The 288,358-nt window shown below is 38.8% G+C and overlaps 20 protein-coding genes and 1 long non-coding RNA gene across 33 annotated transcripts; 12 read left to right on the top strand and 9 right to left on the bottom strand.

The window, feature by feature from the left end:
* The first annotated feature begins 79,553 nt into the window (after window positions 1–79,553).
* LOC132788886 (uncharacterized) lies at window positions 79,554–128,057 on the top strand. 7 transcript variants are annotated; one of them, XM_060796566.1, is made up of 7 exons: window positions 79,554–80,868; window positions 94,825–94,866; window positions 117,239–118,999; window positions 119,913–120,675; window positions 121,284–122,014; window positions 122,669–124,016; window positions 124,867–128,057. In XM_060796566.1, exons 3-7 carry the CDS (start codon window positions 117,303–117,305, stop codon window positions 126,997–126,999), a joined length of 6,672 nt encoding a protein of 2,223 aa, XP_060652549.1. In that variant the 5' UTR covers window positions 79,554–80,868; window positions 94,825–94,866; window positions 117,239–117,302; the 3' UTR covers window positions 127,000–128,057. The 7 variants fall into 7 exon arrangements, with proteins under 7 accessions (XP_060652549.1, XP_060652533.1, XP_060652583.1 ...); XM_060796550.1 differs by having other exon boundaries at window positions 121,272–122,014; XM_060796600.1 differs by having other exon boundaries at window positions 79,555–80,868; window positions 122,669–123,446.
* Window positions 110,301–113,115, top strand: LOC132792441 (uncharacterized). 2 transcript variants are annotated; one of them, XR_009633005.1, is made up of 2 exons: window positions 110,301–111,879; window positions 112,002–113,115. It is a non-coding gene; the product is annotated as an uncharacterized LOC132792441 (long non-coding RNA). The 2 variants fall into 2 exon arrangements; XR_009633006.1 differs by having other exon boundaries at window positions 110,301–111,889.
* Window positions 128,058–129,279: 1,222 nt separating the features above from the next.
* Window positions 129,280–129,866, top strand: LOC132789026 (male-specific sperm protein Mst84Dd). Of its 2 annotated transcripts, none has more exons than XM_060796769.1 (2): window positions 129,280–129,383; window positions 129,442–129,866. In XM_060796769.1, exon 2 carries the CDS (start codon window positions 129,548–129,550, stop codon window positions 129,719–129,721), a length of 174 nt encoding a protein of 57 aa, XP_060652752.1. In that variant the 5' UTR covers window positions 129,280–129,383; window positions 129,442–129,547; the 3' UTR covers window positions 129,722–129,866. The 2 variants fall into 2 exon arrangements, with proteins under 2 accessions (XP_060652752.1, XP_060652744.1); XM_060796761.1 differs by having other exon boundaries at window positions 129,439–129,866.
* A 1,020-nt stretch (window positions 129,867–130,886) lies between these two features.
* Window positions 130,887–132,347, top strand: LOC132788947 (myb-like protein X). Its single transcript, XM_060796644.1, has 3 exons — window positions 130,887–131,906; window positions 131,966–132,094; window positions 132,169–132,347. The coding sequence occupies exons 1-3, from the start codon at window positions 131,019–131,021 to the stop codon at window positions 132,220–132,222; spliced, it is 1,071 nt and encodes a 356-aa protein (XP_060652627.1). The 5' UTR covers window positions 130,887–131,018; the 3' UTR covers window positions 132,223–132,347.
* Window positions 132,348–132,469: 122 nt separating this feature from the next.
* Window positions 132,470–133,104, top strand: LOC132789008 (RNA polymerase II transcriptional coactivator). Its single transcript, XM_060796741.1, has 2 exons — window positions 132,470–132,623; window positions 132,680–133,104. The coding sequence occupies exons 1-2, from the start codon at window positions 132,561–132,563 to the stop codon at window positions 132,959–132,961; spliced, it is 345 nt and encodes a 114-aa protein (XP_060652724.1). The 5' UTR covers window positions 132,470–132,560; the 3' UTR covers window positions 132,962–133,104.
* On the bottom strand, window positions 133,101–133,918 carry LOC132788972 (transmembrane protein 222). 2 transcript variants are annotated; one of them, XM_060796690.1, is made up of 2 exons: window positions 133,797–133,917; window positions 133,101–133,730 (listed from the first exon to the last, which is right to left on the bottom strand). In XM_060796690.1, the coding sequence occupies exon 2, from the start codon at window positions 133,670–133,672 to the stop codon at window positions 133,148–133,150; it is 525 nt and encodes a 174-aa protein (XP_060652673.1). In that variant the 5' UTR covers window positions 133,673–133,730; window positions 133,797–133,917; the 3' UTR covers window positions 133,101–133,147. The 2 variants fall into 2 exon arrangements, with proteins under 2 accessions (XP_060652673.1, XP_060652664.1); XM_060796681.1 differs by having other exon boundaries at window positions 133,101–133,918.
* Window positions 133,919–134,017: 99 nt separating this feature from the next.
* LOC132789003 (cytidine deaminase) lies at window positions 134,018–135,182 on the top strand. Its single transcript, XM_060796727.1, has 3 exons — window positions 134,018–134,292; window positions 134,352–134,544; window positions 134,941–135,182. The coding sequence occupies exons 1-3, from the start codon at window positions 134,229–134,231 to the stop codon at window positions 135,161–135,163; spliced, it is 480 nt and encodes a 159-aa protein (XP_060652710.1). The 5' UTR covers window positions 134,018–134,228; the 3' UTR covers window positions 135,164–135,182.
* A 413-nt stretch (window positions 135,183–135,595) lies between these two features.
* Window positions 135,596–136,762, top strand: LOC132788993 (cytidine deaminase-like). Its single transcript, XM_060796714.1, has 2 exons — window positions 135,596–135,734; window positions 135,795–136,762. Exons 1-2 carry the CDS (start codon window positions 135,665–135,667, stop codon window positions 136,226–136,228), a joined length of 504 nt encoding a protein of 167 aa, XP_060652697.1. The 5' UTR covers window positions 135,596–135,664; the 3' UTR covers window positions 136,229–136,762.
* A 102-nt stretch (window positions 136,763–136,864) lies between these two features.
* LOC132788984 (cytidine deaminase) lies at window positions 136,865–137,724 on the top strand. The gene is made up of 2 exons (XM_060796703.1): window positions 136,865–137,165; window positions 137,230–137,724. Exons 1-2 carry the CDS (start codon window positions 137,018–137,020, stop codon window positions 137,658–137,660), a joined length of 579 nt encoding a protein of 192 aa, XP_060652686.1. The 5' UTR covers window positions 136,865–137,017; the 3' UTR covers window positions 137,661–137,724.
* LOC132788964 (uncharacterized) lies at window positions 137,713–138,822 on the bottom strand. Its single transcript, XM_060796668.1, has 2 exons — window positions 138,449–138,822; window positions 137,713–138,388 (listed from the first exon to the last, which is right to left on the bottom strand). Exons 1-2 carry the CDS (start codon window positions 138,665–138,667, stop codon window positions 137,729–137,731), a joined length of 879 nt encoding a protein of 292 aa, XP_060652651.1. The 5' UTR covers window positions 138,668–138,822; the 3' UTR covers window positions 137,713–137,728.
* An 80-nt stretch (window positions 138,823–138,902) lies between these two features.
* On the bottom strand, window positions 138,903–141,752 carry LOC132788924 (sorting nexin-32). Of its 2 annotated transcripts, XM_060796612.1 has the most exons (8): window positions 141,628–141,752; window positions 141,119–141,463; window positions 140,939–141,060; window positions 140,347–140,791; window positions 140,106–140,288; window positions 139,691–139,708; window positions 139,373–139,482; window positions 138,903–139,316 (listed from the first exon to the last, which is right to left on the bottom strand). In XM_060796612.1, exons 1-8 carry the CDS (start codon window positions 141,631–141,633, stop codon window positions 139,223–139,225), a joined length of 1,323 nt encoding a protein of 440 aa, XP_060652595.1. In that variant the 5' UTR covers window positions 141,634–141,752; the 3' UTR covers window positions 138,903–139,222. The 2 variants fall into 2 exon arrangements, with proteins under 2 accessions (XP_060652595.1, XP_060652604.1); XM_060796621.1 differs by lacking the exon at window positions 139,691–139,708 and having other exon boundaries at window positions 138,905–139,316.
* A 127-nt stretch (window positions 141,753–141,879) lies between these two features.
* Window positions 141,880–143,758, top strand: LOC132788938 (GDP-mannose 4,6 dehydratase). The gene is made up of 3 exons (XM_060796633.1): window positions 141,880–142,212; window positions 142,343–142,778; window positions 142,983–143,758. Exons 1-3 carry the CDS (start codon window positions 142,039–142,041, stop codon window positions 143,561–143,563), a joined length of 1,191 nt encoding a protein of 396 aa, XP_060652616.1. The 5' UTR covers window positions 141,880–142,038; the 3' UTR covers window positions 143,564–143,758.
* A 48-nt stretch (window positions 143,759–143,806) lies between these two features.
* Window positions 143,807–145,136, bottom strand: LOC132788956 (large ribosomal subunit protein bL28m). The gene is made up of 3 exons (XM_060796656.1): window positions 144,972–145,136; window positions 144,043–144,857; window positions 143,807–143,982 (listed from the first exon to the last, which is right to left on the bottom strand). The coding sequence occupies exons 1-3, from the start codon at window positions 144,990–144,992 to the stop codon at window positions 143,916–143,918; spliced, it is 903 nt and encodes a 300-aa protein (XP_060652639.1). The 5' UTR covers window positions 144,993–145,136; the 3' UTR covers window positions 143,807–143,915.
* A 1,784-nt stretch (window positions 145,137–146,920) lies between these two features.
* LOC132793227 (uncharacterized protein CG7065-like) lies at window positions 146,921–152,180 on the bottom strand. 2 transcript variants are annotated; one of them, XM_060802972.1, is made up of 3 exons: window positions 152,098–152,180; window positions 149,926–151,985; window positions 146,921–148,591 (listed from the first exon to the last, which is right to left on the bottom strand). In XM_060802972.1, exons 2-3 carry the CDS (start codon window positions 151,958–151,960, stop codon window positions 147,075–147,077), a joined length of 3,552 nt encoding a protein of 1,183 aa, XP_060658955.1. In that variant the 5' UTR covers window positions 151,961–151,985; window positions 152,098–152,180; the 3' UTR covers window positions 146,921–147,074. The 2 variants fall into 2 exon arrangements, with proteins under 2 accessions (XP_060658955.1, XP_060658964.1); XM_060802981.1 differs by lacking the exon at window positions 152,098–152,180 and having other exon boundaries at window positions 149,926–152,073.
* A 448-nt stretch (window positions 152,181–152,628) lies between these two features.
* LOC132793214 (ubiquitin conjugation factor E4 B) lies at window positions 152,629–158,833 on the top strand. 2 transcript variants are annotated; one of them, XM_060802951.1, is made up of 9 exons: window positions 152,629–153,076; window positions 153,817–154,093; window positions 154,170–155,654; window positions 155,755–156,326; window positions 156,423–156,819; window positions 156,884–156,996; window positions 157,367–157,691; window positions 157,748–158,090; window positions 158,154–158,832. In XM_060802951.1, the coding sequence occupies exons 2-9, from the start codon at window positions 153,923–153,925 to the stop codon at window positions 158,426–158,428; spliced, it is 3,681 nt and encodes a 1,226-aa protein (XP_060658934.1). In that variant the 5' UTR covers window positions 152,629–153,076; window positions 153,817–153,922; the 3' UTR covers window positions 158,429–158,832. The 2 variants fall into 2 exon arrangements, with proteins under 2 accessions (XP_060658934.1, XP_060658942.1); XM_060802959.1 differs by lacking the exon at window positions 152,629–153,076 and having other exon boundaries at window positions 158,154–158,833.
* A 415-nt stretch (window positions 158,834–159,248) lies between these two features.
* On the bottom strand, window positions 159,249–167,680 carry LOC132793207 (serine/threonine-protein kinase mTor). Its single transcript, XM_060802941.1, has 5 exons — window positions 167,088–167,680; window positions 166,805–167,022; window positions 166,170–166,745; window positions 165,374–166,113; window positions 159,249–165,149 (listed from the first exon to the last, which is right to left on the bottom strand). The coding sequence occupies exons 1-5, from the start codon at window positions 167,311–167,313 to the stop codon at window positions 159,497–159,499; spliced, it is 7,413 nt and encodes a 2,470-aa protein (XP_060658924.1). The 5' UTR covers window positions 167,314–167,680; the 3' UTR covers window positions 159,249–159,496.
* A 509-nt stretch (window positions 167,681–168,189) lies between these two features.
* LOC132793238 (V-type proton ATPase catalytic subunit A) lies at window positions 168,190–172,445 on the top strand. The gene is made up of 5 exons (XM_060802991.1): window positions 168,190–168,290; window positions 168,692–168,801; window positions 169,733–170,430; window positions 170,497–171,474; window positions 171,533–172,445. Exons 2-5 carry the CDS (start codon window positions 168,726–168,728, stop codon window positions 171,623–171,625), a joined length of 1,845 nt encoding a protein of 614 aa, XP_060658974.1. The 5' UTR covers window positions 168,190–168,290; window positions 168,692–168,725; the 3' UTR covers window positions 171,626–172,445.
* A 226-nt stretch (window positions 172,446–172,671) lies between these two features.
* LOC132793247 (protein YIPF5) lies at window positions 172,672–181,244 on the top strand. Its single transcript, XM_060803003.1, has 6 exons — window positions 172,672–172,874; window positions 172,943–173,160; window positions 173,229–173,263; window positions 175,287–175,397; window positions 175,555–175,739; window positions 180,701–181,244. Exons 1-6 carry the CDS (start codon window positions 172,780–172,782, stop codon window positions 180,861–180,863), a joined length of 807 nt encoding a protein of 268 aa, XP_060658986.1. The 5' UTR covers window positions 172,672–172,779; the 3' UTR covers window positions 180,864–181,244.
* A 17,407-nt stretch (window positions 181,245–198,651) lies between these two features.
* LOC132798549 (V-type proton ATPase catalytic subunit A-like) lies at window positions 198,652–201,218 on the bottom strand. Its single transcript, XM_060810448.1, has 2 exons — window positions 199,954–201,218; window positions 198,652–199,891 (listed from the first exon to the last, which is right to left on the bottom strand). The coding sequence occupies exons 1-2, from the start codon at window positions 201,073–201,075 to the stop codon at window positions 198,806–198,808; spliced, it is 2,208 nt and encodes a 735-aa protein (XP_060666431.1). The 5' UTR covers window positions 201,076–201,218; the 3' UTR covers window positions 198,652–198,805.
* A 945-nt stretch (window positions 201,219–202,163) lies between these two features.
* On the bottom strand, window positions 202,164–205,935 carry LOC132798556 (V-type proton ATPase catalytic subunit A). Its single transcript, XM_060810461.1, is given in 7 exon segments — window positions 202,164–202,454; window positions 202,529–203,416; window positions 203,418–203,507; window positions 203,570–203,941; window positions 203,943–204,268; window positions 204,337–204,437; window positions 205,829–205,935. Coding segments are annotated over 6 exon segments (1,845 nt in total). The 5' UTR covers window positions 204,413–204,437; window positions 205,829–205,935; the 3' UTR covers window positions 202,164–202,361.
* Window positions 205,936–213,888: 7,953 nt separating this feature from the next.
* LOC132786859 (cylicin-2) lies at window positions 213,889–214,761 on the bottom strand. Its single transcript, XM_060793571.1, has one exon. It carries the CDS (start codon window positions 214,759–214,761, stop codon window positions 213,889–213,891), a length of 873 nt encoding a protein of 290 aa, XP_060649554.1.
* Between the last annotated feature and the right edge of the window lie 73,597 nt (window positions 214,762–288,358).

Here is a 288,358-nt window from a genome sequence, read left to right as displayed (position 1 = left end):
AGAGAGCATTTTATTAACAATTGCTGCAGAGTATCCACAAGTCGCATATACTATTTAAATATTGCAAATGTTGCATTATTTACTAAATATTATTTAACCAAATGGAAAGTTATGAAAGTAAACTTATGTTGCCAACTTCCTTTTGCTGTATTAAGGTAGACGTGCTAGACGCCACTGTTAATAGTCACTGTCAACTGTTAATAAAGGAGAGCATTCTATTAACAATAGCTGCAGGGTATCCACTAGTTGCATAAAATATTGATATAATTGATCTCTTATTTAACCAAATGGAAAGTTATGAAAGTAAACTTATGTTGCCAACTTCCTTTTGCTGTATTAAGGTAGACGCCACTGTTAACAGTCACTGCCAAGTGCTGAGAGTGGATAAAGGAGAGAGAACAATAGCTGCGGAGTATCCAATAGTCGCATAAAATATTGAAATATTGAATCTTTTATTTAACCAAATGGAAAGTTATAAAAGTAAACTTATGTTGCCAACTTCCCTTAAGCAGACACTCTCATGGAGACGCCACTGTTAACAGTCACTGCCAAGTGTTGACTGGGTATCTTTGCGTCGAGCCCTTGAGCAAACTTCTTCAGAAATTAACCCAACCAAGCATCTACTTTATAAGTGTGCTTTACCCCTATTTAATTTTGCGCGAAAAACAAACTTTTAATTCCAGAAAGTTCCAGCGAGAAGAAGAAGCAGAAGAAGATGCCAATGCCAAGTTGAATGCTTGTTGCACACACACTTTGACACTTGGCGAATTTATTGCTTTTGTTGTGAAATATTACAAACAAATTACAGTTGTTTTTCACGACTCCCACAATGATGTGATGCTGTCAGATAAAATGACCAAAATTACGACACTTTCTGCCTGCATTCAGTTTGTTTGTTTTACGAGAGTTTCAGCAACAAAAAAAAAGTTGTGCAACGAAAATTAGCTAATTGCAGTTCAATTTTACTTTGCGACTTTTCTTCGACTTGCACTTGGCAAGTGTGAAACAAAGTTTTTTTTCGGCTATAATCGAGAAAGGTGTTTAATTGGTAACGCCCTGTAACTGATTGCTGACGGAGAGCATAAACCGTTGCAAGTTTTTTTTTTGCGCATTTAATTTTTATGCGTTGCTCTGCACGTTCCCTGCCGAAGGGCAAAACGTGCCGCAAAAGGCGTTGAAATTATGATTTCACTTTGGGGCGGAAGAACGAAAGAGATAATGGCAAGTGAAACTTGGCAGCTTTAAGAGCTTATTTTGGGAATACTTAAGTTGAAAATTTCATTTAGAATAGAGTATCAAATAATAAAAATAATAATTGAAACATTAACTTAGTTAGAACAAATAGGAAAGCTACATATTTTAAAAATATACCAAATTAGTCTACTAAAAATACTAATATATACCGAAGGCTGTTTTTGGTAATTGTTCTAAGAAGCAAGTAAGAACGCTACATATTTTAAAAATATACCAAATTCATATACCAAAAGTGCTATTTTTGCTATATCGATATAGTAATACATTCAATATAAGCAAGTAAGAAAAAAGAAAATTTTAAAAATATACTAAATTAATGTTTAATAAAAAATATTAACTTGTCCCGAAGGCAATATTTGGTATATAGTTATAGTACTAATTTCAAAATATACCATAGAGTAGAAAATATACCAGATATTTGCGGTAGGCGTTTCATCCCATACAAAAGTATTTCTTTAAAAACTTCTAAAACTTTTATCAAATCGTAAACAAATTCGCGGAAAACATAATTACTGTAGTTTTTATTGTATGTAGCAAAATTGAACATAAATAAATAACTACAACAAATTTCTCAATCTTTTTCATTACATAAATTGTATATTTACTAATTGTTCTTCAACTGGAAATACTTAGGAATTCCCTTTAGTATTTAATAATACTGATAATACTACAAAGAAATGTATAATTTAATTGAATAATGAAGATAATTCTTATGCATTGTCCGAGAACAATTGATACTATAATTAACTGACGATGAGAATTATTCTTCTCATTCATTGTAAACAACAAAAACAACGACAATTTTTTTCTTGCAGTTTCTTCGTATGTAAAATGCATGGTAATCGATGTCTGAAAATTGATATAATTGTAAAATAATTGCTACAATCAACAATTCAGTTGGCACAGCTTAAGGTAAGTTAATCCCATGTCTAGCTCTTTTAGCTTCCTGGAATCAATGAACAATGGTTGTTGGCTGATGGAATATTGATATTATAGTTAAGCTTGAGGTAAGTTAATCCCTAGCTAAGGTTCTCAGTGAGCAGTGAAAATGGCAATACGTGGAAGTTAAGTTGACTGGCAGCTACTTTGCAACATTTGGACAAATTTGCAACGACAAAGTGGCAGACAATGTGTTGGCCGTATAAATTTCATTAATGCCAGTTAAATTAATTACTGTCAACACATGCGAGGCGATGCCAGTAATAACAATAACAACAACAACAAGAATAAGAACAACAACTGCGAATCGCAGACGCAGTCGCAAAAACAAAAGCAGGCCAAAGAGCTGAGAAGAGGCGTCGTCAAGGCAAAGACTGCAGAGAGGAGGGTGAAGCGGTGGCTAGCTGGACACCGTCGAGCGTGTAGCGAGCATAAACACAAAGTCATAAAGTTTTTACACAAAAGCATTTAATTTTATTGCATTTTTCGGGGCAGCAAGCAGTCTGGGGCACTGGAAACTGAGAACTGAGAACTCGAAGAACTGCGAACTGAGAAGAGTGAAAACTGTGAACTGCAAAACTGTATTGTGTTAGTGGCTCCCGTTTGGGTGTTTTTGCGATGTTTTGGTGGGCATGGCATGGTCTGCCGGACAGATGGGGGCCAACTTAATTTGGTGCAAATCAAGCAAAACTGCAACAGCAGCCGGCGACGAGGTCGTCGTTGACGCGAAACTAGCTCGCCAAAAAACTTTTGCACAATGCGAGGCAACTTTTGATTATGCTGCCTGTAAACTGACTCACTCACTCACAGACGGACTGACTGACTGACTGCATGACTGACAAGCTGAGTGACCAACTGCCCACTGTACTCACTTTGCTCATGTGCGCCTCGCGCTGACGTCAGATGAAAAAAAAAGCCAACAAAGTTCCAACATGCAGTCAGAGATCTTCGTCTTGTTGCAAAGCACTTTGTTGATGTTTTGATTTTGCAGCCTGTAAATGTGAATTATGCGTAATGGAAAATTTGAAAGCTACGTATACGTAATATGCCAATAAATGGAACAGCAGAAATGCTAAAATTGTAATAATGTAAGTTGGGAGATAAAAGTGGATATATAGAAATTGGGGTTAACAGGCATGACAAATGGTCTCAAATAGTATTCAAATGTGTTGTCCAGCTGCGTTGACGAGTCTATAGTAAAACCTTCCTCCCATTTTCGGCTGGTTATTATCTACAGGGTATGCGTCGTTGACCAGCTGTCGCATCCTAAACATCACATTCTTATGGTTGGTCCCCAATGCCAAGGAATGCAGCAATAAAAAGGAACTCCGCTCCTTCTTCTCTGTTTCTGCTGTCGACTGTCGCACACACAAAGTACACTAGCATATGCTGGGACATCTAACCTCTAACCCTCGACCTGCTCACACACTCACACACACACATACACCACCACCCCACGCATCTCTCTCTAGCAATTTTACTTTAGTCAGTGGGCGACGAATAGATGGAAAGAGAGCGACCGACCGAGTTTGGGGCGGAGAATTATAGTAGGTAGGACATGGCCCATGGCATATGTCTGGCATGCTCATTAGGGGGCACAGCGTGGCGTGGCTAATGTGGCAACAAGCAGCAGCATCAGCAGCAGCAGCAGCAGCAACAGTAGCAACAGTGGCAACAGAAGCTGGAAATGCCCTCGGGGTCGGCTGATTTTCATTTGACTTTGCCAAGGCGCGCTTCTTTTATTCTTATTTTTTGTATTTTTATTTCTGCCTCTGCCTCAGCCTCTGCTGCTGTTTCTATTTCTCTTTCGCACACTTTCAACTTTTATGCTCTCATTTCGTTTTTTTTTTCGTCATCGTCGTCGTCACTTTTATTGTTTTGTTTTCACTGCGGCGGCCGTCAACAAATTCTATGTTTGTTGTTATTGTTGTTTTGGGTAATTCAATTTGCTGCCACAATTTTCATTTTTTGGGCAAATTTCAAATGTTGCAGCAGCAGAGGACCTCAATGGAACCCAACTTGCTGTCGAACTCGTCCCATTTCATGCACAATTTGTTTAGCTTTTATTTTTATTTTGCCGCATTGTTAAATTTAACCTTAACATTGGCTTCGTTTAGACTGCCCAACGAAAAATGTACGCAAAAATAAAACCGAACATTTAATCTAACTGCCAGATGAGTCAATTTGCCGTTAGGGTTGCCATCACACAACGCCTCTATGGACGCTGCACAACTCTGTGCGCTGATAACTAACAGAAGAACAAGCTTAGTTCTGCTTAAGTTACAAAGCCAAAGAGCGCGCAACTTTGCATTAAGCAAAGAGAGCGAAGCATGATTTTGCTCTTTGCATTCGCACGACGCTCTTTGCGCTGCTGCCGATAACAGCGCAGCACTCTGTTAGTAACATCGCTGTTAACAGCGGCCACTGCAGTGGACGTTTACATTGTGAAGCAGCTGTTATCGTCTGCTGTCAAATTGTGTAGAAAATTTTAATTTTCCCCAGAGTCACATTTGCCTCATTGGCTTGCTTGGCAATTTTTGTATTTTTTTTCGTCTTGTTTTCGAATGTGTTTTCTTGTGTGCATTCGGACATGGACGTGCTTGTTAACAAGTGCGTGTGAATTGCTCTTTTAACCTGAATAATTTCCATTTCTATATAGCACAATTTGTGTATATATGCATATATACTCGTATAGTAAACGTGGATAATATGACATGCAAATGCTGCAGTCTGCATTCAACTTTGTTGACTCAACTGGAAGGCTGGCGACATTGTCGCATCAATCATGCCGCACAACTATTAAAGCCCGCAAATTGCATTAAGAACTGACAAGGGGCGGAGAGTGGTGGGCGGGGCGGCAGTCGATGGAGTGACGACTGCACTGACCATGTGGGAGTCTAGCGAACTGAGAAGCTTCATGCATTCGCATGTGGGAGTTACTTTATTATTTGTGCATTATATATGATTATTTTATTTCAATGAGTTTTCCCCCCAAAATCTGAAAACTCGTAGAATAAATGATTTGCAAATTGCATTTGCCACTGCCACATGCCACATGCGGCGTTGCAAGCTGCTTGTCGATTCAAATATTCATTAATTTTGCACATTTTGTTTTCACATACATTCTATGTGTGGGAAATGGAAAAACGGATGAAAGGATTGCAACAATTTGAGCTTAAGAAATCATTGAAATGCAATTCGAAATGTTGGCAATGGAAATGAGTTTAATGAAAGCAAAATGTTTACTGTAGAATTAAAAGAATTTGTAGAAGAGGATTGTTAAGTTTGCTAAAATATAGAGAAATTCAACACAACATATTGAAGCTTATTTTCTAATTTGATATTGATTACTTTATTAGATTTTAAATAAATAAAAAGTAATGAATGTGCATATTTGAAAATAGAAATTAAGCATTCCATACTCATTACATTTAATAATCCAGGATATCTTATAGTCTACTACATTTGAGTATTGTAATTTCTTACTCTTTACTTTCCGACTCATTCTCCATCGACATTTGTAAACAAATAGCCACAGCATTTTTTTTTTGGCAGCCATTCAAAATGCACATTGCTAAATGGATAAACAATTATTTGATATTTGTTGTTGATGTTTTTGCTGCTTGCTGCAGAGAAGATCTGCAATACGCTGCGTATACGTTACGGATTGCGCCGAAGGCTGAAACACAACAAACAGCCGCAAAATCAAAAGGGGAAAATGTGCATTTATTGCCAAAGCAGGCCATCACGCCTCAGAAATAACCTTTTTTCTTTTATGCTTTATCCTTTTTCTCTGGCAATTTCAAGTAGAAATTGAAGCTTTTTACCGGTTGCCTAAGGTAGACCACAACACAATGCTTTGTTTGTCTTGTTTCTTCTGTTGTTCTTATTGTAATTGTTGTTGTTGTTGTTCTGTCTGCTTTTTTGAGCAGCCATTCAAACGTGATTTAGGATTTTTGTATGTGTGCTATTGAACACGTCGACGTAGCAATTGAATGTTTGATTTATTGAGCGCAATCTTTGCAGTAGAGAATTGCTCGATAAAACGAAATAAGAACAATCAATGCCAAATGCCAAAGACGAAGGACGAAAAGAGCTGAAAACCTTTTAAGCTAAACAGGTATTTACTTGAATTCTTGAAACCTCCTCAATAGCCTTATCAGCTGCCAAGTGAAATTGTTACCTCTTTTTTGTTAAAGGCAACATGAAAAAGACGTAAAGTCCAATTTAGTGCCAGTTTAGAGGAGCACTAAGGGTTGATTAGCCAGGGCTGACAGCGCTTTTATTCTATCATTTATCACTCAAGTTAAACTAATACTTTTATAAGCATTTCTGTCGCGATGCTGTTTACTAAGAGCTGAAAGTTGAGGATTGATTGTGGCAAACTCGAGAAAAGTCAATGGAATTGGGTACAATGCACTTTTTTGCCCGTTCACAGTTGTCAACTTGTGTCGCTAACAAAAAATGATGCACAAATCTACGATACTCTATTAAAACAAGTAGTCTATAATAAGTAAAGACTTGAGAAAAAGAACTGGAAAATAATTTGTATTCAATTCTGTATAGTATACGAGTATAATTAATTCTATTATTGTAAGTAGTCTATAATACAATAATTCAAGTTTAGTATATTGTATATTCTTTTTTTGCTTATTCTGTGTAGTATATTATATTATTGCACGTAGTTTAAAATAATTCAAGTTTATTCTATTCTCAGTAGTATTCTTCTATTAATATATATTATACTACTAAATCTTGTATTCTTGGTTCGAATTATAATTATAAAAATATTGAACATTTTCAATATTCGGATCTGTATTGTACATAATTTTCAATTCTATTCTGTGGTTAGAGTTATGATTATCCAAATATTGGAAAATTTTCAATATTCTATTCAGTATATAATTTTCTATTCTAATCTGTATAGTATATTCTATTATTACAAGTACTCTACAAGTTCAAGTTTAGTATATTGAAAAAAATATTGAAAAGTTCATTCTATTCTGTGCACTATATTCTTCTAGTAGTATATTCTACTAACTTTTGTATTCTTGTTTAGTATTATAACGCAAATACATTAGAGGGAAATAAGAAGCATGCTGAAAAATAAGAAGCAATATTCGAGTTTATCTAATTCGAAGAATCGGCACAAGTCGTTGCTTGTGTTTCTTAAGATATCTTATCACTTTTCTAGGTAAAACCCATATTAAAACATTGTCTAACGGAAAAAACAGTGATGAAGTTTAACTTTAAATTTATCAACAGTCATAGAGAAACTTTGGAACTCTGTTAACAAATTAAGAAAAGGTGAAAGTTATAAAACAAAACATAAAAACAATAACCGTATAACAAACATTGTCATATTGTTCATAGCATCCTTTGTAGCAGAAGAGCAGCAATCGGCGAAATATAAAAAAAAAAGATGCTATAAGTTTCTTTGCGCTATTGCATGGTTAGTGACTGAATTTGATAGGTGTGTGAGTGTGTGTGCGTGTGTGTATGTGTGTGAATGGGAGTGTGTGTTGTTGTATGTGTTAATGACAAGTGTTTTCGTGTTTCAACGTTTGTATGTGCCGCGTAATGACAGGGATGTCGATGAGTATAATGACAACATCAATGCTACTACTGATGATGATGCTTGCCTGGCTGACTAACAGTAAAGGCTAAGAGGACTACGTGGGTGGGATGGCAACATACATACATATAAAACACAACATACAGCATACAACATAGTTGTGAATGGAGGAGCACTTTGGTAGCTTGTCACGGGCGTCAGCTTAAAGTGCTTGTTAGGCGCTTTTCTTTTGGCGTGTCTCGTTGTGTTGTTGTTGTCGTCGTCTATTTTGCCATTCGTTTGCACCATTGATGATGCTGTCAATGCGAAATTGAGCTTCCAGCATAAACACGTTGTCGCCAAAATGACACGCGTGAGTGCTCACGCACGAGCGAACACGATGGCTCTCTACACTCGCCTTCTTCTTCATACGATGTGTTCATTTTACAGTTTGATTCAGCTTGAATCAATTCATTTGTATTATTTGTTTTGTGTTCTTTTTCTCGCTGCTGATTTATTGTTTGATTCTTTGTTTGTTATTTATGCTATTTATTACTGCTCTGCTCATATTTCAGCTTGCAAAGGGCGCCACCTTAATCGTTATCGCTTTGCCATCGAACCAAACCTCTGTTGGCCCATTGAATGACCCGCCCAACTCTGACGTTTGCTGCTCTTGCTGTTGCTGTTGCTGCTGCCTGTTTCCCTGAGGTGATTTTGCAAGATTTGTCTGACGTGACGACTGCTGGGAGAAGTGCTCGAGAAACTAATTTCTTCAAATCAAATGTTGAGCAAAAAGTGTATTGCAATCAATGCTTATGCAAGTAATGGCTCTGATAAATGTACTTGCTATTATGAATTGCAAAAAATTTAAGATTTAAACACAATTTTTTTAAGCATTGAATTTCGTTTCAATACATTGTTTTTTTGACAATAAAGTAAAGGGAAATAAAGAAGATTGCGATGGTTATAGAGTAGTTACGCGAAGAAAAGTTGAAAAGATTCATTCAATTAAAAGCTTTATTAAAGCATTGTGTTTAAATGTGATCTAATAAAAAACGCACAAAGTTTTAAAATATAAGATTTTACCCTATGACACGATCCATTTAAAAGACATCGTGATTAATTTAAAATTACTTTCATTAAACTTTAATATTTTAAGCAAAAATCTGAATGAATATTCTATTTAATCTTTGTTTAATGAGTTCAATCAACAGTTCAATTAAAGCAGAAACTATTTGAGCAATGACTCACCTTTGAAAGCTGCCACATTTTCTTTTGTTTCCTTTCTCCTATCGCTGTCCTGTAAGCAAATAGAACAAATACAATTAAAGACTATCAACAGCATTTGCCACATTTAGTATTAATACGATCTCTCATTTATAAATAATGTTATTTATTTATTTAGACGCCTGCCAGGAGACAAATGTGTCAGTCATTTGGGACGACGATTTTCCATCTTTAGTTGCGCACTCGAACTGCGTTGAGTTGAGTTCAAGCCAGAATGTTAATAAGAAGCACTTAGGATACGCACAACTGAAGCTCAAGTAGCGCAAAATTCATTTGAAATGCAAATGAGAAAATTTCCTAATTGAAAACTTTAGCACATTGGGTTTTGTCCAACAGCTTCCGAGTGGCAAACGACGAGTCTTTGCTACAATGCTTCTCCTTTTGCTTCCTACAAGTTCTGTTTTCCCTCCCTTCCTACCTCATTTTCTCTCTTTCTCTCTCTTTGCTTTACTTTTCTGCTTGTTGCCGGAGCTTAAAGTGTTAACTCACAGCTGCCGATTCGGCAGCATTAATCCAACTGCTAGCAGAAATGGGGAATGGGGAATGGGGAATGGTGAATGGGAAATGCAAGTCGCGCTTTTAATTAGGATTTCATCAAGCGACAGATGAAATTTGTCGGCATCGCAACTGTGGGCTATTAGGCTTTGTTAACCGAATGTTAAACCCACGTTGACAATCCGACGAGTGCGCTAAATACACGAACGTGCAGAAATTCTAATTGAAATCTGTCACTGACATGCGCCACCCAAAAAAATAACTTGCCACAAAATGGACAGAGGCGGTGCTTCAACGTTAGATTCAGCTTAAGGCGTCTCACAAAAATCAGAGGTTAGAAGTCGGTCAGCGGACTGAGAGTGAGAGAATCAAGATATTGCCATTCAGAAGTAGAACCAGGTCAAGGCTGGCAGCGTCATCAGTGCCGTTGTCAGCGCCGACGTCAGCGGCAACATCATCGACATCGACATCGACAGCGACATCTGGCCAAATCGAAAATCTTGCCACAATGCCACAAACGCCGTGCAGCGAACGAGTTTGCAACATCGCCATATGCCAAATTTAAGCAATGTCTTTAAGAAAGTCAAGAAGAGAAGTTAAATAAGAGACTTTTGAGATTCTAAAATCGATATAAACTTAGATATTGTGTGGCTAATAATATTCCAGTTCTTCGCTATAATATTTCATATTTATATAACAGAAAGTCAGAATTAATTCATAGCTTACTTTTACAAATTATATTTATTATAAGAATATTGGACGAAATGATGATAACGAAGCGTACTCACTTTCAAATACTTAAAAGAAAACTCTTATTACTACCATATAATCAAAATAATAAAAAAGCTACAGTAGACTGTGAGATAAAGATTGCACAATATTCCTAAAATATGCCTAATTAATATATCGAAAAATACAAAAAATATACCGAAGACTATATTTGGTATTTCGTTATATGTTAGTACTATGCTGAATGATAAAGAGTTCTAAATTAATAAGTATATTAAATTATTTAGCACAATCTGTTCCTTCCTCTTAAAACCTTCACCTATATATTTCCATTGCTTAAGTAGAACTAAGTGCTGCCTTCGGTTTTATAATGACAGTAAACATCATCCCGTTGAATTTCCATGGTGAACTGGAAATCGAAGTTCTCAATGCATCTTTAGTTGGCATCATCAAGTGCAACAGCATTTTCTTGCAATGTCACATTAGTTTTTCTCGAACTGACGTAAGGCCAACCACTGTACGTTTCTGTGTGTGTGTGTGTGTAAACACTGCGTATGAGTAATGTAATTGATGCTGGCAATTAAGCAGCCAGCAGTTAGTTAGCCAGACTAACCAGCCAGCCAGCCAACTGGCGAGCGAACCGTCAGCGTCAGCGATGTCGATGTTAACGTCTCTGCTATCGCACAAATCTGGAAGGTAGCCACACACTCTGAGGTGTTGACAGGCTCAAGTTCAAGTTGTTGAAGCTGCTTTTTTTTGTGTTTTTTGCCAGCCCCATAAATAACGAGGCCTCCCAAATACTTTAGCAAAAGTAATAAGTATAAATTTGATTATTTTTAATCAACATCTCTCGCGCACATTGTTTATGGTTCGCTTGGAGCATTTGCTTGTTTCGTGCATGTCGCGCTTGTCGCGGATTAATCTTTTAATTTTGGCGACCCGTGTTATTGCACTTGTCTTTTCTGAAGTTCTCACTTTCAACCCTGGCAGCTTGTAGCGCACTTGGGTTCAAAGGTTTAACAGCGCTGCACCGAAGGCGAGGCAAGGCAAGGCGAGGCGAGGCGTTCGGCGGTTAAGTGGTCCAGACTTTAAAGGGCCATGAGTATGCAGCAACTGCTCTCGTCTTTCACTCTTTCTCTCTCTCTCTCTCTCTCTCTCTCTCCGTCTTTCGCTTTCTCTTTCTAACTTCCTCTATCTCTGGTTTTGGCTGCAGCACTTTAGAAATTTTTATGGCGTATTTACATTGAGCTTAACGCTTTTGTCAGGTGTCAGGCAGTCAGGTGGAGATCAGAGAGCGTTAATGCTATGATGAAAATTACCAAAGAAAAGTGGTTTCATTCCAAAAAAGTTGTGTGCACTTGTATTTCGAATTAACTTCAACTTAACTTCACTTAATTATGAGCTAAGCTGTTTGTAGAAGAATGCTTCTTAACTTCAAAACTTGAATATGACAGGTAGCAGTTTGCAAAAAAAACACAAATGAGATAAAACTGCAGCTGACTGGGGAATAAATTTTAATAATTTGTCAGAGAAAGAAGCTAACTGAGTTCTTAGCAAGGTGCGCCAAATAAACCGTAGAGAGAGGGAGAGAGAGTGAATAATAGAAGTATTTATAAAATCAACTGAACGTAATGAAGAAATCCATTGCGTTTTATTCCCTATTAAAGCAGCAGCATCAATTGAAAGAAAGTTGAATATTAAATATATCGATTTTTTATTTGTTTTATTTAAAAGAGACAATCGATTGAGATAGTGCACGCATCTAATTTAATCTTCAAAAATACTAAACTTAATGTTGAGTAAAATGAAACCTATGCTCACTATGGAATTAGAAATTCTTATGAATTTATTTAATTCAAATATAATTGCTAAGCTTGTGAGAAAGAAATCACGCAATTGTAATTTAATCTAAGATTTTGTTGTATAATTTATTTAAAATTAGATTGAATCAATACCAGCCTGAAATTTAATTTAATCTTGAAAAATACTAAGCTCGATCTTGAGTATCTACTGAAAGTTATGCTTAGTATTGAATGAGAAATTCCTAGTGTACTAAAATACTACAGTCGACAAACTGAAATTTATGTTAATAATGAAGTGCTATGCATTGAGTTCTGTTTTTTAGTATACTAAAAAATATATATACTAAATATGTTATATATATACATATACTATATATGTTAAATTATATTATATGCCATTTAGTATACTAATATACTATATATGTGTTAAACTCATAATCTTATGTACAAGTATAGAACAATTAAAAGTATAGCAAAAACTCCACTAATGCCATGGAGTTCAATATTATTCGCAATTATGTACAAAAAGAAAAAGCAATGAAATCGAACCAATTACACTGCCAGTTAGATGAGTGTGTCGAGTGTCGAGTGTCGAGTTTGTGGTGGTGTTACACACTCATCAGCCAGTGCTTGGTGTCATTATCATTAGCAGCATCTGAGCTTTGGCTGTAAACAGACAAACAAAACCAGTAAAATAATAATAATAATAACAAATAATACAAAAAAAAAGGCAGCGCTGAACAGCTGCTAGTTGTCGTTGACTTTGACCTTGTTGTGCAGCAGTATAATGTATTAGTTTTTTCTGTGCTACAGATTCACGATGACATTGATGGAAAACCACAAAAAGCTAAAGTCAAAAGTTGTCCACTTCCTACATATAACTGAAGCAGAACTTCTAATGGACTCAAAGCATGCAATATGCACTCGTAACAAATCGACAAATCATTTATGTACATATGTATAATGTGCTATGCACATTTGTATACATATATGTTTAGCGAAGGCACGTTAATCATACGCACCGTGGTACGGCGTTAAATTGCATTTCCTTATGGGCGACCTACAAAGCGCAAAGCTTGCACTAAGTAAGTGCCATATTTTTACTAATCTCGTTGTTGAAGCAGCCACAGCAACAACAACAACAACAACTAAAACAACAAATACAAATGTAAATACAAAAAAACAAGAACATCAACTAAGCAGCGCATGGCGCAAAAACAATTTCAAGGCCATTGACACAGTTCAAGCGAGAAGAGCGCGACAGAGCGAACGAAAGAGTAAGAGAGAGAGAGAGAGCAACTGAGCAGAGTTGTAAGGCAGAGTGCGAGAGGGATAGCTGTTCAAGGTGGGAGGGAGGCGGGTGCATGAAGGGCATTCGAGTGCATATTGGAGGAGCTTGGCTGCTGCTGCTGCTGTTGCTGCGATAAACCATGCAGCTGCCTGCCTACCTCCCGCCACTCCCCTTCTGCGCCGTCCTGCTCTTCGGCCAGCCTCTTTCTTACTCAGTTTCTAACAAGTGTACGAAGTGCAAATGTTTAGGTTTTTCATAGCTACAGTCAATATATGTGCATATAGTATATTCTTCTGTGGCTGTGTGTGTGTATCAGTGTGTGTGTGTGTGTGTGTGTGTGTGTGCATACAGTTGCAATCTTCGCAAACGCAGTTAAACTATTAAAGATTTTCAGCACAGCAGCAGAAGCAACCCCTTCAGCTTCTTCTAATGCAGCCAAGTCATGTGCATTCAATTTGTTACTACTAAATATATTCTATACCCTGTGGTCGTTGAAAATCCGCAAAAGGGGCGTACAGTAGGGGCTTGGCTGAAACTGATTTTGATTGCATCTTGAAATACCCCAAAGATATTAAAAATGTGGAAACGTATACTATATTAAGTATCGAATCAAATAAATTTATATAATTTAAAAACAATTTCAATTATGTACTTATAATACCAAATATTTTAATATAATACGAATATACTAATATACTAACATGCTAATACACTAATATGCTAATATACTAATATACTAAAATGCTAATATACTAATATGCTAATATGCTAATATGATAGTATACTAATATACTAATATGATAGTATACTAATATACTATTATACTAATATACTAATATACTAATATACTAATATACTAATATACTAATATACTAATATACTAATATACTAATATACTAATATACTAATATACTAATATACTAATATACTAATACACTAATACACATATATACTAATATACTAACATGCTAATATACTAATATACTAGAATACTAATATAATAATATACTAATGTACTAATTCCGTTATACTAATATAAAAATATACCAACATTCGTATTACTAAATGCTATAAACAGTTATTGGTTACAAAAGATTAATCAAAATTAATCAAAAATTAATATAATAAACACATATTGACCAAAGAAACTAACTAATTTATCTAATTTATTAAATCATTCTCAGATTACAATAATTTCTATTTCACTTTTATGTATTTTTGGTTGGCTAACTACTCAATCACATGTATGAGTGCAGCAAAAAAGCCACAAAAAAAGGCTGTTCGATAAATAATTTATTAATTAATCAATTGTGTTGTGCTGTTGTGGTTTGCTGTTGGTGCTGCGGTGCAAAGTTGATTGAACTTGTTTAAGCAGCGGAGCTCATTTTAAATGTGCTTGCTTATGGATTTACTCGTATGGAGAGTATTCGTGAAATATACAAGCAGACCGGAGGAGACGTAGAAACCAGACCAGATCTCAGATCGTACCACCACAACAACAGAATTGTATTGGGCCAACGACATATAAACAATTTAAGTTAAATAAATTGGTTAACAGGTAAAATAAACAAATTAAGCGCAGAGTTCGATAAATGCTTAATATACATACAATACTGCTTTTTATACATGCAGAGATGTCGGTGTCTTGTTTTTTGCAGAGGCAATTGAAAAGAGAAAGAGCGAGAGAGAGCAGGGATTAACAAAGAGAGACGGAGACAACTAAGCAGTAATTACTAAGAAATATGATTATAAATGCAATTGCGTGTAAACGAGTGATCAAAGAAAGGATGAGACTAAGAGATACTCTTCACGTTCAGATAATCAATACCAAAAAGTGGACTACATTTTGAGGGAATATTAAAATGAAATGAATATTAATTAAAAAACAAAAAGCAAAAGTTGAATTATTTTATTATAAACACAAATTGAATGCATAATATGTGTGATTTTATTATTATTTAAATTATAATGAAATAAACCCAAATTGTATGCATAATTTGTGCATTATTTTTGAAATGAAAAGAGACCAAGCTTACCAAAAATAAATACATTCTTTTCTGTCATTTAAAAATAAATGTGACTACAGGTAATTTCGCTTCAAGTTTAAAAATAATTTCTTATTGTAGGAGTGCGATTATTAAGAAACGCAAAGATGCAAGTAAACAATTTTTTGTTGTCTTACTGATTTTTATACAAATTAGTTATAATTTTAACTGTACTGTACCGAGTTGTTGTTCATCCGGCAAAGTCATCAAATTTAATTATCTATAAATTGTGAAATGTTAAATCTTTAGCTTTGATTAGGTCTTTTGCTTTTATAGGGATGTGCGCAACTGATGATATCCGTTCTATGTTGACTTTTTTTTTTGTTTTTGGGGTTTGTTTTTTATGGCAGGTTGTCTCTTTTCTGTTTGTTGTTATTCTGCAAAGGCTCAGAGTGAGAATTAAAGCGAAACTTTATACGCTTTTTGGGGGGTAAATAAAATAAAATTACATACTTTACGAGTCTTATGAATGCAGTATATTCAACCCGGGCGAGTATCGAGTTGAGAACGCAGTCGAAATATCGCAGGGGAGGGGCATTTAATATACCAGTTGTTCTTCTTTTTCGCTGCTCTTGTTGTTGTTGTTGTTGCTGTTGTTTTTGTTTTATCAAAGCCATTCTTTAAATTTTCGACAATCTTTATTAACACGCCAAAAATTCGCTTGAAAATCGTCGGGTCTCCGTCTCCATCTCCGTCTCTGTCTCCGTCTCATTTACAGGTAAATCTGCTTGACTTTGGCATCATTTGCGTCATGCATCCGAGGGGATGCAAGATCTGTTTCTCGCTTCTTTTCCCTCACTGCTTCCCACTCCCCTTGTTTGTACCACGCCTTCGTTTCATTTGCAATTTATTGAAACGAAGTTGACCTTGAATTTGGTTAAAGTCTTTTAACTTTATTTCAGCTTTCGGCTCTTGCGACTGCTGTCTTTTTAATGCGACGTCGTCGTTGTTGCCGTCGCCGTTGTCTGCTGATGATGATTCTTGCTGTTACTGTTGATTACTTTAACGATGATGTCCATAAAATGTATTCCAAGCTCGCAATTTTTTCGGTTTTTCGGTCTTTTGTTTTGCTTTTTTTTTGGCAAGTTTGTTGGCAGCAGGTTTGACATGACCAAAAACACATAATAACAACAAACCAAGCAAGACAAATTAACCTTTTACTCTACTCCTGCCTTCGCCCTGTGCATCCTTTTCAACTTTCAACTAGTTAGTACAACAAGTGGTCAGTTTGTTTGGCAAATTAATTGATTATTTAGCATTGACAGTGCATAAACGATGTTCATACAGATAAAAATGACTGTCAAAAAGATTTAAGCTGTGATTTGCCGTTTATGAACTTATAAGAATTTTAAAACAGACTAAACAATTTTAATAGGTAATTTATTATTGAAAATAAAAAAATTTAGAAAAAAATAAAATAAAATTAAGATTAAATAAATAAAATTAATAATAATATTAAATAATTACCCCTTAAAGCCCCTTATTATTTTATTATTATGATTACTATTTATAGTGTTCGCTAAATTAAAACAAACTCAATTTTTGTATACTACAAATCATAGTTGTTTAGACTGAAAATTTTGCATATTTTGTATTCTATGGTATATTTCGATAGTAGTGATATATAAATATACGAAATACAGCCTTTGGTATATTTTTGCATTTTACGGTATATTATTCGGTATATTTTATGAATAATACCACACTTTTATGCTATAATTCAAAATGGATAGCAGATGCATTTACTTTTTTTTTAAATTACTTTTGATTATTGAATAACAATATTACAATCAATATTGTTAACTTTGTACAAATATATTAGAAAACATAAAACATATGAACTTGCTTTTCATCAAACTCTTGTCGCACTTACACTATTAATTTAGAGTATTTAATCTTCCCTACTTGAGGCATCACTCGCTATGTTTTCTAGCGCTTGCTTTCTTCCTCTCTTTCTCTCTGGCGCTCTCTCATTCCCCCGCCCGCACACACTTTGTGTGTCTCGCTTGCACTTGTGACAGTTTGTGTCGTGTTTTAATTAATCAGCTGGCGCCCACACACAACGATGACGTTTTCAAAATTGTATTATTGTATTATTTATTTATATTTGCTTATTAATATTATTTCGCTTTGCTTTTGATTTCGCTCTATGCACTCACATTCGCTTGTAGTTGTTGTTGTTGTTGCTGTTGTATTTTTCGATTTTGTGTTTTGTTATTTCCGTGCAGTGAACTTGCCGCGACTTGTTTGACTATAACAAACAAATATAGATCAAAAAATATGATATAGTAGTAGTATTTATATATGTATGTATAGTATTTACTCATTGCTTACGCTACCGTTGTTCATCTATTTTCTTATATACAAATTCGTCTATTTGTCGGCATTTGTTTTAAATGTTTGCTCATTTCACTCGTGTTTAGCTTAATTTATCTGCTTAGGAGGTCATTGTCATGGAATTTGTTTATTTTCATATTTCCGTCTCTCGCCCCCGCCAAGCTTCTTTCTTTCTTTCTACTTTTTGGCGCTATTTCGAGCACTCGAACACATTTTCATTTCAGTAGCAAATGAAATGTGTGTCACACACAAGTTGTTTTCTTTTTGATGGTTTTTAATAGTCTTAATCGTAATGGAAATATCAACACAAGACTTTTCCAAGTTCTTTGTGACCTTCTCAGCTAATGTTTGTAATAAGCATTCTCTAAAGCGGCAATAATTACAGCATTTTATATTTTAAGCTGACCGCTTGAGGTCAATAGAAATTGGAGCTCTTATCAGACGGCTTGAGTCAATGTAATGGAAATGTTTTGAGAGTGCATTGAAAGTGTAATTTTCGAACTAAAGAAGCATTTTAAAATGCGTGAATATTGTAATATATAATTTATGAATGTTTTAGATTATATTAAATTTAAATCCATTTATCTATTTTTATAATTAAAGAATTTCGACTTAAGTCTTAGCAATTTGATCATACAAGTTATCTTGTTTTATTCTAAATCAACTATGAATGTCTAGAGTCAAGTGTGAGATACACGCTACTCATTTTCAATAGAGCGAAAACCGTGTGGTGTAATTCTTAAAATATACCTAATTTACATACTGACTTACTTGGTATGTCGATATACTATTACATTTCAAATATACCACAGAGCAATAAAGCGAAAACCCTTTGGTATTATTCTTACAATATATTTCATTTATAAACTGAAAAAAAATCATAAGTATACCGAAATCTAGTTTTGGTATATCGATATACTATTACATTTCAAATATATATATATAGAGATATAAAGTGAAACCCCTGTCTTATTATTCTTAATATATATATACGTAATTTATATACTTAAATATACTAAAATATACCAAATTCTATTTTTGGTATATCGATATACTATTACATTTCAAATATACCAACTAAAGTGAAACCCCTGTGTTATTATTCTTAATATATATATATGTAATTTATATACTTAAATATACTAAAATATACCAAATTATATTTTTGGTATATCGATATACTATTACATTTCAAATATACCAACTAAAGAGAACCCCTGTGTTATTATTCTTAATATATATACATATATATAACATATACTTAAATTTACTTAAATATACCGAATTTTATTTATTTATATATCGATATACTATTACATTTCAAACATACTACAGAGCAAAAAATATGCCAAATTGTCAAACAAAACAACTAAGGCTGAGTTAATTTGAATATTATTTTCTGTTAAAGCCGAGCACATTTGTAAAATAAGAATAGATCTCACTTTTAGTTGACAAATGCAAGCGATAAGAGCTGCAAACATTTTACGCATATTCTATAACTGGCATCTTCGAATGCCATAAAAATCAAGTTCGAGAACTGCAGTAAGTAGTTTGTCGAGTTTATTGCGATGTTAACTGTCATGCAGTGTAGCTTTTTGCCACCTTGATGCTGCATCACATGGTTCACTCAACTGCAGCAGTTTGTCACAAAGAATCAAGTGAAAAGATGCGGAAATCAAATTCCAACAAAAATGAAACGACATAAAATACATTTTCTAAGTGACAAAAAGGGGGATATTGTGAAATGTGTCGCGAAGCACATGTGAACTGCATTTTCCATCAATGTCAGATTTCTTTTCATTTTTTTCTCTCTCACTTTTTAATGATGCGTCGTCGGTCATTTCATTTTTCTCATGGCACGCAATCCACATTATCATCATCATCATCATCGTCATCATTGTCATTTATGTGATTATTGGCAATAATTTAAACGAAATTATACGACTCGTTGCAGCGCCCAAGTGCAGCGTTAATAAACAATAGGCTTGGTTAATAAAGAATAGCCACAAGTAGCTGACAGAATACAAGCCCGTGCTCGTATATAAGCATTATGCGATCACTTGTTCGCTCTCTCTCTCTCTCTTTCTCTCTGTCTTTCTCTTTGGCAATGTCAACTGCGTCTCCATCAGCATCGGCATTAATTCGCCAATGATTAATTCTCGCATTGTTCTTAAAGGCGCATCAACGACCGCACAGACGGTCAGCCATCCGTCTGTCCGTCTGTCCATCGGTCTTTTCAACCACCCACCCGAAATGTCGCAATAAGCCTTAATTAAATATAAATTGTACAGCGACAGCGGCATCAAAGTATAATTTGTATTTAATTTATTGTTGGCCATGCCAGTCGCTGTCTTCTGACAGAACATTCACTCAATATTTCACCTTTAAATATTTACTGCCAGCCCTCTATGATGTCTATATCAATTTTCACAACTATTTGCTATACATTGTATTTCTTAAGTGTAGTCTTTAGTTTAGTTGCAAAGTTGAAGTGCAAAAATGCAGAGCGCACACTATAATTAATTTAATTTTAGCAACTATTTTATGTGCTAAACTCAAGCACGTGTCAGCACCTGTCACAGCAAAAACTTTTAACAATTTGCTAGTCGAAAAAGGTTGAACTTTAAGAAGAGCGTAGCACAACTATTGGAGAAACTTTTTGTTTGTTTAATAGACTTGAAAATAAATGAAACTTAATGTGATGCAATCAACGAATTTCGTCGGCGTAGCTAATGCAATTTCTAAGCCAGCTCAGTTTAAAATATATAAGTATTAACTTAAATCAAACAATACATATTAAATTATAACTAATCGACTTTTAATAGACGCTGCGGTTTTTAATTAGTTGTAAATTATTAATTTAATACTGAGAAGTTGAAATAATGTATAAACACGTTTTTAACTTATTTCTGCTCATAAGAAATGGCTACTTATATTTAATCAATTGCTTAATTTGTAATGTATTTGCTTTGACTATAATTGTATTTTAATATGAAGTAGGTAATATATTCCTAAAATTGTTATATTCTGTAAATTCTTAATTTAATTTAAATTTGAAGTAGTTAAAGTATTCATAATATTATTACATTAAAATCCCTTAAATTCTTTGTATGAAATGAAACCATAAATTATATAGAATAAATACTCCACAGTGCATGCAAATTAATTGCAGCTCCTTGAGGCAATTTACTGTACAATTACGCTGTCGAAACTTTTGCGTTGACATGGCAATTGAAATGTAAGCTACTCAAAAAAGTGTGTGTGTTGGGTTTTTTTTTTGGTTGAAAGGTCACTTTCACTGCTTCACAATTTGTAGCATGCCAACCGTTGCCAGCACTTGACATTTGGTTACTCCAACCCCAGCCCTAGAGAGCAACCAAGCAGTCCAATCATTGTTGGCCTCAGCAGCTTCATGAACCTATCCCAAAAGATGGCAACAACAACAGCAACAACGGGGCGAAGTCAAGTTTATCTAGACTCGTATTTGTGTGCCCTTTTGGAAGGGCAACCCACACAGATAGATTTACATATTTGTATACACTTGAGCACACATGCACAGACGGAGACTCTTAAAGGGAAACCTAAGCCTAAGCAGATCCTGGGCAAACTGTTTACTTTGGCTAAACGCACATAACCAGCCAAATATTTGGCATTGCCTCTTTGATATGACTCAGCAGAAGAAGACGAAGCAACAGAAACAGTAAAGCAGGAGTTCAAGCTGAAGCTGAAGCAGCAGTTGGAAAAGTTACTTTGGCCAAACCATAAAGTATCTTTAAATTCAATTTTGATGACTCGAGCTGAAGAGAGCTGACATGAGTGGATCACAGACTTGTGTGCGTGTGTGTGTGTGTGTGTGTTTGTTGAGTGTGCACTTGACTAGATGCTCGTATTATTGCAGTCCCTTAGCCACTCAGTCGGTCGGTTTCTCTGGCCCGGCCTAAAGACAATACAACAATACAATACCGAAAACCGGTTTTCCACAGCGGCGAGAAGTGTTTGTGTGGTTGCATCTAATATCAAGTTCAAGGTCGCTGGAGACTTGTGTAGCTTGTTGCATCGTTCGCTACTCTAATAAAAAATCAAATAAATTTAACGATCGTTGCTGCTCTCTCTCGCTCGCTCTTTCTCTCTGTCGCTCTCTGGTGTAATTATTGGTTATAAAATGTAGCTGACAGTTGAATTTAATGAGTTCTGCCCTGCTATGGTCTAGGTTCTCACGAATGCGCCCACACACAAGCGAGTGAACAAAACAAAACGGACAGACAGACTGCATAACAATGGCATGGAAAATATGTACGTATACGCCCCATAGTACCCATCAAGAAGCAGGTGACTAATGCTGCGCTGTAAATTATTTGCGCTAGGTAATTGGAAGCTGCATATTCTATGCCGGTTTTACTTTATTTTTTTTTTTTTTGGTTTTGGTGCCAGTTTGTGCCATTCCAACGCTGACTCAGTTGCACTTCCATTGAAAGAGTGTGAAGATAGAAATTAACACCCAAATGTTCTCGCATTACTCATACGCACCATGCTGCGATGTCGAGCTCGAGTTTTGTTCTTACAAACAAATAATGCAATAAAATACTATGTACTCGACATTTACACGCAATTTCATTTTCCACATATGTATGTTGGCAGCCCAAATGCATTTCCATTTTGCCACAGAAAATAACCATGTATAACACGATTTTCATGGCAACCATTTTTGGCAAACGTTTTCGCTCTCTTTTTCTATATATACATATATTTTATTCTGTTTGCAACTGTAACTGCATTCACACATTTAGATGATTTTCTCTACGTGTGTGTGCGCGCTGTCGAGTTTAAATATTTGCATTTGAATTCACACCATTTGAAAATAGCTGTAAAAACAAATGGGGAAAAAACAGGTAAATAATTATTCCACATTTTAATTGTTGTCGATAGAATGCAATTTTAAAGAGAATTCACTTGCATGAAAATTTAACCAGCGGCCATTTATTGCATTTATTTATTTAAATAATTAAATGTGTGAATGTTGACTGAATGTTCCTGTAAAGTTTGCACTTTTTTATTTCCCAGACTTCCTGACAGTCGAGTGTGCTTCATTTTGAGAAACCAGCTAAACATTTAGGTTAAGAATATTATTTACAGTTTAAAGGTCTAACTGACTTTAACTTTAAATGTAAATTTTCTATCTAAGAATTTTTAAAGATTACTTTTGAAATATGTAGAAAATAGGTCATAGTGATAAATAGTAATTAATTACCCTAAGATTAAATTCAGAACTATTCTAGCTTGAAGCTTTATCTGGCTTAAATTAACTAGCTACGTGCTTTCATAAATTTATCATATTTAACAATTAGATTAAGTATTTTTCTATAGATCAAAGTACTTTAGAGTTTACTTTTAAATGTGAATTTTCTATTGTCGAATTTTTATAGAATACTTTTTAAATTTATGAACTCAGTAAAATTTTACTAATAGTAAATTCAGAACTATTTTAATTAACTGCCCACTCGCTAACTGCTTTTTAAAGTTGCACAACATTTAATTGAAGCCATTTCTAAATGTAATTTAATTTAATGCACAGTGTAAAGTTTGCGGTTAATACTAGAGCAAAAACATTTTACTGCACTAGACATACGTTTGCATATGTATTTCTGCTCCAACAATTGTGGGAAAAAAAAGGGAAAGCACCTAGACTGAAAGGCAATTGCATTATTTTCAGCCGACCATTTTGTGCTTTGCAATTTCGCCAGTTTAATGTGGCGTAACTCAAAAGTGATGCACACCAAGTTATTCTCTAAGTTTACTGCAAATTAAGCCGGGCTTTAGGTAGTAAATTCCTTTTTTCGAAAACCTTTTTAAAGGGTATTCATCCTTTTACTCTGTGTTGCCTTTTGCCATTTTTTGGTGTGTGTTTTCTCTCTGTTGCAGTTGCAAAAGTTTACAATAGCAATGTTGTTGGGATGTTGTTAGTTTTTGCTTGCCGTTTGGGTTTGGTTGTTGTTTTCAGTTCGCTTACAAAGCGAATATTTTCACCAAACATAGGAACAGAGCAACAGAGAGAGCGAGAGCGAGAGGGAGAGAGACCAGATGTGTGCCTGTATGGGTGACCATGAAATATTCACACAACGAGCGCTTCCACTCAGCCGATTCCGGTCTCTTTGTGGACTTGGTTGCGACGCAGATTGACGCTTCATTACAGCGTAACGTTATGCAATCCGGGCCCAGAGCACACAGAGCTTTGTGAGATAGAGATAAAGAGAGAGAGAAAGAGAGAGATAATTTGAGTGGCTCACACTCTGTCCGACTTTGTACACTGTGCACATTGATGGCTGCTTTTCATGCAGTTTGTGCATGCTGAGATCATCGTCATCATCATGGGTTCTACGTTCTGTATTCGCCCCGTGGAACGGTTGCCGACAATTGTGTCGCTGTCGCTGTCGCTCTCTCTCTCTATCTCATTCTATCTCTCTCTCTATCTGTCTGTCTGTCCATTTGTTTGTTTGTTTGTTTGACTGTTGCTGCTGCTGCCCGTTGGCTGCGAAGCGTAAATTGCAATTATTTCACATGACATGACTTTGGCAGCAGCCACAGCGATGTCGTCAGGTGCCTTCCTCCCCTACACTCCACTCCACTCGACTCAACGCGACTCTCAGCTAGCCATTAGAAGTGCAAAAAAGTTAGACCTTGAGTTTGGCGCGACTAATGCGTGGCAATTATTAAAGCAGCTAACACAGCAAATGCACAGCAACGAACAGAACTCGCAGTCGAAATTCAAATTCCAAATCAAAATGATTTTAGCTCAGGTTGCGTATACGCAACATAAACCCGTCTCGATAACCAGAAAACCACATGTTCTGCAGCAGAGAGCGTGAAAATTTGCATAAATAAATATACACACAAAATTCGACTATTTTAATACGACGCTAAGAACTGCCGATTTGCACTTGTTCGCCACGCCACGCCACCAAAATGGGTTTTTGTCTGCTGTGGTGCTAAGAAATGTTTTCCAGCTTGTGTCGCTCGCTTGCTCGCTTGCTTCAGCACTCGGGCAAACAAGATCCATACAAGCGAAAGATCCGAAGAAGAACAACAAGTATTGAAGCAGCGCCATCGCCATCGCCATCGTACGCCTCACTTCAGTTAGCCTTGATCGTGTTTTATTTTGTATTTCTTTTGCGGCATTTCGGCAGTTAAACGCTACAAAATAAATATATAAAATACAATACGAAACCAGCAAAAGAATTTCTTGTTTTTTCCTTCTTCTTATTTTTTCGTATTTTATTTGTTTCGTTTTTTTTGGTCTTTTGGCATTGTAGAATCCGTAAATGGGGTGGACTGACAAGCACTTGCGAGTCGGACTTTGACTGCATCAATTCATGCCCATGTCTGTAGCCGAAGATTGAGTAATTGTGAGTGCGTGGAAAACTTGACAAATCTCAAAACGTTAACGTGAACCAAACAATAAATGCCACACACGGCAATCCATCTATCTAACTATGCCATCATGGCATCGCTTCGCTTAGCTTAGCTTTGGCACCCCATAGAACTTGTCTCTTCAACGTTTTCAACGTCTTGAATGACTGAATCGATTAAGAGTTTCTTTATGGTGGATGCTTAAATTAATGAAAAATATATCCACATGTTTTCAAGTGGGCTTCGACTTTACAACTTTTTGCTGAGCCAAGTTCAGGCAGTGCAAGAATCTTGTTAATAGTATTTAAGTGTTAATTTGTCGTAAATAATTTTGATGAGATATTTACTCGTAAATGGAGTTTAAAAAGCTTGTTTTTGTTTGTTCGAAAAGTATTCAAAATTTAATGAAATTATACACATGTAAAAATGGGAAATACAAAAATAAATTTCAATCTATATTTGTAGTCAAAGAAAGTATTTATATCAAATTTTTTCTGTTTCTTGTTAGACCATTAAAGTGTTTCCAATTTCGAGCTATATTTGTAGTCAAAGAAAGTTTAAACTAAATGTATTAAGTTGTCATATTCTAACATCAAAAATTCGTTATTACAGTTTGTATTTCATTTTTTTTTATATTTAAGGAAAAGTATTTAAATAGAGTTTTCTTACTCTTTCGAAAACTATAAAAAAGTGTATTAAATCGTCATCTATTTTATCCTCAATAGCTGCTTATAACAGTTTCTGCTCATATATTGATTAATTCATTACATTAACTTTTAGTTGCGGTGCATTTCTCTTTTCATTTTCGTGTGTGTCTAAAATGTCAACTTGATTGTGGCTTAACTTTTTTTTGTTGCTTGCTTGCATTTGCTCGAAATCGAATTGTGGTTTAATTTATATGTACACTTTATTTATTGCTTTCAATTTAATATACCCAAACCAATTTTATGGCTACATATTTTAGCAAAAAGAGGGGAAAAAGCATACGAAAAAATTGGTTTCATTTTCATTTCATTTTGCCAGTTGGTTGACATCTGGCCAGGCTGTTGAGTTGAGTTCAGTTCTTGTGTTTATCAATTGTACTTGCTGATGTATCTGTATCTGTTTCTGTATCTTTATCTGGTAGCTGTATCTGTGTTGGCATCGCTGTATGTATGTATATCGCATTTCGTTTACCAGTTTTGGGGTTTTCAAGTACAAACCACGATACGAATTTGGTCATTTAAAATTGCGGCGTTGTCTTGGCCAAACCCGCTGATGGATGGTTGGATGGACGGACAGATAGATTTTGTTTGTTGGTCTGCCTGCTGCCTGCTGGCTGACGGTTAGCTGTCTTCTGTCTGCTATCTGATGTCTGCTTGTCTGCTTGTCTTCGTGCTGCCTGCTGCCTGCTTTACAATTGTTGTCATTGTCAACGTGTTTTACTCCTCTTGAGGCGGGGCGCATTACCAGCAGCAACGACAACAACAACGACAACGACAACCACAGCTTTGTCTTCGACAAACCACTGCAAATGACCCATTTAACGGGCCAGTGCACAAGAGCACACTCTTGGAGCCTTGGCTCTCTTTTGGGGACCCCCGCGCGTCTTAAGTCCAATTGAGAACGTGGGAGATTTAGCCAACTCAAGCTCAAACTCAAGTCGAACATTTAAGCGTATTTCTATTTTGTGTGTTTGCGGCTTGATTAGAACCAACAAGATTTTCATTATTATTTTAATTATATGCAATATGCTGGTGAACAGATTTATATGCAAATAGCAAATGAAGTGTGAACTGCATGTTCGCTCGCTCTCTTTCGCTCTTTCACTCTTTTGTCTCTGTCACTTTGTGTGTGTGTATTTATGGCAATTAAGCATATCCATTAAGCACGTTTCAAGCGAGCCGACACAAGCTTTGAACTAACTAAGTGCCATGCAATTACGATGGCAAATGGCAACTGGCAACTGGCAACTGGCAGCGAACAAAATACTAGCTAAATGGTAAATGGCGCCACGTTTTGGGGCCAAAGTTGCGGATCAATTTTTGCAGCCAATTTTCTAGAGAGAGCGAGAGCTACAATTTATGAGCTACTATGAGCTCTGACTCTCTGACGCAGTTGCAATGATTTAATATATGCTTATTACTCATAAGAAAGTCAATTTGTTTTTGTGTCTTATTCTTCTTGTTATTTTTACGTCTGCTGCCGGCCATTTTTGTGTAATTTATGTCAATCATTTGTTGCTGTGCTGCTGTTTTTGCATTTGCATAAATTCATTTAAATGTCCAGTGGCCATTTGTTTGTTTATAACCGAGCACAATAACATTAGCGCCCCGACGACAACAACTTCCATTGGATAATCGTGTCTCGGCCTGAAGCTCTTTTGGCTCTTCAGCAGAAATATCTACATACATACATATCATATCAGTCTAGTGTCATCTCGGTCTCTCAGTCTGTCTGCAGACAAAGCTGACACAGCTGCATATACATATGTATATACATAGAAATGTAGATTCATATGTATTCACAACTCATAAATTTTGGATGCCAGTTTTACACTTCCATCTTAAGCCGTCGTCAAAATGTCGACAGCAATTGCTGATTACTCGAAATTGTCTTAATTTTGTTAATTAAGCTCAGCCAAAGCGAAAAGCTGTTTCCTTTCTAGCTGATTATCAATAGCAGACCGAAAGATAGTTGTGTAAAGCAATTGAATATATTTTGTGAAAATGTGGAATAATTTCTGAGTATTAATATTTAACAAGTAAGAAAGCTACAGTCGAGAGTGTTCGACTGTGAGATACTAGATTTGTATAAAAATATACCAAATTTATATACCGCAAAAATAATAAAAAGCATACCAAAATATATATTTGGTACATTGATAGAGTGCTCCATTCAAAATATACAATATAGCGCGATATATATCAGATTGTTAGCCAAAGCAACAAAGATCTATACAAAAGTATTTCTTAAATAACTTTTACAATTTTCAAGAATCATAAAAACTATTGTAATTATTGTATGGGTAATGGGTATAAATATTAAGCAAATTTTGTGCTTGCACATTATATTTTACATACATTCAAGTACAAATCAAATTTATGTTGCATTCATATGCCAACTATAATTTTATTAAGTTAATTTATTTAAGTTCAGTTGAAGTAAAGGCTACTTTCTTTTGAGCTACTTATGAATAGACGACCGAATTATAGTTGTGGAAAACAATTGAATATATACCATATTGTATAAATTTAAAATAATTTCCTTATATTAACATTAAAATATTAAGCAAATTATGTGTGTGCAAAATGCTTATAATTGTATTTAAAATACATTCAAACAATAACTGATAGAGATGCTGCATTCATATGCAAACTATTTGGTTTCGAGCCAATGCTCAATAAATAATTTGTAATATTTTTAGCATACAATACGTAGTTAAGCCCAACAGAAGCATGCTTCGAAACTGGTTTAAATGCGCTCCGGTATGCTCGATGCCCATTAAATGCAATTAATGGCAAATTTATTAATGATTTTCGATTAAAATATTTAAATACGAGTGCGTATTATCAAGCTGTGATAATCATATTCTATTCAGAGGCTCTCAATACACTTTGCTTCCTATGCTGCAAGCATTAAAATCCTGCCATAAAAGTTCTTGATGGCAACTGTTCAAAAGGAGTCTGACGCAGGTCGTTAATCATTTGTCTATTATATTATATAGACCAACACAGACTGACGCAATCAATGGACCCGGCTCTCAAGCATCATCAAGTGAACAAAATGATCATCAGCTCGAACATTAACACTAACATTAGCATTAACAACGACATTAGACATTGACATCAGACATCAGACATCGACATCGGGCATCAAACAACGGAGACATGAGACATCAAGCATGTTGGGGCATCAATTATGCAAAACGGCAAAGTGTGAAAATGTTTTCAAGTTCTCTCAGCACATCACGGTTAAACACTTTGTATCTGTGCCTCAATATCTCCGTATCTGTATCTGTATCTTTAGCTATTAACTGGTTAACTCGTTTGCTAACTCAATGACTGACTGGCTGACGGACTGAATGATATCTTTTAGTATTTGTAGCGACTGCTCTAAAGCAAATACAATTTGCACGATTTTTGTGTGTGTTGTTTTTGTTTTCGCGCGTACTTGTATTTAAGCCCATCTATGTGCGACAACGAGTATCTGTATCTGTATCTGTATCTGTATCCGTTGGCATTGAATTTGTGGCAGGCCATGTCATGGAGCGCTGGTGACTCAATATGCCTACTATTAGTGAGCTGTTGTTGTTGTTGTTGTTGTTGTTGTATTTGCATTGGTAATTTGTGTATGCACTTGAAATCAACTTGCACGGCAATTACTTGCATTGCAGCGCAGTTTTTTTTTTTTCGCTTCGTTTTGTTTTTGTTTTTGTTGATGGCAAAACAGATACAAATGCCAGCTGAACTTGAAATGTCAGTCTAGGCAGTTAGGACAAAAGCTGAAGCTATAGCTTTAGCTTTAGCTTCACTGCTTTGACTGTTGCTTCAGCCACAACCTGCTAATTTGTATGTCAATCCTATACACCCCTCATTTCCATTTTCCACATCCCAGCTCAGTGCTCAGCTCGTAGTAATCGAAAACTTTTCAAGTTTTGTGGATTTCAACTTTAGGTTTGTTTGTTGTTTTTTTTCTATTCTATTTGGCATGCAAACGAAAATGTGACATGCAATTGCCACAGCAACAAACTGTCATGCGGTTGCCAATTGAAGTCGAATCTTGTGTGTGTGTGAGTGTGTGTGTTCTTATTGCTATTGTGTTTTGTCTGTGCTGCTACCAAATGAATTTCCCAACATCTAGAATTTCAAACAAAACATTGCGCATTCGCCGCATTGTCCGCTGGCCATTTTCTCTCGCTCTCTCTCTCTCTTTCTCTTTATGATGATTTGAACAAAGCTGCTTCCTTTCGACCTGCGGGCATAACTTTTAACTTTGTCTTTGATCTGCTCTGTTGAAGTGCGTAAATTTGATGATTTTATTATTGCCTTAAGAATTGCCAGTTCATTGAGTGTGCGTTGGAAATGAAAGGCACAGCAGCAACACAAAAAAAAAATGTGTGTTGTTGTTGGCCAAAAACCACAAGTGGTTGCTGTGGCTGCTTTTGCTTCCTGGTTGACCTTGTGCAGTTATTAAAATTTCCATCGAAGATTGTGGATTGTGTCTCGCGTCCAGTTTGAAGCCAATTCCTTGGCACTTGTTGACCTTCGACGGTCGCCTCTTAATCATGCATATGAACCGAAGGAACTGAGCAACAGCATCAGCAGCAGGCGGCATAAAATTAAACACTTGAATCATAGCAACCGTGGCGACAATAATGAACAATGATGAACTCGATTAAAGAAGCTGTGGCTCCTATGCCAAACCAGTTAACCAGAGCACTTCACTTAGTTGTTGTTGTTGCCACAATGATGGCTTCAACTCTGGCGTTGCCAAAAGTCGCTTAACCTCTTTGCTCTCTGCTGTTGCTGCTGCTGCTGCTGCAACATTAACCGGCGACATTCTCGTTTTGCCACTTTGGGATTAAGCTTGAAATATGCATTCATAACAGCCCCACACACAAAAACAGAAAACAGAAAACACAAAACGATACAGTTTTTTTTTTTTTGGTTGTTTTTTCTCTTTATTTTTTACCATGCCAATTTGTATACACTAGCAGACACATGTGCCATCTGGGGAACTAAAGCGTTTTGTTCAACAAATTTGCACTTCATAACAACTTTATTTGACATCATAATACTCAGGGAAAAAGTTTGTGAAAGTCGGCCTTAGATACACGAAAATACAAAAGTACTTTGAAGTCAAAAAAAATGAAACGTAAAGAATTGCAGAATATTATGTTTTATGGCAACAAAACCAGCTGAATATTAGGCATAAAATTGCAAGGTTCTGATTGTCAAATTAGCTTTTTAATATTATTAAATGATGATGGAAAAGAATAAGAATATGGCAATGATAACACCTGAAAATTAGGCATAAACATTGAAGCTTCTTTATTAAATGGTGGTGAATAAGATTAAAAAATAAGATCAGGATAATGATAACACCTGTATATTAAGTTGAAGCTTCTTTCTGATAAATTAGCTGCTAATATGATTAAATGATGGTGAATAGGATTAAAAAATAGGATCATGCTAATGATAACACCTGAATATTGAAGCTTCTTTCTGACAAATTAGCTGCTTAATAAAACTTAAAGATGATGGAAAAGATTATTATTAAAATAATGTTACTTACTCTATAATGATAATAGTACATAAACCATAAATCAAAAAATATTTAATAATAATAAAACAACTAAAATAAACTCAAATTGAAAAGCATATTTTTTTGTATGTTTTCCTACAATTCTCTGAAGCCATTTTAATTAACAGAAAGCACAAAAGCGAAGTTGCTGCTATTTATATGAGGTGCTTTATACAAATGAATGCAACGTATTTTAAAACAGAAAAAATATACTAATTATTTTATTTAATTAATTATATGCATAATAATTTAAAGCAAGAAAAGTCAATTAAAAATTATTTTTCGTTTATTATATACAATAAATTTAAAAGCCGAAAATGTCAACAAATTTTAGTAGTTTACTAATTTTATGCAATTTATAATATTTTAAAGCAGAAACCCCAAACTAATTTTTTAATTTAACTAATATTAACCAACATTTGTAGTTAATAACAGAAAAAGTCTACTATTTATTGTAAATAATGAATTTTATGCAATCAATTTTGAAGCAGAAAATGTGAATAAATTCTATAGTAGTATTTCACTAATTATATGAAACACATTTAAAATAAAACAACGTTACTAATTTTTGCTTTTAATTAATTTAATGCGATTTAAAGGAGGAAAAGTGAAACAATTTTTGCTTTCAACTAATTTAAAGCAACATATTTAAGAGCAGAAATAGTCAACTAATTATTGTATTTCATTAATTTATTTAAAATCCATGTTATTCTTCTATAACATGCCTACAGATTTGTGTATTTCATTAATTTTATGCAATATATTTTAAGGAAATAACAATTTAATTAATTTCAGCTTTTAATTAATGTTATGTAATATATTTTATAACCCAAAACTGCTGATAAAACAAGTCTATTAGTTATGTTAAAGAGCTTAATTTAAATTTTGGCGATTAAATAAACTGCTAGCAAAACAGTAGCATAACATATTAGTAAAGCCCATGTTTATAGCCACATTATTAATCACAAAAGAAAAAGCAAAAGCAAAATATGTGCTAAACTTGCTGACACAGCTGATGCCGCTTTCCATGAGCAGAGTATAATAATTACCCGAAGATTCTCTGACACTCAAAGTCAGGCCAAAGTGTTCGATGCTGAGTTTTGTCAACTGGCTTTTGCATACATATAATTCTACTTTCAGCATAAACAGCTTGACCAAGGCCAACAACAGCTGGTCGCCAAGCCAAGACAAGACAAGACAAGAGAAGTGAAGCATCGAGTCAGAAAGCCAGCCAAGCCTTCGAGCAGCCAGTTTTAGCCACATCTCGATGCTCGATGCTCGATGGCGTTATATTTCATTGAATTGGCAGTCGATTTGCCGATTGGCGATTGCTGCTTTGCTGCTCTGCTCTGATGATTGCCATCCTCATCTGCCGTTCAATACAATAACTTTCTTTGTCGCCATATGAGATTTTATCTGTTAGCTTTGCGAGAAATCAGTAGATCGATTGATTCTTAATCCACACACACAATTTGTTCGCTCGTGTCTTGTTTTGTGTCGTTGCCATTGCCAACCGTTTATTGTTATATCATCTCTCATTTATTACCATATTCGTTTTCCATCCATTTTCCCCTAAGCGTCGCCAGGCAACTGTTACGACTTCTCTCGACTGCATATGAATTTTCTAGCAATAACAACAACAACAACAACAATTGATGACCATTCATTCAGTTGTCTGACCAAAAGTTGTCTCCTTGTTTCCCCATTAAATTCTCGGCTCTGTTGTTGATGTTGTTGTTGTTTTTGTCACTCGCAGCCATTTGCTCAATTAATTAGTTATTATTAGTTGGCTGCTAATGCGATTCACTTGATTTGTAACTTAATAAAGCAATTAGGTGACAATAATGTCTTTGCTTTTGTTTGTTTGCAAAGTCGCCGAAAATTTGTCGATTGAAATGTGGCTGTCAATCGATTGTCGCTTCTTGAGAATAACGATAAAAAAAAACTTTGGCAATTATGACGCGGGTTTTATACACGTATTCTACGGAATATTAAATACCCTGTAAGCAACTTTTAGGGAGTATTATTTTGCAAGAAAATTTCTAGAAATTTGAGATTATCGATAAATTATAAAAGTTCTTCAAATGAAATAAATATGAATTCAAGCAAAGTAATATTAGAAATGTTTAAGAATTGAATTTAGAAATATAAATAAATGAAGTAAATCTGAGATACTCTATAAATTTACAAATACCTCCATAAATAACAATTTAAGCAAAGAAATATTGAAAATTATTTAAGAAATGAATACATCTTAAAACATATTCATTAATAAAGCTAAATAAATAACAATTTAAACAAAGAAATATGGAAAATTATTTAAAGAATGCATTTTAAGGTCTTAAGATATTAAATAAAATAACTTTGCCACTAAGTGTTTGGCTTAATTTATTTATTAAAATTAAGTTACTCTTTTAAAAATGATGTGAGAACCTTATTGCAACTCTTAGTATAATACCATTCTCATTAAGCTACTGAATCAATTTCTTTTTATATGGCAACAAGAATTTAAAAAAAGTTCTCAAAAATCTCTTAATTTTTATGATACCCAACACATCAATTTCTTTTGATATATTTTGCTAATAACTAAAATGCTTTCCAGCTGCTCTAAGTATTCACAGCTCATTTCATTTCACTTACATTAAGCTAAGCTCTCTGCTTCTCTCCCCTTCTGTTCGTTATTCTTTCAATTTGAATGGCTTCAGAAAAAGTTCCCCCCCCATTCAAGTTTTTGGTGCAATCATTTGGCGAACTGCGTCTCAGCAGCTCAGCTCATGAAGAGCATCAACGAAATGCATTGTTGCGAACTTTTTGTTAAATAACCGAAAATCGCATAACTCACAAACTACAAAGAGCAAAGTGAGCTTAGCTTATTGCTGGCAAGAAGTGAGAGGGGGAAGGAAGAATGGATTGAAATGGGCACGGAGACCACTAAAAAAGTCACATGATTTAGCTGCGGTCAAATGGGCAAAAGTGCGACGACGGGGGGCAACAAAAGTTTCCGCACAGCAAGAACAATAACAGCAGCAGCAGCAGCAATAGTAGCAACAACAAAAAGTTATTGCAAAACACAGAAAACGAAACAGAAACTGAAATAAATGCTCGTACATTAGAAGCTGTTGTACATTTATAGATGACGAGTGGGGCGACTATGGAAAATAAATCTTTACTGCGCCATAAGACGACGACAGCGACAGCGACGACGACGACGACGACGAGACGCGCCGCGACGTCGCTGTAATGGAGAAGCAGCCGTCGCAGTCGGCACATCGCGTTAGCCTCGGCTTATCTGAACGTTCTTGCTCTCTCCCGCTCTCCTTCTCTTCCTCTCTTCCACTCTCTTTGGCTGTGTGCGTGTTCAGTTGAGCTTCTAATGAAGATGATGATAATGAAATGTGCTTGTTGCTGCTCTGTCTCTTCTCCTTCTTCTTCACCTTCTCTCTCGCTCGCTCGCTCACCCTCTCTGTCTTTGTACCCACCCCAAATAGTAGTTGTACACGAGCTGCCCACAATCCACACGCCTGCCTACGGCTACACGGAGTCGGTCATCCACAAGCCACAGTCCACAGTTCGCCATCCACAACCCGTTCATTTTACAAATTGCTTAGCTGCACTTGCCGGTCATCTCATCGCGTCTTGTCATTACTTTTTAATACCCTACACACAAAATGTCGATGCTTAACGCAAGATCATCGAATATAAAAATAATAAAAAGAAGACAAGAATGTTTTTTGCTTAATGTTTATGAATTCTCAAGCTCTTATAGCTTCTTATGCGCTTTATCAAATGAGCACTTTTAATTAATGACACACTGTGGTCTTTAGTCAAACAGAGCTTTGTCCAAAATGTCAATCTTAAATGCGTTTTTTAATGCCACTGTCAAAATACTTTGTATGCGGGCATTTCATGTTTTTAAACTTTTAATTTCCAAGAATTTACTGTACTTGTTTTAAGAGAATGACGCTTTAAATTGCATACTAAAATATGATATGGTTTTTTTTCCCTTTTATATAAAATAAAATAATGTTATATTTAGAACATGTTTTCGTTTTAGTTTAGTTTGAGTAACATTTAAAATAAATACTAAAAGAAAAAGAAAAGGAAGGAAATATTTTCCAGAAATAATTTTAAAATAAAATAAGTTTCTTTAGGAAGTTCTAAAGTTTCTTGTATATATATATGTTATATTCTTAGTTGCACGTTTCAGACATGTGCATAAAGTTCATTGTTTAACTTCATTGTTTAACTATTGCAATTTTCCGAAAATTAAGATAATATGCTAAATATGCGTGTGAAACATAAATTCTGCAAACTATTCATAAAATAAAAAGAATTTCAAAATTTTAAAACTTTTGTGTGAATATATTTGCTGCTCTAGAGCAGATTTCATTATGTATAGACTGAGAAATAAAAGATGAAATAAATTTCGAAAGGAAGTCAAATACTCCCTTTACTGTTCATTAATAAAAGCAAAGCAAAGTAACAATTGTTGTCTTTAGTCATGGAATTAATTTGCGCAATTTCTTCAAGTCAACTATCTGCCAATTGCTGCTTAATTAGTTAGCTATAGAGCGAAAGCCTTCAGGGTATCTGTTGCTTCGCTTGGACCTTCCATAGAAATAGCACAACGAATGTTTTCTTTTCTTTTGCTCGCCGCTGCTGCTGCTGCCGATGCTTACATTGAAATACTTGCAAATATTTTTGTTTATTTCTTTATTTTTAACATCTTGCTGCTGTTTTTTTTTGTAGTTGCGATTGCTATTGTTGTTGTTATAATTATTGTTGCTAGACGAGCGTTCGACGCCGTCGTCGTCGTTTGTTTCGTTTCGCTCGTTTCGGTTCTAAGTTTGCGTGTTGTTGTTCCAGGGTGATTTTGCATTCGCAATTCTCTCTCTGTTTGTTGTTTGTTGTTGTAGTTGTTGTTGTTGTTCAGCCCAACAGCATTTCAAGGTCTTTGTACTATTTGCTTTTGCCAAGTTTTGCACTCGTCAATGTGCAAGCTATCGTTTGTCGTTGCCGTCGTCTCGTTCGTTTTCTGCATCATCTCTCAAAAGCAAAATGAGAAGTTTTTGTGAAAATTTCTTTCGCCCAGCCCAGCGCGCTCGTGTTGCAGTTTTTGCTCTTTTTTCCACTTGACTGACAATTTGATTGGCAGTTTCTGTATTTGTTGCCATTACTACAACAGCTGTTGTTGTTGTTGTTGTTGTTACTGTTGCTGCTTTTACAGCCCCGCAATTATATTTAATTTTATTATCGAAGATTGCAGCTAGATTTTCGCCTCAAGGTCAGGCATGTAAATCTTTACCAGACAGCGCTGAGAATAGTCCGGGTCCGATCACGTAAGCAAAACTTTTTTCCTCTTTATTATTGCTGCTGCTTGTAGTTGATCTTGTTGTTGTTGTTGTTGTTAATGCTTTTGTTGCTTTTCCAGCTAGCAGTGAAAATTGTCGGCGCCGTCGTCGTTGTTGTTGTTGTTGTCGTTGTCGTTTCAACCTTCTCGATGTTTTCGATGCTTCATTGTCGTGGCTTTTAATGGGCCTAACACTCGGTTGTTGTTGTTGTTGTTCTCAAAAATTGTTGCTACTTTTGCAACAATTTCAAGTGCATTTTGTAAAATTTTTGTTGCAATTTCTAAAGCATTTCCTATTGCAACTATTTCTGTTGTGTCATAAGCTGATCGACTGACCAGCTGCTTTTGTTGTTGTTATTGTTGTTGTTGTTATTGCTGATTGCCATTTCCCTTGCTTGCGTTATAAATATGCATGTTCCAGCATGTTCCGGAAGAGCGGACGCTCAACAAGGTTGCCCAATCTGGCGTATACGCAATGTGTAGTAGATTCTTTGCTTTTTGCTAAGGAGTCGCATTACGTATACGCAGTGTGTGTGTGTCTGTGTGTGAACTTTGCAAGTAATATCGCAATTGATTTAATTGAAACTTAATTATGCATTCTATTGTTGAGATGCTTATCAGAGACAGAGAAAGAGAGAGAGAGAGAGACTTGTGTAGAACATCTATAAGGTCAGCGGCGAGTTAAATTAATGCTTTTGGCTTTTGTCGGTACCAAGTAACATACATACATATGTATTGTATGATTACAATGCTACTGCGGCACATCATCTCTCTTTCTCTCGAAGTCATCAAGCAACAGCAACGCCCACAGAACACGCTACACTCCTAACTATATGTAATTGTTATATTTGTTTTTTTTATTTTTTCTTTTTTGCTGAGCAAATTGCACGGCAACGCGAGGCGGCAGGCGTGTCGCTTGGGCTCCCATCAACATCATCATCATTATCATTATCGTCATCATCATCATCATCAACTTTGTTGTCGTCGTTGTTGACGTGGGCTCTAACATTGCTCTGCACGTTGTGCTCTCCAAGTTGCTTGCAATATCACAAGTAGACGACACACAATCGCATACACAACACAACCAACAACAGATAGATAGAACTGTCAAGGTTACGCATTCGCCACGTATGCAATGCAAAGCACAATGTCTAAGCAAATAGAAGACGCGCAAGGCGAACGCAATGCAAACAGAGACGGACATGGACACTTGTGCAGTGGCCCCCAGAGAGCTGTATGTAGATGCAAACACACACACTTCTACGATGTTGTCTATTTAAGAGTCGTTGTCTATGGCCGTAGAATACAAATTGAGAGTTTTGAGAGTGAGAATGAGATTCAGAGAGAGAGAGAGAAACAGCTTAAGCGCTGCCATACAAGTGTCAAAAGTGGCATAAGCCATGGCCAAAATGATCAGCAAACTCGGCTACTGCCTACTCTGTTACACTCTCTCAGTATTCTTTCTTTCTCTTTCTGAAATGCAACCGCAATTAGCAAAAAAAAAACAGACAGACAGACAGCAAGTCATATGTGACCACCCACATCTGCAGCCTTATAAAGATAATATGCTATTAGCTACTGCCTTTATCTGCCAGCCAGACTCAATGCGAGTCTCAAGGGTAAACTTAAATGCTCTAATTGCACATATTAAATCAAAGGGATTACACCGCAAATATCTTCTGCAAAGACGCTGGAGAAACAATATGAATGCTTACTATATATTCGTATTAAGTATTTTAGTTGTGTTTATTTACGTTGTGGAAAAACAAATTATAATAATTCAATCGAATTATTCAATTACCACAAGTCTTTCTTAAAATTATTGCGAAGAATAATTGTACTTAAAGTATTTCTGCAAAATCCGATAAATTACTAGGTTGCGATTTGATAACAATTGTAGAAGTTAAAAATTGTAGAAGTCAAATACTTTTTTATAGGAAAAAAGTGCCTATCTACGGATCTTAGTCATTTTGGCAGACGATTTAGTATATTTTTTACCGTATGGTATATACCAAATATACCAAATATATCTGACAATTCGGTATATTCTGTGCTCTGTATGTAATGTACCATAATTTGGAAGATAGTAATATATCAATATACCAAATACATGCTTTGGTATAATTTTTAGTATTTTTAGTATATTAATTTGATATATTTTAAAATTAATACCGTACTGATTTGCTTTTATTCAATATACCAAATATATGCTTTGGTATATTTTTAATATTATTGTAGTATATTAATTTGGTATATTTTAAAATCAATTCGGAGTAACTCGTAGTCGAGCGCACTCGACTGTAGTTTTCTTACTTGTTTTGCTTAAGTTACAATTCAACTTCACCTTTTCGCAATATTTGTTCAACTATTTTATATACATATATGTATGTATATTTTCAGTCATTCCTTATATTAATAATCCACTTAGAAAGCCTTTTTATCTCACTGTCCTAAAATTTCAAATATTACCTATTACACTGCATTTTGTTAATTTTGTTCTAATCAAATTTTGTTGTAAGGAATATTTATTTTAAGGACTATTGATATTTAAGGAATTCTACACGACGTAAGGAATTATATTTAACTTCAAAATCAATCAAATTCCATACTTTTTGCAGAAGTTATTTGTAAATCATCATAGTGATCTGTTAAGCTTCAAAAAGTGAAATACAAATTTGAACTTAACTAAAACTAATTGTTGCATTCAGCAGTAATTGACTTAGCCAACTATATACATTTATAATTATTATTTAAAGCGAATTTAGTTTAATTTTTTGGCTACAGCTACTTATCTGCTAATTAAAAAGCGCGCTAACTTTTAATTACATATGTGTCGTTAAGCCAATTGCATAGCTCTGCTGCAGCTCTTAAAATATAACTATAAAGTTGTAAAGCAGTTCAAACATTCTGCTACAACGATGAAAATTAAAATGTTGATGCTCTGCACTCCTGCACACCTTCAAACACCTTCCCCCAAAAAAAACTTACTTGATTATGCACTCAATGTCTTACACTTTTGCATGGTAAAGGCGGCTTATACTCAAGTGTTAAAGTGCATAAATTATAATGCTCTTCTTCCCGTAGAGAGCTGCTGCTTTTCACACTCAACTCTGGCGCCAGCTTCATAATCAGCGTAATGTAAACAGTGGCTTAATTTTATGCAAATTAATTAGGATTGTTGTTGCAAAATATTGTTAATTATGGTGTTCTATTTCTGCTTTACCAAGTACCGAACTTAAGGGCCGCCAAGTTCTCTTTATTATTATTATTATTATTTTTATTTTTGTTGCATTTGCCAAAAGGTTCAGCTGCCAAGGGAAAAGCGTCTGCAAAAGCTTGCTCTCGAAAAAATATATATTTTTTAACCCCGACAAAAACTTATGGCAGTTGGCATAGAGAGTGCAACATCTGGAACAACTCGAAGCAAGCTTGCGACTTGCCACAAGGGACTCAGAGAGAGAGGGAGAGAGAGAATATGAATGATAAATGTTCTGTGGAAAAGTGATAAATTTCTAGATGGATTTTGCCAGCTAGCAACACGAGGAGTGCATTTAATTGCAGCTACTTCTGGAGGTGGAATTTTAATTAAGCTGCTCCTGCTGACTAAACCGTGAATTTGTAAACAATCAAAGCGCAGCGCGTGCGAACAATCAATCAGGGAAGCAAAAGAGAGGGAGGAGGGAGAGAGGAGGGAGGAGACGCAAAGTATCCTCTGGTGAGCAGCAGCTGGGCAGACCGAAAGCCGCAGTCAGTTCGTTACTGTACAAGAATTTCAAATTGTTATGCAAATTTCACCTGCGTCGATGGCGCGACTGGCAAATTCAACACAGAGAGTGAAAGGTGAAGAGGGGAGAGAGTGTGATGAGGGAAGCCGCGTTGGCGAGAACAAAAGCGCCAGCAAACGCCATAATTCAAGTGGCCGCAGCGATTTCATGCCTGATTTCAATTATCAATATTCGCCAGCGGGTCAATGAGGAGAATGAGGCGGGGCTTGGGGGGGTTAAAAAGTCGCGTCCAACAATCGAACAATGGGCACAAATCATTTCATATGCCAAGCGTGTGGTCTTCTCTCCTCCTCCTCCTCCTCCTCTTGCCGCACTCGCGACTGATTGGGATTGAACAACAGCAGCCACAATGGCAGGAAAGCCGTTGAAATGTGTTTTTTTTTCTCCTCTTTTTTTTTTGTTTTGGTCAAAAATGCAATATTTTATTTTAGAGCAGAGTTGGCTCCTTTTTTGCGATTCAATCCGTTTGTTTTGTCAACTGTCAACGCTGATGAATTTAATAATTTAAAACACCAAAAAAGCACACAACCCAACCGCAGACAAGCCAACATCATCGTCAAGCATTATCAACGCCATCATCATCATCAGCGTCATCATCAACGTCATCATCATTAGCTTTGGCATCGGCATCGCCATCAACGCTATCGATGTTCGACATGACACAAAAGCTGCAGTTTGCCGATGGGCTTTGAATAAAAAATGTGAATATATATCGCAAACGATTTGCAAACGATTTGATTGAGCCAAAACGAGCAGAAGTTGACGAAGAGTCGCAAATCGTTCCGCTGCAGATGCATTGAATTTTAAGCAATTTAAGCGATTTCAAATAAATTCGCTTTTTTTTTTGGCGAGCCAAACAAATTTGACAAGCGTCAATTGTTTGATATATATCTTTATCGACGATCTACTTAATGCGTACCGCAGTTGAGATTCTTTTTTGGAGATTATACAGTTTATGGAAGCTACAGATTGCTGATAATTGAGTTTGATTTGTGGCCAAAGTATTTATTGATCATTAGCGTTTAATTCACTTTTCAAACTATAATTAAAAAAAATACTTTAATTTAACAGCGTGATCAGTTTTTGGTTTAACAATTATATTTTAAATTGAAACTGTATTTACTATTTATTGAAATTTTCGTATAAACTGTTATTTGCATTATTTTAATATAAATAGAAATGTTGCTAATAATTTTTCTTTATATTTTAATATAATTCAATATTGCAATAAAAAACGCAGCTGTCTGCATAGTAGTTTATTTAATTAAATAAACGTTTAAAATTTATCAATAAATAAATATTTCTATTACGTTTTTTATAGTGAAAACTAGTTCAGTTGAAGCTTTGGAATTTGACATTTGTTTCACGTTAATAAAAAACGTTTTATTGTCTTCATTAATATAAAGTCGCATACTAGATAAGACACCCACCAAAGTCATTTGAAAAATTCCCTGTTAGTCCATAAATATGCCTAAATATTTACAAGAGCTTAGCGTGAACACGATTTATAAGCCAAATACTCAATCGAAATGCATTTTGATGGCTTTAACGAAAATATTTTTGCCACGCATATTTCAATCGACAAAGTCGTGAAACAGAACAGAACCGCGATGAACTGAACTGTATTGAATTGAATCGAGCTGAAAGCACATTCATCAATTTTTAAAGCCAGCGAAAGAAAAGTCTCGCCCTGAAAATGGAATACCAACAGCAAGTGGATAATGAAGAGCAAACGAAGGGGGGAGGAGCTGGAACAACAACAAAAGAGAGTCGTAAAACGTAAATTTGAAGTGAGGCACGTAAAGAAAACGTAAAATATTTGAAGCTCATGACCAAAAACGATGGTGCGAGGTATTGTATTTTATTGAAAATTCTCACATATTTATTAAGCTTATTTGCCATTTGCCATTTTGCCGTTTCTTACTTACGTAACGTTGTAATGCGTATACGTATAAGTGTGTGTGTGTGAGGGGAAAAGGTTCGTTTGAGGGGGGAGGGAGAGAGGTTGGTGGTGGTAGTGCGACACCACACACAACAACAACAACACACAGGCAACATTTTATGAGACAGCGCCAAGTAATTCTTATGATTATCATAATTTATATGGCCTTCGAGTACGACAGTCGGCAGCTTTTGGAATTTATACATATATATTTTTTTCGCCTGGGCTCAGCCCCCCTACCACAAAAATACAAAAAAGAAAAAAAAGAAGCAGAATAACGAAACCAAGCAAGTTCCAGTTCCAGCGGCAGCAGAACCAGAACCATAACACAAACAAAGAAAGAAACAGACAGCACAAATTGAGAACAAATCTTCTTTCGTGCTGCTGCTGCTGTTGCTGCTGCTCTTGTACCCATTGTCAAAATGCTCAAGAGAGGGTGGTTTGCCATCTATGTAAATCTCAAGAGAAGGTAAATCTTTGGCTTCAAAATGTGTAAACTTGATTACAATCAAATGTCGAGAGTTGACTCGCTCAACGGCTGTAGGTGTATGTCGATCTGTTGAGCCATTAAATTTGATAAATCGCTTCCGGTATGCCGTATACAGATTCATTGTGCGCATTGCGTTTCTTTAAACGATAAAGCATGGATGGTGTTATATTCTATACAGACCAAGAATAAATGATAAATATATATGTAGATAATTGTGGATTGAAAATACTTAAGCTAATAAATAAATAAACAACAATTATTTTATTTTTTAATTAAAAAGTAGAAATAATAAATTCATTTAACAAAAATTTAAAACAAATATATAACCTAAATAATAATATTTATAATCTATAAATACATAAAAAGTAAAATAATATTCTTGATCACAATAGAAATAATTAAAAATGCACCTTTAGTTAAACAAATATGTATAAAATACAATCAATAAAGAAAACAAATAGATAATTGTATATTGAAAATAATGAAAATATTTAATAATTAAATTTATAATAATAGCTAAAGTTTTAAATGAATTAATAAATAAAATTGAAAAAAAAAATTAATATAATAAATTTTTCGTATTTTGTATATAATTATGAAAAATAATAAACAAATATTTATAAAATATATAAAAATATATTTCGCATTTTCCATTTTATTATCAAAATAATAAAATTTAACAATCACCTTGCAGCAAACTTCATTGCTAAGCGCAGGGGACGTATACATAACAAGCGTCAAAGATTAAAGCAGTGCAAGCAGTGCAATTGCACATGGGTAAAAAATACTGCTTTCCATGCAAATATTTGCACTTTGCACCCAACGTGGCGTATGCTTAACATTAAGAATCTTACACAGGGCATCTTAAAGTCTAGCACTCTTACTGCGAGTGTCGTTACTGCTGCTGCTGCCGCTGCCATTGCTATTGCTATTGCTGTTGCTATTGCTGTGGCTGGTGGTGACGTCTTCCGTGCCGCTTCGTGCTTTTCTAATGCACACACAGAGAGCAGCAGAGCCGTAGAGCCATCTAACTAATGCTAAATACTTTGACCTTGGAACCGCGCGCGTCTCAGGGTCTTGAAAATTATATAGATATACGTATATAGTATGGATGCGGCTAGCACCTAGCTGAAAAAAGCGTTCAACAGCAGACCAGAGCAGAGCTGAGCGCAGAGGGGACTGAAGATGAGTGAAAAAAAAACAATTTCCACTCAATGAATAGAAAAATTGCGCGCAATTGTTTGGCATTTTTTTTTTTTTCGTTGATGGTTTTCGTTTTCATTTCAGTGTTTTGTTGTGGTCGTTGATGATGTTAACTAAATAATTAGCTGACATAATTTGCTGGCTAAGAGCGGGCCCATCGTACCATATACAATATTCGTATAGGCACGAGACAATGTCGCTCTTCAGACCCGTCCAGAGTCAAAAGTCAGGCCAAAAAAGTGTCAAATTAAATGCGCATTAGAGCGTCATTTGAAAGACAACAAGAAACACACACAAGACCAGAGCAGAGCAGAGCAGAGCACTTGACAACAACAACGACGAACGGCAGCCGAAATGCGGCAGCCGCTCAAAGCTTTTTATATTGTATATTAAACAATTAAATGACCAGCAACATTTAATTGCATAATTAATAAACATTAAAAGCACTTAGGTATGGCAACAATGTTTTTTTTTTTTATTTAATACTATACAATTTGCAGATGTCGTTTTTCATTTTCTTAGCTTTTGCCTTCGTTTCGTTTTGTTTCTTCTTCGACTACTAAATCTTCATGACAAAAGACACGAACCAAACTCGCAGACATTCACACTATCACACGCACACGCACACCACATAAATATGGATAAGTACATAAGTAATACTACGTAATGAGAGATTACAACACACACACAAACACACACACAAAATCCAAATGTGTTCCGTTCGGATACGTTGAAGAACTGACACCTGTGGCATTTGGCATTCCTCTATTCTAGACTACGAATACGCGGAGATCAACAAAATGTCTACGTTCAGAAGAAGCTCGACGAGCAATTACTACGTATTTTTGGTGTTAATGATTTACTGAATATTATAGCAACATATTCTATGAAATTAATGAAATTATGGTATATGAACTCAGAACGTATTTAAAAGATGACATGGAGAAAAGAAAATATAGAACCTTTAAAAAAAGTCAACTAGAAAAACAACTAAAAAATGTCAACAAATTTTCAGAAGTGTCTAAAATACACTTTTGAGTAAAATTGCATTTGTCTAATAAGCATTTCGAATATATGACATTGAAGTTGTAAGTTTAGTTTACTTAATATTATTGTAATATTTTTTGAAATGAATAAAATTTGTATAATACTGAATATATTTAACGACTTGACTTAGTGAAAAGAAAATATGAAATCGTCAAAGACAAGTCAACTAGTAAATAAATTGAAATATATCAAATACTTGCCTGATTATCTACAACACTAAATGAAGTAAAATTTGTTTTGCCTAATAAGAAATCCATAGAATGACAATTGTTCTATTTTAATTTTATTATCGTTCCATAGTTATGTTTGTACCATGATCAATTATTTACTAATTTAAAACTATTGCTTACTAATTTTCTTTTAGTAATATTCTTAAATTATGTCCCGCATGAATATGATTCAATAATGATGTCATTTGATGAATATATTGACTAACTATTTGCAAAATGTGAACCCACAAAAACTAAAAATATATGTCTATAAATTTTTGTAAAGGGAATAATAGTTTCCTTTAAAAGATTGAAATTGTACTTACTAATTTTTAGCAGCTATTTGCATGTGAAGTCGCTGTTTATGCCCACTTTATGCTCACAAGATTTCACACTACAGGGTACAACATTAAACGATTTGTCAGTTGCTAACAAACTTTGCGACGCCGCATGCACAGAAGCTCAAATCTCGAAATCTGTAAGACGAAAAAAAAACAAATTCGAAATTATCATTACAAAAGCAAACAGAACAAACACAGAATGAAAATACAACACAGTCGAAAAAAAACGAGCTGAGCGACGCGACCTTCACCTACAGCAGAACAGAAGAGAAACAAAATAGAATAGATCAGGGCATAAGGTGTCCCGTCGGGGCAACTGGGGCAAAGGCGGGGGAGGAAGGTGTGTGTGTGTGTGTCTACTACTTGGTCATTCCGGGCAGCGCCTACGCAATTAGTAATGCCCTGAGGCCATAAAAAGAGCAACAATTGTCGAGGCCCGCGGGCAGCCAAAGGTCTCTCTCTTTATTTTCGTAGTCATCTATCTGGAAAGTGAATGTTTTTATTATTATTATGCTCGCTGTCTCTCTCTTTTCTCGCTCTACCTTCAAATCGAAATCGAAATCAGTTTCGCTCAAATGAAATCAAAAGTTGACGTTTTGTTCTCCGGTTTCCTCTCCATCTCCCCTTCTTCTTCCTCTTTCCTACGTCACTGTGTCATCCCCCGTCACCAGCTTTATATTTTACTTGTTTTCGTTTTTTTTTTTGACAATTTGTTTATTTTGTTGTGTTCGTATTCTATGCGCTGTTTACGCTTTGTCTTTTTCGCACGTAAAACGTGTGACTTGAACTTTGAATTAATTCGTTCAATAATTTACATTTTTTCAATGTGCCACTTCCCTCCCCCAATCAACCTTCCCTGCCCCTCTTTTTTGTGTTGCTGGTATTATTTATTCATTTTGTGACTGGGTCTTGGAGCGATTGCAGGTTCTTGTTTGCTTTAGCTCTGTATGTGTGTGGCTTTTGCATTAGTTTTCTAATTCCAAGAAGCGTTTCTTGTTATACTGGTAACTTCTAGGTGACCACCAGCCGATGACGACGTAATGTGGATACTCTGGCTCTCACTGCTGCTGCTTAACCATCAACAACAATAACAATAACAACAACAACAAATCGTGGTAAACAATTCTAGGAAATGGCAATGAAACCGAATGTGTGTAGTTCCCGGTTATGTGCGCAGCATTGATTATTATTGTTTTCGGGTTTTTTTTCTCTCTGTTGTTGTCTCGCTTTGCCCTCTGGACGTGTCTTTCTATGTTTACCGCTAGGCTATGAGGGCTCAAATTGAACCAGAACTCTTTATTTCCATACTGTGGTTAGACAGCAAATTAAACATGTTAATAGAGAAATTTCAAAGTAGTGATAATAAAATATATTTCATATATTTGAATGATTCAAGACAATAAATCTGCATCTTTGTGCATCAGTCTCAAAAGTGTAACAACACTCTGAAAATAGAACAGTTTCTGGAATCAAGAATCATTTATCCTTATTACATGTATAATTAAAAGATTTTAAGATCAAATTATTACAGGTAAGAACATTAATCTGAACAAGTAAGAAAGATATATCAAGTGTGGTGAATTAGTGAGGTATTCATTTTCAAATACTCGAAATTAATATACTAAAAATATTGCAATGGATGAATTTTTTATATTTATATAATACTACATTCACAATATATTATATAGAGTACAAACTCGTAGTAAGTAGTTGTTTTTGACCATATAAAAGTATTCATTATACAACCTCTACAATTTTGATTCGATCGCAACCAACTTTTTATTCTAGTTTTATAATGACCAAATAATTCGATATTCTCAAAAATAATTGCAATCCTAATACAGTAATAATTTAATTTCTTAATCATTTCCGTAAAAGTTATAAATTTAGCTTTGCAAATAAAAGTGCTGATAGGCTCCAAAAATTGTAAATGCCCTAAAAATCGCTGAGAGAAATTCTGCGACTTTCTACTTCATGACTTATATTGAATATTTGCGGCATAAATTCAGCCATAAATATAGCAAAATCTAAATGTAAAAGTAGATTGATTAATTCCCTAACTATTTCCTTTACATACAAAAACAAATAACCGTAACGAATTAATCACTGATGTCAGCTAAAAATAACAGAGTGTTGCATAAATCATCTTCAGACTATGCGTTGCCATCTCTTATCAATCAAGCAACAAGAAAAAAAAACCGCTGCACGCCCCCGCAAACAAAAAAAATACAAGCTCAAGGCGCAGTCACATTCATATTCACGGTCTTGGATACTCATGAATCATTTCCCGTTTGCCATATACTCACTCAGCTGAGAAAGCGATTGTTGAGTTTTTGCATTTTTTAGATATCAACTAAATTGTTGTGTGTATTTTATGTGCACTTTTATTATTGGCATGCCATATTGCAATATTTATGCGACAAATACACCGAAGGGCGAAAAGAGAGAATGAATGAGTGCAAGGGGGAGGAGGAGGAGAAGGGCTAAAAACACACATATGTGTAGCATTGTCTTCTTCATTAACAATATTCCTGGCCGCAGACGTTCGTTGGGATGCTTTTGTTTGCACATTGACACAGGTGAAACTAATTAGGCCACAAAACCCAGCTCATTTATGTTTTATTTGTTAACCAACAAGGCAAAAAAGACAACAATATAGTACAGTAGCAGGGGCAGAAAGTAACAACAACGACAACAATATATAACAATTAAAAGAAGAATAGACCGAGGGTGAACTCATTTTTGCAAACAAGCCAGTAGAGGCCTATTCAGAGGGCAACAAAAAAATAAACAAAAAAAAGGTTGCCAAAACTGAGAATCAGCTGTGCATCTGCTTTAGCTTCAGCTTCAGCTTCTTTTCTTATTGTTAAAACACAACTTGTGTGTTGTCTTCTGTGTGTGTGCAAGTCGGCGAACTTTATACAATTCACAGAGTATAGAGTATATGCGAAGCGTGTAGCATTTTTGGTTATTTGTGCAGCAACACAACAAGAAAATAAAATTGACCCAAATGTGGAGAGAAGAGGCCGGCTAACTGAGCGTATGCGTAATAGCATTTTAGTTTCGCTAGTTTTCGCTTTCATGCGCGCAAATCAGCTTAGCAACCACAACAACAACAACAACAACTACAGCGTACAACAGCAACAGCTGGTGAATCCATGAACCAAGCAAAACCCAACCCAAAAAATAACAACTTGAAGCGAACCCAAAGCGAGTCGTCGTCGCGTTGCGTTGCGTTGAGTAGGAAAAACGTGCCTATGCAAAATGAGTTTCAATTGCAAAGCGCGCGTGAAAAATTCATTAAAAAGCCGTCGGGCGGCAACTGCCCCCTTTTAAATGTTTTTCTTCATATTTCGTTATACATTTTTTTTGCGCATTTTACGTTTAGTGAAAAAAACTCATAATTGCAGCGTATTTCACTTTGTTTCTTGGAATGCACAACACACTCACACTCACACACACTCTTGAAACACCCTCGCCAGCAACAAAAAAAAAAAAAGGAAATAAAAAACAAACGCTGCGTTGAATGTTGCTTATTAAAATTGAGCGAAATTTAATAAGCAACGTTTTATGCACACAAACGGGACTTTGTTGGCCATTTTGCGAGTTTGCCACAAAATGGCCGAGAAACTTTGTGTGTTTTGTTTTTATTTCTCGTTTTTCGTACAGATTATGAAATGCGCAAAAAAGGGGCGCTTCTCTTATACAAGAGTCTGCTCCCACATATATACTATATACTGTGTATATATACATCTCAAGACACTTGCGACGACATCGTCGCAAAAATGCAACTAAAGTCACGTTTTTTTTTAGACCCCAGCTTGGCATTGCCTTAGCCAAATGTTGACTATAAAAATGTATGTAGATTCCATAGTAAAAAAATACGAAAAGAAAACTTAAAAACTATAATGTTTTCAAATCCCATTTGTAAATATTCAAAAATTTTATTGTCGTTATTTTGTATGCAGCGCACATAATGTTCACATTAATGCTCAGAATTAAGTTGGCGTTTTGTTCAAGTTAACGCACAGCTTAAATAATGCTTAAAGTGGCAGTTAAATTATAGATGTAAGCAATGACAACTGATTAAAATAAGTAAGAAAGCTACAGTCGACTGTTGTACCGACTACCTATTTTCAATGAAAGTAGTACTATTCTAAGAATATACCAAATTAATATACCGAACACATACTCAAATATACTAAAGGCATTCCAAATAAATAACTCAGTATTTTTAAATATGTTACCGAACAAATACTTAAATATACACATCTTTTTATTTGGTATGTTTATATACTACTAATTAAAAATATATCGCAGAGTACAAAATATGCATGTATTTGGTATACCGATACCCTACTACGTTTAAAATATACGATAGACTACAAAATATACTTTTATTTGGTATATCGACATTAAAAATATACCATAGACTACAAAATATACTTTTATTTGGTATGTCGACATACTACTACATTTAAAATATACCAAAGACTACAAAATATACTTTTATTTGGTATATCGATATATTACATCATTAAAAATATACCATAGAGTGAACATATACCCATATTTGATATATAAATTGACTACTACATTAAAAATATACCAGAATATTGTATATCAATACACTATTACATTAAAAATATATCATAGAGTACAAAATATAGCTTTTTTTGACATATCTATATACCAGATTATCAAACAAGGCAATGAAGACCCGACTCTAGCAGACGTTTTTTGCCATTTAAAATTATTTAATAAATAACTTTTACACACACTTACACATAACATTTTGCACAAAGTAAATAGAAATCGATCTAGTTTCCAGTTTAGGGGTTGCTTATGCGCCCTTTTCGACACTTTAATAAAAAAATGCGTATCATAGCGTGCTTAAGTCATATCATCATATAATATCATATCATATCTTTTGTGCCCTATCACCCAACTCGAATGTTCTCTCAGACGATGTCGACCTTAAAGCATATTGCACATTTGGAGATGGGCTTTTCACTTGGCTTTCGTACGTTCTGTGGCTGCCACAAATTTGTTTGCATAAAGTGTAACAAAATTTACATTTCAATTATGCTTGCCAAAATACTTACATACAAACAGACATATAAGATACATAAGTAGAGTAGAGCTAAAGACAAACGAGAGACATTGTCGAATGTGCTGTGTGTCGGGGGTGTGAATCATAGGTGATGTATCCACCTGCGCTCTCACAGAGAGTTGCCGAAAAACCCAAGGCAGACAAGAGTCAGCCATGCCTACAGCGCAGAGACTTAGCTCGAGAAATGGCTGAGCTAGCTCTATGGCGAGGAATGAGAAATGAGGAGAGACTTGGAAGCTATGAGGGCAGTCTGGCTGTGTTAGCATTTTCATAACCTTGTCAGCTTGATATGCGCATAAATTTGAAGCAGTGCACATTGTTTATTTAAATGCCACCCGCTGCCTGTGCTGCTTCTTTGCCAGACTTAAAATCGGATCTCGCCTGTCCTTGTTTCATACAGCAGCACAGAATACACAACATCGTAGCAGGTCCTGGCAACGTCCTTGCTGCCTGGCTTTTGTCTCGCTGTCTGGGCTTTCTTTTGCCTTTGCACACATTGTGAATTTATCAAGCAGTCGGCAATAAATTGATGTTAGGCTTATAAAAGGTACAGCTTACAAAATGGGTCTACTACTATATATACAACTTCTAATCGGAAAAGCAAATACAAAATACAAAATACACTCGACTATGGTTGACCGTATGAAAACATGACAACAACGGCAGCTTAAGCAAAAAAGACACTTTGCTACATGGAGGAAATTATCTGTGTGATAGCCTTAAAAGGGTTACCAAATGCCTTGAATAATTGGCAGTCTCTCAATTAGCTATTCAAGCATATTCCAAAGACAATTGATATTTAAAGTTTATCAGAATATTTCGAAAATGTAGTCAACAAATTAAAACAAGAATATTAAGTTTAAAATCCACATTAATTATGGAAGATAAAACAAGAATTTGTTCTAAAGGTAAATGCAATTAGTATAGCATTTATGATTGCAATAACAAGCAGACATAATTGCCAATTGTGCAGATACTTGAATATTAGATTCATTATTGGCATGCGAGGTCTATGCACAAAAGTTGCCTCAATTATTTATCACAGATACGACTCTTTCGCGCACTTATTTAGTTGCGGTTAGACCAGAGTCGACTACTAGTTAAGTATTCTTTGCCTTAGTGTTGCGGTTGAGTTTTGACCTCAGAAGAGCTCTCGCAGCATAAATTACAAAGAACTGAAAGTGAATGCCAAGCGAAGAACGACAGCGACAGCCACAGCAACAACGACAACAAAAATGGATCTAAATTTATGCTAAGCAAATGCAGGCAGCACAAAAGTTGCCGCCAAGGCGTCGCAGCGGCAATAGATACAGATACTTCGCACACAAATACACATAGATACACACACACGCATTTTCCAAGAACTCGCTGCAGATTAAAGAAAACGACAACAATGAAATTGAAATTGAAAGCAAAAGTCAAAAGTTTAAAGGCATGCCTTTCATTCCTTCATGCTTACGTGCAAGTATCTCAGTGCGGCTGTAAATGTAGTGTATCTCAAAGATACAACCAGCAGTCTGTCTGTCACTCCGATCTGTCTGGGTCGCAGCACGCGCTCAATGATTTTATCAATGTCAACTGCAGCGATGGTCCATAATAATACTTGTAATTGCCGCCAGGCAGCCGCAAAACGCAAATTAAAAGCTTCAACTGGGCGTTAACAGCACGTAAACTCGCAGCAGCCAACAACGCAACAACAGCAACGCATTCAATAGATACTTCAAGTACTTATACTTGGGTACTTGCGATTTCACCCAAATCGAGTTGTCCTCAAAAACGTACACAGGATCTGCCGATTGCCAGATGGCAATGATAATGATGATAATAAAAAGACGTTCATCATGACGTTTATTCATGATGCAAAGAAGCGTGACACTTGAGCAAATATTTAACTGTATCTCCAGATTGGGCGACACTCTTTACAGCGCTACTCAACTCTTCTCTACTTCGGATTGAATGCAATCCGTTATGTAGTCCGAAGCGGCCCTTGGGCCAAAAGAATTTGCGCAACTTTCTACGCGATTTTCACTTTTCATTTATGAGTTATTGTTGTGTCTGTGTGTGACATCATCATCGTCATTATCATCATCGTCATCATCATTGCCTGCCAGGGGTCCAGTAGCTGACTTCTGGACTCCGACGGCGTCAGCCAAGTCAAGTGTCAGAAAAAGTGAAAACTGCGTGTTTATTGTGTCTGCCGTCGTCGTCGTCGTCGTCGCCGTCGTCTCTGTTGCAGCTTTTGTTTATTTTTCTTCTTTTTTTTTGGCGATCCAATTTCAAGTGGCCTGCGCTGTTTATTTATTATTGTGGCCCCGGCGACTGCAACTGCAGCTGTTGGCATAACAAAAGTACAGCGAAAAAGCGAAAAAAAAAAAAAACGTCCAACCAATTGTTAACAAACTTGGGCGCGTCACAAGCCGAAACATCAACACAGAGGCAACAGAAAGTTAGCCAAGTTGCAGATGAAGTCATCATTGCACTGTGTTACCAAACACCTTTGTGGCAAGCTAAGTCAGCCACATATCATCATTATCATCATCATCATCATCATCGCCATGAACAACAACATCATTCCATTCTCTTCATCGTTAACGAAAGCTTGACCTTCATTTGCCGGTTGCAATTCAAGTTCTGCGACAAATATTTAATGATCTCATTAAAAAATAATTAATTTTATTACGGTACAAATAAAATTATAATTCTGCGAATTGTATTCATGTGTATTCACATTTTTATTTTCTTTCGTTTTTTTGCGCTTTGTTCATTTTTGGTTTTTAAGCCAAATGATGCGTTTGAATAATAAATTAATCCAATGAGCAACACAGCAAAAAGTCGCATTGCAATTTCATTTGAAATTACGTTTAAAACATGTTTATTTGACGTTTGTAAGCCATTAAATGTAGCGTAAATGTAACTTTTTCATTTTTGCATATTCTTTTTTTATGGCAAACACATTCAATTTGATTATAAAGACTGCATCAAATTAAATACATTATAGTTTAAGAGCTTAATTAAAATCAATCAGCTTGAAATGGTCGCTTGTTCAATGCTCTTTCGATCGAAAGTTAAAAATAGCATAAATTTTTATTTTTAGTGATTTTTTGTAACAAAAACATTCCAAAAATTAATTTGTTTTTTTATATTGTTTACTTATTTCTTAATGTAAATGTAATGTAACAAGTGAAATTGGAATGCTCTTATCAGAAGAATTTATAAAAGTTTTGCTGCATTCAATTTCGCAGCTTTATTAAACAAGAAAGTCGAGTATGCTCGACTGTGAGATACCCAGTAAACATATTAAATAAAGGAAACAGTATTATTCTTAAAATATACCAAATTAATACACAAATAAAAATAATGAAATATATCAATTACTCTATTTTGTATAACAAATAAATATACTAAAAATACTGAAAATATACCGAACCCTATATTTGATATATAAAATTACTATGACATATGCCGTATTTAATAAAATATACTAAAAATATACTAACAGTTATATTTGGTATATCGATATACTATGAAATTTATACCTTAAAGTTAGATCTATGTAGGTGTTCATAAGGTACAAAGCATATTGCTCTTTACAATATGGAAACAAATAAAATGATAATAGAAAAAAATAAAACAAATAAATATACAATTTAAATCCACAGTTAAAACTTATCTTATACTAATTTATAAAGCTGCTGAATGTTTATGCAGCACATAAAATAACAAAATACTATCACACAACTCATCTTTTATTCAGCAGGCAACAGAAATCTGTAACTAATTCTTAAAGCAACATTTTTTTTTGTTGGATTCCCATAATTTAATTGCTCAACTTGTGTGGGAAAAAAAATAATGGCCATCGATTAACTTGACTGCACGCTGTAAGGTCAAAAGGAAAGCACAGTTTGCTAAACAATTCAATCGTCGGGTCAGTCCCAAATAAATATAAATAAAAGCACACACACTCCCGAAATCTTACAAAGAAATTAAAAACGTGCGCCCAATTTTCCAGTCTCGCAGCAAAAATGTCTCAATTTCTCGCTCGGCATGGCAGCAAAGTCAGCGTCAAATAATAAACACATAAAAGTAAATAAAAAATACTAATAAAAAACAAAACGAACAAAAAAAAAAACATAAGAAATAGGAAATACACCCAAAAAATTGGCTATGGCAAATAAAAAGGAATTTTGTGCCAAAACAGCAATAAAGTCGAAAAGCAGTTTATCAAATTTTCACGCACACAAAACTCACTCTGAAGGAAGGGGGCCGGGCGGTGGAGAATTCCCTCGGAAAACAGAAAGAAAGAACAACAATAACAACAACTAGATGCGGTAGATTTGTTGGGACGTGTGTCGCCAATGCCTGGACAAACAATGCCTGGACAAGGACATTCAGCCAGCTGCCTCAGTTTCAAGTCCAGAGGGGGGAAGGGAAGCAATGACAATAGCGTAATGAAAAAAGCGTTAAATGTCTTAATTTTTCTTTTGGCTCCAGGGGCTTTTGGTTGTCGTTTTCTTTTTTGCTTTTTTTTTTTTTGGTCAGTGCTTAGTGAAAATAAAACGCATGACAGGCAATTTTCACAAAGTTTTTTTTAAGAACTGTTAACGAGGTGACGGGGGCGAGGAGTGAGCTTGAGTGCTCATGATTGTGTCCGCCCAAGGGGGCGAGAGAGAATCGAGAGGCAGCCAAGGGCTGTCAAAGCGGTCAGCGCTGTCAGGGCGGTCAGGGCAGAGTTGGGGCCAATAAAGCCAAGTCCAATGAGGCGCACAAATGAACAAAGTGGGCAAAACCGAGGCAGCAACAGCAACAACAACAGCAACAGCAACGCTTTGTGGTCTCGTGAATGCTGACCAATCCGCTACGGTCCAATGATGTTGACATTTGTGTCAGCCAAAAGTATTTGGCACTCGAATTTCTGTGGTGACTGCGGCCAGCAGCAGCAGCAGCGTCGGAGTCAGAATCGGCGGCATCGGCTCTCATTTTGTTGTTATTTCTATTTTTCCTTATTTTTTCAGTTGCTGTTGCTGTTGTTGCTTTTGCTTTTTGTGGTGGCTACTAACAAAATGCCACATGCTTGTTCGTTCTCATACGAGTATGTGGAATTTATGTAATTCGAGGTGCAACAACAAACCAAAAACGAAACAAAAACATAACAAAAAACTCAACAAACAAAAAATGCAGACACAAATCTGTCAGTTGGTTTGTTTCAATTCGATAAACGAAAGCTTAGGCTTAAACATCGGTACGTTAAGCTGGAATTAAGTTGTCCCATGGCAACATTTTGAAGAAGATAGTAGATAAACTGATAGATTACTATGATAACTAATAACATTACACAAGTACAATTAATTTTAATGTTAATAATTGAATGAAAAATTTGAAAAATCTATGCTAGATTGTTAGTTAAGTAAAGCAAATGCAAATGTTATTTATTTATAGCATCGTTTAGAGTTTAAATTCCACATACACTTTACAGAGTACATATTATATATATTTTATTACAAAACTTACTCTGTAACTTAAGAGTTATTCCCTACGGATATAAAATAATTTTACTAAAAGTGTCAGATATACCGTAAAATTTTAAAGACCCGAAAATATTAAAAGTGAAATTCACTTTAATGTTAAAAAGTATTTGCAAAAACTTCAACGCTATAAATAAACTTGTAAAATTTTCTTCCCGATGTACAATTAAAATTCTCAATCCATTTTGTAGCTACTACCATAAAGTTTATTACTTAACTTACTCTGTGGCTTCAAAGTGATTCCATATGGATATAAATTAATGTAATCAAAGTGTCGATTTTTTAGCATTTATATAATATATTCTAGATCAGCATCAACAGCCGAGACGTTATATCCATGTCTGTCTGTCCATCTGTATGAACTCTTAGATCTCAGTGTCTATTAGGGATAGAGATATATCAATTTTATCCGACAGCACGCAGTTTAAAAAGTTTGCCACGCCCGCTTCAGACCCGCAAACCGCCCAAAATCGAGTAATTTGTATGGACAAAAACGCCTACTTACTACGGGTATATTTTCCCCTCTATTGTATATTTTGAATGTAGTACTATATTAATATACCACATATAGCTTTCAGCATATTTTATTTTTTTTGTGTTATATAATTTGGTATATTTTATGAATAATGTCGCTCTGTTTTGCTTCGTCGAGCAAACAGCGACTGTAACTTTCTTACTTGTTTTTAAATTTAGCGCAACGTTTTCAAACTACCATAAGTCATATAAAAAATAAATTTCGGAATACTCATTTATATATTATAATAACATTTTAGTTGTCTTTGACTTAATGTGGAAACTCATCGCTATTTAAATCTTTTATTTTCCATAAAAGTCTCATAAACATATTCTCTTCTTTTCGTCTTTCCTTTTTTGCTACAACTTCTATCTAATTTTGCAAATTGCAATCGGCTTGTAATTAACCCAACTAATGCCATTTGCTGCGTAGCTGCCCTCTTGCATTTTCGTTTTGTGTTTTTTCGTAAATTCCACCCTAGACGCACGCATATAGAAAATTATATAACAGACGCAGCTGCTGTTGCATATTGTGCTTCTGATTCTGCTTCTGATTCAGTTTGAGTTTCAGTTTCAGTTGCTGCCGCTGCTTCTTCTCTCTGCATCTAATTATGCGAATGCATTTAAGCGCACAGTATGTGTGTGCGAGTGTGTGTGTATGTGTTTTTTGCGCACTGAAATTAGGTCAGATTTAACATATTCATTAGAATTTGGTGGTGTGCCAGGCAAGCAAGCAAAGTATGGGGCCAAGGGGCACACAAACTCAAAGGAAGCTGCTGCTGCTGCTGCTGGCAAAGCGAATACAACAGCAACTGCACTGAACGCAGCAACTTGTGAAGCGCTTTTAATGGTGATTGCAAGTGCCTCACACACACACGAACATACACACACGAACACACACACACACAATGACAGCAAATTATTAGAAAATTGCATTCGACGATGTCGTCGACGACGATGGAGACGGCGGCCTCGTTTCGGCTGCTTCGCAGTTGCCCTCGCCACGATAAGCACTGCAAATGGAGGCAAGGCAACAGCAACAACAACCATCAGAAAATATGGGATGATGGCACCAAGCATAGTCAGAGCGATCGAGTGCAAAGTGGTGCCAGGGCAATGGCAATCGCTGGGCAGGCAGAAAAGCGCAGCAGGCAGCGTAACAATTTGAGAAAGAATTTTCAAATGCTTCTGCTGCTGTTGCTGCTGCTGCTTCTGCTGATAACACCACAGTGAAGGAGGCGTCAAATGTCTCAATAGACAAAACTGTGACACTCGAGCACGCAAAGCAGAAATAGAGAGAGAGAGTGGGAATGAGAAAGAGAGATGTGTTCTATTCATATGTGCGTTGCAAGTACTTTTATTTTGTAGCACATTCAATGAAGCATGATGGCAAAGAGCGAGAGCAGCAGCAATACCATCGAGTTGTTGTTGTTGTTCGCTACTGTTCTCTGATGAGCACTGAGCACTTCAATTACACAAGCCACGCAAGCTTCGTTTAATGGAATTAGTACAATGACAATTGGCCAAAGCCTCAAAGACGGCGACAACGACGACCAAGCAATAGAAATAAATTGAATAAATGCGCTGCACAGCAGCAGCAGCAACAACAGCAGCCAGCAACATCAACAGCAGCAGCAGCAAAAGATGAAAAGAGATGTGGACGGCGCAAACAAGAGTTGATGTGGAGGCAAAAGCTGAAGAAACGAGGTCATCGTAGCTGATAATTTTGGGCAGATAGCATGGAACATGGCGTGGCTGACAGACAAGACAAAAAACGACAAACAAAAAGAAATGACATCAAAATGGAGATCATCTGGCAGCAGCAGCAGAAGCAGAAGCAGAAGCAGCAGCAGCAGCAGGAGTCAACACTGACTACCAGTCGTATACGTAATGCCATGCCCAGATTCTAAAACACAACACAACACAACAACAAAAGGCCCGTGTCGATGACAATTAGCGATTGGGGCGTCCCCCTTTGCCAGTTGACCCAACCGTGCGACACACCTTTTCGAGTATATAGCTATCGACACACAAAATTGTGTGGCATCGATGGTCTGTGGTGTGGCAGCTCAGGCAGCGCAGGCAAAAATATGTAGAGCATGCAGCGTTGCCATAAATTAAATTTAACACCAGATCGGCTGGCATCGATAGCTGCTGAATGCTTCCTCCTCCTTCTCCTTATCCATTTACTATGGTGCGCATTTCTAATGGCAAGTGAAGCTCACTCGAACAGCAACAAACAATGAAAGACAACAATCAACAATGCGAAACTAAACGCTTCACTGCATCCTATACATTCGACATTCCCCTCTCTCTCACTGTTTTGTTGCCTCTATCTCAATCTGTCAATCTGTCTAACTACTTACCTAGCCAATACTCAATACTCAATACTCAATACCCATCCTCAAGCACAATTCCAATACCCAACCAAAAGCTGACAGTTTAAATTAAATGTTGCTCTGCGGACAACAAAATCGAGAGCACATTAGAAGCTTTGTTCAACAGCAGAAGCTAGATTGAAAGCTGCGTGGGCTGGAGATAGATAAATTAATATCCAAGTGTGTCTTGTAAATAAAGACTTAGGAATTCCATTCAAGAGATGTTATGACTTTAAGATGAAGGAATTTGTGTTGAACATTGTGCGTAAATTTGTATTAAACAATTATCCAATTGCATTTCAATTCAGTGAATTTCTGTCAATCTATGAATATGTATTTAAAACTGCAATAATTCATATCAATTTAGCTTAAGAATTTGTATGAATGCGCATTCAATGTGGTAGCAAATTTGTGTTAACCAAGAATAATAATTAACAATAACTTTCATATGATTTTATTCGCAAAAAATTTAGTTATATTTGGTCAAGTCAGCAGACTAAAATCTTGTAACAATTTATATAAAATTTTGCAAGTAATTCATATTAAATAATTTTGAAATTTTTTCACAAAAATTCTATACAAATTGCAGTGAAATACTTTTAATTCAATTGACAAACTAGGATGCTAAAGTCTTGATTGAATTTATTTAACATTTTATAGCTAATTTGTATTAAATAGTTATTCAATTTACGAATAAAAATTCTATACATATTGCAGTTACTTTCTTTCAATTAATTTGACAAACAAGCAGTCGACAATCTGAATGAATTTATATAACATATTATAACTAATTTGTATACAAAATATATCAAATTTCATATCATTTCATTTAGAAAAGATGCATTGATTTTTTGACAAGTTAGATGACTAAAATCTGACTTAAATTGATCAAACATTTTATTACTAATTTGTAGTAAGTAATTATTCAATTTCATAACAAAAATTCTTTAGAAAATTCATTGCAGTTGACAATCCAGGAGAGTAAAATCATGAAATTTTATAAAAAAAATTCTGTGAAAAATAAAGTGAATTTTTTTCAATTAATTTTAAGAATCCATCTAATGCATAGCTGACAAACCAAAAGACTAAATTTGAATTAATTTTAGGTAGAAACCTGTATTATTCACTTATATAAAATACAATGAATTTCTAAGAAGCTATCTAATGCATTTCCGACAAATACAGGAAATCCAAAGATACACTCAATAAATAGGAAAATGGAAAAATAACATGCACAAGTTGTTTGAAAAAACAGAAGTCAGTCGGGCAAATTGTTAAATCTATCTGTCACTCTGACTGACAATTATTCAGTCAGTCAGTCAGTCAAGCAGTCAGTCAGTCAAGCAGTCATTGAGGCAGTTAGCTAACAATGCGTTGGCGCCGTTTGCCCAAGGAAAGTCCATTAAAAGTGCCCCCCAAGTACCGTATCGTTTTTGCTTGAAACGCGTTAAAAATAACAAATAAAAAAGCTAGATAGAAGACACAATAGACAACGAGATTAAAATGCACTCACAAAATGTTAAATAAATTATATATAACCACGTTTAACAATATAAAGTTGATTTATTAAAAGCAAATAAAGTAAGTGTAAATAAATAATAAAAGCTAGAGATATCTATAGCACTAGACTGTTATTGAGTTAGGGTATTTGGCAAGTCGTAAACAAATACATATACACATATTGTATTTGTATACACATAAAATCAGTGGGGCTGACTTCGTCATAGATAGCATCGTAATGTATCGCTTTGCGCTTTGAATGACGCGTATCATTGGCAATTAAATTAAACATATACACAGACAGCCAGCCATAATAAATACAAGCACAGAGACAGACACACACAGAAGCACTCTGCGATACAATTTACAATGTCAAACAAACACACACACACACACACATTTATATCTACAACTATTCGTAGTGTGTGTGTGTGACGAGTTGCCGAGTGATTTTTCGCCAGTGACATTTTAATTGCTGTTATGTTTTATTGATATTCAAAAAGTACAATTGCTAATTGTTTTATTGTCCATTTGAAAATGCCATTTATTTCTGCCTTCTGAGTGGCAGCTTAATAACCAATTTTAAATACTAACATCACACAATTAGCACGATTATAGCCACTTTATTAGTTGCAAATCTATCGCAATGCCGATACCGATGCCACACACAAAGACAAACTTACAGTGTAACCGCAGTTACAAAGCAGAATGATCGATGTTCCAGCTACTGCATAATGAGCAAAGAATACTATTAGAATGAACTGACTAAACAGCTATGGTATGACAATTCCTATTACTTAACTGGGATCGAGTTGATAATATTCCTCATAGATAGCAAATGAATTTCCTAGACTAATTGTATGAAAATGCAAATTGAAAAAATTGACTACACAGTAATGATATAGTGGTATATAGTTTCTATTACTTGATCAAAAATTGAAAGGTTTTAATTTTTTATCAAGTAATAGATAAGTTAGAAACAACTTTCTTACAATTATTGAAATCTTTTTTTTTGGATTGAGAATTATTCGTGAAATTATAATTAAAACTATGGCAAACTAAAAACAAGTAAGAAAGTTACAGTCGAGTGTGCTCGACCCATTTTTAATAAAGGCAAAATATTGCGGTATTTTTCAAAATATACCGAAAATACTTAAAAATACTAAAATATACCAAATGGTATGTTTGGTATATCGATATAGTACACCATTCAAAATATACCATAAACGGCACAATGTGCCAGATTGTCAGCTAAAGCAACTCAGACCCCTAGTAAGTAGGCGTTTTTGCCCATACAAAAGTAAATATTTCTTTAATAACTTCCACAATCTGATCGCAACCAAATTTTCAGGAATCATAACTACTACAGTAATTATTATATATACCAAAATTCACAACCTTAGCTTTAAAATTACGCTTGTTATTCGATTTTTTTGATTTGCGGGGGCGGAAGTGGGCGTCGCAAAAATTTTAAACAAACTTGATCTGCGTGCAAACATAACAAATGCTGTCGAAAAAAAATTATAGCTTTATCTCTTATAGTCTCTGAGATCCAGTGTTTCATACGGACGGACGCACAGACGGACATGGCTATATCGTCTCGGCTGTTGACGCTGATCAAGAATATATATACTTTATAGGGTCTGAGAAGCCTCCTTCTACCTGTTACATACATTTCCTGCCGGCACAAAGTTATAATACCCTTCTACCCTCTGGGTAGTGGGTATAATCATTAAGGCAAAGATGTTTAATGCTAATTATTTTTACATTATAATGCAATTTTTTAAGACAACGAGACTTATAGAGAGTACGATGCAGAATTATAGAAAACTAAATAAAATGAAGCTTAATAGAAATGCATATTCAAAAAATTCCAAATTATATTTACATGACAAAATTTGTGAGAAATTTCTTGATAACTATTAGATATTCTACCTTTCTGAAGTTAATGCATCAAAGAAAAACTAAGCCGAACATAAGAACTCAAAAATATTAATTTTATAAATTATATATTATAATATAGTTAAGTTTGTTAAGTTCTTCTTAAGTTACCATAGTTGCAATAAAAATTTCTTTCCTCGCTGTTCTTCTATACATTTCTTTAAGTTAGCTAACTTTGCTGCTCTTCATTAATGTGCTAGTTAGCAATTTCAAATTCTCAATTACGTAATTTCATTCAATTAAAATTGACTGGTAAACACTTGAGTGATGGACAGAAGGACAGACTGCAATTTGCTACTGCGACGTCAGCGTCAGCGTCGATGGGTTGTAGATTGTGACTGTTTCTTGCGAGTCTTTTCAGCTCGCCTTGTTCTTGTCGTTGTTGTCTGTGCCTGTGTCTGTGGACCCATGAGAGCTGTGACTTCGTTTTGCCGGAACGTGCACAACAGCCACACACAAGAGAAGAGAGCAAAAAGAATGAAAAGCATAACACAAAAAGATGGACGATGCGCGTCATCAGCTCAATGGTTATGGCATTTCCGCACCTGACGTCCCCTCAATGGCTTCCAGCAAAAGGCAAGAACAACAAGCAAAGCAGCAACAGCAACAACAAGAACAGCTAGAAGAGCAGCAACAACAACAACAAGAACAACAACAGCAGCAGCAGCAATAAAATGCCATGTCCATCTGTCTAACAGTCTGTCCGTCTTCTCTCTTCTTCGTCTGAAGTGCGTGCTTGAGTTTGCTTTTGCCTTTGCCTTTGGTTTTGTCTTTTGCCCGTTTCCTTTGCTCGCTGCTCGCTGCTCGCTGCTCGGTTCTCATACTTCACAGCTGTTTCTTCTTCTTCTACTTTGCCATTCTTGTCTTTGGCTTCTTTTGCTGCTGCTGATTTGATTTGGTTTCTTGCATTTGCCTTGCGCTCTTTCATCGCTGCTTGCAATACACGCACACACACACACACAGTCGCATACATTCACACACACACACACACACACACATCACGCTCATACATACATACATTACCACATACAATCGTAATTTCTATGACACTTGTCCATGCCGCCACTTGTCTTCCACTTTATGTGGTCGTCGCTGCTGCTGCCGCTGCTGCTGCCTTCGTTGTCTGGTAACTAACCAAACACCTCAACCACCGCCTCGCTGGCGTCACGCCCCCTTTCGCATGAACACGCCGAAAAAAAGAAGCAAACGACAAATGAAAAAAAACGCAAAAAAAAAGACAAACAGCTTGTGAACAAGCTCTTTGCATTCGCCTCAACGAAACTTCTACACACTTGTCATATCACACGCTCTGCCTAACCATATCAGGGACAAATAAGTCGCCCAAATAAAGAAGTACTACTTTATTGATTTTGATTTCGTTAGGGGTTCAAATCATTATTACAACATTCAAGTAAGGAAGTTAGTTGCTCTTATGTTATAGTTCAATTCGTATTCACACTTGTGTGTGAATATTAAATAGAAATTATAAGAATACCCATAGTTATGTAATAGATATTATACAAATATAAAGTTGAGCAACATTAGATTCGGTTCTAATGCAATTAGCTTTCAACTATTGTATATATATTATATATACAGATATACAGATATACAGATATTCTGCTATTAAAAATAGGACTATGAAATTTTGAAATAATGAGAAAAAAAAGCAAATAGCTTACGCTGCAAAACACGTTTAATTTAACAAGAGTGGATAGATTGTACTTTTATGTAAATTTTTAAATTAGAATCTTCTACTTAAATTTAAATCATAAAGAAATACTTTTATTAATACTTTTATTGAACAATTTCGTGTATACTTTCAAACAGCTCTCAAAATGCTTATTTTTGTATCAAGCAATTGTATTTAAATAAAAAAAATATTTCAAATTTATAAGTTAATATTACAACATTGTTATACACCCACTCAACTAACATTTTCAATGTATTTTAATATAATTTTGTTTGTTATTTATTATTGTATTCAAATAAATAAATAAAAAAATATTGTAAATATAAAAAGTCTGAACATAAGAAACCAAAAACCTAAAAAAAAGTATAACAAATATTTTGACTTTTTAAAAAGCCTTGTTAGACATTTTCCACTACAATTTTTGAACTAAAAAGCCAAAGAGTTCAACATCTTTTAGTGGAATAAGTGACAGAAGTGACATTTCGACCTTGGCTTCGTATAAAGCCTATTGACAGATATAATCTAAGCTCCACATGGCAAACAGCTTGACTTAGGGTAGGGTATATCTGTTGGTCATGTGAGTGTATGCAATAAACCGAGAGACAGACACTTCAATTGATTATTGCTCGCTGTTGTTGTTGTTGTTGTTGTCGTTGTATGGTAGTTGTTGCTGCTTTTGCACAAATGATTTACATTTCGTTGTGCTTGTTATTTCATTGCTTCTGCTTCTGCTTCTACTTGTGCTTCTGCTTCTTCTTCTTCTTTTGGTTCTTATTCTTTGACTTGTGTGCTTGTGCTTGTGGTTCTTCAACTACTTCTTGTTGTACTTCTTGCTGTGGCGATTGCTTGAGATTCGCTTTTGGAGCGAAACTTGTCTTTTGTTGTCATTTGCACTTTTGATTTCATTTGAAGTTGTGCTGTTGTATTGTGTTGTCATTGTCCTCACTTTTGTTTGACTTGTTGCTATAAATAGCCTATATACTTTTTGTTGTTATATTGTTTTGGCATATAAATTAAGTTGCATTCTTTGAGCTGTCCAAAATAAGATGAGAACTTGAAGAGAAGGTAGCCGCTGTTATTTTGCTAATCATCTTAGAATGGGAAAGAGAGAGAGAGAGAGATGACGATTGCTTTGGCCTTTTGTGTGGTGGAATAACAACAACAACAACAGCAATTCTCAGCCCACACAAAGAAGATGCTGTTGAATGCTGATGATGATCATTCTAAGTCCCTCTCACTCTTTCTCTTTATTTGTGTCTATTCAAAGCACGTCAAAACCGCATCGCACACAGATTAATTACGGCAAAAACCAGGCAGCTTTGGGCTGAACTTGGCTTTACTCAGACTGTGTCTGGCGGGAGGTCGCCATCTAAGTCGCCATGAAGTGCATTTCATTTATTTTATAAATTATCGCCACGAATTGTTCATGTGTAACGGCAGCCAACAGCAGCAGCAGCAGCCGGCGATCTGTCCAGGCCTAGAGATGGCAACAATAACAACAACTCACACTCACACACACACTAACACACACACATACACACACACCTAACCCTAGTCCAAGCACCAACCAAGCCGCCCACATTTGAGTACGCCATCTTTTTGCTTCCGCCGTTTGCCTCGTGCATCTTAATTACTTTTGTTTTTCCACCCCGTTCCCGTGCTAAGCAAAATAAAGAGAAAAAAATTTCCACAGCGCAACGAAATTCAATGAAAAATACTTATTCAAATACATAGCTGCAGAAGCAGTCGCGGCAGCAAACTACTGAGGCAGCAAAGAAGGCTGTAAACGAGCTAACACAACACGAGCTGCGAACAGAACAGAACAGATACAACAACAACAACAACAACTACAAATGCAACAACAATCTTACAGATACATTTGTGTTGGGTTTTTTTTTAGTATTTTGTCGAACGCTTCGCTGCTTTGCACTTGAGATTCTTATCGCTGCTGCTGCTGTGTTGCCGCTGGCCCAAGTTGATTTTGATCTTTACAATGCATTATGCAAACAGTGAGAGTGTGATAGAAGCACCGCGGTGCAACAGAGATAGCAACAGTTAGAGAGCAACCTAATGCAAACGATTTTAGTAATCTCTCTCTCTCTCTCTCTCTGTCTCTCTCTCCATCGCTCTTTTCAGTTGTCGACGCTGTGAGAATTTAGCTTCGATTCCATAGTATGGCAATTTGTTGTGGTCTTTGTTGGATGATTGCTTTTCAAGAACATTATTTTCCCCTGGCTTTTGATACACTTGGGAAAAAACAACTAGCAATAACTGCAATTCGATTTAAACTAAAGCAATAGTTGAATAATGATTCAATTTAAGCTGAAATCAAATTCTTATTTAAAAAAATTAATTTTGTAATTTACTTCAAATATAAAAATACACTTTTAGAATTGCTTTGTGAATAACAAAAATAATAATTTAATAATAGCTCTTTAATAAATAATTTATTAGTTTTATCAATTTCAAATTATATGGCATACTTTGCATATTAAAAATAATTTATCTAGAACTTCATTTCCAATATGAAAAGATCGGAAAGTCTATGAGAAAATGCTTTGGAAATTAAAAAAAAAAAAATTTTAATTTTAATAATTCATTAATAAATAATTTTATGACTAAAATATGAATCATAAAATAAAAAAAAAAACAAACACATTGAAAAATATTCAAAAATAAATTAATAATTTAATTCATCACAAGGGAAAACCTTAAGAAATGTGATAATAAAGAAAAAAATACTTGTTGAAATTAAACTTTAAATATTTATAAAAAAAAATATAAATAAATCTTAGATTCAAATTTTTCAGTTACAAAGAAAAAAATGTCAATGGATATGTGAAATGTACAAATAAATATTCACTTTAGCTAACCATGATTTCTGTTTAGTAAACTCTTATTTCCCATTTCATTCAAAAATTTCTAGCCCATATGTAAAATGTACAAATAAATATGTATTTTAATAATTATGTATCAATTTTAAATACGCATTAAACTATATTTACTTTAGCTAACCATGATTTCTGTTTAGTAAACTCTTATTTCCCATTTCATTCATAAATTTCTAACCCATACTTTCTCTAGTTCATTCCCTTTTGCCAGTGTAAGGGTGCGAGAAAGACGCCCACACAGAATGCGTTGAGATTTGGTCACATAAATCGTAAATGAGGCGACGATAGAACCAATGTTCAGCTACGCTCAGAACTACACAAATTCCGGCGGAGTCTGAAGTGCATAGTGCTTATGTCTCATTAGAGATACTTTAGTAGTCGACTCGATGTCGAAGTGGAAGTCGCAGTTGTAGTTGTAGTCATCATAGTCGAAGTCTAGGTTTGAGGTTTGAGTTACAATCTGAGTCCGAATCCAAGTTGTGGCCTGACCTCGCTTTGACTTGGCTTGGCTTGGCTTTATAAAAGACACAGATTAGTAATGCCTTCAAGAGTCCACAAAACAGAAATCTCTCTAGCTAAGTGTATGTGTGTATGTCAGTGTAATGTGTGTGTAAGTAGCATCACAAAGTGTCAGCTTTGAGGCAGATTTAAGAAAGCAGCTGAGAGAGCAGAGAAGAAGAAAAGCAACACAAAAAAAAGCAGCGTTAAATTAGTGGCAATTGTGCGCGACATGAAGTAGCCGCCAGCAGCCACTGTGTGTGTAGAGTGCTTCCACACACACACGCACACACACATACATATACGTATGTACTTGTAACTATTTATTTAGTTGGTGTGGTGTGGAGAAGAGAGTACTCTTATACATGTGTATCTGCAGATGTAAGTGCGGGTAAGCGACGCGACGCGACGTCAGCGTAAGCTGGCTGAAATTGTGTAACTGTAACGCCAAGTGGCCAAGTGGCCAACACACACACATAGCCATTGTAAATGGCCAACGATTTGTGTGTGAATGTGTGTGAATGTAGCCAAAAGGAACTTGCAACATTCAATTCTGCGAGAAGGTGACATTTTGTGCTTAGCTATCACATAAGCAGTCAAGCGACATTAGACATTAGACAGCCATTTCTTTTTGCTCCCTCTCTCTCTCTCTCCCTTTTGCTTCCCTTTCATTATTCACCACCTCACTTTGCAGCACTCTTCATGGCTATTTTTCTTGACTCAGACTCATTTAAGTAGCTCATTTAGTAAAGTTGGAGAATTGCAACCATTGTTTACTAGCAAAGCAATGCATGCTATCAAAGAAATTCTTTAGCAAGTTCTTTTCTTTTTGGCAATACCAACTAAAGTGGCACTAATAAACTTACTTAAGATTTTTGTAGCCATTTCATTATGTTGTTTTAGTTGACTACATCTAAACACAGTTATTATTACACATTGACAGCATTTTATTATTTTAGTTGTATAATATTTATTGCCAATAAAGTCAACTTAATTATGAGTTGCAACGGCACTTAAAAGAACTGACATAAATCTAATACTGGAAATTTGATGACGAGCGAAATATACTTTTGGTATATTATACAGAATGGTGGTATTACTTAAATACTATTTTATTAGCGTAGGATTAAATGTTTCGATATCAAATTTAATAGTGGAAATTTGATTACGAGAGAAATATACTTTTAGTATATTATACAGAATGGTGGTATTATTTAAATACTATTTTATTAGCGTAGGATTAAACGTTTCGATATCAAATTTAAGCGACGTTAAAACTATATAATGCTTGTTTGATTGTCGTAAGTATGTTCTACAACTTCTTTTTCTACGACTTCTTTGAGCATATACATATAAATAGTGCTATGGAAAGATTAAATATACGGCAGTACTATAAAATACAGTATTTCAATTTTAAAATGTAGTACATAATATATACTGCATGTACTGCAAAATACTAAGGTGTTCAAATCAGTACATAATTTTTAAAATGTAGTATTAAAATTTAAGTACTGATTTTAAAATATAGTATTAAAATTTAAATACTGAAAAATACTAAGATATTCAAATCAATATTTACTTTTTAAAATGTAGTATTAAAATTAAAATACTGATTTGATTTTAGTATTTTGCAGTATTTCAGTATTATATACAGTACATATTAAATATTCAAATCAGTATTTAATCTTTAAAATGTAGTATTAAAATTAAAATACTGACTTGAATATCTTAGTATTTTTCAGTATTTGTAGTATTTCAGTATTATACATAGTATATATTATATTAAATATATTTATGTTAAAATTAAGTTATTCTTTCATCAATATTTAAAATACGTTTGATTTTACGTTGTTTGCTGCATCTGCTTGTTCTAAAACAAAGACTTTCTAATAAGCATCGCCTACCATCAATCTTATGCCACTCCACTCGACACCAACTCTGCGAACAAGATGTTGAACAATTATTATATAGACAGTTGGCATTTGTCTTGGCAATTATACACGCGCATCTGTTAATCGTGCCACTTAATGGAGGGCAGATGTCCCTGCTTAGATGTCACCCCATGGACTGTTTTTCTGTGTGTTCTGTTATCAACAAAGCGACACGTGTGCGAGGTGTGTTAAATGAGGCCTCATTGCTCGATGACAACGTGGACGACATCAACGTTGAGAGCGAAAAGAAAAACAAATTTATGAACAAACCACAGCCCTTTATTTTTGTGGAAGTTTACTGCTATCTACCATACTATACTTAATATTATTTTTTTGGGATTTGTACTTTTCGCTTACAGTTGGTCTTTCAGATAAGTTTTAGTTGATCTGGTTTAGTTTGCTTTGGCACACAGAGACTGAGACTGAGACAGAGACGCGGCCTCTTATCGCGGAGGCCGAGCAAGCAGATACACAATGCAAATATTGTATCAAAAAAAAAAAAACATATTGTAGCGCCTAAGAACAAGAACAGTAGAGAGCAAGTATGCAGAGCTAATGGACGGCGGCCGAGAGGCGCGTTTATGAAACTGTCTAAAAATGTGGATGTATGCATGTATGTATGTGTTTGTATTATTTTTCCCCTTTTTTTTGCATGCCTCCTCCTCCTTCTCCTCCTCCCTTGCTCTGGCGTTGCCTTTGTGGTGGCCGTTGCTCATCTGCTGACCCAAAAAACCAAAGCAGACAAATTAAACAAACGTTGGACGGACATTAAACGAGTCAGCGAGTCAGCCACAGCGCCTTGAAGTGCTCCAACAATCCCTTCCCCAACCCCCCTTTGCTCCCTTGTTACAATCCCATAGTGAACTTCTATTTCTGTGGCCAGCCACTGTCGTCATCATCATCATTATTATCGCCATCATCATCATCATCGTCGTCGTCGTCGTCGTTGTCTGCATAAATTTCTGTAAATCTTGAGCAGCAAATGGCAGCCAGTTGGCAAGTTGCGTCTGATTGCTCACTGTGTATGTGTGTTGCCGCCTGTTGCCTCAATGCATGCAATCTGTTGTTCGCTTTGATGGTAACACACAAAACACAGAAAAAGAAAAAAAAACTTGAAAATATAATAAAAACAACAAGAGGAAAATCAAGCAAAATTTGCAAGGAAAAAGCAGGCCAACTAATAAACTTGATGCACTCTCATAATGAATACACAATTGAATATGGTTATTGCAACCTAAAAGCGACCTGCGATCATCATCATGCCACGCACAAGCACGAATTTTGCATCATGTGGCACAGATACATATACACACTTGTTTGACTTCTTATATACATTCATATATATATTTCATGTTATTTGCAAATGAAATTTAAATGCTTTGCATTTAGTGCGGAATGTTAATGGTTGTTTGCCAAGTACCATTATCTTGATTAGGGACACGACTGAGAATCTTCAACAAAGGGGTCAAATTTTGAGATTTCTATAAAGTTTATTTTTAATTGGATAGAGACTAAACCCAATAAATATTCTTGACATTCAGCATATACCAAATATTTCAAAAACAATTATTTTTAAAGTTTCCTAAAACTACACGATTTTGCTTCCTATCTCTTTACAATTACAATTACAATATAAAGCAAATATTTTATTTTCTATTCAATGTGAATGTTAATTGATACACAATTCTTTTTCTTGTCTCTTTATTTACGATACGTGTATATAAAAATACTTTTTAAAGCAAGTCAGAATGCTGCAGTACTCACTTTCAATTTAAACAAAATATACAGTATTATTCATGCAATATACCAAATCAATATACCAAAAATACCAAACATATACCGCAGGCTATATTTGGTATATTGATATAGAACAGTATACAAAACATACTATATGAAAATATACTTTAATTATACATATACATAAAAATATACCCATAAAGTACAAAATATGCCTGTCTTATTCCTACAATATACCAAATCAGTATACCAAAAATACCAAACATACACCGCAGGCTATATTTGGTATATGGAAATAGAACAGTATGCAAAATATACTATATGAAAATATACTATAAAATTATGCCATATTTATACATCAAATATACCATAAAAATATACCATAAAGTACAAAATATACCACCTTGTCAACCAGAGAAACTAAGACCCTTTTGGATAGCGAGAATAATTATGTTACAATACAAAGAAACATTTGAACAAACCATTTACTGATTTCCCAAAGTAATTCCCTTTTAACTCTTTAAGCAAAATACTTTTGTTTACAATAAATAGCAAACATTCAGTAAGCAAATCTATTACATTTGCTTTTATTTAATGGATTCTTAAAGTGTTTCCCCTTCTTTTATCTCTTTATCTCAAATACCCGTATCAAATTTTGTTTACCAAATTGATTTTATTGCCTTAGTTTTCGTCACTATCACCAGCATCGGTTTTGAAATAAAGCCTTAATGACAGTTTCTTTTAGATAAGCCTAGTGCACGTGTCGACTAAAGTAGAATGCAATAAAACTAAATAGTACGATACTTTAAAAAGATAAAAAGAAACTAAACTAAAATAAAAGTCAAGAACTTGTCAGCTTAACTTTTCGGCAAATTACTGGTAGTGAAAAACATCTGTTGGAAGTTTCCTCAAATGATTACGCCATCCGACTGTGTGAGTGTGTGTGAGTGAGTACTTTAGATACTCGTATTTATTAAATTAGCCACAAGTAGAAGCGACTAAGCAAGCCATTGTTGCCGTGGGGTTCACAAGTGCAGCAATTAAACGTAACACAGTAACTGCCCCCAAACTCCGCCCCCACACATTGCCTCCCCCTTTTATGTTCGCTACTTTTGGTTTCCCATAGTATTGTTTTATTTGTTGGCTCGTTTTTTGAAGGCAAAACGATAGCTTGGACTCCGTCGCCGTCGCCATCGTCCGGCAATTAGTCTGCGCGCATGCGTCGCTGGTTTCATTGTCAACATCGAAGTCAACGTCGAAGTCGCCGTCGTCGTCGTCGTCGCTTTCCCATATTCAAAGTATCGGGCGTAGTAAAAAGTTAATTAAATTCAATTAAAATGCGTTGCGGGTCTTCGACAAAATGTTATTCGCAATTCAAGGTTAATTTGACAGACGCTTTGACGCTTTGAAGAAGTGACAACTGGCTCAAAGCTTTGCCAACTTGAGGGGAGAGAGAGAGAGAGACTGTAGACTATTGAGTAAAGTTCATTTGTTCCGCAACATTGATGATTTATCTATGCTCCGTCTCTCCGCAGTCTTTAAGTCACAAGGTGAAGTACACAAAACTCAGACCTTTTTATGTACGCGCCACACACTGAATGCTAATGCCACACACAACACACACACCGCACTTTGTGGCACAGACTATAGAATACAGTTCAACTTGGCCATAAATATGAAATTAATTTTTAGCCCAAAAAATAATAAAGAGACGACCAACAACAACTAGAAAACAGCGTCGTCAATGTAATAAAAATTATGTTGCCTGCCACAAAGTGTCCAGACAGCTGGCACCTCATGCCACAGCGCGGCATCCTTTTCGCTGTAGACCTCATGCGGCGTCAGCTGCCACTTAATGAGCGAATGAATGAATGAATGAATGGAGGAATGGAGGAATGAATGGCCAGCCAGCATATTGCACGTTTGTTCATTCTTTCGATGGGAGTTGGGAGTTGTAGCACCCACTAACAAAGCATTTAATGCTTTTATTTGCGGGTGGCAGGCCTGAAAGTGTTGCGACAGCCTGCGTGCAACATGTTGTTTCTATTGCTGCCTCTGCCTCTACCTCTGCCTCTGCCTGGTTTATATTTGTGTTTGCTTTGGCAGTGGGGAAGTGCTTTCAATTGTAATTAATTTAATTAAAATGTGTTTGATTTAATGCCTTTAAATAAACACTGTTTTGGCAGCTTCATTTGAATATTAGAAATATTTGGACATTAGCAGCATATTAAATCAAAGTACGGATGAATAATGAGGATTTTAATGTGATGAAGTACACTTTATGTATGGCAAATACAAACATCTAACTTAAAATTTTAGTAAAGACTTATTTTATCATGAAATATATTTACTATAAAAGTGAAAAATGTGGGAAGAGTAAATAAATTATTTATTTGGCAAGTGGAAACATCTAACTAGAAATGTTGCCTGTTAGAGTCTGCAATTTCTTTAAATTTCAAATACATTTACTTTCCTCCGAGGATTTGTCACACCGGAAATCACTAAGCGCAACTTTACTCCATTTTTCTTTTCTCTGCGGTACTTTTTGTGCTGCATGAGACAAAAGACAAACAGGAAATACTTTTAATGGCTGCCAGCAGCTAACAAAGCACATCAAGCGAGTTAGCCGGAAATTCGATTGCAACTATTTGGCTAATTGCTTCCAGAATCGCTTTATAATTCTCCGGGCAATTAGCTTAATACTGCAATCAATAACTCGACCGAAAAGTTCTTTCGCACTCACGTTTCACTCTCTCTGAACATTTTCCCTTTTGTCGTGTTCTCTTTCTCTCTTGTCTATGCTGACAATCAGTTTGATTTATGATGCACCCAAAACTACACCCGAAGTCAATATTTTTGTGTCCATTGCAGTGCTTATTCAATTTCAATGTGTTTGTCGCTCCGATAGTGAGGTATCTAGGAGCGAGAGAAGTAAGTGGAAGTGGAAGGGGAGGCGAGGCGAGGCGAGGCGACTGTCACCCAGAGTTGACCTTTGTGGGCAATGCAAACACAGTTCGAGTCGGATAACGGCAGCCATGTGAAAGACAAACCAAATCCAAATGAATTAAGTTATGGTTATTGACATTTAATGCACACATCGACATCGACTGGAGGAATCCATTCGTTGACAGATGAGTGTTGTGCCCCAATGTGGCAGGAGTGCAGAAACTCAGCTAAGCATTAAATATGAGCATTGACACCCAACACTCCAACAGAAACGAGTTCGAGTACTCGTTGTTCTATCTGCACTTGCAAACATATTCATTTACATTCATACAAACGTAGTTTTGTACCTCTTTGATTGTTTGGCTACTGTAATTCAAGTCAACCCAACAGCATTTTTCATGCACCACACACGGCTCGAATGCCATTAGATATCGGTGCCAAAACGAGACGAGCTTCTTGTTTCTTGTTTCTCGCCAGCTGATAGCACGCCCAAAAAAAAACAAACATGCAAATGAACGCCAACGTCTGCTCTCTTTTCATGCCTCGTTTTTACACACAAACACGCTTGTGACGCATTGTTAAACCGCTCTTCAAGTTATCTATTATTTTCCAAACTTACTTGAGCATTCTTCAAAATTCTTCTATAGAAATGTTAGAACACTTAAACTTTTGTGTTAGTCCGCATAGAGTATGATTCATTCTTCAACTTACCTAAAAAGATAAATAATATTAAATTTCATTAGAGATTTCGCATATTACACTTATAATTATTTTAAACTAATGTCATTAAAATATCATAAGGCATCTTAATAATATTTAAGAAAATTCTTTAAACATATTCAAGTATTTATGGAAGAGTCAATTTTTAGCCTTGCAAAAAGTGTCCACCAACGTTGGAATCAGGAATTTTATTATAATTTCACTATAACAATTTGTGTCTAAAATCAATATCATGAATAGCTTTAAATACTTTATCTTTATATTTTCCACCATGTATTATGTCCTACGCAGTACTTATCTATTCTTTTTAATAAATATTGTGAAAAAAAGAAAGAAACTCGTTACTTATTTATTGTATCTGGTATATTTTGACCTCTATGGTATATTTCTAATGTATTACTTCAACGATATACCAAATATGGCCTTCGGTATATTTTAGTATTTTTGCGGTGTATTATTTGGTACACTTTAAGAATAATACCGCACTGTTTTGCTTTTATTCAAAATGGTTACCGGGTATCTCACAGTCGAGCACACTCGAATTGGATATTTACTTGTTTTTTTTTTATCTCATATTTTCTTTCACTTTTTTTACTTTCCTTTCATTTATTAAATTTTCTCTTCATCACATTTAGTATTATTATTAACCCAAAAATATACCATAACTATTTCTTAGTATATCCGAAATATTCTGCAATCTACCATATTTAAAATATTTAAAGGAATGCATATTCATAATCAATAAAATGTGCATAAAGAAGAAGAATTTCATATGCACTCGATTCTTCCCACACATTTAATCAGCTTCCCAACGGGAGCTCCAACTCCTCCCCCTTTGAGGTTGAGCTTGCTGCTGTAGTCTGTATGAATTTGGTTGGAAGCTGCAGCGTGTAACAATAACTAACTGGAGCATGTCGTGTGTTTTTTGCCGTCAGCACTAATCCATAGGGATATGGGTAAAAGCTCAAGTTCAAAACTATGCAGAGCATGCAGAGGATCGAGCTCTTCAGCTGTCGAGGGATAACAGCAAAGGCGCAGCGGAGCAATAAAAACGGAACCATCAACGAAAATGAAATACCGCAGGTGACTGACGCATGCCACACAAGCACACATACATTCACACACACACATAGATAAAACACCCACACACACACACTCACAAACTTGCATATAGTTTGTTTTTTATTTATTTCTTTTTGCAGTCATAATTTACATATTTTTTGCTGTGCGACCCGAAAAGTGGCCGAAAGATAAAAATGAACAACAAAAATCAAACAGAACTTTTTACGTTTCTTTTTCGTTGTGCTTTTGTTTTTGTTTTTGTGTTTTTTTTTTCAATTCCTTCTCGTTTTTTAGGTTTTTTTGGTGTTGCTTTGGGATGCACCTTTTTTGGGGGTTCGCTGAAATTGAAAACGGCGTTGATTATAATGTCAATACTCATAAAAAAAGAGCTCGCGACACACACACACACACACAAAGATGTTGACCGTAAATATAAGTATATGGATATCTGCCTTATTGAGCTGGGTCTCCCTCACACTCTCAGTCTATCTCTTTCTCTTTTTTCCCCACTTGGGTGCGGTCAAAAACTTGGCTTATTTTGTTTTGCCTTCTTGCTGTTAAATTGTTTTTGCTTTTTTTTTTTTTTTTTTTTTTTTTTTGTTTTTGGTTGTTGAGATACAGATACAAATGCAAGGCAAATGTATATTTCGTGTTATTCATTGGCACTTTCATGGACATTACTAATGTTTTAGCTGTTTTGCTTGTTATTGTCAAATTGCCCTAACTACGAGCATTATGTTGGAGTCATCTTTGCTCAAGCAACTGTTTAAGAATTTCATCATTTCCTTCCTTAAATTAATTTCAATTTCTACAACAAATTTCTCTCATTAAGCTCTGTAAAGGTATAAAATACTTAAGATGCTTATTTTCTAGTTCATAATTAAGAATTAAACCCACGAATTCCATGAAAATTCTTTGGACTACATTGAAAGCGCCTTAATGATACACTTTACAACAAAATTGGTTTGCTAAAGGTTGATTTAGGTGCTCGGCAACTTGAACCAGAAAGTTGGCGCAAACTTTGTGCGAATAAGGTTTGCTCTAGGTTAACAAAGATTTCAAAATAAACAAAGTAGAATTATGAGAGCGGGATTTTATTAATAAAACACATTGTTGATTTGCAAGAATTTTAATTTTAAGGATTTCGTTTGTTATATTTAAGCTCAAGATATTTGAAGATATAATTTCAACTACAATATTAAATTGAATTCTTTTAAGAGTTAGCTTTTTGTATTTTTTCAATATTTCTAGAATACTTCTTAAGCTTTTTAAAGAGTATCAAAAGTGTGTTGTTCATTTATATCTCTTTAATGCTTGTACTACCTGTTGTTATTGTGATTGTTGTCCGTGTTGTCCTGCGGCTGTCTGTCGCCATCTGACACTGTTGCTGTCCGTCCGTCTGTCTGTCTGTCCGTTCGTCTGTCTGTCCGTCCGTCTGTCTATCTGTCCATCTGTTTACCTGCTTTGCGTGTTGTGCTGTGGCCAAAAAGAACCAAAGTCAAAAACTTAATGCGCTTTGGCATGCTTTTAGGCAATAATTCATGGATTAACGCCATTTGGCTTAAGCTGATTTCTTGGCCGCTTTTAGCGCATTTGAAGGGGCACATTTTTTTGTGCTGTGGCTTGTTTTTTTTTTTTGGCTGGACCTCACCTTTTGGGGTGCTTGTCGAGCAGAAGGAGCATCCTCTTTTTGACATTCCTTGGACGTGACTAATCAACAACTTAGGTGAGTAGAAGTCGCTGCCATTCCTCTTGTTTGTATTTGTTATGTGTTGCGGATCTCATTCCATCTCATTCTGGTTCTCTAATGATCTCTCTGGTATGGTCTTGGACTCTCTGGTCGCGATTTGTATGCCGATTTGTTGACCACAACAAATTGCATACTGAGGCGCCCATAAATAACTTTTGTGGCCACATCAGGCAGGCGTCTGTTTTGTGGTTGCTGGTGTCCTTGGTACCTGTCGGCGACGATGGCCACGCCGATGGCGACGGCGATGGCGATGGAGTTTTGGAGTTTTGGTCTCCTGGCAGCACGTGCTAAGTGCCAAGCAATGTGCAGTTGCCCAAAGCTCATTAATCAATATGACAAGTGAGTCAGGTCGAGGCGACAGAGGGAAGTAGACACCACAAAGAGTGAGAGACAACTGATTTATGCATTAGAACTTAATTTCTCATTTTACAATTTCAACATTTGCCCCCGGAAAATGTGTTAGTAGACTTTTATCCCCTTTGCGCTTGAACAATTCATAACTTTTGCGTGGAGCGTAAGGGGGAAAACTTACAGACAGTTTACTAGCGGGAAAAACCCAATCAGCTTGGCCCAAAATACAACTACTTTGCTCTGCCTCCCCCTCTCTCTCACTCTCTCTCTCACCCTTTCTCTCTTATTTTGCGCTCGCTTTGTTTCTGCCACGCCATGCAAAATCTTTGATGGGCCTGCCAAAGGGGCCAACAAATTGTGTGGAGGCGTGGGGCGACGCAGCTTCCACTATTTGTGGGTGACTGACGGCTCCCAAGTGGCATTGGCGAAGCAGCGCTCGACGTTGGCTTCCGCAGCGCGAAATTTTACGTTCATTGTTTCTCGTCCTTGCTGTCGCCATTTTCTATTTAGCTAAAAGTTTATTCGCATTCAGCACATTTAATAAGCGCTTATTGTACTTAAGTTTGCATTGTTGGCTGTCGCAGGCTTCATCATTGTAAATGCTTCAGTGTCGGTTGTTGTAGTTGTTATTGTTGCTGTTGCTGCTACTGAGATGACTTTAATGAGCAAAATTCGCTAGCGGCCATTTTGTTTGCTACTTGTATTTTTGTTGTTGCTGTTTTTTTTTTTTGACCCCATCAAATAAGGTTAAGTTATTACAAAGTACTATATTATCAAAGACCATTCCAGCTAATTAAATGTGGCATTAAAATCACGTCTAACCCGACATATGGACCAAATGCAATACAGTGCGCTGTTAATGCATAACAGACAGACCAAATCAACAGCAACAGAGCTGAGACACTCAGACAGACTGAGTGTGCTCGTTATATGGGGCTTGGCTTGGGCTTAACCATGCGCTGCTGTGTTTGGCTCGTGCGCTCCGCAGCACACACACTGTTAGCAGTTTAGTTAGTCACTGCTTAAGTAATCGTGGCGCTCTTCGCCCGCGCACGAAGCTTCGTCGGTCATCGGTTCGTACACGAATCGTATTACAGTTGATGGCATCGAGTCGTCGCGACTTCGGCTTCGGCTGCTGCTGCTGTTACTGCTGCTGGTCGGTTCGGCTGGCTGGCTGGCTGGCTGGCCAGTGCTTCAGTTCTTCAGTAGCCCAACAACGCAGCACGCGGATGCTACGGTTCGTGTTGTTGTTTTTATTATTTTTGTGTTTCTTTCTTGTGGCCTGCGTTTACAAAAGCACAAGCACTCTCTTAAACTTTGAATTGTACGGGTTCTCTCTCGCTCTCTCTCGTTCGGTGTGTTGGCTCTCTTGGTGGTTGCTCTCAACTCGCATGACGACGACTGCGACTGCGACTGCTGTTGCTTCTGCTGCTGCTGCTGCGGCTGGCGGCATTGCTGTTGTTGTGTGTTGTTCTTGAGTTGGCGTTGTCGCTGGCTGCTGCTGCTTCTGCTGTTTGTTGTTGTTATTGTGGTGGTCTCGGTCTCGGTCTCTGTTTTCTGTTTCGGTTTCGGTTTCGTTTGTCTGGCCGCTGCTGCTGCTGCTGGTTTGATTTTTGTGCGCTCCGCAGCGCCGTCGTCGCTCTGCAGCTGCGTTCGTGCGCTTTTTTGAAAATAGTTACAAGATGCTCATCGAAGTGAGTAGAACGCCGGAGCGGTAAATTGGACAAAGACCAAAAAACACCAAAATAATATAACAGCAACTACAACAACAACAACAACAACTCACCAACGCAGACGCCGTTTTTTTGGTTGAGTTCAAGACATCGCAATATTGAACTGTAACTTCCAACAACTGCAACTCAAAACTCATTTCTCAGTTCTCAAATGCAAATTGCAACTGATACAAAAATTTAATCAAATAAATATAAATAAAGTGTGAACGCTGATAAAACAAAACAACAAATTCGAGCTAAAAGCCACATGTGTTGTGTCTACAAAAAATACAAAAAAAAATAAATAAAATAAATTTTGAAATACCAAGTGCAAGTTGCAACAAAATACAACAAATAAAATAATTTTAATTTAATTAAAGTGGCGCGAGTTTTCGCAAGATTCAATCATCGCACAACAGCTTTAAAGTCCATGTCCAAGTAAAGTGCAATCCATGCGGAGCTGCTGTTGTTATTTTTAAATCGCTGACCGCAGAGAATCTAACGCTAAAAATAAAACGGACCAAAACAAAATAACACCAACATACTAAATACAAAATACAAAAATAATAACGAAACACGCGTCGAGTTTTTCCTTCTCTCTACCACAAATATATAAAAATACCCACAAAAAACGCAAAGGGTAAAAACTCGAAAGTGACAAACAACAAAAGCAACAACAACAACAACTGCGGCAACATCATCACCAGCAACTACTGCAACTGCAACACCAGCAACGCTTGCAACAAATTGGAAATAAAAAAACCTCAGAAATAAAATAAAATAAAATAAAATAAAAGTGCGTGCAGCGGCATTTTCCACATGTGAGTGAAAAAATTTTCGTTTCATTGGCCGACGCTAAAAATAAAAAGTAGCAAAACATTTTTTTTTGTTTGCTACATTTTTTACAGACTTTATTGTGCGTCGACAAAAGTAAAAATAACAATAATAATTTACGCCAAAATACGAATAATATTATTATTGATCAATGTGCCAAAGTGAAGTGTATTGTAATATGCAAATGGTTTTGCGTAAATAAAAAGCAAATATACAAACTAAAAGGAAATGTCTAAATATTCACAACACTAACACACACTTAAATGTCACACACAGACATACGCACACACACGAGCACACTTCAAGTTGAAACATAAACAAAAGAACTATTATTAATTTTGCTGCAATTTTCTGCCGCATTTTTGTCGTCGCTATTTTTGGGTTCTTTTTGGTGTTGTTTTCTTTTCCCTTTTTCCGCGCATCTCTTGGATACTTACATACACCAAAACACTTGCAAAAACTCACATAGATACACACTTACATACGTTTCTGCAGTCGAGAGTGTGAAGTTCTTCAATTCTTTGCGTAGACAAAAAAAAAAACATACAAAAGTTTCTCATGTGCGCTGCATTTTCGGAATAATTTTTGGATACGTTCGTCGATTTTTGGGGCCCTTGGGAATAACTTGTGCAAAAGGTTCGTAAATTTACAACTTGAGTGCGTTGTTATTTTTGTGCTGCTGCTTGTAAAGTGTGTTTGCGAAAGTACTTAATAACACTATTTCTCAAATTAAGTATACGTTATTACGTATACGCAGAAGGTGCGCTGCAGTGGATGATAAAGATAGTGGAGTATATGAGGAAAGCTTTTGTTTGCCACATTCTATATGGAAAGCAGTATTTTCAAATATTGAAATTTTGATGTGCAATGCAGTATTTTAAAATACTGAAATTTTGATGTGGAATGCAGTATTTTAAAATACTGAAATTTTGATTTGAAATGTTTATATAGAAAGCAGTATTTTAAAATCCTTAAATTTTATTTATTAATTTTTATATAGAAATCAGTATTTTAAAATACTGAAATTTATTTTAGAATTTTTATATAGAAGAAAGTATTTTAAAATACTGAAATTTATTTTAGAAATTTTATATAGAAATCAGTATTTTAAAATGCTGAATTTTAGAATTTTTGCAAATCCAATTTTTAAACAACTTTAATTTTAAATACAACTCGAAACGTATTTGGAAGTTGTCTGTAATGCGAGGAGTGCAGACAGCTCGTCTCTAGTTGTGAATCGCCTTTTCCAAGGAAAAGAATAAAATACACAACAATAAGAACACAAAAAGAAAAAAGGAGAGTGGGACACACCTGTGTGTGTGTTTGTGGGCAACAAAGAAAGCTACAAAATACATTTTAGATATATATGCAGACATATGTATATATATAGTATAGAATTCGCATTCGTACTCTCGTAAAATGCTGCTTAGCAAAAGTGCTTTGGCATATCTCATTACAAGCCCAAGGATCATCGTAATCATCGTCATCATCAGAGCCGTGGAACCAAGACTTTTGTCTTGTCGTTCGTTGAGCTGAGCTGCAGCCCCTCGCACAATACAAAGAAAACAACACAAATAATGAAAAGAATTGTACAACGAAGAATAAAAAAAAAAAAAAGAACTTTTCTCATTATCAACGCAAGTGTTTTAAACTTTACGGACTTGACGGAGAGCAGAGGAGAATGGTCTTGAGGTGGTTTATAACAATGTAGAACTCAAAAAGCTGAGTGGCAGTCAGTCAGGGCTATGGATATGGCCAGCTGGTCAGTCATTCCGACATTCAGTCAGTTCAGACTTGTTCGTTCCGTTTGTTCTTCAGACTTCAGTCAAGCGTCAGTAATGCTGTTGGCCATAAAAAGCGCTGACAATTTTTTACATCTGTCATAAATTTGCGACACTCGTAAATCTATTTTCTGCATTTTATTTGTTTATTTAAAATTCTTGAACGAAGAAATTCAACAAAAACGACAAAAGCTTCAGCAGCAGCAAACACAAAAAATGTGAAAATGTGAAAATGTGAAGAAGTAACGTCACCGCCAAGTGGGCGACTGATTGATGTGACAATTCCTTAATTAATTTCGGAAGAGGCAAAATGCGCTTGGAGCGCATTTAATTATCCAATCTGGGGGGGATTCTCTTACTCAGCCTCTCAGACAGATCCCGATGCGGGTAATACATCAAAGTAAATTATGGCAAAAAGCAGCATTCACGAGTTTATTCACATTCGACTCGTGTGTGTGGCAAGTTCGAATACCTTTGTTGCAGTTTCCCACGCTTCTCTCTCTTATCACATCAACTAACAACAACAAATTTGTGTGTGTGTATGTGTGTGTTCACTCTCTTATTTTTGGCAATTTAGAATCCCCTTCAAACAGGTTGCTGATAAGCCAAATGCACTGTTGAGTTCAATGACATGCTTTATCATTGCGTTCAGCACAATGTTGAAACAAATTTTTATTTATTTTCCTTCTTTTTTTTTTGGCTCAACATTGTTGATAAGCAAAATGATTCTGAAATTGCCTGCAGAGAAGGCAAAATTCAGTTGCTGCTGCTGCTGCTTGCCCTCTATTCTAATCTAGGTTAATTAAACAACAGAGACTTTTATCATGTGCAAACACAGTTATTAAATATCTTTCGATCTTCACTTTTCACTGCTTCAACAAGTTTGCTTGTCTTGCCATTGATTTAACAGCGCGCTAACATGATAAGCAATGTCAACTGTTAACTTTAACATGCCATGTTAAGCATTGTGTTTGGCTGCTGTTATTAGCAGCGCTTGTCGCTGTTAACTGATAACTCTTTAACATTTGCGTGATATTTCCTGAGGTGTCAAAGTCAATACATTTTTATGATTACAAGGAATTTGAAAAATCTTTTAACTATCTCCATAAATACTTTCAGTGCATTTGCCAATTTTATTTAGCTTAATACTTCACGCCATTCGATCGCTTCCTTTGCGCGTCTTTTGCTTATTAGCATAACGAAATATAATTATCAGAAATATGCAGCACACACAAAAATATTGTATTGCATTTCGGTTTGGTTTGGCTTGCCACCCACCCAATTAAGTTGCCGCCGCCGCCTCTTTATGGGCAGAGACTGCAGTAAATAAGCAAACAACACAAAAATTGTGCGCCATATTTTGCAGCCAACGCACATAAATAAGCTTTAGTCCAAAGCCAACTTGGCCGAGGTTGAGGAGATGGCTACAACAACAACAACAAAAGAGAGTTGTTGTTGCTTTTGTTGTCGTTGTTGTTGTGGTTGTTGTTGGGAAGCAGCCACCAACAAAAGTAGCTGGCAACTGGCCAAAAAGGCATGGCCAAATATGCCGCCTGTTGTTGGTTTTGCTTTTGCTGTTGCTGTTGCCATCTTTCGAATTTGTTTTCATTCTTTTTGGCTACTGTTGAGGCCAATTTTGCAGCCTCCTCTGTACTTGAAGCTGGCATCCTCGAGCCAGCGCACTAATAAATAATTTTAATTGTATTCATTTTCAGTTCAGTTCTTGCGCTGCTCCACTTTGTGCTACAGCAAAAGGCGGCCAAGAATATGTAATAAGCATATGAGTGTGTGAGTGTGAATATGAGTATCAAAGATACCGCAACACATTTCAGCAAAAATTTTGTTCGTTTTCATTGTATTTTTTTTGCTGTGTCTCGGAATTGAAAAACGTGTTCAACGATCAATTCGCTTTGCTTTTGGCCTAGCCCACATTGCTGCCTAGCTGCCTGGCTGCCTGCTTATCGTGCTTGGCACTCATGGATGCCAGTGTCATTTTTGTTGCCAGGTTGTTGCCAGTTTCAGTTTCAGTTACATCCAGCGGATGGCACTCAGTTATGGTCATGTTTACTCTGCCTTGGCATGGACAAACTTTGGCACTGATAAGCAAGAAATAACAACGAACAACGAACAACGAACACACCGTCAGTCAGTCACTCTTTTGTCCGTCACTTTTTTCATCGTTTCTTGAGTCATCGAACACGTCTTGGACGACGCAGAGATATGAACACTGCTTGCTAGCTGACTGGCTGGTGACCAATTGTGAGCATATTGCGCATACGCTCCGTTAAACGACGTCTGCGACTTGGTCACGTCTTGGGTTGTGCACTTTGTGCACAATGTGTTTGCCTCATTTAGTGCCGCTTGCAGTCAACACTGACTGACTGACTAACTGCCTGCCTCTGACATTCTGCACACTGCAGTGGGACGTGCGAATCGTGGAACCAAATAAAATCCCAGCGAACTAATCACAACACGAAAATTCTCCAATTTCAAAAGTGTGCACTGCAAATCACCTGACAGCTTACAATTACAGCACAGAGACTCTTTTGATTAGGTGTAACAAAGAACACACATAAATTGGAATGTCATAATAAGGAAATTTTTATAAAATAGAAGATACTTTTTTCTCATACTACAAATATTTTCTTTGATACAGCGCATTTAATTAGCCTTGGTCATTTCTGTGACAACTGCGTGTTTATTCTGGAAAGACACATTTCAATGACTAAATCACTAAAAAATTCCACTATTCTTGAACAAAGAACAACAAAAAAGAAGAAGTGTAGGGGCTGCAATTATAAATTTATACTATATACTGTACATTCTAAGTGATTAATTTCAAATTCGATGAAAAACGTATGTGACTTGTTCGAAATTATGCAAAATTATGAAATAGGTTACACGCCGTATATGGAACAATGATTCTTATATATGTATTCAGAGAACATACGTCACTCTCAAGTCTGAATCTGCTTGACTAAACTGCGCTGCAGTTTTTAATCTTTTTAGGTGCTAACTGGCGCTAAAAGAGAATTTTGGCTTAAAAGCTGCGATTCTTATGATTCTATAATTTTTTGTTTCTGTGGTTTATCAATATTTCTTATAGACGTAAACTTGTTTATTTCTTAAATATCAAAAAGATCTTAAGTCAACATTTTCAATGTAGAAGAAAATATTCTTGAAGATTTCAATCTAAAATTAGATCTAAAAATGCCAATTAAACATTAAAATCTTGACTTAAGATCTTATTTCAAAAAATTTATTTAAAATCAAAAAGTACTTAAACCAAGATTTGCAATCTTCTTTTTAAGTAAGATTTTAATCTTAAAATAAGATGCTTTCATTCTCAAATTTAGCATAAAAATCTTGATTTAAGATTTTATCAACATATAAATCTTTTTTCAAGATATTATTTTTAAAATCGAGAAAATCTTTAAACAAGATTATACTTCTATTTTTTTGCTTTTCAAGCCAGATTTTTTCTATCAGTGTATTTGTTTTCTTTATTAATATTATCTTATATTTGATATAAAAGTTTTTTATTTAAGAACTTTTATTATTTAGTAACATTTTGTTGTTTTTCTTATAAAAGTTTTAAATAAATTTGCATGCAAATTGCTTTGGCATCACTGTGCAGCTTTGGCGACAAACGACTTAAGCATTGAAGGCGCTTTTCTCTCTCTCTCTCTCTCTCTTATTCCCCACTTTTTCTTCATGGGCAGCGACGTCGACGTCGACGGCGACGCCAGCAGCGGCAGCAACGTTGTCGTCATTTATTGTTGCTTGTTATTGCTGCAGTCGTTGTTGCTGTTGTTGTTGTTGTTGTTGCAGTGCGCTCAATGCGCTCGATATCTGCTGCCAATACATGAACACACACAACTGCAGATGGACACACCCACACAGACACACACACACACACACACACACACAGACGCATAGGCAGGCAATGTTTATAGGTGCATTGTATTTATGCGCCTCAATTCTGGGCCAAGGTAGTTTTTATCTTTCTTGTTGTTGCTGCTGCTGTTGTCTGGCAGCTTTTTTTGCTTGCTTGCTTGCTTATTTGCTTGACTCGCATTGTGGTTTTGTTGTAATTGCAATCCTTGAAAATTTGTTGCACACACACACACAATCGTTCGCAATTATTGCAAACACAAATAAGGCACTCTCGGAACTGTTTTGACCGCCATTTACGCTGTCACGTCTTCAACGGCTGTAACACTGCACCACAACACTCCGCACCCCGCACCACGCTTCCTGAATTAACTCCCCTTCCCTCCCCACGCATTCCTTGCACTTGTAATCGCAATCGCAACACAATTTCTTCGCTGAGTTCGTTTTTATTTCATTTTTCTTTTCGTTCACTTTACTCTCGCATTTATGTATTTACTTAATTTTCGTTTTTATTTGTTATTGTTGTTGTTGCTTTTATCTGAGCAAACGTCGCGACGGCCGCTGCACGTTTTCTTCTCTATTAGTCACAATTTTGTTGTTCCCTCCCATTTTGTTGCTTTCCGTTTACACAAACACAGACACACACACACACATACACATACAGAGTTGAAAGCAATAAGAAAACAAATGGAATGTGTACACAAATTGAAGATGTATTATAGTGCAGCAGCTAATACAACAAATACAGTGAATACTGCCTAAAGCAAACATTGGCATTGCAATTGATTTCTCAATTGAGATAGATAGATGTGTGCACACAAGTTTTGCCATTGGAATATTGTTTTAGCAACAAGCAAATGAATATTTGCACAGTTGTCAATAAACTACAATCACAATACAGTAGGAGCTGACTAAGAAGGTTCTGCATTCAATCGCAACAATGTACTACAATTTATGTATAAGAGATCAATATACAAAATATGTTAAACCAAAGCAACATATTTGAAGCAATTTCTTGACTATAAATATTTATTACATTTTAGAATCTCAACGAAGATAAATCTGTTCACCTTTTCACTTTGCAATAGACATCCTTAAAGTCTCAAAACGTCAAGCTGTTGTGAATTTAAAACTCTCGCAATTTCGTTCATTTAGTAAATCGCATTTAATTCCATTTGTTTCCTCACATATCGTGCTCCATAAATAAATATTGAATTATTTCAAGCTGACAGCAGCAGCAAAAAGGAAATCTTTAAGTTTGATTTCTAATTGAATATTTGCAATTGGAATTGGTCCATTTAAGCTTTCATGCAGTGCTCTTTCCTGCTCTATCGTTCCTTCTCTTTTAGCTTTTGTCATCTTATTTGATGACGCCTGCTGCTGCTGCGAATTTCCATTACAACAATTGGCACTTGCAACAATTGGTTGCCAAGTCAAATGAATACAATTGCCATGTTGGCCCTTCCCAGCTTTAGCTTCGCTTCCTCCATCTGCTTCTGCTACTGTTTCTCCTCCAGCTTCTCCCTTACGGCTTTCTTTTGCCCTGGCATCGTGGCAGCATTCATTGGGACACACAATGCCAGCCGACTGTCAATGCCATTGATTTGAGTGTGCGACTTATGTTTGCCAGCTGAACGCCTTTCAGTTTGAATCCCTTATCCCCCACACTCTGCCACGCCCACACTAAGTCGCCTTCTTCCGCTCTGCCCGCAAATTTGTTGGCAGAATCCTCTCTAGCAGCATTTCTCCTTCTTCCTTGTTTCCATTTAGCTTGTGCAATCAATGACTTTGCCGCCGTCGCAGCTTTTCGCCTCTATCTCTGTCTCTGTCTCTGCCTCAATGTTGCCTTTGTCTCTGCCACACACCCACACACATGCACATAGATACCGCTTGCATGCTGCTGCGTTGTCAAACTAAAAGTGCAAAAGTAGCGCAAGAAAAGTGTACACTGTGCAAACTTTGTTGCCACTTTGTTTTGCCTTAAATTTTTGTGTTTTCTTACGCCACACACACATACAAATGTAGCGGCCACACCCCCTCCACACACGCCCACTTTTCACACCCAAGATTTTTATAAGTCTGGGCGTGGCAACAAAAGTCACTATCACAACTCACGTGCTCAAGTTGGTGTGCAGCGATTTCTCTCGAGGAAGTATCTGAGCATCTCTTGCCTCTTGCTATCCAACTATCCATCTATCTATCTATCTATGTGTCAGCTATCGTAGTTATCCTAGACCGAATCCTAGCGCTACGTACATTGTCCATTCACTTGGTTATGCAACAGAAATGTGAATGCGAATGAATCTTTTATGCCCACACACACACACACATTCGCATAATTTAATCTGCCCTCGCTCTCTCTCCCTCTGTATCTGTATCTGTATCTTGCTCTCGCTATTTGGCTCGTATCTTGTTCTATTTGGAAAGCCAGCTTGTAGATCTGCCAGCTCCCTCGAGGCCTTGTTTAGATTTATTGCTTTTGCGTTCTATTCTCTGTGCTCTTTTCACTTGATAATTGATGAATGTTGCGAATACTGCTTCACACCCAAACCCACAAAAGTATTTGCTACTCGTTCTGCTTTTAGTTTTTGACTGTTTATTTACTCGAGATTAGTTGAACAAAATGCAATAAAAATTCCAACTAAATGCTATTCAAACTAACTCAATTGTATTGCTTTGATATATCAAATTTCATTTTATTTAAATGTTATTCATTTCATGCGAATTTTTTAAATTTATTGCCCATTTTACGAGCAGCTTCCCCAAAATAAAATAAATAAAGGCATTTCAATCAATGATTCAATTAAGTCAAGTGCACCTCACACACACACGCACATTCAAGAGTATATGTACGTGTACGTGAGTGTGTGAGTGTGTGTGTGTGCTCTAGGCCAGGCCACAGGCTATTACCCCAGATCAATTTGCGAGCGGGCTTAAACTGTCATCAAAGTCATTTTGCAGGTGTGAAAGCGTGAATAAGCGGCAACTGCAAAACGCACAAAGTACAAGGCACAAGGCACCGTTCTCTCTCTTGGGGGGTGGCTGAAAGTAATGTGTCAGAAGAGGGGGCCGGGGGCAGGCAGCACATAAAGCTCGACAAGGATACGTGCCAAAATGCTAGCAAAGTAGGCAACTTAAACTCAAATCCTATCGCAAATGAATGGCTTCAAAACAACGCAAAAAAAGCGGAAACAAATGAGAAAAAACTGTTGCTTGGGGAGTGCGTGACTAAGAGATACCTATTAAAAACAATGAAAATATATTTAAGTAAACAAGATACACTAAGCTGAAGGCCCTCGCTGCCATTGCTTTATCATTAGCGTTAGTATTAATTTTAATTATAGCTAACCTTTAAATAAATAAATAAATAAACAAGATACACGCTACCTAATTTCAATAGAATTAAAAAAGTACTGTAAAAATATTAAAAATAAGCCGAACACATATATTACATTCCAAAGATAAGCCAGATTTTACTTTTGTTCTTTCTTGTTCAATTTGGAAAATACTAAACTATACCGAAAAATTACTGCATTAATTAAACACGATAGAGTACAAAATATACCAGATTTTAGTTTTACTCTTTTTTTGTGCAAATTGAAAAAATACTAAAATATATCGAAAAACCATTAGAATCGAAATATACCACACAGTAGAAAATATACCAGACTTTACTTCTACTCTTTAGCTGTGCATACTGCATGTACTATTACATTTAAAATATACCACAGAATTTCAATTATACCAGACTTTACTTTTACTCTCTACTTCCACAAGATTATCACACCCTTTAGCAGCGCTACTTACAGGGTATGCAGGCTCAACAATTGAGTGACGCTGCATGGCGACAGTTTAATGATGGCGGCAAACAAAAACCCAAAAGGCAAAAGCAACCAAACAACTCTCGAACACTCGCAGGCAGCTGTTTATTGTTTATGCGTGTGAATGATTGCTGGCGCCTGCTGATGACAAGTGTTGCGTGTTTTGAATATAGGACTATGGCTTACACTTATACTTATACTTATACTTACACCCAGAGACACCCACAACATATTGTGAACACTGTACATGAGTACTCATACTCATACTCATACTCACACTCATGTGAATATACTCGTACAATGGCTGTTGTCAAGCACGCCCTTCTAATGACAACACAAGGGAATATTTCTCAAGCTGTGTTCTGTGGTGGCTTGATTATAATATGATACTCGTCTAATTCTTTGCCTGTTATTTGTCACTGCGAAGTGGCTCTTCAAGTGTCCCGAATACTTGTACGAGTACTCGTATTCGTACTTATATTCATGCATATTGTTCACGAGTCACTTCAAAGAGCAACAGCTAAACACAATCATTTGTCAGCCATCAGCTTCAGCGAGTTGTTAACGATGCTAAACTATAATTTGAACTTTTCTAGCAGCTCTTTCCAATCTGAAGCTTCTTCTAATTGCTTGAAATGAATCAATTTGTTTTCTCTATTCTATACTTCTTTTTTTCTTCGTTCTTTTAGTCGATATTAAGAGAATAATTTGGTTCAATTAAATGATAAAAAAAAGTGCAAAAATGTAGTCTGTAATATCGCAAATAATGATAGATATTTAAAATATTTAAATCGAATTCAGCATACGCTTTGAGAATTTTGTTAACAACGTATTCAATTCTCTAGGAATAAACTACTTTAGCCTGGCAAGCGCATTTTCATATTGCTCGTCAGCTACAGTTGATTATCCAGTCTCTTGTTTCCTGTCTGAGGCACTTGTAACTTTCCGCTGCATCGGCTGCACTTGCTTAACACTATTTGCGCACAATTTCTATAAATATGCCACTTTATTTTCGTAGTTTTCGCTGCAGCTGCTGCACAGTTCATCGTTGCTGCACGACTGAACTTTTGTTTGCCAATTGTTCCTTTTTGCATATTTCGTTACTGTTGTAGTTGCTTCAACTTTGCGTTGAGTTTCCGTTTTTTTTTTTTTGCTTGCAGATTTTTCCCTATTATTGGGCGTAAGCATAACAAGGGAATTGGGTAAAACGCTTTCCATATGCTGCCAATCTCATCAATCATCCACATACAAAACAAAGTGTCGAACAACAAGCAGCAGCAGCAGCAGCAGCAAAAAAGAAATAAAGAAGAGCAGGTTAAGGTTATGGCCGCCATATGTTGAACGTGTGCGCCTAAAAGGCTGCAGCAATTTCGTTGATTAGTCCGATGTCTGCGGGAATTTGCCTGAGCCTCGCTATTCGCCATTCGCCTTTCGCCTGGCCCTTTGGCCTTGTCCTCTCGCATAAAAACTAAACGACACACAAATACACAGACACCGGCACATAATTGATACACACACACGCATACCCACAACGCACACTGTTTTGCCTTGTTGTGCAAGCAGCCGAAGGGCCAACAGACTTTTTTCCTTTTTTTATATTCTTGTTTGCTTCAAGTTGTAAAAGACGCCAAACGTACAACTTTTTACAGTGTTTTTTTTTCTTCTTTGAATACTGTCGGCATTTTTAGTTAGAAATACTCTGAATTCAATAGAGCTTACTGCTAAAAGATAAAAAAAAAAAAAAAAACGTAAACTATTTTTATCAACAAAGTTTACAACTTTTACCCCAAACTATGCCATAGTTAATGCTGAGGAATTTCTAGAAGGAGTTCAGAGCTTGTTGAATGCCCCATGGAAATTGTTCGTAAGAAAATCTTGCAGAAATATGTTTTTGAGTGTGTGCGGAAATTCGTAAAAGATTTGGCGCATAAATTAGCCAAACAATTTCCACCTCATCGAATCGTCATAAATCGGGGAATCATTTTAATTTTTAATTAATTTTTGCGATAAATTTCGCCTGTTTCATGTCATGCAATCGCGTAATCTTCTTTTCATTTTCTTTGTGCTATTTTGCTTTATTTTGTGCTATTCTGTGCTCAGCTTTAAGGCCATCCGAATGAGTCATGCCAACTCGCATCATGAGGGATGCTGTTGGCTGGCAACGTCCTGGCATCCTCAAATCCTGGCATCCTTGCTAGTCTTAGGCTGGGGTCGCACATTCTCGGGGCTCGTGGCCACCTTTTTGGCACAGGTGTACACTGATATATGGCACAGGGCAAAGTCGTTTTAGGCTTAGGTCGTCTGATATATGTGGCCACGTGGCGAGGCTGTTTCCGCCTCCTTCTTTCTGTGTGTGTGTGTGTTATTTTGGCAGAGCGCGCATTTGAGTTTTCTAATCAAGGTTATTTTATGTGCGCCAAGCGCGCATTTAATGCCAAAATTACATTTTTAGTTATCGTTTGCGGTCGTTTCTTGTGGCAATCTTCATCGTAAGCTGCGTCGTATACGTGATAAATTCAAGTCGACTCGCATTATGTAAATACTCGCGCATATATATACTGAATATACTAAATACTGAATACATTTGTAGCATTGCAGACACACACACACACACACACACCCACACACATTTAACAGTTTGTGCCCTTTTGCTAATTAGGCCACAGTGCGGGGGAGTTCTGTGTGCATCCTGCGGCGACGCAACAACAAAAGCCAATTGTTTGCCAAGACACAACCATTATCGTTAACCGAAAGGGACAGCATCAGCATGGGAGAGGGATAGGGAGAAGGAAAAAGACAGCCCAGACAGCTGAGACAAAAGGCGGCACTTGAAGCCGCCTTGACTTGCTGCCGTTCTATCTGGTTTTAGCCAAATTCCTTTCCCCCCAACCAGTTCCGCTTTTGTTTGCCGCATTGTCAATTGTGTTTTTGGAGACTCTGCGCATATGCAACTCTGACGTTGCCTGATGGCTGATGGCTTTTTATGGCCTCTGTCTCTGCTCAGCATTATTACGATTATTATGTTGGCCGACTTGGCTTATTGTCTTGTCGCATGCAAATTGCCAGCGACTGCCAATTAGTTGGTTGGCCAAAAAAGCGAATCGTACTTAACAAATTTCAACTTGTCCACCCAGCGCTGAAAAGTATGCTATGCAAAGCGATGACAACACATAGATAATGCGCAATTGTCTGTGCTAGTATTTGTGTGTTTGTGTGTGTGTGTTTGATAGACAACTCAATGCTGCTCTATCCGCTCACACATTCATCAATCAATCAATGCGATGAATGCGCTGCTGGGGTTTCTTTTTTTTTTTGGGGTCAACGTGGTTCGACATTACAGCCGCCTGTGCAATAACTATCTCTCATAGTATGTTATATGAGAGTGTGTGTGTGTTTGTGAATGTCAGCTGTAAAGTGCTTAATGCAGCAATGAGCAGGCGATTGATAGAGAGAGAGAGAGAGTGAAAGCAGGACAACATACAAAACACACCGTGCAGCACACAGATGTGGCATTGGCATTAAGTGCTTGTCAATTTGCTTTGATTTGACACTCGTTTGATTATCGAAATTTCGCTGCAGATCGAGGCTAAATTTGATGCAGCACCTAAATACTCTATCTACATTTGCCACTATTTTGTATACAATTGAAGCTGTAATTATAAGCAGAAATAATTTAAGTAAGCCGACTGTTACTTACCAATTTAGTTTGTATTTGTATTGAGAATTGGGCATAAACTAGCAAGACTTCAGCGCACAGAAAATATTCTGAAATTAAAATTAAATCTTGTAAAGAATATACATATAAAAATAATAAATTAAGAGCATTATCTTAAATATATGTATTAAGAAAGAAGAAGTAAGAAAGCTCCCATTTTTAATAAAAGCAAAACAGTGCTTAAAATATACCAAATTAATATACCAAAAAAAATACTTAAATATAATATTCGATATTTTATTACGTATAATATAACCAAAAATAATAAAATATATTTGTTATATTTTGTTTATTGAAATATACCGTACTAAATATAATATTTGGTATATTTATATACTATTACGCTCAAAATATACCACAATAAATGCTATATTTGATATACTATAACGTATAATAAACAGAAAAATAATCATAAAAAATATACCAAGTGATATATTTGGTATATTTATATACTATTACGCTCCAAATATACCGTAATAAATGATATATTTGATATATCCATATACTATTACGGTCAAAATATACCATATTGTCAACCTAATCAACTAATGTGCAACTACAACAGCCGTTTTTTGCAACACACTTGAGTTAAACACAACTTTGGCACACTTGATCATAGTTATAACCAAAATTTAAGAGCCAAACTTCACATTTATATCGCTACTACTTTAACCATTGAATAAAATTCATATTTATACACATATTGATCTAGCTTTTACTTTCTCATTTTAGCTGACATGTTCAGGGCCAATGACAGACCCAGTTTATCTATTGGTAAGTTGAGCTTAATAAACATTTTGGAATGAACAAGCGAAAACTCATTAAAAGTAAATGTGCGCTAACAATTTAAACTTTTTGTGTGGCAGCCAAAAGACGCGATTTTTTTTTTTTCCTTCTTTCCCTCCAAAACAAAACGAGCTTACAAATTGTTACCCAAACTGACAAACAGACACAGTAAGAGAGAGAAATGGAAAGGGAAAGGGCAGAGGAAAGGGAAGGAGACGAACCCGACTCTTAAATAGCTAATCAAAAATACATATTGACACCACAATAAGCTCAAGTGGTGTTGAGCGTGTGTGTTTGGTGGTTGTTGCTGTGGCTGTGGCTGTGGCGACTGCCAAACAACTCAAATAACAATTTTCCAAGTGAGAAAAATAACGAAAAATTTCATATGTGCAAAGAGCTCAAAAGATTTTTCATGCCAAAGTAAATAGCAGAGTGTGTATGTGAGTGTGTGTGTGAACTTGATAAAGTTAAACAGACAAGGAAATACTTAAATTAATCATACGTCATGTTGTACAGATATATGCATAAAAACTTGTCGTCTACATGGAAATTTCATTAAATTTCAAGTTTGGCTGTGCCAAAAGAGCTTGAAGTGTGCTCTCGAGTTGTTCGAGTTCATGTTCGAGTTGTTGTTTGTGTTATTATTGTTGATCTCGATGCGAGAGAGAGAGGGAGAGAGAAAGAGCGAGAGCAGAGAGAACGCCCCTAAACTGTCATTAGTTGAAATCACATGTCATTGACAGTGAAAAGTGACCCCAAAACTCAAACAAGGGTTTAACATACATACATATATAGTATATATAGATAAATACCTATCACTGTGTGTGTGTGAGTGTGTGTGTGTATTGCTTTGTTCCAAGTGTGAACTATAGCCATTGTTTTTGTTGTTGGGCGCTTAAATGTTTGCCTACGTGTCAGCCACTGTCAGTGGCAGTGACGTCGTCGTCGTCGCCTCTTGTCTATACGCCTCCAGCTTACCAACACCCACGCCCACGCCTTTCACAACTCTCTCACTCTCTCCCTCTCGCATTGTTCTGCCCACAAATGCTTCATGAACTCATCTGCTGCCTCGCACATATGTTGAGTCCTGTTTTATGACAGTTCATTGATATTCATTTGCCTTTGCCTGTGTGTAGCATGTGCCTCAGTCTATGTGTGTGTGTGTGTGTTGCTGTTGTTTTACTCATTCTATGCTTGCCCTCAGTTGACTGCCGCTCAAATTGCCTCCTTTTCATTGGTTTGCCAGAGACAACAACAGCAACAATAAAAACACCATTCACTCAACGACAAAGAGAATGCGATTCAACCAGGAAATTCAATTAAAAACGCAAATGGCGGCGACATTTCGTTGTGTCTCTGTATCTGTGTGTATGTGTGTGTGAGTGCCACAAATCGGCTTACGTATCCTGTGCTCTGCTGCATGTCCTGTTCAGTATGTCCAGCTGCAAAGTCAATCAAACTGAAGTTTGATTTCCTGTGCAACGCTTTTCCCAACTCTTATTGCATACTTTATAGCCATTCCCTTGCCACATGCCGCATGCCACACACACACACACACACACACACACACACAATCAATATGGCTTTCAGATTCGTTATAGATTCATGTCCGGCTACCTTTTTTTTTCTTTCTTCTTTTTGTTGCTGCTTCTTTCTTCCTTCTTGCATGAATATGAATGCACTTCTTCGAGCACTTTTTTTTATGTGTTTCTTTCTACTCGGCAAAAGTTCTTTCGCCTTTCGTGCTGTTTGTCTTTTTATCTGTTTTTCATTTTGCTTGTCTTTTTTTGCTTTTTTTATGGCATCAAAGTCTTTCCTCTAAACTTGCTGCTGCAACGCAAATAACATTTTATATCCGCTTGCGGTTTTCATTCATTCTCTCCCAAAACTCGTTTCCTCGCATTTTCCACATTTCGAGATGGCTTTAAAGAGCTCAAGTGGCGTGGCAGAGGTTGCACACGAAAACTTACTTTCCTGCCACAACGAAAATCTCATCAATTTTTCAATGCTCACCTGAGGGAGATGACTTGGGAGCGTCGAATTCAAAACAACAACTAGCAACAAAATTAGCCAAGTTTTGTTTTGGTCAAATATCAAGCGAAGCGTAAATTTCAACCTCCTTTCATTGATATCCATCTCTCTATCTCTATACAATTGTCTCGCTCTCTTTCGCTCTCACTCATTCGCTTTCTCTGTCTGACAGACATAGACACTTAATCCGCACGTTTACACCTCAAAGCACACACACAAAAGTAGCGCTTCGTCCTGTGGCAGAGAGTCTGCAATAAATTCGTGTATCTACTTAATAATTAACTCGCCTAAACTTTTGCCACCGCAACAACAACAACAACAACGAGAAAAGATTCCCATTTGCCAGGCCATAGAACAATATGACCCCAAGAGCTGCTGCTGTCAATGGCACATTAAAGTGGCAAACAAAAGTTGGCAGTCGGTGTCGTTTGCAGTTAATAAACATGCTATCAATAGCCCTGCCAAACGCTTTAAGATTTTTCTGTTGTGAAGCAAATTAAATGCAATGAATGCGAAATTAAACAGTAAAGTATTTACTTTACTCAATTTTCTTAAAGAAATTAAGCTTTGAAAACATTTAGCATTTATTCAACAAGGTAAATGTTTTAATATTTTGCTTTAGAATAAATTAAATGCAGTCAATGAATGTTAAACTAAGTTCGTAAAAGTCTTGACTCTGTTAGAAATATAAATCTTTGGAATAAAAAATTATGAATAGATTCAGACAATTTTTCATTCTAAATTCTTAAAGTCCATATTTATAAATACGTTTTTGTGTAAATGAAGTTCAGTTAAGTTAAGTTAAGCTTGAAGTTAGCCGTGTCAAAGGCTTTAAGTTAATTGTATAACATTAATTATATGCAGCCAATGAATACCAAATGAAGGTAAGCAAAAGCTTACATGTACAAGTATAAATACAATATATATGTGTATAAATTTTTGTGTATAAAATCAAATAGTCTAGAATCCATTTATCAAAAACCGAATTTAAGGCCCTAAAAGATTTATATTTATTGAAGCCAATAAACTACTTCACTCAATTTTCTTAAAGATATCGAATTTTTGTAATAAAATAATAAATCTGCATAGTTTGCGTTTTTAATTAAAAATGCAAATTCCATGTTTTTAATTCCTGCATAGTTTCAGAATATACCTTAAAGGCATCGAATGGTTTAAAGCAAGAAATATCAAGTTTAGTAGTAACCGCAATCGATCAAAAGCAATTCCCTTACTTTATTTCAATATTTTTTAGTTAACCTAATTAAAGCAACACGCTTTGCCGAGCGCTCTTCAAGGCTCCCTTCTTATGGCAGCTGTTTTTATTATATTTTATGAAAGGAAAAGATCGAGGAATAAGATGAGATGATTACAAGCAAAATTTTGACGTTACTTTAATTGCACTTGAACTCGCAGCAGAGCACAAGTTGTGCGAACCTTTTGCCGAGAGACGACCCCAACAGCGCACCTCGATGTTGCCCCTTGGCAGCCCCTTTATACCCTGCTCCCCCTCCCGCTTATTCTCCGAGAAACCCACGGCTCGGAGCAGTTCAAGTTAATTTGCTTGGCGTCGGCTTGACGATGTTCCAGTTGCTCATTAATTACAGCTTAGTCGACGGCCCCTAATGATTTACCTGCAAATGCTGATGTTGTTACCTGTTCATCTTGTTGTTGTTGTTGTTGCTGTTGCTGGTAATGGTGCAAGTTTTGCGTTTTATTATTTCTTGATTTCTTTACTCGAACCGAGAAGCAGAGCGAATTCGCTCGTTGTGCGGCTTCTGTTTGCCTTTCTCTCTCTGTTGTTGTTGCTGTTGCTGCTTGTTATCCTTCTGCTTTTCTTATAAATGCCTCGAAATCAAATACAAGCAACAACTTTTCGCCTTTCCATTTGTTCATTCATCTCCTTATCTCCACTCCCCTCTTTTTATGAACATTTCTTCTTATTTTTCGCTTGATTATTTTAAGCGCACGCTATCTGACCGTTGAATTTTCCTTTCTTTTCTTTACTTGTCTTTTTTTCGAGTTTCGTTGTCTTTTCCCCCTATTTCTTTTTCTTTTTTTTTTGGGGCGGGGGGCCCGCCACGCCCACGCTTTGCGCATTTAATTAAGCAAATAGCAGCAGCTGAGCTCAGTATTTTCATCGTTTTCTCTTTGGGTTTTGTTTTTATTATTATGTAAAGCACTCGTTGCCCTTTTGATGCTTATTCTTTGCGGTCTTCGCACTTGTTGCCCATTTTGTGGCATACTTTTGTGGCGATTTCTGCTGTCGCTCTCTCTCGCTTTCGGGGAAAATATTGCGCTAGGCGTGCGAAGCGGGGTCAAAGTGGAAACTCTTTGCAAATTTGTAGCTAAGAAACGCTTTAATATTTAACTGAGTAAACGTATTTTGTGCTCTTAAGTGAATTGGTTATGAATGAAACTATTAATTGCATTGAATATGATTAATTTGAAGAGGTATTCGAGTTAACGTGTAAGAAAACTGTTGTCAAAAATTGAATGTCAACTCATTTTTAAAGATTTTCAATAAAAAAGACTAATCAAGATAGAATAAAGGCGAAATATTGATATATAAACATATAAATTTTAAAATATACTAAATAAATATACCACAAAAATACTAAAATTATACCAAAGGTAATTGTTCATTATTGTATGTATGTATGTATATACTATTTTAAAAATATACCAAATAAATATACCACAAAAATACTAAAATTATGCCATAAGCCAATTGTATGTATGCATACAATACTATTTAAAACTATACTAAGTAAATATACCGCAAAAAATACTAAAATTCTGGCAAACTCTGGTTTTGCTATATTCACATATTATTATATTCAAAATATTATATACCATAGAGTGCAAAATATACCAGATTGTCAAGCAACTAAGACCACTATCCGTTTTTGCCCAGGCAAAAGTATTTCTTTAAAAAGTATTTTTTTCAATTCTGCAAATTCAGATAGCTGAAGCTAGTCCCTTATCAATAAAGCTATCTATTTTCCCTTCTTAAATTGACTTGTCTTTTTTGCTAGATCATTAGTTTCGGTGCCATATGCCACATGTCTACCCACTGCAAAGCAGCCTTGTTGCCACTTTCAATCCACCCCAAAAGAAGACTCAACGTTGCACATTGATTCCATTCATTTTGGGGGGCAATGGCAAAAGTACCTTGTGGCAAACTTGTCGTCTGTTGGCAGTCGCTTTCAACTGCACTCACTGCCAATTTGCAACTAAATTGCAGAGCTGTCATTCGTGCAACCAGCAACAACAACAGCAACAAATAAAAACAGACTCACGTTTGCTAGCAGCAAATTTAATACGAAATATGCTACTACGCGACGTGACAACTGGGGAATTGAGTGTAGAGTGCAAAACGAGGACTCCACATCCATATCCACAGAGAGAGAGAGAGAGAAACGAATCCAGTGTGCTGGCATTTCAACTTAACCAAATAGCATGCCCCGTTGCACAGTCAACCAACCGCAGGCAGCTGCCCCAGTTGAAAACCTTTCGCCTGCTGGGAGATGATAGGCAGAAAAGAAAAGCACGGAGGCAGGAGGCAGGCAAACAGGCAGCACCCGCAAACCTAATTGAATTTTAATAAAATTTTAAAGCAATTAACTTGCGAGCGAGAGAGTTTGCATTAATTTGCAACAATTAATAATGCATTAAGCCAGACAGACAGAGAGAGAGAGAGAGAGTGTAAGGGAAGCCAAAATGTCAAGATTGCAGCAAGTTGCAGCGACTGAGACTGAGACCGAGACAGAGACAGAGACATGATGGCAAACAAGGTCGCCATGCACGGCCAAAGACAACTTAATTAACCTCGACCTTCTCCAGGCAACGTCGGCCAATATACGTATGTATATGATATACAAGTTGACGTCAGCCAACCAAGTCTCAAGTCTCTATCTCTATCTCCTTCTCTCGCGGTCGCCGTTTTGCCAAACAAGCCACGTTCAATGCCATGTGTGTGTCAGTGTGTGTGTGTATGTGTCGCCAGTTGACCATCGCTGTTGCCACATTAAGACATCAATAATAAAATAGTTAATAATGCGTGTGCGTGCAATGTAAATATGAGCATAAAAAATGACAACGACAACGACGGTGCTGTGCTGTGCTAATTGCCAATTCACCAAAGCGAACCAAGTCCAAGTCCAATTGCGAGTGCCAAGTTGTATGCAGCAGGTGCGAGCGAGTCGGCAATCGAATTGTATTTCATATGTAATTTTGCGCATGCGCAACCCGAAACAAGCTTCGATCTGTGCTCGCTCTCTTCTTCGTCTTCTTCCCTCTCTTTACTCGTAACCAGCTGAGCGACGCCGGCAGCCGAAAACCTGTTTGGCAGCCTCTCTTAAAATGTTGCACAAGTGACAACTGCAGCCGCTGCTGCTGCTGTTGCCATTGCAATTTCAAGAACCGGGTCAAGGTTATTGCTGCAACCGCGACGTTGTCGCCGATCACAGCCAGCGGCAAAGTCGACGCCGCGACGTCAACAGCGACGTCGACGTCAGCATCGCTTTCGCCTTGTTCGCTTTACATTGAAAGTCAAGTTCGTGCACATGTTTGATTGGCATTGGACACAATGGCGTGTTTTGGTCTGATGTGTGGGGAGGGGGGAGACAACGACGCTGGACGCCATGGATGAAACGCTGTTTGATCTCATACATGTTTGATGTGCACGCAAGCATGCAACATGTTGTGCATTGCATTTTTTGTACAATTTCCGTTGAATCATTAGAAGATTAGTTTGCTCGTTATTATCCACAATGTAAAAATGAAAATTATTTGTTAAATGCAAATAAAACTGTCTCAAAAATCTTTCTCTAATGCATTTATTTAATAAACTAGTGCAAATATTAGCATTTCACTCTCTGGATAAATCTGGTTGGCACATTTCAATTAAAATGTGCACAGAAATCCACAATTCAGGTATTTTCAACACTTTGGTAAAAGTCCTGAACCAACAACAGCAGCAGCTGCTGCTGCTTCATATAATATTATGTTGAAGGAGCCATACAAATTCAACTTTTGCCAAGTGCACTTCACTCCACAGGCGTCCACAAACTTTACTTATTTCTCTTTTGCTTCGCTCTCATTTTATATACATACATACTATACATACATACTTTATATATAGCATAAAGTATTGCTGAGCCGGTGTACGCACATCAATTTTCATTTACTTATGAAAATTAATAGCATTTTCGTAGAAGAACGAAAGGAAACGAGATGAAAAAAGAGTCAGCGATAAGTGAGGGGTTGAGCATAACTCTTAACCATTAATCAAACGTTTGCCACAAAATGAAATTAAAAGTCTGTCTCGACTGCGACCGCAGCCGATGACCGCCAGGCGGCGCCACCGTGCACTATTAATGCATTTGACGCAGCAAAATGGCTTTAAAAAATATAATGAATGAAATAAATGAATATGTGTGATAAATAATAATAATAAACATTGCCTGCCTGACGAATCTGGCACTCAAATTTGCACTTAATTAAAGCTAATTTGCATATTAATGCTGCAATGGCGCGCAAAGTTTGTTATTTTAATAACTATAGTGGGAAATCTTTTAATATAACATACCATTTACTTGTCAGCCACTTTATGCCAGTGCTCAATTTATATTATTTATAACAGATTTGCACTTCATTAAAGATCATTTGTAAATGTAAGTTTAAATTTTTATAGTGGGAAATTTTGTAGTAAACTTTACATTATATTATTTATAACAAATTGGTACTTCATCAAGGTTAAGTTGAAAACTTTTAATTTTTGGTTTTAATTACTATAGTAGGAAATGATTTATTAAAACATTGAAAATAAGTAAAACAGTAAAACATATCCCACTATTTTACCTTGAATTATAATAGTGGGAAATATTTTGTTAAAATATTTCCCACTATTTTTAATAAAACATATCTCTCTCTTTTACTTTTAATTATTATAATGGGAAATACTGTAGTAAAATATTATTAAATATATAAAATAGTGGGAAACATTTTGTTCAAATATTTCCCACTATATTTAATAAAACATTTCCCACTATTTCGTTAATTTGAAAGCCACTTAATGCCAGAATGCTTCAATTTGTAAATTCTAGTTCGCATTCTTTTTAAATTTCCAATGCGAAACCGCATTAAATTGCAATAGGAATTATAATTCTGATTAACATTGCCTTAGCTTTATCAATGCACAGAGTGCAGTACAGTACGCAGCAGCGACAAAAGCAACAGCAGCTGTCATTCAAAGCGCTTTTCAAAGTCAGAAGAACACACCATGTGGCCATGTGCACAGCATACTCAATCTGTTTTGTGTATGTGCCTAGCATACACTCTTATACTATCCACACACACATACACACACACACACAGATAACTTGTGTGTTGATTTAGATGCACAAACTTAGATTTGTTGCAACGACGACCCTGAAAATTGCAATGACTGAAAGAGGCAGCGATAAATTAGCGATTGCGTGAGTGAGACAGCAACACATCAGAGCTAGTTTAGTGATAGTGCGAAAGAAGGAGAGAGACAGAATTGAGCTTGAGCAGCCTCGTTGTGTGCACTCATCGACACCTCAACGTTTACCTCTCTCAACCTCCATCTTGCTAGCTCTCTATCTCTATCTCTGGCTGTCTTCTGTGGCCACAAGATTCGAATGCTGCAGCCAAGTGCAACCGCATTTACAAACAGTTGCAATGCCAAACAACGACTCAAATGACTCAGTCGCTCAGAAGTCTGATAAGGCAGCATTTTGCAAGAATAAATTATGACTCAATATCGCAATTGAGTTGACCACAAAGTTGCCCCCCTCTCTCTTTCCACCCCTCCCACTCTTTGGTGTTCTTGCTCTCTCTCGCTCTTTTGCTGGCAGCGAAAATCAATTGTCACAAGGCAAGCGGCGGCCTCAGCACGCAATAGAAAACCAAAACGTTTGCATGGCTGATCTTGAACCAATTGCAATTTTGCTAAACGTTGCCAGGGCCACAGCAGCCAGTCAGCCGATTGATGCAAAAGATATGTACAACACATAAAAATACTATATATATACAAATAAATTGCATTTTATTATAGTTATTGTAGAGTGGCTTGCATAATTCATATGCGTATGCGTATGCGTAATGCGTATACGTAATGCACTTGAACTTGCAGCAACAGCAGCTGTGGTTGTGGCAACGTTGCGTATGCGCAATTTACGCATTGACTTTGCCTTATTTGCACATTGCGCATACGCAACGTTGCTGTTGACCTTACGAAACAAAGCGCCTAATTAGAGACTCTCCGAGACTACAGCTGGACAACTGGCGAGTTGTCAAGTGCATTTAGCTCCTCGGTTGACTGTTTGATTATCAATTAGTTAACTGACTGACTTTGCTTGCCAACGACGAATGGCGAATGATGAGGCGACCTCTACTACAGTCTCTCCTCACTCTCCGCACCTTCATCAAGCCTTCGTGCCGCGACAAATGAAGCCAATGTCAAACTCGAGCGAGAAACAAACACAAACACAGTCGACATTTGCATCTGTCGCGCACTCAAGCAAAAATGTTCTCATTCTCAGTCCATCTCACTCTCTCTCTCTATATATATATATATTTATTTTCTCACTCTCTGTACATTTAATGTTTATCGTTGCGTGTTATGCATGCTCATATAATAACTTGTCGCATATTTCACTTAGTTTCTTTACCATCAAGCGTGTTGAAATGCCAGTTGAAACATCAACTAATAAGCTTCATATGAATACATAAATTCTGAATGTGTTGAACCAGTTGAATTTAACTTTTATTACGTCTATTAATTGTTCAATTAAAATGAACAAAAATTGTGTTCTTTAAAGTGAAGACAACATGTTGAAAATTCTTTACTTCTGAATAACATTTACTTTTCACAAAAGATACATTTTTGTTGAGAATACAATAAGTAGAACTGAACAACTGCAGCTTGCTTGTGTACTACAATTGTAAAATCGAATGTGCATTGAAAGCATTTGCCATCTGTTATGCTTGCTATGCTTTCTTCAACTCCCCAATTCAATCAATTTTCAATTCTTTTTCCCTTCAGCTTTATCGCAATGCTCATACATCAATCATCATGTTCAGGCTTTGGACATGCCGAAGCATATCTTAAACTGAACACAACTCAGAACTCAAGGACTTTTTCACACTGTGTGTCTATGTGCGACGACAAGTCGTCGGGGCACGTTCGCTGGGTGTTGCACGTTTTTGGTGTTATTCCAGTTAGAAGGCGAGGAAAGGGAAAAGTGAGGAATTGCGGGGGCCTTCGGCTGGCTGCCAAAGTTGTCGGCACATTAATCATAATTTAATGATTAGCGCAAGTTTTGTTTATTAAATATTTTGCCAGTCGAGTTCGGTTTTTTTTTTGTGTTTTGTTTATTGTTATTTACGAGCGCCACGATGCGGCGATGCCACGCGTCGATTGTGCCGCCTCAAAGCCGTAAATTGCATTTATGTTTTGCTGCCACAACTATGCAAAAAAAATGAGAAAAAAGTAAAACCAATTACCAATTTGCAAGCACTTTTTTTTGGGCAACGCCTCTAGCCGTCTGTCGATTTATGGCTCACTTTTTGCTGCCGCCACCTGTACAGTTAAAAATCAGCAAGCCCGAAATCATAAATAAGAAATGCTTGGCTTGACTTCGTTTCGTATTTTGTATATAACTGACACAATTTCCTCCATGGCACGTGTGTCCTTTGAGGTCCTTTGAGTGGTTGCTGTGTCACGTAGTCAAAGCACTGCACAGACAACCAGACGTTTTTCTCTCTTTCAGTTTTTTCTGTTTTTTTTTTTGTTCCTATTTGCCTTTTGATCAAGTCTGATAAAAAGGGGTTTGTCAAAATCGCGTTCTGTGCGGACTCAGCTGTGAAATTGGGCCACGGAATGTGGCAGTAAGTGTAACAAACAATTGCTTAAAGGTTGTCAACATTATGTGTTGAAATCTTGGGAAGGTAAAAGATGAACAAGTTTAAATTTAAGAAGAAATACATTGTAGGGAATTTATAGATATTTCTATATTTCTATATATAGATAAACCAATAATGAAAACAAAAGCAGTAATAAATTTTAGAAATAGCAGTTATAAACAATAGTGTAAATTACTTATATTCAAAACGTTTTATTTATGGCAAATTAATTAAATATCTCGTAAGAAATAAAGAAGGATTAACGAATGCTAAAAAAAGTTTAATTAATTATACTCTGGTATATTTTGAACTCATGGTATATTTTGATTATAGTACTATACCAATATACCAAATATAATATTTGGTACATGTGTAGCATTTTTTTTGGTATAATAATTTGGTATATTTTAAAATGAATATAGTAACATTTGGTATATTTGTAGTATTTTTTGGTATAATAATTTGGTATATTTTAAAATTAATACCGTGACATTTGGTATATTTGCAGTATTTTTGTGGTATAATAATTTGGTATATTTTAAAATTAATACCGTGCTGTTTTGCTTTCATTAAAAATTGTTAGCGAGTATCTCACAGTCGAGCACACTCGACTAAAGCTTTTTTTTCTTGTTTTTATAAGCAACAGCCACAACTATCTCAACCACAGTTGCCTTTAAAGTCTTATATAATTATAACGATCTATCAAAACTGAAGAAATAGTTATGAACTATATACTTGTAATACATTTTCGTTGACTAAAACCGCAACTTGTTCAATCAAAGCTGCCTTTAAAATCACTTAGATTTACAGCGTTCTATTTGGAGCAAAGTCTAGCTATAAAAGCGCCGCCATATCTCAGCCTTGGCGATTAATATTGCAGCTGTTTTGGGAGCTTGAGGCGGCGGCAGCAGCACTTGAAAGCATGAAACGCTTCTTTAGCTCTTGCATAATTAAATTGGCCGCAACCGTATTTAAATTGTGTATTTCGTTTTCATTTTTCAACATACTTGCATAAAAGGTTCTTCCATGGCAAAGTCAATGTCGAGTTCGTTGAGTTCGTGTTGCTGGCAGCTAGTCAAAGTGAGCTTATGAAATATTAAAGCACTGCGCGGCAAAGAGACTGGGGACCGCTAAATCCTGTGGCTGTCAAGGCGTGTCTCGCTCTCTCTCTCTCTCTCTTGTCACACATCCTGTCTTAGCGCAGAGCTATGTGCGTTGCCACCAAAGTTGCCACCTGCAGCTGAATTCAATTTTTCTGCTGCTGCTGCTTCGCTTTATTCCATTTGCGACGCGCGCACAAAGCTAAAGCAAAGTTGGTAAATAAGTTAGCAGCAAGAAAGAGAGAGAAAGGAAGAGACCTGAGCGACAGAGAGAGAGAGAGTAAAAAAATCAACTACTAAAAGTATTATTATTGTTGGTTGCACCTGCAGGTGGTTTACTTTACTTTGTCACGGATATGTTTTCTTTAGACTTTCCATGTCAGCAGCGCAGTACGACATTCTTGGCTTCTCTCTCTCTCTCTAAGGTGCTTTGAAAGTATCCACATGTGTGTGCGTGTGTGTGTGTATGTGTGTGAAGCATGCCGGAAGTTAAATAGGAAATTTTATATGCTTTTATAACTGTGAACGTGCCTTACAAGGACGTCGCCCACCAACAAATCTCAAAACTTCTAAGTTTTTACTTATAGTATATGTGTGTGAATAGATGTGTGTGTCTATGTGTGTGTATAGATGTATGTGTGTGTTGGTTACCTGGCAACAGCAACTTGTTCATTCGTTTGATGAAGTGCCGTTCATGGCTTTTGTGGCTTTGACTGCGTCTTTCAAGTGCATTTATTACACCCAATAACCAAAGAGAACCTTGAGTAAAATTAATCAATGCTACACACACACACACACAAACATCTTCAACTGGGCCAAAACGCTAAACCGCAAATCCAATATGAGCACAACAAATTGAAAAGGATTGAAACAGATTTGTGCGCCAGCACATAAATTTCTGAAATTATCAATTTGAAGTAACTCGCTTGAGCTTTAATAAATTGTTAAAAGATCAATAATTTGTTGCTCTAAACTTAGCTCTTTATTTACGGCAATCAATTTTAATACAAAAAATATTTCGTATAAATATATTTCTTACTCAATTCAACGCTTAACAAAATATGTGGTTAGCTCGTAAAAAATAAGCTTTTGCCTTTTGAAGTATGCAAAATTTGCATTAAAATTAATGATGAATGAGCAATTGAGCAATTAGAACTTCAGCTCATGTTCGATACTAATTCTCATTCTCAGACTCGTTGGATACTTGAACATCCAATAAGAAATTGTAATCCCAGTTAAAGCAATCACAACCTGGGCAAAGTGCTGCAACCAATTTCAGTGTGAATTTGTGCAGCTTCATTACGCTGCATCCTGTGGCCAAAGAACACTTATGCCCCCACTTCAACACACACACACACTTATACGTATGTTGTAGATACATCGATGTGGCAAGGGAATAGCGGAAGGTCCTTGTATGTTGTGAATAGAGAGCAGCAGCAGCAGCAGCAGCTCATGTACTACTCGCCTCACATGTTGCACTCGAACAACTTTGCTGTGGCCAAATCGAGCGGCTTCATTTACCAGACACAGTCAAGGGACGAGACGGGACGAGGTTGAGTGAAAAGGCGCATTGCAGTTGCCCAAGTGAAGCAACAAGCAAACAAACAAGTTGAGCTTTGGCAGTGGTTGCCAAAGCACACACACACACACACTTACACACACACACATGCAGACATGTGAGCATTGAAAAGTATAGCATAGTTTTCAGCGCCGTCAACTGTGGACCAAGTGTTTGATTAGAAAACTTTCATGTCGGGTTACACACGTCAGAAGTTGCCCGCAAAGATTTGGCTAAAAACTTAACTCGTGTCCATGGTCAATATTTGCTACACACTCCTCGTCACGTTCCTTCCCCAACAACAGCTCACGTGCCACCTAATTGCTATTAAAATCCGAGGCGAGAATCAATTGTACGACTTTTCCCTTTACTCTTCTTTTTTTTTTCGTTTTAGCATTTTTGATTTTTTCGTTTTTTACTTTCGGCTGGTGAGTGCGAACCGAGTAAATATATCAAATAACTAAGCAGCCGCACACACACACACACACACACACACACACACACACACACACACACACACACACACACACACACACACACACACACACGCAAAGAGCCCTCACACATGGCATCATTTCTTCTATAGGCAGCAGCTTTGCTTCTTTTGACAGTCCGAGAATGTCAAGTGTTTATGTGTGCATGTGTGTGTGTATGTTGCCTGCTTCCTGGCCATGTGCTGACCATGTCCTGGACCAATGTCCCTACCAGACGGTCCGCATGTCCTTTGGCCAGACTAAAACGTATAAAAATGCATGACCACAACACATTTTTCAAGCGGCCATTCACCAAACCCTTCCATCTCAGTCCCTTTCCTTGTCTCTCTCACACACACAGAGACAGACAGACAGACGCTTATTTCACGGCTTCGCCTCTAAAGTGTTAAAATGTTGATTGTCCTTTTTTGCCTGCGTGCGTGTGTGTGTGTGTGCTAAGTGTTTGTGCTTTGCGACGCCTCAGTCTCGGATATATGCGGGTATCTCTCTAACAACCTGCCCCTCCTCCTCCTCTTTTGCCCTTCGCTTGCTTATTTTCTGGACCCTGTAAGTTAGTCTCGTGCGTGTTGCAAATAAATTTTTAAGTAGCATTTGTGTTGATTGCGTTGAAAGAGGACACGAATCCAACTTTATGCCCGTTGCTTGCCACACTTTTCAGTCATTCGCCGTTGCGGTTTCTTTTATTTTTTTCGGTTTTTTTTTTAGGTATAGCCCTTGGCTTCGTCTAGAAGCGTGTTAAGGGTGCTTGAATTCAACATTTATCAAGTGGATCCTCTTTTTGCCGCTTGGTTAGCAAATTAAGTACGGTAAATGCGCTAAAGAATGTCAAATTAAAATGTGCTTTTGCGTTGACAGCTAAGCAGCTGAGCAGCTCAATGAATAATGGAATATGTACTATCAAATCCAAGAAGAATACAACAATATTGATGTAAATCGACGGCAATTTAATAGTAAAAGAGGCAATCTTAAATTTGGCAGTAAATTACGAAATTGTTCATAAATATTTTACGATTATTTCAAGTCTAATTATCAGCTAACATTGCGCAATTAAGAAGTTACACGCAGTTAACAGCGCCGCTTAACAGCTGCTGTTGGCACCATTAACAGTAGCCGAACAGCAGCTGTTAAGTTGTAAGAGAGCGACGCTTGCCATTTAACATTACATTAAGCATAGGGTCCTCTGCAATTTACCAACAGCAGCTGCTGCTGCTGTCAAAGAGGACAACTAACAGCAGCAGCAGCAGCAGCAACAGCAGCAAACAGTGAAATCACCATGGCGGCCACTTCTTTTCGGCTGCTGCTCTCAGTTGTTGTTGGACCACAAGAGCGTTTCGTTGTGTGACGGCAGAAAAGCAAAAGTTATCAACCAAACGAACAGTGGAGGAAAGGAAAGAGGCAAGAGAAACAGAGCAGTGAACAAAAGAGAGAGTGAGTGCGTGTGTGGAGAGAGCGCTAGACATTACAATTCTTCTTCGTGTGGTTGTTGTTGTTGTTGCTGCTGCTTGAAACAAAGCCAGCAATTCTTGTGCATGTTAAAAGCGGCGACAGTCACCACGGGTGAGCGTCTACATATATGTGAGAGTGACTGCGACGGCGAAGGCGAATGCCGAATAGAAGTGTGAGTGAGTGAATGAGTGAACTGCCGAAGGCATTGTATGATGATGCTGCTGCTGCTGCCATATGCATGTGTGGGTGCAGACAATACAAAAGCAGCGCATTAGCGTCGCTGCTACTGACGCTGCTGCTGTTCTTCTTCTTGTTGTTGCTGCCTGTTAATTTGCATGCGGGCTCAATTTTGTTGTTCTTGTTGTTGTTGTTGTTGTTGCCTGCATCTTGTGGCCGCCCTGCAATAACAATGCTGCTGGTGCTGATGCTGCTGCGGCTGTGCCGGACATTTGTAGTAGTTGTAGTGCTGTTTTGTTATTGTTGCTATTGTTTGTGTGTTTTTTGCTTACTTGTGCAGTGGTGTTGTTAGCGGTGGCTTGTTGGTTTTTTTTTTGTATTGTGAATTGTGCCCGTCAGCCAAAATGCGTTTTTAACAGCCAAACTATCCAGCTGCCAACTTTACGGCATATGTTGACGAGTCCTTTTACCTACGACTACAGCTTTCTATGTGTGTGAGTGTGTGTGTGTGTTAATTAAGTTAGAGACTTTTTTGCCGTTAGGTCCACATGGCGTATGAATAATGACTTCTTTTTAGCCGAAGACGTCGTGCAGTTGGTATTCATGACAGCACAGCAGGTGAATCGTCATCATCATCATCGTCATTATCAACTACATGAACTGGCCAACATATGCTACCATATGTTAATGTGGCCAGAAGAGCGTTGGGGGTGTAAAGCAAGCTATACTGCTCGCAAGTTTTGTATTTTAATTGCACTTTTAATATGCATTATAAACAACAGCAGCAAAAAAAAAGTGAAACAAAATTTTAACAAACTCCCAACTGGAAGTGAACTTTGCCATGGCCAAAAAAAAATGGACAATACCCATTAAAGTTTAATCAGAAACGGAAGTTAAGCGCACAACTTCCGCCCAAAAGTTTGTCCGAAAGCAAAATGCGAGAGACAGAGAGACAGAGAGTGAGAGTTGGGAAGCTCTTAAGCAAGGAACGTGATGACGAGGCCATTACGAGGAGGGCACAAGTTTGAAACCAAAATGCCAAAGTGTCCAAGCGCGGCGCAAAAATTTCAATTTCCAAGCATGTTTCTAAATTAAACTGACGAAAAAACCAACGAAAATCAAAGCAGGCAAAACATTTCTAACATTTCTAAAACAAAATACAAAAATAAAAAAAAAAAAACAAAGAAGAAGATAACATTTTGTGTGTGAATGGAAAACTGTGTGGAAACTCTGTTTCCATTTAGCAACAACTTACTTGCACAAAGTGCGTATGTGTGTGCGTCTTTCTTTCATTCGTTGTGACTATCTGAATGTCTACGTGACAAATCTTTATTTCATTTAAAAAATGCGAAATAAACTTTGACTTTGGCTGCGATTTATTTGCAGGCAATAGAAATGCGCACTTCCCTCCTCTCTCGACAATTCACTTCCAATTCGTATTCGCTGTGCACAAAGTTTTCCCCCCGAGTGTGGAAATAAAAGAAATAAAAATGCGAAGAAAGCTACTTTGACTTCGTAAAGTTTGGAAATGTCGAATGGCGAATTGGCGTTGCAAATCTAACACAATATAGTATATAAAATGTGGCAGACCATAAGCATGAAATGAGTTTATTAATCAAAATGGAAATACTTCAAATGCCATATTAGTTTTCGATTTGATTCGAACTTTTTTTTCAAGCCTCCTAAAAGTAGACTATAAAAAGTCATTGTTGCGTATTTGTACAAAAAGTGTATTGATGATGATGAATATGATAGGTAGGAAAATAAAAGGAAAGCCATGATTGAATATCCTGGAAACTTTTTAAACATTTTCGCTGATGATAAACAAATATTTTGTGCAACTGAAAAAACGTGTTGCAATTTAACCTTTGCCTCAGTTGCATACCGCATGTGGCACTGATGAGTGGCGCACATAAAAAGCTGAAAAGGGACACAACACAACACAAAACAAAAAAGGTAGAGAGTTGTCGTGTATTTAACTTGGAAATTTCCCCGTTTCTCCGTTTTCAGTGCAGTTGCAAACTGCTTTCGCAGTTTATATTTACTACAGTTGCCATTGCAGTTAATTTGTAGCTACACATTTTTAATTTCATGCCAGCAGGCAGCCGACTCAGGCGGCAGAGGATGCAACTCCCCTTTTCCCAATCCCAAGCCCATTCAAAAAGTGACCAAACAACAACAAGTGCAAGAAGGGGAAATGAAACAGGACGCAACGCCGCAGTTTTTATGCTTGTGGTAATTTTGCGCTTTTGTTTTAAAGACTTCTGGTAATTTCGGCAACAAAAATGTTTTCAAACCAAACATTTAATTTGCATAATGAAAATTTCATTTTCGAAATTTCTTCAAATTGAATGCAAAAGTCACCGGATAAGTAAATCCCTCCCCCTCCCCAGCAAGCCACGCCACGCCCATCAATCAAAAGGGCGTCTGTGCTGTCCGCTCTTCTTTTGCTGGCTCATTATCAGAGCAGCAGGCAACAGTCAACACTGAAACACCGAAACACCGAAACACCGAAAAAAAAGGGAAAAGGATGAACGGCAGACAAGAAAAAATTAAGTAACACGAACCGAAACGAAACGAAACACAGGACACAGGACACACACAGGAGGACGTGCTAAGCCCACGGCAAGATTAATTAAGTCCGTGCAAGGCGACAAGAAAGAGACAGACAGAGAAACAAACAAACAAAGGCAACTTGAGTCACTGTTGCAGAGGCAGAGACAGCGTGGCAGGATGTTGTCGCCAAGCCAAGTGCGTGTTAATGTTTCCAGTCTCACACTCACACTCACACTCACACGCTTAGTTGCTTTTTTCTTAGCATACTTTTAAGCGCCGCGTGAAAAATTAAAATTTCAAAGCACCACAAAAACTGCTTCGGCTGCTGCGTCTATGCGTGGGTTCATCTATGTGTGTGTTGTATGTTTGTGTGTGTGTTGCAAGTATTTGCTCTCGCAAGAACAACAAAAACAAGTGTAAACAAAAGCAAATAAGCAGGAAGACGACGACGACGACGTCGTCTACCCGTAATAAGCATATTTTAAATGGGTCTAAGGCTCGACGTCAACAATGCTAAAGGATATGTTGCCCCTTTGCCCCCGTAGTCTCCACCATTCTTTTATGTTTTTTTCGTTTTCGTTTCTTTCGCTCTTAGAAGTGCTAAACAGTGACGCTGAACGCGATAATGCGTGCTTCATAAAAATTGTTCGCGTTCTTTGTGCAGCGTCGTTAAAAATAATATTGCAAACTCAATGAAAGTCAGGAGAAGAACTAGTTGAGTGTGGAAAATAAAACTAATGATAGACTTAATGTGGATCAAATTTATTGGAAAATGATGGAAGATTTATGTGGAAGAAATATAAATAATATAAAATCATAATATTCGTAAACGAAGAGAAAAAGTCATAAGTATTTATGACTGCAGTAAGCTAAATAAAAATAACTTGAATAAAATAATAAACAATATAGATAATTTCTAAATTATTGTTATCAAAATTTAACAAACGTATTTCAACATTTGTGCTTTCAAAATTAACCCAAATAAATATAACAAAATAAAAAAATTTTTAATATAAATAATTATAATTTTTTATATTTAGAATTATACAAATAAGTTTCAACATTTGTTCTTCAAAATGTAAGCTAAATAAATATAAATCATATAAAATAATAATAACCACACACAAAAGCTAAATAAGCTTAATAAATATTAATATAAAATAATAAAAAATTTACAAAATAATTCAAAATCGTAGTACATCGAACATATACATAATTACATTTGTGCTTCAGAAAGTAGGGAAAATAAATATAAATAATATAATATGATGAAAACTATAAATAATAATATATAAATAAACTATAAATAATGTAAATATTTCAAATTCTGTGTACACAGAATTTAACAAAAATAATTTCAATATAGAAAAATGTAAATCCAGAAAAATATTCATGCAAATCGTATGCAAATTCTCTTTAAATTGACATTAAACATATTGTAAAAACAAATAAATACGTCAGCAAGATAGAATTTACAATATATGTTTATTTTAATTGCCATAAAATTGTGCACAAATAGCAAACACTAAAATCGGAAAACAATAAGACAACTAATGAGCCAATGATTGTAGTTAAAAGTTGCAACTTTATGTTAACGAGTTTCATGTTTCCACACAAAATATAAAATATGCAAATGAAGAAAATGTATCATGTACGTTTTTTAGGTAATTTAACTGATGCTCTTTGCCAGCCACCAGCTGAAGCGTGAGTGAGTTAATGAGCTCATCCTGACAATGATAACGCAGAGTGAAGTGCTCGAGACTAAGCTTTTCGCAGAAAATGTCAAACAAGTAACATTGTTGAATTGTCGAAATGTTTTCTCTTTACATACACGAATATGTGTATTTATATATCCTTCCTTTTCACTCTCCATCTCAAGCTGGCTTTCATTTTATTTTTGCTTGAAATCAGCAACATAATTGCGGCTTTTTCGAGCGCTTAAGACTGCGCTTGGGAGCTCGCATTAGACGCACATTTTATTTAATTTTTGAGTTATGTGTATGAAACCCGCTTAACAGACGACAGTTTTGTGTGGAGAAAAGGGAAAAGGACTTTGACGTACTTCACATGCGAGCTGGCAAAAAATGTTTTGAAAAACTTGTACATTGAATTGTCAGTTCACTTCCTGTCTCTGTGGCAGCGTTGACCTTCGGCCACATCCTTAATGCTCAGCACAGTTTTCCCTTTTCCGGTTATTTATGTGTAAGCATCGGCATTCGGGTATTTCCGGCGGCGCCCAAGCAACTCCAATTAAAATGGATTTGTGTAACACATTTGGGACAGCAAAGGCAACCCACACACACAAACACACAACAACAACTACTACATACACCCTAGAGATTTGTGGCACTGTGTTTCTCTCTCTCTCTCTCTCCCTCTCAAATTTACATGGCTTTTCACAATTTATTTTTCCGCTAGCATCCAGTTTCCAGTTGCGAGTTGTCAGCTTCGGTTTTCCGTTTTTATGCCTGAATCATTGTCAACTATGTCTCAGGCCTCGGACAGCGGCGACATTAAAAGCGACACAAACATTTCATTTTAATATCCTTTTTCGGGCTTATGCCAAGGCGCGAATCTGACACACAACAGAAGCAACAACAACAACAGCAACAAGAAAAATCAATCCCCTCACTTTTCTCTTCTTTTCTCTCAGTTCTGATCATTCGTTTGGCCTTTTGTTGTTGTTATTCCGATGTGCCGGAACATTAAGCGTTGAAATATTTATGAGCTTGCCATACACACACATACACTCACACTCACACACTTACACACTCTCAGAGTACAAGTGTAAAATACACGCGTATCCCTAATGAGTCTGCATTGTGCCAAAATCTGCATTTAAGGCAGCTTTAAGTATTAATGCGAAATTTTATGCGCTCGCTCTCAGTGAGAGAAAACTCATTTAAAAAACAGAGAAAAATACATTTTCATGCAAACGCATCAAAGTGTAAAAGCAACCCGCGAATCGAGTGAGAAAGAGAAACAGAATTTTTATAAAGATTTCTGCTGTTTTAAGTACTTTTTGATGCCTTTGAAAGAAGAAATAGGTTTTCTTTTTTTATATACATGTTGCTGCAACTGAAATGCTGAACACAGGAATAGCTTTTAAAAATGCGAAAGTGCGAAAGCAGTAGAAAAAGTGTAAAGAAAATTAAAGTTTTTTATTTAACACATTTCAAATGTCACATAAATCGTTTAGCACTATTTGCCAAAGACATTCGTTAATAACTATTTCAGAGAATTTGCAACTGTTTCACATACATTTTTTGCAATTATTTTGAGAAGGAATTTGCTTTAATTACAGCTCTGCCAAATAACAACAAATGATATATTGCAAATCGAAAATAAACTTCTAACATATTTAAACAAATTTAAATGCAATCAGATTTGGCAAATTTAGAAATCATGTTTAAATCCATTTAAAAATGTAGCTTTTATACAAGTATAACTCGATTATTGTCAAATTAATGTCGAATAAATATACAAAGCAAAATTTAAACACTTGTAGTAATTTAATTATAAATTGTTATCTTCAATAATAGTTGCAAATTGAGAGAATATTTGTCTATTAAAAATAATCTTTAAATCCATTTAAATTTAGAATTTTCATTCAACTAGAATAAAAGTCATTTAGATAGTCAAAATAAAAATGATTTTTCATACACTTTTAGTAGTCAAATTATAAATTGAACTATTTGTTGCGAAGTCAGAGAATATATACATATGTTATATACTAAAATCAATAAATCTATTTAAAAGTGAAGTTTTTATTTAAAAAGTTTTTCATAAAAGCGATGCCTATAAACATTGAAAAACAGTAGAAATAATGAATGTACAAAAAACTTTGCAGCTTAAATGAATATTTATCAATTCAGAATAATCTTTAAATCCATTTCTTAGTGAAATCTTAATTTAACTTAAATATCTACCTTCTAAATATTTAAAGCAAAAACTAAGCTTAAAACACATTTAGTAATCTAATGAAATATTCATAACAAACTTTACATATTAAGTGCCAGCTTTCTCAACACAAGTCTAACCCGAACTTTTGCCTTCTCTACTTGCAGTTAAACATTAAGAAAGTGCAGCAAGAATTCTTAAAGAGTGTGCACACACAGTAAGTGTGGCAACATGGACCTGCCCTCGATGGTGCAACGTTCTGGCGATACGCTCATTGTGCGCAGCGTTGTCAGTGGCAATCAGCTGTACATGGAGCAGGGACACAATGCAACCAGTAACAACCAGAACAACAGCAACAACAGCAACACAAGCAACACTAGCAACAACAGCAACCATAGCGGTAACAGCAACAACACAACGCCACCATTGGGCAACGTGGCATCCACATCGCCAACAGCGGTGACAACCAGCGCATTGGAACAGCAACTGGAGCGTTATCGCTTGCAACAATTGCTGCAACAGCAGCAACAACAGGCGGTGGCAGCAGCCGCAGCTGTTGTGAACAGCGTGCAGCAGCAGCAACAGCAACAGCAGCAACAACAACAGCATGGCGGACTCTCGCTGGATGCCAAGGAGGAGGGGCTGCCACAGTGCAAAATCAAGCGCAACTACAGCTGCAACCATTGCGCCTACTTCACACAGAATCCGCGCTACCATTTGACGCATCTGCGCGACGTGCACGGCGAGAAGATTGTGATCAACAAGTGCAAGCTTTGTCTGTACGCCTCCCGCCACTTTCAGAAGCTGGTGCGCCACATGAAGATGGTGCACGGCTGCACCGATGGCATTCCCAGTGGTCACGGGCAGGCGCGTGGCAAGCGCGGCATGAGTCGTGAGGCACGCAAGCGACGGTTGGAGGAGAGCGTGGGGGTTATGGGTGGTCAGGCGGTGGCCATTGCGGTGCCCGATATGCCCACGTTGGAGCAGGTGAAGCGTGAGTTGCAGCTGCAGGAGCAGAAGTTGCAACGCGACATCGAAGCGTACAAACAGCGACAACGCGAAGAGTTGCAACGCGAGCAACAGATGGAACTTGTGTCCAACTATGAGCGACAATTGCAGGCAACATTGCGTGATCTCGATGCACGCGACAGTTTCGAGCGTCAATCCTCGCCCGCGGAGCCACCAACTCCCTCGCCCAGCGGCTCAGCCACGCCTCCACAGCAGGCCGCCTTGTCGTCGGGTGGCGAGGAGCCACAGAATCGCCTGCTCAAGTGCAGCGCCTGCGAGTTCACCACGCTCTATCGCACACAGTTGCGTGCTCATGAGCTGGAGGAGCACGGCAAGACGAAGTTCTTCCGGTGCGACAAGTGCAGCTATGTGACGCACATCAAGGCGCGCTTTAGCAAGCATGTGAAGTACCATTCGATGCCGATGATCAAGTGCGTCACTTGCGATTTTCGCACACCCTACAAATGGAATCTCGACAGGCATATGAAGAATCATGGCGGAGCCGGCGCCTTCAAGTGTGCCGCCTGCGATTTCACTGCGGACATCAAACAGTCGCTCACTGTGCACGAGATGAATCATCATGTGCCGCCGGTGGGCAATGCGGGCTCCATTTGGCCGCGACGACAGAACAAAGTCGGTGCGAGTGAAATGTGCGATGATTTCCTCAGCGATTCGGCCGAGTTGGAGGATCAGTATAACAACAATAACTTGGACGATGATCTGGAGGATGGCGATGGCGGTGCGTTGAGCGGTGGGGAGGAGCATTATGGCAAGCGCAGCAAGTACGAGGAGGATGAGGAGCCCACAGATCTGTCGCAGAAGGGCGGCTGCTCATCGGACACATCCAGCGTGGGCACCACAACGCCACGGGCCAAGCGACCCATGCCCAATCTGATTCCCATCAACAAGAGTCCCAAGGAGTAAGTATTGGGGAGTGAGGGAATAAGGGAATTAGCTTTTGATAGTGATTTAAAGTGTCCTAATACTATATTTGATCGAGATTTGGATAAAACAATAATTGGTTAAAAAAACTGAAATTCAAAAAGAACAATAATACAGCATATATATTATTATCATTTAAAAAACAATTTAAAAAAATATAAAACTATATCTACAAATATACCAAAAATATACCGCAAAAATATACCAAATTCTGTATTTAGTACACTACATTACAAATATACCATATACCATACTTTAACCGAAAGGATTGAACAATAGAAATGCGCGAGCATCACTTCCAAACTACTAAAGTAGAAGTGCAATAAAAGAAAGTATAAGAAAAGAATACGACAAACTTATTCGATTGGGTAAATAAATCCATCTTAAATTCTCAGAGGTCAATATGGTAGAACATTCTAGAAACATTCTTTTAAACACACACTAAAGAAATCTCGCCTTGACCAACATACTTTTAGAAACAGTTTTCTTTTTTCTGAAGACTTCCTTTTAAATAAAAATGCCAAAAGATTATCCTCGGAAACTAGAATCAGAATCTAAAAAACAAGCTTGGTCGTGCAATAAAATAAATTAGGTAAAACATTCTAAAAACATTTTTCAAATTTGTAAAACATTCAAAAGAAGTTTTTCTCTCCAAACTTTCAGAAACAGATCCCTTTTTTTGGGAAGACTTTCTTTTTAATACAAATTCGTAGTAAACATTTTGAATGCGAAAATATGTACCTCAGAATCTAGATCAGTATCTAACAACAAGTTTAGTCGAGCAATAAAATAAAATAGCTATAACTGACAACATGCTAAAGCTTTGCAAATGTTTGTCATCTCCTATACCACAACTAACCACAACAATTTCTTCCCCTACTTTTGAAAAAGCGTGCTGAACCTTTCCAAGGATATGAATGCCAGTCGCAGCTCTCTCACCGAGATCGCCTCCATGTTCTTCAACGAGAAGCAAATCTCCGAGATGCTCGACAAATCGGATGTGCCACAACTGTCGCCTGCCACCACAATCACATCGCAGGCTTCGTCGCGCAGTCTGCTGGCCAAAAAGGGCGGCTCCTTCTTCGACAAACTGAAGACGGGAGCACAGCACGATAATCTGGTGTGTCAGTGTGGCTATGTGGCCAAATATCTCTCGGAATCCATAATACACGCCAAGAGCTGTCAATCGTCGGCGGTTGTTATCGAGGATGACGATGCAGCGCTGCACGAAGATGATGCCGACGATCGCCTGGAGATCGATGAGGATGACGATGATCGTCAGTCGCATTCGGCCTTGAACTTGAGCGTTTCGGGCTCCACTCGCTGTCAGCACTGTCGACATCGTTGCAAATCGTCCACAGATCTGTTGCATCATCTCTCGCAATGCGCCGAAGCCATTCGCTGTGCCAACGAGATGTACGATTCGAATTCTGGGGAAAGTGCCGAGCGTCGTGTGGATGCGCACACGTTGCAACAACAGGCGGCGGTGCAACAGCAACGTGTCTGCATTTGGAACAAGGCGGCCAAAGAAATTGCCGCCGCTGTGGTGCAGCAGGATAAGTCCAATCTGTTGACCAAATCCCCGATTAGTCAAGCTGCCAGCAATGAGGAGAACAGCTATTATGGCGTGGAAACAGCGCCTGGTTATGGTGAGGTAAGTAATGAAGCAGCACAACCAACAAGGCAACTAAGTTCATTGCACACATGCACAAACACACAGACTGAAAAATCGTTTTTAAAGCCAGAATTCAATCAACGCTAAAATGCTTTTAGATCAATAGCAACCAAAAAAAAAGTGTAGAACGCTCATTTTTAGAAGATTTGTCTACAGTGTATATTATGATATTAAAAATATATTCCCTTTTAGTCAAATTAAAGCTCATTGTATTTTAATTGTGTCTCAAAAGCAAGAATACATTTTTAAGGATTTTTTAATACATTGATTTTTGCAAATTTGGTCAAACTTTTTTAATACTCCATACAATTTTCTTTGTTTCTTAAATATAAGTTTTATATCCCAATCAGTTTGTTAAATGCATTACAACATTTGCTCTGTCAAGATTGATATTGATTGTTTGAAAAAGTAATTTTTCTTTTAAGCTTTTTTTAAGACTTCTATTCTAGTATATTAAAAATAGTTTTTCTCTCTGTACACACATACACCACCCAAAAAAAACACACAAACATACACTTGCAACCTACGCACGACAAATGCGTCAAAATGAAATTTGACTCTCTCATGCACTGCAGGTAACCAAAAAGATGACGCCCGAAGAAGAAGCAGCCAACTCATCACTGAAGAAGGTCTACAAGTGTCCACACTGCAGTTTCTGGGCATCGACAGCATCGCGCTTCCACGTCCACATCGTTGGCCATCTGAACAAGAAACCCTTCGAGTGCTCGCTCTGCTCGTATCGCTCCAATTGGCGCTGGGACATCACCAAGCACATCAGGCTAAAGACCATTCGGGATCCATCGCATAAGACGGCCAAGGTGCTGATGAACGATGAGACGGGACGACGCAATTACACCAAGTACAACAAGTACATTACACTGATGAAGGTGACCGAAGAGGATGGGGATCCGAAGCTTATGAAATCCGGTGAAATGACCCCCAATCAGGTGGCATCGTTGGCCTTCTTGAAGGACTATCAAAAGGTGGGCGTTGGCGCTGCTCATGACATCACCTTGGAGCCGGTGTCGCCCAACAAAGTCAACAATGCACTGGACGACGCTCAGCTGGCGGATAATCTGATTCGTTTGCCATTGCTGGCAACGATGATGAATGCCGCAATGGCCAAGCAGCAGCATCAACAGCAACAGCAGCAGGAGCAACATCACTCCACCATGATCACGCCTTCGGTAACCATTTCGCCAGTGAAACGTTCGCATCAGCAGCCACCAGGAAAGCCCAGTGATGATCTCATCACTGAGGTGCATCAGGAGGGCAGCGAGAAGAAGACCTTCTACCGATGCCGCAAGTGCAACTTTAGGTGGGTTTAACTCAAAATATGTATAAAAATAAGTCAAGTATGCTCGACTGTGAGATACCCATTTTGAGTAGAAGCAAAAACAGTGCGGTATTATAATTCCTAAAATATACCAAACCAAACTTTTAAAATATATCGCAAAGTATATTTGGTGTAAAATAGTACAAAAAAGCCATATTATCAAAGGTATTATTGTTAAAGTATACCAAAATAATATACTGAAAAAATACTACAAAATACACAACATGCTATATTTGGTATATCGATATACTATACTATTATATATAAAGTATGCCATCGAGTACAAAAAGCCAGATTGGCAACCACAGGTATTATTCTTAAAATACACCGAAATAATATACTGAAAAAATACTGTGAAATATACCGCACACTATATTTAGTATATTATATATTATATATAAAGTATAGTATATTTAAAATATACCATAGAGTACATCAAAAATCATATTGTCACATAGCGCAGGTCATATTTGGTATATCGATAAACTATTATTTTTAAAATATACCATATAATTCAAAATATGCCAGAATGTCATCCAACTAAGACCTTTTCTTAAAAAACTTTCAAGATTAACTGCAACCAAATTTGCATAAGTTTATAATTTCAAAACTAATAATATTCCCTCATCTTTGCAGACATCACAATCGTGACGCGGTGCTGGCGCATGTCAAAATCCACTATCAGGAGTCGAGTTACCCCAAATCGAATGCTGTCACAGGCAACAGCAGCAGCACAACACCATTGCAGGTCTCGGTTAGCTCCAATCAACAGCTCTATATGAATAAAGTATTTGCCGCCATGTGCCTATCACAGCAGCCATCGCCCACATCGGGCAACCAGGTTGCTGCTGTTGCTGCTGGTGGTGGCAACAATGGCCAACAACAACATTCCCTAATACCAGCTGGATTGCTGCAGCGTGCCATTCAAGAGGCATCACAGCATTCACCGACACCGAATGCAAGTGCTTTGAGTGGTCTCGCTTTAGCTCTAGCTGGTGGCAAGACGATAGCAGCAGCAACCACAACAACATCGTCGACAGCATCGCCAAAAGCAAATGCCGCCTCCATATTAGAGCACGGTGAGCAGAAAGCGAGTCAAAATGAGGCAAGTGCCGACAGTCTGACGTCGCCCACAATCACCAGCAACCAAAACAATTCGAACTCAAGCACAGCTCGATCCTTGCAAGATCTGCTAACATCACCGCGTACACGACATGGTCATCATTATGGTGCTCCTGCTAATTCTAATGCTAATACAAATGTGGTTATGGGTAGCGGATATAACGGCAGCAGCAGCAGCTGCCGGCTGGATAAGAAGAGCACATCCTCATCCACAGCGAGTGCTGCTGCACAACAGCAACTACAACAACAACAAAGCACCTCCACCACAACCACAACTACATCGCCTTTGCCAGTAACTACCACTCCTACTCCTATTTCTACTTTTCCAACTACTACTACTACTACTACTACTACTACTACTGGTGCTAAGTCTTTGGTTCATACACTGGGTACAAACAATAACAACAACAACAACAACAACCCATCCAATCACAATCCATCCGATAATCATTCCCATCAAAATCAAATCATCGCCGGTGATGGCATCTATCTGATGGCAACGGGTTTAAACCATGCCTCCTTACATTCTACTACTATTAATCTCAAATCAACGACAACACCAACACCAACAACAACAACAACGCCAACGCCAGGCTCCTCCTCGTCGTGTCTATCATCAACATCGTCTGCGTCAACATCGGCTGCATCGGCGTCGTCATCAGCATCACAGTCGCCGCATTCGTCGCCGCCACAAACGATGACCGGGCAACCGACGACGTCGACGACGGCATCGCAACGTTTCCATAGCCATAGTCCAGGTAGTCCCAGTCTGTTAACGATGAACGATACGGATCGTCGCGATCCGTCGCCATATCGTTGTGGCCACTGCCATCAGGTGTCCAATTGGAAGCATGTGATTCAGGTATTTGTCTAATTCCATTTCTACACACACAGTTTGTGTTTTGTCCCAATCGCAAAACGAGTCTCTTCCCCACGCCAAAATGAAAAAAAAATCCCCGCCAACAACAAAAAAGCAATGCGCAAAGAGTTTCGTCCGCTTAACAACAACACGAAAAAAGCTGTTCAAAATCAGAGTAGATATATTAAGCAAGGTGAAGCTTTAAAGCTGTTGAAAGCTTCTAGAAATTTATCTTGAGATTTAGCTAGATTTTGTCTTCGTTTTAATCGTGGATTGAGCTATAGTAATATTCTAATATTTCTGCCGAGTTAGCTTCAAGCCAATTTCACATTTCTTTCATTAGTCCAGAGCAGCGTCCTTTGTTTGTCTCTCACACATCCAACCAATATCATCTTTGTCTGTAGTCCTTACTCTAAGTAACGCTGGTAAATATGCAAACAACAATTTGTTTTTTTTTATTTTTAAACCAAACCTAATGCTAAATGTTTACATGTGTGGTGTCTGGTCTTGCTTTAAATACAATATATCGACTACGATTAGCTATAAGAAATCATTATGTTGGTGACAGTATTTTTTCATATATACATATATTTATTTATTTTGCTTGCTCTCGCAACTAATGTAAAAATGCATTTATAATTCGATTCGATGCTAACAAAACCCCCATTAAAAAAATGGGTAAAATCGATCAAGAACTCATTCAAAATGGTGCGGGTGTTTCGATGGGTTTCCCCCCCAACACACACACACACACAACCACATACACACATACATGCACACATCAATACATAGACAATATAAATAAAGACTGCATGCTAATAGAAAATGTATTTTCTTTCTCTTTTTCTCACAGCGGCATTGTCGCTTAAAGCATTCCGGGGATATTCGGATCGAGACCCTTGAGCGTAGCTCTGGCAGCAATGCCCCGCCCATTTACCGTCCACAGGGCGCTGGCGCCACCAACGAGTCCCAATCCCATCTCCTCACCACCACCAACAACAACAACAACAACTACAGTAATAACAACAACAACAGCAACAAATCAAGCAACAACATCGGCGCCTTGTTGAGCAGCAAACAGTTGGAGCAATTGTTGCATTCGCCACTCTCGGCCAGCGCTGCAGCTGTGGTAAATGCGGCCACCACACAACAGGACATTCAGGCAGCTGCCGCATATTGGGCTGCGGCCTGCAAAGCAGCGGTTAGCAGCGGCAGCGTCGAAGAGTTGTTGCAACTGCAGCAGAATGATCAAATTGAAATCACGCGTCTCCCATCGTCATCCACAGCAACAGCAACAACGGCAGCAGCAACTGTTGCCACTGCAATCCACAATCAACAAGAGTTGCCCAGCAACAACAACAACACAAAGTCCAAGCAACAAAAGTGCCCGGTGTGTCCGTACATCTCGGAGAGCAAATCCCAGATGAACTATCACGTCTCGTTGCACAAACCGACGCAATACGAGTGTCGCCTGTGCACTTTCGTCTGCGCCAAGAAGCAACATCTCAGCAGCCACATGCGCAGCGTGCATCAGCAACAACTCGGAGCAGCCACAACTGCCACAGCAGCAGCCTCAGGCAATTCCGTGTGTCTGGACTTCACCATGGCGTTGCAACGTGCAGCGGCAACCAAACAGATGCCACAGCTGCCGCTGGCCATCGATTTGAGTCAGTTGCAGCTGGAGGAGGAACAGGCCACAACCGAATTGCCGCCGGAATATCAATACAAGCTTATCAGCTATTGTCCTCGGTGTCCGGCGCGCTTTGCGCAAAAGCATCACAACGATGAGCGGAACGCAAAGCTGGAGCTGGAGCAGCATCTGGCTGAGCATGCGCCCAACGAACTCGAGTCGGATGAGGTGCACATTTGTGCCTATTGCGAGTATCGCGCCAGCGCTGAAACTTTGCTGCAACTGCATCGAGCGGTCCACATGTCGCACTACCAGGAAAAGTGCCAGGAATTGTACAGAAATTGCAAAGAGGATGTCATGTATCCGGCACCCAAATTGCTGCAAATCTCCGGTCCCGAAACCATTTGGGTGGTGGACAATGAGCTGGGCGCTCAACTGTTGCGTCAATCGACGACAACCACGACTAATTTCGATAGCCAGAATTCGCTGCTGAAGAAGCAACTCGAGTCGGGCGGCGCAATTGTGCGGGAGCAAACACCACCGAAGGCCCAAGAGGCCGAGGAGGATGAGGAGCGTCAGAGCAGCTCGACGCCCTCGACAAGCGCATCGGTGGCCACCAGTGATCTGGCTGCCGATGGTTGCAGCAGCGAGGCGGGCTCCGTGGACATGCCACAATCGGCGCCGGCGCCACAACGCTGCCAGCATTGTCCCTTCGAGACGGAGCAGCATGAGCTACTGCAGCAGCATCTGCAGAAGCATGCGTGCATCAATGCACCCGATGAGGAGGCACAACAATGTGCTCACTGCGATTACAATGCGTTGGATGAGGCGGAGTTGGAGGAACACACCGCTGTGCACTTTAATGCCAGCGAGAAACTCAAATCCGTGGAGTTCTACACGTGCTACGACAAGCTGGAGATTAGTGTGGAACAAGAGCCGGAGGCAGAGCAGCTTGAGGCAGCGGAAGCCAAGCAGCCGGAGCACAACAACAACGAGGACAATGTGGCAAATGCGAATGTGCAACATCCACAAGAAGCTGACGAGGAGGAGGAGAACGAGGTGGAGGAGAAAAAGGAACAGCCGGAGGCAAAGAAACCTTGCACCAAGCTGATACTCTACAAAACCGATGGCGAGCTGAGTGTGAAGCCATCGCCAGAGGAGGAATCAACGGCCACACAGCGTGGCGAGAACATTAGCGATCGGCTGCGACGTCGCAGCTTGAGGGGCAATGCAACATCGACATCGACAGCGACAGCAATCGCAGAGCCTGCCACATCACCAAATGCAGTGGAGACAACGACGGACAAAATGATACTGGTCAATGCCAAGACGGGCAAAGTCATATACAGAAAGTAAAGGCGACTATATCTATTTAGAATAATCAACTAAAGTTAATTACAATTTATGTTAATTTGTATTTTTTTGCGACATTGTTAATTTGTTTTGTTGTTTTGTTGGGGTAAACAGTTAGCAAGTATTTTATTTTGTTGTTTAAGCACCAATTATTATTATTTAATTGTTACTAACACACACACACACACACACACACACACACACACAGTTGAAACATGTTCCTGCACTTTCAATTGTAACGTTAAAGTTAAGTTAAATTAAGTTTCTAACCAGTGGATATCGATGCGAATATCAGCTGTTAATTCTTGTTATCCTTAAATACTAATATCTTATTTCATTTTTGGAGCGGTGCAAAAGTATCTTTTACTCTTTAATTTATATTTTTACCACGTAAGCAACATAAAAATGAATCAAAACTATATATATATATATTTAAAAAAAAAACAAAACAAAACAAAATCGGTTTAAACTCTAGTTAATCTGACCACACAAAAAAGAAAGTTTCATAGAAATCAAAACTTAAGAAGAGAGAAAAAAGAAAAACAAATTCCAAATTTTGTCTTGCAACAAACAATTTGTTTTTGAATGGGAACTGTGATTATTATTAAACAAACAAAAAAATGAATATATATAAACTAAATTTAAAGAAGAGAAATGCAAGAAATATGTGTAGAATTGATTTAAAAAAAAAATGGAAATGAAATCTGTATAATAATTTGCAATATTTGCAAAAATATATAATTTTTGTACAACAAACAAACAAAAAAATGAAAATAAGAAAACAGCAACAGCGCACATTGTTATTTAAGTAATTAAGTAATTAACTTGTAGTTATAGTTTAATTATGCATTAAATGGCTTTTGTTTTAAAATCAATTGTTTTTTTTCTGATTGTTTATTGTTTCTTACTTTTGTAGCAGAGTGTAGCTGCGAATAAAATGTTATCATAAACTGTAAGCAAAAGAAAAGAACACACATGTGGAATAGCGGGGCCATATTTAAATAGTTTAAAATAATAAAACCAAGAAACAAGCAGACAAGCAAAAAAAAAAAAGAAGAAAATACAGCAACAAACAAATAATGATGAAGATCATAATGAAATGATGTATACAGAAACTTAATTGAATTATGATATTCAACCGCAACCGCCTTTGATATACATATACATATACAAATACATATACATACGCATGTATCTACATATATATAATATATCTATCTATATACATACTATACATTTAAATAGTCTATAACAGTAAATAATGTAAATAACTTAGTTTTTGTTTACTTCGCACATATGTATTGGTGTACATATAAATATATACACACACACACACACACATACACATTTACGGCATAAATTTAAACAATGAAAATGTACAAAAGAAACAAAAAATTGTTAATACAACAACTGCAAAAAAAAAATCAAATAATAAAATGTAAAAAAATACACAACAATTTGCATTTAGACTTTTACAGCTTCTCTGCCCTTTGACCTTTGTAATTCAACTAATTGCATATGTATTACAATTGCATTTGACTAAACAAAAGAACAACAATAATCAAAAACATCAACAAACTAGTTTGGCTCAGATTTTAGAAGAACAACCAAAACGGAAACAAAAACTATTAATTTAACTAATGAGAAATGGGAAATAAGAAACTGTACTAAATTGTGATCATTGCACGCAATGGTCACACAGAAATTGATGTATTCAAATAAAGCATATTTTCTCAATTAAAAAACTTTGTAATTATCAGCAAATGTGTTTTTTCTTAAGGGTAGAATTTTTGATAATAGGCAAATTATTCCAGACATACCCAAAAAAACAGATAAATTAAATTTTATATATTCTATATGTTTCAAGAGTTTAAAAATGCATCAAAGAACTGATGAATATTACCATGAAACAACATTGTTATTGCTGGGTATTCAACTTAGCATATCTCACTGTGCCATCAAACTATTTTTGTATAAGAGATTTAATTCTTCAAGTATTATTTGTATAAGAATTTGTTTCAGAGCGACACATTCGCATACGAATATTCTTATACGATTGTTCGTATAAGAACTTCATTGTGCTCAGGCAATGAAAAAAATATAAGAGATTTTTCGTTGTCGTATATAAGAACTTTATTGTGACCAAGCGAAGCGTAAGTATAAGAGATATCTTATACGTATAAGAACTTTCAATACCAAATAGAACCGTTACTATTTCACTTAAAGAAGCTTTAAAAGCACCAATTTCTAATTTTAAGCAAGCGACGCATTATTCAAACGTAAATATTCATTCAGTCACTGTACAACAATTCATTCCTGTTTTAGTATTTGTAGTGTAAACACTTAAAAATTTGTTTGCCAATATTTTAAATCTATCGGAGCTTTAGGTAAATTTAATATTCGAGAAACTCATAATTGTTGAATAATAATAAATTCCAATAGCAGTTCCAGGCAACAAGTGCGAACACACAAAGCACAAAATTAGAAGAGTATAATAAATTATTCCGTTTTTTGTTTTGAACCGTTTAACCTTTTTCCGTAAGCCCTCGCAATGTGTTGTTATCCAGGTGGCTGCTGCGGTTCGCCCGCCTCGATTCAGTGCACAAATTTCTGTTTTAATTGTTGGACAGGATGTGCAGCGAGCCCATGTTGCCGCACAAGCTGTTCCCCTTGCTGTCCGCCATATCGCGGCTGTTGCGGCGGACCTCGATGTGGATCATGCTAAACTAACAAAAAGTGACTGGCTTAGAAAGAAACTAAGGTTTGACGAGTCTGACAATGACTTTATTATAATAATATTCAATAAAAAAAATGCCTCAATATTAAAAAAAAAAATAAACCAGCTTAAATAAAGAATGCGTACTTTTAAATTAGTTGAATCATTTTCCAATTGGAACTGACTTCGTTTCCTAAATTTCCAGCTACTAATTTTTTAAACACGGGTATTTAATGCGTTATTCAAATATACTTAATATACCAACAAGAAAAATGGCTGCCGAAGCAGAAAAAAGACTTACCGTTGCAAAAGAGTGCTCCAATGGGCAAGGCGACAGCGAATATGCAATGATGATTTTTATAAACGTACACTAAATACACTTGCACTTAATACACTTAAAAACACTTGCCCATAGCAACTACACATTCACATATAAAAAAAGGAAATCAAATGCTGAATTTACGCGCTTTATAGACGCGTGAATAAGGAACAAATATAAACTACACACACACCAAAGAAAAAATTTTTAAAAACAAATCACACTTTATGGGCGCGTGAATAAGCAACAAATAGCACTTTCACTTATTACACTTGCCTTTAATACACTTTCACTTTACTTAATTGCAAACTTAAGAAAATATAAAAAAAATTTACTTGAAAAAAATTCATCTGCAGAAAAATCTACTTGGAAAACGACGCGGTTAGTTGACGCGCGAAAAAATGGCTCTACCCGAGACAAACATTATTAAAACTTACATTTTCGGAAAATGCGCACGAAATTGGTTAATGCGAATGCACAATTATATGGAACACTATAAAACAACACTTTTTTATATTTTTACAATTTTAAAACTATTATACAATTTATAAAAAAATCAGCAATGCTAATCAGACCGCCAAGTTAAACTGGATTCGATTGGTTTTTTAATCGATTCCTTTTCGCTTGGAACCAGTACTGTAATGTGAACGTAATGCAAAAAAAAAATGTGTGCATCTGATACACCATTTCTACGGATTATTTAAAAATCTAGAAGTCACTTAAAATATGTCATTTCTTTCTTAAAAGGTTTTTTTGTCACAAAAAACTTCGCATGGTTTACCTCAAAAATAATACCTATCGATGATTATAAAGTAAGTTGACAGCACCACCATGTTTTGATAATATATGTGAAATATCGAAGTCTCATCTTCTATCGGAATGGCAATTATCAGAGATTGCTCCTCACTTAACTGATTTGTTATTTTGCTGTACAAAAATTTTTTTTGTTAGGACGCGCTTTGCCTGCCACCTGCCTGCCAACCACACATGGATACCAAGTCCAACGATGACTCTGGTGGCAGTGATTCCCTGGACAAATCAATGCAACGCAAGTGCGTCATGGTCGAGACCACAGCAACAACAACAACAGCAACGAACATAACAACGGAGCCCGACAATTGCAGCAGAGATTCCGCTACAGTGCAGCAAGAGGAAGATCAAGATGGGCCATCAACGCCAGGTGGCGAAAGTGCAAAAGCTAATAATAATAAGAACAACAACATAACGACAACAGCAACAACAACAGCAGCAAGTGCTGCCTTTGAAACGAAAGTAAAACTAATATCGCAGAACCTCAAAGAAACAAAGCTGGCTGAGGAAACTGGCAGCGATGAGGTGACCACAGCATCAGCATCAAGCAACGAACAGGAGGAGGTGCAAGAGGAAGAACCAAGTGGAGATCGGTTAAAGAAAGTACATTTCCATCCGGATGCTAAGGAAAGCGATGGCGGCAACAATCGTGTGAAAAAGAAATGGAAATCGTCACAAAACCATGGTGGTGATGGCGCCAATCTGGGCTGTGATGGCATGGAAATGGATGTGACGGAAGATGAGCAAAATGCGGACGGAGGAGAAAATGAAGCTGCAGAAGATGAAGAGGAGGAGGAAGAGGAATTCAATTTGGCCAAGACAATTGCCGAGGCGGAAGATTACTTAAAGCAGCATCCGTTAACATTCGTGCGACGCGCCGAGCAAAATGGCGAATTGAATACAAAGGAGGCGTCACAACTTGAACAGGAGAAGATGATCGAGGGGGACGAAGATGAACATCATGAGGACAATGATGACGAGGACAGTGAAATAGATTTTTATAAGAATTGTAAACCAGAAAATGGCATTGAACGCATTTTAGGCAAGGAAACTAAGGCGGGCAAGGCAAGTATAATGTCATAATGAGTTATTTATATAGGTAATAATATTCTATAATTTCACAGGTTGAATTTCTATTGCGATTTGAGAATCAAGGGGGATTATCTTGGGAATCGGAGGAGTTCATTCGGTGCATGTGTCCAACGCTCTTAAAGCTTTACGAGCAGAATCGTGAGCGGCGTCAGCAACGTTTAGTAAGCTAAACTTTCATTTATAAAAATGTGTTTTACGTAGCTATTGCTAAATATTCTCTGTATATTTATTGCAGATGCATCACGTTGCTAAGCGCCAGAGCCTGCGTCAGCGTTATACGGATTTCTAGTAATAAATAATGTACACACATTGTAGCTTTTAGGTCTTTAATTATTAGGTTCCGCAATTAATTGTAACAATTTTTGTAATATGAAGTAAATGATTTTCCTTTGTTGAACAAAAGTAACAAAAATATATCGTCTAAGCATTAATCGATATATCAGCTGGCTATCGTTGGGATTTTATTCACTAATTGGTAAAAAAAACTTGTTTTTGCAATTTGAAATTTGGTATATGCCATAGTCGTTTTAACGAATATTTTAGTATTTTTGTATCTGGTTACACTCCTTTACCGGTGCCCAATAAAATAACTTTAAGTTTGCGCCATTTTGCACAGAATAAGAAAAAATGCCAAGAATCAGCAAGAAAAAACAAAGTTCTTCATCCGACAGCGATAGTGGACCAGACGATGTAAGTAGCATACAATTTTGGTGCCACAATTGATACTAATGAAGGTCGATTTGCAGCGCAATGTTCCGCCTCCAAGTAAGAAAGCCAAGGAAGGCGCCAAATCAAATGGTGGCGACTCCGCTTCTGCTGATGGCGAAGGCGCAACCAACTGGACACTAGAGGGTATGCGCCAGGTGCGCATTAACGAATTTCGTGGTCGGAAGATGGTTGACATACGCGAACACTATGAAAAAGATGGCAAAGTGCTGCCCGGCAAGAAGGGTATATCGCTGTCTGCTTCTCAGTGGCGCAAGCTACTCGCTGTTGCCGACGAAGTAACGCGCGCTCTTGAACAATAAAGAGAGACCAACATAAACCTCAAAAAACCCAAAACAAACGTGACTCAACGTACTAATCGTTTCCTTCTATTAAACAAACACTCACAACAACAAACCATACTTATCTACGTAGAAATAAACATTAATCATGTTCACACATTGAAGTTTGATAATAATTGTTTTTAATTAGTCGAAATAGCAATAAGATTAAAAGTATACGGCCAATAGAATGACAGCTGTTAGCAGGATTGCGAACGGCAGCCAGGTTTTAACAAAGCCATAAATGCCCACAAATCGACCGCATGCAAACATCCAAAAGCACAAAATTATCATGTTCCACCTACTGCTGTCCTTATAATGCATATTACAGAGCGCTGTCGCCACATGTGAATGACAATTGTCACAAAACAAATTGTGCATGCGTGTGCCATATAGAACGGATGCTTTGGATACACCCTCGTCCCAGGCATCGGATCCGCCCTGAACGTACTTAGGATGCAGGCGTAAGTAACGTGTGGGACGCCCAAAGGCCATGTTATCCTCGGTGACTACATAGGGACCTGCAAAGTCACGTATGACACCATTGGCCATGCAGATGCCCATGTGTCCAATGAATGGCAATATCCAGGTTAACACCGGTATGGGTGTCCACACAATGCAGTAGGGATAATGATCCAAGTCAAAGTCAATGGGTGGCAGCCGTTCACGCACACAATCTCCTCTAGAACCCATCTCAACATCGACGTCCTCCGTTGATGATTGTTCTTGATGTGGTTGCTGCTGTTGATTTCTGGATGTTGACGACGACATATTAAATGGAAGGGTAAGACAAACCGCAACTAGCACAACGACTCACTAAATCACACAATATGCGTCTACTCCAAATTTTTCCGATTTATCAGATTATAACTAGATAACAACGTTGGAGGAAAATCTCACACATACATGCCACTTTTTTTGTTTACAAACTGATGGTCTATCGATACACGCACATATCGATAACTTCTAAAATGTCTCTGCAAACAGCTGTTTGGCATTACAGTTGCTCTTTCCTATAACGGAAAAAGCGAGTAGAACTCACTGCGTGAATTGCGAAAACAATGACGTCACATAAACGGCAGCTGCTGCGTTTATAACGCTCAACGGTTATATTGGGGATTCGAAGGTCGATTGATAATGATTGCATTCGTTTTGCGCAAAGCCACCTTACAGAGGTCAAATCGTACACAACTTCTATGTGCTAATAGCAAGCGAGCGACACAATTAGACGGTTTTAGAAAATAGAGCAATGACGCAGGTATTTATAAATGGAGCAAGAGATGAAACAAATGTCCGTGAGTTTGACACTTTGGGTAAGCGAACGACAATAAATAATGCCGTTACATGTCGTTTTAAATAGATTGCTTTGCAGATTCATCCATACAAGAGCTGATTAGAGCCGCCAACGAGGCTAGAAATAATGCATATTGTCCGTACAGCAATTTTGCAGTGGGCGCTGCTCTACGCACCAGCGATGGCGCCATCTACACAGGCTGCAACATCGAAAATGGCGCCTACGCTGCCAGCATCTGCGCCGAGAGAACGGCGGCGGTGAAGGCCATCAGGTAAGCAGAGTCCTTGATGGGCCACTACCTTTACCTATTATAATGATTATTATAAAAATTAAATGGAATTATTATCTATTTTACTCCCAATAATGATGTATTTTAAGTAATTTAATTACCTTTAGTCTAACATATATATTTTTGAGCAAAACAAAACTGAAAAAAAAAATTAAATAATAATTGATATTCATTTATTTTGAGATCAGAATTTAATATTTTTTTGCTTTTAACCAAATTTTAGTCAATAATCACAAAGAGCGGAATAAATAATTTTATTTATTTACTTTTATTAAATTTGAAATGAAATAATATATAAAATGTATGCAAAATACCGCAAACCACTTTTTTAATTTTTAATTCTTGCTTATCATCTTTATTTTTACATTGTTGTTGCAGCGAAGGCAAGCGGGATTTTGTGGCCTGCGCCGTGGTTGCCCAGCAGGACACCGGCTTCACAACACCCTGCGGCGTCTGCCGCCAGTTTTTGGCCGAGTTCGTCACAGCTGGCAAGGACATTCCGCTGTATGCCGCCAGGCCGAGTAACTTGCCTTTGCGTGTGCTATGCACCAGTGTGTTGCAGTTGCTGCCAAATGGTTTCACGTTTCACAATGGCAAATAAGCAGCAGCAGCAGCAACAACAACAACAACAACAAGAACAACAACCATAATGTGCAATATACAATTAACTGTGTGAATACCCCATTTCGATGTTGGCCAACTCTGTTAAACAACCCCCGATTTGTTGTCATGTGTACATACTACAAAACATATACGTATATTTGTATGTAATTGTTAGTCTCCTATGTCTATTTTCATTATATTTGACGCTCTTTTTTTTGAGCGGAAGCGTTATCAGCCACAGTCGTCACACAGCTGCTAGCCGAATTGCGGCGCTCTGCTCTCGACCAATGTTTATTTTTGCCACATAATATAAGGTCTATATAGTCGAGCCCACAACTGACCGTCAGCAAATACTGTCCATTTGCCGTTGGACGCTCGGGGCAGCAACACACGGAACCGCACGCACAATTTTTTTCTATTCGCATTCACGTTCTTGATTATAAATAACAACATATTCTTCGCTACTGGATTGGATTAGTTAGTTCAATATATTTGAAATATGACGCATCTGCTCAAAGGCTTTGCACAGCCCGAAATTAAAGAAACGGTCGCCAACTACGGTTCCCTGGGTATGTCTACTAACCAAAATAAATATACACAATCATTATTTTGCCACGTTTACCACGCAGATGCAACTGTCAAGGAGCTGCTGTTGAGTGCTCATGCTGTGCGCCAGCGCGCCTACACGCCCTATTCTAATTTTAAGGTTGGCGCCGCCTTTCGTGCCACACCCAGCGATATAATCTTTAACGGTTGCAACGTTGAGAATGCCGCCTTTACACCAACAGCTTGTGCTGAACGTACCGCCCTTACCAAGGCCGTTAGTGAGGGTTATCAAAAATTCTCCACAGGCGCTGTTGTAGCTTATGCACCCGATGTGTTCACCTCACCGTGTGGCGTCTGTCGGCAGTTTATACGCGAGTTTGCGGGCAACACCGATGTACCCATCTATATAGCCAGAGCCATCGAGGAGCGTTCGCCGACGGAGCCGTTTGTCGATGATGATCCTGTGCTCTGCACATCCATATTTAATCTATTGCCAAACAGTTTCCACACGTATTAGGACGACAAACAAGAATTTCAAGGTTTTTCCATAGCTGTCATTATATGTTTTGTGTATTACAGTGACCAACTACAAATATTAAAAAAAACAATCTACTACACTAGCTAACAAAATGGTTTTCTTTTTGAAATTATGAAATAGACTGTTATGTAATCGTTAAAAGTGGATTTTTCGAATTTCACATGTGAAAAATGCAAGCTATTATTAATCATACGAATGCTGTAGTCTGAATCGCTATCTTCGTATACTCTGGACTTGTGCAATCAATAACATTTCTCAAATTTCCGAGAATTATGATGCAGCCCTTTAAAGTGCATGTTGCTATATATAATGGATTCTTATCTGGGTTGGAAACTTAAGTTACAGTAACTCAACGAATAACTCCCGCAAATGAAATGGAAATTATTTGTATTTTCATTATTCATTTTTGTTAAAGTGTGTTATCAAAGCTTATCACATTACTGCAACAGGGAAAATCTAATCTATTTGTTGGTGACTGGATTAATGACCCGATGGACTGAGTAAATCATATATTAATCAGATATGATGAGCGCACAGCAGTCGATTAGTTTGTTGTCAATAAAAAATGAATATGTTGGGCACAAATACATCTTGATCTGCATTGATTTATTGTTTATTTTTGTTTAGGCACACAAGCTAGACGAGCTGAAAAATTATAAGTTAATTTTAGAAAAATGCTACAAAAGCGTAAAGAACTGAAAAAAATGCATAAAATGCCTGGATGATCTCCAGAAGGAGGTGTCTAAGCGCAAAACATACAAGAGATTGATGAACTACATGGAACAGCTGCAAGAACTGCAGACTGAAGTGGACAAGCGTCAAGGACCCCAAGATGGACGATATTCCATAACGGAATCACTCAAGCTTCCGCATCCCATCAAATTACCAGAGTATACCATACGTTTTGCTGATCTAGGTTAATGGCTGAACAAAATATACACATGTATTTTATTTTTCTAATAATTCTTTATTTTTGGTAGACAACTGCGGTCGGGAGCTACTGGAGGATGCTTTGAATGCCAGGTGCAATGCCTATGCGCCGTATAGCAAGTTCAAGGTGGGCGCCGCCTTTCGCACCAAATGTGGTCGCGTCTTCACCGGCTGCAACATTGAGAATGTTGCCTTGACACCCGGCAGCTGTGCCGAACGCACAGCTCTGGTGAAGGGCATCAGTGAGGGTTTCAAGTGCTACGATGCTGGCGCCGTGGTTGCCTATCATGAGTCTGGCTTCACCACACCATGCGGCGTTTGTCGGCAGTTCATCAATGAGTTTGCCAAAACGGATATACCCATCTACATTGGCCAGGCACCGGAGGTGAGCAGCAAGTTGCCCGCATTCAATGATGACGACGAGGTGCTGGTCACCTCCATCTATCATCTGTTACCACATAGCTTCACAGTGTTCAAATAAAAAATTTGTGATATGTATGTGATAAAAGATAATATTAAATATTGAATTGCACTTTTTAATCGAATATTCTAAACATATTTAATAACTGGTTGCCCAGAGCCATAGACATCATACTCGCTAAGTGTAGCAAATGGCGTCACTGTCTCGTGAACCAACAGAGGCTTCACATCCGTCGTATCGTACTCGATGTACTCCTTGTTCAACTTGGGATCCAAATAGTTGGCCTGCACCTCGGTGATCAAGCCAGTGTGCGGCACACGTGCGATCTGACACTGATACTCCAAGCGACGTTTAGTGCAATCCTTAGCGGCAGTCTCATCGCACATTATCTCATCCGCTTCACGCGCAACCGGAACCACAGCAGGCGCATGCTGTGACCAGTTCCAAAAAGTAATGTTGTCATGAACAGCAACGCTGGCCTGCACATCCTGCGGTGACATGTGCACATAGGACAGATTGTATGTAGTTGCGCCTGGGTCCAAATACTTTGTATAACTTGGCTTCGAGCGATCGATGATGACTTTGGTGGTCTCCACCGGTGTGGGCATATGTATGGGCAGTGGATCGGCTTCAAACGGCAGCTCAGTGTGCGTATAAGTGTCCTGGCTGACGCTGGTCATTGGTTTGATTTTTCGCTTAACAAAACGCAAGTTGCCCTCCTCGAAGCGCTTCATAAACTGCGTCTTCATGTTGAGCGAGGGATTCCGTAAGATAAACGGATCACAGTACTGCAATAAGGAAAGAGTATTAGTAAGAATACAAGAACACTAATTGAGTGAGCTGCTCACCTTCCACGTATAATTGTCAGCCACTTCGGAGAGCTGCTTGTCGTGCATCAACTTATCACGGACATAGACACCTTTGTTGGTGCACTCGACTGGAGCACTCAGTTTATTGCCCTGCCGTGTGTCCGTAATGTGTCGATGTCCGCGATAGGTTGATGTACGCCAATCCGGCAAACGAGGTCCTGCCGGCTTCTTGGCATCGAAGCAACCAAACTCATCCATGATTTCACAACTATTTAAATCGAAAATTACAACTATATATACACTATATAAAACTAGTTAAAATGCAACGAAAATTTAAATTAAGAATCTATACGGTTGGTATGTAAATAAATTTTGAGAGCGTTACTTGTTGCTAGTTGTCCTGACAACAAATGGCATTAGCAACAGAGCTGTGTTCCACAATTTATTGACAACTTTCAATCAGCTTGTTTGTATATAGTTTTTCCATTTTATATATTTTGCAATGCTTGTACAATAGTAAAGTTTGGATAAAGGAATGCACGTTATACAATGTATACATTATAAGCGATTTGTTTCACAAACAAATTCATATTCGGTAATCATAAACTGCATGCGTATAAAATACAAATGCGATGCGATAGCTCATATGTTTGTATATATAAATGATATTTTGTAGATTAGTAATGATAATAAAACTGTTTGCTTAGCAATAACCAAATTGATTTACTCCTTGGGGGCGCTTGGCTAACATATGGTATGTAAACAAGGTGCAGGCGATAATACCAAGTCAACATCAACAACATCCTCGCTTTCTCAGGCAATTTCCTTGAGGGCCAAAAGCGATTGGCGCAAATAGTCGTATTGGTTTTTGGCATGCTTAATCTCCAGCTCCGAGAGCTCAACGAGACTGCAAAATGAATAATGTTATTAATCAAAGTGCTTAAAATACTTCAAAGTTCTTACCTCTTTTTAAAGGCAGCAACACGTCGATTGCGGAAGCCAATCAGCTCCTCCTTTCCGCAAGCGGACATAGATTCGAACTTCTCGCAAGCCTCCGCCTGTGCAGTTTCAGCCTGAATAATATAACCATAAATTAGTATACATTTCTGCACAAAATCGAGTCAAGACATAGCAAAGGCATGCTAAGAATATTTGTGTTTAACATGCGACAATTGCAACTCGTTTAACTACAAGTATTTTGTGATTGTTTTGGGATTAAGAGATTCCACAATACTAGATGCTAAGATGACCAATTTAATGTTAACCATAAATGCCAAATACCTCTTGCACCTCCAAAGGCTGCTCAGCGGAAGACAAGAACAACCACAAACGCACAGAAGAGACACAACGATAGAGAGAGAGAAATGCGAGAGAAAGAGCAATGTGAAGTTGTGAAAAGTGGTTGGAAATTCGAATTAAATAAATGCCACATCATCCATTCCATTTTATGAAATCAGAAATAGATAATACAAAAGCAAAAAAGTAATCCTCGGCGCACCGAAGTCTTAGATCCTAGTAGGCAATAACTCTAATGAATTTTGTTCAATTAACGGACATATGTATGTTAGACTTTTTAGAGTTATTGTCTGCATGAAGATATTGGATTAGAATTTGCTGCCAAGCACCGTGAGCATAAGAGAATCAAAATCAAATTGAAATATTAAATGCAGCTACTCTCTATCCTAATAAGCTTTACCGCATGTACATCTTTGTTCTTGGATCGCGCCTTCTCCAAGTTGCGATTGGCCGTCTCATAGGCTGCCAAGCAGCGAAGGCGGCGAATCAATAACGCCTTCGCTGCATCGCTGTCACGTTGATAATAGCGCAGAGTATCGCCCAGTTTCAGATCCTGATCGCTGGCCACACGTGTCTCCAGATTCTGTAAATTTTATTGGGCAATTAGCGAACATTTGATATTGTCAAATTCATTGACCTACCTTGATGCGTTCAAATACTTCAGCAGCCTTAGCCACAAATGTTTCGACGTTGCCCTTCTCAGTTGTTGAGAGCTGTGTCAAGGCATTTGATATCTTTTGATGTGAGTCTCCCACATCTTTGTGACGCTGTGTCATCTTCTCAGTGCGTGAGGCAGCCTCACGCAAATGACCATGGTACTCAGTAAGGAACTGCAATTCATTCTCAAAGAAATCATTGACATCACGCACTGTAGCGCTCAACAGTATTTCATCTGTTGTTTTGCCCAGCGACTTCACAAAGCCACCAAAAATGGCCATCTTCTTGCGTGGTTTAGCGCACAAATCCTGATCGTATTCCAGGAATACCTTCAGATGATTATCGATGCGAAACACTGGATGACTGGCAAGTCGACGCAAGAATACTTCATGCATGGCAACGGTTTTTTTGAACGTTGCCAAATACTCGCTGTAAGCCAGAGTAATAAAAATATATTAAAATAATTGCATAAAAGCAAACACAAAACATTTGGGTAACTTTAAAGGAAAAACTAAAAATCAATAATAATGCACCCCTTCAAGATGTTAAATTATTATTTGCTATTTTGTAACTTACGCTTCCAATTCCGATTTCATTTTTTTGAATTCCTCTTTGGTCATGTTTCCCTCTCCTTCGCCTAAGCGCTGCAATTTCTCGCGCGATGCATCAAAGTCCGGACGCGGGGGACATGGCGGAATCTACAATTGATTGTTAATTTTTAATAATCATGATAATTATTTATAATGGGCCACTTACAATATAACCAGCATAGTCTTCGTTCTCTTCGATGCGATCGTGCAGCCAAACAAATTCCTCATGTTGTCGCACCACATTGTTGTCCTTCTTCGAGAACCCAGGCAGCGTTGTGCGTGTGTGGACCGTGAACTTGACCTTCTCCTTCTCACTCAACGCATCTGAGATCTCCACATGCAGCGCATTTTCTCCCAATGCCGCTGGCGTCGCTGGGGCTGATGATGAGCTGTCTGGCGAAGTTGCTGTTCCGCTGCCATTTGTTGTTGTTGTCGGTGCTAATGGATTTGGAGATGAGATTTCCATGGTGCCATTGTTCGCCAAGGGGCTGCTTGACTCATCCATACCGTCCTAAATTGCAAACAATGCAATTAAAAAATTTATCATATACACATTCTAATTACGCCCATTTTACTGATAAGCAGCGAGTTCTTTGTTTTACTCTCCTTAAATGATGAATTTTACTGCCTGCTTACAACCATTAATTATTATTAATTAATTATGCTTATACTCACCATCATTTTGTCTACTCTTATTTTTTAATAAACAATTAAAACTTCAATTCAACTGGTCTCCCTGCGTTTTGTGTATTTCTCTCCGTGTCGAGTTGAGGAGAACGTTGCCAGATCAACTCAATGCAAACCGCCACAGTCATGAATCAGCGCTTATACAAGGTAGGTGCACTAGAGAGCTCACTCATCTGTGACGTATGCACGGCATGTTGCCGACAAAGCGGCATTCTTTGGCGTGCGTTACCTTATCAACAACATTATAGTTTTCATGCGGGTGGCAACTTTTCCCGCTACACAGTTGATTGAAGAGAAGAAAGAAAAAAGTTGTTTATACAACGTTGGCATCAAAAAAAACACACAAAACGGCCTATCAATAAAGTAAAATAGTATTACAGCGTAGCGCATTTAATTAACATGTCCACAAACGACGATGCCAGTGGTAGCAAACAAGCGCGTCTAGCGAACAACAACAGTAATCACAACAGCAACACAAAGGATTTAAATGGCATTGGAGCAGGAGGAGAAGGAGGCGATGTGGGCAGCAAATCACGAGACAAAGTGGCGCTGATAACGGGCATAACAGGGCAGGTGGGTGGTTGGTTTTTGCTTGAAAATCCTAATCTCATGAGTCATAGCCGGCTTGTGTTTCTTATCAGCTGTCGATGCACATTATGCTTAACGCTTACGTGTTATTAAAGTTGTTTACGTTGCCTTGCAGGATGGTTCATATCTCGCTGAGCTACTGCTCAAAAAGGACTACGAGGTGCACGGCATTATACGGCGAGCCAGCACCTTCAACACGACACGCATTGAGCATTTATACGCCGATCCTGCCGCACACAAAGGCGGTAAAATGAAGCTGCACTATGGAGACATGACGGATAGTAGCAGTTTGGTCAAGATCATCAATATGGTGAAGCCCACCGAGATCTATAACTTGGCCGCACAATCGCATGTGAAAGTCTCGTTCGATTTAAGTGAATACACGGCGGAAGTGGATGCCGTTGGCACTCTGCGCATCCTGGACGCCATACGCACTTGTGGTATGGAGAAGTCTGTGAAATTTTATCAAGCTTCCACGTCAGAATTGTATGGCAAGGTAGTGGAGACGCCTCAAAACGAACAGACGCCGTTCTATCCACGTTCGCCTTACGGTAAGCAATTCTGGGAAAATAGATTACATTTTTTTTTTTACAATGAATAGATACTGGAATGGAGCACCATTACCTCATAGAAAGAAACAAAACTTATAATTCATTTGTAGTCAATTTAAAACAACCTAGAGATAACTGAGTATCTTTTAGTCTACTAAAATCAACTAACATTTTATGAATAAACGATTTTGTCATCTTTGCCAGCTTGTGCCAAGATGTATGGCTTCTGGATCGTCATCAATTATCGAGAGGCCTACAATATGTTTGCTTGCAACGGCATCCTTTTCAACCATGAGAGTCCGCGACGTGGCGAAAACTTTGTGACACGCAAAATAACACGATCGGTGGCCAAAATCTTACTTAACCAAATGGAATACTTTGAGTTAGGCAATCTGGACTCGAAGCGCGATTGGGGCCATGCTGCCGACTATGTGGAAGCAATGTGGATGATGTTACAACGCGATACCCCAGCGGACTATGTGATTGCCACCGGGGAGACGCATAGTGTGCGTGAATTTGTGGAGGCAGCCTTCAAGCACATTGGTCGTGAGATTGTGTGGCGTGGCAAGGGCGTGGAGGAAGTAGGCGTCGAGCGCAACTCGGATATTGTGCGGGTGCGCATTAATCCAAAGTATTTCCGACCCACTGAAGTGGATCTGTTGCTGGGCGACGCATCAAAAGCTAGACGAGAGTTAAACTGGCAACCAAAGGTTAGTTTCCTGCAGCTAGTTAGCGATATGATGGATGCTGACATTGAGTTGATGAAAAAGAATCCCATTGCATAAGGGGCGAAGATGACGACATAACTTTTGGCACAATATTTATACAATATATACTATAATTATATACATATAGGATTTTGTAGGATACGACGGGATTTGCAATCATTCCTTTTTTTGTTTTTGTCGACATTGTGTGTGGTATCTCCTTAAAACTTTCCATGTTATTTTGTAGTCTTTTTAACTTAACTAACTAAACACACATGCAATAAATGATGATTCAATTAACATAAAATAATAAATGAAGAGTTTTTAAATAATTTTTCGTAAGTGTGGAGAGACATCCATTTGCATTTATTGTGTTTTTGAAGTTCCAACATATACATAACCAGTATAAAGAAGCGTCAACGTGGGTGCACTACGTTTCCTTCTTGCCAAACGGATTGATCTTGGACAACCAACTGGAAGATGAGGTCGACGATTCACTGCAACAACAAAAACGGCAACGTTATTAGGGTGATTTGTGGACAAAAAATGCTACTTACAGCTTTGTCAGTGCTTCGATGTCCGCATCCTTGTGCTCGGCACTTGGCTGCGCCTCCTTTGTCTCCAGTTTGCCCGCCTCTTTGATACCTGCCTCGCGCAGCTGTTCAATCAGCTTGCTGCGAAACTCGACCTTATGAGGTACAACTTGTTCCGCCGCACGCAATTGATTCTGCAGCTTGCGAATGGCCTCGAGGTAGCTATGTCCGTACCAGTCAATCTCTTCGCTTGTGTACGATTCCAGATACGGACTATATTCCTTAAGCACCTCCGATTGTAGTTTAGGTTCAGCTGCCAGAGCTGGGCAACCGCTTTGCAGCGCCTTTAGGATTTCACGCTTCAGTCTCAGTGCCAGAGTTGAACGCAGATCGCATGCCAAATTCTTGAGCAGATAATGATCAAAGCCATGACATTCGTGGATTTGTTCCAACGTACGCTGCGTCACCACCACTGACATATACTCGTTCAGTACCAGGCTGTGCACTACAGAACGCTGCAATGTTGGCACCCAAAAATGCGGGACACGACGTTTGGTCTGTTGACGCTTCTGAAAGCCTTTAATGACCGCCTCACCACCCCAAATACCCTGATGCGACTCAGGTGGATCGATGAGTGGCAGGGGTATGCTCTGAACTGGCTTAATCGCATGCGTCACTTCATCGCGTTCCCATTCTCGTTCTTTAGGTATGTAATGCACGGCGGCAGGCTTCGTCAGCTTCCACTCGCGCCAGAACTTCTTGTAGGCATCGGGCAACTGGGCACCAAGACCCTTCTCAAAGCGACTGGGAGCCTTGAAGCCATTCAGCAACTTGACGCCCTGCACAGATCACAAAAACAAAACGAGGAAGAATGTTGTTTGCCATGAATTTACAACTATTGCGTCACAGAAACGAGGATCGATGGAACACCTATCGCTTCTCAAAGCACTTACCTGCGATGTAGCGTGAGCCATGCTCTATAGTGTAACCAGATATAGTTAGTTTTTTACTTTATACAAATGGATTTTTTGATGTAGTCTGCTCTCAAATACTTTTTTTTTTTTATAAATTTTTGTTTCGACCAGACTAAAAAAACAACGGTGCGCTCTCGTCTTCCTCTCGTTTGACAAACAGCTGACGCTTGCTAGCGTACAGTGTGAATGACAACATTTAAAACCAGCTGGCAACGTCGAATACTTTGCATACTTTCAGGCTGATTTACCATGTACGTCAAGATAGCCCGCAAGTTTGGCGTCACATATCGATAAGAAAAAAATCGCGTGATTACCTAAAAAGTGTGTTCGATATTCCTACGTTTCGATACTTTCATGTAGCTCGCAAACGAAGAAAAGCCGAGTTTTTTTCTTATAGGTTTTTACATGTGGCGAACGTAACATTCGACCTTAACGGAAAAAACCGAGGTTTTGGGTGCAATGGAAATGGGCTATGAATTCTACCTTCACGAGCTACATGAAATTATCGATAACTAACACAGAAAAATCGAAGTAGGGTAAAAAAGCTCACCAATCGACAAACAGCGCCAAGGTATGAAAGTAGAAATAATGAAAATGGATTTTGCTTTTTAAAGCAAATCTCTTATTTTTTAGATGAGCCAAAAAATTCGCAAGCCGGCAATATCGTGGAGTGCCTTCCACGAGGCTATGTTGTTTGAGTTATGGGAGGAGAATTTGTCGACATTGAGGTCTGCCCAAAAAAAACACACACATATATAAACGTATGTGTGAGAAGTTTTTGGCGGCAGGCTTCAATGTGGAGTGGAAGGACGTCAAGACCAAGTTGAACAATTTGACCAAAAAATATAAGTAAGTTATACAATTAAAATACATTGAAATACACCAATGACTTGTGTTTATTTATGAAAAAGAAATGAGATTAAGAAGCGAGGTCCATCGCAGTGGCACCATTTTGCCAAGGTGCAGAGGAATTTTATCAGCGGAAAAGCACTTACATTTGGAAGAATACGTCCTCGACAGCATGGGTAAGCTATGATTTCAAAGCCCTCAACCTTCAATAGTAAGTCTTAAACTGTTATTTTTAGATCCCGATGAAGGGAAGTGGCAAGATTCATGCCGTCTATTTCTGAACTGAGCGACTCGAGTGATTCGTATTCTGAGGATTCTACCGTAATCCCAGAATCCTCTGAATCCGAATCATTCGAACCGTGTGGTTCAGCTGGGCCGCCAGCTAAAAAGAGACGAAAAGGCCGACAAATGACTGAATTCGAGCGTCTCTGGGTCAAGGACGCAAACAGGCGAACCGATATTCTTGAGCGCCTTGGCAACGCTCATCTCCAATTAATGGAGCGATTAATCAAGGCAATGGAAAAACGAGGATTAAATAAAGATTAGTCTTAATATTACAAATTATATATTTCTATTTTGTTAATATTATAATTTTGAAAATATTATGAATTTGTAAATATTTTTATTTTGTTAATATTATGATTTTGTAACTATTATTTTGTAAATAATAATAATGTAAAATAAATACGTTAATCAAACACACATTCTTTCTGTTTTTTTTTTAGTTATTGTCAATAAATTGCTGTTCTAATCTGCTCAGGGTCGCTATGGAAATCATTGGATACAATCCCAATGAATATAATATTGCAATTTGCTTTTGTGATGAATCGTTGGACGCCCAACAGATTGGCTCAATTCGCCGACAAGCGCACTAAAGCGTTACGATTACGTTGCCAGTAAATGGATCTACAAACATAGCGGGGAATCTTTGCATCAACTGTTGCAGCTGAAGATTGGCATGATCATTAAGAAGCACCCGTTAGACTTTATGCAATTGCCTTACTGTAGCTGAAAAGTTGTTCCAAGGCAACAATATAAATACAATATACTAAATATATATAGTTTATAGTAATGCTGCTGTTCTTTATTAAAAATTCAAACATTTATTTCACTCAATATCAAACACAGTTATATAGCTTATTCAGTTCCAGTTGCGGCTAGAAAAAAAACCTAACAATACTTTTGTATTTATGCAAAAAAAAAGATATTAAAATAAATAATACAAGTTAAGTATTAGTGATGTCCGCCAAACATGTTGTTGCCGCTGTTGTTGTTATTGGTGTAAGGCGGTTGCTGTGGCAGGTAGTTCTGCTGCTGTTGCTGTTGTGGCATGTAGTTCTGCTGCTGTGGCATGTTGTTGTATGCTCCATTATTGGCCCAGGGATTAATTTGCTGCTGTCCATAGGCATTGAAATTGTTCATGTTGTAACCACCGGGCAGTTGTTGTTGCTGCTGTTGCATGTTTTGATACGAATTGGCAGGATTGCTGGTAGGAGATAACGACTGTTGCTGATCGCTAGCAAAGTCATAGAAACGTCCACCTGGAAAACAAAGACGCTTATTGCCCCCAAATGATTGCTGTGACAGCTGTTGTTGTTGCTGCTGCTGCTGTTGTGACTTGTTTGCCCCATGGCTGCTGTTGTTGGTCAGTGTGCCCATCAGATTGGCAATGATATTTTCGGTATCCTTGAGCGATATCTTTGCCGACGTCGTCGGCTTAAAAGTCAAGGCATTCGCTGTCGACGGCAATCCACCAATTTGATTGCTGCCGCTTGTCGATGTCTTGTTGTTGTTGCTGCCGATGTTGTTAGAGTTATCGGTGTTGCTGTTGTTACCGCTGAGCAACGTGGACGTTGTGCCATTGGCATGCGTTTCGTTGGCCTTCTTGATCAGATCACCAAATTCGTAATCATCATCTTCGTCATCTTCATCTAGTGTAAAATTGCGCATCGGTAACTTGCTAGCAGGTGTTGTTGCTGCTGCTGCTGTTGTTCCCAGCTGCTGGTCGCTGCTCTTGCGTTGCATTGTGTCCAAGGAGTTTGCTGTAGTCGCAGAGGCAGCACCGGGTCTCACATTGGCCACGACACGCAATAGATAATCACTGCAGGATTCGCCATCGCTGCTCAGCTCGGCCATATTCACGAATTTGCGCAAACGCTCGACACGCGCCGGCTCCAAGACCTCCAGCTTACGCAGATGACTGACCAGATGCACTTGCTCCTCGTTCGACAGAAATTTGAAATTCTGCAGCAATGTTTGCAAATCGGAATCGGACAATAAATCCATTCCATTGCTGGATTCGTTAACACAGTTCTGTTGCTGCTGCTGTTGTTGTTGTTGTGGATGATGCTGCAGCTGGTCGTTACTGTTGTCCTTTACAGCAAAATGATTTTGCACCTCTTGGATCAGAACTTTCAAATTAATGTCATCCTGATTGCAAATTGCCTCCGAATCGAGCGACGTTTTCAAACCCAAGCGTGCGACAGCTTCGCTAAAATTCAAGCCGCTATTGAGACTGCGATCCGTTTGACGGCGTGTTTGATGCGTCTTTGCCAGCAGCGTGAAGAAGTGTAGCAAACGATTCATATCATCGACACTCATATCGTCCACACCGTTCACAATCAGTGCATTTGCCAGCTTCGAGGACACCAATTGTCTGTCATAGGGCAGCTGATAGTCCTTCAAACTCTTCTTGGCCAGGTCGCCGCTATGGCTGCTGACATCCGCTTGGGCGCCCGTCTCCTTCACATCTGCAAACAAAAGCGTTTTGGGGGGAGCCGAGTAAAAAGGCGTCATTAATTCAATTTGATTCGCGCGGTCAGCTAATTATGCTAAATGTTGCATTCAACAATTGTTGTTACACATACGGAAATTAAGTGTACAGCATAATTTCGATAAGTGCCATCACATTTAATTGCACATCTGAGATAATCGCCAAACAAGATTTTATGTAAAATTTAAATTGTTTTACATTGAATTTTTACACTTCACATTGAGAAACAAAATGTGATGTAAATTATAAATTTAATTTAAGTGCATTGCACTTAAGTGCAAAAATAGGATTATTGAATTCATTTAGAAGCAACAAATTTTGAAAAAAAAACGATTAAATTTAACTTAAACAAATATTGAATAATCGAGTTTCGTTGTCATAAAAATGGCAGTTAAGTGCACAACAGCATCTCGATTTTATAAGGTTATAGTTTACTGCTTAATCGTTATTAAGTTATTCGTATTAACAAAAATAAAATATCATATTTTTCATTAAAATTCCTATTACACATATCCCTGCAATCTTTTTTTAAATGTGCAATTATCGACATTATGCTCTAACTAGAATATACAAAAATTACAAACGGTTTTTACAAGGGAATGAACCATTTAACTATACCTTAACATTTTCCCCTTTTGTTTTCTCGATCCCGTAACCAAATCATTATTAAATTTAATAAATGTTTGAAGTTAACGAATCAACAAATCTAAGAGATTTGAATTTCACTTTATATATTTTTTGCTGAAAGTACGGCTAACAATTAAAAAATCATTTGCTTCATATATTACAAAATGTGATAAGTTGTTGGTTACGTGGTGTTAGTGCTTTATATTCACTTTAGAAGAGAAGAAAATTGCGAAATATTTGGGCAATCCGTTTTATTCTAAATATTTGCTTTATTATGAATTTATTAATTCTGAAATAAAGATTAATAAAAAGCTTAACTCTTAACTTTAGATCACAGTTTTATTATGAAATTTTAAAAACTGTTTCCAGAAATAAAAAAAAATGTTCCAAATCTCACCAAGAAATAAGAATAGATATTTAAAAACATTCTCAACTTTTCTCACACGAAATGAAAACCGTACGACGAAGTATTTCCGATAGAAATGTGTTCCCGACTGTTCTATTAAATATAGCCACATATAGGTGAGCGGAATAGGCAACGCGACACTACAAATCGAAATCGAGGAACACCATTTTCAAAACAGTTTCCCGACAATTCCCATTTCAACTTTAAATACTTACCTTCTATCTTCTGATTAAAGTGGAACCTGAAAACTGTGCGAGTTCGAATGCTGTTCAACTTACCATTGGATGTGACTTGAAAGATGACGGTGGCAATGTTGCTGATTAATTTTTTCACAACGCGCACTTTTTGCGGATCATCGAGCACTTGGGCAATGAGTATGCCCTTCAGCTTCTCCTTGATCGTCTCCATGAACACACAATTGTCCTCATTCAGCAGTAAATCATCGGCCGCATTCGGTTTAATCTTCTCCATGGCCAGCGCTTTGCTCAGCATATTAAGCGCCTTCGGTCCCAAGCTGCCCAAATGATCCTCGAGTGCGGAGAGCATTCGCAGTACGGTGACCACTGTAATGCGACCATCGGGCTCTTCCTCAACCTCCTTGCTGGATGCAGTTGCAACGGCTGCTGTTGTCGATGCGGGTGAATCTTTGCGTTGTCCGCTATATTCGGGATATAGACGCGAGTCGAGCACACGAAATGTCTCCATTGGCTCATCATAATTGCGTGAACGCGAATAGCTAGCCGATCTATCCCTATCCCTATTCCTATAATAATCATCACGTTCACGATCACGATCGTAATCATCGTGGCCGCGTGAACTTTGCGATATGTCGCGACTTCGGCTGTACGGCGTACGTGAACGGGAACGCGAGAGTCGTCGCGACGCCATCGGTGAACGTGATCGGGAGCGTCCCCGGCCCAAGCGCCGGTCACGTTTCGGTGACTCGGAGCGTGACAAACTGCGTCCATAGGGCGGTCGACGGTGCGGTCGTGTGGCCGATGGCCCTGACGGCGCCTGTTCATCGTCGCTTATGTCAATGATGGACTCGCTGGACATGCAGCCGTTGCCGGCACGATTACTTGACGAACGATAGTTGGGTTTGCGACGCACACCAAGCGTTGTGGCAGCTTGTGAGCCTGTTGTGGTGGCTGCATTGGCATTGCCAGCTTTTGGACTACTCACGCGTATCTTGTAGCGTTCCATCAACAACTTGGTGTTGTCTTCGTCCTCATCGCCTAGCTGGAATTTCTCTTGCAGCTCCTTCTTGATCTTATTGACAGCGGTATTGAAGAGTTCAACGCGTCGATCTTTCCAGTAGCTAATCCATTCGGGTTTATAGTCATAGCTATTCGGATCACATTTCTTTTCCTCCTGCAGCTGCTTATAGCGGCGATTCCAAAATTGTTTCCATTCCACTGAATAGTCGGGATGCTTCTCCGGACTCGTTTCATAAGTTTCGTTCACATCGCGCAATTCTTTCAGCTGCCTTTCGAGCACACAACGAAACTTCTCCCATTTGTAGCGCTCCTGGGCAATCTGTGAGGCCTGCATTGACAGCTCCTTAGGTGTGGGCAACGCCTTAAGACCAGCAGTTGTTGTCAATGCTCCTGCTGTTGGTACAACTGTTGACGCCGTTATCACGGCACGATATGCTGGCTGTTGCTCCTCCTGTTTCTTGCGTGACTTCTTCACATTCTGTTGCTGTTGTTGCTGTGGCGTCGTGGGCGTAAAATACACTTCATCATCGTCGCTGGAGATTGCATCCAAAACAATCGACTGTGATTCCATTGGTGGCTTTGTGTCGCTAATAAACTGACGCATCTCTTTGATGAAATCAGGTCCAGAGCATTCATCGTAATGGGATTTATCACGCACCTGGGCACAAATCTTGGCGCGATAGCGACGAAAATAGTCGCCATCAATGGCCAGGATCTGAGTGCTGCGGCCATGCTGTTGCTCTATGATCTGCACAAGTTTTGTGGTGATCTTCAGCACTTGTTCTGGGGAATTCGAAGAGGAGCGACGCATCTGTTGAAGCAGGTCGAAGGCCTTTTGATAGTGGGTTCGCAAATAGTTAGTGCGATGCGTCACCGAGGTCCAGTGTATGAAGATGGAGCGCACATCGTTGCACGTATTGCACAGCACACAGAAATAATCGGGACGTATCTGACCGTTTTCATGCAGCTCCACAATGTATTCGGTGCCAATTAAGGGGCCATCGTTAAAGGATTCAATCTGCTTCTGGATGACAGCTGTGCGACCGATTTCATGCTCGAAACCCGGCGGCACTGGCTCGCCGGCTAAATAGCTCATGATTTTGCAATCAATCAAATCTTATCTGCAAGAATTAGGTTTAGTTCTAAGTGTTTTCTCGTGAATGCTACTCCATGAGATTGCTGGAGATTTGTTTCTAAAAAATATAATACATTTTTTTATTTCTATATTCATACCTTGGCGCACTTAATTATCAGCTGTTTGTTGAGTGGTGAGCTCGGTCTGACATCGATAATATATCGCGTGATTACCTAAAAAGTGTGTTCGATATTCCCACGTTTGTTATCGATACTTTCATGTAGCTCGCGAACGTAGAAAAACTGAGTTTTTTCTTATGGGTTTTTACATGGGGCGAACGTAACATTCGGCCTGAACGGAAAAAAACCAAAGAAAACCGAGGTTTTGGGTGCAGTGGAAATAGGCTATTATGGGCTATCATGGGGCGAACGTAATATTCGAACTGAACGGGAAGAACTGAGAACCGAAATTTTTGGTGCTGTGGAAACGGGGCATTATTAAAAATGACAATACAGCTGCGACATCCAGCAAAATGACAGTCATCACTTATTAAATTTTTGTTTTATTGTTTATTTGTTGCTATAAATTTAGTTTTATTTATCATTTGCTCGCCAATTGCCATTCTTCTGTTTACGCAACCTGCATGAGTTGCGACATCGATAACTGGACGTATCGTTATCGATACAACATCAACAATTCTAGTTCGACGGGACGCACTGTCTAAAAAAAAAAATTGAAAGTAGAAATAATTTTAATAACTCAGTGTGCTAACGTGTGCCAGCAATAACTATTTGTCACACCTGCAACAGCTAATGCAATATTTGTTAGCGAACAAAAAAATAATCAATTAGTCAATTGTGCATAAAGAAACGAAACGAAAAATTGTGCCGTCGTCGTCAGAACAAAAGAGAAATTTTTGTGCGTGTCACTGTCAACCTACACTCAACCCTCTTCAAGGGCCATCGCTGCGATCACTATTAAACAACAACAACGACACCAACAACGGTAAACGTTGTCAAAGGCGCTGCTCCCCCCTTTGCGCCCCACCCCGAAAATGCAATAGACTTTGGCACGCATTACAACAAACAGTTTTTCATGATTTTTTCTGTCAGGTGAAAGTCCCAAATCTTCAAAAAGGTAAGCAACGAAAAATCAAATTTAGCAAATTGAATGCGTATTTACTTCACCCCGTTTGTTTGTTGTTTTTGTGTGAGCAATTTCCCAAGGAAATGCGCAGCTAACATTTTCGCATTTTCTATATATATGTATATATAGTGTGTGGGTGTTACGCTAAGTTAGTTTTTTTTTTTTTGGCCAAAGGGTTTAAATATTTTGGATTACGGAAAAATAGAGGCTATCGATAAGCGATTAGTGTTGTCAATAATAACACTAGTAAGATAATTCAATGACTAATTTCGTAACTTAGTAAAAAAAAATATTCAAAATATTTCTCAAGATTATTAGCTTTTAGAAAATGAATTTATTTTGTAATTATAATAACACTTTAGGGTTATCGCTGCTATTATCGATAGACGCGCTCACTTGTTTTGATATCGTTCAAACTGCAATCAGCAAAATCGCAGAGCTCTAAAAATAGTCCAAACGCTGCAACAGCAGTTTTTCATTTTTATCTTTGTCATAGGTCAGAAATCATGTAGTGCGTAGTTAATTAAATAGATCACAAAGGAATAACAACAACAATAGCAACACACTTTGGCAGCAGATGCTGCGCAGCAAAGAAGACGACAACGAATCATTGTCTTCTTGTGAACTTGACGTTGACCGCTGGACTCTTCTTTTTTTTGTTTATTTGCTAAGTGCGCGTGGCAATACTCATTCTCCTCCCTCTCTTGGGGTCTCTCTCTCTCTTTGTTTAGTTCGTTCACCCGGGAGCAGTAGCTGAAGAACTACGCAACCAAAATAAAAGAAAACAGCTACGAGAATTTTGTGAAAAAAACAAATTACTAGCTAAGAAGCGACATTATGCCGGAAGAGGAGCCATCACAAAAGCCTATGGATGAACAGGAGACATCGCAACAGTCGCAGCCCCAAGTGGATAACACACCAACGGCAGAAGTAGAGACAACAACAACACAAGAGGAACAACAGCAGCAGCTGCCACAAACAGTCGTCACTGAGCTCTCCGCCGAAGAGGCAAGCTATCTATAACCTTAAACCTATTATATACACTTGGTAGAATTGTCTAACAGCTGTCGTTTGCATATTGCAGATACGCGCTCGACGTTTGCGCACCTTGGCCCGCAGCAATGTCCTCAATCCAATTGCCACAGCTCCGCTGACAGCTGAGAAGCCGCCACAACGTGTTGTGGCAGCCACAGAATCGCGTTTGGTGCGCGAGGCGCTGGCAAGCAGCAGCTCAGTGGACGATAAAACCGATATAACATGGTCGGATTTGGCCAGCAAAACAGCCGATGCTGATGTCGAGATGAAATCGGTGGCATCAACACCCATACACGATGTGGAAATGCTTGCAGCACCGGCACCGGCTCCCGCTGCGATTGCAACTGTCTGCAGCGTTGCAAAGGTAGCGTCCAACACACAGGCCACACAACCTGTTGTGGTCAACATGGAGTCGTCGTCCAATGCACCGCTTAAAACGTTAGATGAACGCTTAGAGCAGATGTTGTCACGTGTGCTGAACGCCACTTGGAATGAGTTTGGCAGTGGTTCCATTATTTGTGCACAGACTGCTAGCTTCTTGGAGCAATATCCCGACTTGCGATTCAATTTCGAGTCTATTGTGACTAATGTGCTGCTCGAAACTGCGTTCAAGTTCTACAACGATGAAGTGGAGGAGTCGGTGAGAGTGGAGACCGCAGCATGGGCAACATCCGTTCGCTTCAACGATGCTAATGCCGGCGATGACAAAGAGTTTTCGTCAGCGAAAAAGATCAAGAGCGATGATACCGAAGTGCAAGAGATACTAGCAAATGCTGTGGCCGTCAGCAGCAATTCAGAGGAGGATCAACAGCGGGCGAGTGCAAGTGCCACGCCCAGCCAGAGTGAGATAACGCAAAGCGATGCGTGTGTAACGTGTGCAGTGCCGTCGCCCTTCAATCTGGTTTTCACAACCAAGCAAAATGTGATGTTGCATCTGGTGCGTTGCTATCAGAACTATCAGAGCGAATGGGAGCGCAGCAAGAGTGCTGATCCGGTGAAGACAGCACGCACTCAAGAGGTGCTCACGCAGACTTTTAATGGCATTATGCGTGTTGTGGTGTTGGTGCTGACCGATAAGATTCATCAGAATCTCAATGTGCAGCTGGATCAGTCGACGCTGGTTGAGCTAATGTATTTGGATCGTGTGAGCGACACATTTCTCATCGATTTGGTGGCAGAAACCTATCAAAATGCGGATGCGTTTAATGCCATCTTTGAACAGGTGCTGCGCTGCTTATTTGTGGGCATGCAGCGCAACATTTGCAGCTCCAAGATTAATACACAACAGATTGAATGGTTGTCGCGTCTGATTGTCATCAAGGTGGGCAATGTGCGTCCCATTGCGGATTTGGTTTCGCGTCAGCTCAACTTTATACCCAATATGTGCACTAAGATTCCGGGACGCGAGATTGTCAAGTGCAGTTTCTTGGGTGCCTTTCTGTCGGTTTCGTTATTCGCCGAAGAGAATGTGAAGTTTGCTGAGTTCAGCACTAAAAACAAGCTCGAAGATGCGGCAACATCGCGACTACGTTGGGTGAGTCTCACTTCATTATTCCGTTTGACTGTCTAGAGTTAGCAAATTTCATGTCAACACTTGTTTTAATTTATTTCTAATTCGTTCATTGCCTTTTTAGGAGCTGCACTCGATGCGCACTCACATGCACACCGTTTTCCATTCGCTCTGCGTTAATGCCAGCAGTCGGCCCAAGACTTTGGAGTATGTCTCTCAAGTCTTGCGTCATAACGATCGTCGTGTGCAGTTTGCCAGCGATGAGAAACTGCTCGCCCGCGATGGTTTCGTCATCAATCTGATGAGTGTGCTGCAGCAACTTTCGGTTAAAATCAAACTGGATCGTGTCGATCCTAATTTCCATTATTTCAACAACTCGCTGGTGAACATTGAGCAGGACACGAAGATACGGTTTAGCGAGGAGGAATACAAGAGCTTTTTGGCCCGTGATTTTGCTTCCCCAGTGTCGAATGTGAACTTCCAGACGCAGTGTTGGTTCCTCACGCTGCAGGCTCATCATCTCGGTTATTTGCCGGCCATTCAACGCTATCGGCAAAAAGTGCGCGCCATCAAGGAGCTTCAGAAGCTCATCGATGAACTGGATCGCACCAAACCGCATTGGGTCAACTCTCGCTATGCCAATCGCAACAATCAGTTCAAGGAGCGCTGGGAAAAGCAGCTGCGCAAGCTCAATCGGTAAGCAAAAGAAACTGCCCTTCTCGGCGATTCTCAAATTGATAACTTAATGAGGCGATTTATTAATTTTTGGCTGTTCATTTTTGTCGTTTGCAGCTCAAAGACCTGCAGCGAGATCACCCTGCTTGATCCGGCATTGCTGCAGCGCTGCACCGAGTTCTATTCGACGGTATGCGAGTTTATGCTCTACCAATTCGAGGGTCGCCCCATCGAGGGACCTTTCATCTCAAAGCTGCCGGTGTCGCAGCTGAAACCGACTGATGCATTTTCTGCACTGCCCGAATGGTATATTGATGATATTGCCGAGTTCATATTGTTTGCGATGCAGCATGCGAATGTGGATATACGACAAGGCATCGATCATTCAATAATCACATGGCTGTTGACCTGCGTCTGTGCCTCGCATCTCATCAAGAATCCGTATGTGACGGCCAAATTAGTTGAGGTCATGTTTGTGTTCTCCCTAAAGCCAGCCAACTCGGTGAATACGGCGGTAAGTAAACAGTAAACTATTGCCAATTTTGGGGTATATTATAATTTTGTTTATTTTTGAACAGATGTGGAATCATGAGTTGGCGCAAAATGCGCTTGTCAGCGCGCTAATGCGCTTCTATGTGGATGTAGAGACCACAGGCCAAAGCACTGAGTTTTACGATAAGTTTACCATAAGGTGAGTTCATAAAAATATCTTATTGACATTTTTTATTGAGCGATCTTTTTATTTTTTATTTTTTTTATCTGCTACCCATATCGTAGAAGGGTATTATATTTTGGTGTATTTTGCACTCTATGGTATACTTTGAATGTAGTACTATATCAAAATTCCGTATATAGCTTTTGGTATATGTTAGCGAGTATCTCACAGTTGAGCTTCCTAAACGAAGGCTTTCTTTTTTAAAGTATACAAATATTTTAAAATTAGAATTTTATAATTATTATACCATTTTAAATTTAAATATAATGAACAAATAATTCTTTCTTTTTTTTAAATATTTTATAGAACGTAGCAAACTAATATCGTTTAATCTCTCTCTTTTTAGATACCACATTAGCCATCTGTTCAAATCGATGTGGGAGAATCCCATACATCGCCAGGCCGTTATCTGTGAGTCGCGACAGGGCAATCAGTTTGTCAAGTTCGTTAATATGCTGATGAACGATACCACATTCTTGCTGGACGAATGCCTCGAGAATCTCAAACGCATTCATTTAACACAACAGCTTATGTCCGATGTGCAGAACTGGAGCGGCATGAGTGCTGAGCAGCAGCAGAGTCGCCTCACCCAGCTGGCGACGGATGAGCGGCAGTGCCGTTCCTATCTAACGCTTGCCCGCGAAACTGTCGATCTATTTCACTATCTCACGGTGAGTTTTGCTTTTATTAATAGCTAGTTTTATATTAATTTTGTATGTACTTGTAGAGCGACATCAAGGAGCCTTTTATGCGCGCCGAGCTCGTGGATCGTCTCAGTTCGATGCTGAACTTTAATCTTAAGCAATTAGCTGGCCCCAAGTGCAACGATTTGAAAGTGAAGAATCCCAGCAAATATGGCTGGGAGCCGCGCAGCTTGTTGGCCCAAATCTTTGATATATATCTCCATTTGGACTGTGATAGATTCGCCCAGGCCTTGGCCGCCGATGAGCGTTCTTTTGATCTGCAAATCTGCAATGAAGCCGCATCGCGCATTAAACGTTTAGCGTTACGTTCTGGCGTCGAAGTGGAACGCTTTAAGGCGCTCACACAACGTGCTCACGAGATTTACGGTAAGACATTGGCATTCATTCATTTATAGTTCTAAAGTAATTGATTGATTTTGTTCGCTGCAGTTTCCAATCAACAGACTGAGGATGAATGCGCCGATGCGCCCGATGAGTTCAAGGATCCATTAATGGATACATTAATGTCCGATCCCGTTGTGCTACCCTCGGGCACCGTCATGGATCGTGCGATCATCACACGCCATCTGCTTAACAGCTGCACAGATCCTTTCAATCGGCAGCATCTCACCGAAGATATGCTGATTACAAACATCGAGCTGAAGGAGCGCATCGATGCCTGGCGCAAGGAGCAGCGTGGCAAGCGACAGAATAACAATAGCTAAAGGCCGCCGCGATCGATCGATCCTGCCTATATAAGAAAAGAGAAAAATAATCATAATGATTGAAACCCATTCATAGTTTAATGTCCAGTCTTAGTGTCTACTGATTATATATATATATCTATACGATTTACATCAATATGTGTATATGAATACATGTATCTATTATATATAACATTTATCTGTATGCAGAAATAAGCTAGAGTTTTTCTCTTTCGGTCTCCTTCCTTCCTGCTCCTGCATGCTTGCCACCCCGCCTGCCTGCCTGCCGCCTGGGGAAGTCGCAATCTGGAACTACGTTATGCAATAATTTATATAAATATACATATTAAAGGTCTATACAATTTAAATTGCAACACATGATTTGTATTTCTATTATTTGTCATCTATTTCTAGCAAGCGAAGTTCTTGATTCATTTTCTCGAACAAAAAAAAATCATTTCTAATTGATATTTGTTCATAATATTATTTTGTTAATAATTATACGAACTTTTGTTCAAATTTATTTTATATTAATAAAAATAATAGAGTAATCAGCTATGTTTGCGAATTACTATAAATATTTCAGTTAAGGAAAATTCTCGTTTTCATAGTTGATTTTAAAATTTGCAAAGTATTATTTAAATAGAACATTTTTTTTAACTAAGAATTCTTTTTCTAGTTGAAAAGGATTTCCAAAGTATTTTTTTTTAAACTTGATTTTAAGAAATCGAATTCTCTTCACCTTTAAAATTTTCTCGAATTCATTAGTTTAGTAAGACATTATTGTAGAGCTCCCTTACTCACCTTTACTTCACTCGCCTTATTTTGATAGCAAAACGCAGTTGATTGGAATTTACAGTAAGTTTTAATAAAGCGTATTTCTAATATAATATATAAATTATACATTTACTTTACTTTATATTATTTATTTATAGTTGTAATTGTAACTGCATTTAGTAGTTGCAGCTTTAACCGCTGCCTCTTTCCTCATCGTCCACTTCTTCCGGTTCATCTCTATTGTGGTTTCTTGTATAGTTCAGTCTGGGTTTAGTTTTGTTTCTATTTGTTGATGTTGCTGAGAAAGGCTTTTTACCAGAACGGACACCAACCGATGTAGCACTGGCAGAGGTTCTCATTGTTCGTCGCCTGCTGGATGAGCAGTTCCACTTGCTGCTGTTCGGTTACTCCATCCTTGGTCTGGAAATCGGTGCCCGTCAATTTGCGATCCACACGCTGGATAACCAAGCTCGCCTTGCTGCTCGTAACATCTGCGACATTCGTGTTGTAGCCAGCATGCGCCTCATACGTCTTGGACTTGGCCATCGGATTGCCCTGGAGCAGCGGTTCTTGTTCCACGGAATTGCTGAGACTAGCACCATTAGCGCCCGCTGCAGTTGTGGCCGCTGTCGCATCGTTGCCCTTCTTGTCCACATCAAGCAGACGCCAATTAAGCAGAGGATCATAGACAAAGGCTTCGAGCACCGCCATCAGCGAATCCTTGTTCCGTCGTAGCACAAGCATAACGCTCTCGCAGGTGCGCCGATAGGTGCCCTCGATGCCGGTCACTTCCATGGCCTTGATGAGCATGCGCGTCAGGCGGAATGGAATTTTCTCGGGGAACTTTTCACGCGTCATCGCCACCTCGAAGCAATCGCCGAAATCAATATGCAAGATTTTGCCACTCATGCGATCCAACATCAGATTCGAAGGATGTCGATCACCCAGACCGAGTATATAACCCACCATGGACATGACAGCAAGGGAGCGTGTGTAATTGTTGCGTCGCTCGAACCACAGTTCCGACGACGGGGATTTTAGCCACAACAACTTGGCCAAATCGTCGCCTTGCGTTTGACCCAAGGCGTACTCAAAGACCTCCACCTTCTGCATGAGCGTCAGATGATCGTAGTCGGGCGCATAGTTGAGCATGGTGCGATGTTCCTGATTCAGCGGCACCTTCTTTTTGTCCCTATAGTCACGGATCAACGTGTGCAGCGTATCACAGTGCGGCACCCAGCCAATCAAACCCGAATTCGTGCTCAGAGGAATAACAGCATAACGCTGTATGGCCAAATTGCGACGGAACGTGTCTGGATCGTCGAGCAGCAGCGTGTTGACCAACGAGAAGAGCTGCATCACACGCTCGTCCTGTCGCAAATCTTCGTGTCCCTTCAGAAGATACATGTAGTCCTTGCCATTGCTGCCGCGTATGCAAAGTTTTCGGGGTCGCTGCTTTGATGTGATCACCTGCAGATTGTTCTTGATGTGACTGATGCGTATCAGCTCCTGGCCGGGATTATAGGAACCGGGCACTGCCAACTCCAGATCCTTGCAGGTCATCAGCTTGGGCGACACATACGGCAACTCCAGCGACGTCAGTTGCGGCAGTTGACGCGAAATCTTTTGGAACACATGATAGTAAATGTCCCAGGCTCGATCCAAATCCATGAGCACCGCAGACGTTTTATATCGTTGTGTCCACTCGTGTGCTTCGGTCAGCTCCCGGCCATAAGCTTGTGAGAAGCTCGTCTCCTTCAAAGTTTGGGGTCCTCGATCCAGCATGGCGTGCAACGGTTCGAGTATCTCAAACATGCCCTTTACATTGCGATCGCCAAAGTACAGACGGGATGCCTCCTCCAATCCCTCATGCCACTGTTCGTGCCACAAGATGGCCACTCGTATCAGCTCCTCACTGCACATGACTGCCTGTTCCACGAGCGTGGGCGAATGTTTGCGCATTGAATCCAAGATTTTGAAGGCAGCATTTTTGCGCGCCAGCGACGCCGACTTGGAGGCCACAGTCAGCGGATAGACGAGCGCCTGCGGATGGTTCTTGCCAATATCCATGAGTAGCTGATGTATTAACTGTCCGACCAGCTTGCGATGCGTATCGATGCGAGCTATCAACTGTGGTATCACCTGCAACCAGGTGTTAATCTCAATCAGCTTCATGCCGGACAAGAGTGCATCGTAGACCTCCGCATGATAGCCATAGTCAAACCACAGAGTCAACAGACGCAACGTATCCTGCAGCGAATTGCCATGGATAAGACTGATGGAGCGGAAGAAACCTTGCACCGCGGGCACAGCATATTGCTGTATGATCACATTGTCGCTGCTGTTGTCCTTGTTGCTGTTGATGCCGCCAAGTTGAGTTGCTGCTGCTGCCGTTGAGATGGGCGGCTGTTGCATCTGCTTAAAGTTCATGTACGCCCACAGATGCCACGCCTTGTACCAGTTGGGATCATAGCTGGTGGCCTTCTCAAACGATTCCAAGGCGCGCTGCACAGCATCCGGATCGCGTTTGTGTTCGTTCAACTTATTCTGCCAGGTCGCAAGACGCAGATAGCAGCGAGCCATCAAACGCTGATCCTGCTGTTTAAGTGCCTCCGGGGGGAGGCAACTTAGTTGTGTGGTATATGTGTCTATAAAGTGTCGCAGCTGATCGTAGGCGAGCTGCAGTTGCGATGAGGCAGCCAAATATTTGGTATATGCATAAGTTACTTGCGGTTGATTGCTGGGCAGCGGTTCATTGGGCGCTACCTGCGGATCAGTGCCCAGCAGCATGACGAGCGTTTTGTGTGAGAGGTAGAGTGAACCGCTCTTGCGGCACAAGCTCGCATACTTGAGCCATGTGTGTATATCCTCGTGGGGTTTCACCACCAACGAATGCACCTGGATAATGCGACGCCAATCCTCCACGAGCCGTTGACCGCCTTGCAGACGCTTCCACCACATGGCCTTGAGGGGTTCTCTTCGCTCTGGGATGAGTTTATATTGTATCACCTCCTCCAGTTCGGCCAGCATCTGCACACAGACCATGGCACCATAGGCACGTTCATACGATTCGCCAGCCATCGAAGTCAACTCGGTGTCGAGTAAATCACGCGTCTCGTCGATCAAACGTTGCGCCGTCTCGTAGTCATCGTTGTGTACGGCGAGTACAGCACGATAGTAGCTGCCATCCTGTGTGTCCTTGGGAATGCACAGCACATACTCCTGCATGCCCTCCCAATCCTTCAGACCCCAGGCAGCTACCGCAGCCAAAGGACTTGCACGCGCCTTCGCCTCTTTGGTGAAATTGGGCCACTCTTGTTTGCACTCGGTGCTTAGCTCGGACCAATCGCCGAGTGCCTCAAGACAGCGCATGTGACCGAGACGTGCATCGAGATCTGCTTTGTCTAGGTTGAGACTGTATTGATAGTGGCGCAACGCTTGATCCCAGTTGTGCAGCTTCTCGTACCAACGTCCCTGAACATTCAGCTCGTTGGCGGTGTTGCGATAGGTGGTCAGCAGACCTTCAGCTGCCTCGCGTTGCTGCAGCTTGTTGTTGATGAGAATCAAGGATTCAAAGACGTGCGCATCCTGGCGCAGCACAAACTCCTCCTCCTTGTAGCGCAACGCCTTGGCATAGGCACGACAAGCCATCGCACGCGTGCCAAGCAGCTGCGTCTCAATGGGTATGGGATCCCGATCACAGTGTTCCATGAACTCGGCGAGATTGAGAATGGTTTGTGTAATCTCAGGCATGTCGGTGATCTGCAGCGCCTGTATCAGGGAGTGCGTTAACTCATGCTTGTGCTCAGGCGACAACTCGGTCCAACAGGAAATGAAGGCGGCATTGAAGAGATCACGCAACAGCGTATCATAATCCTGGGCCAGCACACAGCAGGCGCGCAACGCATGTGATGGCGACTCCTTGAGTAGACCGATGGACAAACGCTTCAGCCACTCAACCCAATCGTCTTTTGAAACCAGTCGAGTGACTTGCCAAGCTGTTCTCAGTGCTGTCGTCGACACCTTAAGGTTATTGCTATTGTTGCTGTCGATGACAAAAGGTTCGTTCAACTGGCGTTGATTAAAGTCGACGCCAATGCCAAAGCCAATGCCACAGGCATCGGGCAGCGTGCTGTTGGATTGTATGCGTGTGAGCAGAGTCTCATATTCGGGATCCACAATGCGATGCTTGAGTATGGTGCGCTGCACCATGGGCACAAACACCAGATACTTTTTGCCCAGCTGGTTGACCAGTGAGCGCAACGTTGTCATTGCCTGATCCCGCAGCTCTGGCTCCGCTTCCAGCACACGCACCAAAGGATGTATAATTCGGGAAGAGAAGTCCGTGAAGTCCAGCTGACAAGCCAGATTGTTGATTGTTTCGAGGGCCACCAGCGAAACTTGCTGCGGCACATAAGGCGAGTCAAACAACTTGACAATGGGCGGCACAATCAGTGGCAAATAGTAGCCCAAGGTGCTGCCGAATTTCTGCAGTGCCTGCAGCAAACGTCGCGTTACCATACGATCCTTGGAGTTGTCATGTTGCAGCACACGCAAAATTTGCGGTATGAGTTGGGCGAGATAATCCCTGAACTCGCAGCCCAAGGCAACGGCAATCTGTTCAATCAAATTGATGAGCGTCGAATGCAGCGGCGTATTAATGGTCCAGAACTCTTTGATCAGCTTGAATATGTCATCCATATAGCTGATGATGTGCAGCTTCACAAAGGCCACCAGAATGGCCAATTGTTGAAAGAGAAACTCTCGCAAATTGTTGTCCGCGGTGCGAACATTGTCCAGCAGATTGGGCAACACTTGCGCCAAATATGGCACACACTTTATGCCCAGCGTGTGGAAGATGAAGGTAACGGCCTGCACAACGCTAGTGTGACGTCTACTTAGCGTTGGATCTCGCAGAATGCGCATCAAGGCAGCAATGGCCACTGCGGGGTAATATTCATCGAGTGCATTGCCCATATTCACCAGCAATTCAGCAGTAGAAATATCCTGACTCTCGTCCGATTTGCCATCAGAGTAGGCAATCAATACATTATCCTTCTGACTGTCAATCAAACCCTTGTTCATCTTGTGCTTGTAAGGATCCATGGCTCCTAGAAGTCCCAGCACGCGTATTGTTTCGCGTCGAATCGAACGACGTTGCTCCGTTTTTAGGAAGTTGATTAAGATGTCAATCAACACCGGATACTTGTGATATGGACTGACCACACGTCCTGTGGCACTGATCAATTGTCCCAACGTCCACAGCGCCACGCCACGCTTATCCGGACTGCCCGCATCGCCCAGCATTTCAAGCAGTATGGACAGCAAGTCGTCGGCCCACAATTCCATCTCATTGGAGCCGCCATTGACTTCGGCTAGATCGCCAATGGTGCGCAGCACATTTAACACAACGCCCGGATTCGATTCAGGCTCGTGCAGCTTGGGCACGAGGGCTTTCAGTATGGGATTCATGTACGAGGAGATGAGACGCGGCGTGCTAATGACCAGATGATCCAACATGCGAGCGCTCTGCTCCTTGTTGCGACTCATGCCCGAGTACTTGAGGTCCGTTAGCAGCTCTATCATTGTGGTGCGCAGCTTGGGCATCACATAGGCGGGATTCATGGAGGACAATCGTCCAATAGTGACCATTGCCAGTTCGCGTATCTCAAAGATCTCGTCGTGCAGCGTTATAAAGAGTGCATTCAACGACTCCGGCTGTGCCAACTTGGCATCAAAAGTCTCGTCCAGCGAACGCAAAATGCGTATGCGGACACTGCAATCCATGTCGGTGATGGCGACAGTCAGCAGACGTTCGATTACATGCGAAACGGTGTCGCTTAAAGTGCGCGAATTCTCCATGCTCTCCGCCGACTGCACGGCGAGCTTAAGAAGACGTGTACAGGTCTGCACTGCTTCCAGGCGAATCTCCTGCTGCTCGTGCACAATGAAGACATCGGCGCAGCTGCACAAAGTAAGAAAAATAAATCTTATTTTAATATTCAATGTTTGGCGACATTAAGTTAGATATTTATGAATGAAATTCTACAAATATAGGAAACTGTTTTAAGGAAGACACTTGTAAATAAGCAAGATAAGAGCAATACTTTATAAGAACTATTGCTTTTATTTTGCTTACTTAGTATACCAATTCAAAGACTTTTCCTAAAGAATAACTTCCTCACTCACCGTTGCACAAAGTCCAGCATATTTTGTTCCTCAAAGTTGAACGTGCCCAGCGTCTTGAGGGCCAGCACAATGGTATTGCTATCCGCTGGCTGCAGCGTCTGCGAGGCATCCAGGCTGCTGAAGGGTGTCATGCCCGGATATGGGATACCCGATGGTTTGTTCATCAGCACCTGGTACAGCACTTTAATCAGTCCCTCTGTGATCGCTTGCTTCTCCTCCGGCACATTCTCGGCCATCTCGCGCAGACACACAGTCAAAGCAGGCGACAATCCCGTGTGAAACATTTGCTCGAGTATGTCGCGCACATCGTCCTTAATCTGAGACTTTACGGCATGCGCCAGAAGGGTGATGCAAGCAAAGATTGCAGCATCCACGGGTGGCTTTCGTTTAATTGCCAAATCTTTGGCAGGCAAGGCTTGCTTGACGCTGCTCATTATCGTTTTTAGATGCCGTTCAATGTCGCTCTGCACAGCAACAGCAATGTAGCCAATGGTGATGTAGGCCACATTGCGATCCTTCTCCTTGCCACGCAATATGGACATCAAATGGGCGACACAAGTCTTTAGATATTGCTCGACAAACACCTCGCGATTAAAGGCAGCCAAACGTGGCAGAATTTGCAGCAGTGCTTGCTGCACATACGGCGATTTGGAGTTGCGTTGCTCCAGCACATTATCGCAGATGGTGATGAAGTGCTCCTTAAGGATTTCACGAGCATACGCTGATTCCAGCACCGTTTGCTAAAAATAATATTAAAAATTAGTACACATAATCAAGATCTTTATAGTTTTCTTACGCTATTTAGCTTATTGCTGTTCATGCCATTGTTCTGCTCGCCGTGCTCCATGTGCATTTGTGTGCTGCCCAGTTTGTCCACAAAAGGCACTTTTAAACGCGGCACAATTGTGTTTAGCTGACTTCCCATCGAGTTGGAACTGCCACTGGACTCTAGAAACTTGTTGTGCTGTGGCTTAGGAAAGAGTTGCTTCAGCTGATTGTAACGACGCTCCCAATCCGCATTGGCGCAACGAAACAGCTCATTGAACACAATAAGTCCGCCATGTATGCGATCATCGCGTGTCATGCCCTTTTGTTCCTTGCCCGTTGCCACATCCGTGTTGAAGCTGCTGCTCGCCTCGTCGTAGCAGATTTTATACCATTGTGGTTCACTTGATTGCTTGGTGTTTTCACGCTGTGCGGTCACAATTAAAGCGGCACGCAGCGCTTCGCCAGCGGATTCACGTATCGCTGGCTTTGGATCGAAGATGGCGTTGAAGATATGCTCAAAGAAGGTCAAAATTTGCTGATAGAAGTACGTGGGCAGCGCTATGGCCAGCTCACGCAATATAAAGACGGCAGCATGACGGCGATACTGCAAGGATACAAAAAGATATTCAATTTACGGAATTCCTAATTAAAAAGGAAGTTTACCTCTTGTCGATCGCCGCTGAGCATCTCGAAGGCCTTCTTAATGTCAAAGTCAAAGGACTCGGCGCCCTTGGAGCCGGGCATATTGGCCAGCTTGACCAGCGAACGTGCCGCAATCTCCATGACCGACACATCGTTGATCAGCAGCAGATCACGCAATCGATTCAGATAAGGTGAAATGCCCTTGCGTGTGATGGGACCATCGCCACTAATTAAGCACTCTACAAAATGGAAGGGAACAACGTTTTAGCTGGGTTTTGTTTAATGATTTTTATGATGCACTTACTCATGGCCAGGGCACCACCTTTCTTCTCGTTGATGTCTGTGGCATTCACCATGTTGAAAATGTGATGATCAAAGTCCTCGAAGAACTGCACGAGTTCCTCTTGCGACATTTCACGCAACTCCGTTTTAACATACAGGAAAAGATCCTGCGCCGCTTTGTTCTGCACATTGCGATTGCGGGACTTGAGTCCATTGACAAACTGTTGCACTATCGATGAGGTCGACATGATGATTGAGCGGGGGAGGCGGGGATTTGTAGGATTTACGATTGTCTTTGGGATGTGCAATGCAGGTTGCACCCCGCGTCCAGTTTCGTGCGACTTTGAGGTTATAATTTGCTTGCCCCGGGATTTTTATGATGGGGGGCCGGGGAAGCAGCGATAGAGTTGAATTCTGTCTGTGCCACTTGACGCAATATACCGCAGCTTCACAGTTTTGCTAACTTTCACATGTTGCACGTTGCGCTCCCGCGTCTGAATCACAATGAATGCAACTAATTACAACGTTATTCGGCACGCAAAACGTAGATTTTTTTTTGTTTTTCGTGTGTCCCCCTGTTTTGCTCAGAGTTTGTTTTGCAGCGGATAAGGTAGTAGAGATGTGAAAAAAACACTTACCAAACACCGTAGCTACCGATAGCACATATATCGATAATTCAAACTGGTATATCGATAGGATTACAGCTGAGGCGTGTTCACACTGTGGAGTAAAATACATGAGTAGAGAGCAGTAAATATATTATGGAAATATTTTACGATTCAATTAACTGGAATCTATATTTCAGTTACATTGTTATTATTTATTTAATCATTCCAGTGAAAAAGAAATCGTCAGCAAATTATCATTAAACGATCAGAGCACAATATTTAAAGTGACCCAAGTGCTCTTAACAGCAAACACAAAATGGTTTATTATGGTGAGATTATTACAAATACCCAAAAAAAAAAGAATAACAAAATTGTAAATTTACAATTTTGTATTATTTTGTAATACTTAGTTATTATAAGCATATAAAACAATTGTTTTACCCATACATTTATGAGTAATAACATTAAACAACTCTGTTAAATTCCACTGTTAGTTGAAAAACGATTGTGAAATCATCGATGTGCTCGGGTATTGAAAAAAACTGTATGCTGGGGCTGCCAATCTATGAAAATGAAAACTCAGTCTGCTGAGAATTTTCATAAGAGCTAAAACAAATGTGAGTAAAAGTGATTTTCCAACTAGAAGAAAAAAACAAATATACTATTCTAGTTGCTGCAGAAAAACAAGTAATTGCACGTTCCAAATGCACGCAAATTGAAACAATAAAGTGAAATGCGAATTTGTTTAAATGCAATTGAAAAAGAATTACTTCGAAAACGAGTGTGTGGGAATTCGTGTGTGTGGGAAAAATCGATCGTTTTTGGCTGCCGTGTGACGAGGGGGTTTGAGAAGCTTTCACTGGGGGCTGCTGCTTGTGCTGTTGCACTTCAGCGCCATCTAGTTTTTCATTTTCCTTTTTTTTTTTGCCAACGTTTTTCTCGCGTGTCCAATATAAAAAAAAAATGTTGTGTTTTTGTTTATACGAAAAAATCGATTTTACATTTTTAAAATTTCTAGCTAACGCAGTTGAACCGAAAAACGCAACTCAAACATGTCGAACCTGAGGAAAATGAAAGACGAGGAGCGTGAATCCGAATATGGTCGCGTCTACGCCGTCTCTGGTCCAGGTGAGAACATCAACTCAATATAATTATCATTATCATCATCACCTTTAATAATAGACGTCATTGTTGTCCTTCTGTCGTGACCTTCCCCTTATCACAGTTTGATTTATAAGTTCCCAATTGTATTTCAACTGTAGACAACGTTGATGCCTAGCAAAGGAATTGAATCGCGTTTGCACATCCTTCTTCTGAACTTCTCACTTCCTTTTGTCCGATAGAACCGTCATGCTTACGTGCATTACAAGTACTTCCTACCATTTGCGCTTAGTAATTTTCCTTTTATGTCATACCATCATTTTATAATAAGTCTTTGCCTGGGTCACACCATTAAACTCTGCAATAATCTGCACTATCTATATAACAATCTATCACTATCCTTCCACATATAACAACAACAAAAATTGCACAATATTCGCCATATCATCAACCCCATCTAGGCAAATAATATAGTAAATATAAATTTTTAAATGGATTTTTCCATTATAATTTTTATGCATTGCATTCGAATTTCATATAATCAGTAGAAATTATATTATTTTACCAGGTGATAGTAATTAATGTTAGAAGAATTTTACATTAAAAACCTAATGACTGAATTTGTTATACACTTATTTTGAAAAAAAGGGTTCGATGTATTACCTAATTATAAAAAATACTGCCATAATTATTTATAGCGCAGACAATAGACCCGAGGGCAAAGTAGCTAAAATATTAAAACATATGTACACACAATTTCTCTATACAAATTATAGATTTTCTCTTGATGAATTGTAAAAAATAACTCATTTACTTTAACTTTTATTTTTACCTAATTCACTGGCTACTGTAGATATTCAACCCTATTACTCATTGACCTTTGCATTGTAAATGTAAACGTACAATACAAAATTTCTTACATATCTCATTCTCTTTTTCTCTCTCTTCCCCGTCGCAGTCGTCACCGCCGAGGCTATGTCCGGCTCTGCTATGTACGAGCTGGTGCGTGTCGGCTACTATGAGCTGGTGGGTGAGATCATTCGTCTGGAAGGTGACATGGCCACCATTCAGGTGTACGAGGAAACCTCCGGTGTCACTGTCGGCGATCCGGTGCTGCGCACTGGCAAACCTCTCTCAGTTGAGCTGGGTCCCGGTATTATGGGCAGCATCTTTGATGGTATTCAGCGGCCATTGCGAGACATTGGCATCATGACCAGTTCCATATATATACCCAAGGGTGTCAATACACCTGCATTATCGCGCAAGGAGATGTGGGAGTTCAATCCACTAAATGTGCGCGTTGGTTCACACATCACAGGCGGAGATCTGTATGGTGTGGTGCATGAGAATACACTGGTCAAGCAGCGTATGATTGTGGCACCACGTGCCAAGGGCACAGTGCGTTACATTGCCCCCGCAGGCAACTACAATCTGGAAGATGTTGTGCTCGAGACGGAGTTCGATGGCGAGATCACCAAACATACTATGCTGCAGGTGTGGCCAGTGCGACAACCGCGTCCCTGTACCGAGAAGCTGCCGGCCAATCATCCACTCTTCACAGGACAGCGTGTGCTCGACTCGCTGTTCCCTTGTGTCCAGGGTGGTACCACTGCCATTCCCGGTGCCTTTGGCTGCGGCAAGACTGTCATCTCTCAGGTGAGTTTAGCTCCTCTCAAGAATTCTTTAAATCCCTTTGAATATCTCACACTCTATTCGTTCTAGGCGCTATCCAAGTACTCGAACTCCGATGTCATCATCTATGTCGGTTGCGGCGAGCGTGGTAATGAAATGTCTGAGGTACTCAGGGATTTCCCTGAGCTCACCTGTGAAATTGATGGCGTCACTGAGTCTATCATGAAGCGCACAGCTCTGGTGGCCAACACCTCCAACATGCCTGTCGCTGCTCGCGAGGCTTCTATCTACACTGGCATCACGCTCTCCGAATACTTCCGTGATATGGGTTACAACGTGGCCATGATGGCGGATTCTACCTCGCGTTGGGCCGAAGCTTTGCGTGAAATCTCTGGTCGTCTGGCTGAGATGCCTGCGGATTCGGGTTATCCAGCCTATTTGGGTGCTCGCTTGGCCACCTTCTACGAGCGCGCTGGACGCGTCAAATGCTTGGGTAACCCTGAGCGTGAGGGTTCCGTCTCCATCGTCGGCGCTGTGTCGCCACCCGGTGGTGATTTCTCTGATCCTGTGACCTCCGCCACTCTGGGTATTGTCCAGGTGTTCTGGGGCTTAGACAAGAAGCTGGCTCAGCGCAAACATTTCCCTTCAATCAACTGGCTCATCTCCTATTCCAAATATATGCGCGCTCTCGATGAATACTACGACAAGAACTTCCCTGAATTCGTGCCACTGCGTACAAAGGTCAAGGAGATTCTGCAGGAGGAGGAGGATCTGTCGGAGATTGTGCAGCTGGTCGGCAAGGCATCGCTTGCCGAGACAGATAAGGTTACTCTTGAGGTGGCCAAACTGCTTAAGGATGATTTCCTACAACAGAACTCCTACTCGCCCTACGATCGTGTGTGTCCATTCTACAAAACTGTTGGTATGCTGAGGAATATATTGGCGTTCTATGAGACAGCGCGTCATGCGGTGGAATCTACAGCACAGTCGGACAACAAGATCACATGGAACACCATCAGGGAATCAATGGGCGGCATTATGTATCAGCTTTCCTCAATGAAGTTCAAGGTAGGAGAATGAATTTACTATAGAAAAAGAGTTTTATTAAACAGTTTTTTTTTTCAAGGACCCCGTTAAAGATGGTGAGCAAAAGATTAAGGCGGACTACGATCAGCTGTATGAGGATCTGCAGCAGGCCTTCCGAAATCTGGAGGATTAAGCAACAAATACCAAAGAAACTACAACTACCAAAACAAAAACCAAACGAAATAAGCAACCAAAGTTTAGGTTATTATTCGAATTCCCCCATCAAGCTAGTCATATATACATAATGCATAATAAGATATTTGAAAAGAATTTTATTTTTAAGTTAAACAGTTTTAGAGAAACGGTTGCGTCAGGCAGGACTTGCTATGAAACGAGTGGATTCATAATTCAAATACGAGTATAGACAAAAACAATGAAAAGGAAGTTGAGTTTTAGGAAAAACAAGTTGAACAATAATTAGCCGATAACGCAAGTGGATGTTGTCCAGCCATATAAATAACACTACACACATACAAACACATAGAGACACAGACACACAAATACACCTACATATATATACTGTCTATGTTGATATAAATAATATAATTCACAGCTATTTTATTGTTAGTAAAATGAGAAAAAAAATCCAAAAACGGAAAAACCAAAAAAGATTCTTCGTAAAATTCGTCAAAGTTATCTAATTGTGTTCTCTCTACGTAACTGTAACTACAAAAACTACTAACATTTATTTCATGTTTTTTGCCATTGCGTGTTACATGTTAAAAAAAAAGAAAAATACAATACGAAACAAAAAAAAAAAAATCATAATATTATTATATATTATAGACCTTTACAACGCAATAATTACGTAGTCCAAATGCATATATACCTTATAACTAATAACTTTTGTGCGTGTTGCAAAATGGAGCTATACAAATAAAATGTATTATGAATGTTAACATTAGCACACTCTTGTACTTTTATTGCATAATTATAATATTTAATTAAAATTATTGGTTATGACTATTTTACTATACTTTTTATGCAACAATAGAACTCTGCTTTTAATTTAGTACCTTACCTTTCCTTAATTTTAAACTGCGCGCCCAGTTAGTTGACAGCTTAACAGTCACTTAACAGCTGCAATATTAACTTTTCGCTGTGAATGACAGATAAGAGCAATTCAGTGTGACCAGTTTAAAGTATTACTTGGTATTAAATAGTATATTTCAAAATTAGATTTTTCGGTCACGCCGACTTGCGGACACCCAGCTGACGTGTTGCATTATATTTTAAAGATAAATTGTATATTATAAACAAAAATATATTGTGTTAAAGTGTTAAAACATGTCACAGTTTGGTGGGCCCAACGATTTCTATGCCTCCGGGCCAACAGGCGACTCGAGCTACAACTTTGATATGCCAGAGTTTGGACAAGAGCTGTGAGTCTGCACAAAAAATTTACCGCAAGAATTTCCAATTTGTTTACGTTTCCTCAATTGTGCTTCAGCAATTTCCAGAGTTTTGACAACACACAGCCTTCGGTGCCGCCAAACTATGATGCACCAGGCTACAATAACGCACCAAATCAAGGGCTTGGCGGCTTTTACGATCCCACAGCATACACAGATAATGCGTATGGCCAGGACAAATCATTTAATCAAACAGGCGCTGCCGGCAACGGCGCCGCTGGCAACGAATTTGATGATGAGCCACCGCTGCTTGAAGGTAAGTTCACACACGCACACATACACTCAGGCTTACATATGTGACTAATCTATGCTGTTGTTTTCCAGAACTGGGCATCAATCCAAATCACATCTTCCAAAAGGTAAGTGGCAGCAAATTGCTTTCCCTTGAGGGCAACAGCTCACAATTTATATGAAGTGGCAGCTCCTCTTGATGGTCTCGCCTCGAGATTGCCTCTCCTTTTTATTTGCATTTGCAATTACGCCATCTACCGTTTTCTTATGTTTTCTAATTTGCTGTGCACAGCGGCAGTAGCGCTGTTGAGTGGAAGTCAAAGGGTAGACGGGAAGTGTGCACTTTAGGCTCAGTGCAACTTCCAACCGCTGGCCGATGTTGTTGCTGCTGGCGTTTTAATTGAAATTTAAATGTTTTTGCATTTCGCCCTTTGTATTTATTGCATGCTGCTGTTGCTGGTCGCCATTTTGCATTTCCAATCTTGTTTTTTTTGTATTTTTATGACGCCACTTTCTCTCTGCTCGTTTGCATTGTTGCACTTGTTGTTTTGTCGTTAATGAAGACATATTTTTTCATTGCCCTTTTGCCGTTTTGTGTGTGTGTTTTAAATAAATAAAACAACTTTTGTGTTTTTAATTAAACTTTTTCTTTCGCATTGCTCTCACTCTCTTTCTACTTTTCTCACTCTCGTTCTATGTAACTTTTCTCGTATTTTTGTACATTTTGTAAAATTTGCGTAATTTTTTCCCTTCATTTCTCTCCGGTATTCTCATGTTATTGTTTTTGTTTTTGTTGTTATAGTTGTTGCCCTTGTTGTGGAATTTATTACGTTTGTGTTAATTGAAAAATGAAAATGTTAATGAGTTTGTGTGCCATCATAAAAATTAAATGAAATACTAATTAAATTGTACTGCATTCAAATCCTGCTTCAGTCCCCCAACAAAACAGGAGAATAAATAGAAGAGTGTGACCAAATCGAATTAAGCTGCTGCCTACCTTAGGTTGCAGGATTAAAACCAATTAAAAACTGTTTATATAAATTTATAATTATTAAAACATTCATTTTTTCTACCCATACGAGTGGTCTTAAATGTTAAATAATATTTTTATCGTGTCACGTTGACGTTTTTCTGTTTGTCCAGTAATTTAATCTGATTTAAGCGAAAATATGTAGATCTTATTATTATTTTTGCATTTGTTAAATAATTGTTTAAATTTCTACGTGCTGCAATTATTTTTATTGGTTTTATATACATATTTTTCGTTTTTCCGTACATTTCTGAAATTGTTAATACCTATTTTTTTTTAATTGAGCATAAATACATACATAAAAACATTTCTATGCCTCTATCGATGGTAGGATAGATTGATTTTGTGGAAAATAAGAATGGTTTATTTCTGGCTGATATTATTTTATAATAGAATTTCCTTTCCTGAAATGTTAGAAGTACAATTAATAAATCTTTTTCTTAAAAGTGGAGTACGCCATTTTATAATTTCCTTTGTTGGCATTCGTTATTAATGTGCTTTTGACAACAGGCAAACAAATTTGAAGAGTTTGAGTCGGAAAAGGATTTTATGTTTGGCTTGAGATCAATTCAACAACCCAACGGGGACACATGTGTTGCCTGTAATCGACGATTGTTTTGTTTTGTTTTTGGTTATTGCGTTGTGTTTCGTTGTGATGCTGACTGACTGTGTTGTTTCATTTATTTCTGGGCCGGCTCGGTCTAAATTCTCGTGTGTCAAACATGTTGACAGCTACGTTGGCTGCTGTTCTGGTGTCCTGCTATTCGTGCTGCTGTGCTGCCCATTGGTCAGCAATATCATTTATCATCAATTTCCATTTTTCAAATTGTACTGCGAGTGAAAACACGCATACGGAGGAAGGAGGAAGGAGGAAGGAAGGGAGAGAGTGAGTGGAGGAATATTGTGGCAGAAACTCTGGCTCAGTTTTATGACCGCTGAGCGAACAAATGAATTGTGTCGTGTCCTGCCGCAGGTTGTGAATGATGATGGCTGTGTAGTTGTTGTAGATCCTCATACTCCTCTCGCTACCCATTCTCTTCCTCCCTCCCTCGGTTGTTATAATTTTAATCTCATTGCTGTTGTGTGTTTTTCTCATTCTCTCTCTCTTTTGCTTCTCACAGACTTTAGCCGTGCTTAATCCCTTGCGCGGCACAGACCAACAAATACTCCAGGATACGGACATGGCTGGCCCATTGGTCTTTTGTCTAGCACTCGGTGGCATTCTGCTCCTGGTATGTATATGGAATACACAACTCTTCCACTTTTTCTAATTGCATAATGCTTCCGCCTTTTTTTTTTTTTTTTTTTGTGATTTAACTCTTACGTTTGCGGATTACACAAATACAAACAGTATGTAACATCTTTTCCACCATCTATTCTCTTTCACAGAGCGGTAAAGTTACATTCTCGTATATCTATGGCATTGGAGTCATGGGCTGCATATTTTTCTACTGTCTGCTGTCGATGATGGTCACTCGCTCTCAAGTGACCTTTGGCGCTGTGGCCTCCGTTCTCGGCTATTGTCTGTTGCCCATGGTCGTGCTTTCTGGCATCAACATTTTAATCACCATTCAGTAAGTAATTGTTGACACAACTTCGCTAGCTTTTACGCCATTTCAAACCACAGTCAACATCAACATCGCCTCGCCTCGCCCACTCTTTCATTGCCCACCCACTCGCCATGCCCTCGATTTGTATTTATGTTTTTAATTGAAAAGTTGCCAATGCATTGTATGGAGCAGTAATTACAAACTTTGCCTAAGTCTGTCCAGCTGCGACTGCAGCACGTTCAACTACTTAACCCTCTCTCTCTCTCTCTTTCTCTCCATCCTTTGAATTTCATTTGCTATCTCAGTCTCCTTTCGCTTTGCAGATGTTTAGACTTGCTTATTTTCAGTTTGATTACGAACCCCAACTATAACAATTGTTGACAAATTGAATCCAAGTGTCCAAGCATTGATTAGAATCTTGTAGAGTTCACTGAAGAATTTGTTGTTCTTCAATTTGTGTCAGATAAAAGCTCCTTAAAGCTTGCTATGTGCTTTGATTGTAGTTTGTGAGATTAAAAATGTGAAAATTACATATTTATTTAACTAAAGATATACAGCAGTTTAGGTTTTTTAGATTTAAATGCTTTGATTTTTTATTTATTAGTTTTGTATGGAGCATAAATAGTTCAATATAATGCTTCAAAATAATGTAATTTCCTGTAATTCTTAATGGAAAACAATCACTTATGATTTTTGTCAAAGTTTTTTAAGTATTTCTTACTGCTTTAATTTCACTCATAAGTAATTTACTGTTAAATATCATTTCAACTTGTTTAAAATTCCATTTAAACTTGTTAAATTGTTGAAATATGTATTTAATTCTTAATGGCTTTAAAGAGCATGTTATTTATTTGCTTGTGAAACTGATTCCGGGATCTGGAATTCCAAACAGTTTCATCTGTTGTTATTTTTTTATCCGCACTCTGTCGCATACAATACATAACATTGGGGAGTTTCAACATTTCCATCACGTTTACAAATCAGGCGCATTTCAATCACGTTTCGAGGTTGCCATACAGTTGCGATTTTTTTTTTGGCTACATATCACACACATGTGGCAACTTTGAGGGGCTTTAAAAATGCAGTTTTTTTCTTTAAGCTTTAGTTGCTTTATCATTAGTAGGTGTCAATTGTTCTCTGTGGAATACTCTTTACTTATATAGATAATAATAAGCCCCTTCTATGTTTCCTGTTGACGCTGCTCTGGCTTATCTTACTTAAATATACATTTTTATATGTCTAGCACTTACATACGAGTGCGCTACACTGTGTGTGGCATATAGGTTTTTAATTTCGTTGCAACGATGCATAAAAAATAGGCAACTTAATTTGCGCTTTTAGTGTACTCTGGGGCAACAATTTCGAGCGGTGCTCCAAGGGTCCAGCTCCGACTCCGACATCGGCTTGCGTCTCCGGTTTGTCCGTGTCCGGGTCCAGTGACGGAAAAAAAAGAGCCGAAACGTTGTGCCGTTTAATTTTCGCGCCACTTTGGACAGAGCGAAGCGAGAGAAGGCCACACAGTAAATGATGGGAGACACTAAAATGGGAAGAGAAAGGGAGTGGAGTGGAGGTGCATGGGATACCCACAGTTGGCCACGTATTTTCCTTTTCAAATATGTGTTCAGCACTTGCTGGACGTGTGTGTGTGTGTGTGTGTGTGAGAGAGAGTGTGAGTGTGTAGTTTGGGTAGTTTGTTCGCTACGTTTTATTTTGCTGCTCTCTGCTGCTTCGTTCTTTTGCCAAGCATCACGCAAATGTTGCGTGCACCATGCCAACAAAAAAAAAATTAAAACAGAAAACAAGTAGTGGAGCTATAGACTTGAGTGCTCAACATTGGAAATACCCGTAACTCTTTTAAATAAACTTTTAGAACTTGGATCGTTAACATTGCAGTTTTGTAATGAGACTGTTCAAAATAAATTAAATTACAAACTTTATCTTACAAAATTTTAAAATAAAAAAAGGTTTGTCCGAAGAAGATTATAGTCCACTCAAGGCATTATTTTCTAAAAATTTACAAATGCCATAGCTAAAATGTTCGGCAATAGAGATTACCATTAAGGGAGTTTAAACTGTATTGAGCTTTTATTATATGTACATATATATCAAGTTTATTTATTATCCGATTGAAACGAAATTTCTCGAAATAATCAAAATAATTGTTATTAATATGTATACCCAAATTGATGACGTTAGCTGTAAAGTATAGATTTTAGGGGCGAAAGGGAAATAGGAAAATTCTAAAAAAAACTTTTTCTTCAGTTTTAAAATAGACTTCCCACAAAAAGACCGACAAATTTTCGCAACAGTGTGACATTATTATTAAAGTATACAAAACTAATAAACCACAACAATACCGAAATATACTACGGAGTATATTTGGTATATTGCCATAGTACTACGTCTAAAATATGACATCATGTGCCACTAATTTGTAATACCCTTCTACTCCAATAGGTAATGGGTATAAGAGTCGAGTATAACGGGTGACGCAGAGAGAGGGAAGAGGGCGTGTAGTCGCCCACAATCTCCGCACGTCCAACTCTATCGAGCCTTTTGGCCAGAACTCTGGCACGTCATAATTTCAACTGGCGCTGGCACGAAAAACAACTATTGCCGTAGCTTACTCGACACCAGCATCGTTTTGTCTGCCCCTCTTCTCCCTCGCACTCACCCCTCGGCAGCACCCTTTCCCCTTTGCCGCCTGTTCATATAGTATTTTTTGTAGTTCCCTTTTTTGTGCAACTGCTGTTGAAGCTGCCCAATTGCCATTTGGTTGGCTGTTTGCTTGCATTTTTTATTTGTTGGTTTTAAACGCCTGCACTTTGTGCTTGTTTCTGCATGTGTGTGTGTGTGTGTGTGTGTGTATCTATGTGCCAGTGCGATGTTCATATAGTAGTAGTCAGACCGTAGCCAGGCAAGTTTACAGTAAATATTTTTGCGATTTTTTTAGACAGACTTTTTAATTGAGTTTGTTTGGTGATGCAAAAGTGCACAAAAATTATACAGACAGCAGTTGTGTAGTTGCAAGTGTATGTCTCTGTGTGTGTGTTTGTACTGATGTGTGAGTGTGGGGAAGAGGCGTGGCTGTGCGCCCACAGCATTGGTTTGATTGGTTTTAGGCAGCATTGGGTAGTCTGTTTAAGCCAAGCCAGAAATCACTTGACACAATCAACAGCAACAGCAATTGAGGGAAGCAGAGAGTGGGAGAGAAACCGAGAGAGAGATAGGGAAGAGACGGGGAGCAGGGAAATTTAAAGGGAAAGCTTTTTGTTGGGGGTCAACTTTGGCAGTTAGGTCAGCAGGCTGCACATGAAAGCGAATTGGGCAACCGTTTTGGGACCAGGTGACAGCTGATCCGCTTCGACCACAAACAACAGAAAACAACTACAAAAAAAAGAGAGAATGCTCTGTACAGAAAAGGCAATCCATTAAACTTAGCAACCGCATTGTGCACACTACGTATGTATGTGTGTGTGTAAGATTGTTGTTAGGCGACTTTGAATGTTTTAAAATTATTTATAGATTGTGTGTACATTGTGTGTGCAGCTTTCGGGATGGTCATTTTTATCATCAGGTATACATCAATCTTAATTACAATTGATTAAAATTCTTTGTGATTTAGTTACTGTTTAGCTGGAAGATCATTAATCGAGCTGGACAATGACTTTAAATTGTTTGACGTAGATGTGCTTCTCTTAGATTAATTAGAAATTCCTTAGGTGCTAAGGTTTTAAGGTTTTACTGAGATATATTTGATATACTATTTAATGTCACTTTGTGGTTGTTTAATTATAGTGCTTGGAAATCAAAAAGACGATTTATTTTGTATGCTACCTTTTTCTATTAAGTGCAATAAGTGTAATAATTTAGTATAAAAAAATACTATATACTATATTTAAATGGAATGTTTTTTGTTGTCTAATTATAATGTTTGGAAATCAAAAAGACGATTTATTTTGTATGCTAGCTTTTTGAGTAATAATTCAGTATTTAAAAATACTATGATATATTTAATTGCAGTGCGCTTTAATATCCCAAAAGCTGTTGTGCTTTTAATTCGAATGCATTTTAATGGTTCAAATATGTTGCCCCCAATAACCGTAAAGATAATTATGTGTCATCTGCGTGAGTTGAATTTCAATTACATACAAATTATGATTTAATTTCTCCTGCCTCATCATATGTTTTGTATTAATTTGTTTGTATTATACAAGATAAGATAAGATTTAATATATTTCTGTGTATTATATAGTATATGATTTAAACTCCTGATTCGTAGCATAATCCAAACATTAATACTAAATTTATTTTGTCAGATTTTCAAATAAGAATTCTGTACATAAACTTGAACTAAACCAAGTGCCTTGAAAAATATGTTGCCTTTGTATTCTTTTGTCGATGTTGTGTAATAAGGTTTAGCTAGCGATGAAACGATTAAAATAGTTACAAACTTGGAATCAGTTTTTGTCGCATATTGAGCTTAGGCTGCGTTCTCATCTTTTTAAGCCCTCAATAAGCTCCGATGCATATTTCAATTTTCATTCTCTCGCTCTCTCTATGTCTTAGTCTTTGTCTTTCGTTCTCTCTCTCTCTGTCTCTGTCTCTGCCTCTGGGTTGCACTTGATGCTTTGTAGTTGGACTATGTTTGCACATCCTTTGCACATCGCCTGCTGTCTTTGTTTGCACTGTTTATTCATTCACAAAATACACACACTCATACTCATACTCATACGACTAAGAGAGAGAGAGAGCGAGAGAGTCATGTGCAATTTTTTATGGCAAACACTCAGTCAGCCGTATACTCTTTCCCATCAACTCATGCATATGCATTGTTTATTGATTTTGAGTGCGGCGTTGCTTTACTTTGCACTTCTCTCTCTCGTTCATCTCTTGCTCATCTCAACAGTGCGCTCTCTTTCTAATTGTGTTGTTGTATATTTTTGTTCTATCTGCTTTTTTTCTCCCCCCATCGCGTTATCTAGGGGCACACTCGGCCTAATTGTGAGCGGCATCGCCATACTGTGGTGCGCCATATCGGCATCGAAACTATTCGCCACGGCATTCTCCATGGACCATCAACAGCTGCTGATTGCCTATCCATGTGCGGTGCTCTATGGAGGATTTGCGTTGATTACCATTTACTAGGCTCGTCTGCCGCCTGCCCGTGGCAACCACGTTTGTCGACTGGCAACTGGCTCTGTGTATGTGTGTATGAGTGTGTGTGTCTATCTCTGGCTCCAGATATCCGTATCTCTCTCTCTCTCCCTCTTTATATTGTATTTCTCTGTGTGTACTGCAATATTGTGGCATGATTTTAATTGTCCTGCACACACACACACTCTTACATCGACTTGCACACACACAAACGAACACACACACACATACAACCAGTTTGCCAGAGACACGATAATATTTTAAGAAAATAAGCGCCGATTGCAAATTTGTTTTTCATATGTTTTTCAACCTCGGTGCCGTGTAATAAATTTGATTGAGCAAAGAAAAAATAAAAATGTTAACAAATTGAAATTGCGTTTTTCACTTTGTCAGCCCAATGCAAATATCGATGGAATAACTATGTATATATAAATAAAACTGTACATATATTTAACTATACACATATTCTGTATACATATGTCTATAAACACGTATTGCAATTTTATGCAAGCGTTTCCGTTTCCTGTGCTCCGCGTTTTCTTTTTTTTTTTTGTCGCTGTTTTATGTGGCATTATGTTTACATTACATTGCACCCTGTAAGTGGTTCAATAAGAGCTGATTCTCCATTAACGATGTTCATATGATGAATTTATTTTCCAATACATTTTTTAACTTGATGAAAAGGTAGGTGGGGATATCTTCTTTCACAGATTAAGTTGAAACAATATATATTCAAATACAAATATATATTTTGCTGTCTTCTTTTATTTACAATCTATCTATTTCAACAATAAGTAAATTGTATAATTATTACTAAATTAACAGAAATAGTAGTTTTCCAATGAATTATATATAACATCTTTTCAGTTGCTAACTATTTAATGAATTATTTACTAATAATAACTTTCAAAATATATTACATATTCAGGGGTACCAGAAATCGGTGGCGGAATTGATTCCGAAAATTTTATAATCCATTTGAAGCTTGGATTAGGTTTATGACTTCGATTTATCCAATTATAAGTATAATTTACATGACTTTTGTTATTTTACTCTGTTGCATGCAACTCTTTACATTTAAAGGATAGCATAACAGTCGTATCTACATTTCTTTTATTTGTTTTATGATTGTGTATATATTGTAATAACTGGACAAACGAGCTGTGTGCACACATTTCTGCAGCGGTAAGTCAACCTTCTTTATTATTGATTACAGGGTATCAAAAGAGCTCTTAACTTGTCCCTCTCGTAGGCTCGTAGACACACACATTTATGTTGAAGTATGCAGAGTGTTAATTGAATTTGTTAATGACCAAAAAAGAAAAGAGGCAAATAAGTAAGAATGCTGGTTAAACATGCATGACTTATCGCTACCCTGTAGTAAAAATACAGGAAATGCTCCACAATGTTTATGTATATTTAAATGTAAATGTTGATCAACTAAAAGTACTTTTTGTTCGCACAACTGTTGGCTACTCAGAGGTTCCAATGAATCTGGCAAAACAATTTTTGATTGTCTTTACATTTCAAAATGCAGCCTCAAAGTCTTATTCCAGGGTATTTTACAATACAAGAAAGGGTCCTGTCTGCTTCAGATCTCTGCTTACCATATGCAAATAATTCCAGCTTAGTCTGCGCTCCGGATTCGTGTCCTTGTCCTTGACGATGTCGTCGTCACATTTTCATATTACATAATTAGCGGCATTTTTTTTATTTTTGGGTCGCTCTCACTGCCCGTTGTCGTTGCTGTTGCCGTTGCTGTTGCTGTTGTCGTCGCTCCTTGTCTGCATGAATAAATTGCAAAATGCGTAGCATACTTTTGTGCTTTGCGCTTTTTTGATTTCCGTTTGCTGCCCTCTCACTTCCCACCCCTCTCCCTCACACTTGGCCTCTTGTGCCTGCACGTTGCCCGCTTATGCAAATTGTTGTAATTACTACAATTCGGTTGGAGCATTTTTATGGTCGCTTGAGAGGCAGAAAAAATATTTGAGAGTGTGTGTAAAAACAAAACTGCTCGACGCAGGAGATTGCCTGTAAAATGAGAATGACTTATTTCATATTTGCGAAGTTTTATAGTAATAAAATATGGTATATATATATATGTATATAGTATATGTAGTATATATAATATATAAAATAATTCTGATAAGTTATATTTAATAGTAAATTCCAAACTATGCATTTGAAATAGTTCTAAAGCAACTTTGGCTTTCTTCTTTATACTGTTGAACATTAACTTGAATCTATATTCTTTGTGTTTATAAAGCATTCGTAAGGAAGCTCTCAGAACAGCTGTGAAAATAATTTATATATTAATAGACTTAAGTTTTAGGTGTTGCCTCTAAGTTTCAAAAGAGTGAATACCATTTAAAACAATTTGAATTTATGCCGTTTTTGACTAGCACTGATTAATTGTACCGTTGGTATCGACATATTGTAATGTAAATGAAGTTATTCTGTAAAAACATAATGAGTGATATATTTAACTTTTTCATTTGTGTGGCATTCACCAGCCAACACTTGCTCCAGTTTATAATACCCTTTTTTTTGGTACTTTTTAAATGAGTACCAGAAATATAAAAAGAGCGAAATACATGCGGAAATATTTGTGTGCTAATTGCGTAGCGCGCGCGTATTTTGTAAGCGATGAGGAAGAGGAGGAGGAAGAGGCGCATAAAGAGGAGATCGGCAGAGGTGAAGGAGAAGGAGAAGAAGAAGAAGGAGTAGGAGGCGTCATCAAAGGCGGCAGCTCGCCATTAGCAGCATTAATAAACACTCGTTAGCCGCCGTCGGTGAAATGGAAGATGGTAACGAAAGAGAGAGAGAAAGAGAGAGAGAGAGAGAGAGGGAGGAAGAGTGGAGTCTGCATCTCGAATGTGTTGCTGATAATTAGAATTAGCGCACAATTAAGGCGGCGAGAGCATATAAAGAAAGAGCGAATACGAGAAAGGAAAAGCGATTGGAAAAAGCAGGCAAAACTGGTTGGGATTTCTTTTTTGATAGCGAGGCGGGTAAGCTTATTAGCGACGCTCAATTTTGAATTAATAAGCAGCTTGGACTTGGCGAAAAAATAAAATAAAATTGTATGCCACAATGCCCAAGCCCAAGCCAAAGCCAAAGCCGAAGCCGAAGCTCAATGCAGAGCGTTAAACCAACAATAGCAACACCTGCGGACAAAAGCAGCTTAACAACAAAATAAACGCAGGCAAAAAAAGAAGCGTTTCCGCATACCCAACTCCCTCTCTCTCTTCTATTCGAGTTGCGTTAGCATCCGGATTTGGGGCGTGGCCACAACAAGAGTTATTACATTTTTAGCTCTTTTCTCAGCTTACGCTCGACTGTTCGCTGCATTTTAATATATAAATATATGCAATATAAGTAAAGCAGCGCCAAAGCCACCGAAAGCTGCTGCCAAGTACCAGTCGAAGAGAAGAAGGAGAGCAGGGAGAGGGGAAAGAGCAGGTGGAGCAGCTGCGTCTGAGGCAAAAGTGAAAGCGTTAATTACGTAGTCTCCGCCTTCACCATTTTGCAATGGAAAACCTGACGCCATTATGGATAAATGACATGAGAGATGAGGCAGAGGAGAGGCGAGAAGGAGGAGTAAAAAGTGAGGAGCAGAGCCTTTGCTGTGTAATAGGAAAAACGCAACGTGCAATTGCCACATTTTTAATTAGCGCGCTTAAAAGCGCATTAAGTAGTCGAAGGGAGAAAACCCCATTGAAAACGGTGTCTGACATAAAAGTGAGGCTCTATAGGAAAGTGTACAAGTGTGTGTGTGTGTGTGTATGTGGTTGTGTGTTGCTTTCGCTGAAGAGTGTAAAAAGGTGGTTTATAACAAGCTGTAACAAGATTCATGCCGAGCACTCGAAAAGACCACTCAAAATTTACCTTGAAACTTGCAGAAGGTTATATAGCAAGTTGTTATTATAGCAATTCAGTGTCAAGCTAATCAGGCAAACGTGAATGTGAATAAATAAATAAATAAATACGTAAAACAAGTGAGAAAGCAGTGTCGAAACGTGATCGACTTTTAAATATGTGCTATGTAAAAAAAAAAATTAAAAAAAGGCATAGCAAAATGTATATTCATATTATTAATATTAAATGTACCTTCAAAATAATAATATTTCTTGTTTTGTGTTTATAAATAAGTTTGTCAGATACTTTTCACTCTAATTACATTTACTTCAAAGTTTGCATTTGAATTCATTCAAAAAATCTATTAATAAGATCTGAGCATGCATTTCTTTCTGCTTCAAATGATGCTTTTCTTATTTGTAAGAAACAAGATTTAAATAGTTAAGAAAGCAGTTGGCATTCAATGCGAAACTTATGAATTGCCATTTGACTGAGACCAGTATTAAAAAGAATTAGAATAGGAGAGGGAAAGAGTGAAAGACTTGAACAAAAACAGCTTGAAATTGTAGGAGCAACAGTCAGAGATAAAGCAGACTAAAGTACGTATTTATAACTGAATAAATGAATGAATGAACGTCAACAAAAAATATGAAAAATAAACTTGCATAAACCAAGATTTATTTATTTCTTTCGTCACTTATCACAATTTATAATTCTTGCTGAATTTGAACCTTACACTTTCCATTGAAATTGCAATTATGTACCATAAAGAAAAAAAAACTGTAGAAAGAAATGTTAACATTTTATTCGGTGAAAAGTGAAAGACAGATAACATAAATTTTTTATTAATGAGTTTTGTTGCTATCATTTTTTTATTACTGTCAATACCCAGGCACAGATTTAATATACACAAACAATTGGTAATCAGTAAAATGCTTATCACTATTTAATTATAGATTTTTTTAGCAAAAAAAAAATAAAAACGAAATAATGCTTTATCCATGCCAAACATTTTTATCATAATCAATTGGATTTTTTGTTAAAAGTGCATTGGAATTTTTTAAATAGTTTGTCTACAAGAGAAATTAGTTAGAACTGTGCTGTAAGCTCGCTTGGTTATTAGCTTCATTATCACTAATAAATATAAAATAAAAACTGTCATTTCGAATAAATATTCCTATGTTGGTCGATAGTATCATAAATGAGTATCGATTGTGCTAATCATAGTTTCGATAACTCTTGAGAAAAAATCTCTTTGATTACATTGACAGTTGTAGCTATAACAGTTTGACAGTTAACACACATATCGATATTGTTCATTGATGATCGATAGTACTATCGTTTCTTTTAACAATAGTTTTTCTTTGATTATTTTCAATGAACAGTAGCGATAAAATTGGTAACTTATCTAGCGATAGTTTGTCGCTAATCTGGATTCGATAGTACTATCGATAGTTTTGATGACTCTTCTATCAATCCTTGATAACCTTTGAATAACTAAAGTGTTTACAAACTCCCAGCGCTTTACATACTTTAACAGGGTATGCAAGTTATGATGAGCGCAAAAGTCGACAGACCACAAGTGCGGTTGATGTACGAGAGAGGTTGCAACGCGCTGTCCCGTATTAAATGGGTGGTTTCAGAGGATGTGTGATGTGATGAGGGCGAGGAGTGATAGGAAGGTGCGAGCGAACGCATGCATAGGTGCTTACCGTATGGATTGAAATAAGCTGTCTGCTCGCGCTGACTTTTCAAAAGCCAAACTAAATTGCTGGCTAGCCTCATCTGCATTCATCATGCCACAAGTTGTGCACGCTCCAGTTTTGAGTGAATGTATGGCTAAAAGCCGAATGTAACATTTATGGCAATGCCTTTAAAGTGACCACCATCGCCGGGGGGTTAGCTAACGAATAGAACGCTGAGCGCGTTGAGCGTTGATTGCTGCGGACGCCGCTTGTTGCCTACTTCCGGTGTGTTTGAGAGTGGGTCAGATAGTATAACAGATATAGAGCGTAGAAGCGGCTGCTATTGCTGCTGCTGCACTTGAGGGCATTTGCAGGTGGCTGCCAGGTGAGAGTTGGCGAGAAGGACTCTCGACATATGCAAAACCAATTAGCCAGGAATTCGCAGGCAACAGCAATAACAAAACAAAGCACTCGAATTAAGGATAAGTTGGAAGCTGTGGAAGCTGGAAGCTGTAGCTGACTCTGACTCTGACTCTGACGCTGGCGTCGAAGAATGTGCTAAGCATGTTTATTGTTTTTCACTTTTCATGCACTTCAATGAGCTCACCTCCCAGCAGCTATCGCCAGTGTGGCCAGACCAGACCAGACTAGGCTGTAGTTTATTACGATGAGATGGGGGGGGAGGGCACTAAGTCGATTTCAACTGAACTGTAGATAATCCCCTGACAACAGCAGTTAACAGGCAACGATTACTTGGCAACAAGTCAATTACGAGACCAGGACGCACTCAAGGAGCAGGGGGTTAAGGGGAGTCGAACAGCAGCGCCTGGTTGCAGCGATAACGGCGTCTAACAACTAACACGAACTCGGCCGGGGCAACACAATAAATTCCTTCGGCTCGCTCAGCTCCAGAGATCCCCTTAATGCGCCAACTAATTGAGCCGGCCAACCGGGCGGACGCTTCGAATACAGATGCTGCCAGTTGAGAGTTGCCGATGTCGATGTCGATGCCGATGTTGATGCGGATGCGGATAGCGAAATGTGAATGCGGGTTACGGATTCGCTGGCTACGACAACTGAAGACGACCTGGACTACTACTAGTCGCTTATCGCTCGCTGGCAATCGCATGTAATCTGCTGCTCACTCACCGAAGATACACTCCACGAAAGGGTATGACAGCTATGGCGGTAAAGATGACAACTTTAGTAATAAATACTGAAATATTAGAAGAGATAATTTAGATTACAATTTATATAGGAATTTAGTAAGTGAAGTCATAAAGGTGACTAAAATAAGTTGAAACTTATAAGTTTGAAACTAACTAAAGTCATAAAGGCGACTAAGATAAGTAATTGAGAATAAGCTTGAAACTAATTAGAGGCATTTCATAAGGCGGGGCTTAAAAAAATGTTTATAGAATGTTAAGAAAAAAACTAAAAATGAAAGATTCGAAAAATTATATTTTGAAATTTCATTGGAATAAATTAATAATTTTCCTACAAAATTAGATATTAAATAAATTTATGTAGGGAAATAAATAGAAAATACATATTAAATTAAATAACTTATCTGCTCAATTTCATGTAGGATTCTTTTAAAATAAGTTTTTGATTAAAAATGTTTTATTTTCATTCAAGAAACTTTGCTGAACACTAGTTTCATTATCTTTGTAATACAGAATAGATTTGTTTGAAGAGTTTATCAAATGAAACTTTGATAATTGCTTAATTTATGCAACTCAAATTTTATTTAAGCTGTTTTTTAATAAATTCAAGAAACATAAATATATAAAAGTCATTGTAAACATAAAACTATATTTTCATATTTTTATAGAAGTTGTACTTATTCTCTAAGCGTATTTAAAAGTCACCTTAGATTAGCTGAACTCTTTTCTACTTGTTGAAATTACTTTTTGCGATTTTTACAACATTTTTATTGCCTGTCGAATGGGGCCAAAAAATGGTCGAGAGATGTTCGAAATGTCGAAGTTCGTTTATTCTTTCTTTTTTTTTTTTGCTGGCCAAGATTTTGGCTGGCTTTGCGATTTCAGTTATGCGGTCTTTCGAATTCAATTAAAAAGACAACATAACATTTCTCTTGTTAGAGTTTTGCTAACACACACACACACAGAGTGAAACTTGCGACCTGCAATCGCCAACTGGCTGTGGCAACTGTAGATAAGGATAAGGGTAAAAATGAGTTTTCTTCTCTGATTTCGAAAATTCGTTTTCTTTTTTCTAGCCCGAAAAGTTTTGCAGCACGTGCTATAAATTTGGCTGGCAAATGCTACGAATCATTCAGGCGGCAAGCGACAAACAGACAGTGAAAAACAATGCGGCAAAATGGGTGAGAGATACAGAGAGAGAGAGAGAGAGACGGAGATTCAGTTAACAAGGAGACGAGGAAGGAATGAATGGGGAGTTAGTCTATATAGCTCATACGCTTGGCTGCATTTGCATATTTTGTTTCAAATTGTTGCTCGACTGGCTGCTAATAGGAAAATGCGACACAGACAACAAGCAGACAGACAGAGAGAGAGAGAGAGAGAGAGAGAGAGAGAGAGAGAGAGGGAGGCAGAGTGTGCGTGTTGGCACGTGTTGTTTTTGCATGTCTAATACGATTGAAACTCGCCTTTGCTGCAAGGAAATATGTATGTCAAATGCTTAATCAGCCACTCACACACTCACACACACACACACATATGCTGAGCACACTCATTCCTCTGACAGGCAAACAAAGCAAACGAGTGAACGAGCGGTGCATAAATATTTCAATAGCATACTTTTCGGCTACGTGCACAGTGAAGCAACTCTCTCTCTCTCTTCAGACTCTCCATCGTCATTTTCCATCGCATTTCCTTGCATTCGTATTCGTATTTGTATTTGCATTTACATTTGCATTCCCATGTCAGCAGTGTGTGTGTGTTTGTGCATCGGACACTCTACTGCATTTTATTTAACATTAATAATTGAAACTCTCTTTTTGGCATCGCGCGTTGAAAGCGTCACGATTGCAAAGTCTGTGTTATTGCTGTCTCGTCGGGATTTGGAAAATCAGTTCAGAGTCGTGTTGTTGCCAAGACCCCATTATAGCAGCATAATATGCTATGCTTAAGCTGTTAGATCATGTAGTTAGCTTTCTGCAGTTGCTTTATGCTCACTTATGCACAACGCTTCCGCAACCGGATAACATCCTCGTGCTCTCCCAGCTTTGGGGCTGGGTTTATAGGTTAGCATAGCAAAGCACAATTCTTGTATGTAATACGTGAGGGAATGTTGTGTAATTTGCTTTGAATATGTTTATTTATTGTCTGCTCGTATTTGTTTAAGGCCAGTGTGCAGGACAGTCGAAGTAAACAAAACGTAATGACTTACTTACCCACTTACTTTTCCACAGAAAAGTTCCACTGGGAAGTCTCACACTTGGTCTTGGACATATAAATTATGCATAATTGTGTTTTGGCTTTGATTTGACTTTACTTCCAAAGGGAACAAATAATTACATTGTTGTTCAAATATGTTTTTCTTTTTTTAATGCATTTTTTATGTTTTAGTTATGTAGCTTAATCTTTATACAGAGTAGAAGCTTTTGTATTTTATTTAAATTGGAGCTTTGTAAATTATATTTGTGTCTGTTTCTGCAACTCAAAGTTTTTATTCATCTTAGTAATCATATAGAATTTTCTTCATAGTTTTATACACAAACTATTGAAATTGTGTCATCTAAATGAAACATATTTGACATTTTTTTTTGTATTCGAGATTTCTATGTTTTCTTTTGTATTTTATTTCCTTTTATTATACCCGCTACCCATAGGGTAGAAGGGTATTATAACTTTGTGCCGGCAGGAAATGTATGTAACAGCTAGAAGGAGGCATTTCCGACCCTATAAAGTATATATATTCTTGATCAGGGTCAACAGCCGAGTCGATATAACCATGTCCGTCTGTCCGTCTGTGTGTCTGTCCGTATGAACACCTAGATCTCAGAGACTATAAGAGATAGAGCTATAATTTTTTTTTCGACAGCATTTGTTATGTTTGCACGCAGATCAAGTTTGTTTCAAATTTTTGCCACGCTCACCTCCGCCCCCGCAAATCAAAAAAAAATCGAATAACAAGCGTAATTAAAGCTAGAGTTGCGAATTTTGGTATATACAATATTAACAATAGTAGTTATAATTCCTGAAAATTTGTTTGCGATCAGATAAAAATTGTTGAAGTTATTAAAGAAATACTTTTGTATGGGCAAAAGCGTCGAGCATACTCGACTGTAGCTTTCTTACTTGCTTTGAAGCTTGAGTTTTGGTACAGACAATATAACAATAGTTGTTATGATTTCCGAATATTTGGTTGCGATCGCATAAAAATTACAATTGTTATGCTATGAGAAATACTTTTGTAGTTGCCTTGGGTGACAATTTGGTTGTACTCCATGGTATATTATGAGTATAGTACTATATTTATATACCAGTTTTAGTTTTAGTACTTTTGCGGTATTAATATACCGATATATATACCGCATTATTATTATTAATAATATTCATTTGGTATATTTTAATATTAATACCGCACTGCTTTTCTATTACTTAAAATGGGAAGCGGGTATTTCAAAGTCGAGCACATTCGACTGTAGATTCTCTCTTGTTATTTAAATAAATTCCGCAGCAACTGTGCTGTACATTGCTATTTCTGTTTTAAAGTCCTCCTCTTATTAGCTTATCCACCGAGAGAGAGAGAGAGAGAGAGAAAAGCAAACGAGATGCTCGTGACAACTTTTCCTAATCATTCATAAATCTGCAGACGCGTAAACAATTTAATTGTTGTCATACCTGCCACACGCGTAGGTGGCAGCTTCTTCTGGGGGATTTGCTGCAGTTAAAAATAGACAAAGATTTAAATGTAATATGCGTACAACTTGTGGGTGTAATTGGAATGTAATTCAATGTAAACTTGGCGAACGTGTCATTAAAAGTGTATAAAAAAAGTTTAATAAACTCGCTGCAACTATTGGGAAATTGATTGATGGCAGGGAAGAGAAAGAATCTGTTAATAAATATAGTGTAGCTATGGCCCTCAAATGTATCTATTTACTCATTGCCGCATGTTACGTATACGCAGTGGTGAACAACTTTTAGCTGGTCTCAAAGTATTTCAAACTCATTTAGCTGAGCATCGCGTGGGTTGCTGCTTTCCCTCTGCTTCTTCTGCTTTTAGCCATTGTTGGTGTTCTTGTTGTTGCTGTTGTTGATGTCGTTGGCTTGGCTTTTGCTGTAATTTCGTTGTCATTAAGTTGGCATTATAACAAAATGCCTTTTCAATCACTTTTGACTAAATGCAGTCGCTGCCACGCTAGAATCGTAGACTCCATCCTCCCTTTCTCCCTTCCTCCCTTCCTCCCTTAGTACCGCATCAAGGACGCGCGCTTCAATGAGTTTTCGCCAAAAAATTTTTCGACAGGGATAAGTAAACACAACAATGACGAAAACCGGGAAACGTCGAGCACAGGACGCAAAACGAACTGAAGAAGCAACCGCAAAGTAACAAAGCATAAAAAGAACTTCTACCAAAGGGAATGCGAAGGGGGCAGAAGAAGAAGAAGGAGGAATGCGGCTGGAGTGGAGTACAGTAAATTTCGAGCGTTTCGTCAATGTCACTGCGGCGAGGCGACGGCAAGGATCGACGGCACAGGACCAAGACCGAGACCGAGAGGAGCACTCAGTGTTCAGTGCTCTGTGTGCTGGGAATTGCCGTCTGCCCACGCATATCCTTTTGTATTTAAAATGTTTGCCTCGCCTGATGAACAGAACGCGAAACTTTTCTCTGTTTTCATTCTCAATTTTTTTTTTTTTGTCGGTTTTCTTCTCTTTTTTTTCGTTGTACTCTGCTCAACAATTTCATTATCTGCGTGGCGAGCAGACAGAACAGTCTATGAAGGGACGCGATGAGTGAATGAAGCTTGAATCTGAAGCTGTGAGGCAGCTTCATCTTTGGATAGGCCAGTTGTGTGTTGTGGCACGATGGGACCTACTTGCCTCATGCCACAAAGAGGCGCAAGCAACAGCAACAGTGGCAACCGAGCTAATTTTTTATGGTTAAACTTTCTGAATGGAGTCAGTGTGTAGGTGTGTGGGTGACTGTTCTGTGTGTGTGTGTGCATGAATATGTTACGAAGCGTGTGTGTGAATATTATTTGCGAATAGGTGTTGCTTGTGGGTGAGTATGTATGTAAAAAGTTATGTATTTTATTATGCAAACACTCGCATTGTAATGTGATATATATATAGTATATGGTATATGTATAGATCATATGTACAATATGTACATGTACAATACATCAATATAAATTATTGATTATATAAAGTATTCTAATAAGTGTTACATATGTTAATTGAGCTCTTGGAAGCACTTTTTTAAACTCATTATGCATTTAGTTCGCGCTGAAAAGCATAAAAATCTTTTTTCAGCGGAAGTTAATAATTAATTTTATACACATAGTTTCACTGTGAAACTTTCGAACAATTTTTCGCAAATTTCGATGGTAATAAAATCACGTTTTTATATCTGTGCTCTTGAATGTATGCTGATATGTTTATGCATAAAAATGTTCAGTTAGTGAAACATTTGTATAGGAAACATTTTGTAAGTTGTAATTTTGAGTCATACTTGTTTACAATTTTAACTTATTCATCAATATCATTTAGGATAGTTTAGTGTTTAATATGAATTTTACATTCAAGAAGACGCTTTAACTAATGTTGGGTAGTATAAATATTCCTAAGTTAAGTTTAGAAGAAGAAGTTATACACCTTCTTACTCTAAGAGTTTTTTTAACTTATTTTTGCAAGAGCTTTAAAATGTATTCTGCAATTGAACTAAAATTCAAGTGCCCTATATAAATAGTTTAAAATGTGGAATAGATATTCATATTTTTGTATGTGTATGTACAAGAATTGTACTTTATGCGTACAACATTTCTGGTGTCAGAGAATTAAAGCTAATAATGTCTAATGCGATTGCAGACTCATAAAAATATGACAGTTTCTTAAGCATATGTTGCTTGGGCTTGTGGGCGTGTCATGTCGGCCAGAGCAGTAAAGTGGCGTTAATATGTTGAGACAGAAAGCGAACAGAGAGAGAAAGAGAGAGAGAGGGTAGGGGAAGCACTTGAAACAGGATACACGCGCGCTGCAACAACAGCGAAAGCGACAACAGGAGCAACAATAAGAAGGAACAAGCAGAGCACACAAAAACAGCTGGAGGCGCATTTGCATAGGCTTAATTTAAATTCCCTTAATCAGAAGTATATCAAACAACAACAACAACGAGAAGAGCAGCGAAGCCAGAACCAGAACCAGAACAAGAACCAGAGCTGTAACTGTGGCCAAAAAGGACAATGAGCGACAGGACCCTTTTGCATACAAAACTAAGTAGAGCCAAGCGTAAGAAAGCAGGCCTAAAAACGCTAAAGAAGAAGAGAACAAAAAACGAGAAAAATAAAGAAAAGGGTTCGCTTAACTTTGCCAAATAACTGCAGGCGTTATAAATCTGCGTAAAAGGACATATCGTCATCAAGCACAAACAACAACAACATGGGTCAACATGCAAAGCGACAGAGTGAGCGAAAGAGACAGATGTAGAGGTAGAGAGAGAGAGGGAATCAAGACTTTTGCAGCGCCAGCTCGAAAAATAACAGAATCAAAAGGCTTTTGCGTATAAGTTGCAAATTAAGTTGCCCCCAAAATGGCAGCTAAAGACGCTAACGCTCTTGTCCTTGACGTCTGCTTATGATAACCATTTGGCCTTGCGGCAACACCAAACAACAACAATATACATGGGACAAGCTCTCCAAGAAAACCAGTCAACAGTCACATATGAGGGAGTGTTCACTTCTTAGTTATTGCAATGCAGACTGCAAAGGACTTTTATTGTCATTGCTACACTGCAATAAATTTGCTTAATAATTTCACTTGAATGCACTAAATGGAAAGCAGCAAAGTTAGCGAACAAATAATTATCATGTCAAATATTTATTAGCCAACTTTGCAGTCTTCCATTTAGTTGAATACTTTACAAATCTAAATAATATTCAGACATTTATTTTTAAGAATCTTAGAACTATCTTAACTTTTCAGTTTTATATTCAGTTTAACTCTTTTAACACAAATAAAATGAACTTTATTGAAAACTGCAATTTATAAAATACTTTAAGTAAACATAAATCGAAATCATTTATAATTCTTAAAATTACTATGTTAACTTTCAAAAAGTTTGGACTTAATTGTAGTTTAAGTTATAGAGAATTAACAGCAGTAGGACTCTTAATACTTTTCAATTTAGTGTTGAACTTTTAAACATAAATTGAACAAGCTTATCTATAGAATACTTTTATTTAATTCTATTTTAACATCAATAAAGTTTTCTAAGAGTCGAACGTAAATTATCTCTAATGTGATTATTTTTTTGTAGGATATGTTTTCGGTAGGATATTTAAATTTCGACTATGCAAATAGTTTATGATTTTTTTTTTTTACTTACAATCCTATGTTATTTATTTTCCTTATTTGCTTCTCCAGCAGCTTACGAGTTGTGCTGCTCTGTCACAATCTTTTTCGACACTCACTCCCAAGAGATGTGTGTGTCTAGGCAGGCAAAAAAGATGAAGCGGCCGTTAGCCAGAGCCCGAATATATCCTTTAATTGAGTGCACACTTATGCCAACCAACGGCCATAACAGACGCCACGCAAACACAAACACAAACAAACACACACACACACACACTAGCTGCAAGTGAGTCTTTTTCTTTCTGTTTCATTCTATGGGGAGTGCTGACTCCTTTTGGCTGCCTTTTTATGCGCTTTTAGCGCCATTATCCTTTTACGATTATCGCCGCTAAAGCGAATTGACTGTTTGACGTTCAATTGAAATTTTGCATTAAAGCTCAATGGCTTAACCCCTTCAAATTATGCAATAACCCTCTCTCTCTCACTCCTTCTCTTCTTCTTGCTATCTCAACTCTCGCTCTCTACTTTGCATCGAGTTGAGCTGAGGCTGTGACCCTGCCTGCGACCCGGTCTGAATTACGCCAGCAACTCCGGTTTTAAGCCAAAAGCTGCCAACTGGCAACTCAAAATGGCAGCTGAACTGAGTGGTTGACTGGTTATGTGGGTGATGGTGGGGCGGAGGGAGGGTGCGGGTGGCAGTGTGGTAGTTTTCGTATGGTGGCTGGTGGCAGCTCGCAAATGCCACTGACAGTGGCAACCGAAACGGCAAACGGCATCGAACGGCGGCCAATTAGTGTGCATTGCTCATACGCCACGTTTGTCATGGCAGCTGAGCGACCTACTCCCTCCCTCTCTCTCTCGCTCTCTTGCGGAAACGGAAGTTGTAAGGGGATTTTCAATTTGCAATTGAACTGATTTTTGGCTTGATTCTCATCGTCGTCGTCGTCGTCATCGGTTTTTTTTGCTGCTGCTGCTGCTGCGCTCATTTTATGGCTGAGTTGGTTACTTGGCTGCGGTGCGGAGCTGAGCGCTGAGTGCGGAAATGTAATCATCGCAATGCCTTTCGCCCCTCACCCTCGCCCTCACCCTCGCCGTCACGCTCCCACCACACAGCTTATCGACAAAGTCAAACGTACAAATACGAATGCATTGCAACAAAAATATATGTATGTGCATGTGTGTGTGTATGTGTGTCTGAGTATACTTACATTTAATTTCCACTAATTGAATCGAAATCGATCTCTGCATTTTTGTTCGCTTCAGGGTTGACGTCGGTTTGGCAAATTTTCGGTGCGCTGCGGAAATTGTGGCTGAGTTTCGGGGGCGTGTTTCAACCATAGCCATAGCCATAGCTAAAGCTAAAGCCAAAGCTGCCGCTGTTGCTGATGCTGATGCAGAAGCAGTTCTGCTGCTTTTTGAGCGCATTAACAAACTTTTCGTATAAATCAACGAATATTCGTCGACATTTGCCTGGCGTGGCGAAAATTATCCAACGAATTTGCCGAACATTTGGCAAAAAAGAATTAAATATCTCTCAGACTTTTATGCAAACGGAAGGATGCGGTTGAAGTTGCAACGCAACAAAAAACAAAAATCACTTTTGCAATTCGGTGTTGCACTCGCAAGCAAAAGCTAATGAGCGGACGCGACGACTTGGCAGCTCAAAGCGAAGCGGAAAAGTTAATTGAAGATAACCGTAAATTAATTTAAGTTGAATTAAAAATTATTTTACTTTGTATAAATAAATAACGCATAACAAAACAATTTTGTTTTGACTCTTGAAAACTAAAAAACATCTAACAAAAGATGAGCAATACAATATGGATCAGAACAGCGTAAGTATAGTAAGTATTTAATTTCAGCTGAACAACGCTTGTTAACGACAGCTAATCGATTACAATACGTTGTTCCAAATAATAACAATAACAATCTCGACGAGATTCCTTGCAAAAAAACCTTGTGGAACAGCTGAAATACCAGGCGAACATAATAGAGTAGCAAGTGGATTGATCTAGAAATGCAGCCAAATTTGCCCTGCTGCCATTGGTCAATTTTTCTGAGAGCGTGCTCTTCTATGTGGATCCTAAGAGTGGGACCACGAAAGCTTCCATTTGAGTGTGGATCCTAAGAGAGAGAGTGAGAGCTTGCATCTGTTTGGTCAGAATTTGTCGCAAGTGAATTTGTCTACAGTTACCTTCTAGTCACTTCTGTGCGCCTGGTAGAATTTAAGAAAATTACAATATTTGGACACGATTTCTCACCAGGCCAACATAATAAATTAGTAAGTGGATTCACCCTGCAGCATCAGAGAACTTCGCGATTCTCTCAGAGCGGGAGCTATTGACTTTCCGCATAACTGCTTGCTGCTGATTTATGGTCGCCTGGTATTTTACTTCATGAATTGACTCTTTTGAAACTTTAGCGACTACAACAAATTATTTAAGTAATGAGTTTTATATTAACGTTTTTTTAAATTTAAATTAACAACGGATTTTTTCCTCTACAGCATTATAAGTATTTATTGCATACTTTTAGGGCACACACACAATACCAAATTAATCATGGTTTGGCCACATCCTGCCCCATATTCAAAGGCCACCTATTGCTAATAATGATTGGCATCATAATTATCTTTCGATTGGCACAGGACTCTCAAGGATCGGACAGGATTTGGCAGAGATATACCCAATAAAAAAAGTCCTTTTAACTTAGCTGGTTACAGGATATTCGTTCTTTTTGATATGTCGGTGAGTTTGTATTGATTAGAGCTATCCTTATGCCAAGGGACATCACGATCGTCCTTCAATTTTCACTATTTTGCTATTCCTACCTCTTCCACAAATTAAAGATCCTTTATTTTAAAAGATCCTTAAAATCCTTGATTGACAATCGATAGTTCTGGTCACTCTAATTTCAAAAAAGTGTGTCCTTGTCAGATCCTTAAGGATTTGGCAGAGTTATAACCAAAAAACGAAAATTATGTCAGCATTTTTCGATTGCATTGCATACTTTTAGGGGCACCCATACAAAGTACTTAGGTGAATAAAATAGGTATATTTCGGCCATTTCTAACCGCATTTTCAAAGGACACACATTGATAGGATCGCAAGGACCAACTCTATCGATTGGCATCAAAAAATCACGGTGTCATCTAAAAGTCCAACACTCGTAATTTTTCAGTCTCAGAACCAAGAGAAGTGTGTGAAAATCACAAATTGCAGGATATCTCGAGAACCGCAAGGACGATTTGAATGTCCTTTGGCAGGATGATAGGTCTCATCGATATCTCTTGTTTGACATAGGACTCGCAAGGATCAGATAGGATACGGCCGAGATAATAGCAATTTTGTATATAGAAAAATGTCCTTGTAACACGGCTGTTTGCAGGACTTTCGTCCTTTTGAATGCACCAATCAGTTTATATTGACTAGGACTATTCTTGCGCCAAAGGACATCCCGATCGTCCTTCAAATGTCCGAAATACTGCGGATTTCCCGCAATTTTTGAATTTTTTCTATACTCACCCCTTGAAAAATTTTGACTTCCATTTTTTTTGTAATAACTTTAAAATAGTTAAATGACATTCAAAAGTGCCTGATGTCCTGAATTAAAAATGGTATGTACTAGAAATATCCTTAAGGCGTTGATCGAGTTATGGCTAAAAATCGAATAAATGCAAATGTATTTTGCGCCTTTATGATAGGCAACATTTTTTATTTCTATATGGCTAGGTGCAAAAACTACATACATTATCAATAGTAACACATAAATATTTATAGCATAATTTGCTTTTTGGATATCGAACAATATTACTTCAATAATACACTAAAAGTTACACTAAATTATTACAATAGATTTCTAAGAGCATTACATTCTTCTTAGTCAATTAAACATAGGACGCAACATTTTCTTCGAGATCCTGTAGAGATTTGATAACAACATTATATAGTTGCTCCAGCTTCTCCTCAACGGCTTTCCTGCCGTCTTTGGGATTAAGGAACTTCATGGTGCCCAAATCATAAAGCATTGGGGCGCAGCGTTCACGGATAAGGCCCCAGGTGACGTGAGCCTCCTGCCCAGCTGTGTGCTCCACGGCCTGCAGGGCAGAACTGTAGAACGCCATCATGTTTTTCAGCATGCCCACAGTCTTGTAGAAGGGGCAGTAGCAATCGTAGACGCTGTACGAGTTCTGCTGCAGGAAATCATCCTTCAGCATTCGCGCCACCTCGAGCGTAATCTTGTCGGATTCATTGAGCGATGTTTTTCCCACCAGTTGCACGATTTCGGCCAAGTCCTCCTCCTCTTGCAGCACCTGCTTGGCCAGGGCACGCAGCTCTACAAACTCGGGACTCTCCTCCTCGTAGTAGCTATCGAGAGCACGGATATATTTGGAGTACGATTGCAGCCAATTGACGGAGGGAAAGTGTTTGCGTTGCGCCAGCTTCTTGTCGAGACCCCAGAACACTTGCACAATGCTCAGCGTGGCAGAGGTGACGGGATCAGAGAAATCACCACCGGGAGGCGACACAGCACCTACAATCGACACGGATCCCTCGCGATCCGGGCTGCCCAGGCATTTGGTGAGACCAGCACGCTCGTAGAAGGAAGCAAGACGAGCACCCAGATAGGCGGGATAGCCGGCATCGGCAGGCATCTCAGCGAGTCGGCCAGAGATCTCTCTCAATGCCTCAGCCCAACGGGAGGTAGAGTCCGCCATCATAGAGACGTGGTAGCCCATGTCACGAAAGTACTCGGATATCGTGATGCCAGTATAGATGGAAGCTTCTCGAGCAGCCACCGGCATGTTAGAGGTGTTGGCCACCAGCGCTGTGCGCTTCATGATCGTCTCTTGGGTACCATTAATTTCGATGGTAAGCTCGGGAAAATCACGCAGTACCTCGGACATCTCATTGCCGCGTTCGCCGCAACCAACGTAGACGATAACATCGGAATTAGAGTACTTTGATAACGTCTATGAAGCAGACAGAAACAAGATTAGTTAAAAAGCTCAGTTACAGCTAGATCTAATCTTACCTGGGAGATGACAGTTTTTCCGCAGCCAAAGGCACCTGGAATGGCTGTGGTGCCACCCTGGACACAGGGGAAAAAGGCGTCGAGCACACGCTGGCCAGTTAGCAGCGGATTGACGCCGGGTAGTTTCTCAACAACTGGACGACATTTACGCACTGGCCACACCTGCAGCATGGAATGAGTGGTGACATGATCATCGAATTCCGTTTCGATAACGACTTCATCCACATTGTAATCGCCAGGTGGTGCAATCCAGGTGATTCTGCCCTGCGCACGAGGTTGAAGCATCAAGCGATGCTCCACCATGCAATTCTCCTTCACATAGCCATAGATATCACCGCCAGTGATGAGATCACCGATTTTTAACTTAGCCGGCTCAAATGGATAATTAGTGGTACGCGACAGACTCTTTATATCGACGCCTTTGGGTACATAGATGGAATTGGTCAGCTCGCTAATTGCGCGCAATGGTCGCTGAATACCATCGAAAATGCTGCCCATGATGCCGGGACCCAGCTCCACGGATAGAGGTTTTCCCGTTTGATAGACAGGATCGCCCACGCTGACGCCAGAGGTTTCCTCGTACACTTGTATAGTGGCCATATCGCCCTCCAAGCGTATGATCTCGCCCACCAAATGAAAGTGTCCCACACGCACCAACTCATACATCGCAGAGCCGGCCATCTTCTCCGCATTGACCACAGGGCCAGAGACACCGAACACACGACCTTCTTGATAGTCGGGCTCTCGGGACTCAACTAATGTCACCGATCGTGAGGTGAAGCGCCTCGATTCGAAAGTCTCACGCATCCTGACCGTGGATCCTTGCGTGGCTTGCTCCGAAGTGTGAATCGAAGTGTCACTGATGAAGGAAGTGTTTGTCGTGCCATCCAGCCGCATTGTGGGGACATACTCCAGTTCCTCCGTTTTCTCCCTGATATTTATCGATGGCTTTGTTTCCAGTAGTGGTGATTTCGCCTTCTTGTCCTTTTCTTTCCCTCTTTCCCGTTCTCGTTCTCGTTCTCTTTCCTTTTCTTTTTCCTTCTCCTTTTCAGACTTCTCTGGTTTCGTTTGAGGCTTTCGACAGTAATTCTTATTTGTGCATTGACACAAGGGTTTATCCATTATGCGATTTGGTGTCTTCTTCAATTGACAACGACGAATAATTTAGTTACACGAATTGAATATAGTTGTTTTCCTATAAAAGAAATTGAATATACATATAAAGTAAGAATATATGTTTGTTGTCAGATTTTAAAAATATTTCCTGATTTTTTGGGTGATATACAAAAACATTGTAAAATTACATTGTGAGTAGACATAATTGTCGATTAAAAGATACTTGTTGCAATATATGTTATGTATATAATATTATGTAACGCAAATTGGTGAAATAGATAACATTGCAGTCTCTCCCTATGTTTTCTTCCTAGAGAACTGTTTTTTTTTTCTTATCACGAATTAACAATACAATCACGAATTCTCATAGTTATCGGGTTTGAGATACAATGTGCAAAGAAATTACAATAATTATAAATTTAACATTGCACGTTTCATATTTATTGTTCTTAATTGTTTCTTAGTTTTCATTTTAAGATGGTGAGAGAGCAGCCACTTAATAAGTTATTTTCGCTCTTTATTTGAATTCCTCATTATCACGTGATGAATATTTGCACAACTTGACTTTCATTACTGCAGCTGCAGGCAATCCATAAGTATGAGTCCAGAATGGGGGAAGATGTTGGAGGGTCACTCTTCGTCTTGGAGATGTGTGTGATTAGAAGGAGAAATAGTGAAAAGCCATTTGACTTTCAATTACATTAAATGTATTTGTTGTTTGCACTTTATTCGTACATTTAATATTTCATACTTTAAATATTTACATAAGTTTAACAAACAAACAAACAAACAAAGAGAAAATATGACTTTTTTTTCACAAATAAACAAAAGAATTTCCATTCATTAAACAATAATACTATGCATGCATTTGTATTTGCGTATGTGTGTGTGTGTGTTTGTGCGAGTGTATGTGTGTATGGAAGTACATAGAAGGACGTTAATAACGTTGTTGTTGCTGTTCTTTGAGCATGGCCATTTGGGGGTTGAAGGAGTAGATGGGAAAGAAGTTGTATAGCAACCGCAGGCCGGAATGTTTTCAGCTCGCAGGCTATTTTAGAAGAGGAATGTTAACAATAGTAGTAATTTCATTTCAATTCTTGTTTTTTTCTCTCGTTACATTTTTTTCACTATCTTTTTTTTTTGTTTTTTTGTGGAATCTTCTTTTGTTGCACGGAATTATTTTTTTGACGGAACTGTACGCAGCAATATGAACGTGTTTTTGTTGTTGCCATATTTAAAAGTTAACTACATAACAATATAAGATTAGGGTGTAAAAGTACGGCCAATGCGCTCTAATCCTCCAAATTTCTGAAGGCCTGTTGCAAATCTTCATGCAGTTGCTCGAAGTCAGCCTTGATCTTGGCCTCACCATCCTTGACGGGATCCTTGAAAGTAAATTAAAGAAAAAATATATAATGTTTGCTGCCTGAAAAAAAACCAAGTAGTATTTAAAACATACCTTGAACTTCATGGACGACAGCTGGTACATAATGTTGCCCATAGCCTCACGGATGACATTCCAGGTGATCTTGTTCTCGGACTGAGCCGTCGACTCCACAGAGTGACGGGCCATGTCGTAGAAGTCGATGATGTTCTTCAACATGCCGACGGTCTTGTAGAAGGGGCAGAAACGATCGTACGACGAGTAGGAGTTCTGTTGCAAGAAATCATCCTTCAGCAGCTTGGCCACCTCAAGGGTGATCTTGTCGGTCTCAGCCAGCGAGGCCTTGCCGACCAACTGCACGATTTCGGAAAGATCCTCTTCCTCCTGCAGGATCTCCTTGACCTTGGTACGCAGGGGCACAAACTCGGGGAAGTTCTTGTCATAGAAATCATCCAGAGCACGCATGTACTTCGAGTATGAGATGAGCCAGTTGATGGAGGGGAAATGTTTGCGCTGAGCAAGCTTCTTGTCCAAACCCCAGAACACCTGGACAATACCCAGAGTGGCAGAGGTGACGGGATCAGAGAAATCACCACCAGGTGGCGACACAGCACCGACAATGGAGACGGAACCCTCACGCTCAGGGTTACCCAAGCACTTGACACGACCGGCACGCTCGTAGAAGGAGGCGAGACGGGCACCCAAATAGGCTGGATAACCGGAATCGGCAGGCATTTCAGCGAGACGACCAGAAATTTCACGCAAGGCTTCGGCCCAACGGGAGGTGGAATCAGCCATCATGGAGACGTTGTAACCCATATCACGGAAGTATTCGGACAGAGTGATACCAGTGTAGATGGAAGCTTCACGAGCAGCGACAGGCATGTTGGAGGTGTTGGCCACCAGCGCGGTACGCTTCATGATGGACTCAGTGACGCCATCGATTTCAACAGACAGCTCGGGGGAAATCACGCAATACCTCAGACATCTCATTACCACGCTCGCCGCAACCGACGTAGATGATGACATCGGAGTTGGAGTACTTGGACAGGGCCTGTGAAAAGTGTTTGGAATGAGTGACAGTTGTAAATAGAGGCAACAGGGTGGCTGACATACCTGGGAGATGACAGTCTTGCCACAACCGAAGGCACCGGGAATGGCGGTGGTACCACCCTGGACACAAGGGAACAGAGAGTCGAGCACACGCTGGCCGGTCAACAGGGGATGATTGGCGGGCAGCTTCTCGGTGACGGGACGTGGCTGACGCACAGGCCACACTTGCAACATAGTGTGCTTGGTGATCTCGCCATCGAACTCAGTCTCGAGGACAACATCATCGACTTTGTAGTTGCCCGAGGGGGCAATGTAACGCACTGTACCCTTGGCACGTGGGTTGACAATCATCTTGTGCTTGACCAGGGTGTTCTCATGGACCAGACCATAGAGATCACCTCCGGTGATGTGAGAGCCGACCTTAACGTTGAGGGGGATTGAATTCCCAGCTGGCCACACGGGACAGAGATGGCACATTGACACCCTTGGGAATGTAGATGGATTCGGTGAGCTCGTTAATGTCCTTCAATGGCCGCTGAATACCATCAAATATGCTGCCCATAATACCGGGACCCAACTCCACGGAGAGAGGCTTGCCAGTGCGCAGCACGGGATCGCCGACAGTGACACCGGAGGTTTCCTCGTACACCTGAATGGTGGCCATGTCACCTTCCAGACGAATGATCTCACCCACCAGCTCATAGTAGCCGACACGCACCAGCTCGTACATAGCAGAGCCGGACATAGCCTCGGCGGTGACGACTGCGAGGAGTAGTGACGAAATAGTTAGCTAAGATGAAGTTGAGGAGCCGGTGTTGAAGGCTACTCACCAGGGCCAGACACAGCGAAGACGCGGCCATATTTGGACTCACGCTCCTCGTCATCGAAACGCTTCAAGTTGGACATTTTGTTTTATATTTTGGCACTACAACTGTAAGTAAATATTGAGGATTGTTTAAAACAAGGCAATTTTATGTTAAATACATTGAAAAGCGCTTAGCGAGCACTATTAATAAGATATTCAGTTCGGACTAAAGAGTTTTCACTTTACACTCGCATTTGAATGTGTTGAAAAATTTCTTATCACTGTCAGCTGACAACAGGTTAATGTAAGGCGCACGCTGCTAATAGTAGTATAGTTTGGCAACTCTCCCATATAGGTTAAGAAACTAACTTTTATTTGATTACACACAGATATAGATATACATACACTTTTTTTGTTTTAAATTTTGCTTAATTTCGTTTGCAAGCAACGTAATTCAGAGTGTTCGTATTTTTTTAACTATTCAGCAAAATTATGCCAGTTGAATGAATAAAAGTTAATAAGCAGAGCTTTTATTTCACGTGACAGAGCTTTGCGCGAGTTCGAAAAGCGATTTCCATGACATTGATAACTTTTAATTAAAGGGAGAGAAGAGTACTAATAACTAAGTTTAAGAAAACTAAACTCTACCAGCCTAAATCAGTTTGCACAATCAGTTGCTAGACCTATTTTTATTATTTTTTCTTTCTTTTAATTTCGTATATTCGAATTACGAGCAGCAAAAAAAATGCGGGCGATTCCAGTTTTGTTATCTAGTTAACTAAGGGGAGAGTAAGAGTTTCAGAGAGCGGAGAGTGAGCGTAGCGATGAGCTGCGCTCAGCAAACTCTACGAACGTTCGCTCACTCTCGCTCTCACTCACACTCGCTCTCTTTTTCGAACTCGAATATTTGACAATTGGCTTTTGACGTTGATCACAAGACTACTGTCATGTTGTCAGCTGACAAATGGAAAAATGCAGAACTAACTACAACAAGTGCGCCACCATATTGAATTTTGCATTGGGCTTTAATGTTGAGCAGCTCCAACAATAAACCGAATTAAAAAAAATTGCTATTGTCAATTTGGGGTGGGCAGACTTATTAAGCCTAAGATCACAAGACCCACGATTGGGGCGGGCGCGAGCGGAAGGTCAGCTGACTGTGCAACTACTTTTTTCACTCAACAAATTGTAGTTTTTTCATTCCGTATTTTTTCTGTGTTTTTTATGCGCACTTTAATTTTTTCTCGTTGTACAGTTGTTATGTGTTTTTTCCTCTGTTTGCTTTTGACTCTGCAGTGTTGCATTCATTATCTAATACGCATGCAAAATGCAAGCTTTTTTCTCCATCTCTTGTTTTTTTCACTTTCTTTCGCCGCTTCACCTAATCAAGTTGTAAGCCTGCGCTTTGGTTTTTTATAGTATTATTAAATTTTAAAACTGCTTCTAAATTACTTTTTTCGCTGTTCGCTTGTGTGTGTGTGTTTGATTTTTTTTTCTTGTTTGCTTTTGGGGCTTACGTTTCTATCTTGACGTTCCACTTGCGAACGTTGCTGCTTTACTCCGACAGAACTAAAACCGACTGAGCACTAGCGTAAGCAAAGTTGTCGCTCGAACTTCGAAAAGTTCCAATACATCGCTTTGTATGTGTATGTGTGTGTGTATGGAAGTCGACGGGGATCCAACGATCGCAAATACATACGCGCGTAAGCTTTAACGCAAAGCTTTGGCTCGCTCGCAGCTTTGCATGTGAGTTGTGAGCTGCTATCGGTGCGTAACCAGCAAGAGCTTTCACTATCGAAGCGCAGCGCTGTTTGAGAGTTGCCAGAGTGAAAGATCTAGATGATGGAGTCAAAAAGAGAGCAAGTAGGGGTTTTCTATGGCAGGCACATGAAGATTTTACTCTAATCAAATAATATACATTTAATTTAAATTAGTATTATTATTTATTACATTAAATAAAGTGTATTTTAATTAAAGTCACCGTCAAGCTTTTAATCCAGGCTACAAAATTTGTTATGAAGCAGCTGACAGCACATTGTCGCCATCTAGCGACTATCTATCGTATTCTTAACTGCTAATTGGAATTGCTTACAGCTGATAAGAGTTCGAAATAGTTTCGCATATATAATTTACGAAGTGACTGCGATCAACTTGCACTGTCGCCATCTAGCGATTGTTGGTATAAACATAACACCTACCAATAAAACAAAGAGCATTTTGCAGCCGATTTGGAATTCTTGCGCAGCTTTTCACTTACCCAATTTCAGAGTGCACATTGAAATGCGAAATGAAATAGATTTTCTTTTGGCGTGTTTTTCGCAGTTTTTCTAACTGCCCCGACGACGGCGGCGGGCAGAAGGAAAAAACTTTGATTAAAAATCACATTGTAAAAAGATATGCACATTGATATACATTGTTATTGTTGTTACTGTTATTGTAGTCGTAGTTATTGGTGTTGTTATTGTTTATATGCAGCTTTTTGTTTGTGTGCACCCAATCAGCAGCTGCATCTGCCGCAATTGGGATTGGGAAAACCTGAACTCTAATTGGAAACTGAGCGAAAGCCGTGGCCAAAAGATTGATTCTGGTAAACACAAAAAACAAAAGCAAAAAAACAGAAAAATGTATGAAGATGAAAAAAAACCAAAAAACATAGAAAATAAAAATCAAGAATAGAGAATTGTGATTGCAGTCAGCAAAAGGCAGAAGTGGCAAGTGGCAAGTGGCAAGTACAACAGTAAACCATTGCTTACAAAGTAGTCAAACAGTCGATTCTCTGAAGAGCAATGCCGATGAGATTGGGACACGGGTGAAGGCAGAAGGGAGAGGGGAAGTGATGGGCTCTCTTGCATAACTTATAAATCGATGACGTTGGCATGCAGCTTATGCTGCAACTGAGGAGCTCCTTCTCAATTCGGTGCGGGGACATTTGCATAATAAGGCGAAGCTGCAAAACTTTTGCTGCTGCTGCTTCTGCTGCACTCGGATCCCACCCAAAAACTGCCCAAGTGCTCATCCTCTGCTCATCTGTCCATGGCTAGGATGAGTGCTTCAGCTGCTGCTGCTTCTGCTGCGCCAATGAACGCCAAACACTTGTCCACATCTTTGCTCAGCATTCATTCCAATTCACATCTACATCCACATTCACATCCTCATCCTCATCCCATACTCTCTCATCCACAGGCCATGTGCTCATCCGCATCCTTCGTTTCATCGTCTATTGGATGAGTGTCAGATTCTGTGTCAAAATGGCGCAGCAGCAGAAAAATCCTCGAGAGGCAACTGTGGAAGGCGAGTGTCAGTCATCGCGGGAGAGAAGAGAGAGAGAGAGAGAGAGAGCCGGGAGAGGCGAGAGGGGAGAGCAGAGCGAGCTGTGCTGCTGACGGTTGGACAAACTGACAGCTGAAATATGGCTGAAATATCAGGTATCTATGCAAGTCTGGCAGAATGTTCAAACATCTGACTTCTTGCCACTTAAAGCTTAATAGACTGGCAAAATTGTGGCAAGGGGTTTTTGATATAAAAACTTATAGCTGAAAATAATATCAAATGCCTCAGAAGCACTTTTGCTTATGATTGGCAAGTAATTATTTGTGGTCATGTGAACTAATTTAAAGCTCTATTCAGCTTCAAGTTCAAAAAGATCATAAATTTCGAATTTAAATTAATTTAAGGTTATACTCCACTTAAAGCTCAGAAGCAAGATCACAATTTAAAGTTTTATTACGCCTAAAAATCAAAAGGAAGATCAAAAATTTAGGTTTTAATGTTTAACTTCAATTTTTTGACTAGAATTCTGGTTATACTTTTTTGAAAATGAATTTTACATTTTTCTTCGTATGTAGTTTTCTTGAATTTCATGAATTCGTTAAAATAAAAAATCTTCATAATTTTGAAATAAAGTATGTAATAAATGTAATATGGGTAATTATACAGTGAAAAAACATCAACTAAAACAATTTTAAAAATAAAAATAATAAAAGTTTATTCTTATAGCTCTGGATAAGCATTACATTTAGAGCTAAAATTGATTTTAATCATTGTTTCTATTTTACGATTACATAAATAAATAAGTTAATTTTTTGCGTACCAATTCGTTCTATTTTTTTGCAACAGAAAAATAATTTCAAAAATTATTTTTATCTCCAATTAAAGTGCTAATCAAGATTTATTTTTTTTACCAAAGAATTACTCATAAATTCTTTTCTTTTTTAATTCTTCTTGAAATTAAATTTAAATAAAATTAAAAATCGTTTTCAAACTTGAAATTTATAAAATTGTATTTGCACTTTTCAGAACTTGCAACTTCAGTACACATCAACTTGCCACAATACGTGGCAAGCATTGTGAGTCATCATATTTGATTTCCTTTTGGGTTTTTAATTTCAGTCTTGCTTTGAACTTGGTTTATTTGCCGCGTTGATTGCATTAGCTTGCCCTTAGCGAACCTGCCACAATATGTGGCAGCATCTAGCAGCGAACAGCTAACAGTGAGTGGCGAGTGGTGAGTGGCGAGTTGCGATTCGAATACATTAAGTCATAACTTCATTTGGCTATTCGTTCATTCATTCATTTAGTTTACACTGCTGCTTCTCATGCTTCCTCCTCGTGGCAACATCAATAAATTCATTTGAACTTGTTACAGACACACACACACACAGAGGAGGATGCGATGGGGGGCATGGGGCATGGGGCATGCACCCTGACGTGGGCTAATCTTGTTGCGCATTGCCATAATTTTCAATTTACATGCGGCCAACGAAAACCCCAAGCGATATGTTGCTGCTGCTCTTTCTCTTGCTGTTGTTGCCGATGGCGCTGGAAGCTGAAGCTGCAGCTGCAGCTAGAGCTGGAGCTGGAGTTGCAACATTGTCTCCTTGCTCTTGCTTATCCTCCTCTGACGTTATATTGGTCACAATAAATTAAGTGCAATGGGCGAGTGTGTGTGTGTGTGTGCTGTCCATTGGCATCCATTCGCTTGATTATAGCCATGCCTTTGCCACAGCCCTCTTCTGCCTCCCCTGCCTCCCATTTGTGCCTCGCACTGCAGTTGCATTAGCTTGTTATTGTTGCTCCATTGGGACAGCTGCCGTTGCCGTTGCCGTTGCCATTGCAGTTGGGCTACCTAAGTGCAACATTTACATTTGCGCTATCATTTGCCATTGTGCCACAGCGGCTGCCTAATCATTGACACATTCATTGATGCATCGGGCTGTGGCGCCGCGTGTGGCATATTTACGAGGCCGATGCTAATTGGTTAAAGCAGACGACAGTCGACACTCGATGCTGCTGCCTAACCATTTCCACTATCTGATTTGCCACACACACACTTACACACACAGAGAGACGCAGTTGCCAAGCTTTAATCATTAATTGTCTATTTTAATTAAACAAAATTCACTTAATATGCACATTGCAAGTTGGCAAGCTCTACAAACAATTTGCAAAAATTGCAAACCAAAAAAAAAGGGAAAAAAAATTGAGTTTAATGTTGAGTCAAATATTGAATGCTCTTAGGCATTTCTCACGAGTTAAATAATAAGTTTACTTTAAGTTGCTCTAAAGTTGTGACTGTCTGAAGAAAAGTATTAAAGTTTGCTTCAATTTTGTATAAAAAAAAAGAAAATTACTTTAGAAAATTTTGTTTAACTACACAACTTGTAAATTAAATTATAGCAGAAAAAATAGCTTTAAAATAAAGTTGCTTCGTTAAATAAAATTTGTAATTTCGTAGAAGTATGTCTAATAAAATTAGTTCTATTAATTGTTATCTGAATAAAATGTTGAATAAGAATTAATTAATTAATTTATGCCAATTATAATAGGTTTATATATATATAAGGTTGTCCAAAAAGTCTTGCGGTATTTCCGATAGGTGTCTTTGTGAATTTTATGAACAATTGAAAATTCAATAAAAATACAGCAAGAGTTTCTTAACAAAATTATATATATATCTGTACATAATATTGATTAAGACTATAAAATTCATACAATGCTGACCAATAGAATTAATTATAAAGTTCATTTTTAATAGTCAGTTTGTAAGTTTAACTATTTACTATAATTAAAGTCTTTTTTTTGAACTAAAAGTTCTTTAAAAATTATTTCGAAATGTTTAACTACAACTTGCAAGCACATTTCTTATGATCGAGAGTCGAGCAATGTTGTCTTTTGAGAATGTCAATCTGGAATAGATTATTCCTGTGACAGTTGGCAAAATATTTGGAGCAAAAGCAACTTTACTTTTAAGCTGATGGACAGCAAGTCAAATGGACTCTTTGGAGTATCAAATGGGTTCTTTCAATGCATTGCACATTACGTTACTTAATTACAATACACTCTGCAAGGGTATAGAAAAGCAAGCAAACACACACACACACACACACACAATGGGAAGAGCATATGCCAGGCTTAAGCTTCAGCAAAGAGAAGCCAGGACACCACAAACAACAGCAGAAACAGCAGCAGCCGGAGTAACAAACATGCTGCAACATCATCATCATCAGCTAGGAAAAGCTGCAGTAGCAGCTTCTATCCCCAAAAACAATAAACTTTTTCATGCACACACACACACACACACAGACACACACACACACACTTGTACATTCACAGAGGATTTAACTAATTTGCAAGAACATTGAAAATCCTTTAAAACTGCTGCAGTGGTGCCAAGCCGCAGCCAGTAGCAGCCAGCAGCAGCCAGCAGCCAGGAGCAACAGCAGCAGAAGTATCAGTGGCATCCTCAAGTCCTGCCACATACGAAGGTCATGTTGCAAGTGGCAACAATGTTTCAACTGACTCACATATGTAGTTAGGCATGTGCAGCACTGGGTAAATGAACCAGTTGGTTATGAGTGCTTGTGAACCAGTTCAAAATCTCTAAACAAAACTTCAGAATTTAAAAAGTAAACATACACTGCAATATGTATGAATAGAAGAACTACATATGTATGTTGTGTTGTTGTGTGACATAGAATTTAAAAGCTTAACTTTTGTTGTGGCTTAATGGAGTTTCTAAGTGTTCCTAAAAGTATGCTGTAAATATTTTGCCATGAATCAAACGAGCTGCGGGCAAGGGCTTTTGTTTTCTGCATACTGCCTACAAGTATGCTGCACTTATTATTGTTAAATGAAACGTTACTCACATGCAAACCGAGAAGTTTTTAAGTGAAATTCTTGTATTGATTCTTAAGTAGGGGACGACCAACTTTCGTGTTTTAGCGTGTGTTCCGACCTGCAATTAAATGGTAAGTAGAATAAGTACAGGAAAACCTCTTGACAGCCATTTCTCAGCGTGACTAAAAGTAACATTTTATTTTTTGCCGCTGTCTAAAAGCATGCTTTGCCAAATAATTCAACGGATGCGTGTGCTTATTTTGTCGGTCTCTCAAAGTATGCTGTGATTTAAATTTAATTAGCAATCTGTTTATATTTTTAAGGTACACCTGAAAGTATGTTTTTTTTTGTCGGTTATCAATTTACATTCAATGTTCACTGGTTCCAGGTTGCGCAGCACATTGAATTACATACATACATGTGCGTGTTGTGTGTGTGTTTTGTGTGTTGGGGGATTGTTGCTTTTGCTGCTAGTATATTGCGCATTTCAACTTAACTGAATTATTAGCCGAGTTATGTGAATTATGATCTCTTAGTGCTGATACCATGCATGGCTACTACCTTGCTGCTGTTGTTGCTGGTACCTGCACTTAGACATCACCTTCAGCTTGGCTGGCTGCATCCCCCCGACTGTTCTGCACCCTCTGCATCTCTCTCTTCAACTCCCAGCACTTTCGTTAATGCATTTGCCCACTGGCCATGTGGGAGATTGTTTTGTTGTTGTTGTTGCTGGCGAGGCAATTTCACAACAATAACAACAAGAGAATTGTGAAGGGGCATGAACTGTTGACTGCTCACCTGGTTTACCTGAGCTTTCCCAATGTCTGCAGACACAGATAGAAAACTTGCAACACACACACACACACACATGGCTAAGTTGGCCGTTGCATATTAAACAAAAACACTTTTCAATGCCTGGCTGCAGCTGAAGATGGGAGATGGAGATGGAAAAGAAAGGCTAAAGAGGGGTTCAGGCCAAGTTTCGTTACGAGTCTGGGAAGCCTTTAGCTTTTGTTATATTCATGATGTTGTTATTGCTTTTGTTTTGTGTCATTGCGGCTACCACAAATCCCAGCAGATTGCAGCAACGTTGCCTCAGCCTCAGCTTCGGCTTCGGCTTCAGCAATAATAGAAAACTGAAGCCAGACAAAAATATGGCTGAAGTTTGGTAGAGGCTGAGAGCAGTTTTGTCATCGTCTTGATGCCACTCCAATTGAGGCGCTGTCTGCTAGACTAAAGGGGAGGGAAGTGGAGGCAGTGTCGCATGGACGAGGATGATTTATGACGCAGCTCGAAAGGATTAGCATATGAAACCAAACAAAGATGTTTGTCCTCTCATCCGCACTCAGCGTTCTGGCTAAAATCGAACCGGAAATGGCTTAAGCAAACACACACACATACACACACAGGCTCAGCATAAGGCCAAAGTGTGCGTTAAGCGATTTACGGACTTGCCAAGGACGCACAGCAAAGGATAACCAGCTTCGGAGCAGAGGCAAACGAGCTGCAGCATGCGTAATTAACCTTTGACGCGGCCCACTCTAAGCGTGTGTGTTTCACTGTGTGGTCTACGCATCTCACTCACTCACTCTTTCCCTCCCTCCCTCTCCTCCTCTTTCGCTCTGTCTATATATAGAGGGCAACGCCAGGCACACATTCATATTTCATTTGTCTGTCCAGTCCCTTTGGCAATTAGGACAATGCAGGTGGCGACGTCGACGTCGACGTCGATGTCGACGTCAAAGCCAGTGTCTGCCAATTGAGCTTTTGAACTGTGCAATATGCTAAAATTTGAATTTTGTTCCTAAAAGCAGGTCGTGATTTGGAATGGAAATTGGAAAAGCAACGGTTTGAGCTCCCAATTACGCAAATGTCAGTGAACTCTAGTGTGTTCTACAATAGAAAAAAACATTCTTCTTAGCTCATTGTTGATTGGCAGACACTGATTGATTGATATAAAGGATCATTTCAAAAGAATACTAACTTATTAATAAATAAACATTAAATTCCATTACTAACATTTTGTTATTGTAATCCTTTTGTGGTGACTCTTTTTATTTGTTTGTCTAGAATAATTCAAATGAAAATAAAGGTAAATATATATATTAGTTGAATATTGAAATTGCTCAAACTTAAAATCTCAAATTAAAGAAGTTAATCTTGTTTCATTTAGATTAGGTTATTTATGTAAGTGTTTTATAGTCGTTGAACTGGGTTACTTCTGCTTCATTTCTTTCTATATTTGGGGAGGTTGCTCATTTTCTATAATAGAAATTCAAAACAAATTTAAATGTAGAACCAATCGCAAGCTTTTTTACTTCAGCTAAATATAGGAAACATCTCTTGATTACTGGGTGTGTTTTGTGTGTTTTATTTGCAAGAAAATATAAAAGAAAAACAAGCATAAAGAAGAAAATTGAGTAGTAACTGCTGCTCCAGAGCTCTTTGGCCAGCGAATCCTTTAATGATGTCCATGATCATGTTCGCTGCTCTTCTTCTGTGATTTGTGCCACTTTTTCTTGTGCTCCTCGCCTCCCTTTTTGCCGTGCTCCTTTTTGTGGCCCCACTTCTTCTCCTCCTCGTGCTTCTTTTTGTGGCCCTTGTGGCCCTTTTTCTTGTGTCCCTTTTTGCTGTGTCCCTTTTTGCCGTAGTGCTCCTCGTGTCCGCCCTTTTTGTGCTCGCCCTTTTTGTAGCTGCTGCCCTTTTTGTGCTTCTTGCCCTCCTCGAAGGCGCCGTGCTTCTCCTCGCCGCCCTCATCGTGATCTTCGTCATAGTATTTTTTCTCCTTTTTGTCCTCGTTCAGTTTGTGCACGTTGTGCTTGCCCTTGATGGAGTGTCCCTTCTTGTAGGAGCCGTGATCCTCGAATTCGCTGCCCTTCTCACCCTTCTCGCCCTTCTTCTTCTTCTTGTGATGGCTCTCCGAGTGCTTGTGCTTCTTCTCATGCCCTTCCTCCTCGCCATGCTCGCCCTTTTTGCCCTCCTTGTCGTGATGTCCTTTCTCGCCCTTCTCGTGGTGTTCTCCCTTCTTGTGACCCTTTTTGCTCTTGCCACCATGTTTCTTGTAGTGCTCGCTGTGTTTCTTCTCGCCCGACTCCTCCTCGCCCTCCTCCTCGTGCGCCTCCTCATGCTTCTTCGAGGCGGCCGTCTCCAAGTCCCCGGTCCCTCCGTCATCGAGGAAATGGGCGTGGAAATCGGCAGCATCCGCAGTGCCCAGCGGCTCGCCAATGACCATGGCATCGTCTGGAGCATAGTGTGGCAGTGTTGCTGCCATGGCCAGAGTTGCCACCGTTGCCGCTAGCGTTGCCAGGCACAGCAGTTGCCAGGGTATCGCCATGGCGTCGACGTTCTTATCCTTTAAAAGTGTTATCCTTTGAGATGATGTTGGTGTTGCTGTTGTTGCTGCCACGCCCTGTTGTCGCTGTCTGGTAAACTGCTTTGCGGCCACCTTTGCCTTTTATATGCTCCATTCTACCGCCCTGGGGCCACGCCTCACTGGAGGCCAGTTATTGCCGCTCAGCTGCTCTGCGGCTGATTTGGCAACATTTCTTTGTGGCCCTCTCAACGCCAGTCGTCGCCTAAGTGCATAACGCTGTTCCAAACTCAAAGAAGCAACATACAACACAACACAACACAGCAGTAGTAGCAGCAGCAAAAGAAATACAAAAGTAAAAAATAGAAGAAAAAACCCTTCCAACAAATGGCCAACTTCTTGCGGTTTTTGCCATTGGTTTTTCGTGCTGCCTGCCACACTTTTTGCTGCACAGTAACAAGCGACTTTTGTTACGTGCGCATTGCAAAAGCATTTCAGCAAATGACCAAAACATCCAAGCATCCAAACAACCAGATAACCAAACAACCAAACAATCTGACAACCAGACAATTCAAAAACCAACAACTATCATCATCGATTAACCAGAGCATGAACAACGTCAACTTCTCTTACTTATGCTTACTGAATCACTTTTTAAATCAATTATGTGTGTTTATGATAGTGAAAATGTTTCAACCAAAGCGGGAAAACTATTATTTAAAGGTAGTAGTCAAATTTCAGCTGAAGTATCATTTATAATACATTAATAGCGAAGAGTTAAGGTATTTAAATTCAGTTACGTGTATAAATAATATATCAATTATAATATTTTTATAAGTGCAGTTGTAAAATGTAAATAAATTAAGACGTCAGGTCTATGCAAGTTTATTTAAATTGAACAGCACACTTACTTGCACTGCTTTCATTGAAATGAATACCATGATGAAGCAGTATAAGAAGTTTGCGCAATGCGCATCCATTTTACACTGCTTACCATTGGATACAACGATTTAAAGCAGTGCATTACAGTTAATATGGTGGCTAACAATGTTTAGTGAACAACTCAACATCGCATACTAATCGATAAACAACGAAATAAAATACTTATAACAGATTGTTGAATGCCTTCAAAATGATAATTATTGAATAAACAACGCGTATTGTAATTAAACAAGCAATTAATAAATAGATAGGAGCTCCTCCGAAATGGGAAGTCGATAACTAGCAATTAAGATGCATAGTCATTTATATGAAGTCCATTACTTAATTACGGTTTTTTTAGTAACCAAATTATTTATACGATGTCTATATTACATTGTTCAATTACTATTCTTTTGTTAATACACAAATGACACCTAACAAGTAAAAATTGCATCATAAAATATAAATAAATTGAATGAGAAATAAACAAAATACTTCAATTTAGTTAAATTAAGCGCAATCTTGTTGCAGCTCAAATGCACACTTGAAGCTGTCTATAAATACTCGTATCTTGATTGATAAGCTCCACCAAACCGAACAGAAGTTTGTGAGAGACTAAAGAACAGTCGAGAGAAAGGGAGAGATAAAGAGAGAGAGGGAACTGTAGAAAGAGTGAGAATGTTGCTATCGCCCTGAAAGCGATCCATCAAAGCGTATTAAAGATTTGCGACACAACTTTTCATCGCCGGAAAAGCAACAAATTTGCTGTGGAAAAGTACAAGAAACAGCACAAGCAAAAGCAAAAGTAAAAAAGAAGGAACAACTTTTTGCGGGCGTTGTTAATCTTCACATTTCGTTGGCTGTCGTCTCGGTGGCTTTTGGTATTTATGCGGCAGGAATACGACTATAAAGCTCTCGCGGGGAGTTATAAATACACACTTTAAAGCAATTTACCATATACTCGGTACTATATACTACTACCATGTAGTACAAAAAGAGGGAACCGTTGCCCAGGGTGCAGTTGAGCTGGTTGAGAAGTGAGGGGAGGTGAGGAGCAGTTACAGGTGAAGGAAATGCATTTTAAATGTCGAGGAAAAGGCGTAAATAACCCGTTAATGTTAACATGCATACGCTTTGCGGCAGCCGAGCAATGCGTTGCCTTAATTTATGTGTCGCGACCAGGAGCCAACATTGGGTCAAAACGATTCGCCCCAGTCTCTCTCTCTCTCTCTTCGTTTCTCTCCCTTTAGTTCTCTCATTTTGCCATTAGCTTTTGCAGGGCGATTCGACGCGATTCGATTCGATTTTCAGCGTGCGCTTGCAAAAGTTTGACAGCCACTTGGCACCTTGGAACTTTTGTTCCTGCCTTCTTCGCTTCTTGCCCCTCTGATTGCTGTCGCTGCTACATGCCACCTTAGCATGCACAAAGGCACACACACACACACAACCATACCCACACACACACACAACCATACACACACACACACACACTGCGCACACCTATACCATTGCATACATAGAAAGTTCAGTAGTTGGCCAAAAGTCACTTGGCATGCATATAAATTGTCAGCCATTAAATTTGCATTGACATTTTGGCCATGCAGCTTCGACACTGCCACCAACCAATCCACCACCCACCTCCCACCTCCCACTTTTCTCGCTTTTTACATTGCCGCACCGCCCGCGCTCAACTTTAGGTTTAGTTTTTAGCCTGGTGATTTATTTGTGCGCTCTTTGATTGCATGGCCCGTAATAGCATCGAGAGCATCCATCGGCTTGTTTGCCATGTTTTGCTGCTTGTTTTTATTGAATTTGTTGAATTAATTTGGCAGCATCATCAGCATCGCCAGCATCATCATCATCATCATCTCTCGCCGAAGCACAGCATAAAGAAGCAGACGACAAGAAAAAATATACAAAAAATACAAAAAAAAAAAAAAGAATTGGCCAACGTTGATTAAACCCAGCGTTCGTTGGCATTGACAGGCAGAGCGTAGAAGACCCGTTGTCCACTCCACCTTTTGGCCACTTTCTCCCTCCCATTCCCTCCATTGTGCTTCAAATCGAAGTTCTGTTCGTGTCCCCGCTGGAGGACATCTTTTCAGCTGCCTCCCCCCTGTTCGCCAGCAATTAGCCTAATACCAAGGCCGTGCTCTGTTGGCTTTTAGCCTTATTGAGTCGCCACGGCGGCATTGATGTCGTTACCGCTGTAGTAGTCGTTGTCGTCGTCGTTGTCGTTGCCTCTGACTGGACGCTACCAATGCCACTCGACTATCTTTCATAATCAAAAGGCGGCTGCCTTGGCTCCTCTCGGCATCATCATTAATGCAAATGACATGAGAAATGGGAAACTCGGACGACTCCTTCGGCCACATTTTTGTTACAAGATTTATGTAATAATTACTAAGCACAAGATTTTTATGTGCTGCTGCTATATAGGGGAATCAATACAAGTACAAGCTTAGTTAGGAACTTTTTCCAGTCACCAGCGATCGATTAATAAATTGCTAAAGTTATGAAAGAATGTACTGCTTGCTTTTGGTAGCAAGAAGATTGCACTGCTTGCGGTTATTGGGATTGGATCGCAGTTAGCTTTTGTCTGTCTATCCTAATGTAAGTAAATTTCTTGAGCAATCAAAACGTATAGTTAAATAAGATAATGAACTACTATAAAAAGTTAACCATATCTCTAACGCTTCCATTCTTATTTATCTCTTTCTATATCCTTTATAGTCTTTAGTTTGTCACACAAAATTTCAACAATTTGCAGCTGTAACTAAGGCAGCAATTTTAAGCTGCTTCCGCAAGGGTCTTTTCAAATTATTCGTGTTGACTGTTTAAAGCCGCTCAAAGAACTCATTGCCCATTTTGGCAGCTGAAAGACATTTGATGGTGAATGGAACTTAAGTTGCAAGCGCAGCCATTACCGTTAAGTATTATTTACCAGCAAAATGTTGCCACCACCTGCAACTGTAACTGCAAACGGCAAAAACTGTTACTGCTGCAAGTCGCTTCGAGCTTAAGTTGTTTCATAGAACATTTTGTAAGAGCCACCCTCGGTTATAGCCCGGTTTATTTATGGCAATGTTTTGACAAGCTTTAAAATATACGCAGCAGCAGCAGCGTAGAGACCAACAAAAAGCAAAGAGCAAAAAAGAAAATCAGTTGAACTTTGATCGCACTTGCAATGCATCGTCGTCTGCCCGCAAATCCCTCAAAGCATAAGCTGCCACTGCAGCTGAGCCAAAAGTAGCAACAAAGCACGTGCAAACTGACGAAATCAAATGGCAGTGCACCTCGTCGTCGAAGGGTGCAGCAGCTGGAGCTCTAGTAAATGCAGCGTGACATTCGTTGGCTTTTTTGCCCTCAACTCAAAAGGGCCAGATAGTCGAGAGCGGAGAACACACCGGTCCAATGCGGTGTATGGAGCGAGGTAAGAGGTGGATGTGAATGTGAATCTGGATGGGGAGGGACGCATCTTGCATCGCTCAACGCAACGTTTCAGAATTCAATAAAAAACCTTTTGTTTTTCCAGTACGCGCATTGAAAACTTTGAGCCAAGGTTTTTGGGCTGACTTACTGGCAGCGAGGCAGCCACCTTCCACCCTCCACCCTCCGCTCTCCATTTTCCACCTTCTGCTGCCAACACAAACTGCTTGCGGTAAATTTACACGTACGCTGCATTTTTATGCTGTGCATTTTTAGCAACAATTTTTACTCTTTCTTGCTAACGCCACCAACCACAACTCAAGCGTGAGTGTGTGGGTGTGTGTGTGCGTGTGTGTGAGAGGTATGGGATACGCACGTATGCATTGTCTATACAATTTTAAATGATTTGCTGTGTGTGAGTTTGCTTTTCATTTAACCAAAAGCGAACCTGATACCTCCAACTCTGCTTCAGATTTTCAACTGCTTTAAACTGCTTACAGCAAGAACGACAGCCATTTTTTGTTGCGCTCGAAAGTATGCAACGTGAAAAAATCAAGTGCTAAAGTTGCCAGCAACAAAGAGTTTATTTTCAGCATAAAGCTAATTAATTCACCATGCGCCATGTGAGCCTCAACGTGGCATACTTATAAGAGATTTGTGCGGGAAAAACAACAAACAACAAACAAAAACTCCTGGATCGGGTTTCGCCATTGAGTTGAGCCATATTTCCCAAAATAAACGCAGCTGCAAATGGGAATACTTTACAACAGCAAGTGGGCTACACCACAAGATACCCTGTAGCGCAGAGTCAGGTGAAATTCACATATTCCACTCTAAGTTTTTTACAAAAGCAACACTTGGTACTCCGATTTGTCACTTCACTCAAAAAAAAAGAACAGATGAAAGTAATTAGGACAATTATGCCCACGGGTAAAGAAGGCTTCGGGTTGCGTAACATTTGCCACAATAGAACACACTAAGGGGCAACCATAAGTCAGGTAGAAATGAGCACGAGGAAGAGCAGTCAATTTAAAAAAAATATTATAAAAGCACAGAAAGTTTAATTAAGCGTAGTCTGTGTTCATAAGGTAATCAGCTGATATTACAATGTTGTTCCCAAATTCGATTTACCTTTTGATAATAATAGCTTATGTGCGTAAAAAAAGTCTTTGCTTTGCTATGATTTAATTGAAATTCCAATGCAATCCAAAGCTTGACAAATGAATGCGTGAAATTGATGTGAATGCGTAATTGAGAACAACGCTGTAAATCCCTTAACACTCAAGTTTGTGTTGCATAATACATAACACGATTGGATTTGAGGGAAAATAAAGCGAAACTTACGAGTTGCAACAATCTGCAATTGGCCCAGTTGCATTGACAGACGACGCAAAGACTTATGCACCTACACACACACACAGACTAAAACTCTCTTTCATTCTCACTCCCACACGCGCACACACACACACTATCGCATTCACACACACAAAAACACAGTCAGTCAGCGGATTCGCTCACTTTGTATTTGCTCATTGGGTTTTGGCTACCTTTATTCTTTATGTGTATTGATTTGAAATGAATCTCCGTGTAAGCTGTCCAGGCGCCGAAGCATGCTAGCTCCCTACTAAGCTCACCCTCCCCGTTCCCCACTCTCCTCCCTATTCCATTTCCTTTTGGTGTGCTACAGTTTCTGTGAGGTATTACGATTTGATTGTGGAGTATGTTGCATAGTGAAAAATATTAGCTGCTATAATATATTAGAGGTTTGATCTAGATTTTTGGATTATGATCAGTATAAAGCCATAGATTCGGAATTCGTAATTTTCGTAATAGAAAAGAAGTTTTGTTTATTGTATTGTAATTCTTCATTATATCACTTGACACATCTCAACACAATTAGATGTCTAGAGTTAAAACAAAACGCAACTAAAATCATATTTATATCATGGTATTCCATTTTGGTGTTCTTTATGTTGTAAATAGACTTTTGATTTTATGCACAATCTTCACTATAGAGCATCAACTATTCGGAGTGCCGTAGTTAAGTTTTGGATTTCTCGTTTTACCTCGCAACACTACAAATTGCAATGTTTGTTTTGCTTTCTTTGTTGCCATTCTATTTGGGTTTAGCATATAACTTACTGTCATATTTTCATCTAGTCGGGCGCAGTTTCATTTTGGGGCGTTGCCCCAAACTCATGGTCCTCACAGTCCTCTCCCCAAACCACCCCATCCCTACCTCACTTCCTTCCTCCCTGACCGTTGTCTTCTCATTTGGCAGCGCTATGCTTCAGCTTTTGTTATTATTGTGCATGCTTCCATTCAATGCTTTTTTTCGTATTACTTGTAAAAAAGTTCTCATCGCTCTTTGGTTTTTTTTGGTTGTTTTTTGTTCTTGCTCGCTGGGTTGTTCTTTGGGTTCTTTGGGTACTTTTGCTTCTGGATTTTGTTAACTTTGTTATTTTTGCTTTACAGTTGCGTTGTGTTACATTCCGTTGTGTTGTGCTGTGTTGTGTGCTGTGTGTTAGCTCTCTATGTCTATGTCTGTGTCTCTGCCTCTGTCTGTGTCTCTGCCTCTGTCTGTGTCGTTGCTGCTACCGCTCTCGACGCTATTCAATTTTCAATAAAATATGTAAATTTATACCGCATTTCGTTCTGCTAGCTGGTCTGCTTCAGCTTCTGCTTCAGTTTCTACTTCGGCTTTGGCTCTGCTCTGCCTCTTATCTGAGACCGTTTCTCATCGGCAACAATTTGATAGCTACAAGTTATGGCCAGGCACACCCTCAATACCCTCAATTCTCATCCTCCATTCGTGCTCTGTTTGTGTGGCACTAAGCAGGAAAGTATGTTATTAATTTGTAATTTGTTTACGGTTATTTGTGCACAAATCAAAGGGCAAAGATTGAAACTTTGACTACGCCATCGAGAAAGCTCTGAAGTGCTCAATGGCAAAAGAAAGAACTTTATGCTGATGGCCCGAGAGCGTCTCAGTCTCAGTCTCAGTCTCAGTCTGAACTTCGGTTTCAGTTTCAGTCTCGGTTTAGTTTAGTGTGTTGCCAAACACTTCAATTCCCCAAATGACAACTTGACCGTACATTTTGAAGCAGGAGCCTGAGATTTGTTTGAACACAGTTAAAACGATTTTGTGGCTGGAAGCGTCTTCTTGCCTGTGAAAACCCAATAAAGTCTAAACTGTCTCAATAGAATTAAATTAATCGACGAGGTGACGTAAGCAAATAATGCTTCTGTTGTTTATTTATGCAACCTGCCAGATCATTATGTGAACATTTCATTTTATGGCCAAGATAATGTTTATTAATACAACTAAATTGCATTGCTTCTATGTTCACATTATTGGTAATGCTCAAAGTATGTTTCAATGCTCATTCTACCAAATAATTTCTGCAATTTATGGCAAATTGAAATTAATGCAATCACCATTTGGAACCACTGTGCGTACAGTGCAGCTAGTGTAAATATGAATGTTGTATATTTTTATTACTAATTCGCGGTACTCGCCGCAAACATAATCAATCAATCATTAAACAATACTGCTGGCCTGAAGTCATATAATAAAATCAAATATAATCAAATCAAATAGTATTCGAAAGGGGGAAAGGGGAATTAGAATAGTTAGGCAAAAACATAGAGGGAGAGTGAGAGAGAGAGAGAGAGAGAGAGAAAGAGTGAGAGAGAGACCATTGTATATCCGTTGAATTCAGTCATTCTGTTGGTTTTGTACATGTATTTGACTTTTGCATTTTTCAAACAACACATTTGCTCATTCATTCATTCCGTCATTCATTCATTTGTTGGTTCCGTTCGTTCGTCGAGTCATTCATTCATTCATTGTCATTCGCTCGGTGTGTGTGTATTTATTCATGCATTTGTTTGCTTTTTGACGCATGTTCCCGAAAAATTATGTGCAAACAACGTTGAATTAAAACACAGCAGCCAACAAAATAAAAATACAAAAATATAAATGTATAAAACAAAATAAAAATGTCAAATAAGCGCAAAGTCAAACAAAAGGCGGTGCGATGTGAAGGCACAACAAATAAAAATAACAACAACAGCAAGAACAACAACAACAACAACAACAACAAGGACATGCAAAAGCAATTTAATTGCGTGGCCAACAACAAAAGGAATTCTCTGTTTGTTTGCTATTCTCATTGTTGTTGCTGTTGTCAATGTTAATTTTGCTGGCAGAGAAACAAGTTCATAAATAAGTATGCATATAATTTTGTTCTTCTTTTATTTTCCAGCTTTGTATCTGCTAGACACATTGGGCAAAACACTCTCTGTGTGGCAGCCAAAAGCCAGCAGCAGCTACTCGTGTTGAAGAGGGGGGGCAGGCAAAAACAAAACTCTCAAGTTGCTTTCTACTTACTAAAACAAAAGTTAATTAGAATGCCTCGTCATAATGCGAGGCCAACGGAAAACACAACTCACAAAAAAGTTGCAGGCAGTAAATTAGATTAGCAACAACAGCAACAGCAACAACAAAGCGAATGACACGAACAACAACGTTGACAAAACAAACACAACAAGCAATTAAAAATGTAAAATTTTTCGTCAACTCCTCCCCCACCCACAAAATTTTGTAGCCGCATTTCATTAGATTTTCAAGTTAAATTAAGCATTGCATACTTTTGAGTGCTGTGCTTTTATAGCCCCAAAATTCAAGCAGTTGCACGCTGGCAAGCAGTGCAGAAGAATGCATGAACCGCATGTGAGTGATTCAATATTCAATTTCAAACCAACTAATATTTATGAACTATGAACATAAGCAGATAAAATAAATATTAGCACATAAAATGCAATATTTAATATTATTTGCAATATCAATCAACGCTTGCCAACCAATGGCATATTGTGTGTGTAGAATTTTCAATATCAAATTGGACTCAATCAATGTCATAGCAACGTGTGTGGATCACGTTTAAAGGCCCACAACTGGCAATCAAATGAGATTGTCAGAATGCTTCTATAATTGCGTATAATCAAAAGTATGTTGTGCTCTACTTTTCCACAAAAGCGTAAACAATAAAATCGAATGGAATGCATTTGTATAGTTTTATATTGCTTTGGACCTGGTTAATTAGATGCTGCAGCAGCAACTGTGCTACATCGATTTTTGTTGCTGCTTTTGCTGTTCTTACTGTGTATCAACTTTTAACTAACCATAATTTATGATACTCGGGCAGTTTGTAGAACTTTTCGTGGTTTGCCCAAGCACTTTTGGGTCGCACTGTTTGTTCTTGCTGGTTTGCTTGCCTGGCTTCTTTTGTAGTTGTTGCTGGCTGGCATCGTGTCCATGTCTTAAGCTATTTTTAAATGTGCTTGGGGTAAAAGTTTTGGCGGCTAGGCCAGGCCAGGCTCGACTCTGCCTGGCTCGGTGCGGCGTTTTGACAAATTTTTGGCCAACATCATTTGGCAAACAGTTTACTGAATGTTGCAGTTTTGCCTGCTGCTAGTTTGACGAAGCCCCCGTAATGATAGCCCCAAAAAGTTGCAAGTGCCAATGAGTTTTTAATGAAGCTCCTTTTGAATACACGAGTGCAAACAGATTTCGAACAAGACTTAAAGTCAATAGAGACAGACACAGAGTCAGAGACGGAGAAGGAGAAGGAGACACAGACAGAGAAGCCTTAAACTAGACTTGGTTCGTTTTTGGTCATATTTCCAACACGGTTGCAAAATAAATAACAGGACAAACTTTTCAATAAATAAAATTAAAAACTTTTCTTCTTTTTTTTTTTGGCGCAACGGTCAAAAGTTGGTCGCCAGGCGGCGCCTGTTTCGAGTTGTGCAAACAAACCAAAGAGGCAGCCAAAATAGGAGACACAACGAACGAATCACAGGCGGAGGCGAAGGTGGAGGCGGAGGCGGAGAAGGCTCAAACAAACGCCAATTGACCGTAAAAATGTGTATATACATATATAGCAGTTAAGCGGAATGCCTGTAAAGTAAAAGTAGGAGAAGAAGGAGATGCTTCCAAAGGAGTTCCATTGAGATAGTGCAACTGAATCAAGCTGTAGTGAAGCAAAACTGAAACTGGAACTGAACTGAAATGGAAGCTGAAGCGCTTGAGGTTTGAAAACAATCACCTTGACAGAGTTTTTTGATCAAGAAATTTCATTTAGCAATTCGGCCAAGCAAAGTTTTCTGCCTGCTGCCGTTGCTGCTGTTGCTGCCCCAGCCAATCAGTTGGGCAGCTGAGTCAACTTCGGGTCGCGTCGCGGGGGCAGCTAAATCAACTGAAAGTTTGGTGCGAAGAAAAACAAAATCAGTTTCGGTAAATGGATGAGAAAGGGGCGCAAGGAGGAGTGGAACGACGATCGCAATTGGAGGGAGAAATTGACGATGGGAGGCGGATGCTGTGTGAAGTGCGCAAAATGAATTGGTCAAGTGGAAAAAATTGCCAGTGAAGCAGCAGAGGGAGCAAAACAGACACACAGACACAGAGTGAGTGAGTGAGCGAGCGTAAGAGGGGGGAAGAAAAGGAAGAGAGAAGCCAAGAGCAGTGCCAAAAGTATTGAAATACATTTAATGAAAAAGTTAGACGAGGTCGCGGGGGAGTCGAAACAAAATGAAAACGCTCAAAGCGAAACGTGGACGAAGCAATTGAGCAAACATAGCAAAGTTGATGTGATTTTTGTGTAAGCAACAACAACAAGAAGAAGAGAGGAGAACGATAACAACAACAACAACAACAACAATGATAACAACAACAAGTGGGACACTGCTAAACACTGATTGCGTTTTAATGCCAGTTATGGATGAATAGATGAGCACAACGAGAGCAGCATTTCATGTACTTTGATGAGAGCATCTTCCTGTAAGACTCTCAAAGTGAGTTTCTATGTGGGTATCTCTATGTGTGTGTGTCGGTGTGTGTGGGTGTAGGTGTGTGCCTTTCTGCGTGCGAGTGACTGTACAAAAAAGCTTAATTTACTCATATACATAAGTACTCAATATATTTATATGTTAAGTCAAAGTATATAAATTACTCAAGTTCTACATAAAATAACTCAAGTTGAAGTAAAAGTTAATCAGAACAAAGTCCACACGTTTAGCACATACTCTTTAATTAGTTTTCAAGGCACCAACAACGGAATAGAGGTGAGAGAATGCAGCTAAACTCTTTCTTATTCAACATAAATCCTATAAAACTGACAACTACTATGAAAACAGTGAAATTGTTGAATCATTAATCTATATTAAAAGATATGTTCGATAATGGTAAAATTATTCTTTGGTGCTGATCTACTGTAAAAAGATTTTGTAATCTGTAAATCGAATAAAATTGATTTAGACACAGTATAAAGTTATGATGAACTGTTGAAATTAATTTTGTAGCATTACAAACCCCTTCAAATGATAATATAATGAAAATGTATCATTTTAAAATGAAAACTAAATTTAAGGTATAATAAGTACAGATACTTTTTTTCGAGTCGAAGGCTCCAGCAGCCAGTATTCTCTTCTCTATTAAATGTAGTATTAAATACTATATTTAATATAATAAAATAAAAATAAAATAAATATTGTAATTTTTAGAGATCGAAATATAAGGAGAGGTGCTACTGTTGAATTAAAAATATAATTTTATTTTTGCACCAATAGATTTTAAGCTTACGAACAAATCGTAAAAGATTTTGCACAATAAATTCTAATGACCAATTGCTTAAGTTCAATTTTACCTCAAGTTTAAAATGTGTTGAATAATTAATTAGTTCGATTAGTTTAACTATTGATTTATTCATTTAGCTCACCACAAGTTCTCTAAATATTCAGTTTTCTTCTGATTATACTTTTAATCATGCAAGCCAGACTCTACTCTACGCTCCATTCGACTGTTAATAGAGAGAGCTCTATAGTTGCGCTATGCCAAGCTGCAGCTGTTAACTGCTTTCGTTTGGTTTCGACCTGGGTTCTCTTGAGCTGACCTTCAGCAGGAGAGATGGAGAGGTGCAGATGAGAAGCTGTGTCGATAACAAATGGGGCAGATTCTTACGCTTCTTTTGCTTTGGTGGCGGCGGTGGCACACATAGAGAGATATTCTCATTTTTAACTGCTTGGCATTTGCAAACTGCAGCGTCATTTAAACTTTTCTCATTTGCTGGCAGCGCAGCAGCAGCGAGCGATGGCCAAAACTTTACCCTACATTGCCAGCGGTTTGGCCGACACAGCGGGAAATGCAAAAGCGGAAGCGGAAAGGCAAGCACGAGAAGTGAGAGAAGAGAGAGTTGCTTCAGTTGCTGCTGCTGCGGCATAAGACGTTGCGCCAATGGGGCGGCTACTCGATGCACGATGCTCGTCATTGTTTGGCCAAACATTTTTAATATGCGACTAATTTGCAGGGAAAAAGTGGACGCAATGCGGCAAGCTGCTTCGACCCAGGTGCAGAGTTGCAACACGCATAAGGCGGAGGCTGCAGTTGAGTTGTGTCCCGTGACAGAGGCTATTGTTTAAATTCAATTCCCGTCTTTGTCGTCTCAACTACTTTGAAAAGTTTGCTACGGCAGTAGCTCCTTCTGCCTGCTGCTTGCTGGCTGTTTGACTTTCAGTCTCGAATGATTTACCTTACAAGATAAACAGATGACGCTGGCAGAGCAGCAGCAGAAGGGAAACAAGGTGGCAGCAACTGAGCTGAGCTGAGCTGAGGCGCAGCAATGAGGCTTTGGGCTTTTGTCTGAGCAGCCCAAGTTTGACTTTTGTCTTTTGAGTGCCAGTGTCTCGATGTCTGTGTGTGTGTCTGTGTGTTAGACAGAGCTTTTGGATAATGCGCTTGAAATTGTTGCTAAGAGTTCTATTCCTTCCATCTCACCCCACTCCTGCTCCGTTTCTCTATCAGTTTTCTTTTCGCTCTTTCGTTGCATTGGGCTTGGCAATGCAATTTAAACTCTTTGATAACTCCGAAAAGTGCATTTGGCTGACGAAGCGTCGGCGCCTTCTGTGTTATCAGTGGCCAAGTGCAAGACAACGTGTAGCCTTCAAAGAGTATGGGGGAAAGAAGACACATGAAAACACAATAGCAAAAGTTTGATATGAAACTGCAGCGCGCAGCTCGCGACGCGTATTGCAAAACTTTTCAATTGTAATCCTTGCATCTTCGTTTTCGTCTTCCACTTCGTTTTCCTTTACTTCTATTCTTTTCTATCTTTATTCGGTTTACTATTCTTTTCGCTGCTATTTGTGTGTTTTCGTTTTGGTTTTTTTTTTATCTTGCTGCTTTTTGCCACTTTTCGTCGCTCTGATTGCGTTGAATTTTGAACGATGCCTGGTCGATAAATTGCCAAACATTTGCATTCAACTCTCAAAAATCAGCTAGAAAATGCAATGAGCTTTGAGCCAAGCACCTTGAAATGAATTCCACTATTACAATTCGATCATCACCTCACTTTTTGTCTAACATTCTTCGTTAAGATCTTAGAGATAAACTTTAAAAAATACAAATCGAAAAACTAACTTTAAAGAAATGGCAAAGTCTGGTATTGCAAAAGTTGTGGGATTAAGTTGCCAACTGAATTTATCAGTCTTCGCAGTATTTTCGCATCAATGCCACAGAATGAAGCAGAACTTTAAGAATGAACTGGCACAAAACAAAAAGCTGCCTAAAAAAATATGTAAAGAGCAAAGCTAGGGCTTACTTTAAAAATAATGTATACATACAGTACGAATATTTGAAATAAAAACAAGTACTTACCATTTTAAAGTGTCACAAAAAGTAAAAGAGGCAAAAATTTAGTTGAAAACTGGAAATAAAAACAAAGGGTAAAAGATTAGAGACTTTGACTAAGTGCGTGCAGCTTAAGGCATTGTGTGAGTAATAAATAAAATGAATTAAAATTTTAAAAGTAAAAACATATAGAAAACTTTTTGACGAAATAAATTATTAATTCATTTCATGTTCAATTTTTCTAGGCCTTTATTTTAAATGCATTTTAAGCAACAATTTTTAATTTCCTTTCGCATTTCTCTTAATTTTTTTGTTAACTCATCAGCTGTAGTTGTTGATAACCTCTGTCAAAATCATAATCAAATCTAAGCAGCTGACTAATGTTTGCCACTTACATATATGATAAGTTTGTGACTTGGTTTTTTTTTCAGTCATCGCGCATTTTTCAACACTGTCAAATGATAACCACATCGCTGTCAACGCATTTTACATCTTTCTCTCTCTCTCTCTCTTCGGTCTCTGTCTGTTTTTTGGACTGCCTTCAATTTGTGGAAACTTTGCTGACTCATTCGTGAAGTGGCCGTGGCCGAATTGTGTTAAGTTAAAGCCAAAAAGCATGCCAATTCCATCGCTGTTTCAAAATATGTCACGTGCTCTCTCGACTGTTCGTCGTTTGAGTTGCCAATAACTGAAGGGACACATGTTCCACTTGCCCGCCCAGCATCCTGTTTTCCTGTAGTCCCGTAGTCCTGTAGTCCTCCGCTGCCCTCTACTGCTGTCAGCAGCTTCCGCTTGATGCCCTTTTTCTATCCAAAAAACTTGTCACTTTTTACGCGCAGCTGCAGTTTATTTTAAGATTGGCCGCGCACTTTGTCGCCTTGTTTTGGCTTACTTTCCGCTTTCCAAGTCGTCGTCCTCGCTCGTCCTGTGTGAGTGTGTGTCCTTTGGATGGCCGAAAAAGTTTTGTTGCTGCCTCCGTTTACCTCCGGCTGCTCGCTCTCGTTCTCTGTTCACTGTTCTCTGTTTTCCCGGCTTGGCTCTTAACACTTGTCGCTACTTTTTAGCTATTTTGATTTTTAAGAAACAAAAACTGAGAAACTTTTGTTGCTGATTTCTTTTGCAATTTTCAGCGGAGGCTCAACCAGGAGCAGCAACAGCAACAACAGCAGCAGCAGCAGCAAAAGCAGTGGGCCAGCTGCAGAATGGACTTGGGCATGGGGATGGGGATGGGAGGGGGATGTCTCCATCATGTGCGAAATAAGTTTCACACTTAACGACATAACAAGTTTTTGAGAGCGTTTCCCGACATCCTTGTCCAGGGTTGTCAACATTATTAAGCAGGTCATTGCATCAAGTGTTATGGCCCAGGGTTGCAGCTGCTGTTGCCGCTGTTGCAATTGCAGTTTCAGCTGTCGTTGCAGCAGGCGAAACGATTAATCGAATACATGGGTTATAGGGGATAGTTTTGGTAAGTAGTTTTATGTTTTTATGTGGACTTAACTAAGTTACTATTAATATTAGTCAATTAATCACATGGTATCGTACGAATAGTGAGAAAATGGGAAATAAAGTTATCCATAAATTAAATTCTTATTTAAGGTATCTTTTTGTATTGATGAACACAACTATTTCAAACATTAGTTTACAATCAATTATTGAGTTTACTATTTGTATAGGAAATTAAGTTTTGAATAATCGATTATCGATTATTATTATCCATTTAAAATTAAGAAACAGGAACAATCATAGTCATTTTTGCTATTGTTGCCAAAAATATTTCAAAGCTTAGTTTATCAATCAATTATTGAAATTAAGTTTTCACTAATGCTTCAACAATTATCTATGTATATGGAGTTGACGTTTAGGTTTTGCATTAATTTGGTTTGCGGAAAGTTTAGTGGTTCATATTGTTAATTATAGAACTGATAATAGAACTGTTTTTAAACTATTATAAACAAGTAAGAAAGCTACAGTCGAGTGTGCTCGACTGTGAAATACCCGCTACCCATTTTGAATAAAAGCAAAATATTACAGTAATAATCTCAAAATATTAAAAATAAATATGCATGTATTTTCGATCGGGATTTGAACTCGAGCTCCACCGACCGGGTGGTTAAAAAAAAAGTTTGTACTTCGAGCGGGTTCGAACCCGGGCACCACAACATGCGCGGCTTGCACTCTACCACCTGAGCTATCGCATTGCTTAAGAAACCCTATGCATACAGATGCTAATATAGACGACCATGTATGTACGTATACGCATACATACAATACATACATAGCAGGCGGTTTTGCTCATACAAAATATTTCTTTAATAAAATCTACAATTTTTATTTATAATTGTTGAAAATACGATAATAAAAAAAAAAAAATTTTGTTCCCCGAGCGGGCTCGACAGGGCCGCAACAGTAATATGCTTGCACTCTACCAATAGAGCTATCGCAGTGCCTCTTGCATACAGATACAAATATAGAGGCGAGCATGTATACGTATACGCATACATACAACACATACATAGAAAGCGTTTTTGCCCATACAAAACTATTTCTTTAATAACTTCTACAATTTTTATCTGATCGCAACCAAATTTTCAGCAATCATAAATGCTATAGTTATTATTGTATATACCAAAATTCTAGCTTTACAATTACGCGTGTTATTCGATTTTTTTTGATTTGCGGGGGCGGAAGTGGGCGTGGCAAAAATTTGAAACAAACTTGATCTGCGTGCAAACATAACAAATGCTGTCGAAAAAAAAAACTATAGCTCTATCTCTTATAGTCTCTGAGATCTAGGTGTTCATACGGACAGACGGACAGACGGACGGACGGACAGACGGACATGGCTATATCGTCTCGGCTGTTGACGCTGATCAAGAATATATATACTTTATAGGGTCGGAGATGCCTCCTTCTACCTGTTACATACATTTCCTGCCGGCACAAAGTTATAATACCCTTCTACCCTATGGGTAGCGGGTATAAAAAGTTTTTAAAAGGAGCTGTTATCATAAATTGAGATGGATAAACAAAAAATTTTCCAAAAGTGATATTTGATTGAGATGAATAAAATAAAAAGATTTATAATTTATATTATTATTTATAATTTAATAATACTGCAATACTTTCCAATACTATTATGCATCTGCTGCACTCGTTGCTGTGCAGCCCTGGCTTTTGATGGAGGTCATAGCCCGAAAGTGTTATGGGTCGTATTGTGGCCGCGTTCTGTCTAATGAATATGGCTAGCAGTTTGTGCGTCGCCTGCATTCAATAGCAGCAAGGCTGATGAGGGGAGGAGGAGAGGGAAGTAGGAAGGGGCACGGTCATCAGCGAGGACAATATGTAATTTAATTTCATGCATTGCCTGGCTAATGCGCTTTCGCGCTTAAAAGTATGCTATAAGTAAGGAAAGTGCGCAAATGTGCTTAACAAAAAATAAAAGTTTGCTTTTTTTTTTGTCTTTTCTTTTTTGGGGCAAAATTGGGAAAGGTGGCGGAGGAGTGGTGGGGAGGGGAGGCTGCTGCTAGTGTCGGAAGGCAGCGGCCTGGAAACAATGCGCGACATTCAGGCGACATTGTTGCCAAAGCTTTTTACAACTCACATGAGCAGCCGCCCTTCCCCTTCCCCTTCCCCTTCCTCTTCACCTCTCCCATTCTCCTCCTTCTCCATGCCCACAGTTCTTCTCGCATTGTCATTTGTTTGTGCCGCAGCAGTTGTAGCATATTATCTAAATGTGTTGCATGCGTGTTAGTCACTTTGTGTATGTGTGTGTGTTTGTTTCAACATTCTATGATTTGTTGTTGTAATGTGCTTTAATGTGAAAAGTTTTTAATGCTTAAGCTGCGCGTCGCCGACGTCGCTACTTCACTCGCGCTTAAACCCAAAGAATGAAACCGGGAGCTGTGGAGGGAAAGAAAGCGGAGGGAGGAGTGTCTAAAGATGGCACTCATAGCACACACACACACACACACATACTCATTTTCTTTGGCTCAGTTCTGTGCTGCGTTAGTTGGCAACTTTTATTTGTGGTTTTTTTATGTAAATGCGCCCAAGTGATAAGGCAACTTTTCGGCTACTGCAGCAGAGGGCGTGGCATGGAGATAGAGAGAGGTTAAGTCTGAAGAAGATGGGGTCGGTAACTGACAACTGAGGCAATAAGGCAGGACAGAGACTGAGGGGAACGGAAAGGGGAAGCAGGCAGCCAGCGACTGTTGCTGTCATGTAGTATCTAAGAGCAGGCAACATGAACATGTTGCCAAATGCCATCGCCATCGCCATTGCTATTGCCATTGCCAGAGAGGCGCCTTTGTTGTTATTGCTGTTGTCGTTGCTGGGAAATTAAATTTCAGTGACTTTGTTGTTTATTTGCAGCAAGGGATCTCTTTCTGCTGCTCTTCTTGCTTCTTTGTCGTCGTCTCTGTCGTGCAATGAGATTTCTGTGAAAGGGTATTATGACTTTCAAATTGGCTCAGTAAGAGCTTGGTCAACTACATAACTTAAGCCTGGCTAACTAAAATAGTCAAATGAGAGCATTCCCATGCCATATGAGTTGGCATTTCACTCTTAATTAGACTACTGACCCACTACAGTCAGTCAGTTTCTTTGCCTCAAAAACTTTCAAATTATGCGCGATTTATCTAGCAAAATTTGAGTTCCTTATTTGGTTTCATTTGGTAAAAATCTCTCAGCTGAAAATGATTTTAATTAAATGAATCGTTTTGTGTTTGACTTTGTTTTCTATTCAAATTGTATCCAAGAATTTAAATGATTTTCCGAAAGTAAACACTTTAAAAATGAAGCTGAATTGTTTGATTGTTCAATGCCAATCATTTAATAAATGAGACTAAACAAGTGTTTTGCATTTCTTAATGCTGTCGATTATTGAATCAATTATGCATAGCATTTCACCTTGTTGTATTTGCTTTAAAAGGCAAAATTTCTTCTTACCCTCCGCAAACAAATTTGTTAATTTGCAGTTTAATATATCTTAATTAATAAGCTATTTTAGTGGCTCAAAAGGATTCCATTAAATGCAGCCGAAGCAGCAACAAACAAAAGCAAAGTCAACTCCTCAAACGAATATCTTGAAAACTGCAAATCTCATAAGCTCGTTTAATAGAATAAAGCCGAAACATTTTAAGGCAAATGAATTTGCGGAGCAATTATTTAAATGCTTTAATAATTAACTAATAACAAGCAAACAAGCATTGACAAAGGTAGACAAAGAGAAGGGGTAAAAAGTTGTCTTAATAAATATATTTCGCATTGTGGTTTATAGTTCACGGGATTTCACGAAATGGACAGCTCAAGTTTTATTGGCAGTTTCTGCGGAAATGGATTATGTTGCTATGCTGACCCCAAAAAGTATGCTATAAATAATTCTGTGAAATTAGCTTAATTTCTGACAAAGTTCGCAGAAGTTATTAATTATTTTAGCAATAAATTTGATGGCTTTTCAATGAAATACCCTAAATTATGCAAATGTTCTAGATCTTTCAATTAATTGCATAGCTTTAAGAGTATCGCCACTTCGTTCTCTGTGCTGCTATTTCAATTTGCTTTGTGTTTTCTTATATCAAGTTATTTCTCTCGCTCGCTGTCAGACACTCACTATGCCAGTATGTGTGTGTGTGTGTGTGTAAATTAGAGAAATTTACGTTTATTATTATTTTTAGTGGTAGTGCTCCTCGCTCGTCATCTCAACCGACTTCCACTTCCAGCTGCTGTAGTCCATTGTGTCCCCAACGCAACGCAACGCAACTCAACTCATCTACCAGGGCATCTGTGTGATATTTATGTATGTTTTCTGAGGTCTCTCTTCCACTCTTCCACTCTCTATCTTTTTCTCTGTCTGTCTGTCTGTGCTTCTTTGCTGCCTTTTGTGTATGCCGCTCATGTGTGGACAGAGATAACATGGCAAACGATGCGTTCTGGGACTGTCTCCCACTACACAACTCTCGGCGAGAGAAGCGAGAAGCGTCAGAGACAGCTTTGAATATGAGATGCGAGTGCAACTTTGGACTCTGTGTGATAATTATGGGCGCTGCAGGCGATAATTGCCCACTAAACGTACCATAATCTAGCACATGTGTGAGTCGATTCTCTTTCTCTTCTATAGCTATATCTCTTCTGTGATGATGATGATGCCACAAAAGCCGAAGGCAGTTGAAAAAGTTTTTCTGGTCAGGCCTTGACTGTGCTGCTCTCCCTGGTCAGAAATTATTCATGCTGCTTCAGCTTCAGAGTCTCGCAGCATTCGAGTCGAACTTTTGGCTCCATGTTTAATTGCCATCCCCAACATTAACAAGAGCACAAAGCAGCAGCAGAAAGCGCCAATAACAATATAAAAGATATTAAAAAATTTGTGTGTCGTTCGGGCAACAGTTGAGTAACGACTCCCATCCGTCTGTCATTTTCCTCTTGTCTGTCTTCCGTCTTCGTCTTCATCTCTGTTTGTGGCTGGGACAAAACTTTGCTCATTTTTATTTAAGCCTTAAGTTGCTGGTTTTTATGTTTCCTTATTGCATTGTTGTTCCTTGTGTATGTGTGCCGGCAGCTTTGTCATTTTAAAGGCAACATTATTGGCTTTTGCCAGATAAGTCCCGGCCGTAAACTATTTTTCTTACATTTACGTGACGAGTGGGCCAACTGACGCCACCAGCGATGCCACCGCCACCGCCACCGCCATCGTCACCGCCATTGCTACGGCTACCGCCAAATGCGAAAAATATTATGCCTTATCCTTTTTAATAGTCAATCGTTTTGCCATTTTGTTCGTGTTGCCGCAAAGGCAAAATATATATATGTATACAAAAGTATAACAAACAAAAAAAAAAAAGGGGAATTAATTTTATTTTAATGCTCGTTGCGTTTTGTTGGGGATTTGCGAAGGGTTGCGAGATTGCCAATCCGCTCGACACTTGGGCCTGAGCCTTATCAGCGATGCAGCTATCCTAAGTCCGCAACGGGTCTAACTACAACAAAACAAAACCTGATGCCCGGCAAACAGAATAAAGCGAGAGATAGAGATGCTCAAGTGATGTCGGCTCAGGGGGGGATGAGAAGGGTACGTTTGGAGGTGTTGTCAGGTGTGTCGCCTGTTTTTACCTTTTTCTGCGTTATTTATTGCAGTTTAAGTGAGTTGTCAGTGAGAGCGAGAGAACGAGTTGCCAGTTGCCAGTGGCCAGTGCCAACCAAAGAGAATGTTCACACTGCCACAGCCAAGTGAAAAGAAAGCTTGACATGCGGGCTGGCTTACAGCTATGTAGTTCATACATACATATACACATACCATATCTGCTAGATAATGTGTTTTTAATTGAAACTTAAGGCTGCAACTTAAACTGTAACGAGCGAACGAGGAAAAGCGAGAAAAAGCACTTTGTGTTTTGTCGGAATTAATTTAAAAATTTTCTAGGAATTTAATATTATCCTGACAGGTTGTAAAGTGAGTAGAGAGCTAATTATATATATATATTTTATATAGAAAAGAAATTTAATATAATATAAGGAGAGAGAATATAATTTAAATAATATGGAATCAGGAATATGGAATATGAAATATGGAATCAGGAATATAAAATATGGAATGAATATCAAATATGGAATATGGAATAAAGAATATAAACTATAGAGTATATAATAGTATGGAATCAGGAATATAGAATTCCATGGAATATGGAATCAGGAATATGGAATATGGAACATAAAATATGCAATATAAAATATGGACTGAAAATGGAATATGGAATATGATATATTAAATATGGAATATGCAATGAAGAATAATGAATATAAACTATAGAGTATAGATTATGAACTCAGGAATATAGAATTATGAGTATCGAATATGGAAAGTGGAATATGGAATACAGAAAATGGAATATAGAATATGGAGTATGGAATATGGAATATAGAAAATGAAAAATATAATAAAATAAAAATATAATTAATATAGAATATAGATAATGTTGATATTGAGAAAGATTTACTATAGATAAACTCTTTATCAGCTTAATGTTGACACTTTAACCGTAGTTTCTAGTGGTGTAACTGTAAATTATCGTCCCCTGTTTAAGCATCTCTAATAGCACTTTGAGCACAACCCATCCGTATTTTTGGTTCTCGCGTTAATCATAAGCATGAAATGAAATTCTTGAAACTTTCAAGATATTTGGCAGTTGCTTTTGCTTCTTCTGTTGCTGTTGCTGCGTCGCTCGTTCGCCTTCTCGTATCTCGTATCTCGTATCTCGTCTACCTACTGTCTGTCTGCCTATTCATCTAGTTATTCATCTTGTAACCCCTTTTCGGGAACTGCTTCGCTGTTCAGCTCCTGTTGCTGTTTGGTCTTATTGTTGTTGTTGTTGTTTTCTGGTTCTGGTTGCCTCGGCCTTTGTGTCAGGTACTTGGCTGGTAGCCTTGGCCAACACTTTTCACGTTGCGCGAAATTTATCATGATTCCATTACATAATTAAATCCGTTTTAATAGAAACTTTGCACATCTTTGTTGTTGTCTTCGTCTTCGTCTTCGTCGCCGCTGCTGCTGTTGCTTACGATATTGTTGTTGTTGTTGTTGTCGCTGCTGCTTTTGAGATGTATTTGGTAAAGTTTCCCATGGCGAAATTGAAAAACAAAACAGCAAAGGCAGCAGCAAAGTTGTCGACTGTCTGCGTTGGCGTCAGCGTCGCCGTCGGCGTCGTCGTCGACGTTGGCGGCAGCGTCGCAAATGAAATTAAGAAAGTAACCAAAGAAGAGAGCTCGCCAAAGTTGCCACGCCCCCGCCGAGCCCCCTTCAGTGTAGCGTCACCCCACCATACACAGACATAAACACACACAGACACACCTATAAGAACGAAGGAACGCTTGGTGAAATGCTTCGCTTTGCTTTGCTTTATCTGCTGCTGCCATCTCCATCTCTTTCACTCTGCATCTCCATCTCCATCGTCATCGTCATCGTAATCTCCATCTTCATCTCCGTTAGCCGCTCGCTCGCTCGCTCACTCTCACTGCTTGCTTCTCTGCTTTGCTCTGCTTGCTGCTCTGCTCTGCTCTGCTTTTTGTCTTGATAAATTACCCCGTCCTTGGCAGAGACGTTGGCGACTTGGGCGACACAGTAAAGTGATATTTTTATTTGGAAGTCTTCTTCAATCTCCCCCGCGCTCCGCACCTCCTCGACATTTTTAAATCTTGCCAAATTGTTAACGATGTGAAAGTTGCCACTGTAGCAGTAGGCGGCAGCCAGTAACAGAAGTGGCAGCAGCCACTGTGTGGCAAGCAAGTGGGTGCTGGGAAGGAGGAGTGGGGGGAAACAGACGCTGACTTGGGCGTTGCTCGGTCGACGGGAAAGTTTAGTAAATGAAAATAATTTTCAGTTGGAAAATTATTTAAAGTAGTTCATTAAGTGGCTGCATTTTTAGACAAGTTTAACTATTTGTTAACTATTTCATTTAGCTGTTTTTTTGTGTTGTGGTTAACATTGCAATTTTTGCTTGGCATGCGAGTGTCTGAAACTTATGCATATGAATCATAAATTACAGCAATAAATTCCTCAGTGGAGGTAATTTATTTAATGACATTCATTAACTCAACTATTCCATTGATCTTCTTAAAGAGTCTATCTGTAAAATCTCTTCTGCATTTATTGTCTAGCTTATAAAACACATATATCCTTGATTATTATATCGATAATCTACGCACATTTTACTGCTGTATAACATCAAAACTTTGTTATTACTCTCTCTTTACTTTACTACTTTGACTCCTTTATATCACTTTCACGAACTTCTTGCATGTTTATTTGCTGCGATTCACCTGTAAAGTAATTGCCTCAATGGACGGACATCCATCATACAAATTCAGGCAGTAAACTTGTCAGTAGACAGCGCACAAAAGTTTCGTTCCGTTGAAGTAATTTGAAATACCTTTGAATAAAACAAATAATATCTAAGGCTAAGCTTTAACTCACACTTCTCTAATAGAGCTTGGAATGCTAGAAGAATGCATTGCAAGCAGTTCAAAGCAGTTGCAAGCAGTTCAAAAGGTATTGATGGAGTTTCAGAAGTATTGTTGTTTTTCTCTGACTTCCTTTTCCATTCGTTGATTGTACTTTTGCAGAGTAGATTGCTTTGCGCATTTGCGTTTATAATTTACTTTATCACATTATCGTGTTTATTGTCCAAATTGTTTTTTTAAATGAGCAGAGAGAGAGTTGTACTTGGTTTTATAGACCTGCTGCCGCCTCCTGCTAATTGTCTTTTGCATTTGCATATGCTTTATGGGACTCTTTGCATTTTTATTTCACAAACGAAACATGTAAACATTTCTATTGTTATTCGTATTCTTTATTGTTGTAATAGTCCCAAGTGTATGTTGATAATCAACAAATCCCAAATGTGTTGCATGCTTGCAGGCTGCCTCTCCCTCCCTACCTCTCTCTATCTCTCTCTTTCTACATGCAAGGATAGATTCGTTTTTTTTTTGTGTGTAGTACTTTTGTGGCATGTGTGTACATATTTCATTTTCGTTGTCCCAGGTTCAGTTTAGTTTTAGCCATTGTCATTATGGCTTGGTCCTCTCTCTCTCTCTCTCTCTTTTACTCTTTCTCTTTTCGCCAACTCATTGTAACATAGTTGGCAGCACAGTCTCGGAGGTGGAGCTGTTGTTTTGTAGTTGTAGATGGAATTTTTGGCCCAGCTGAGCTGAGCTATACGTTCGCACATTGCATAAATTTGGGCGCTTAATAACATTTTAATTGTTGTTGTGGGCTTTGACCGTTGGAGAGCATTCGACCGCTTGCCAAAAACAAAAAAAGAAAACACAGAAAAACTGAAAAAATATAAGTATTTCATTCCCTACCCCGTTCTGTCATCCAATAGTCTCGCATTATTATTATCATAATGAGCGTGCGGTCGAGTCACTGAGGTCGCTTCATTTCCCGACCCCTTCCTCTCACTCTCTGTGTGTATGTGTGTGTGTTTGTTGAAAGGAATGTTGCATAATGTGGCTGCGTCGGCAGCCCGCAAAGCATTCGAAATTATGCATGCTGCGGTATTTTTTTTCTTTTTTTTTTCTCTGCCAACCATTGTTTTCAGTTCGTTGTTGATTTTTTGCGCTTCTTCGTTTGCTCGGCATCGTCGTCGTCGTTGTTTTTTTTCTATCGTAAAATAAATTCAAGTTGGCTCGACGGGTCTATTTAGATTTAAAATAGCACCATGCCTCGGTGAGTTTATTACCGTAAGCGAGTTTAAAGCGGTTCCACTAGAGCATTCTACAATGCCACCTTCTTCTCTTCTCCTGCCACTTGGCTTATCAACTTGCTATTAAATCTCTCGCGGCAAAAGAAAAAACAAAAACAACCAAACACACACAAAATATAGAAACTTTGGCCTACGTTTGCCCTGCCGCCTCCCGTTTGCCACGCCTCGCTGATAAGCTAAAATTTTGCTGTGCAAATTTATTTGATGTGTTTTATTGTGCTGTTAAATTTCGCGTGGCGCACAAAATGCCACAAACTGGCAAACTGGCAAACAGAAGGACAACAGCAGCAGCATATCCTCCATCGCATCTCTCACTCCTTCGATCCCAATTTCTCTTCCCCTTCCCCTTTCCACCGCTTGTTGGCATATTCACCACTTGTAAGCGCCTCTGACATTGTCATAGTCTTCAGCTTGCTTAGCTCCATCAGCGTGGGCCGTTTATCATTTGCAGAGAGCTCTTGTAGCCCATTTTTCAGTTCGCAGTTCTCAGTTTCTAGATAACTGCTGCTGCTGCTGCTTTCTTTATTTTCTATTTTCTATGTTTTACTTGTTTAAGTTGTTGATGCCACCCGACAAAGTCTCGCAGCAAAGTTCATTAAATGGCGAAGATGAAAGCAGGTAAAGCTTAAGATTTGCATACAGCTACTGAACTCAAATAATGTCTCTATTTGTTATATATACTGTAATTAAAAACTTTAAAATCTCTCCTCACTAACAATAATACTATCGTACATTATTATACTAATAATAATCTGGCAACTCTGTAATCACTAATTGCTTATACATACATATTCAATAAAGTCAGTTCTTATGCACACATCACGCAAAGCACATGCTTACGCATACACAACATTATTGGCGACGAGGAGAAAAATTCGAAGAAAAATAAAATAAAAGTGAATCGTGTCGCGTAGTCGTTGATATTCATCAAGATGCCGGCAGATGACAACTTAATACAAGCAATTCTTGCTCAACAGCAAGAATTTACAACAGCGATATTAGAGCAGCAACGCAATTGGATGCAGGCAGTATTAGAAAAGAACGCAGCTCCAAGTGTGAGTGATTCAAGCCACGCGGGTGAATCTCTGTGTCCTCCATTTCATGTATTTGACAAGGAAATACAAAATTGGGAGTCATATCTCGAACAATTATCGCAACATTTTAACGCATATTCGGTCAGTGCAGATCAAAAACAAAAAGCTTATTTTCTTTCGTGGTGTGGTGTAACAATATTTGAACTCTTAAAAAATCTGTTCGGCAGTAACAATTTGAACACGTATACATACAAACAACTCACAGACAAGCTCACAGATCATTTCACAACGAAACGACACATTGTGGCAGCTCGGTACGAATTCTTTAAAAGAGGAATGCAACATTCACAAACACATAGAGAGTGGGTAGCCGATTTACGCGGGATCGCTCGTGAATGTCAGTTTGTATGTAAATCGGAAGGTTGTTTGTCAAAATATGTAGATGAAATGATACGAGATCAGATCATAGTACATACTCCATACGATGCAGTTCGTGCATCTGCTCTTCAGAAGTCACAGCCAACTCTGGAAGATGTGCTCATAGTTGCAGAAACCTATGAGACAACGACAAAAACCGTAGCAACGCTGAAAGAAAATGTTGAAAAAAATATTCCACTTAATGCAGTAAACGCGTATTCAAAGAACTCGAGAGTTACCAGCTCAAACAAAACGCATTAAAATCGTGCTCGGGTTGTGGACATTCTCACAAAAGAGAAGTGCAAGTTTCGCGATGCTGAATGCCATAAGTGCGGTAGAAAAGGACATATAGCTGTCGTCTGTATGTCAAAGCAAGACAAAACACAGTTGCGAAATAGATTCCAAGGCCAAAAACAAAACAAAAGCGAAACAAACGAAATAGAAGCGGTAGAAGCAGTGAACAGTATTACAGGCGTAGTAAAAAGTGAAATGAACAGAAAAGTCATTGATCTTGAAATACTTAAACAAGTGATTTCATTTCAAATGGACTCAGGAGCAACAGCTTCTGTAATTAATTCAAATACATATGCGCTTTTAAACAAACCAGTATTGCACAAGTGCTCGCGAGTGTTACATGCATTCGGACATACACCAATTCCGTTACTCGGAGAGCTTCACACTGTTGCAAAGTGTGGCAAAAATGAAAAACAAATAATCATAATTGTGGCAAATGTGGAAAATTCGACTAATCTTTTCGGAATGGATTTATTCAAAACATTCGGGTTTGATATAATGCCAGTGTCGAACATTAATGAAGTGCGCAGTAACGAAGTGAGTGACATCTGCAAAAAATATAAAGACGTATTTGAATCAGCAATGGGAGCTATCAAAGACTTCAAAGCCAGCATAGTCCTAAAATCGTCAGCAACACCAAAATTTTACAAAAGCCGCCAAATTCCTTTCGCACAAATTGAGCAATTCAAGGCAGAAGCAGACAGGCTCACACAAGCCGGAATATGGAAACCAGTCAAGTTCAGCAATTGGGCATCCCCAATTGTTCTAGCACCAAAACCAGGTGGAGCAATTCGGATTTGTGGCGACTTTAAGCAAGCAGTAAACGCACAAATCGATGTGGAACAGTATCCGTTACCTACAAAGGAATCTCTATTTCATATAATCCGTCATGGTAAGCAATTTAGCAAAATAGATCTCAAGGACGCTTATCTACAAATGGAACTGGATGAGGAATCCAAGAAAATCATGGTCGTGAACACACCGCTGGGGCTTTTCCAATATCAGCGTCTTCCATACGGAATAGCCAGCGCACCAGCAATCTTTCAAAGATATTTAGAGCAACTTCTAAAGGGGATAGAAGGTTGTGGAAATTATCTGGATGACATCATCATCTCAGCGCCGACCATCGAAGAACATTTAAAGAGAATAGACCAAGTTCTAGCAATCCTTCAGGAAAATGGAATTCAATGCAAAATGGCGAAATGCTTCTTTTTCAAAGATGAAATTGAATATTTGGGACGGAGAATTAGCGCACATGGAATTCTTCCAGACAGCTCAGGCCTAGAAGCGGTTAAACTACTGAAACCTCCTGAGAATCTGCAGCAATTGGAAGCATTTATGGGTAAAGTAAATTACTATTGCAACTTTATTCCAAATTATTCGCAATTGGCTGCTCCCATGAACCAACTTCGCAGAAAAAATGTAGACTACACGTTTGGACCTCAGCAGCAACAAGCATTTACGGATTTAAAGTCGCACATTATCAATGCAACGCAACTAGCCCACTTCGACGAAAATTTACCGCTAATACTTGCAACTGATGCATCATCTTTTGGTATTGGAGTAGTGCTTTCCCATCGTCAGCATAACGGTACAGAAAGACCAATAGCCTTCGCTTCAAAAACTTTAGACAAGCACCAGGTGAAATACAGCCAAATCGAAAAGGAAGGACTTTCTATAATCTTTGGAGTAAAACGATTTCACCAATATTTATATGGAAGAAAATTTACGTTGATAACAGATCACAAGCCGCTTGTAACTATTTTCAATCCAGGCAAGCATCTTCCTTCGATGACATCAAATAGGTTACAACGTTGGGCTATCATTCTTATGGCATACACCTTTGAGATTCAATATCGTGCCACAGCAGCACATGGCAACGCCGATGCACTTTCACGCCTTCCAGTAGGTATGGACTCAGACTTCGACAAAGAAGAGGAAGCCTGCAACACGGTTCTTGAATTGTCACCGCCCATTAGTGCTGACACAATTCACAAACACTTAAGCAACGACAAAGTTCTCAAACAAGTCCTACAATTCGTCACTAAAGGCTGGCCAGAAAAACTTCAACCGAGTCAAAACGATTTGTTGCCATATTTCAATCGTAGGTTTGCAATCACTACTAACCAACAACTACTTTGCTTACACACAGATGCCAGTCGTGTAATTATACCAGCCGATCTTCGCGCCCATATTCTGCAGCTCCTGCACGAAGGACATTGGGGCATTGTTCGTATGAAACAGCTATCCAGGCAACATGTTTGGTGGCCTACCATTGACCAAGACATCAAAAATCTTGTCAATTCTTGCACCATTTGCAAATGCAACAATCCAGCACCGCCGAGAGAATATCACAGTTGGCCGGAAGCAACAACAGCTTGGGAACGTATTCACATTGACTTCGCGGGACCAATATTCGACGCCATGTGGCTAATTTGCGTAGACGCTTTCTCACAATTTCCATTTGCTGTTCAAATGCCGTCTACTACAACCGTCCACACAATTGCAGCACTATCCTCAATTTTCGCAATTGAGGGATATCCAAAAACAATAGTGAGTGACAATGGACCACAATTTACTGCTGACGCCTTCGCAGTATTTTGCAAACAAAATGGAATACAGCACATTACTACAGCACCATTTCACCCCGCATCCAACGGATTGGCAGAGCGTTTTGTACAGACTTTCAAATTTTCTGTAAAGAAAAATTTATCGGATGGTTTGACAGTTCGAGAAGCAGTGATCAAATACCTCGCATCCTACAGGTTTACACCAAATGCCCAAGGAAAAACTCCTGCGGAATTAATACACGGTCGACCAGTTCGAACATTATTGAGCCAAATATTTGAGAAGCCTGTGCAACACAAACACGAAGACACCAAATACAGAGTTAATCAGCCGGTCTTCACTCGAAACTTTTCAAGGGGAGAAAAGTGGATTGAAGGAATAATTGATCGTACAGTCGGGAAAATGATGTACATAGTTCGCACCAAAAGTGGCTATGTTAAACGCCATTATAATCAGCTCAAATCAAGATCCTCAAATAATAACGACGATGACAAATCAACAAACTTCTGGTTTGTACCTGACATCCCTACTAAAAGTCCAGAATCTCAATACCAACATGAACCGTTAAGCTCATCATCCGCTCAGAAACATGCCCCTGATACGCCATCAACCGTAACCCAACAGACCAAGGAAGTTCAACCAACACGACGTCCATCGGGAATACCAGTCCGCCAAAGCACACGAGTTCGCCAAGGAGTTAACCGATTTCAGCCAAAAGATTTTAGAAAATCAAAATCTAACAATCGCTCTTAATTTAGGGAGGAGATGTGTTATATATACTGTAATTAAAAACTTTAAAATCTCTCCTCACTAACAATAATACTATCGTACATTATTATACTAATAATAATCTGGCAACTCTGTAATCACTAATTGCTTATACATACATATTCAATAAAGTCAGTTCTTATGCACACATCACGCAAAGCACATGCTTACGCATACACAACACTATTTATAAACAGATTGTTGCCATTTAAAGTAATCTCATAATTTTGTATCTCATTTCCGTAAAGGGCCAGAAGACAAAGATACATTAAATAGCGGACTAAGGACTGAATGGTTTAACGACTACTTGAATACTCTAAAGTTTGCTAAGTGTAATATTGTGTTTAAGAGAAAAATTGTTTAATTGTAGTTAATAAGTTTGAGAATACATTTAGGCGAAGTGAAGAATATATCGTTATGATAAATGGTGATCGGTTTTCTAATTATTCTAAAGTTTAGCATTTAATCCAACACTATCAAATATTAATTTTTATAGTTCTACTTACCCCTATTTTTCTCCACAAAAGTTCTTCTGCAATAAGTGAACTGTAAGTAATAAAATATAAGCATATATGATATTAGAATGTTATTTAATAAGAACTTCAGTTGGAAGAATTTACTAATAGAATATATTTTATTTAGTATTCAAGCATTTCAATTTCTTTGTAATTTATATAAAAAAAAATACCGAAAATTAGCACTCTTTAAATAATTCTATAGTCGCTCTCTCTGTGAATTTATTGCTTCCTAAAAAGGATTGTTAAGGCAGCAAAGTTTTGTACATAATTGGATCATGAACGTCTAACTTCTATTCACATTGAGAACATCCTTTTACGAGCTTGCTTTAAAACATATTATATGTTATGCATGCTACAATAAACTTAATTAAAGACTTAACAAACATGCTGCTCTACTTAAAAAGTCACTTGGAAAAAGAAATGTGCAAATGTACACTTACCTAGCTATTTATGTATGTGGATAAATACACCCGTATAGAGAAAGAGAGAGAGAGCTGTTTTATAGATTCGCATTGAGACCATAAACAAGCCATTATCAACAGGCGGACAAAAGGCAGAAATGCAGCTGGCTGGCTGGATTATCGTTTATTGCATTATTTTTATGCGATGAACGCGCGTCGATTAGAAACTAAAAATGTATTTTCGTATTTCGTATATTTGGCATTTTCCCTGTGTGCTCTATTTCCCCCGTATTGCTGTTGCCATTGCCGTTTGCTGAGTGGCCTCAACGATGAGGATGAGGACGAGGACGACGACGAAGCGAATTGCAATAAAAATTGTGAGCAGACTGAGGAGAAAAAACGAGAGTGAGGGGCAATGAAAGGAGCAGTGGCACAAGCAAATGGCAATCGCATTTGCCGCATTGCATTGCCAAGGCACATTGCAACACGACGAGCAACAGCAGCAACAGTAGCAACAGCAGCAACATCAGCAATCGGTAGCAACTATCAGCAGTTAACAACAATATTGGCACCTTAACTGGTTGCCTGAATGCCTCGCCTTGCTCTCCCATTCCTTTGCCGCGTCTTTACTTCACTTGACTTGGCTTGGCTTGGCTTGGCTTGGCTAACTGTGAAATTGTGGCCATAAAACGTGCGCATTGCAAGTGGCAAAAAGACGCCACAAAGTATGAGGCAGGTGTAGAGTTAGAGTTAGAGTTGCAGCAACTGTTCCCGAGTGTTGCTGCTGCCTGCCAATTGCTCAACAAGACAACAGACAAAAATCAAAATACGCCACACGGCGTATACGTGTTAATTTAACCCCCAGCCCCAAACGATTAGACAGACAACAGACAACAGACAAGAGAGAAACAGAGAGACGAACACTCGTCGTAAGAGTCGAGACTCAGTCATTCATTCACTCACGCCGCTGTGTGTTGAATTTGCAGCTAACTCGACTTTCTGGCTTTTGCCAAATTGCCCGTTTGCATCGCTCTCATCGCTCTTTTCTGTTGCATCGTCTCGTCGTCGTCGTCCACAGTTCACAATCTTCATCGTCTTCCACGTGGCGTGCTCTATAAATTTTCCGGCTGTCAGTGCAATTGGGTTTTCCCCGAGTTTGAGTTCAAATACGAGTCCGAGTTGAGGTTTGAGTTTAGTGTGCTAAGTGCATTTTGCTTAGCCAGTTTTCAATTTGTCCATAGTCCTCTCTTCTAAAAGTCCATTGCAGAGAAATGGGTGGACGGGGGGTGGCAAACGTAAATGGCCAAAGCACTATATTTTGGGCAAGCGTATAAGTAATGATGTGACGATTTGGCAGCCAACGAGCCAGCGACAAGCGAAACTGGCCAACTAAACACAACACAACACAGTTCAAGTGAGGCCAGGCACATACACACAGATAGTTCCTTCCCCTCGCCTCATTTTCACTCCTCCAAACTCGTCTCTTCTCTTTCATCAAAGTCTGCTGCAACCGACGAAACACATTTAGTTGATGTGGGCGTTTTGCTTAGCGAGAGCTGCAGCAGTACAGAAGAAGAAGAAGAAATACGGGAAGTGAGCAAAGGACTTGAAGGGGAGCGGGTCAAGAGTTCATTGCACCAGCACCGAGTGTCGAGTGTCCGTTTGTATTGCCATAGTTCAAGGCTCTTTTTGTTTGTTTTGTAAAGTGTTTGCTTGCTGCCGGGCATATTAGCTAAGCTAGTTGCTTGACAAAGCAAACAAAACTTTTTGCACTCTTTAAGTGCTAAGAGCGAAAGAATTGTTAATTTAAATACAGTACGAATGTTGTGACAATTTCTTGCCGTGAGCAACTCAGACAATAATAATTTTAAACGTAGAGTATTTAAAGGATTAGGTGATAACTGCCTCAATGCATAATTACACACTAAATACAAATATGATATGCCATTAAAAGACACAAAAAATGAATTTTACTTGGCCAATTAAAAGCTGTTAATTGGATTTTGTAATTGCCATAAATCAATCATCATAATAATTCAATGATTGTAATGATTCAACTAACAAAACAAAATAGTTGAAATTTAAGAAATTATTTTAATATACTTGCAGGTTGAAGTTTCACGAACAATTATAATTGAAGACCAATAAAATTGTTGCCTACCAACTTTAAATCTCTTTTAAAGAGCATTCAAAATTCGCAGCATGTTTGCGTGTTGCTGTTTTGCTTGTTTGTTGCTGCTGTTAAAGAAAATTTCCTTTGGCATGCACTTTGGGCATACATTTCGAATTGCGATGTTTTGCAAGGGGTCGATAAAGCAAGCTTTCGGGGGAGGGGGGCGTAGGGAGTGTTTGACAAAGGAGGATGAAGATGATGGGGCAAATAGAAGAAACAGCATTTTTCGGTAGTCGACTAGCTACTAGTTTAGTCTTGTTGGCTAGTCTGATAAATTGTTTCCGCAGAGCGTTGCACGTAATTGCTGGCGGATCGATGAAAACTCGCTTAAAGGCTTTTTTTGGCCAACTCAAGCTAAGGGCGTGGCGAGGAAAGGCGAGGTGAAGAGAGGTAAGTTGTTGTTGGTGTTGGTGTTGCTGTTTGTGACAAGGCCAACTAATTTGTACACTTCATTGTGAGACAAAAACCAAATGACAGTTGCCAAAATAAGACAATTCACAGCAAACGCAACGCCAACTCATTGCCTCTGGCAGCTTCTGTGTTGCGACTAATGTTGCTGTTGCAGCAAGTTGTTGTTGGTGTTGCTGTAGCTGTTGTAGTTGTTGCTGCTATTTGCCGTTGGCTGTGCAAAATGTAATGCAATTTCATGTCAGAAACTAACAGAGCGACAGGCAGAGCACGAAACTTTAAAGTGATATTTTTGTGTCGGTTTGTGTTGCGCACCTGTCGAGCAGCTGTTGTTGTTGTTGTCGCTGTTGTTGTTGCAGCTCTTGCTGTCTTGGTTTTTGCTGTCACTGCAGTAGCAGCAACACCAACAGCAACACCAACAGCAGCAGCAGCAGCAGACACAAATGCCAGTCATGCGCTGCAAGAAAACAAACTTCTGTCGCCTTCCTATTCACTCCTCCTCTCCTCAACATTATCCTTGCCACTTTGCCACTTGCCACTTGCTGTTCTACAGTTGGCAGTTCTTGTTGCTGGCTGCTTTTGGTGCCTCATTCTCAACCGCAGCAACATGACGCTTACTTCCGCTTTTGAGTGTTAAGCAACACACCGCACCCACACACACACACACACCATCTCATTGTCGCTGTCCTTTGACATGCATGTCTCGGTCTTTAGGCCCCGACACTCTACACTCTCATTTCGCCTGTGCAGTTTTGTCAATGCCTGTCTGACTGTCCGTCTGTCTGTCTTTCTATCTCTCAGTCTCTCAGGCAGTCTGGCTGGCTGCTCGCCTTGAAGGCAAGCACTGAAGTTATGACAAGACGAGAAGCACAGTCCTGTGCCTTGCCTGCTCTTCTGCACTTGGCACTTGCTTACACTTCTTTTTCCAGTTGCCAGCAACAGGAGCCGCCACAAGAAGTTGCAGCAGCAGCAAGAGTTGCACCACTCCATTGGAAAAGGCGGCGCTGCGGTAAACTAAAAGTGCAAAAGGAAGCGTTAAAGGTGATTCACTTGTTTGTTGCTTGTTTGTTTGCAATTTGTTGTCATAATTTGTTGTTGCTCGGTCTTATTTGGTTGTCGGATTGGGCTTACGTTGCGAATTGTTATGGCAACAATGTATCGTCGTGTCTCTGTGCCAAGTTTGCAATACTACGAAAGAGTCTCACAGACAAAAGAGAGAGCGGAAGAGGAAGTGCAGTGGTGTGAGTTTGAGTTGAGGTAGCTTTGCTTGGCACCTTTGAGACTGGGTCACTTTGCACTTGTTGTTGTCTGAGGAATTACTCGCATTATTCGCTTTGCTCACATGCATTATTTGCACACAAGCGATTGCAAATAATTCTATGTAAATCATATAACAAATTCAATTTATAGAACAGCATGAATGAAGCATTAAGTATATTGAAGAATTCAAATATTCACTATTCGACTATGAACAGAGTTGAATGAAATGAAATTGCGGGATTAACTGCTGTTTTATATAAGAAGAATTGCGATTGGAATCTTGGTACTGACAATTAGAACTATATTTTTAATGATTCCTGAGAATTTGATTACGATCGGTTAAAAATTATAGGAGTTTTTTAAGAAATACTACGGGTTTTAGTTGCTTTGGCTAACAATTTGGTATATTTTGCACTCTATGATATATTTGCAATGTTGTACTATATTAATACACCAAATATAATCTTTGGTGTATTTCAATGCTTTTGTGGTATATTAAATTGTGTATTTTTTTAGAAGAATAACAGAATGTTATTCTTTCATTTAAAATGGGCAGCAGATATCTGTCAGCCGAACACACTTGATTGTAGCTTTCTTACTTGTTTGATATTACAAACAAGAAGCCCAACTTAAAAATTGAGGAAGAAATTAGAAAAATATGTGTTCTACATTCATTAATGCTTTGATTTTCTGTTTCTGTTTATAAAGTACGCAACTCTCATATTCGATAATTCAAATGGGTATTTGCCAACGTTTAATCAGACAATTTCGTAAGTGCAGTTGAAAAGAGTTGTTGCTTTTTGGTCAACTTTTTACATTAGGCAGCTTCGCAATCGCAAAACCACTTAAAAATTCCTTCTTCCACATTGTTTCGACTATGAATGCATTAATGAAGCCAACAATAGTGCTTGAAACTCAATATTCGAATTCGTATTTGTACTCGAATTCGTATTTGGGTTCGTATTCTCACTCTTAGGCATGTTTCATTAATGCCAAACTACATTTCCTACTTCAACTTCATCTCCATCAACTACATCATTTACGTGATATTTTCATTTGCATTCACAGAGAGACAAACAGAGCGTAAGAACATTGCATTGTCCAAATGTATTTCTGTGTGTGTATGTGTCAATGCATAGCTATATATGTGTGTGTGTGTGTGTGTGTTGTGCTCGTTTAATACCCCGTTCTGTTGGCCATATCAATTTTGTTTGGCTCGCTCTTGGCTCGCATTATCGTTAAAATTGTATTGGATTGGGCCAACATGCTTTGCTGTGCTGGCTGTTTGTGAGGACACAAACAGAGAGTAGTCCTCGTCCATTTCAAGCTTCGATTCCATGTATTCCCCCCATTCACATCTAGTTGCAAGTGTGTAACCAGCTGTATGGGGCTCTCTCTCCGTTTGTGTGTTTGTGTGTGTTTATAGATTTTCCGTTATAGCCACACGAACTTCTTCTTAAAATGCGATTTTCAAGATTTTTTTTGTGTGTGTGTTGTTGTTGCTTTACTCGTTTTGGCCACCGCCATTTCAGCCTTGCTCTTGTTGACGCTGATTTTAAGCTGCCACTAGCTACTCCACTTGCTTTCCTTCTTTCTCTCCATTCTCCTTACTTGCCTTATTCCTTCCCATTTGCTTTGCTTCGGCTTGCATGTGTCAAAAGGTATTTTTATGTTCAGTTTCGTGTTTTTCAACATTTTCCCAGCATTTTATTTTTCTTGCTTTTGGGTTTCTATACTCCTCCCCATATATGGGGAGGGAGAGAAGGGTTTGGTGGGCTGCTTGGGTTTCTCAGCCAGGTTTGAGGTCGAAAGGAGTCGAGTAGAGTCGAGTCGAGTTCAGTTGAGTCCCGTCTTGTGTGCAGGTAATGTGGCACTTGGCTAAAATGGTGTGTGAAATTTTATGCGAAATGGCTTAAGATGTTGTTGTAGTCGTTCTCATTGTTGTTGTTGTGGTTGTCGTTGTTGCTATTGCTACAGTTGTTATAGTTCTGTTTGCTGTTGTTGCCGTGCTTGTTGTGCTGATATTTCTGGAACGGAACACAATCATTCTGCTATGTTGCACATAAAAAGTTACGTTGAGTGGCACTATACTCTCCCTCTCCCTCTCTCTCTCTCTCTCTCTCTTACTGTGTGTGGGGCCAGATTCGAAGAGTTGCAATGGATCGGATTGTTAGTGGTCGAGCAGCAGGGGGCGAAGAGAGAAGGGCAGCTGGGCCAAGCTGCTGATGATGACATTTTCGTTCTGGTCGCTTCGATTGCCATTGGACAACGACAACAACGACAGAGAAGAAAAAAAAAATACAAAAATGAAAGAGCCAAATGTGCAAAAAAGGATTAGTTAGTTTCCTTGGCTTGGGCCCAAGTCACTCAATATTGTTAGTTTGCTATTCCAAGAAGAGGGGGACGAAATTCGATTTCGTTTTGCTTTCTCTTCACATGCGTTTTCAATATGCGTCGTATTGTTGTTATGCTCACCAGAGCGCTTAAAAGAGCTCGACTAGGTCTAAGGTTCTTTAAAGGATTATAGCTAAGAAGATAGTGAAATGTTTATAATAATTTGTTTTGCCACTTTGATTGAATTGGCAATGAAACCAATAAAATGTGGCTATCAAATGGTTCAGCCTCTTGCAAGCAGTGCGATCGTAAGTATGTATGACTTACAAAAGCTGGCTGCTTTGCTATGTAAATTACACGCTAGCTGCAAGCAGTGACATACTATCATGATGACGCAAGCAGTGCAATTACAGTCAGACTTATTTTATTGTTTAATATTCTATAAAACTTTAATCTTTCAATCAATCTTTCGGATTGTTACTTTTAACTTTAAAAAGAGTTAATGGAATTATGAAATTTCGTCTCTAATTACAGCTAATTCAAGGTTTATCTTCGCTTAATGCTAATGGAATTGGACTAAATACTAAAAAAATACAAAATTCTCGTATTAGTTTTGTAGTTTTTCCCATGCACTTAGTCTAATTTACATGGACTGATAGTTCCGTTGGGTATCTAATTTTTAGCAACACGTTGAATGTGCTAGACATATGTAAATATTCAATTAGCAGTCCAACAAACACACACAGCCAAACACGGTAAAGGCAAATAACTAACAACAGCCACAGCCAAACAAAAATAAAAAACCCCTCCCAAAAAAAAAAACAAAAAATGAATAACGAAAACAACTGAAAGGCCAAAATTTACAACTGTATTGCATATTCGCTTTGTCAGTTTCTACATTGAAGGAATGTAAAGCAAAAGAAAAAAATGAGAACCGAAATGGAAAATGATTTTTATTTAATTTTCGCACCTGTTTTCAGGGCAAATAGGTTTCGTATTTTAATTCTCATTTGAATTTTACATGCATTTCAATTTGTTTTGCCATTTTTTCGGCAACGTTTCGAGTATTTTTCGATTTTTTGCGCATTTTATTTTTTGGCAACTCTCGTACTCTTCGTTTCTATTTTTTTTTTTTGTCGATATGCATTCCATGAGATGTTTTACATGTCAAAGGAATTTCGCACCACGAATGGCGCGTTGAATGTGTAACTCTAGCTGAGGAAAGGAGACAGAGAGACAAAGAGAGAGGGGGGATGGGGTTGCACTCCATTTTTCTGCGATATCTATTTGTCTAAAGGGCGTTACACACATTTTTTGATGTTTCAATTGCAAATGGCGGCCATGGCAAGGTTAACAATTACAGTCATCACTTTAACAATAGCAATCGCGATGATGACATTGTTATTGTCATTTTTATATTCAGACAGCAGCGGCAGCAACAGCAACAGCGACAGCAGCACACTGTCTGTCATCGTTGTCATCATATTTCGCAAATTGCTCGTAAAAATGGCTTTTAATTGCACGTGTAAAAAGGGTTCGCTTTAAATATGGCAGCACTTACTCAGCCGTTCAGCTAACAGCTTCCCTTTGCCTGTCTCCTTCCTTGCCTGCCCCCTGCAACACTTTTTCCGTCATCTTTTGACTCTCGACTGTTGAAATTTAAATGCTGACGAGATTAATTCAATTAACCTGCGCCAGAACGAAAGGTAGGAGAGACGAAATCTGAGTGAGAAATTTTCATGGGTGAAAATTATTTTAGAGGCAACCACACCGCACCGCACCGCACCGCATTGTCTGCCCTTCCACGAGACACACTGGCATTTTTTGGGTCCTGCTGCCGTTTGCTGCTTTTGACACTTTTAATTGGTAGGCGTAGCAAATCATTAATTATATTTCGAGACCAAAATGCATGTCACTCAGCGGAGAGAGCGACGAGGGTAGCGCTCTACATCCACATCCGCATCCTCAGCCACACCCATAGGCATTTTGAGCTAGATCTAGAGACAGGGACAGAGAGAGAGAAAGTCCTTGTCGGGAGCTGTCAAAGCCGTGTTCACAATTGGCTTGAAGGTCGCTTTTGTTACCGCCTGCACACTCACACACACACACACATACACACACACATATTTAGACAGAGAGAAAAAATTGTTTTCTGTCTAACTTGATAATTAACTTAAAAGGAAGTTAATTTACGGAATTGAAATGAAAATGCGAAAATTCTAATTCAAAAATCAAGTTAAATTAAAATGAAAGAGATTGCTGTCGCAACCGACAACAAAAACCAAATGTGATTTCTATTTGTTAATACCAAAACATAAACATTAAAACACTTTTATGCGAAACAACAAACAACGAAACAAAATTATGTTGACAATTTGCACTTGTCAAAAAAGTTTCACTATGTATATTTATATTGCTTATTTTTAAATTTAATGAAAGTTCATTTTGGAATTTAAGAGTTCATTATGAATTTTATAAATTATTGTATGTCTTTAGCATATTTAGATAAAAGAATGATTGCAAATATTTGCAGTTCATTTAAACTCAATGAAAGAGTTGACAATTTGCATTTGTCTAAAAAGTTTAGGTATTGGAACGATTTTTGATTAGGATTATTAAAATTTTTTAAATTAAATAATGTTTGCTAGTCAATTGAAAATATTTGCAGTTCATTTGAAAGCTAATAAAAATGACTGAAAGTGTTGACAATTTGTCTGAAAAGTTTAAGTATTTGAAGAATTTTATTGTTTGTTTTTAAAGTAAATGAAATTTTAAAATGACAAATTCGACGGTCAATTAAAATAGATGAATATGTGTAGTAATTGCAAAAATATGCAGTTAGTCTTAAAGCTAAACGCAAGAATGTGTCTACGTCAGATTTTAAATGAAATTCCATATTTAAGCTTTCAAAAATATGATGAGAGTTTTAGTCAAGTTTCCACAGCAATTATAACCCTGAGATACTCTAAAATCTCACCTTGACTAGGGAGCTTCATCAGCTCATTGACCGCAATTAGTCAAGCACCCAAGAGCAACCCAACTTCTCTTTGAAAATGCCCAAGTGCATGGCTTAAACTAATAGACACACAGCACACGAAACTTTCTTTAATAAATAAATTATGAAAATGATCTCTCTCTCTCTGTTCCTTTTTTCCTCTCTGTCTCCCGTTTGGCCAAGTGCCTAGCTTTTTGTGGTGAATCAAGCCGCTCATTAACCATTCCCATTCGCAGTCAGGGTCCCAAAAGCAGCTGCAGCTGCAGTCGAGTTCATTAACAATGCCATTGCAAGTTGCAAGTGTGCGAGTGAAGCAAGAAACAGTTTTTGGTTTTCAGCTTTCAGTTTGCAGTTTTGTGCTTTGCAGTTTTTGGCTGCAGGATAAAACCTAAAGACAAACCGATGATAATATTGGTCAAAAGCTTCACTTGACCCTGAGAATCCGCTAGATGAGATTGTGAACCGCACGTACTGTTTGCTACCATTTTGGTATTATTGGCAGAGTCCCCTTTACGAGTCCTGTTTGTCCTTCCATTGCTCCTGGTTGCTGTCTGAGTTTGCTGTTGCTGCAGATGTTGTTGCTGTTGTTGTTGCTGTTGCTGCTCCTGCTTCAATCGCCTGCCATTTACTGTGTTGTGTTTTGCGGTTTTATTGGTTTGCATTTGCACATTCCATTTGCAAAATGATTGGAATTTATGCTTACAGATTAGATTCCCCTCGCAGCACCCTTTTTCGCCCCACAAACACTGATAACTTTCGCCCACTTTCACTGGCAGTTGGCTTGCCTTGGCTTGCTCTCTGGCCCTGCGGTTATTGCTTCACTCCCTCCCCCTCCCCCTCCACACTCTTCACTCTTCCCCGTCACTGCCCCCACCTTCGACATGCCACATGCACGTCCCAGCCGCTGGATTCCTGTTTTGCTGCTGCTGTTATTGTTTCATGTCCCTGGACATTTGTGCTTTGTGCGGTGTATGTTGGCATGTGTCTTCTACTGCCAATGCCCTCTCCCTCTCTCTTCGACTCTCTCGCTTTTTGTCTCTTTCGAACACTTGGCTTGCAGCCTTGAAGAGTGCTTTGGTTTGGGGCACATTCGGCTTCAGAAATGTTGCATTTTTGATTCGACATTCGGTCAGTTTTTTGCGTGACGTGCAACCGCTTTGAGCTGCTGGCATATGCTGAATGCCGAATCCGAATCCGAATCAGAATCACTATCAGTATCCGAATCAGATGCGGCCACAGCCTTTCGTTATGCGGATTGCATGCCATGTCAGCCAGTTGTTCTAGGCTCAACTCAACTCTGTGCATGGCTAAAGCCTTCGTGTTGCCACACACACACAACTCGCAGTGCTCAGTTATCGAGCCAGCTGGCCTGCCAGACTGCCAGACTGCCATGTCAGAGTCGCGTCACCAATGCGAGTAAACGCCCCGCGATGCACAAATTAAATAATGACAGTCGCTATACGACTATGGACTTTATTTCACTTAAAGCGAAAAGCAATCCCAGCTCCAACAATAGCAAAAGCAACGTCAACTTCAACGTCAAGCGAAACTGTAACCATTGCATTGTGCTGGCAGCCACAACACATACACCCACACACACGACCCTACACCCAAACCCATACTTACACTAACACATACATGCACACGTGCTTGTGCATACAAAGAGAAACTGAATTTATAGTTTATGGCATAAAACTGTGGGTGATCATGAAAACTACAATGCTTAAACATAAATTAGTTAAACATGAATTAGTTTCAAAATAAGAATTTGTGTGATCCAAATACAATTCAAAAATAAAACAAATGAATGCATTCGATCTACATTTTTAGATTTTTGAACGAATTGTTTTGGAAATGAAAATGACGTAAATTCCTTGCAATAAGTTGATGTCGTGAACATTCCTATTGGCTTTTGGAAAAATAATCGAGTACAATGTTGATGCGAAATATTTAGAAGATTCAATTTTTCTAAGTCTCTGAAACTATATTTTGCATTCTTTCAACAAATTATGCTTTCGATTGGAAATGCATGTATAAATATGTAAGTAAAATATAAATGAAAATAATACAATTTAGTGCTAATATCTAAGTTGATCAAAAGAATTTCGCATTCTCTTAATATTTTGAATTTAAAATGCAAATGTAAAACTAAAAAATGAGAATGCAAGTTCTAAATGCTTAATTTATGCATAGAAAAAAAACGTACAAATTTTTCAATTTAGCATTTAACGAATTGTATGCATATATAGTTGGAAATTATATATTTTTTTTTTAGAAATTTCACATCGCATTAAAATGTATGTTTTTTTAATTCTTTGTAATTTATGCATTTATGTTTATATAATTTAATTTATATTTAATTTACTTTGTGTACAGTATTGCAAAGAATTTACCGCGCATAAACCCAGCTTCACACAAAGCGGAAAATACACTTAAATACACACACACACACACACACACAATCACATTCACACTCGCATACACACTTGCACACACACTTGCCCATAGCCATAGCTGGCTCTCTCTCTTTCGCATAAGGTTACATATTTTTTAAGCCAATTTTACAGGCCACTGCCTAACAAGGACATTAATTGGTAGCCGCTGCAGCTAGCTCTGCTCAGCTCAGCTCGGTTCTTTTCTCTTCTCTTCTCTGCTGCAAGGCCTCGACTATAGCTTGCTGCTGTGACGCTCTGCCACGCCCAGTTACGGTGGACGTCCAGTGTCGCCCAGTTAGCGCGACACGGCCGAAAAGAGTAGTTAACTGTGTGTTCTCTACTTCTCCTTCTCTCGCTCTCTCTCTCTCTCTCTAGGTATGTGTGCGTGGTGTGTTTTTTCTGCCAACTGGCTCCTTTTTCATGGTTTTTATTCACTTCAATATTTACTTAACCCTTTTTTGTGCGCTGTCGTTGCGAGTTTTAGCAGAAAAGTTGCCGTTGCCAAAGGCAGCAGCAACAGCAACAGCAACAGCAGCAGCCACAGCAGCAACGGCAACAATTTCAATGTTGTTTTTGCTCTTATGATTAAACATGCCTTTCGCTTTTGTTTAAGCTCGGCCAACTTGCCTTAAATATTGTATGAGAGAGTAGTATGCGAAAGGCAGAGCTGGGCATTTGCGATGTGCCATCATCATCATCATCATCATCATCGTCATCATCATCATTGTATAACCGTGTTTGGAGGGGAATTATGGAGGTCACTTTGTACCTGCGGCCTGTTAATTAGTTGGGGCTGCTGACTTTTGACGCTGCTCGACATATTTCGTTTTAGGGTTCAAGTGTTCCCTACACACACACAAACACACACACACACAAAATCAAGAGGGGTCCGAGTCCGAAGTCCCAGACATTGTTGGACACACTTCAAGACCCGATCTACGACTTTAAGCATGGGGAGGGGATGGGGAAGGGGGAGTTGCGACTGTTGCTGGCATGTAAAAGTGCGATTATAGTCGCATAATTATCACGCTGACATGCCCAAGCACACACACATATAGCAAGAGCAAAAGAGAGAGGAGAGAAAAAAGTAGAGTGCTCGGTGAAAATGCCAAAATGTAATTACCCAGCAAACAAACCGCAATTTCTCGGTACACTCACACACACACACACATACAATTAAGTATATGTATATGGAGCTCAGAAATGGAAGTGAAAGTGGACACGCAACAAGCAGCAAAACTGGGGAAACTGGGCAAACTGGGAAACGAGCCAAATGCCAGCACCTGGCCAGCTGGCCACCTGCTCAACTGCTCACCTGGCTTCAGCCCACAACACTTGCCACACTTGCTAACCAAGCAACCCCCAACGTCTCACCCCCTCCCTCTTTTCGGCTGGGGTTTGTCATTGAAGGGTTTGCGTGTTTGACATGCGGCTTGGTTAAAGTTGGGCCCTAGTCGTTAGGTCGGCAGTTTGAAGGCGATATCGTTAATGTTGCCGTTGATTGTGCCCAGCACACTCACACACACACACACACACACACACTTTACTGGGTGTGTGGCTAAGAGCCTTGGTAACTGTGCTCGGTTTAGTTTAGTTTTTTTTTTCGGGCTGGCTGTAAGCTTGGTAATTTATTTGGCAATTGGCAGCCGTTTGGCGCCTCGCTTCAGCTTTAGCAACAGCAGCAACAGCTTCAACTTTTGCCTCTTCGCTTCGCTTATTCGCATGACCGGCTGGTAAGCGTATTTTGGCTGGGCTTTCATAACAACAAAAACAACAACAACAACACGCCTAACAACATAATTCCAGCATAAACAAAAACAACAGACAATAATAACAACAAGACCAGCAGCAGCAGCCATAACAACAGCAACAACAGCAGCTGTTGACCAACACTGACAACGGCAGGCACGCAGGCAACAGGACGAAAAGCGGAAAAAGGATGCAGCGAAGGGAGACTGACAGACAGAGAGGCAAGCCTGCAAATTGGGGTCTCATAATTATGGCATGCGACTCGACTTGCATATCGAGTATGCGAATTATGTTTAACAGCAGCTATCGACTACATACATATGTAAAATAGGTAGAGTAGTATAGAAAATTTGTTAAACACAAGCAGAAAGAAAGAAGGAAAGTAATGTGCAGAATTTGTTAAACTCAAACAGAAAGAAGATTTGCATTGCTATCTTCAAATATTGCAGAAGTTGTCAACTTTAGTATATACCAACATTTTTTTTTGTGAAAAGAGTTGCACAAAGTATATGTATATTCGCTTTATGGTTTGTCAATAATATAAATAAGACTCACCCGTAATGTTAAGCATAATAAATCTGTTGGCATTAAATCCATCGACGAAAGCGGAGCTGAAAATATACACAAAAAAAAAAAAAATTCCTTTAATTAGCTGCTCTTTTAAATGTTTCTTTTAAGTAAGCATATTAAAATATGTTATTACACATTGCATGTTACAATATTAAGCAATATTGGATATTACATATTCACTTTTATTTTAAACTTGTAAAAACACTTGTGCACTTGTAGAAAAACATATGTAAGTTGAAAAAGCACTAAAAGTGACCAGCAGGAGGATAAGCTTGATCAGTGTGACTGTGCGTTTCACAACGTAACACGCACAATATACTAACTTTGTCGCTATCGATAACAATTCGATATGTGGATCGCGACCACACTGTCAGCTGCTTAATGCGGTCACTCTGCCAGCAACAAGTTTATTTAATTGTAAATGTGTAAATATGAAAACCGTGTTAATTTCGTAGTTTCTATTTTCACTGCATTTTATTTTTTGAAAAAAATATTTTCTAAAATTTATCACATCCAGCAACAACAGCAGCCTGTCAATTCCCTATTACGACACTTACTCAAACAGATGTAAGCCTTCGAATGCCATCATCATTATCGCAGCTCTTTTGTTATTAGATTGTCATTAAATGCGCTTTACGAGAGCGTAACTAGAGTATTTTGAGTTCAGTTTTGAATGTGCTACAGCTGAAATTAAGTATTAAACGAAAATGTTCGCGCGCTGTCAACGGACATTTGCTGTTGCCCCTTTCACGCTGCTGTCGCTGCTGTGGCTGTTGCATGCAGTTATTTTGGTTGGCTCGGTTGGTTTTATTGGCTGCATCAGTTGTTTGGACCTCCCTCCCCACTGGGGGCTTAGGCTTGGAGATTGGGCCTCAACAACTGGCTGGCAACGGCTGCTATTTATGTAGTCAACGTCACAGTGGACGTCAGCAAGCAAGCAGGAGGAGACAGTGTGACAGCGACAGCAGAGCAGAGCAGAGCAGAGAGTTGAGGCCCATAACTGGGCGCCAGGCAACACACAACTGCCCCGGAGCGATGTCATTACCAGTGAAAATTGGCGGTCCATTGCACGGTCGCCTCTGCTCGTCTCTCGTTTCTCTTTTCTCACTTCTCTTTGTCGCCGGAGTCAACAGCAACAACAGCAACGAGGAGTGCTGCAGCTTCGCATTCCAATTGTTAACATTTCTGCGGTGCATGGCCGTTGACGTTTATGATGTGTTGCTGGCAACGGAGCCAAAGTGTGCTTGTTGCTGGTTGCTGTTGTTGCTGTTGACTCGCTGACGGGGTGTTGCGTGTGCTATCATTAAGTGTCGAAAATTTCATCAAACACTTCAAAGCGCACCACGTGCGTCTGCTGCTAGCAGGCACTGTGCTCCCCTCCCCTTCCCTCTCTTCTGGTCATTGCCACGCCCCGTTTCAGTTTATGATTCTATTATTTTCACAGCAAATAAAAGAGAAACTGCGTATCATGGCCAAGTGCTAAATGGGCGTCAGGGAAAATTGCAAAATTTTTTCTTTGCTGTTTTTTTTCTCTCATCGTTTTTGTTTTTTTTTTTTTTTGCCAGAGCAGCCAAATTTCAACGTGTAAGGTGCTATGGGCAGAAGGACACAGGGGAAGCGGCAACTTGGCGTGGCAGCTGAGCACGTAAAAAGCGTTGAACCGGAACGTTGTGGGCAACATCTGCAAGGAAGTGTGGGCAAGTCCATGTGTATGTGTATGCGGTGTATGAGTGTGTGTGTGCGTAAGGCCAAGGAAAACGAATTTTCAAGCGCACGGAAAACTTTGCGCCATGAATCAAAGTTTAGTGTAGCATACTTTTTAGGTGCGATTTATATATTTCAAAATAAAATAAATGAAGGGCGTTCTCCTTTGCTGCTGCTCTTGCTCCATAGCTCCTTTCCCTCTCGCCCTCCCTTTTGCCGTCAACAAGCCCAAAAGACAAAGCAGCTATGCGGTGAACAGGCATTTGGGAGATGGAAATGGAGATGGGGGAAATGGAGGCGTTAGGGTGTTTGATTTAACTTTGGGTGCCGTTTTCTTCATTTCTTTTATTTTTTGGTTACTTTGGGTGCAAATTCAAATTCTCGGGTGCTCTGTTTTATTTTCAACGTTACAGGAAATGCAAAAATTTACACTTGGTTAGCTGATTGATGAATGCATAAATGAAGCGTACACATGCGTTTTAACCGGGGACCCAAGCGTGCCCCATTAGATTGACTAGGCGAAGGCAAGCTGAGGGGAGGGAGAGATTGTTGCAAGTCGAGCAGCAATTTGGCAAAACTGTCGGAGCAGGAACAATGCTTGTCAGCAGGTAAAAAGAGCAGCAGCGGCAGCGGCGGCAAAAGTAACATCATGTGAGTTGATTTCATTGTCCTTTCCCTTGCTTCATATTTTATTTTATTCCTCGTTCAATTTGCTGTCCCATAACTTGTGTGCTTCGATTCGAGACTTCGCTTACGTCACAAGCCATTGGTTTTCTTATTGTTATGTTCGCAATATGCAAATGTGATTTTTAACTTTGCCAAACGCTTCGCTCACATTCTGATTCGATTGTGCTAAATGGCATTTGCCATGGAAGATGGAAGGGGGGATTATTCGCTTTAGCCGATTTAACAAATTAACGTTATTTATTTGACAGTGATTTGGGAGAACAGCCAATGCGTCGTATGAGTAATGTGCGAGCTTTGCGATGGAGATGAAGAAGGGCTTAATTAGGTACTGTGTACATCTCTATCTGCCATAATTTGTAAACATAATTTGGTTAGCGAGCCATGAACATAAAGTCAAATTTATTGCGACCGAGATTTGTTCGCTTTTGTCCTTCCCTGTTTCCCGCTGCAGTGAGTGATTTTTTTTTTTTGCTGTACGCCAGAATAATGGCTATGAAAGCGACATTGAAATGCTGAGTAATCTGCGCGGGTTATGTGAGACCCTCTCTCCCCCCTCTCCAACTAAATGTGTGTTGTCCTGCGGCGAGTGTCCTGCCGGGCAAAGCAAATATGCCAAAAATGAGCCAAAATTACTTTTAATATGCGAGCCAGCCTTTCGATGTGTTCGTATTTGTGTTCGTATGTTCGTGTGTGTGTGTGTGGCTGCTACTGACATTCAAAGATAAGTGAGATGTATGGAAAGTTGGTCGCAGCGAGAGGAGAATTTGGCCATGGTCGATGGCTTTGTCAAGGCAACAGCAAACGAAATATAGAGAAGAAGAAGTGAAGAGAGAGAGAGAGAAAGAGGTTAGGGAATTGGAATGGGCTGGATACTCGTGTACATGTGTATCTATGTAGTTCGTTAGGCGCCAGACGACAACATAATTTCGTAATTAATTTGCCAAAACACGAATGTAATTTAATAAAATTGCGCATACGCCACGTTGCCCGGGCAAGTCGGCTACCCCTTCGTTTTGCCAACGCTCTTTCATTGTGCCCCAACAACAGTAGCAGCAGTAGCAGCAGCAGCAGCATCTTCATTTCCTGGGAAAACATTTAAGTAATTTATGCAGGGCCTTAGACAATTTGCGGCGTTAGCGACGACGACCACGTCTACAAAGGAAAACGAGAGGAGAAACGCCCCAAGAGAAGCACACAATGTACACAGCACACTCCTTTCCTCTATTTATACTTGTCCTTTCTCCATCTATGCCTGTATGGCTGTGTGTCTGTGTGAATGTGTTAGCAACGATTATTTATGGTCTATTTTTGAGCATGCCACTAATTATGCTCTAGCATTTCGAGCTTGGCAACGCTTCCAATTACTTGACGGAAATAAATCAGAGGCGCCAAATGGCGTGGGCCACAAATCCATTGCTAAATCAGTCCAACGACGCGCAATTTGCTTTCAAATCGCACTCGACAGCGATATCGATTTTATAGTACATCGACACAGTTTGCTGCACACTATTTTTGACTGCGTTTTAAATTTAACTGTAAGTTTGAAGGTTGCCAAAGACGCGCATTCGACATAAGTACGTTGTATCAACTTTATCGGGTAATTATCAATTTGGAAAAGTGTTCAAAGCAAATGGACTAATTTTAACTCGTTGCAGGTGTGAAATTTCACTCTCACAATCTATAAATAATACCTATTAAAATTTGTCATAATTAGTTTGGCATTTGAAGACACAAGTGAAGTTTTAGATTCTAATAAGTGTTAACTTGGCACGTATAGTATTGACAATAAATTTAATTAATATTTTACACTTTCGTCTTTTAAAGAGGAAACTTTCATTTAGTATAATTATTAAACTTCTATTTCTCTCTTCAATGTGTGCTTTATTTTAGTCATATTACTCATAATCTCTATTTGTATTTACAATTTGCAAAGTGTGAGTTATGCGAATAGTTTCACAACATAAACTGCAACTTTATAAATTGCCTTTTCCCTTTTGCTTTCCCTTTCCTCTCCCTTTCCTTTGGAAACTTCTTTGTATGTAATAGTTTCATCACAAAACTATAAATAATTTCGAAGTCTTACTTGAGTGATATTTCACTTCAAGTTTGGCCAAGAAGCGCGACAAAAGGCGACTGCCGCGCTCTGTTCTTTGCTGCTTTGTTAAGTTGCTTGCTTTATGGCTTGACTTGAGTTGGCTTGTTAGCGAAACGTTTGCCCGCTGGCGGTTAAATCAATTGCCTCAATTTGATAATATTTCAGCAGGGAATGATTATGACTGGGTCCCCAATCCCCCATTGGACTGCCCTCCGTCTTCCCTCCTCTCTGTCACTCTGTTGGAGACTGGCCACCCATCGGAGTTGCCGTTTTGTTGACATTTCCGTCACCGCTTCCGCGTAAAAAGTTTGTTTGTTTTTTTTGTGGCTATCCTCCATCATGCCTCAATCTCGCTGTTGGCTGAATGGTTTCGGCTATTTGGCCACAAAACTTCAGAATTGCGGTCCATATGGCGCGTTGTCTTGTGCTGTGTTTTGTGTCCTTGGCTGCCACGTAAAAAGGATTTGGGGCAACGCATTTCGCATGCCTAAATGCCAAAAGACGTCGCATAAACATCGCCTTTTGCCTTGCCACGCCCCCCATTCAGCACCCTATAACGTCTTTGAATTACATTCCAAAGCAACTAAAGAAGCAGGCAGCCAAAACCGCGCAGGACAGCAAAATATATACGCGTATATATACATTTTCTTTCTTTTTTTTTTTTTTTTTTTTATTTTGTTTGCCGCTTTGCCGGTTTTTCTGCGGTTTTTCTTCACATTTTTTTTTCGCCTTCGGGTTGTGTGCGCATTTGGCGGTTTTTATGAAAAATTACCATGTTTTCTTCGCACTCATTCGGCCCCCATTTGCCCCTCCCCCTTCCCCGACCCCACACTCACTCAGGCTCACTTGGCTTGGCATTTCTCCTTTTTCTTTATTTTCATTTTCAGTAATTTTTTTTTTTCTTCTTCTTTGGCTGCTTGGCAATTTCGGTATTTGACTTTTTTACGTCAAGCACTTGAGACGGATGAGGGGGTGCTTTGTGAGGGGGAGTAGGTGTAGGTGTAGGAGTGTGTGTGTGTGAGTGGGTGGCAGTCAACCAGTGCGCCACACACTTCCTCTAATGATGCCACTTATGTCGTGACGAAATTATTTATATATATGTACATTTTTCCCAATACCCTGTAAGCGGAAGTTGAATTAAAGTCTGCTCTGGTGGTGACTTTACCAAACAATGTAGGATGTTGAAAGTATAAATGTGTTACTACTCAATTAAAAAATGTTGAGTAAAGAATGCATAAATGTATTATTTAAATACTACTCAAGTAAAAGGTGTTGTTTTGAGTGTAGATTAATTGTAAGACAAACTAAATAGTAATTTACTTATGAAGTACTTGACAATCGAATACGCTTTAAAAAAAATAATTTCCAATAAGAAAAAAAGACACACAAAGCACCCTAACAAGTCGCTGCTAATAAGAGCATAAATTGATGAGCAATTATAAAGAAAAGAAGAGGTATATCGATGTCGAGAACACTCAGTTTTCTAAAAGCACATCATCGACTGCTTAAGCCACCGACAGACACAACATAAATCCATAAAATAATTAAATAAACAGCAGACTTTTGGCCACAGACTGCTTGCGGTATTTTCTAGTCGAGTACACCCGCTTGTGCTTAATTTCTTACATGTTTTTCTATGCGTTTGCCAGCGCTTTTGTTGCGTCTCGTCGTCGCGTCTATGCCGTGTGGATTTCGGTCTTTACTTGATTCTTTTTTTGGGAATACTTTCATTTATTTTTTTCGTTTCCTTTTTCTTTTTGTGCCTTTTGCTTTCGTTGTGCTATTTTTTTTTTTTGCTCATTTTTAGTTGCGTGCAAAAATTTTTGGAACTGTTAATTGGCAGCACATAATTTACGTGCTTATGCCAATTTTCATTTCCCTTTACAATTTCAAGCTATTTTCGTCGATTCTTGTGGCTAAAAGTGTCCCAGACTTAAGTGTAACGTATGCGCAATGTGTGTGTGTGTGTGTGTGTGTGTGTGAGGAAGGAGAGCAAAAGTGGAGCATGCGAGCTTCTAAATGCAATTACTCTATATGTATGTGTGTGTGTGTGTGTGTGAACTGCAGCACTCGAGTTAGCCGGGGGCACTTACGGATTTGATTAACTGCTTCCGTGCGTCATCAAATTCGTTTTTTGGTGCCCCCAGGTGTAATTCGCAGCTTCAAAGGGTAAAGGGTAGAGCGAGCGAGAGAGTGTGAGAGAAAGGGAGAGAGGGAGAGGGAGAGAGATCACATGCATAACGAGGACGACAAGGACCTACAGCAACTACTCAATAAAACTCATTAGTGGTGTTTTGTCCAGGACGTTGGCGTTGGCGTTGGTCCTTGGCTGCCTTGGTCCTTAGCCATTGCCGCCTGGCAATTATCACCAGCACGGTCCCCATTGACTTTGGCAATTGATTGCAGCCGTTGTTGTCGTCATCGTCGATGGAGTCGCCGCGAGGCAACGCCAGACATTGTGGAGTCGTCGTCGTTGTCGTTGTCGTGTGCTGCCAGCGACAGCATCAAAAGTGCCGATAAAAATTTATAGCAAACTGATTTGAAAGTCAATTATCCTCCTGTGCAGCAGCAGCAGCAGCAGCAGCAGCAGCAGCAGCAGCAGCAGCAGCAGCAGCAGCAGAACAAACACCTAGCTGAGGAAGGCAACCAGGCAGCCAGTCAGCAAGGAAACTACTTCGACCCAGACGCTGACAACGGCGTGCAAATGGGTTTTCTATGCAAAACTACAACTGCGTCTCTCTCCCTAAAAACTCCCGGCACATTTGTCGAAGGAGTTGTTGGAGTTTGTAGCCTACCTTTTTTATGTTATAGGTACTCTCGTATTTACGTTTAGTTTTTGCCTCTCTGATATCCCTTTTTGCTAATGAAGAGCGAGTTCTTCATTTGTCGATCGTTTGTTGCAGTCATTAAAGTCGCACTCGCTTGCTTTTTCTTCAGGCTCAGCTTGCTTCTTTTACCTCTCAATTGGCTTACTGTTTATGTACATAGTTTGTTTTTTTTTTTCTCTCTATCGCTATCGAATTAGAGGGCTACTCTCGTGTCTCTCGTTCGTGTCTCTTTCTCTGCATCTCTGTGTGCAGTTAATGAGTTTAATGGCGAGCATCGAATTTGAATTGCTAATGCAATGGCCGCTCATGGGAAACGGAAATGGAAATACGAATGGAATGGCAAAGCAATAGAAATACTCTCGCATCGCATTCGCACTCGCAATGGGGAAAAAGCTTATGACTGTTGTTGTGCTGCTGAGCTGCTGTGTTGTCTGTTGTCGACGGCAATGTTTTCTTTTTTGCGCCTCCTTTCCCCCTATTTAAAGAGAGGAAATTAGGTGCTCATCGAAATTGTGCTCACTAATTGCAGACAGTGAGGCGGCTGTTTCACATTTGCCCATCAATTTATATTCTAGTTTGTCGCAAAATTCAGCTTCTTTCTCCTGCTGCTAGATCAATAAAAACATGTTTTGATCCAATTCAACTCAATGATGGCAGCCAACGAATGGTCTGGAAAATGAGTGAGAAATGGAAGAGGAATTCGAGTAATGATGAAAGAGAAGGCTTCGTCTGTAATTAAATTGTAGACGAAATGAGTTAAGCTAAGGGCAGCTGATGGTAAGAGAAGAGTTTGCTATTCATATATGTAAATGTATTTATTTCAGTCCACAAATATAAGTTCACTGCTGGTGAATGAATTATTTGTTGGCTATGCTGTTGAGCTACAACAAATAATGGAGTCTAGTCGTCTGCGTATTGACTTCACATACGTATACGTAATGAAGTCTCTTCATTAAATTGTGTAAATAACTAAGAGGAGGCGCAAAAATATGGCTGACTTTACATTCAATTGATCAAGGTTAAACACACACAAGTTGAGCCCTTGAACGACACTTGAACAAGGTGCAATAACAACATTAACAAGGGCAAATGCAACAGCAACTGCAACAGCAGACTTAACATTGCTACAGTGCATAAAGAAAACACAACTAAATATGGCCGAGGCAGCAACGATTATGGCGAACATCTGCTGATAGCAAATGAACACGAAGTCCCGCCCTGTCGATAGTGGTTTAATTAAGCAGAAATAATTGCATATATAAAACATTGAATTACAGCTTGAACTGCAGCAACAGCAGCAGCAATTGGTTGCAACAACAGCAGCAACAGCAGCAGCAGTGGCAGCTCGAGATTTGGGACCACATTATTTGGCTTTGCATGTGGCTGAGGGCTTAACTTGTTTAAGCCCATTAAATTGTTATTGTTATAGTCCATACATAATTGTTGCTGTTGCTGTTGCAGTTACTGTTGCTGTTGCTGTAGCTGTTGTTCTTGCTGTTGTTGTTGCTGTAGTTAAAACATATGTTGGCTATTTGTTGCAACAAGAAAATTACACAAATCGTTAAATATTTGCGCAGTTTTTCGCTTCATTCTTTTCCCTTGTCCCAAGCAATGGAACCATAAATTTTGTTGTCGCGCAGCCATTTTACCTGTGACATTATTATTGCTGCTGCTGTTACCTTGTTGTTTTTGTTGCTTTTTATTTTTTTGTCGTAATTGCGGCGACACCAACAGCAACAACAACAACAACAACCAAAAAAAAAAAAAAGACAGGAAAAAGACTGAACAAACCCACAGAGATAACAACAACAGCAGAACAACAATATGTATAACAATGTGGAGGGCCCATAAAAATTTAATGAAAATTAAAATGAAAATAATTTGTGTGTTTAATTTAATTTTATGATGCCCCAAAGACCGCAACAACAACAGCAACAGCAGCAACAACAGTAACAACAATGGAGCCATTCGCTGTAAACGTTTAAAATACGCTTCATTCGTTTGATGAATGCGCCTAAAACTATGCAACAGATCATAAATCAAGCGCATAAATTACCATCATCAGCGTCAGAGCGAGACGGAGTGAGTGTGAGAAAGTGAGAGAGAGAGAGAGAGAGGGAAAGTGCTCGACTCAAGGCCAAGGCAAGGACCTACAACTAAGGCCTACAGCAAATGGAAAAACAATAAAGCAAATTTGTTGTCCCTGTTGTCAGTTGTTTGCACAATAAAAAAAAAAAAACGAAACTGAAAAGAAAAGCGATGATAACAATAACAATAACAGTTACCAGTAATGCCAGCAATAACATTACTTCAAATTTAATTTAAATTATTTGTCCTGGCTCCAGATGCCCCCACATGACATCACATGACCAGCAGTTGGCAATTCCGTAATTCCGCATTCCGCAATTCCCAATCCCCCCATTCGCTATTTGACAACAATTGTGAGATGCGTATCGCAAAATTACCTGTAATGCTCGCCCAGTCTCGGCCTGCCATTAGCCAGACCACCACCACCATCAACAACAACAACAAAGTGTATGTGTGTGTGTGTGATTATATGAGGGCAAGAGATTGGAGACAACAATGGCTACAAAGCTATCACACAGTTCATATGCAGCACATACTGACCAAATGGGCTGTTCACGCTTTAGATAACATCAGGGTCTCATCAGGGTTCAACGGAGCGCTTGCGGCTTTTTAGTTTTGGCTACACACAACAAATCGCAGCTAATGTCTGGCTAAATGCGTAAGCAGGTGCAAATGGAATATCACTATTTATAGCTAGCAAATATTTTGGTTTTCTAAGCGCAACGAGAACTTTTATAGAGCTCAATACTATAGATGACAAGCAAAAATTCATCTCAATTGCGTTATTTTTAGCAGCATAAAGTTAACTCTTTGCTATATTGGTAGTTCTCTGGGGGAATTTATTGCGTGCAATACTATTTACAGTTAAAAAAAAACCATAAGCTGAAACTATTTTAAAAATATGTAAAGGTTATTCGGTTATTATTTAAAGCTAAGAATAATTTTAGGAACTTACGACAAAATAACATATATAAATTCGATTATTCTTTGGTTTGCGTACAAATTCGTCTAACAGAAAAGTAAATCCAAAATCATTCTTAGCTCTAATTAAAGAGCTATAAGATTCATCTTTTTAACAATAAAATGTTTTGGTACATGGGTAATTCTCTGGTAAATGTCGGGTGCGACCAGCTTTTCAGTTACAAAAAAAAAACATAAACTAAAACGATTTTAAAAACAAGTGAAGGTTATTTTTAAAGCTTTGGATTGGCACTATTTTTAGAGCTAAGATTGATTTTAGGAACTTGTTCTGTTTTACGATAAAATGTATAAATTCGTTCATTTTTTGGTTTTGCGTACGAATTTGTTAATTTTTGCAGGTTATGTTTTTTTTTTGTCACTGCAAAGCTGGTCGCACGCGACATCCCTCAGAGAATTATGTTTATTTTTTGCTTAACAAATTCCAATTTAATTTCAATAATTATTTTTATATATTAATTTGAATCTAAATATTTTTGTAGATTTTGTATTCTTCCTAACTTATTCATTATCATTCGGCCTTGTTTTCAGATTATTTTTCATTATTGCTAAGTGCTTCCTCATAATTATTCAAAGCTTTCTGCATCTTCCATTAGTGTTTTCTCCAGCCATAACTGCATTTTTTTTAATGCATAGAATGCATTACTTTGTTTTCTGTTCATTGCTTTTTCTTTTTACTTTTCACCTATGGAATTCTTTACCTAATATCAACTCATTATATGAACTTGTATCTCAGCTACTACATTTTGCCAATTCATTGCGTATTTTTAGACTCTTTCTCCTTGTCTAATTTACTCCATCTTCCACTATCCCACTTAAATTTTCTTGTTGAATCTGCTACGGTAAATGGCAAATGGCAACATTAAAGTTTTTAGGCCTCGTTCTTATTTGCCAAACACAATTAAGACTTAATATTATCACAAATTTTTTCGCAACGATCCTCTACAAACACACACATAGATAGTTGGCAGGATGTTTGCCGGTGAAGAGTCCTTAGTTGGTTGGCTGGCTGGCTCGCATCCTGGCAGGACGACTGCACTCGAAGGCAGCGCCAAATTGCGGAATGGCTTTTCATAAAGGATGCTGTCATACAAAAACACTAAAAATATGCGAATGGCAACAAAAACGAACACACATATAAAGTTTTATGTACATATATATTCTCACACTGTATAGGATTGCATTCACTGCACACGTATGTGTGTGTGTTTGGGTGTGTGTGTGTGTGTGTTAGCCATGAAGTGGCAGAAAATTTGCACTGGCACTTAAGTTATACAACATTCAAAGATGTTCTTTGTCCGCGACAGACAACGGCCATAAATTTTGCGACCTACTGCCAACTATAGAAATGCCATAGGCTTTTCAAGAGGGGCTAGAGAATGGAAAGAGGGGGTGAAGAGGGGGTGGTATACTTCCTATACTTGGCGGCGGACGGCAACGTCTTCAGCAATATTTTTGGCACATGCTCAACTAATAATTTTCCGTGTGCCAAGCTGAAAGGAGGAGCACAGCTAGGACGACAACTCAGAAGATGGCGGGGTAAAGGGGACAACAGAGTGGCAAAGGCGGGAGGCAGAAGTCCTTGCAGTGGCTGTGGCAGTGGCTGGGCAAAGCAATTCAACTATCACAAGCGAATTTTTATGCCCTCTTTTGGCACTGTGAAATGGGTGAAATGAGCATATTAACTTGCTATAAATCTGTGACTTCTACTCGACTGAGAGAGTGCAATGACAGTTCAGGAATTACACACTTATGAGTATGTGAGTACACTCACTCTATGTGAATAAAGTGAATACTTTGTTTGCAATTGAGATGTAGATCAAACGGTTAGATAAAGACCAGGTCAGCACAAATGATGGGAAATGTAGAATCCTGAGTGAACATAAAAGGAAAAAGTAGCCTGAAGGACTTCATCGCTGTGCTTATTTCATAAGAAATTTCATTCGTTATTTTAATAAAATAATATTAATAAATGTATGGCTTATATTTTAAAGCAATAATTAGGTAAGTGAAGGTAATAAAACTTGTGACTTAATTGAAAAAGTGAAGTAATAAAACTTGTGACTTAATTGAAAAAAAGAAAACCCTTAAATTGTATACAGAAATGGAAGTAAAATTAGAGTTACAAATAGATCTAAAGATATAAGAAAGGTTTAGAATAGTTGCTGGATAAGGCGCTAGTTAAACAGTAAATTACGTAAATAAACTTCTAGTTTCTAAATACAATATACAATATATATTTGAAGACTAGAAAAATGTATGAATTTTAGTGGAAAACTTTATCAAGCAAAGCTTAGGAACTGAGAGAGTTTAACAATAAAGTGAAGTTTTTTTTTTTAATTTTCATTTTATTAAGTAGCTAAACCAGTAGAAGAATAAAGTACCATCACAACCTATTCTAGGGACAGCTTATTTCCGCTAAATCTTAGACTCATATTGTAAGGAGTTCAATAATATAAAATGAGTGTTTCAAAATATGGCTTATGAAGTCTAGAGAGATCATTCAGATCGAAACAATTGTAAGTGCTTATAAGTTGCAGCTAATAAACTTATTATTAAAATAAATTTATCTTTGCTTTATTATACCAAGAATGTGACTTAAACTTTCGCTTATGTGATGGCACTTCTCACACACTAAAACTTCCGTAACTTTAGTGCTTTTCTTACCGCCCTCTGAAATGTTATATGTTGTTATTTTACTCCACGATTTGTCTTAGTATCTTGCTCGCTATTATGCAGCTCGTTCTCGTGTAGCACTTTTTTGTTGTCAGCCATTTATGGAAAATATCTCATGGCATCTGTTGGGCAAAAGTAGCACAACAATTGCATATTGGACGATGAAGGCGTTTGCCTACAATTGAGGAGGAGCAGAGAGCAAACCTTTGGCTGACAGGCCGCAAAACATTTCACTTGTAAATGTATAAAGGCCAAATGACAACGCTGCCAGTTGCCAGTTGCCAGTTTCCAGTTGGTAAGAGCCAACCTCCAGTTGCAATTGTTGTTTGCATTCTGCTGCTGCGAATCAAATTCAATGAAAATCGCGGGCCAACAAAACAACGCAAAAATATAAATGAAAGGAACCGAAAGGAAAGGAAAGAGAAAAGTACGCCGAAAAAAAAACGCTATGACCGCCAAGATTTATGGGCAGTTTTGCACGTTCTTCATGTGTGAAAATCATTTGGCGGCAGACGAGAAAACAGTGGAACAGAGCACAGAGAACGAGAAAGAAAAAGAGAGAGAGAGAGAGAGAATAGGGAAAAAAGGCAGCTGCCTTAGGCAGCCACAGCGTCGAGTTTATTTGAAAATAATGCTGCATTATTTATGGCTGAGGCGGCGGCTCGACTCGACTCGACTCGACTCGACTTTGGTCATGGCCAACAACAAAAGGAGTCAGGGCAGGCAAAGATGCAGGCATTCAGCATGCAACGTGCAACGGCTGCTGGTCAGCCCATTGTGCGGCTGTTGCTGCTGTTGCTGTTGCTGATGCTGGTGTTGCGGCAATGGTGGCGGGATTTTCAATTTTTGTTTCGTGCATTTTCACATTTTCACAGTTTTGCGGTGCGGCAGCCGCACGAAAACAATCAACTGCAACAAAACTGAGGCCGACTCAGCGCAGGCAGCGAGAGGTCCTTCGAGTAGTGACTCCAGGATGCAATAAATGCAAGCCCGCAACGATGGGGCACAACGTTGTTTGCACTGCCATCGCCATCGCCATCGCCTCGATTGTTGCATGCAAATGCGGCATGTGGCGCACTTGACGCTAGCAACATTGTGGCAACAAGTCAGCGCAGAGCGCGCGGCCTTATAGACTGCTCAGATGCACTGACAGAAATTGGCAGTAAACTTAACTTTTAAGAATCAATAAGGCAAACGAATAAGGTAACTAAAAATGCCTGAAAAATAATGAAATATAATAAACATTTTTTTAATGAAATCTTTAAGTAAAGTCTTGAGTTTGCAGTGCATTGCAAACGAATGCGAGGCATTTAATGAGCAAAGACTGAGCGAGACTGAGCTGTAAGCTCAGCGTCGAGCAAATAGTCTGGTTAAATCGAAACAGAAAACAAAAGCCCACATGGCGTATGAGTAACAACATGCGAGGCCAAAGGCCAGCCAGCTGACGCCAGTCGCTCGAAGCTCGCAGTTCTGGCCGTGAGGGAAGGCTTATTAATGCGTCGTGCCACGAAAGCAGCAGCGGAAACGTATGTGGTGCTGCCTGCGGTGGCATGCCTCCGCCTCCGCCCCCAACAACAACAACAACAACAACTCTCTTGCCAACAAAAACGCCGTCAAGCACGACAGCTGCTGGCAGCAAAGGCAAAAGCATTTCGAAGTGCTGCTGCTGCGATTTCATTTCCGCCAGTTGTTTTATTGGTATGTGCGTAAGCGTATGTGTCCTGACCAGGACTTGACTCCAAACCAAAGGCACCAGAGAATAGAATACTAGAGAAGAGAGCACATGATTCAGAACAGAACAGAACAGAACAGCAGGTGTTTATGTTTGTGCTTTTAATTAAAAGCAATTTACAATTTTCTTTCATTTGCCTTTACCATAGAAATCAGAGCAACACACACACATATACACACGCGTGGCATGCCACACACGCACACACCTACACACATCTATACTAACACACAGTCAATTCTTAAGGCCTGCCTGGACGCGTATCTGATGGATGCGTTGCAATTAGTGGCCTCAGATTGCACATTTAGCATGCGAATTTGAGGCCGTAACTATTGCCAAGATACGAATGCGAATGCGAATATATATACATATATAACTAGATATACGTATTGGGAAATTGTGTTCTTGTGGCCCAGTTGGGGCCAAGACCAAGATGAGCTGCCATTTAGAGTAATTGCTGACGATAAAAAGATGATGCAAGCAAGCAAACCGACTCACTCACTAACTGACGAGTTGAAGGGGCAGGGGAACGGAAAAGTTCTCCTTTCTCTTCTATCTCTATCCATAAGTAATTCGACACAAAAGCATTGCTAATGGCCACCTAAATAATGTGTATAAAATGTTCTCTGACTCTCTCTCGCTCTCTCGCTCTCTCTGTCTTCCTTAGTTCGCATAAAATGTTAGGCAGGCAACAGCATAATATTCGTCATCAAGCTTATTATTATCGCCTTTCAATTCTGTCGAATGTCGAATTGGCTATTGGCATTGTGAATTAATAACCAAGCACTCTACTCTGTGCTGTCAGCTGGGGAAAAGTAATTTTGTAGACAGAAATGCTCAGAGTTAGATAGTAATTAAATAAGCTCAATGCTAATTCATGGTTTGATAATGCGTTTTCTAAGATCTAATTTCAACCAAGTTAGATTGGTTTACCATTGAATTCTAATTATTATATGCAACACTAAAGTTTAATTGAAATGCATTGTTATTATATGTTGAAAGTTTTGTTACTAGCACTCTAATACTATGTTAGTTTACGTTTAATGCTGTATACTATATTTAGTATCTGATATGTAAAATTAAACAAGGACGAAAACTACTGTGATAACAGAAAAATACTTTAAAGTTTGATTTATATTTATTTTATTTCTGGGAACAGCAAAGATGACGCTTTCAAAGTTTTCTTGTAGCTGACGCTTGCGCTTTCAACAAAGGGTTACAGTGTGTTAACTTTAAGTAATCTTGGTACAGTGAATATTCGATATACATATATGCATGCTACACAACTGTCGGGAGTGTTCTGCGCTACCCATTTTGAATAATCACAAAACAGGGCGGTATTATTCTTAAATTATACTAAATAATATACCGTAAATATACTAAAATTGTCAGCCAAAGCAGCTTTAACCCGATATAGGACTAATTCATATCATTCAATATGGGTTTAATTCTCAATTATGATAGTGACATATCTTCAAAATATAATTAATTGGAATTCGAGCAAATACATATATTAATATATCAAACTATAAATACAGAAGTTGGTTTGAAGGATCCGTTTATAATATTAGTTTTCCCTGCTATTTCAAAGTTCACAGCTATATGTAGATATTTGTTGAAGATATCGTCACTAGCCCCCTAACGGTTTGTCAGGTTAAATGTGAAAATTTAGATAATATTTTTGGTGAAATAAAAACTAAATAAAGTAAAGTGAAATTTTCAGCTTTCTCTTTTTTAAAACTCTTCTATGATCTTCTATCGATCGTTTAGCATCAATTGTTCTTATTACAACACTTAGTGCTTTGCATATGCTTGCTTCCATATAAGAACATGTTCAAACCCAAATCAAAGTCTGTAACAAAACAGCTTGATATAGAAGAAGTGATATGTTGCCTACCTTATTTTTCCGGAAAATATCGTCCAGTGCAGAGTGTGAAGTATTCTCTTCTGTCTATTGATTGGCAATCAGTCAGTCAGGCTGCCAGTTTTGCTCTAAAATAGAAAACAGTGATAGAGAGAGATTATGATGTTATCATCATCATCAGAACTGTAATTATTGTCTAGCAATACGATTTCACAATTTATACGGGGAAAAGTCATTGGAAAATCGACAGAGCATCGATTCATCTCACAGCTGTCTCTGCTAGTCTAGCTGTCTATCGAGTTTTTTTTTTAGTGTCGGCATCGACAAAAGTCTCTAGCTGTGATTTTATGTGCTGTTTTTGGTTTTTCGGTATCCGCAAATTTATTTGCCTGCAGTGCAGAGAGAGCGTAGCCAAAAAGTTTTCTTCTATTTTTTTGTTGTTTTCATTTCTAACCACATTGAGGTGTGTGTAAGTGTGAGTGTGAATGTGTGTGTGTGTGTTGCCCAATCTGGCAGCCTCAAAGCTCGCACCTGCCACACTAGTCTAAGCACAGAAAGAGAAAGAGAGAGAGAAAAAGAGAGGGAGGGTAAAGGGGCAAACTGTTTGGCCTTGCCACCCATTTGGCTCACACACAAACACACGGGCAGCATTTATGCGACGTGCAACAAATTTTAATGCGTTTCTCGCCGAAAATGTTAAAAAATGTGTGGCACAAGTTGGAATGCCACAGCAGCAGCAGCAGCAGCAGCAGCCAACAAACTGACTGCGTGCTTGTATTTGGTCTGCCAAAGCCTGAGCTTCTTTTTCCTCTTTTTTTTTCTTTTTCTGTTTTGCTTATGATGACGCTGTGTGGCAACTGTTGCCCGAAAAACTCGTACACAACAAAAGCATCACGTACTTGCCCAAATCGCACATTTTACATGTGTGAGCGACATGTGTGTGGGTGTGTGTGTGTGTGCGAGTGCTAGTGTAAAAATATGTATGTATTTATTACGCATACGCCCCGGCGACGACGTCGCCAACTGCTGGCGGCTACGAAAAATTTGATTAGAATTGTCAACGGCGTTGCACATTAGCAGGCACTTGACGCTTCCACTTTTATTTTCTGTATTTTTGCTTTTGCGGCAGTTAGTTGCTGCCACAATTGGTGGTCAACAGCAGCAGCAGCAGTGAGCAGCGAGAGAGTTGCGACATGTTGCTGCCACGCCAGGAAGCCAACCAGCCAGCTAGCCAGCCAGCCACCACGTACTTGATTGCAGTTTCGATTCGTTACGCAAGACGCGCACAGTCAGTTTATGTAATATGAATAAGCTGCCATCGCCATCGCTGTAGCAAAGGCAAACAAAGCCACACACAGCAGCCAGAGGAGACAAATGCATGCCACAAACACACACACACATACACTAACATTGCGGGGCAGTGCAACTCCGGGAGTCGACTGCAATTGCATAACAAACAGTTGGCTGTTGTAACGACAAATATGCGACGCATGCAAATGACTGACTTACGGCCAGAAGAGAGACAGAGACAGCAACTGCGCAACTGCGAGGGAGCGAGATAGCAATTACATAGAGTACGCGACGCAACTCGACTCGACTCGCTGCACATTGGTCTAAAAATAACTATTAAAAGCGTTAATATTTCATGCAAATAAATTAATAAATTAGCCAAAACTCGCAACACACACACACACAGTGAATAAAGACAAAGTTAAACTACTAACGAAATGCAACAAAGTTTCTCCTAACGTATTTGCATTCACATAATTTCCTTTTGAGTCCTTTTTTTACGCTTTACATTATTTATATTTATTTATGCTAACAAACGACAAAAACAAAAAACTAAAACTAAACTGCGAGCCAAAGAAAAGTTTAACATTAATTGAAAATGCATGAACATTTTTGTCTGTTTCCAATTACGTTTTTGCATCAATTATGCGGATAAATTAAAGCATTCCATACTTTCTGCATTCTACATAAATTAGTTGCACGCAATCTGTGAAGCTTAGACATGTTAGTTATGACTTTTCGACTATCGATTTATAAACTAAGCCATGCAGCATAAATTTCAAAGCAAATGAATTATAACTGGATTGCCCAAAAAATTGTATTATTCAGATAAGCACTAATTCTGCTTTGAATTTGGGATTTCATTTGTTGATTTTTCTATAAATCGAATCCGTATTAAATCTGCAATTTTTTCAAAAAGTTAGGTAATATTATGATTAAAGATAAAATAGCTTAATATAATATAGTTTTTATATTAAATATATATGAATTACAAAAAAAAAAAATTATTAAAATAACACTTAAAATAGGAAATAAGAAATATAAAATACTAAGTATTGTAAATAAAGAACTTCAAATTGGAGAATAGATTTTAGGCTTGAACGCGATTGAGGAAATATGAAAACAATTTTAATATTTGTATGAATTTTAAGATACGAAAAAACAGAAAAATCGTAGTTCATTTATACTCTACGTTCCTATCTCATTTTCTTTTTAATTATAAATTTAAAAGTGTCTTTTGCATGGACATCAAGAGCAATTAACAATATCGTTATAGACTTTACGAGAAATTCTTTTATTATTCAAAATTGTTCTCACAAATTCGACAATTATAATAACAAAGCTAAACAAATAGAATAAATTGTAATTAAATTTCGATAACAAACACAAAGAAGTCATTCATTAGTTAAATGCATTCATCTAACTTAATTTAGTTGTGCATTAAATATAATTGTAAATTGATATGGCTAAATTATTAAACTGACAATTGCATAATTTGCTATTTAGACATTTATTGGGCAGCTGTCGAAGCGCATTCAAATGCACAATAGTTGAATAAACTAAGTAAATGTTGATGATCACTGTTGACTGGAGTCCACTGTGCCGCAGTGTTTGTTGCTGCAGGTTACAACAAGCAGCAGCAGCAGCAGGAGGAGGAGGAGGGGGAGGGGGAGGAGGAGCAGGGTAAGCAGCAGCAGCAGCATCGCCGACGGCGCCACATTCCGATAAAATGCAAATCCGGGATTACTTTGTCGTTTTGCAACGAAAGCTGCCCCAGTCGGAGTAGCAGCAGTTGCAAGTTTCTGCCCCCCTACCCCCTTCCCTCCAGACAGCAGCCGCTAGTGTGTGCAACAGAAGCAGAGCACAGCGCATTCGTATGCAATTCGTTTTGCCACAATTGATCCTTTTCATGTCGCTAGGATATAAGTACATATGCGAAATTGCATATCTTTGTCGTTGCTGCCTCGTTTGCCTTGTCTCTATGTGTATGTGTGTGTGTGTGTGTGTGTGTGTTGCTCCTTTAGACAGCTTTTGGGGGCTCCCTTTGGGTCCTCGAACACAACTCGCTGGGGGGGGAAACATCTCGCGTGCAACGTCGACGACGAAGTCGGTTTGCTTTTGTAGCCATGGGTATAGAGCTTCGCTTCGTTTGCATTGTTTGGCCCAAATATTAAAATGCTTGACTTACAAATTTAATGGCGCAATAATGGTGCGCACGCCGCATATCCGCTGTGCCGCCGCGTCGCGTAGCGTTGCACTTCCCCCAAGGGAGCAGCAGCAGCAAGGCGGGGCAATGCCACCTTGGCAGCAGCTAGTTGCAACATGCACGTATGTATATTGCATGCAAAAACACACGAGGCGCAGCACATGGGAGAGCAAGAGCTCAGTTGATTTTAAATTTAATAAAGTGCCACACACAAACACACATCTCTCTCTGTCTCTTGTGTCTGCTTATGACCTTCACCTCTAGACAAACCCCGTTGCTGCCGCTTCAGGCATAATAATTTAACATATTTTTGAGCAAAGCACGACACATTTATAAATCAAATGTCCTACTGTGTGTGTGAGTGTGTCGCTGGACTTAACCCGGGACTAGCTTCTCCCCACATTCTCTGCTCTCCTAATGCTCTGCTGCCATTGCCCTTGGCCATAAATTTTCCCAGTTTCTTATAGCAAGTGAATGTGTGTGCGAGTTGCCAAGCAAAAAGCGAAGCGATTATTGTCATTAGTCTGCCATTATGTGCTAGCCATCAACTTCAGATGCTGTCAATGAGCGAACGACGACAGCGACAACGACAACGACTTGAATGAGCATGGGAATGGTTTCTGCTTCAGTCTCAGCCGCCTTTGACTAGGAGTGAATAGAACGAGCCTCGGCTTTTCTATAGCCATTGATTGTGTGCCGTTCGAGCTAAATTATTGTTAGATTTTCGGCCACACAATGCGCTAAGAGCATCAGGCAGCCAGACCAGAGAACTCATAGTGTGGCAAGTAGCTGGCTGCCTGGCTGCGGACTGAAAGCTAACCACAGAACCTGTAAGTGAGCTGCAGCTGTTCAAAATCGGACTATAGTAATTGTAAGTGGGCTTAGATTGCACTAAAACGAGACGCACACAGATCCCAAAACATGCCCCGAATGGCGTGTCAAGTCTGGATGCCTTTCGGCTGCATTGAGTCGTCAGGACAACAGACATCATTATCATCAACATCAACAGGATTGCTTTAGGATTAGAGTCCGTCCTTTAAAGCGAAGCAAACGAGTTGAATTTAAACTACGATATTTCTCAATGTTTTTCTTCGGGCTATGCACATAAATTGCAATAATATTTTGAAGACTAGAAGTATTAATAAACAGCAAATTGATATTTATGACACCATTTAATTCAACTTGATGGAAATGTTATAAAATGAAATTGAATCAAGCTCTAACTTATGTTGAGGTGAAGTATCAAATGTTTAAATAGAAAATTCTACACATAAATGTTAAATTGTTGAGCATATTAATGAAATTTGCATACTAGGTATTTTACAAAAGTGCACAGCAAATAAATATAGATAACTGAAATGTAAACTTTAAGCAAGGCATCAATTATAATTAGAAAATAGATTAATATGTGAGTGCTACAATTATTAATAGAGTGTTAAATTATGTTCAAGACCTTAACTATTTTGCAGTCATAATTTAAATATCATTTTGAGAGTGTCTAACAAATTAATTAAAATGTATTTTAGATGCCGCACACGTTAATGCTTATCAGGTAATCTATCTAACATAAAAGTTTTACGCGCCATAAAACCAAAAGTTAGTCAGATATCATAAAGCAAACTATTAACTATTGTGTAGAGCAACAAAAAAAAAATTAAAGGTGCGGTAAAATGTGATTATGAAAAACGTGTGCCACTATAGCATATATCTCGCCATTTATTTGATGTTTTGTTTGTGTGTGTGTGGGAAACTTAATTGAAAACGCATAGATTGCCAATGCCATTTCGGGCTATGAGCAATGTCCATAATGGGCTCGATTATTTGTATTTCTGTTGGCGATTTATGATTAAACAAAACTCCACTGACGAGCAGAGCATTCATTTTCATTTTCATTTTCATTACCATTTCCATTTCTACCTCGAATCGAATTCGATTCACCATCATCAGCAAGCGTAATGAGAGAAATATGATTAATGCGTAGGGTATTATATAGAAGTAAGTCTGAATAAGTAGAAGGAGAAGTGAAGTGTCACTAAATCCTGGTTAAATGCTATGCTAACTGACACATCTCGCTTAATGCCAGCTGCAAATAATTGCGCTTTAATGCGGCTCATTGCCATTTTTACAATCAATTATGCGAATCGAGCCTGAAGTCTGCAGACGTCGGGGGGAGTTGACAAACATTTATATGAATTAGCATATGTCAATATTTGTTAAATTGAATTAACGCCAAGTACAACTGTCTATGCGTGTGTTCGCCGTCTGCCGCCGTCTGCTGTCTCTGTTTGTAAGTGAAACGAAGAGCGCGCTCGAAGTGGCTGCTGAGCAGGAGGAGGAGGAGGAGGAGGAGAACTCCACCCCATTTGTTATCATTAATTAAACGACAAGGCATTGAAATTTATTACACGCGTAGTTGACTGTGGGTTGCCCCCCTCCCCCCCATTTGCCACATCCACACACATGCATACGAGTACATGTATGTGTGTAGACAATGCCTGGCAGAAGTTGTGCCTTGAAACTTTGAGACATAAATTGAGGCAATTGTTAAAACTAAAACCCGCAACGAATGAAAATTTGCGTACTTTGCCTCTTGGCGAGTGCACGAGTTGAGTTGAGAATTGTTTCGTAGAAAAAGTCGAGCAGAGTGCGTGCAAAGTCTGTCTCTCTCTCTCTGTCTCTATCTGTTTCTCCATTTATGCACATACGTATGTAGTATATCTTCATATACATACATGTGTGTGTGTGTTAGTTTTGTGTGTATGCTGGTGTGCGTACTCATGCGTGATTCCCACAATCAAAAACTTAACTGTCTTACCATAATTGCGTGCACTTGTCTGTGAGTATGTTGGTGTATTTAATGAAATTTTATTCGAGCATTCCAACTATGCCTGTGTCCCCCCCTCCCCACACATTCATCCTACTTCAAATACTCTTTTGATTTTAGTGCTACCAACAACGCTAGATACACAACGAAAAAAGTCGTATAGATAAGGAATATTTTGAATATGAATAAAAGAATAACAAAACGAGAAAGAATTTGATGTAGATTGTTTTGAAAAACTACAAAATTAATAAACAATGTATCATATTACTATTGTTTTAATCCTGCTCATTTCACCCGCTTTAATGGAAGACCAATTATAGACATTTGGTTTGAATATTAATATACAAATTCATTATAACCATTTTTGAATTAATTTGATTTTAAAATTAAACTTAAACTTTTAGTTGAAGTGAAATCAATCAGAAATCAAAAGCCAGAATCTGAAAGTATTATAGACAGCAAGATTAAGATATATCTTTTTTTTTACCATTTTTAATAAGTTTTCAAGAAACAAATATTGAGCAATTTTCAATGTAGAATAGTCGGATAAAGATTGCTTTTTTGACGAAGTATTGATTTTCAAATAAAATTCTATAAGTTATAATCATTTTTGATTTATTATTGCTTTTGAAATAATTTTTTTAGCTTTTAAATTAAAGTGCTCTGAATTTAAAATAACTTGATTTAAGGAAATCAAAAGTTATGCTCCATATTTAAATCATTTTTAATTGTTATGGCATTTAAGAAGCCCTTTTCTCCAAATTGTTTACTTGTGAATGATTTTAGAATTTGGAAATTTGTCAGGTCTTAAATTTAAATATTTTTCAATGCATTTGAAAATGCCAATATTATGATAGTTTTTAAACCAATATTCATTTGAGTAAATACATAAATTTAATATAATAATACTTAACTGGCATATTTATGTGTGTTCATAAATAATTTAAGCATAGTTTTGAGCAGTGTGGAATCCCAGTCAGCCGCTACTTTCATTTTCTGTGGTAACTTCACCCTCTGCCCCCCGCTTTCAGTTTCAGGAGCAACTTTTGTGTACATGCCACACACACATTTCCATACGTTGCCACTGAACTGCCACCGCCATTGCCACCTCCCACTCTAGTGACACGCCCCCTCTCCCTCTCCCTCTCGATCCCCGTCCGCCAACAAACTCCACTCGAAGCTGCGGCTTGTGTTGTCGTGTGTCGTCCTTTTGGCTGGTCTACTTAGGTCTACTCGAGGTGTGTGTGTGTGTGTGTGTGTGTGCGGCGTTGTGGGTCGAGTTTTGTGTCTAGGTTATACGCTAAGGATAAGTAAAAGGTAAGGGCAAAGAGGTGAGCGGTTGAGGGGTTGTGGGGGTAAGGGTTACGCTTACGTTTACGGTTATGTGGCGCGCGCGTTCTGGCGCAACTTTTGCAGCTCAATTAATAAAGCAAGTCGAGAGGAAGCTGCTAATTGTGTGTGCCATCGCAACTTTCAGAAAAACTTGCCCATCGCCTTCCCTTTTCCTTTTCCCACTCCCTCCCTTTCCCGAAAATCTCGACGGTGTCAACAGGCGACAACTTTACACGATTTTGTTGTGGCAAGTAAGATTTCATAGAGCAAGAGAAATGGAGTGCGGGTGTCTCCCTCTCTCGCTCTCTCGCTCTCTCTCTTCTCTCTCCTCTCTCCTCTATTCGGCCTGACTTCAAGCTGTTTACTTATTTGTCGTGACGTGATTGAAGAGGAGGCAGGAGAGTAGAGAGTGGAGGGGGAGACTGGTTTACTTTGCCGATTGCTGGGGTCACGTTGACTCGATTTTCGGTACAGTTTATCGCGTTTACTGTCAAATAATGAAATTGTCTGCTGATTTATTTGTTGACAGCGCAGATGTTGCTTTTATTTTCAATTTTGATGTCCCACTGTCTGTCCATTGCTACTATTGTCATTTGGCCATCGCTTTTCGTCTCCACTTTCTTTTCTTCTATTTTTTTTTTCGTGCCTTTTGGGCCGCATTCATCCATCTGGCCGCAACAATGCGATAACAACAAATCAATTCAACGCAAGCTGCCTCAACTAATAAAAAGCCAGCCCCAGACCTCGAGTAGACCGAGGCCAAAACAAAAAAAAAAATAAAGATAGTAGCCATCTAGTTCGTGCATGTGGCGGTGGTATCTTTGTATATGTATCTACAACTGTATCGCTATCTGTGGATGTATCTGCAGTTGTATCTGTATCTGTATCCCTTGCTCTTGTTGCTGCTGTCTTGTTGCTCGTGTCTGTGTGAAAAATATTGCCATTGAAAACAAATAAAGTTGTTGACGATTTCATAAAATCTTCACTCAACCCGAGCTCCATTTGGCGCCTCCTACACACAAAAAAAGAAAGAAAAGTTCTTCAAGCATTTCATAGTCAGCCATTGGCATTTGATTAGATTTCGATTTATGGGCTTCTGTATTTATTATTGCTCTTCCTCTTATTGTTGTTTATTGCTTATTGTTGTTGTCCATTGTTTTTGCATTCAATTAATATGCTGCTCTGCACTAATAAAGTGACATCTCTCGCACCTCGCACAGCTCGCTTCTCGCTCTTTGTATTTCAGTCATTTCAATTATGCCCGAGGTTAATCAATTTTCATGCCCAGCTGCCCCCCTTAACTTCCCTCGCTATGGTATGCAAAAAATGTGCCAATCAACGGGTGGGGTATGCTACGCTTTCAGGGATTTTAACTTGAGTTCTTAAATTCCGCAATTAATGCCATATTAATTATGCTAAATAATTAAATTCATAAAGCCAGCTTTTTTTTATACCCGCTACCCATAGGGTAGAATGGTATTATAACTTTGTGCCTCCAGCAAATTTATGTAACATACAGAAGAAGGCATCTTCGACCCTATTAAGTACATATATTCTTGACCAGAGTCAACGGCACGTTATCGTCTCGGGATAAAGTGTCCGTCTGTCTGTCTGACCGTCTCTATGAACACCTAGATCTCAGAGACTAAAACAGATAGAGCTATAATTTTTGTGGATAGCACTTGTTATGGTTTCACGCAGATCAAGTTAATTTAAAATTTTTGCCACGCCCACAGCTCCGCCTTCTAACTACCTGTCTTCGTTGTTTTGCCTGAAAATCTGGTATATTTTGCACTCCATGGTATATTTTGCAGTAGTAGTAGCATATCAATATAACAAATTAGCCATTAGTGTATTAAGTATTTTTGCGGCATATTAATTTGGTATATTGTATACAAAATAAAGTATTCGACACATTTTTAGTATTTTAAATAATATATTGTAAGAATAATACCGCACTATTTTGCTTTTATTCAAAATAGTTATCGGGTATATCGCAGTCGAGCACACTCGACTGTAGCATTCTTACTTATTTTTCTTTCGTTTACTTGCAGCAATTCGTAAGGTTTAATGAGCGGAAGGGCAACTGAATTTCGTGATTAAAAATGATATTTTGCCTTAACATATTTGTATATATTTTATGAGACCAGCAGATGATGATTGAAAGTAAATACAGTCTATACATATTGAATATGCACCCGCATATAATCATCGTTGCAGTTGTGGAGTTTCGGATAAATGTTATTAAAACCTGAAGATTTCTTCACGTAGATAATTTCGCATACAAATTTGCATTTAAATGCGTATTAAATCGCACAGAAAATGCAATAAGAGGCAAGCAAAAGAGAGAGAAAGAGAGAGAGAGAGACAGAGACAAGAGCGAGCACGTTTCAGAACACACATATTAATATACATATATATAAAGTATATGCATCCATTTGTAAGTATGTGTCTGTGTATGATTGTGTGAGCTGGGGCAAAAGATTAAACGCATGCTTTGCTCTGCATAATTGTTGCATAATGAAGTGAAGGATATGAAGGATATGCTGCCATGCACACACGCCTCACTGGATATTTATATCCACTTTGACCAGAGTGGCCAGCAAGAGAAATTGTAGACTACGGAGAGATGGAGGAGAGAGAAGAGAGAGGTCGGTGAACGGCAGTAAACAAAAATCTCCAGAAACGTTAATTAAATTGCATTGCATATGCAATTTTGGTTGCATTTTAATTGAATCGGATTTAAGAATAATGCCCAAAGTCAGCAATAACTTCCGGAGCAGCAGCAGCAGCAGCAGCAGCAGCAGCTTTTTGTTGCCCCATGCGGCAAGCTTACCATGTGTCTATCTATCTGTGTACTATGTGTGTGTGAGTGTTTGTCCCCTTTGGGAGCATGGCTGCTAACCTCACGCATAATGCAGTCGAAGCCGGATGGGCATTAAGTTCATGAGCAAAAGTTACACTTCCTCGGGACAATGGCTATAACTGCTATTGCTCTTGCTGTTGGCCCTGGCAAAAGTTAAGTCCAGTAAAGTTTTTGGCTTGCTTCATCAGAGAGAGAGCGAGAGCAAGAGCGAGTTTACCGCTGGGATCTTTGAGGCTGAAGCTGCAGCAACCGAGAGCTCTAAAAACCAATAATAATTTCCGCATTCTTTTTCTCGACTTTCATTTTTATTTTATTTCATTTGCTTTGCTGCTGCTGTGGAGCTGCAAATGCAACGTGGGAATAGCCAAAGATTTAGTTAGAGCAGTCGAGGGTTGAATCGCAGCGAGACAAACAAATTGAATTGGCCGCCTTTGAGTTTGGGTTTGCTTCTCTTGGCTTGTTTGACTATTGGCTTTGGTTGTGCATACACACACACATACTTGGCTAATGTGGTTATGTAAGCAGCCGTAGGCCAACTTGATTGCAAATGTAAATAGTATTGATGGCGCAGCGCAAGAGTTGGAGATGGCCAAGAGACTTCTCTCAATATCGAGCATTAAATGTGTAACTTAACGCAAGTATTGTAACTGTTTTACTTGTTTAATATGCCTGCTGTATTTTTAATTTTATTATCAGTAAATATACACATTTACAATGGCAACACAAACGCACACACTCGAAAAGAAAGCCGAGAGAGGTGAGTTTAAATCGCAGTCAATTGACTGCCTTGCGGGCTATGCGAAATTTGCATTTTCAGCTTGTAAACAAATCGAAAAGCAATTAAATTATTTAAATAAAAACAACTGGCAGTAGGTCGCCCGTTGACCGTTGTTGTTCGCACAATCAACGTGGGGGAGCTCAGCATAATGAGAATTCTGAATTAATAATGACGCATACGACGCGTACGCCAAACCACACTTACGCCTACACAGAGCTCCCCAATTGGCGATTGTAATGCGTGTGTGTGTGTGTGGAAACTAGAGATGGACTTCGCTCAGCCATAAACAGGGCCATTAAATGTCTAGTCGTGCAATAAATATCTGGCCATAATGGCAATAAAATGACAGCTCGCTAATTAGCGCAAATTACAGAGCAATTGTAATGCAATTTGTATGAGATCGCACAGATTTTTAAAATTCAAAATGAAGAATGCTAATATCATGATATTTTTACG

The sequence above is a fragment of the Drosophila nasuta genome, chromosome 2L, assembly GCF_023558535.2.
Source record: "Drosophila nasuta strain 15112-1781.00 chromosome 2L, ASM2355853v1, whole genome shotgun sequence".
NCBI lineage: Eukaryota > Metazoa > Arthropoda > Insecta > Diptera > Drosophilidae > Drosophila > Drosophila nasuta.
Note: the sequence above shows the minus strand (reverse complement) of the source record. Positions and strands in the feature narration are given on the sequence as shown.

What these genes read in the sequence shown, in the direction of transcription:
- LOC132788972 (XM_060796681.1), bottom strand. Translation starts at nt 133,750, where the DNA reads ATGTCGTCGTCAACATCCAGAAATCAACAGCAGCAACCACATCAAGAA.
- LOC132789026 (XM_060796769.1), top strand. Translation starts at nt 129,548, where the DNA reads ATGTGTTGTTATCCAGGTGGCTGCTGCGGTTCGCCCGCCTCGATTCAG.
- LOC132789008 (XM_060796741.1), top strand. Translation starts at nt 132,561, where the DNA reads ATGCCAAGAATCAGCAAGAAAAAACAAAGTTCTTCATCCGACAGCGAT. An exon ending in GCGATAGTGGACCAGACGAT is followed by an intron (nt 132,624 to 132,679) that starts GTAAGTAGCATA and finishes GTCGATTTGCAG; the next exon opens with CGCAATGTTCCGCCTCCAAG.
- LOC132788924 (XM_060796612.1), bottom strand. An exon ending in AAGACTATGCTGGTTATATT is followed by an intron (nt 141,061 to 141,118) that starts GTAAGTGGCCCA and finishes AATCAATTGTAG; the next exon opens with ATTCCGCCATGTCCCCCGCG. An exon ending in GTTGCTGCCTTTAAAAAGAG is followed by an intron (nt 139,317 to 139,372) that starts GTAAGAACTTTG and finishes TTCATTTTGCAG; the next exon opens with TCTCGTTGAGCTCTCGGAGC.
- LOC132793227 (XM_060802972.1), bottom strand. Translation starts at nt 151,960, where the DNA reads ATGAGCTATTTAGCCGGCGAGCCAGTGCCGCCGGGTTTCGAGCATGAA. An exon ending in CTTTCAAGTCACATCCAATG is followed by an intron (nt 148,592 to 149,925) that starts GTAAGTTGAACA and finishes TTTTGTTTGCAG; the next exon opens with ATGTGAAGGAGACGGGCGCC.
- LOC132786859 (XM_060793571.1), bottom strand. Translation starts at nt 214,761, where the DNA reads ATGGCGATACCCTGGCAACTGCTGTGCCTGGCAACGCTAGCGGCAACG.
- LOC132789003 (XM_060796727.1), top strand. Translation starts at nt 134,229, where the DNA reads ATGACGCAGGTATTTATAAATGGAGCAAGAGATGAAACAAATGTCCGT. An exon ending in CCGTGAGTTTGACACTTTGG is followed by an intron (nt 134,293 to 134,351) that starts GTAAGCGAACGA and finishes ATTGCTTTGCAG; the next exon opens with ATTCATCCATACAAGAGCTG. An exon ending in GCGGCGGTGAAGGCCATCAG is followed by an intron (nt 134,545 to 134,940) that starts GTAAGCAGAGTC and finishes TTGTTGTTGCAG; the next exon opens with CGAAGGCAAGCGGGATTTTG.
- LOC132788993 (XM_060796714.1), top strand. Translation starts at nt 135,665, where the DNA reads ATGACGCATCTGCTCAAAGGCTTTGCACAGCCCGAAATTAAAGAAACG. An exon ending in CGCCAACTACGGTTCCCTGG is followed by an intron (nt 135,735 to 135,794) that starts GTATGTCTACTA and finishes TTTACCACGCAG; the next exon opens with ATGCAACTGTCAAGGAGCTG.
- LOC132788947 (XM_060796644.1), top strand. Translation starts at nt 131,019, where the DNA reads ATGGATACCAAGTCCAACGATGACTCTGGTGGCAGTGATTCCCTGGAC. An exon ending in AGGAAACTAAGGCGGGCAAG is followed by an intron (nt 131,907 to 131,965) that starts GCAAGTATAATG and finishes ATAATTTCACAG; the next exon opens with GTTGAATTTCTATTGCGATT. An exon ending in AGCGGCGTCAGCAACGTTTA is followed by an intron (nt 132,095 to 132,168) that starts GTAAGCTAAACT and finishes TATTTATTGCAG; the next exon opens with ATGCATCACGTTGCTAAGCG.
- LOC132798549 (XM_060810448.1), bottom strand. Translation starts at nt 201,075, where the DNA reads ATGGATAAACCCTTGTGTCAATGCACAAATAAGAATTACTGTCGAAAG. An exon ending in GAAAAACTGTCATCTCCCAG is followed by an intron (nt 199,892 to 199,953) that starts GTAAGATTAGAT and finishes TCTGCTTCATAG; the next exon opens with ACGTTATCAAAGTACTCTAA.
- LOC132788964 (XM_060796668.1), bottom strand. Translation starts at nt 138,667, where the DNA reads ATGGATGAGTTTGGTTGCTTCGATGCCAAGAAGCCGGCAGGACCTCGT. An exon ending in CTGACAATTATACGTGGAAG is followed by an intron (nt 138,389 to 138,448) that starts GTGAGCAGCTCA and finishes TCCTTATTGCAG; the next exon opens with TACTGTGATCCGTTTATCTT.
- LOC132788956 (XM_060796656.1), bottom strand. Translation starts at nt 144,992, where the DNA reads ATGGCTCACGCTACATCGCAG. An exon ending in TGGCTCACGCTACATCGCAG is followed by an intron (nt 144,858 to 144,971) that starts GTAAGTGCTTTG and finishes TGATCTGTGCAG; the next exon opens with GGCGTCAAGTTGCTGAATGG. An exon ending in ATCGAAGCACTGACAAAGCT is followed by an intron (nt 143,983 to 144,042) that starts GTAAGTAGCATT and finishes TTGTTGTTGCAG; the next exon opens with TGAATCGTCGACCTCATCTT.
- LOC132793238 (XM_060802991.1), top strand. Translation starts at nt 168,726, where the DNA reads ATGTCGAACCTGAGGAAAATGAAAGACGAGGAGCGTGAATCCGAATAT. An exon ending in CTACGCCGTCTCTGGTCCAG is followed by an intron (nt 168,802 to 169,732) that starts GTGAGAACATCA and finishes TCCCCGTCGCAG; the next exon opens with TCGTCACCGCCGAGGCTATG. An exon ending in TTTCCTCAATGAAGTTCAAG is followed by an intron (nt 171,475 to 171,532) that starts GTAGGAGAATGA and finishes TTTTTTTTCAAG; the next exon opens with GACCCCGTTAAAGATGGTGA.
- LOC132788886 (XM_060796550.1), top strand. Translation starts at nt 117,303, where the DNA reads ATGGACCTGCCCTCGATGGTGCAACGTTCTGGCGATACGCTCATTGTG. An exon ending in ATCAACAAGAGTCCCAAGGA is followed by an intron (nt 119,000 to 119,912) that starts GTAAGTATTGGG and finishes CTTTTGAAAAAG; the next exon opens with CGTGCTGAACCTTTCCAAGG. An exon ending in TGCCGCAAGTGCAACTTTAG is followed by an intron (nt 122,015 to 122,668) that starts GTGGGTTTAACT and finishes TCATCTTTGCAG; the next exon opens with ACATCACAATCGTGACGCGG.
- LOC132793207 (XM_060802941.1), bottom strand. Translation starts at nt 167,313, where the DNA reads ATGTCGACCTCATCGATAGTGCAACAGTTTGTCAATGGACTCAAGTCC. An exon ending in ACAGCAATAAGCTAAATAGC is followed by an intron (nt 166,114 to 166,169) that starts GTAAGAAAACTA and finishes TATTATTTTTAG; the next exon opens with CAAACGGTGCTGGAATCAGC. An exon ending in ATGCTGGACTTTGTGCAACG is followed by an intron (nt 165,150 to 165,373) that starts GTGAGTGAGGAA and finishes TACTTTGTGCAG; the next exon opens with CTGCGCCGATGTCTTCATTG.
- LOC132788984 (XM_060796703.1), top strand. Translation starts at nt 137,018, where the DNA reads ATGAACTACATGGAACAGCTGCAAGAACTGCAGACTGAAGTGGACAAG. An exon ending in CATACGTTTTGCTGATCTAG is followed by an intron (nt 137,166 to 137,229) that starts GTTAATGGCTGA and finishes TATTTTTGGTAG; the next exon opens with ACAACTGCGGTCGGGAGCTA.
- LOC132793214 (XM_060802959.1), top strand. Translation starts at nt 153,923, where the DNA reads ATGCCGGAAGAGGAGCCATCACAAAAGCCTATGGATGAACAGGAGACA. An exon ending in CTGAGCTCTCCGCCGAAGAG is followed by an intron (nt 154,094 to 154,169) that starts GCAAGCTATCTA and finishes TGCATATTGCAG; the next exon opens with ATACGCGCTCGACGTTTGCG. An exon ending in ATCTATTTCACTATCTCACG is followed by an intron (nt 157,692 to 157,747) that starts GTGAGTTTTGCT and finishes ATGTACTTGTAG; the next exon opens with AGCGACATCAAGGAGCCTTT.
- LOC132793247 (XM_060803003.1), top strand. Translation starts at nt 172,780, where the DNA reads ATGTCACAGTTTGGTGGGCCCAACGATTTCTATGCCTCCGGGCCAACA. An exon ending in CCAGAGTTTGGACAAGAGCT is followed by an intron (nt 172,875 to 172,942) that starts GTGAGTCTGCAC and finishes ATTGTGCTTCAG; the next exon opens with CAATTTCCAGAGTTTTGACA. An exon ending in CAAATCACATCTTCCAAAAG is followed by an intron (nt 173,264 to 175,286) that starts GTAAGTGGCAGC and finishes TGCTTCTCACAG; the next exon opens with ACTTTAGCCGTGCTTAATCC.
- LOC132788938 (XM_060796633.1), top strand. Translation starts at nt 142,039, where the DNA reads ATGTCCACAAACGACGATGCCAGTGGTAGCAAACAAGCGCGTCTAGCG. An exon ending in TAACGGGCATAACAGGGCAG is followed by an intron (nt 142,213 to 142,342) that starts GTGGGTGGTTGG and finishes GTTGCCTTGCAG; the next exon opens with GATGGTTCATATCTCGCTGA. An exon ending in CTATCCACGTTCGCCTTACG is followed by an intron (nt 142,779 to 142,982) that starts GTAAGCAATTCT and finishes CATCTTTGCCAG; the next exon opens with CTTGTGCCAAGATGTATGGC.